Source organism: Ciconia boyciana, chromosome 4 (genome assembly GCF_034638445.1).
Source record: "Ciconia boyciana chromosome 4, ASM3463844v1, whole genome shotgun sequence".
Classification (NCBI taxonomy): Eukaryota; Metazoa; Chordata; class Aves; order Ciconiiformes; family Ciconiidae; genus Ciconia; species Ciconia boyciana.
In genome coordinates this window covers 71,310,628-71,598,985 of record NC_132937.1, presented here as the reverse complement: position 1 = coordinate 71,598,985, position 288,358 = coordinate 71,310,628, and the positions used below count along the sequence as shown (strand labels likewise).

Here is a 288,358-nt window from a genome sequence, read left to right as displayed (position 1 = left end):
TGGAGAAGGTGCCCTCCCTGCAAGGAGGAGCTGGGCAAGGCAGATCACAGTTACCTGTTCCTGAGCCCTGCTCTGTGGGCACCATCAGGTTTGGGAGGCAGAGCATGTCTGGTCAGGGCTCTGAGGTGCCCCTGCCATTTCAGCATCTTTGCATGGTGGAGGTACTTTGTCCTACAGAGTACAGGTAAAGCCAGACAGGGACAAAACATGGTGTATCCTTCCGTTCCAGCAGCAAAAAATGCATTGGATACTCATTTATCACTGTGCCCTCTGTACCTTCCCCTCCGGCTCATGGGATGTACATTTCATTGATGTCAGAGGATATTGCAGAGCCATGGTTCGAAATCCAGGCACGTAAACTGTCAGTCATGATTTACATTCAAAGGATCGTCATTGACTGAAGAAGATAATACTGACTTTTCATTGCATTTGCTTACAGCTGGGCAACTCCGCACATCGTGAGCCTTGTGAGAGTGAGATGCTCAGGTCCTGGGAGAACTGCTCCACACCAGGGGAGTCAGAGGGGCAATGTTCTTGTTGCTGCTTTCCTCTCCACTGGCACTTGCAAGGTGATGCCTGAGCGCTAGGCTAGCCTGACATCCAGCCTGCTAGCAGTCCAATTGACTGGTATCTGGCACTGAAGCAGTGAGAAGATGGCTGTATATTTCCACTCTCCTGAAGTGGGGTGCAGAAGTCAGAGCCGCAGCCTTGTTGCCTCCTCTACCCTTATTGAAAATGTATCTTTGGACGTGGGAAAGCCAGGCAGAGAGTGCAAAGCTCCAAAGAAACACTTTCTGTTTCATTCTGAGGAATCTTTAATCATCATTAAACAGCTGCAATTTCTTTGAAGGTCTCCAGTAACTTTTGTCTGAAGGTCAGCAGGAAATTAATCCTGAAGTTGAGGAAACGTTCCTATTCCTCTCTGGCTCTTCAGCTCACCTGATTTTCACGGTACTCTGAGTTTGCTCTACGTTTTTCTGTGGGACACAGAAACAGGAGGACTTTTTATCTTTTTTGACCCTAAATAACTTCTGTCTTCAGACAAGGTGCTTTAACTGGTACCCAGGCCATCCCACATTTACTCTCCCTGTGAGAGGTGCTCTTCCCATATTCCTTACTACTTTATTTGTAGGGAGTGAAGAATCAGCATCTCAACTAGAAGACAAGAGTCCGCTCACATCTTTTACCACAGAGGAAGAATAGGCTCACTTGTGGTCCAGGGGGAGCATGACGCAGGGCAAGATCTCACTTGTGCTTTCTCAGGCTCACTTTCAAGCCAGATCTCCTAAAACAGCATATTTAAGCAGGCATAAAATGCACACTTCCTCTCCCACATTGTTTGAATTACAGTTCAGTGTGGTGCCTCTCTTCTCTAAGGCTTGTCCGCAGAGCACAGCCACCTAACAGAGCAGCTAGCTGGTGACATTAGACCTTTAACCTGGGGAAAAGCGTCTGGTGATGCTTGTATTTCAAAACCTGGTGGACCACATGGGTGGGCTGTTTTATTTGCACGTGGCACTATTTATATTTTCTTCTGTTAAAAACCTAGGAAACTGCATAGAAATATATATATAAATTGCACCACATGTTGCCAAGAGAACATTAGAGCTAAAAGTTGAGTACTTGGGAGTTAGGTAATGCCAAAAACATGAACTCCCTCCTGTGTGCACATTATGAGACTGTCTCGAGTTACAGGATCACATTACTCCTGTTTCCACAAGACAGGCAATACTAGGTGCTGTAAGCTGGAGGAAAGCTTGATTCCATGTCTCTCTTGCTACCGTGACAGAAATTAGGGGCTAAAATGCAAACCAGCAAACTGTGAGGAAAAGGGTAGGGTTTGGAAACAGATGTAAGCAGGAAAATCGGCCGGTTAAGATGCAGCACCTTCAAAGGGTGCAGCAGTATTTGGCATAAACTTCCTCATAGCAGGTTGCATCTGCCTTCATACTATTCCCATGTGCTCTAGTCTGCCTGGGGACTTTATGCTGGAAATTTTAATTATGACAGGCAATAAGATTCACCAGCACAGGAGAAACAGAAGGGAAGGGGAAAGAGTTGCAGAGACAAAGCATGTTTTGCTGTCTCCTTCACACTGGTGTTCCAGAGGTGTGGGAAAGGGAAGGGATTTCATAATACTAAATTGCAGAGTTATGTGACAGGTCAGCAGTTCTGCTAGGTTTCTCCTCCTCATTGGCGTGGAGTATTAAACTCCATGCATTCAGGCACTTTGCAAGGTTTTTATTGTTTATTCCAGGGAGCACAGTAAACCTACTGTCCCCAGGCATGTGTAGCGGTCTGCTACATAGTAACGCTTTGTTGTTATAGTAAAGAAAAAATCTTTATCCAAAAAAAGAAGAAAAAAATGAAGAAAATGACAGGGGGAAAAAAGAGTGTAAACATAGCCTAACAGTATCTTCACTTTGCCAAAACTTCATTCATAACAGTAAGAACCTGTTTATTAATATTGAATTAATTTCAAATAAACACCGAGGACTGAGGTAAAAGGGGTGTCAACTAGAAAAATGGCATAGGAACAGAATAGATAAAAAGTGTCCTCAAGGTCAGCCTTAGGATATCTGTTGTTCATAACATGTCTATGTATAAATATAAAATTACTTGCATGAGGGTGTTGAAAACCTAGGCAATATCCAGCTCTGGTTTCCGTTTGTTCACTCTGGAGTAATTCCACAGACTTTAGTGGAGAAGGTCCAGATTTACCCTGGTTAAAAAATGGAGAGCAGAATCTGACTGGAGAGCTCCAAGTTTACAGATGATGCAGAAACTGGAGGATGAGCAAATAACAAGAAACAGTGTAACCGGATTCCAAGGGATTTGGATTATATTGAGATTTGGAGCCAGCAGATGGCAAATGCAGCTCATTGTCAAAACGATAAAATAATGAGGCTGAATTCAAGGAGACAATCTAGGGAATAACTGCTACATACAGCAAAGGTCTCATCCTAACTAGAAAAGAGATTATGGAAAAATGATTGAAGCCCTCAGCCTGTTACACAGCTACAGCAAATAAAAAGACCTGTGAGGTACTGTGGTTAAGTGCTGTAGTAGAAGGAGAGAATATTAAAGAAGATGCACAATAGTCATACTGTCTAAGGCACTTGCTAGGCAATTGTCCCTGGTTCTTATTATCAGCGTACAGGAAAGCTATCCGATCATTTTCCTCGCCTCTGAGAAGGCTTAGCACTGATCTGGGCAATGCAAGTTCAGAGAAAGAACACCTTGGTGTGGCCTTTTCTCCATCCTTTCTTCCAGTATTGGATCCACTACTGGATCCCAGCTGATCCACTGCTGGATCCCAGCTGATCAGATGGAGGTGGAGAACATCTCAGTGACACACAAGCATTGTACACCCCCCCAGGAGAGACTGCAAACCCCGAGGTCCGCCCAGAGAAGAGTGCTTTAGGCTGGTAGGTATGCCAGCATGTCAGGAAATCTACATATTCTGTCTAGGACCTGTAGGTTGGTCCAGCCTTGTGATGAATTTGGAATAACCAGCGCGAACACAAAATGTTCAAGAGGACACAGTCTATCCACACATTCATGCTCTGTGCTGGCACCATTCTCAGTCCCAGATTGAGCGGGACCAAGAGAAACCTTGTCTGAAAACCCGTGGGTGTTATTATGAAGAAGAATATTTTTGAGGATTCAGGTTACTTACAAAGGGCAGATATCGCACCTTCCCTGTTCCTAAAAAATACATTCACATTAATTAACTTTACAGAATACTATAAAAATTAGTGACTAAAGTAACCTGTTATTAGATGGCTAGTATTCTCATCCTAAGGGGAGTGACAGGACATTATTTTCTATACTATAAATTTCTAATCTTAGTGCAGTCTCAGTTCAACAGTTTGCCTTTCTTAATTTCATGATTCTACTCTTTATAGTTACTACACCTGCCAGGACACTGATGTGCTGAAATAACCCCTTTTGTGGCGATACTATTGATTTTGACTAAACGAGCAAGAAAGTGAGGCTGAAATTTTGATTTTAATTTCAGCTTTGTTCTTCCAAAATCAACCTCCCTGGAAAAACAACTCCTGCGTGTTTCAGTGTACTCGACTTTTCTAATTTGACTGTGATTGGTTCTGTCTCCTTTGAAGTTTCCTGTGTGAGGGCAATTCTGGGTTATACAGGACACTGCTGGCTACAGCTTCTCCAGCCCTTTACTAGCCAGCAGTTGCCTCATTCTCACTTTGGCAAGCAGGCAAGCAGGGCTGAACACTGCACCACCTGCACAACCCTCTGGCAAGGGCAGGGGGTGGCTTTGATCCCAGCAAAGAGTAGGTGGGGAAAAGTGCATGAGATAGCAGTGCACACAGGGACACTTGCTGTGGATCAGCTGGTGTGTGCCAGCCACGTGTCTAAGCCCTAGGATTTTATAGAGAGGTCTCTTTGCTCTCACAGCACTGACACCTTCTCTGGCAAAAAATTTCCTGCCAACCCTTTGCAAAAATCACAGCCGACATCCAACATCCAGAGACTGCAAAAGGATCTGAAAGTTACTTCTGAAGAAAAAAAAAACGCCAAAAAGAGTTTTTAACCCTAAAAAAGGAGCAGGGTGGTGGAGGACAAGACCAGAGATATTCTATGAACTTATTTAAGGATGCCCCTATTGCAATTAATTCTATGTGAAAATGCATGGATCCTACGTTGTGGACCAGTCTAAAACCAAACGGGAGAGATTTCTATCAGAAAAGTCCATGATCAAGCAGTTTAACAGTCAGCATTTCATAGATTTAAAGGTCAGCGGGGACCATTAGCTCATTTAGGCCGACATCCAGTAAAGCACACAGGCTGTAGGACTTCATCCAATTACCTCTGCATCAAGCCTATAGCTTTCATATGCTATATAGCACATCTCACTCTGAAAAAGAGGGTTCCCCTGCTCAGCCACTTTCTCCACTGAAAGCGTATGCTTTCCTAGCCATTTGGGTGTGTAAGCACTGGAAATGCATCAGTTCACAGCGGTCACACCACGTCTGAGACCGCAGCATAGAAGAGGGATGTGCAAATTGCACAACTCCAGGATCCACAGCGTAGTGAGGGCTGAGGGAACAGGGAACAGTGACAAGCGGGAGGTGACTGTGTTTTTCATGGAGGACACTGGGATGAGGCTCAACTGGGCACGGAGCTGTGTCTCCAGGAAGACAACAACATCTCAGTTATGAATTACAAGTGGTAATTTTGCCTTTATAGTGGTATTTTCAGATCTTTGACAAGTGTCATGTGTCAGACAAAAAATGCCTATCAGACAGCAAACAGGTTTCTAAATGAAGGATGTACTAGTCCTTCAATTATCTCTTTTCTCTTCTACTGGAAGAAGCAAGGTTTCTTCCAGTATTTCCATGTTTAAGAAAAGGTATGGTTGTGCTTTCCAATTTAAAGGGCCATTGTCAATCTGGAAACTCAACTAAGAAATAGTTATCTGTTTAAAAAAATCTTTTGATTGGGCAAACAGAGATGGGCAAAATTTGTTGAAAATTTTGTCCTTTCTCTGTTTGCAAGGTAGTCAAGAACAAAATTCTATTTCACAAGAAAATTACTCTTTAATGATAAATTGTTATTAGTGGTTAATTCTTTCTAAGCGGGGTGGTGCTTTGATTTCCTATATATATTGTTGGATTTTTTTTAAAAAAGAAGAATGAATAGAAGAATTTATGAATACTTTTATATATGCAAAAAAGTCTGTTTCACTTCTATTGAAATACAACTCTTTGTCCTTAGAGGTGGTGACTCCTCAGGTAATGTTAACAATGAAAAGTCCTCTGCATAAAACAAGGAATTAGCAGAAATCAGGAATATGCTGAACATCCCATCTGGGTTGCAGGAGTAGGACTGACTGTATTACACAGGCATTCATACCCAGCTCTAGAAAAAATGTGCTTGGTCCAGGGATCACACTAAAGAAAAATCATGCAAAGTACATACACAGATTACAGGTTTGAGTGCATGTCTCCATCCCTACCTACAAACTCCCTGTGAACATACCTGAGCACAGCTACTCATCGCTAGCTGTACCTACGTAAAACCTGCCTGAGCCCTATCCTGTCTTCAACATACCACTCTGCTGCCAAGGACTTTCTGTTGCAGGAATTCGGCCCCTCCTGGTCTGACAGAGTTTTCTGAAGTGTTTTGTGGCTAAGAAATCACCGGCTGCTGCATGCTAACACTCCTCAGGAAAGGTGCCAGGCTCTGTACCAGCTCAAGTGGCAGGATCAGAAAAAATGCAGAAAAGGAGGTGAAATGGACGAGTACACAGTAAGGAGTTTAGAGGGAGGCTGTCACCCAGGGATGAGGTTCAGGTTGCAGAAAGGGGTGGAGAAATGAGTGGTGGAGGACAGGGGTGACAAACAGCATGAAACAGCTGGACACGCAGCTGTGCCCAAACTGAAAACCCCAACGCCCCTCTGCCCCATGCACCTAGAGAGCAACGGTCCTGAGGCAGCAGCCTCAGCGCTTATTGAGGCTGTGCCTTCAGAAGGGCCATGAGGATAGAAAGTGAGGCAGATGTAGCCTGGTCTCCCACCCCAGGCTGAGGCCAGTGCTGCAAGGAAAACCTTGCAAATGCTATCCCATCAGCAACAAAAGGGGCTTCTACTTGCTGAAGCATCAGCATTGCCCAGCGATCACAGCTCGGTACCTCACTCCGGCAACACATGCTGGAGCAGCCTTTTTCCAGTGCATTCATGTTTTCCCTCAATCATTCTCCAGAGGCTGGAGGTCTTCTCTGGCTCTTTGCTTATGGGAGCGATGAGTTGGATGAGCTCACACCATTCATGCCTGCTCAGCTTCAGCACTAAGCGTAGCTCCCACAGTCATTCAACATGTACACCCTCTCTGCACTTTCCTCTTGGAAGGCCAGTCTGGCCTTGCTAAGCTCCACTCTCCCACGCCAGCCTCCTTGTTTACATCAGAGTAGCAAATCTACTGAGGAGGCCAATTAATTGAATTGCATCTGTGGCCAGTTTGATCCATCGAGCTAAATTCTTAATAAAGAATAATAGGAGATGGTGCCGGCCACAGAGATTATTTGGTTTCCAGGAAACAGCCTGCGACTGGGAAACCAATATGTTCAGTGCTGGGTGCCAAATTGCCAACACAATCCTCTTGTTTTGTCCTGCAGGCAGCTAGCGATCGGCCTCTGGTGAGCTCGTCCGGCCTGAAAAGCGATGGGAGGAGTGGCCGTGAGCTCCCCTACCTTGTCAGATTTCCAGTAATATGTCAGAGCAGTTGACCCCTGGATGACTCAGCCACATCTCAGAAGGAAAATGCCTGGCAAGAAGATCATGCTGGAGGAAAGGTTTTAACAGCTGGGAGAAGCAGCACTGTCATTGCAGCAGAAGAGGAAAGGAAGAAGGGGAAGAGCGAGTAAGACAGCATGATCTGGCCTACTTGGAGACCAGCATGCGAAGCTCAGGAGACAATGCATGCCCCTGTTGATGGTGGACTGGGGTTTTCACAAGTCAAGGCCATCACAAGAGCCAGAGGGATCAAGCTCTGGATAAGCTACTCTGTAAGATGAGAAGTGTTGTATCCTTACTCACATGTTTTCTTACAAAACCCGGTTGGGACTGTGATTTCAGAAATCATTGGCCAGGTTCACCAATAAGCTCCATCTGCTTTGCTGCTGCTCCAGGGGCTGAAACAAGACATCAAAAAAGTGCCTTGTCTGATGAGAGCATGTGTGTGCTGCTTTACGCAGCCAGAGCAGCAGCAAAGGAGATGAAACATGTCAGGGACTCCAACCCCTTAATGTCTTCTCCAGGGTGGGACATGAGCTCTATCAGAGATAAACAGCCAGCACTGTGAGGAGAATTACTGCCATTACAGTCAGGCTGTTCATGGATCACTGTAGCTATGGAGCCTATGTTCCCATGGCTTTGTATTCCATAGCTAAAGCGTAACCCCCGCTGCTGAAGTCTTCTGCACCATTCATTTGACACAGTATCCCCAACACTTTCCTATCTCTTACACAGATATCCTCTATCTTCAGCTGTCTCTGTGGCCCTTTTACGTACTTGAACATTTGGCTTGCAAAACCAGCTTGAGAGCTGAGCAGAGACCAGAACAATGACTATCCCAGTTGTGAGCGGTGGGACACACTCAGCAAACACATGAGCTTTGCATTACATGTGCGTATCCCTTTCCAAATATCTCAGTCCTCTGGGCCATCTCCAGTGCCCTTTGGGCACAGCTTGACTTGCTGAAGTTCTCACAGAGTGAACAAAGATCCTACCCAAAGACATCACTAGGTCCAGACCCCCTGAGAAAGAAACCAAAAGCCTCAAACTCTCTGAAAGGACAAGTACCATGTCAATGTCAGTGTTAGTCTTTTCAAAGAATAAGCCACTGTGGTTTAAACATCTGTGATATCTATTGCTTACACATGCTCTCTCTTTTCGGTCTCTCTTAAACTCCTCAGGTGGGAGGAAATTCTCCCATCCTGAAATGTAAGTCACTTAGATAGGGATACTGATACTAGGATCCTGCAAAGGCAACAAGTATAACAAAACCTCTCTCTGAACATTTGGATTTCAGTAACCCAGGAAAACGTCCTATGATCTGCCTGGAGCTGGTTGGAGGTTCTCTAATGTCTCTGAGTGCAAAACCAGGAGCCCTTAACCATGGTGCAGGTGTGCTCCAAGCCAGGGTCTTCCACCCTCCCAGCTGGCACTGAGTGAGCATCCGAGACCTGTCCATTTCTCTGGGCAGGTGCATGATTTGGCAGCCATCAGATAGTCCACATCTGACTTTTGGGGTGGAGCTTTGGTCTGATTGGGACTTGAGCCAAAGAAAAGAAATTAAGAATACAGAAAAGAAAAAGCCATTTCCTTAATCCTGGCCATTTACTTCTTCAGGAATTAATGATAAAGAGTTCCGAAAAGGCTTATACCCGTGTCGATTTTATAATCAGGAATAACTGCACTGAGATTAATGGGACTATTCACAAGATTCTGCTTGAAGGATCAGTACCATGAACTGCATAATCACCAGCGGTGCAATAGACATATCCTGTAAATCTGTGCATCTGCCTTCCTCATCCCAGATATACAAACCTAAGTGTCATTGTTCGCTCAGGCAAGGAAATCTTGCATTTCCTTGTGCAGAAGTTAGGTTCAGGCAATATAAAAGACTATCTTAATCCTCTTGATCTTCCCTAGGATTTCCCCTGTGACTGACTCTATGCTTCTGAAAAGTTTGCAGTTCAGTCCCAAATGTTATTTCTGTCACTCTTCTGGGATGAAACATTTCCCTTTACCTTTCCCTTCAGTCATGCCTTATGGAGTGGGTGGCCCATAAAAGATGTTTCTCTCTTCACAGTGTCTGAAGGCTTTACTTTCTATTCAAAATTGCTATTTTCTCCCACAGTTGAAAAAGAGAAACCATTGTCACTTTGCAAGCATTTGAGGCTCCACTGCTACACCAGAAAGGTACACTGCTCAGCACAAGCAGCAATAAACTGGTACCCAGGAGCCTCACGTCCCCCAAAGGGTCATCCACATGTCTCATGTTTGTTGCTCATGCAAGAACACAGTGGCTGTGGTTCTCGCTTGCTCAGTTTCTTTGAGCAGATTTCCACCAGCAGAGCACTCAGCCCTGTGCATGCCTATTCTGCTCTGTAATGAGCAGAATTTTTCCCTTGTATTTTAATATTTCTTTGTAATATCACAAGCTTAGTTATATTTCCTTGTATTTCTTCCCAACAATAGATTGGGTAACAGAAAGCTGCATTAATACTGCAGTGTTTCATAATACTCTGACTTTGCTCTTTGAAAAGCAGAATCGCCTGCCTTATCAGACTAATGTAATATAATGCAGGGACATTAGAAATGCTCCAGAGATGCAAACTGATGGTCAGGCTAGTCCAGGGACTCCCTGCAGCAGTGGCTGGCAACCAAATGTTTTGGAGGAAGCAATAAAACATGCATAATATTCCTTTCGTTGCAAGACTGTTCAGCAAAGGGAGCTCCTGTCCCAAACCCAGCTGCAGATCAGTTTATTCCCCAAACAACAAGGCTAAGTACCCCACAGATATGTTATCCCAAGCAGTGTAATTACAAATGCAGATTGTCTCCATTTAAGGCATCTAATCCCTTTTTGGAAGTCTTACTGACAAGTGCTTCTCTGCCTGGCAGCCCAAATTTAATTAGGCTTTGTGCAAGGGGAATTCCCCATCAGCCTATGCTTGCCTGCCTTTTAATTCCATCACCTGCCCTCCTCTCCCAGGGTGCACCCATAAATACCCAGGGGTGCATGGCTTGCTTTTTCCCTTACAAGATGAGCCTCAAGGGTTTCATTCTGGGGCTGCACACTCAGCGCCTGTTCCCCGTGGGACGTGGGACCGTTCAAACTCCTCACTGTGCCTTTCAATAGTTCTAGCAGAAAAGGGATCGCATGCCTTCTCCTCTCCCCAAGGCCAACTCTTCCTGGGCATCTGTTTGTCATTGAGGTCTTTCCCTGAATTCCACCCTGAGAAAAGCAAACCTGGAACAGGCCCTTAGCAGGAACTGAGGAGACATCTGTCATACAACAAGTCTAAAGGAGAGGTTTCTTGCTGGAAGAAAGGGAGGTTGCCCAGTGGGACGGGTGGGGAGCATGGCTGAACTGGGCTGCTGATGTGGGAAGGGTGGGTGGCAGGCTGTATTTGAAGACCAAGCTGCCCAGAATCTAGAGCTTTTTAAAGACAGGCAGCTTGAAAGCATAAAGTGTTTTTTGATGAGCCTTGCTTTTGACATTTCCCTGCAAAGCTGTCCCCTGCACCCTCCCCCCCTTTTAAAACTAATTTTGAAAATAGAATAAAAATAATTTTATCAAAATGCAACATCTCAGTAAAGGCTGCAATTCTTCCCTTCAGCGGAAGTGAAGAATTTTGCCCATCATAATGGGCAAAATTATGATGGGAATTGATGGGAATTTTGCCCATCATTTTGCCCATCATAATGCCATGCAAGTGTGCCAAATTCATCACACCAAAAGCTCCAGCTTGGCAAAAATAAAACACTTCGATAATTTTAATCAAAACTGGCATGTTCCTGTGGAATGTTTCAATCTAATCAAAAGGGCATTTTCTGTCAGACAGCTGTTCAGTCAGAACATTTTCGACCAGCTCTAATCAGACATTTAGCTAGTAGTTTCCAAGTGCACCCAAGAGACTTAGGCACTCAAGACCCAGTGCAAGGTTGAGGAGTTTCTTGCTCCTAAAACACTTGGTGCTGGTTTGTGTTGTCACAGTTTTTCCACTTAACATTCAGTAAGACCAAGAGGTGACAACAGAGAAGCAGAAAGTAATCCAGAAATCGAGGGAAAGGGTCTGAAATATCATCAAGGACCAAAGCTGGGGTGGAACTCCATCTGAGGCGGAGCTGGCTGCTGTAACAAATAGATTTGGCCACATGCCCACGAGGGCACAAAGGAAGAAAATGAGACTCAGGAGAGAACAGAGCATCAATGAGGGATCATGGGTATTGGTAGTTATACTGCCTGGGAAAGTCCCACCGCACTGAGCTCTTTTACCGGCCAGGAAACTTTCCTAAAAGGTGTTGGAATGAGAAAACCCCACCCAGCTGCCAAGACTTTGCTGAAGGCCTGTAATATTGAGCAATCTCCTTCTAAATTGACATCCTCAGTGCAACAGACCTAGAAGCCACTGAGCTGAATGAGGAAGGAACCAACCACTTGTGCCTGAGACCATGCGGCTGGGGCAGTTTATAATATTTCTTCTCATCTTGTGAGCAAGGAACCAACCACTCGCGCCTGAGACCATGCGGCTGGGGCACTTTATAGCATTTCTTCTCATCTTGCTCTATTCCTGTACTCTTGCTATCTTATTTCTTTTTCCTTTTCCCCATCTTGAAGATTGTGCCTTACAGAACTGAGAACAAAATGCATTCAAAAGCACATAGGGTAATTGCATATAAGACCTTTGACAGCTTTAATCAACATATGGAATTTAAATATATACTGCTATTCCCCTGTGGATTAGTAACACTTTTAAATCTGCCTTGAAATCAATATTTTGCATCAGTGACTAAAGGAAATTAGCAGTGGGCTGGGACTGAAATGGAAACCTGCAGCTATCCTCATCACATCCGCACAGCTCTGTCCCTCTAGGAGACTGTGCCATCTGGTACGTTGTGATCAGGACACTTGCCAAGCAACAAAATCGAGTTGAGGAGCTTTGGGGGCTAGGAGCTCTTCAGTTCAGACTTTTACTGAGATTAGGAACAGACCTCTCACTTTGATAATCACTATGAACTTTAAGTACTAAACCTCTCATGCATGCCCTTTCCCAAATCAGAGCTGCTCAGAGAGTCAGAAATGCCTTTGCACCCCATTCCTGAGTCCACCTCTCCAAAATGCAGTTTTCCCACTGAAGGTATCTCATCTGTGGTGGCTGCTAAAGTCAACTAAAAGTAGCACCTGAAATAAATTTCCACAATGTGACCTTTCTGCAGGACACAGGCCACAGAGCCCAGGCCCCTGAAGCACCTTAATTCTCAGTTGGCGAGATGCTGTATATATCCCTGGCATGCCTACATCCTCATTTGATCTTCTGCAGACCATGTGTGGCTGGTAAGTTAGCATACTTGCTCTGCAGAAGGATGTATAGCTTTCAATGAAAAGAGAATCCACCACTTAGCTTCCAGCAATTACTCTAAACATTTCCATCCTCTTTTATCTTTGCAGCTCCTGAATTTAGAAGGATTTTTTTTTATTTTTCTCTCTCTAGTATCTTACTTTCGTATTGTTTTGTTATTTGCAAACTACTCTTTATAAGACTTTAAAATTTACATATTCCTGAGCATTTTCCCATGCAAAAGCTGATTCCAGTCCAGCAAATTTTAAACTTCCAATTGTGCTTAGTTCTCCTGCATGGTCCCTTGTCAGTGCATCAGTAACCACAGGATGAAAACCACTGCTTTTAGAGTGAGTGATCTCCCATCCTTCTCTCTCTAAATAAACCAAGGTGCTTGAAGCCTGTTACTTCAAGGCACCATTTTCAGACCTTGCATCACTTATATATCTGTTTTCTGAGCCCTCCGCTTTCCCATTGTATGCTACCTCCCTTTGCCTCCTCCAGCATCCTCTGCATGCCAGTGGTACCAAGCTGGACACAGCAGGCTAGGGATGGTGTCACCACAGCTAGAGCCAGCAGTCTTAACTCCTGGTCCCTGCTCCTTGTTCACAGCCCCTGTACAGGAGGACTGTTTTAACACTTTCAGCTGAAGCCTCTCACTCAAAATGCACATTAAGTTACCCTGCCAGACGCACTGCTTTCCAGAACTGTCTCCCCAATCATCACAGACTGCTTCTTATTAATTTTTACTATTAGCCAAATACAAAGGCATACACACTGGGCAGTACACAGTTTAGCAATCTGGATTTCCCTGAGGAACCCTTCCTTAACCATTCATTATTCTATGCATTCCTGTTTCATCTGCAAACTTTATCAGCAATGATTTTGATGTTTCCTTCCAGATTATTGATTAAAATATTGAACAGCCCTTGGACTGAAATCCATCCTCAGGGATACAACTAAAATCATCTGCATTCACAGACTGGTCCACTTGAACAATTATGTTTTGAGATCTATTTTTTGGTCCATTTTTAATCCATTTAACAGGGCTTATTGATTCCTAGACCATGCTTATTTTAAGGAAGGGGTACTTTAGAACACAATGGAAAGCTTATTCATTTGGGAAAGTGCATTCATTCTGGTCTTGGCAGCCTAGGGAATTGATGTCAACTTCGGTCCTCACAATATAACATTTATTTGTATTTTTCTACTATTTCCTACCACAGTTGGTTGCTGTCCAAGCAATAAGAAGTATAAAAAATTATTACTGTTATTTCAGAGATGCTGTGCTTTACGCTCTTCCTCACCAACCACCATTTTTTACAAAAGGACTTGCCTTCTTAGTGGTAGTAGTTGTTAATTACCACTAGGGGCCAGCGTTTTATACCTGGTGTCCAGAGTTACTGCCTGAAAGTTCCAGGACTATTCCCAAACAACACTTTGTTTTAAAAAGAAGCAAGAAGAAAAATGTGTTACTCTCCAGTTTAATGCTTTCGAGATAATCCAGGCTTGCTTCACTGGCAGAATCATTATGAATGCCAAGTATGAAAGACCCCCCCCCCCCCCCCACTTTGACATTATGGAAATGGGAGGCTGGTGGACCCCTTAAAAATAAATTATTTGTCTTTAGCTGCACCTAAGTCTGTGTATGCTGTTCATGCAGGCAGAATTTGCTTTGCTGTGCTGTGGAAAAGTCCTTTTCAGATATATGGCTATTGAAACTGACCCTTTAAAGTGTGCTGAGGACCCAGGGAAGGCTTCCAGTGAAGAACTGAACTTACCAGTTTTGAAAAAACATTATCTGAAGAAGCACTGCTTTAAAGACTCCAGGCACACAGAGCTGATGTGTGTAGGTTTTTGTAGTGTGTGTAAGCAAGACAAACCCCAACACTGAGCCAGCGGTATAACAGAGAGTCTGTCCTGACTCCCACAGAGAAACTGACCCCACATGGAAGCCAAGTAGCCTGCCTAAACTGAGGAATAAATTAATGCAATCACCCCAAACAATAGGAGCAAGGGAATTTCATTCTCCCTTCCAGGGAAACCTACAAGGCACAGGAGCACAGGAAACCTTCCTGTTCATGGGACACATGTAATTGCTTGCCAGGCAGGTGGATCACTGCCCAGCTCCCATGCACAGACCACTTACCCAGAGACCAGTCTGGAAAAACTTGGTGAGAAAGAGGAGTTTATCATGACATTTCTTGGACACTGCAGGGCAGTCCAACTCAGCATTAGCAGTGCAGTGCAGCTGAGAAAAAGATAAATCTAATAGCCAGCTAACCAAAAAAATGAGAAATGAGCCATACAGTGGGCACATATATTGCCTTGCATGAAGGATAATAAGTATCCCAATAGAGAGAAAGATGCAGGCTGTTACAGTGCCTGCATATAAATATCATGTGTATAAGTATCTGCTTAGGACATTGGAGAAGACTACATGGAGACTTGCTTGGCAGATGATGTAAAGGTAAATCCCTCTGTGTGTCTAGACAGGCTCTTAGGGAGTGCTGGAAAGGAGGTGATAGTGATGGACCATCAGTTATGGTTGAAAAAGAGATGGGTAAGAAGGAAGATTCTGTATAAAAAATTTATGGCTTTAGGCAATATCATCTTTGGAATTCCTTCCAGGAGCATGTTCAGGGCCAGAGATGTGGAAAAGCAAAGTCTTAATACATATGTGCGTAAATGACATAGGGAAGGTGTGAGGGGAAAATGTTCAGTTTCATCAAGAATACCCAAGGGACTGATTTCTGGAGTAGAAGGGCTTCAGCTAATCCAGTATGGAAGCAGGCTGCAGCTAAAACAGCTAAATAGCAAATCAGAAAATAAAAAAGAAGGAAAAGCCATGAAATACAACAAAACACACTGTTTGGAATGATGCATCTGTAGGGGTGAAGTGAGGAGAAGCTGCACCCTCAAAAAAAGGCTAGAGTAGAAGCTCATGGAAAAGAAAAACAAAAGAGCAGTTTGAAGAGATAAAAATTCTCATTTAAGCAGAACACAGACAAGAGGAAATCAAATCATAATATCTATGTACATACATATGTATATATATAAATATATATACATACTTCTCAGCAAATATTGGACATCTTAGAAATAATGTGTGGGAACTGACGACATAGTTTTAAATGAAACTACTAATAAACTGGCTGTAGCAGAAACTTGGTGGAAGAGTGATAATTAATAGAGCACTGAAATATCTCAGCAGGTGACTACTTGGCCCTGAGCAACGTGCAAGGCCCTGTTCAAAAGAGAAAGGCTGACATGATTAAACAGCAGGGTAAAAGATGCTATCAGGAGGAGGGAAACAAGTTCCAAGTGAGACCAGATGAGGACAACAGGAATCCTTCTGGTTAGTCAGAGTTATGAACAGGCAGATCAAAAACCTTGGAGAGGCAACTTGCCAAGGGCATATCTTCATTCCCCACTCACCAGGAGAATGATGCCCTTCACAGGCTGTGTAAAAAGGTGTGGGTGGTTGCAGAGGTCAGGGTGAAAAGATAAGGCCGTAGCAGAAAACTAAATACATTGGTCACAATTGTGTTCACTTGAAAGGAGCTCTCTCAGGTTCACAGTTCACTTTCTCTTGGGATATGCTGGAGGACCTGTGTCTGAATAAACCCATAGAACAACTTTATAAAACAAAGAGTAAAAGCGTCACCATGAAAAATGACATTAATCCAAAACTTCAAAAGGAGCCCAAGTAGGAAATTCCCACATCACTTACTGTGGCGTGAGAGCTATCACTTAAAACAACCCCAGTTCAGGAGCAGTGGGTGGCCAATAACATATCAGTTTTAAAAGAGCTGTGGAGAGGGGTGTTGAGGGCAGTGCAGGTTAGTAATTCTAATACCCATGCTGAGCAATACAAGGTAGAATTTATGGATACAACAAATATCATCAAGAAGACTCCTCAGGTTTTGCAGAGGGAAGTCAGGTTTCACCAATCTATGAAGGTCATTTTGAGGAGCCCCTGAACATGTTTGTGAGGAAGATCCAGTTGTTAGGTACTATGTGGGTTTCTAAAAAAGCTTTTGACAAGATGATTCCCTATATGTTTTTGGAGAAGCTAAGCTCTGATGGGCTAAAAGAGAAAGGTATTGCATAGGTAAAGAACATGTTAAAATGGAAGAAGTAGTGAGTGACTAAAAAGTCAGATTTTACAATGAAGAGAGGTTTATAATGAAGTGGATCTATACAGAAGTGCATGTTGCGCAGCCTGTTTACAAATGATTGATAGAAAGGTTAGTTGCCTAATGAGGCAACCAACTCTGGCAAGCACACAAAGTTGGGGTAGTAAAACAACAGGTGCTGAGAAGGGTTGCAGAAAAACCTCAAGATGCAAAATAACATAAGAAAAGGTTGTAGATGAAAGTCTCTGCTATTTAATACAAAGTAGTCCCCATATGGAAACAGCAGTGTCAACACTGTATACAAAGTGTTGAATTGTGGATACCACAGTTTCACTAAAAACAGATTTTTGTATTACTGTGGATTGGTCTGCAAAAACATTAGTTCACTGAACAGTAAAAATACAAAAAGCAACTAATGTTAAAAATTAGTAAATGGGAAGACAACAGAACAGACTATATTACTATGTTAATCCATATGTGCCTAGGATATCCACATCTTGAATACCAGCTCAAATTCATTCGTCACAGAAGAATTTTGTGCAGCCGGAGGAGCACCACAGGGATGACTGGTGTGTGGAGAGGCTGTAGCATGAAGAGTGATTAAATATAAGCAGGACACTTCTTCCTGAGAAGAGGTAGCTGAGGAGAATTATGCTTGAGTTCATGCTAACAATGAGGTGTGATGTCCAAACCCCAGGGAACCTGGGTTTGTAGTGCTGCAGCCATGGGAATGGATCCCATGAGAAGGAAATGCGTTCGGGATTTCTGAGCTGCCAGAACTCACTTTGAATTTGAGCTTTGTGTATTCTTGTTGCTGCAGAAATTTAAGTTATTTGGCTCTATATGGAGAACAGGGATGAAGGCAGATGAGTGAGAGAGGTTTCTAAGGAACCTATCTCCAGCTGCTGAGGATACACTGTTCCCTGAAGGCCAACATGCACTGTTGCAGGGACACACTCATTTCTCAGGAGGCACAATTCTGAGACTGACATGTTCTTCAGCAGTTTTCTTATAAAATTTTCCTTACTTCTAAACAGGCACCAGGACTGGCATATAAAGGCCTTGAACAGGGTGTGCTGAACTGGCAGATCTCACACACATTATCATCTGTGCAGCAGCATCTGGAAATGGCCCCTCACTGTGCCAGATGCTGTACAAACATGGAAGAGAAAGGCAGTCTCCCATTGCTCTACAGCAACTTTTCCTTCTTGTGGGTATTAAGCAGGCCAACAGGAGGCCACGGTGCTAAGCATGAGGCTGAGATTAAGGAAGGGAACAGTGGACAGTGAAGGAAGCCATTTACTATATGAAAATCACAGGGCCTCAGTTTTTTAAGTTTAGGAAATGTTTGACAGTAAAAGATGCTAATACAGCCCACAAAATTTTTTTTTTCTTTTTTAATCTCTTCCCCTGCCCTGATTTTATTCTTTTTGAAGTGGTCCAGGACAACTGAATGATCTTTTCTCTTTGCAGAAGCATGGTCCTCATCCACATCATCCTAACTCTTCCACATCACCTGTCTTCCACATCATCCATCTCTGTTCCATGATGGTCTACGCTACCAAGTCCCCTGGATTGCCAGGTATCCTAGCTGAAGGCCACTCTATTCAGTGGTGCCTGCAATTCATGACTTCACCATGCTACCTCTGGATCTTCCATCTTAGCACTCCTCAGTTTCACATTTCTTTAACCAGATCTCTTCAATCCTTTCCCATCACAAAAGCACCTCACGGATTATATGTATTAATTTGGCTTTTGAAAGTAGAAGGAGCATTTCTATCTGCAATTTACCCTGTGTGTGAAAAATCCATAATGATTTTATGGATCCAAAAATCCATAAAAATCCATAAAAAATTCATAATAATCTGTGAAATAGGAAGGCCCTTTTTTCTTGTGTTGTGAACAAAAAGCAGAAGCGCACAGGTCGGGACAGAAAGAAATTTTAGGGGAGTAGGGAATTCTTAAAAACTTTGAAATTCTGGAATAAAACCCCTAAACAGGAAACCCACCAACTTGCTCAAAACAGCTTTGTGTTAGCATGGATTGGGGCTAGTGATGTTTGTGAGACTGGCTTCATTGCTGGACATGGAAAAGGCTGTTAGGAGGGCCTTCCTGAGCCTCATATAAACCTTCAGGGCTGTCGCTGCTAGGCTGGAGCTGGTCTGAATTTACAACTGATGATAATTTTCAGTAGATGGACCATCATCACTTCAATAGCACCTTGGTCTGCCTTTAAATAGCCAAGTCTTTTACTTTGTTCGCTCTGCAAAATGGAGGGAGGCACTTTCCCAGGCACAAACTGTGGCAGGGAAGGTTTAACCTTCAAGACAATCTTAGCAAATTGGAGATGCTGCTCAGCAGGGAGAAGCCCAAGGAAGCAATGCACAAAGAGAGGATGGGCAAAGCCCCAAGCCCCAAGTCCAAGCCCCAAGGCCAGCTCTGCAGAAGGGATCTGCAGCTAAATGCAGGTTGTGTTGCAAAGACTGACACCCTAATAAACACTAATTCACTTTAAAAAGGAGTCTCCAAGACTGGAGGTCTTAAAGAGCCGCTTAGATTGGCACCTGGCAGAGTACACAGGGCTACAGCCGCCCTTGCTCTGGGATATCGGGTGACCTTGCTGGGTGGGCCTACTGCATGACCACGGTCTCTGAGGGGCCAGACTTACTGATAACGCAAATTCTTAGAGCATGATCATAACTGCTAAGGCTCAGGACAAAATGGCCGGAAAAATCCTCATTCGGGGCCTTGGGCTTGTGTTTTCTGAGTGTTTACATACAGAAAGTGGGATAGTGACTAAGGACTAAGCTGGAATTAATACTGTTTCCCAAATGCCTTCTCTCCATCCATAAACAGACTGAAATAAAGAAGGTATCAGAGGAAACCCGGAGAGATAAGAGCTATTTTCCCTGGACTCTAGTTGTTTTCATCAGACTATGTAAAACTAGCCATGCAGTGTGGGTGTTTTTCTCTTAGCTTTGGTCCTCTTCTGGGCTGTGACCCTTGCAAATACAGGACCTCACCTTCCCTCTCTTGGAAGCCAAAATCATAACTCCTCTCTTGGGACCATAATTCCCAACATCTTCAGTCTCTCCACAGACCTATTTTTATGGACAGCACCCCACCCAGCCTGTGATCTCCCTTGCCATAGGGTGGGGAAGAGTCTAGGAGACAGAGGTCTCCAAGGAACAAAATGTAAAGCAAAAGTATGGGGTTAAGTATGTGATGCTCTGGAGAGGAGAAAAGAAAGGGAAGCCATGGGACAGAGGCAGTTTTCTTGCTGTGCCTTTCTCAGCCATTGGATGAGTGGGATTGGCCAGGTCCCTTGTAAACAAGATACACAAAGTCAGAGATTGAGCTGCTGTGAAACCTCTGTTCTCATAAATATCTTTCAGGTATTTTATTTAGTAGGTACCACTAAATTCAGGAAGTCTGAATTTCCATCTTTCCAGACAGACTGATGGGATGGGAAAGTCATAGGGAGAAGGTACTGAATGACTGAGAAAGACATAGCAAAACAAATTCATGAAGCAAGAAAAGGAAGACTGACATGTATAACCCAGTAATACTCTGGTGACCTGGCCATGTTGTCCGTATCACCTGAATGAAGAGGTTTAATTCCTCCACAGGTAATAGCACAAAAATCCATGGGTTGAAGCCTCTATAGTTTCTCTATGCAAAACTTCTGATTTCATTTAGAGCTATGACCACACACTGTAAATTAGTTGAATGAGACGCAGTTCACACACCAGTCTCAAAATGGAGTTTAGAAAGGAAAAATAAGATGAGAAATCCACCGTGTTTGAATTAAGTGGAGTAAACTATCGTCTAGCAACAAATAATACACCAGATAAATATGAACGTTACCATCCCCTGTGATAGCCTAGATTTTACATACACCTCTAGCTTCAGGAGTGATAGGCATAGTAGAATATAATCTCATTAAAAATGCAACAACAAAAAAAGCCATCTGCTGGCCATCATGTCTACAAGTTAACAACCTGGGTATAACAAATGTAATTGAGAGGTCCAACCAGGAGATGAAAGAAAAATCCAATATCCAGTCATGGCAGTGGTTGCTTTGGAGGGCACCCAATGTCCAGGCCAAAGTTCTCTGTCCTGACAACTGAAGACAATTAGTGCTGCAGCAGTCCTTTTTCCAGTCTGATCTGAAGTGGACTGTGTTACTGCTGAACACTGCCTATGAAAGGAGTAGGGCAGCCATTGCCTCTTCATATCAGCTAGGAGAGACTTTAAGGCACCCTTCCATCCAATAGGTCCTTTAAGATGTTGGCACAACCAGTCTTATAGCAGAGAGCTAGCCCAGATATGCCTTGTCCTCTTTTGGCCCATAAAACACTGCCTGCAGAAACTAATATTTGCTGCAGGGGTGTTATGTATGGGCTCAGGTCATGTGATCGCTCATGGACCTTAAGGCAGGCTGTCTGATAAAACAAATGGACAGCAGGCACTTTTGAATCAAATCTGGATAGTGGATTGGCATTCTAGGACTTTAGCATCCTCAGCAAGCCCTTTGACACACTTGGAAGCAAACCTGAAAACAAATTCATGCTACGTGTCCACGTGGCACAGAGCCTGCTGACAGTTTCAGGCTGATTCATGTCACTAGGCTATTAAGGAAACTGTATCAAGCCCATACGATTTTACGTAAGGCCAAAACTGTGGGCTACTGGATGTTCTTCCAGCTCTGTGGCACCTGTTTGACTGCTGCAGCCAGGCAAATCTTTGTTATGGTACCTGTATAAGATTTCAGGTAACCAAAGGCAGGATGCAGAACATGGCTAATCCCATGGAAGTGCAGAGGCACTCTTGCCTAGCCTAGCCCTTCCAAAAGAAGGCTTGGTTACTTGCACACGAAGACTTGATGCACATAGGACCTCTCCTGTGCCTCACTGGACCACAACCTCCTGACACTTCCAGGAAACTTTTTCTCTTACTCCAGCTGCCAGGAGCTGCTGCCATTAAGAGGAATCCTTTAAGTAGCAGGCAGGGCACTGGAGATTTTGGTTTTAAATAACATTTGCCACCAGCTCTTGGTATTCAGGGGCAAGAATAAACTTATTTTTTTTGCACATGGCCCAGCACAGTGGATCTCACCTCTGCAGAACGACCAGTGCCGTTGGCCAAGATACACATATGCAAATGCAGGTGGCCACCTGGAGTGAAAGTCCAAGTGACTCTTTGAAGGCCCAGTTGTGCCAAGCCACAAAGGCCCTTCAGATAGCAAACCTGAAAGCAAAACTTTGGGCAGGGCCTTTTCCTGGGCTGATGTCATCGTGCAATGCCCTGAACAGCATGGTAACTCCCAGCCTATTAGCAGCAGGGGGCCGCTGAGGGAAGGGGCTGTCTGCAGCTCCGCTGATGCTGCTTACAACCCATCTCACCTGCACGTCAAGGGAACCTGGGTGTTTACTCCTGCCGAGGTAGTAGCAAAGACGAGGATCAAGGAAGGTCTTACAAATCCTTAAATTGCTGTAGCTGACGCACTGTAATTCACCTGCCAGAGCCCTAGAAGTATGTTTAAAGGCTCCCTCAGAGAAGATGGCTTATCCTGGGCTAACTTTCATCGATATGTTTAGATGTGCAAACCACAGCAGTTAGTTAAATCACTGAAAGTGTTTTTACAGGAGGGCTTGCACAAAGGGTCCGTTTTACTTAAGTTAGCCCAAGGGCTGCATGTAGAAAAGGTCAAAGAACCAAACAAGAAAAGTGTCAGAACTTATACACAAACCAAGGTATTTCTTTCATTCTGTTACACACACAAGTAATTGCACTTGCCATGTATGGTGTTTGTGGAGTCAAGGAAGAATCTAATTTTAACCATGCAAGGACAGCTGGATTCCATGAAAGCTGGAACCAGCGATTAAAACAGCCTCCTAATATTTTTAACTGGGGATCCAGGTATCAGTGAAAGATCTTTTAAAATGAGTCTCCAAGCATTCTGATGGAAGTTGCAGCATGGCATGATCCATCTTTGTTTTCCTAACAACCCACAGCTCTGCTATCGCAGATCACAGGCTGGCTTGGGGAAACTCCTGAGAAGTGGTGCAGCTTCAGATCACCACTGGCTATGGACAAAGTCCATCAGAGAGTGATGAGAAGGCATCTCAGCTTGATAGTCAAGGCAGCAAAGTGTCACACACAACTGGATCAACTGGGGTCCAATTTCAGCTTTAATGGAGAACAAGACTCAAATTTTACATAATTTGATCCTTATAGAGAACTAGATGACTTAGCTGCTCTTACATCACATTCTGCTAGTGGTCAGAGCAAAAAAGGTTGTGTGCCTTGAAGATTTGTGTCTTTAGCATGTTATCCCTCAAGTTCTCCAGAGGAAAATGAAGCACAGGCTGTGATATTGGTAGGACCTCGTAATTCCTTTCTGGGCTGAAATATGGTTTTGGCTCTTCTCCCCAATGCCTGTTTCAAGGTGACACCTCCACTGCCTGCCAAGAAAGCTGCAGATGCACCCTTGGTCTTGGGACCACAAAGGCAATGGAAACAGTTGGATTTCTGCATTTGTTCACTCAGAGCAGTAATGAGTTAGAGGAAAAGGCAATTTGTCCACTTGCTTTTCTCATTTTGGAGCAGTGAATAAAGACAGGTGAGCATTTCATTCCTCTCAGAAAGTTTATCAGACTAGCAGAAGCACTAACAAAGACAGTTTTCTCATAACTCCAGCTCTCTCTCCAAAGAAGATTTTACAGGATTTCACACTAAGCAGTGTTGCTATTATTCCCCACTTTGTCCCATCCACTGGTCCTTAACTGCTGGCTGGACAAGAGCCATAAGTTAATGAGGCAGCCCACAGGCCAAATAAAACACCTGGTGAACTCAAGTCACAGTCCCTTTTACAGTGGATCTCCTACCCAAGTTTCGGCTTCAACAAAACTTGTGAAAATTTAATCCTCTGAGATATTGGTGAATACCTTCAACGACTATTATAGGACAGAGTGACTGATGGCAAACAGACAGCATATTTATATATCCTGATTCCTGATGAAAATCAGACCAGGGTTTTTCATTGAGAAGGAAGTTCTTTCTTGAAAGATCTGTTTTCTGATATTTAGGGATTTTGACAAGTGAAAATATTTAAGAAAAGGAAGGAAACAAGCAAAAGTAAATTTCAGTGCCCTCAGAGGGTTCACATCCACATTCTAACAAATGCCATGAGCATGGATAGTGAATGCAGAAATTTCTGACTAAGGGTTTCTATTTTTATTCTCACCCACACTACTTTATGGTTGGAACAAATCAATTTTCCGACCCACTCTACAAATAACCTCTCCTGCCTGCTGTCATCTTCTTTTGCCCTCCAAAATACAGAACTAGCCAGAAGTCTGCAGAGTTCCCAGCAACAAGAATGCATTACTCCTTAGTACTTGATTATTGCGAAGGTGAGCTGAATAGAAAGAGCTCTGCTCCAGGTGACATTTGTCATTTGTCACTGTCAGCTTAGTACAGGTGCAGAGCATTGGAAAGAGCACAGTGACCTGGCTCCTGATGAGAACAGGCTCCTGGATGCTGTTGGGAGCCAGTCAAGATGCTGTTCTTCATGGGTGATGGCTCCCTTACCACATCTTCACTTGTACTTTAGGAAAGCTGATACTGTGTGGGCAGGCCAGTATACTAGAAAACTGCTAGCAATTATAGACAACAGAGTTCCTTTCCAGAGGAAATGTTTTCCTCCACCACCACCCGAGCTCCTTAGATGACTCCAAGGCATTAACAACCTGCAAGCCCCAAAGAACACCTTCTTTTACTTTACAAATTGATCTATACCACACACTCTTGCAATACCCATGCTCTTAGAGCAGGGCAGGGAAGTCTGCCTGCCCAAGGCACTGAGTTATTGCCCTCCTCTTTTCTCCCTGAGAAACTCCTAGGCCTGTGCCTATCCAGGTACACTGCTATTAATAATATCTCACCTAGGGACTGAAATCTACTCCTGAAAAGAGCATGTACACTGCCATTTCTGATAGCAAATGTCAAACCACTCAGTGTTTCTTTTGTAATATCCTCTAGGGTGGAAGTGTTTTTTTAAACAGAGATGGCAAATGCATTGCACACCTTAATTTCAGCACTGTCATTCAGAGAGACAAGCAATAGAGAGGAACTAAGAAAGCTCCCCTTTTATATCCCCAATGGGCACACTGTTCTGCACAGCATGCTTCTCTGCCTGCTAAAGGAGCGCTGCCAGCTAGTTTATGCTGCAGGCTTGACCTGGTACTATGGAACAGCTCAGGTGTTTCAGGTATCTTTGCTCAGGCCTTCACTTTGGCATAAGGAAATCAATCATCCCATGGTGCAATGCAGGCGAGCTTCACAAGTTCAGACTGGAGGGCCATGAGAGGAGGATGGGGCATGAGGAAGGCAGTAGAAGGGCTTGTACCCTTTAACAGAGAGGCAGCTGGACAATATATTGCTCCCATTACATGATCCCCACCTGAGGCTTTAATAAGTTTTTCTGGGACCTTGACAAGTTAGAGGAGTTCCAATCTCCATTAACTTTGGCATCTGACTGGTATGCCTGAGCAGTAACTAATGGAGACAATCGCCTGCCACACAAATTCTTCATATGCCAATGTTTTAAAACATATTACAACCCCTCTCAGCTCCCTCCTGTCCCCATTGCAACGTGCCTAATCAACAAAGGAGGGGTCAGTGGCCCCTGGCAGAGGATGCAAAGACATTATAGTAAAACTTATAAAGACAGCAGCATCTGTAGAAGGTAGCAGTACTCTGGAAAGGTGGAAGCCTTTTCTGGTTTTCCCTGAGTTTCTACCAGCATGTTCAGTCTCCAGTTTGGAAGACCACTGTGGTGTACCAGAGAGAGGTTCCCCATGACTGCCCTGGCAGAGCATCAGACACAGGAGGCCATCAGGACCAACACATCTGTGGATGCTGGTTTTGTTCCAAAGACATCTGAAGTATGCGTAACACTCATTGCCACTTTCCTGGCCAGGGCGAGATCTCTGTCGCACTTGGCTGTCCAGAGGACTCTTAGGGCACCAGATATGAAGCATGGTTTCCTCTGGCTGCTGAAATGGCAACACAACTCCTCTGCAGCTCCTGCTGCCAGTCCTCTAAAGCATGTCCGGCAACAAGTGAGCTCATATGACTTGAAAATCAGGATGAAATACCTCATCAATTTGAAATCCATTCTTCTGGGGTGCTTGTCTGGATTTTTTAAAAAAACTTTGTTTTTTTAAATCATTGACCTCAGACAAACCAGTGGATAAATTATATTTTTTCCTATGTCAACTGTTTGTTATCAGAGGAAATGTCCTCAGAGTCAGGACTTGCTGTTTTTTGTGTTTTATCTGTGCAGCAAATTCCATTAAGTGAAATTTAATGCCAGAGCTCTAAGATCTGCATTCCTGGGGAATGACTGTTTGGGGGGCATTGTCTTTGAATTGGGAGCAAACACAAGCTGATAAAACACTTGTTGGATTATTTAGTCATGCCATCTTTTGCTGGATAGCTAACACACACATACAAATCAGTATAGGCAAAAATATTTCCTAAGTGGAACATTGATGCTTTCTGAAAGATACTGCAATGGTCTTAGGCAAGTAAGCAACCCTACTGGTGATTAAGCTGTTCCTGACATACATAACAGCCTGAACAAGATCTCCCTCTGCCCCCTCATAGTGACAAATCTTGTTTGTATCTGGCGATGTTGTGCAGCAACGCACACGGGGAAAGAACATCACCTCATTTCATCTTCTCAAAAACATAACTGTGGCTGATTCTTCATCGCTCTGCACGACGTAATTTAGTAGCAGCTAGAGGAAGCCTAAGAGTCTTCTTCTCATCCCCATCTGTAGAAAGAGGGGCAGAGCAAGCTGGGGCAGAACAGCTGCTTGCTCCGCTCAGGGGCCAAGGGTCTGACAGCATTGTCAAGCCTCCCGAGACTGCCATTTCAACAGGGGGGCACTGCACTGCTTGTCCCCCTCAGCCACCATAGCTTGCCATACTTCTCCAACTGGAAACTCAGCTATGGCACATCAGTGACCAGAGATGAAGGACTTGTCTCTTTCTCCCCACTTCTCCCTACTGTATCCTGTTCTTTTTAGGATGTAAGAGAATACATAGACTTAAGTATCAAAACTACTACTAACCTGGTAGCAAGACTCTGTCAAGACCCTCCTACAGCACTGCTGCTCATAACAGACATGAAGTTTTCGTTGAAGCCCCTTTAACTTAAGGTTGATGGGCTTATGAAAATCAGTATCTAACCTGCTAGGCTGCAGAATATGGCTTATGCACGTGACTTGCATATGGATCAGAAGCTGAGGAATGAATAATGCCCAAATAGCAAGTAATGTTGGATTTGTTCAGACCCATGTGTTTGGCCACTATGGTTTTTGGAGAAAGCTGACAAGTGGACGCAAGGTGCAGTGCTGCCTCATAATTGTCAAAACACTAAAGCAGCACGACTGTCATGATGACCCCAGACCTAATGGTGTTCAGGTTACCTGATTGATACCTACATGGTCTAGACCCAATTTTGAGACCATGAACAGGCTGTTAGTTAAACTGAGCTAACCACTAATCAGTTAACTAAACCTCATGCACAGAGGCAGCAGAAAGACTTCTTCCAGAATGGGGATAAACCACTTTATGCTTCTCAATTAGAGATCAGGCCAAGCCCAGTTTTCTTCAGCAGTCTCCCTTACTCTTGTAAGGTCTCCCTTACTTGTACATGAGGTTCCACTCAGGCAGAGCAAACTGCCCTTTGCTTTCTTTTACAAAGAAACCGTCCTTTCACAGACTACCTTCTCAGAGCTGCCAGTGCTAAACCTGATTTATGTAAGGGGAGACAGAAAAGCACAGGTTGCAACAACATGTTAGTCTGCAATATCCATTAATTGACTACTTTTTCCTGAAAGTCCCAATTTACAATGGCTCACGTGTTATCATCTGGCTAAGGACATCTCTGCGTGGTGGAGTGATTGCTCAGCTCTGCAGAAACAGCTGAGGAATATGCCTCTGACTCTCCTCTGTCTTCAGACTAGATGCAGAGATTTTTCAAAGCAATGCGTAGGGAGATTTTAGCGCCTGAGGAAAGAGGACAAGCCTACACCTGTCTAAGTGAGATGCAGAGGACTAGAGCAGAGCAGGAAGAGGTAACCTCTCTCAGGATCCCCAGCATAAACACTTCTCCAGCTCCTAAACTGAGTGCTCCTGCCTCTCCTCATGACAGCACAGCCCTGCACAGAGCAGCCACAGCCACATGGTAGCGATTGCTTGACTGGGATGAGGGAGAGAGCAGCTCAGATCCTTGCACTGATGGGTCCGTAGTAGGTATGGACAGGAACTTTAGCCTTCCTTTCTCAAAGTAAAAAACAGCACTTCATGTGCTAGCTTTCTGACTACCCCAATGCAGGGCTCCTGCACTCTTCCCTGCTGGGACTGCTTGTTGTGAGGTGCTGTAGGTGCCTTAGTTTTTGTAATGCCAAAGGCTTTTGCAAATAGGCTTGCTGCAAGTAGAAACTTGCAACTCTGCAGCCTGCCTTCTACTTGCAGCTCAGTACTTTTTCACATGAGAAGTCTGTGTTTTCCAGACCACCTGCTGGAGTGTTCTCCCTTTGTAGTTTTGCTGCTGTCTTCATGGTCTTGCACCTGTGACTCTGCCAGTGTTGCGGTGACGGGCTCCCACAGGAAGCGACTGCCATTGACATGAGAACTCTGCCTGATTTCCCTTTTCCCTGCCTTTGGTTGCTTTGGTTTATATTTTGGAGCCCCATTACATGTATGCATAAAGCTTAACAACCAGTCAGTGTGCACCACTTACACCTGAGCAAAGGGTGGATTAGTGTGTACAGCATCCCATAAGCAGGGCAAACCAGGAGGGAGTCTGTGTGCCTAATGAAAAACTTTATGATTGCTATGGGGAAGTATTATGGGGGAATCATCTGCTGCCCTGGAGATGAAATCAGGAAGAGAACACTTGCCTGGGAACCTCTATTGCTTCTCTCCCCACTTGGTGCCAGAGGGGTTTTTTCCTTTCCCTTTTCTCTTTCTCTCATTTAATTTTTATTTTCCCCCCAAAATAACTTCCACCATTACAGACAATGCATGCCATCAGCTACAGACCCTGCTAATAAATAGTTGTGCATCTGTCTCAACATGCTTTGTGCAGCATGTTCAGTGCTGTATAAATGACAAAGCCACAGAAATTATAGTCCTTAGGGTAAGGCCTTATACAGGAGCCCCTGCACCCATCGATAAGGATGGGTATGGGTTCAGTTTCAGCCTCTGGATTCCTCTGTGCTGCCTGCAGGGGAGCAGGCATAGTCTGGGGGGCAGTTGGGGACCCCACTGAGGGCTCCCGGGGCTCCCACTTAGCAAACAGTCACTGCTGGAAACCTCAGTGCCTAGGTCAGCTAGATTTGGGTGCCTGAATGTCCTTAGGAAATTGCGTGTGTTGCAACCCTAGCTGAGTGTGCTAGGTCCCTGGCCCAGCTGAAGGAGTACCAAGTAAGCAGGCTGATGGCCAGAAGTGCTGAGCAGCATCCTCATGCCCATGATGTAGCAGTAGCTGGTGTGGGTTGATACTGTAGATGCAGTAACACAAATCAGTTGTGACTGCTTTTCAACCATGGCCAGCTAAATTTGCTAGAAAATCATTGATCAACCTGACCAAGTTCATTAACTACAGTGGGTCCACAAAACACTGCTCTTCCCTCTGCTGTGCAGGGGCATCAGTTGCCCCCCTGTAAGGAAGGCTTGACTTCAACGGGACGTGTTTGGGAATGTGAGTGTCCAGCTGGAAAGAGTGAGAGCTGCTGGGCAACAGCTACTTCGCCTGATTGAAAGAATACAACTGTTTTGCTGAGCTCTGTTCCCAGTGTTCATGATTATGAATTCAGTTGTTCATTTTTTGTCATAGGCATTTTTCATGGATTAGGCATTCGGTTTCCACACTGTCGTTAAAACCATGCTCTGGCTCCAGGGCGCTCTGTCCCTCTGCTGACCCGTTGGCTTGCTGAGCCTACAGGGGTAAGGTACTTGAAGGGACATGATTTTGGAAAAAATAGACAGCTCATTCCACAGCAGGTAGGAACCATCTGATGCTTCATAGATGTCAGATAAACATAGCAAACAGATGATGTCAGCTCTGTGGTAATGAAACAAAAAAGGACTTACATCTGCTAAGAAATGCTCAGGGCCAGGTTCTGACACCCTCTGATGGTCTTACCTCTGCATGCGTGGCCCTAGAGAAGACACTGGGCAGTATTTTCATCAGGAGGTACTCCTGTGAGGAGAGACTGGATTAATCTGGGCCCAACTGCTACTAAAGTGCAAACGCTCCGGAAATCCCAGGAGCCAGCATTGCCTAAAGGATTCGTACAGTAATGAACAGGCTCTCTAAACACCTCTGAGTTTCCAGAAGTTCAGCTTCAATGACCTCAACTCGGAGGTCGAGGTTTCCTGGCTAGACTACAGCCAGTAAGGGTTATTTGAACTTTATGCAGTTCAGCTAGGAAGTATAATGATTTCAAAAATAGGAGTTTTCCCCATCACAGCATTACAGCACAGGATATGTCTCTGCGTGTTCCGGAGTGTGTCTGCACTTTGTTACTGAGGCCAGGCTGGTTTTCCAAGGATCCAGAAAAGCACCAGGTTAGCTTCAGGAGTCCAGTTATGCAGGCACTGCCACTGGGACATGCAGCAGGACTTCAGGAAGTCTCAGGGTTCATTCAGTGCAACGTGTGCAACTGTGGCTTTTCCTGACGGCCCAAGTCTTGCTTCTTTCCTGCACACCACACCTCTCCCTGGCATCATGGCAGGTTTGTGACCCATTGCGGGGGGGGCTTTTATCCCTCTCCCTGCAAATTGCCCAAGCAGCAGTGTGGCGATGAGGCCACCTCAGGGTTCCTGTTGGGTGACCACAGCTCTCCTTGATAGGGTGTTGGATGCCAGCTGAAGCATGGCTCAGGACCAGGGCATCCTGCAACCTGCCACTGAGCATCCCTTGCCAGCTCCCTATGGCAGGCAGCAGGCAGGCTGTCATCACCCTGTGCTCCCCTGGCTGTCATGAGGGGATGTTGGACACACCGTGGACTGCTGGCCACCCCCTCTCAGGCAGAAAACCATGTAATCACAGGTCAGATACCACCTGGTTTTGGGTCTTACAGTAGAGATGTTGCCCCTGTGCTGAGCAGGACAAGCAGCACTGCTAACACTCCTGCAGTGCTCGCGGTTGGCCACTGCTTGCTGCCTGAGGGAGTCCTGCAGCCCTCCCCAGGAGCGGTCCCTGTCCCCCTCCTACGCCCTTACCCTTTCATTGGTGGCTGTTTGTCCCAGACCATAATGGCCACGCGTGTCCTGCTCTCTATGTCAGCCTTCCTGGCCTTTTTTCTGCTCCCTTCCAAACAGGCTGGGCCACAGCAAGCGACGTGCACAGCAGCAATCAGAGCTGGGAGTGAAGCAGAGCTGAGCCCAGCCCAGCCCAGCTTTCTGGTTGTTGACAGAGGGTGCATGGGCAGAAGGGCTGCCCCATGCTGCCAGGTGGTTTCCACGCTGCCTTGTCCTGTCTCCAGGTGCCATCTCTGCTCCTGTCCATCCACAGGCAACCTATCCATCCAGCCCAGGAAGAGTGCAACTGGTCTGGGGGCAAAGCAGCCCTTTATTCCTCCTCACCCCAACTCCACAGCCTTCTCCTCTCTGCCTTTTTCTCTCTCTGCTGTCCTGCTTTCCCCCAGCTCATTTCTCCAGGATGCCCTGCCCCTGCTTTCCCCACCTAAGTGGCTCTGGGGCAGGCTGGAGAGGCAGGAGAGGCAGGGAGAGGCAAGGAGCCTGCCAGCTCCTCCAGGTGCTGCCCTTCTGTCCTGCTGTTGGGGGCTGCCAGGAGGACAGCTGGTACCCTCAGCCGTACAAAGCAGCCTGAGATGCTTAGCACAGAGTCTATCATCTTGTGCCTGAGGGTAAATGCGAGGAGAGCGAAGGGGAGGGAATACCTCTCCCCACTGTGCACCGCTTAGAAAGAAACACGGTTTGTTATGATGCCAGAGCATCAAGCATGTTATTGCTTAATTTGCCTTGCGGTCCTCTTGCATGGCTTACATCATAGCATTTCAGCTCAGACCCATATGTTATCAGCTGCTAAGAGGACTAATCTGAAAAATATCTGACACTGTATGTAACTCTCCTAGCTGCTGAAATAGTTTAAACAGATAGACTGTGCTTCTGTTAACGCTCTCCTAGACACCCATAAAAATGCTAGACACACAAGCAGATAGATGCTTTTGTACCCCTGAAACCAAAGATCTTGCCCAGTTTTGGGAGAGATCTCATCCTGAAAGAAGGAATAGAAGATAGGTTTGTTGAAGAATAAGAACAGCTAAAAATATCCTTTACAACTCTAGTTCAAATTTGTCTCCTTCGCCTACCTGATCACGTACTCTGTCTGATACTCTGGGCTGCACAAAATGGCCAATGTTTGATTAATGCCTTGCTTGCAAGCCCAAGTCCAGCCCTTCAGGGTGCAAGGTATTCACGGCTAATCCCAAAGGCAGGGTGAAACTGGCTGGAGTTTGTGATCCATTCAGACTCCACTCCTACCGAGCCTGATGATGTGGTGGACAAGATGTCTGCATCTTTCCTCTTTCTTTGCCCTTCTGGTTTGTCAACATCATAAGAGAATTTTTGGTCTTTATTCATGGGTTTGTCTTCTGTCTGGCCAGTACACCTATCTTTTCACTTATTCACTGTACACTTTCCATCCCAGAGCCCCATTTGGGTGGTGTCACCAGGCTTGCCTGCTGTCTCCCAGGCACCAGTTCAGGACATTAGTGTGATTGATCCAAAGGGTGAGCTTGAATTTAGCCCTCTGAGGTTAAAAGGAACCCCTCTACTGACGGTCCTGCATAAAATACAGTAGCCTGGGAGCCACATGGCATAGCGTTGTCATCTATAAACTTGTGGCCTAGTCCTGGAAGGGAAGTGTAGCTGGCTATAGTCAGTCTGCCTTGAATAGACCGGGGACTGTTCAAGGCTGGAAAGGAATATTCCCATCCACTGGAAGTGCCTCATCCTGAAGTCCCTCAGAGAGAGAGCAAGTATGGGCACACACAAAACAGCACAGTGCATGCAGCTGGATAAAGCAGATCCATCCCTCCTTATACCACGGACAAGAGGGATGTCTAACAAGTGACTGCATATTTGAAGAAGATAATTTAATTCAACCCTTCCAGCTAGGTCATAGAGGAGATGCCTTGGCTGAAGCTGAGCCAGTGTCCTTAAACCAATTTTTCTTGCCTCCTTTTAGCATGTCCTTTTTTTATGAGACCTTGCAGCAGGCAGACCTTTGATGATGGCTTAAGCATAACTGGGTTGAGTACTGAACCATTTGCACAGCCCATGTCTCGATATGTGTGCTGCCTGCATTTATGCAGTCAGGACCATGCCGCTTGAAGAATACACACAAGAAAACATTTATTATAGCTGGTAACTAGGTAAAACACTGGAGATATCACAGATTTTTTTCCTACATCCCTTTAATTTCAAAATTAATCATCTGACACTGTTCAAAGACTGGGTACCTCCCTGCATAAGACAATCAAGGGGCTATAGGGACTTAGTGGCCCTAAAGGGCAACTAAGACTATACCCTGGTTTTCCTTTTATTTTGTCCTTAACTTCTGGAAACCCTTTCCTATTGCATTCATTTAGCCTTCAGTGCTCTTAATCTGAAATTGGCTTTGCCTGCCCCCTACCAGGGCTTTATTAATGCACGAATAGCACTGGATAGGATAGATCAGCATTAAAGCGCGACCAGAAATCTGATCAAATTTGTGGCTTACTCTTGTTGCCTACAGCAACACAGCCTACAGATCCAGAAAATTATTTTCTGAGGGGCTGCACTTCAATGCACAAGTTGACTCTAAAAAAAAAAATTAATTAACCTTCTTGACTTTTATCTTGCTCAGGCTATTTCCCACTTCCACAAGTGTCTTTTTTTTCTCTTCCAATTGCATAGAAACCAGAATGTAACTCAGCACCATCAACTAAAAAAGAAGCCAGACGATGCATTTCAACATTATTAAGGCCTTTATAATTTTTTTTTCTAAGTGCAGTTTCAAGTGATAAACTCTTAGAATTGCAGATATGTCTTTAAGAGATGTTTTTAGTCAAAAAGTTATAACAGTTAGGGAACAAGGGACTTTTGGCTTCATTTGGTGCAGAGTAAGGTAGGGAGGCAATAGAGTGCCAATGCTATAGGGTACCCTCCCCCAGCTTGTGACCTTACGTGGGTCAGAGTGTTAATGGAGATACAGTTTTTACTAATTACAGCTATGACAACTAGTATCAGACATAAATGCTGCTGGGCACCTTCTTGTGAGAATGGACTGGTTCAGTACCTGGGGGAACACAGGAAATGTAGGCTGTTAACTGTGAAAACAACAGAGACGGCCAAGAGGCAAGGTGGGCCACTGAAGAACCTGTCTACCTTGGTCCATCTTCACCTTTCACAGTGCCTGTCCCTGAAACACACAGGTCCTGTTCAGGTGGAGCACTCCTTTCCTTATGGCTAGCATAAGAGGTCTTCTCCAGCAGTATACACCAATTTGTTTTCCACTTATGAATAGCTGTAGTGAGATGACAGTCCGTGAGAGCCTATCTGAGCCTCTGGGCTGAGGGCATGGCAGATCCTACAGACTGCAGCAACTGAAGAAGTGACAAAACAGACAATGCCAAAGTGCAACCTGGTAATTAGTGGCGATCCTTGCAAGAAGTCCACAGCACACCTCGGAGAAAGCCAGCTTACCAACCCCAAGGTCCTGTGGGGCGGGGAGAAAATGTTACTGATCTGCCACTAACCCCTCTGCAGAAACAAAATTCTCAGTCTCTGCAAGCGAAAAGCTGCGTCTGCTGGATGAAGGGTGGCAAGACTGGAACAATGTTGTTATGGGAAGATGCCCTGGCTGCAGCCACCCAGGAATTAAGCTGTGATCTCGGTGAAGAAGAATTAGATGGGCAAAAGGCCAAAAGGCAAAACTTTGTCCCCATTCGGGTGTAAGAAACAGAGTTTTGTTTTCTAGCAGTTTGTGTTTTTCTTCTCTGAAGCCAGGGTAGAATTAGACACACAGTAACTAGGACAAACATCAGACTAAGGATTAGGCTCAGCACTCATGCACTGTTTTGGAAGATGGGTGTGTTTCTACCCAGAAGTGTGGAAAAGTCAGAGCAGCAAGGATGCAAGAATGCTCTAATGAGCATAATTCAGACACCACACAGGCCTCCTACTTGGCATAGTGCCTGGGATTTTTTAGTGGATGACCATATAAACATGCCCCAGACAATCAGTTAAGTCACTTCTCCTCCATCCTTAGAGTAAATGAGGAAAGGCTTCAGTTTCTGGAAGTGTACTAGTGGTAATTGCAAAAATCCATTGCCATTTTATTTCTGCCAGGGAGGGTCTCAGCTTGCCAGGAGGCAAGCAGACCTCTCCCCGCCATGGGGCAGACTCCCATGCTGACTGAACAGCGCTATTTGCTTCACGTTTATTTTCCTCCAGTCCTGCTTGCTCAGGGGTAACTTCTAGTGGGCTATTTCTAGCCACTGTGCACAGTTGTTTGCAATGGAGAAGCAAGTACTGTCTGCTTCTTCAACAACAGCTTGCGACCTTATGGAGCTGGGTAATTCAGCAGTCCCATTGCTTTTCTTCCTCCCCTTAGTACTTGCTCCTGATGACGAGGCAGGTGTTGCTGTTAACTTAGGAGACACAAGAAAGATGACTGCTGGGCACAGCCTCTCTAGAATAAGCTTTCTGTGAACTAATCAAAGTGCTTGTCCTGTCCCTGGCCATTGCACTCTGGCTGCAGCGTGTAGGTATTAGGGAATGGGAACCATGCATGGGCTCAAAGCAGTGCTGCAACTCCCAGCTATTCAGTCCAAAGGCCTGAGGTGCTGTCCCTAACAGGAATGGGGCATTTCTAAGTGTTATAGCTATGCTGAATTCTTACTCCCTCTCATTAGCAAGAAATTTATGCCACTCCTTTCCAGTTATGCCCTCTGAACTGTTCCTGCCTTCCTTCCCTAAAGGTCCTAAATACTCGCTGCTGGTCAACTTCTTGCCCTATTCCACATGGAGATGTCCAAGCAGACTTACTCAGCAGTCCATAGGAAATGGGAGCAGCAGAGAAATGCTCTTTGCTTCTCGTCTTTGAAGCTCGTCATGCCCTATTTCACATGCACCCTAAAAGTCAGCTTCTGAGCACCAGCCATCAAGGAACAAGACCAAACCGTATTACTGAGCACTCCAAACAGCTTTGTTGTGTTTCAGCTGCCAGCAGGGGCCCTGAAACATTTTCCTCTCCTTTTCTGTTAATGGCACCAGGCTCAGATGCATTTTTGTTCTGGGGTCCTTCCAAGACCTGGGGCATTGCATGGGATTGGTATTTCATACTCCAAATATATGCCATCTGCATATCTGAAAGTTCCTGCAAATTAGCTGAGGCAGAACCCCAAAGTATGTTAGTGGTAACAAACTTCAGCTATAACAAGGTTACATGTATACATGTATACAGCACTGTGACATTATCACTGTCACTTACATTAATAGCATTAGCAATCCTATTTTTAATCCCAGTCATTGCATTAGTGATTGCTATTAGCAAAGCAGTTATTCATGCCGTTGCCAAACCTCTGCAGCTTTGTGAGTGAAGGCAGGAACATTCGTTACCTTTTGAGAAGGTGCAGAGTGCTCATCTGCACAACCAAACTATGGTGATAGTGAGGCTAATCAGCACATGCAAATGAGGGCTACAATCGTTGTAGAAGGTGTCTCCTCCAGGGCAAGTCATTACTCACAAAGACCAAGAAAAGCAGCAAAGTTTCTCCTGGGAAGGGTAGGGGTGAAGACTCTTGCATTTAACCCAGTTATCTTCATTTCTGTTAAAAGAGAGGAACTTCTGTGGGGAGGCACGAAAGCATTAATGTTTCATAAGCAGGACTCTCTTTGCCCAGCTACTTTAGAGCTTTTGCACTTCCCCAAGCACCTCCTACAGAATCTGACCTCAGGCAGTTCTCCTGTTTAATGCAATAGTGGAAAAGGCTGTTCCAGAGAGGCGGGATTCAGCATACATGACATGGGTCATTTTGTACTTGGACTGCATGAGTCAGATATCTTGGGGAGAGGGATGGTGGGTAATTTACTAGTCTGAGTACAAGAGCAGGAGTTAGAACCACCATGTTTAGCCATAGAGATAACTCAGCAATTCCTGGAAATGTCAACTGTTGAACACCTTCCCACTGTTCATATAGGCATAGCCAAGCTGGTAGATCAATGTTAACTACCACAGCAGAGAGCTTGATCTGTACTTCAGAATCTTTACAGAAGCCTAGCTAAGTAGCTATGTGGCCCAGTGCATGCTAGGGTCTCTGCTGTCACTGCTACTTTGCTATCAGCAGCAAAGGGGATATCCTCTCCCCTTAGAGGAATTCCAGCTTGCAAAGTCTTGGGGACTCTCACAGAGATCAGACCTTTTAGAGTTACCGAGTCCCCTGGGAGAGTTTACATTTGGATGAGAGCAGTTTTGTGCTTGAGACAAAATAAACGTCTTGCACCGGCAGTGGATAACATCCAGCAAGTTCTTGCCACATAGGTACAACATTTACAGGTGGATGGGACAGCTGGTTACAGAACTACAGTCACTGGACACTCATGTCACTGCTTGGATGTACAAGGATGGCTGTAACCTTGTTGTCTCAGCCCCAGCCTCCAAGCAATGGCACTGCTTCAACCAGCCGCTGTACTCTCCTGAAGAGCCTGCAGTGCATTTGCCACCAGGAGCAAGCTGAGGCTCCATGTTGGTAGTGGGTGAAAGCATCTACTGTCGAAGTGCTTGCCTGTGCCCCGAGGCTTTGGAGGACTCTAACCCAGCCTGCAGGCTGAAAGTTTCCACTGCACTTGATCATCTCAGCTCCCACCCACCACCCCTCCAAGAAATCAGAGAAAACATTTGCTCTTTGGTGCAAGAGATTGTTCAGCTTCTAAGTCACCGGATGCCTCTGTTCTGAAGTAATTCTCACTACCATAGCTGTCATAGCAGAGTATTGACACAGTGTCTGGTTTCAGGCCAACATACAGAAAGTCAAGCTGTGCATTTGTTTCCTTCTCCTCCAGGCTGGAAGGAGCACTGCTGAGATCCTGGGTCTCCTCACTGGCTTCAGGAAGAAAGCCCTGGATAGATGTCTTCAAGCCAAAGGGCTTTCCTGCCAGTCTGGGAACACTTAACACCCCTGAAAGCAAGTTGCAGCCAAGAATGGCTGACCTTTGAAACCTCCACACATGCCTAGGGCATGACACACTCCAGTGCACTCAGATGGCTGCCTTATTAGAGCAATGCTCTGAATACTTTTGGAGCTCCCAAGTCAGCCAGGTCTCTTGGTGCCACTCCTTAACTGCAAAGGGTTTTGAGCCTCTGCTCCGAAGTTCAGCATCACCGTATTCCTCAGGCAGTATGGCACATTTCCCATCACCTCTGTTTGCGATGAATAATACCTTGCTCGATGAGTGTAACAAAGCTAAATGTGGGCTCGATGGCAAAGCTATTTATCTTTTACTCCTGAGGCAGAACCTCATAGCATCCCCTTTGTTCTGCTCCCCCCCCAAAGCTCTTTCAATTTCCTTGAATCTGAAAGATGTGGTGCATGCATGTGGTGGAAAACAGACAAGCTCAGCCCTTTTAGATCTTCAACCAAAAATATTTCCAAAAAACATCCTGGAAATACGTGCTGACATTGATGATGTGATCCTGGTGAAATACCAAAGAAGGAGCAGCAAGCATGCTGTTCTCCTGCAGCTGAGTGCTGACATTGATGATGTGATCCTGGTGAAATACCAAAGAAGGAGTAGCAAGCATGCTGTTCTCCTGCAGCTGAGAACCTATTGCAATCACCTGGGGACCAAGCTGAGAGCTGTTCTGCTGCTGAGCCAGTAGAGCACATGTCAGTCAAATGAAGTTGTAAAGCAGCAAGTGAAGTTTACTAGAAATACCATGATTGCCACATCTGAAGTCCTAGAATGGCAATTTTAACTAATTATGAGAGGCACAGAAATATTCAGATAGGCTCTGGACTATATCAGGCAGCCAAATAAAGGAAAGAGCTGAGGGTAGAATTACTGTTAAGACAATCCGGTTACCTGGACTTCAGGTTACCTGGACATCTAATCTGTTACCTGGACTTCAGTAATCACAATTTGCTCTTCGGATTTGGTAAAGCTGTTTGTAACAGGCCATGTAAGTCCTATTTGAAGGAAGATGGCACTTGGAAATGAAAGTAATGAGGACTAAAGTATAAGAGTTCCTTTCTGTTGTTTCATTGATATGACCCAGAATGCGTGATTTAGTACCACAACAACTGAGCTGCTGATTATAATACAAGATAGCTGCGGTCTGCCAGTTCTTATTTGGAGTTTTATTACTTTGAGTTTTATTTCATAATCATTAGCCGTCAGATAAATATTGCATGTTTTAGTTGAATATGGTAAGATGGTGTGTGCAGATGCTAAGATGTCAGAATTGCAGGGCTTTTTTTTTCATTATTAAAATGGTTCATGTATCACTAGGATGATATTATTTTATTTTCTAGAGCTTTTACTAGCAGATGATTTTAAAACTGGATGGTGAATTGCAGGTTCCTGAATTTATGCTGTGGCATTCATGTATGTGGCCTTTATTTCCTATAGTTTTGGATTACCTCTTTCACAGCCCTAGTAGTTCCCATTGCTTTTTCCAGGAATGATGCTGTAAGTGCAGGTATCTAAGTCTCCTCATATACATACAGCAGATTACTGTCTGTTTCTGTGGAGGATCTGACTCACCTCACCCTCAGCTTTGGGGCCTTTAGGGTGCGAAGGTGGAGGAGAAGATGCAAACCTCGCAGGAGTCAGAACTTGGGATAAGAATTGCTTTTGGGGGCAATTTTCTCTCTCTTTGCCACATACAGAGGGCCCAGGACCCATCATTTGGGCATCTTCAGTGACTCTCTCTCTGTTTGGGATGAATCCTTTGTGTCTAGGGTTATTTCAATGAAGTGAGAGACATACTGCCACTGTTGACCCTAGTCTGAGCCCCCTCAGTCCTCCACCTTGCCAGTCCCTTCTCAGTTGTGGCTCTGTGAAGGCTCGTCTGCAGGCTGTGATCCAGCCTGTCCAATTGGGGAAACAAGGGGCATTCCCTTTCCATTTCTTCACAGCCATTCAGGTCAAATACCACCCTCATTTTCTCCTCTCTGCTGTGCAAAAGGTGTTTCCTCTTGGATGCAGGCAATTTTGCAGCTGCTGAATGGCCGTGCTGAGGCATTTTTCCTTTCCTGTCACTGAGCATGCACTGAACATCAGGAAATCATTACAACAAACTGGGATACTGTACGTGTGTGTACACATAGTGAACACATCACCCAGTTGTCTGCAGTAATGTGCAGGGTAAGTTAAAATACCTCCCACACAATATTTGGCTTCTGAAGCTTGGTTCCAAATTGGCCATTACTAGAGTAATGATTTAATCAGTTGTTAACAATCACTGTACTCCCTACCAACTGATGAGCATGTAACCTTGCAATGACTCCCTCGACACCTTCTCTGTTGCTGTCATCAGAAGAGCTGGCCTTACTTCGGGTGGTTTCTGTGCACTGCTGCCAGGGTTCCTCCCTCTCGAGTTCCCAGGGCATCACATCCAGTGCAGGGAAATCTCTGGCTAACCCCAAGGGGAAGAAACGAAATGGAAACCTCAGCAGCTGTCATTTATGTTAAAAGTCCAGCTTCCAACTAAAGTTGATGCTCGGTTACCTACTGGACCTAAAGGCTTGGAGAGTGAGGTCTAGCTTTCAAGGGGAATTAATTCTGTTCATACTGATGGCTTTGTCTCAGGCTCAGACAACCTGTGCAATGCTTAGAAAGCACAGAGCTCTAAATACCCCTGGTGGAGAGACACATACTCTCCTCAACTCCATTGACATGGCAGCCTTCCTAGATGTGCATGGGCCTGATCACGTTCCACCTCTTCCTTGCTGGGAGATGTGGAACTTCCCTTAAGTCCTTGTCCTGATGGGTGAAAATGGGGGCATCAGGAACATACCAGTGATTTGTGACGTTTGTCCTGCCACACTTAGTCTGGAGACATGGGGAATAATTTTGCAATCAGTAGAACTTTTCTAATAAGGACTACTTTGTAATGACTCCAGCAAAAGGTCATAGCATCAGGTAGAAGGAACACTCTGGGATCAGAAAACCCCAAGGCTCTGTGTCTTTTTTTCTGAATGGTAAAATGAGATTTAGCCCTGTAGGGTTCCCAGTGCCATTGTTAAGGGTCTGTTGTCACTAAAGAAGAGTTCTCAGGCTCATAACCTGAGCACAGTCCATGTTGCTTTTCTTGGGCTACACAGGTTAATCATCAGCGACTAGCTGCAACATCTCGAGGCATTTGATATAGTTTTATTCCCATCAGCTGTAGCTGAGACAGAACTAACTTGGGGAATGTGTCATCCAAATCATGCGCTCATAACTGGGTGGAGTTGGCATGCTAAGAGCATACCCAGCTGTGGGTTGCAGAAATGAGGAGAAGGGTTTTCTTGCTTTTCCTGTAGTGTTCCCTGAGGCCATCTGCTTCCAGATCTTGTGGAGAAGTGCAGAGGCAGGAGCTTGGCAGAGAGAGACAATAGGGTAAAGACAGCATGGAGTGACAAACAATGTTTTTGCAAGGACAGCCATTTGGGACACACAAGGACGTGTTCCCTAAAGCACTCTGGTCTGTGTCAAATGTGACGTGAGGTCCTTAGTCCTGTTGACTCTGAGTGGTTCTTATGGTACTTAATTGCTTCAGAAATCCTCTACCTTCCTCTCCCACCCAAGAAAGGCCAGTGGGGGAGCACGAGGAGGAGACTGGCTTCTCAGGGCAACCCATTCCCATTTCAACAGCCTGCAATGGAAGATAAGAGGAGCATCTTCCTTTCCTCAGAAGTAGTACTGTGCAATGGGATACTGGCTTGGGCTTGCTCTGAGGTGACAAGGCCCTACCCAACTAAGATGTTCAAGTGAGGCAAATAGCCTGAGCACCCAGACTCCTGGCTACAGGACCCCTCTACATTGCAATAGCAAGACAGGGAAGTTGTCAGAGGGGAACTGAACTTGTCCCGAGGTCTGACAGGCCCGCCAGGTCTTCACTCTCTCTGTTGAGAATGGGGGAGGGAGGGTGACAGAAAACCCAAACCCGTCCCTCCCTCCCTTCCTCCCTCCCTCTCTCCATCCCTCCATCTCTCCATCCCTCCATTCTTCTATCCTTCCATTCCTCCATCCCTCCACTCCTCCCTCCCTCCTCAGTTTGGCATCTCATTCAGCACCTATAGGTAGGTGGAAGGAATCTGACCTACGTGTTTTCCACCAGGCCTGGGAGCAAAGGAATTTGAAACGCATCCAAGATGTCTTTGCTGCATTACACCCTCCTTTGCTCACTCCCAGCTTTCCTCCTCTTATTTAATGCTTGTCAATAGCAAATGACTTTACATACTAATATCATGTAAGAACAGTCAGATCAGATATCTGCCCTGCTCTCTCTCCAAGAGTGGCAGATAGGTGAAGAAGGGTAAAAGCAGGGCAAGTATACACGATTATTTCCACCTTATACAACCTCCGTACGTTTTCATTTCAGGTATTTCCAGCATCTGATGTGGTTTCCATGGATTTACTAATTCTCATTGGATTACTGTCTAAGATCTGGACCCCCCTTGAACCCATGGAAACTTCTACGATCCACAGCCTCTTGCAGCAAGGAGTTCTCCAAGTTCCCTACATCTCACATGAAGAGCCACATCTTTCTGAATATGGCGCCCAGTAGTTTCGACTGATAACTCAGTTTCTTGTATTGGAAGAGGTACTGAACAGCCAGTCCTCTCCTACCCTCTACAAGATAATTATGTTTCCATAGACCTTTGTGTATCTCCCCTCAGCTGTCCTTTCTTCCAGATTACTGAGACCCAGCCTACTCAGTGCCCCCTGGACCTCACCGGCTCCAGATATTTGTTCACCCCTGTTGCCCTCCAAACCCTTCCCCAATATACTATTTCTGTTCTGAAACAAGAAGACAAGGACGACTCACTGTATTTAAGATCTGCACAGATCATGCATTTATACAGTGGCATGATGATGTAATCTCATAATTCCTAGTATCTGATTTGCTTTATTGACTGTTACTGAGCAGTGAGGTGACATTTTTGTAGAGCAGGCTCTGACAGACCCAACAAGTCTGTGTCGTTTCTTCCCCCCTCAACCCCCATCCACCTTGAGTAGTAATGGTCAGGGTAAAGCTAATAATTATAATTTAAGAAACTAAAAATGTTGTACCTAGGAACAAGAGTGTCTGCCAGAGACCTCCATAGGGATGAGTCAGAAAACTCAGGGAACAGTGGCCCACAAAGACAGAACAAGACCTTTACAACAATGTTTGGATCCAGAAAGATGGTGGCTAGTGACCTGACACAGTCTGCTGAGCAGCTGGGCCAGTACAACACATAAACAATTTAATCCAGCACCTCTTTTACTGAAAATGAATAACAAAACCTTAATAAATCAACAATTACTTATTGCTGTATTTGGGATAATAAATTCTTTAGTTTATCAGTAGCTTGTGGCTTCCATAGCATGTTCTTTGAACAGTTTGCCTTTCAGTTACATCCCCTTTCTCTCCTGAACAATAAATTAGCATTCATTTTTCTTTTAAAGGAAAAGAGGGGAAAAAGAGGATATATTACAATTTTTTCAAAGCAAAAAGAAAAATGCAACATATTTTTGACATATATCTTAAAATAATATGAGGATAACTTTCTCCGCGTGTTAGATGCCTATGCATAAATAATAAAGGACGTTATGTTATTTACAGTGTTACACAATAAACTAAGAGTCTCATTTAACACATAATCCATAAAGACAGTAAATGATGAAAACATCCAAGTATGTACAAGATGTATTTACAATAGAATAGAGAATTAGAAATGATGATAATTGGCCATGTTCTTTGTCTGCCCTTCTCTGCAGCATTTCAGAGGTGCTTTTTTTGTTTCTTACTAGAAGTAAGTCCCAGCTGATCGTAAGTAGCCACACTGCAGGGCCAAGAAGTGTTCAACAGGCTGAGAAGTGTGTCCTTTGAGGGGACACCAGTTTGCTATCCTGGATGCTCAGGAAACTGCTTGCAATGTGTGTGAGAGAAGCAGGGAGATGCAGCGTTGTTTTGGAGGACTGGAAAGAGAAGGAACTTTCCTGTTTCCCTGATAAAGGCAGTGATCTCTTAAACCTGGGGGTGTTGGGGTGGCTCAAGTGAGGAAGGGAATACCTAGGCCAAGAGGAGGGAGTAGGTTTTTCTCTGTTACATGAGAACCTCTGTGGAGCTGTAATGATTTACACCAGCTGAACAGGCAGGCTGTACCAGGTTGTGCACAACATATTCCAGCTATACACCCCTGAAGGAAGCCTTGTATCCTGGAATAATTCCTGCATATAAACACATACACAGGGAAAACTCACAGCTCAAGTTAAATGACATGGAAAGAAACCAGGACAATCTGAACAGCTCTGCCACCACTGGAATATTCCCCCCCTCTTCAAAGTATGTTTCTCCTTGCCATGACTTTCAGCCAAAAGTTGGCAAGGGTTACACAGTGATGGCCCAAGGGTGTTGGGACTGCCTAGCTCAAAGGTCCAGGTAATGAAGTGAATATCCCCAACAGGGGAGCTGGCCTTTCCCGTAGGCACTTGCTGGCTCTGCTCCGTGCTGCTGCAGTCTCCAGCCCCTTGGCCAGCAGGAGCTTGCTGCAGCCTGCCAACAGAACCTGTGGCCATGTAGACTTGCTAACTTTGGGGTGTGGACTTGACTGACGTGGAGCACCCTCACAGTGTGCTAAAAGCAAGTCCAGAGGTGAGGGGCCGTGTCCTGCTCCCGCTTCTGTGAGTGCCAACCCAGGGCAACTCCCATAACTCGCTGTTGCATGAATTGTGCTGTAAGGCTGGGTTCTCCCCAAAGACCTAAGGGCTTAGGCAGCCATATCCCCAATTGTATTTTCTTGTTCTTAGGTCCATGTGAAGTCCCCAGCCTAATTTCATGCTTACCCTATAACACACTACTATATGTACTGGGGGGAGGAGGAGCAGGCACTGCACACCACTTTGATTTTGAGGCACTGCAACAGGAGAGGTGTGACATTTTCCCCTAGACCCACACTGAATAAATCTCACATGTACAGCTCCCAAGCATGCAATTGCTCCTTCGTTTTATACTGGCCCTCTATAATAACAGCATTAGTAGTCAAATAATTTACTCCACTTCAAGGCAAGTTCCCTTTCCATCCTGATTAATCTGTCTGGGCTATCACAGACGCTTCAATGAGAGCTGGCCTTGTGGGTGACCTATACTGGAGGAGATTATAGAATACCTGTGTTATAATCTCTATTCTGCCACTAAGATGGGTGATTTGGGGGCAAATCTCTTGTTCCTCTGACATCCTTTTTCTGTCTTGTCCGTCCTGTAAGATCTTTGCAGTATGAGAGACCTTACTGAAAGGACAGATTTTCAAGTGCCTCTGGAAACTCAGCAGTGCAAATCCTTTGGAAACTGGTGGTCTGCATCAGGAAAGCCCACCTGGCCCTCTGTACTACTAAGTTGCAGAGTTACTGGGGAGGTGGATATTCTGCTGCATGGGATTGCAGATAAATAGGCATGACTAAAGGGATGAAAATGAGTGTATGGTATCTAGAATTTGTAGAGAGCTTTTGTTTTGGTCTGTAAAGGCAAAGTGTGTTCAAGTACATGCCAGCTAGGGAAAAAACGGCAAAGGGGACTTAAGTCCAGACAGTATGTATTTGACAAACTTTGCCATCTCCCATAGACTTCTCAAATAAGCAGTGCTATTTCAGCCACCACGTAGCCCAAAGCTGCGCTAGTTCCCTAGCCTTTTGCTTCTACCACCAGCATCCTAGCGTACAACTTTGTCATCATCTTCTTCCTATACTAAGGTTTTTTTGTTCTTTTTCTGCTGAATCTGGTGGTCAAGTAGACTCACCCATGTTCTTACTAAAGTGATGTGGTTGATTTATACAGTGAGCAACTCACTGATTTTCATCATCCTGATAAACAGCTTCATTTACTAGACTTTGCTTTCAGGTCTCAAATCAATAGGACACCTTGTTCAGCAAAACTCTTAAGCGCATGCTTAACTTTATGCATGTGCTGGATGCGTCAATGAGAGTCTAGCACATGCTGAAGATAACTTTTGCTGGGATTAGCATAAGCATATGCTTGAACAATTTATTGTGTCGGGACTTTAGTTACTCGGGTTTACATCTCACAAAACTTCCTTGACTTATTTCTCTTCATTTAACTGGGACCAGGATGTGGCCCAAAGGATGAGTGTAGTTTGGCTGAAATTCTGTTTCTCTTGACATGGCTCTTATTTAGAGTCCAGTAATACCTGTAGAACATATGTTCTCATTTTCAGAATCCCCGGAGTCTAGGAAAAACATTTGTTTTCCACATCAATCCTGAGTCTATGCTGTGCCAACTGAACACACAACAAAAATCAAAAGAAGAGAAGAGGCAGAGTGACCCTGACTAAACTGATAGGAATTCAGTGCAAAAGAGGCCATTTGCTTCTGTCTGAACGGATGCAACCGCTCCAGCACTGACAGCATCCTTGTTCATTACTAGTCAAAGACTTCAAGGCCATCACTGGCTATATAAACACTGATATCAAATAGCCACGCACACTATGGCTGTAACCCACATGGTGTGCTTGCCTTCATAAACAGGCTTTGCATCAGCCTTGCCTCCCTCACCCCAAATAATGGAGTCAATAAAGGTGAGTAGAAATGAACTCCATACTTCCGCTATGTCCTTCCTATTTGCCTATACTTTTTAACTATACAGCAAATCAGTTCTTCCCTGAAAGTCATTTCTGTGTCCAAGAGTAACCCTTACTCCAACAGCAACTCTAACAAGGTATTGCTAGAAGCTTGTCAGGGTTCTTTCTGAGGAGGAGAAGAAAAGGGGGAAAATTGAGGGGAAACAAAAGGATAAATCATCTATTATAAATCAACATTAAAAAATAGAGGTGAAAACTGATTGCACTTTTATTAGTGGCATTTGTTTTCCAGCTAGATCTCTTCCTTGCTTGGTTACAGATATCTGCTATTATATTTGCCCCATTAACTTAAACTAATATAAATCTTTTTTTTTTTTTTCTTTTTTTCTTTTTTGTCTTTTTTTTCCTTTTTTTTAATAGAGTATTGGGTTCAAAGCCTCAGCTAACCTAAACCCATTTTCTAAGGGATAACTAGGACAATTAATATCTGGAAAATAATGAAATGGCAGCTTCTAGTAATTACAAGCTGACCTCTGATTAATAATATATTTGGTTTAAAATCACAGTATTACTTTCTTTCTATAAGTAACATTATTTAATGCAGGTTGGCTTTTTTTTTTGTTTGTTTTTTTTGTTTGTTTGTTTGTTTTGTTATCCTGCTGTAATTAATAGTAGCATGCTGTTGGATCTACTATTATCCCAGTGCTCAAAGAAGCAAACCTTTTGGCTGGCAGAGAGCAGACAAAACTCATTTCTTACACAGAAAGCAAATAAAACTTCTTATAGAAGAAACTATTTTTTTGTTGTTTTTTCAGCTTTTTTTTTAAATCTTTTTTTTCTGTGTGTGTGTGTGTGTGTTTCTCTGTGTGTTTCTGGTGGGGTGGGTAGGGTGGGAGTGCCATTACAGGGCTTTTTGATCTGGGGATTCTACAACAAGCGACCAGAGGGACTTCTGCAATTCTTGCAAATCATACATCCAGTCATCATAATGCAGTGCACAAAAAAGCCAGGACAACTGAGGGCTAGAAGGTTTTGCAAAATACTATGGGACAGCAATCATTGTAACTGTACAAAACTTGCTCTCAACGTAACATAACATAAAGGCACCATTGATATCTTTCCCCATTTTTGAAATACTGTAAAAAATTGCTACATATGGCACATAACACATTTGTACATACGTATATTTAATTTATAAAAGTTTTTTTTTCCTCTCCTGTTTTCTATGAGCGGAATTGCTAAAATAAAATAAATTGTTTAATTTAAAGGTGGAATACTTCATTATATAAAATAAAGTTTTACATGTGAATCTATGTGTTTTATGTTTTATACAGCAATAGGGTCTTGGTTAGCTATCACACTGGACAACCTTGCTTGCAACTCTTCCGGTGTGGAGAAGCGATTCGCTGGGTTAGTCCTGCTCTCAGCCAGCCGGTAGGCAGCAGCTGGCTCCAGACTGGTCGCCATGGGGTTCGGTATGCTCAGGAACGGTGTATCCTCGCCTATTCTTTCGTCTTCGGTTTCGGTCTCAGAGCTGCTGCTCTCAGAGCTCATGTTGGAGTCCACTTCCACCCTGCTGGAAATGTGGCCATTAGGCTTCGTTCTTTTGACCCTCCGGCTGTTGGTGAGTTTCTTTGGAGGCTCCTGTGCTGGTTCGTACTCCTGCGTGGTCTCGTACTCCTCATCCTCCACTATCCGCAGAGGACTTGGCGGCAGGCTGTTGCTCTCATGGGCAGGATTGTGGTGGAAGGAGTTGAACTGCTGAAGGTGGTGGTCGTACTTCTCACGTAGCCGTGGCGGGGTCACCAGGAGCAGTGGTCGCTCCTCTTCTATGAAGGGACTCACCGCCACCGAAGGGACAGAGACTGTCAAGCTGGAAGTCGGTGGCGACATTTTGGAGGGGGGGGACTTGGGAGAAGTAGGAGTGTGGAAATCGACGGGTGACATGCGAGCTGGTGTGGTCATAGCTGAGACATACCTGAAGAAAAGAGATGGGGAAAGGTTGCAAGCACAGGAGTGGTGGTGACATGTGAACACAGCTGTTCACGTGGGCTGGCACAGAAAAGGCAGGGATCCCTTAAGATCCCCAGCATCCTCACACAGGGCTATCAGGGAAACTTTTCTGTTGCTATTAATCCTATAAAACCGCTGACTTCTGGGACTCTGGGCAAAAACGTTTGAGAGCAGGAGGAGCACAGAAAAGCCCCCAGGTCTGTTCACCTCAGAAGAGCGATGGAGATGTTGTAAATTATTTGCCAGAATAACTTCCTGGAATGAATCCAGGAATGGGATTCAGAGACTGGGGGGCTGCCAGAAACAAAATGCATTTGCAAGTATTTTCTCAAAAGGAAAACGGCTGCTGCACTTCTGGCAGGATTTGACCAGAACCTGGGGTGCATGCAAACAGACAGGAGGAGAGAAAGGAAAGGAACCGAGGGACAGTCCTCTTGGGGCTTCACCCTTTTCTGGCAACCAGACTGTCTCAGGCTAAGGAGGAAAGCAAAGTTTGGACAAAATCTAGAGCCAGATTCTGCTAATTTTAATTGCTGGAGGTAGCCAGAGGAAGATTTGCAGCACTGTTCCAGCAGCTTTGTGCTGCTCCACTCCTTCGGTGCTGGCTACCCTGGCTGGTAGGTCTATCTGCAAAGAAACATGGAGCATTATTTGTTCTCGTGTGTGGGAACAAATGCTGACAGAGAGGACTGTCTGGCCTAGTGTTCATGATTGCTCTGCGAAATTTGCCCCTATTCCTTCATAAGTTTCTGTGGGAAGGGTAGTGGTCAAAGGTGATTTCTGAAAACAAAGCTCAGGTGCCAGTACAGAGCTTGTCCCAAAGGAAGAGGACAAAAAATGTGAGACTCTCAGCTGGTTTGAGTTAGCAGACCTCCATGAGATGCTATGAGGTCATGCAGATTCATGCCAGGTGAGGATCTGCCTGAAACCTCTTGATCAAAGGCACAGTGCCCAGCACGACATTTTGCATATTTTGGCTTTGCTTTTGTTCTTATCTTAAGTTCACCTGCCTGAATTTCATCTGTGTCCAAATTTAAAATCTTTCTAAGCTCCATGTCTTACACAGGCTCATTGAGACAAGTTATATGGCTATGATTGATGAAGTTTTTCATTAGTAATTTTTTACTCTGAGTCTGAAATTACCAAAATAAATCTGAATCCAACTTTTCTATCCAATCTATGACTCAGTTGCACATATTACACTTAATTAAAACAGAGTTATTGGATAAAAGAGAAACTGGGGCAGATCCTGAACTGATGTGTAGTAGAGTAAATTGGTTTCAGTATAGGCACATTGATTTACATCAACTGAGGAACAGGAGAAAGAAAAACAAAACTGGAGTTATGCATGGGAATTAATCAAGTTGGTTGCTAGTGAGAGCAGAGGGCAATTAGTAGGTCTGTGCATTGGACGAATGAAGTAATTCTTCATTTTTCCTTCCATAAGTGAGCTTTTCATCCCTTTCACATTTTTAAATAGGCATTGTCTGAAAACCTGAAGCCTTTCTACTTCCCCAGCTGGTACAGTGTTGGACGTAGACAGTGTTGGATTGACAGACTGGGTTTTAGCTAAACTGGTTCAGTTAACGCACTAAGTTAGTTAAATGCGTTCAGCGTACTGTGCACGCTTCCATCAGTGTCAGGTTACTCATGCCGGGGTGCTGCGCATTCACACATTTCTGGTGTATTCCCCCACACCATAATGGGGCAGTGCTAACAAGCTGCTGTCCACGAGCTGAGGCACAGGAGCCGAACACATGCAGCTCCAGCCCATCCCAAAAGGAAGGTTAAAAGGCAATGGATTTATCCAGCTTCACATCCAACAAGAGGTAAACGATGCTGGCTCAGTGAAAGGGAATCAGAGTGTATCCACAGCCAGCCAACAAGCATTAACTAGTTACATGCTGCCAACTTCATCATATAGTCCAGCCTTTCGTGCAGAGATGGTGTTTTTTGATCTTCTCTCCTGTAAGATGGCCAAGGACTTTTTAAAATATAGGTGCTTGGGTCCTCTGCTCGTGTAAACGGGTGTCAGGGCATGGGATCCAACAAAGGGATGGGGTAATGCAAAAGAACCCCTTGTAATGTCTATTCTATTTAATTTCAAAATTGTGAAGGGGCTGGGGGACTGGAGGGTGGAGGGAGCACAGCCTTGATCTACCAATTCACAGCACAGCAACATTGGATGGCTTCAGGAAGTAATTTGTCAGCTCATACATTCCTTTATGTTTCAGAGTAATTTTTAGTTGTAAATAACTTTTGTTTTCCCCCTTATATACACGCACATACATGCAATCAATCTCAGAAATAATCTGCCATGTATTTTCTGCTTGCTAAAAATAGATGAGGCCTAATTTAATGCCCAGGGAACTATCTTCTGCATTCCAAATTCACAGTTGTTTCACGCACAGGCTAGGCCATCAATGCCTGGTGAATTATCACACAAATGTTGCTGCTTTTCACTCGTAGCATGATCTTAAAGAAACACAATAATTGATGAAATGCCTTCTTTCTTCTCATTGAAATGGAAAGGCACATGCTCCTTTCGCCACCTCTAAAATCTAAACAGCTTATATCAGAATGATGCTCTGGGTGTCCCAGGCAATGTGGGAAGACAGCGTGAATGATCTTCGCTTCTCACATGCAGATGCCCAAATATACTAAGCTGTAATACTTGCCGTCGGTGGGCGTGTGGCCGTGCATCCTGTATGGTTCCCAGGCAGGAGACAATGCCGTATGTACTGCTATAGGTCCTGATCCAGCAAAGCACTTAAGCACACGCTGAGCTCTACCCACGTGAGTAATCCTGCTGATTTAAACAGGGCTACTTGCACAATTAAAAGTTAATCTTGTTGAAGTGCTCTGCTGGATTGGTACCATGGCTGTTTATGTCATGTGAGCCACATATCCTGAAATTAAATTCCATGGTAAATAACAGGCAACTTTTATAAAGAGAGAGCCAGTCCACTATCCTTAGTGGTCCTACAGGCCTCATTCAGAGAGCCCTCAGCCGTGGTGCCTCATCCCGCTGCTGAGCAGTTGTTTGTGTAGCAGAGGGAGTACCACAGAAATGGGTTTTGCCATACCTGCATATCCATTTTTCTGGAAACCACAGTTTGTCTCCTACACAACTCGGTCTCCTTGGGGATTGCCTGGCTGCATTTTTGACATCACAGACATCCCACGAGATCAAATCCCTTGTGATTTCACAATGCTCAGAGAATTGGTCCAGTAACCCTTTCTTTTCCTTTTCTTCTGCCTCTGATGGTTGGGAGCAAAGCTTTCTTTAAATGTCTTGTTTCTTCTCAGTCTTTCTTTTGCTACTCTGGGGCCGTCCCATGCTCTTGAGACAAAATCCCAGCCTAAAGCTGAGAAGACTTTTTCAGTAAAAGTTTTCTTGCAACTGATGCACTTCAAGGCAGACCTTAGGTGTGCCTTGGTGATGAACCAGCCTTTTCAGAGAAAAAATTACTTTGCTGGAAAACATCTGGCCAGCTTTATTTCTAACTACTCCTGATTTAATAATGACCAGGGTCCTTCTGGCTTGTACTTTGTGTTCCTTGCTTTTATTTAATAAAGTGTCAAGGGGAATTTTCAAAGGAAATAATGGGTTTAGGAGCTGGAATCCCCCAGAAAGTAGGTGACGGCAGAATTCCTATACTGCTTAGGAGTCCTTAGTGCCCTCCTCCTATGGATCAATACATTGCTTTCTCCCCACCTTTTGTGGTTCACAAAATCCCTCAGTTTTCTCACTAGCTTCTTCTGAGAAACTGATAATTAGGCAAAGATCCGTTTTTACTTTATAGAGGAAATTTCTGACAAATTACTTCAGAGGAGCTCATCCAAATGTGAACTGCTGTCTATTAGGAATAAATCCAGCAGAGGCAAGAAAGGAAGAAATGCTTTTGGTAGACTTTAAACTACTCCCACACTCTCCACCTTTATGAATGAGGCGATGCACGCCCTACACGAACAGCTGCACTGTTGGGTTTCCTCCTGTGCTCCCGAGCTTTGAAACCATCCGGGAGCACCAGGCCTTGCCAGCTGAAAGCAATGAGGTGGCGTGTCCTACCTTTCACTGTGAGGAGAGTCTCTGTAGGAGTCAGGGGTCTCTCTCGCATGCCGGAGGAAGCTGTTGCCCTCCCGTGGCCCGCCGATGCCATTGAGGCGGCCCCGGGGCCCTGCTGGGCTGGTGTGCCTGCTGTTTTCCATGGAGGAGCTGACAAGCACTGAGTGGCTTTCGGAGAGGATGCTTTCGGTGTGGCCATTACTCCAGCTGGAGAGCAGCAACCAGGAAAGGAAAAGAAGGGAGGGGGGCGTGAGAGGGTGCTTTGGTGGCAAATGCAGATGAACAGAAGTTTAGCCAGGGGAAAGGAAGGGCTCTGTTGCTGCTTGGGATGTGCACCATAACCTTCGGGTTGGTAACTGGGGCTGCAGAGTTTTGTGAATTGTATGAATCCACATGCATCAAGTTGATTATGCATGTGTGGATAAAAGAAGGAAGGAGGGCTTTCTAGTCACAAGGACTGTCACTGATTTAGCAACTGGCATATACTAAAAGTCACTGTAACAGTATTGGAATGCCATTCAGTCAATAAAGCCCTTTGTAAATTCCTGGAAAGATAATTAGTTAGGTGACGTGACATCAACTATTGTTAGTCTTAAAATGAAAACACTATGAAGGAAGCATAGATTTTTCTGGGTTGTTTTTTTATACATCTTTTCCATTTTTCAACAGCAACAGATCAGCTATTACAGGTGCTGTTTGCCTTCCCCTTCCAGTACCTGTGGCTGGGTGTCTGGGTGACTGTCACGGAGTGATGTGTTGTTGAGGTGTAGTGGCTCGTAGAAAATGAGGTCTCTGTTTCTCGCTCAATGACATGCTCGCTGGAGATTACATTTTTTGAAACGTACTGCTGAAAAAAACCAGACAAACCTCAGGTTTACAAACTGTAATTCACAGCACATTTGCAGACATCATTTCCAATCCCGCCCTCCTCCCCGCCAAGTCGCAGTTTTTTACACGTGCCAAAGCACAAACTTTGTCACTTAAATACAGGCAGAAACCACACTGACACACTTGAGCACATTCATGTACACCTCTGCATACATACCCCATCTAAACTCAAAGTAGGAGGAAACAAATGAGGAAATTAGCAAAAGTCTGCATCCCAATCAGGCTATAATTAACAGACATGAGGAAAAGGTTCTTCACTGAGAGGGTGGAACAGGCTCCCCACGGCACCAAGCCTGTCAGAGCTCAAGGAGCATCTGGAGGACACTCTTAGTCATATGGCTTAGTTTTAGGTAGTTCTGCAAGGAGCAGGGAGCTGGACTCGATGATCCTTATGGGTTCTTTCCAACTTGAGATATTCTATGATTCTATATGTATTTAACAAGGGAATGAGAAGTCCTCATGGATAGAGACCTGGAAAGGCAACCCCCCCTTTACTACCAGATACATCAAAAATACTGTTTTCTGATGGAGAAGACAGCAGTAGTTAGCAGTAGCAATTGTTCACTGCAGGATAAGAATCTGGGCAGGAAATGGCTATTTTCAATGCCCATGGATGCAGCACCAGGGCAGACCTATTCATCAGGGGACGATCTACAGAATGGGCCAAAGCGTCCTGAGATGGGGCTGGAGGTGTGCAGTGCCCAACCTCCTGCACAGCTTTCATCTGGAGCCCCCCCAGTGCTGTTGCTGGTACGACTCTCCATTCTCCTCAGTGGGAACTCCTGGTTTCCCCTCTCTTAATAATCTGACCATGGATTTAGGTCTTTTGAGGGGAAATATTGGAAGCTGAGCTCTTCTGAAAAGATGTCTTGGCCTTAACGAAGGTCAGTGGGAGGACTGCCATTGACTTAGCAGAGCCAGGGTTCACCCCTGCAATGAGCTGTCATGAATATGTACAGCGATGGTGGAGCAGGAGAGCAGAGATGGCTTGAGGCAGCAGGAACGTTCCCTCCTGGCATCAGGCTTCCCTGGGAAAAGGAAGACAGGAGGCAGTGGCTACCAGCAACGTGAGCCCTGGCTTCTAAGGCCAAGGAGCTTGGCCAAGGGGTTAGTTGAAGAGTAACTCTGCTCTGCTCTGACAAATGGCTAAGGGATGCTGGTGGAGTATCTGCCCCAGCCACTGCTACTGTCCAGATGAGATCTTCATTCATACTTTTACCCATGAGTTCATAATGTCACATTCCTGATCTGAGGGGGCTGTTCCTACTCACCAACCATCAGGCCAGGGGCAGTAGGAAGAGCAAGACATGTGTGTTTGAAGAAACTGATCCCTACAGCACTTAGCCCTGCTGTAGAGCCATTACTATTTTTTTCAGAGGTGGTTTTCTTGCTTTTGGTGTCCTAGATCCACAGGCACAGTTGCAGCACTGCGGTATGCCCCAGCAAACTGGCCATCTGCAGAAACATATCTCATTTTACTGTGTATTTTTTGCAAAGTCCCTAATTGTTTCTGGGTGGAGAAAGCCAAGAGAATTCAGTCACCAGCCTGAGGCAGGTAGAAGTTTAAAAGCTGCAGGGTGAGCTTTGCTGTGGCACTGGCAGCCTAGGCTGAAACGCAGGCAGTAAAACCTACATTCACCAGCTGGACGTTATCCGGCGGCGGGTTGGGGTGGTGTGGCCCGTTGGCCATGTTCATCACATTGTTCCTTTCTGAGCGGAGGCTCTGCCGAAGGCGGTCATGCAACTTTTTCCTCTGCTTCCTGTGCACGAAACACGGAAACGATTTTAATAGACAAAGGGAAAGCAGCTGCACCTTTCAGCATGTTGTTGATGATGATGATAATATAACATCACTTTTTTTGCCAGCACTTTCCCCAACGCTGCAAGATCTCAGAGTAACTCTGAAGACAGCAGGTCTAATTGCAGCTGGAGCTGTGGGGACCTGCAGAGGGGGAAGGATATGTGGGAACCCTTCCAAGAGTCAGCGGGCCACAGAGGGATGGGAAAAAGTGTGAGGAAGAGGGAAGCCATTCTAAGCCATGCTCCGTCTCAGGAGGAGCTCTTTTCTGCACTCAGAAGGGAGGGGGGAGGGATTTTAACCCAGCCACCTTGGCAACCTCACCATGGCCACAGCCAGATTTCTGACAGCTCACCAGGTTACTCTTCTCTATTCACCACAGGGAGCCGAGGTGGCCTCGCCTCAGGGCTTGCTTGCGGCCATTGGAAAACACGGCGCATGCCACGATCTTTGTGATATGGCAGCTACACTTTTTTCTGTGGGAATCGTCCCCTACATCAACAGTGCACTCCAAATACATAAATGTATTAAAGAAGTGAAGGGTGCAGAGGAAGCCCCAAAAATCCAAAGTGAGTGAGTGTGTGAGGTATGCCTGAGCCTGCAGCCGTTCTGGCAGCTCTGGAAGGTTGCGTTACAGCAACATCAGACTAACTCTGGAACCTAATGATTACCAGGTGGATGCCAGGGCTGCTAATGCATTCAGTAGAACCATCCATCAACCACACGTACTAATGGCATGGTCTCTGGCTGATTTGGATGCTTCTACTGTGCCCCGTCCTCAGCTGCTCCTTCCCCAGTTGCTAATCCTTCCAGCTCTCCTCAAGAGAACTTTTCAGGAGATCATTACAAGTTGTCAGTTACAAAACTTGCAGCATAGTAAAACCTGGCGCTGTGAAGGCCATGCAGAATGCACTAAATAGAACACCAAAATAAATAACCGGGGAAAGAGCTATTCAATTTCAGACTTAATTTATCAATATTCCCCAGTTTTGTCTGATTATACTGGAGAACTTCCACCATCCTGCCACAGAATCCAGGGAAATGAAGGGAGGATGCAGGCTCCAACACACTGCAGAGTGCATATGACCTTGGCTGTGGCAAGAGCTAAAATACACACAATTCCCTAAGCTGTATGCAGAAGTGCAGATAGTTTTGGCAGGGCAGGACAGTGTAAGATATAACCATTTTCAATCCTGTTTTGAACTCAAGGGGACTACTCCAAGCTTTCCAAAAAGGAGGGGGGAGGGAAAACAATAAATATGTTGAAGCTTAATAGCCAGGGAAACTTAAAGACAAATAAAACATGACTTGACACACTGCATTTTACATATTTTCTCTGTGTGTATGTGCCTGGATAGTGGAAGACGTTTAATTTATGTCACTCCACATGAATGGTATAAGCAGACAGGGCTGCCTTGGAAATGCTCCTGTCTCAGCAGGACACAGTCCCTGATCCATGTGGGCTTTGTGTTTGGAGGATAACTAGGCATCATCTTAGGACATGCAGGTGGTTAAGGCGGATGGAGAGTGCAGTGCCAGGACATATCTGGGCAGCTACCCAAAGACCTGCTCGGGCTGAGAAGCAACACAGACAAGGGTTTAACTTGATTTCACAGCACCCCTTCATGAGACCTTGGGGACCTTGGGAGTTGAGGACAACCCAAGTCCTCTGACATGGTAGAGAAAGTGGGTTCTAGAGGGAGTCTGAGTCCATCATCTATGGATCTGAGATCCTGGCTCATATTGCCCAGGAATCTGTCCCTAGGAAACCATGTTACTTCCCACCTTCAGTGATCAATGTATTTGCATTTTGCATGCTTCCATGTGTGCCATTTGTCCTCTGTTAAAAGGACACTAACTAAAAAAAGAAATTACTCCAGGAAACTGAGAAGAAAGAATAATGGGAAAGCTAATGTGTACGTCACTTATTCTGAGAAGCCTTTGCCTTAATGTAAAAGACTTGCAAATAAAGTACCTCTGAATTAAGACTCAGTGTCAGAAGATATTGCTTTAGCATTTGACCAGCAATATCTCTTGCAAGGAGACCAACAAAATCTAAGCCATTGCATTTTATTTAGTGTGTTCTCCAAACACCATTCCAGGACTTCCCCTGGTTTCTGGATTTTCCCCTATTAGGAGGAAAGAGCATGCAGGGAACATCTCACAGATAGCAGTCTGGCATCACTGCTGCATTTGGAGGGCCACGAACTGGCAGTTCACTTTCACTCTCATCAGCTGTGTTTGAAAACATTTCACTTTTGGCTGGCAGCGATCTCTGACGTCTGGGACAAACCATGACAAAGCATCCAGACCCTTGATGCATTCTGGGGGCTCTTTATATAGAAAACTGTACTTCAGGACCCTGAATAAATGTTTGTTGAAGTTCATGGGGTTGTCTTGTCTGATTTTGATGTACTTTGGATGAGGAAAGGTATTGTTTAGCTGCCCTGGCTTGCTAGTTGTCATTTCTAAAAGCAGTAATTGATCTGATTCTTTATTACTGTTTCAGTCATTCCCAACTGACCGCTGGCACCAGGCTGCGGGTAGGAGTAGCATGTGTGTGTAGCTGGACTCTCACTGAGGGGGGCAAATGATTTCCCTCCTCCCCCACTTTTAACACATCCATTATTGGTGGGGCTTACAAGGAAAACCAACAACCCAACTGCCAATCAGCCCCTGGAACAGTAAATCAGGTTTATACAAATGTGGAAGATTTACGATAAGGGTTTTCTGTGTTTTGGTGGGGAGATTTATAAGAGCAGCCAGAAGTTTTGGCAGCACAAATCCTGCTGATGTTTAGTGTAATTTATAGTCCAGAGAGCCTCATGCGTGTTTGAGAGTCACCCCCAGTAATTTACAGAGACTCACAGAATGCATTTAAGTGCCTGCTTTTGCATTGGGAGCACTTTTGTGTTCAGTTCTTTGGCCTTTGGTGTTTAGTAACTTTTAGCACTGTTAATCTTGCCTCAAGTACAAACAAACTAGGCTGATACGTAAAATTTACTGCTGGAGAGCAACATGATTCCATTGTTGTGGTTTATTCCTTTCCAGCTGGGGAAACCAGCTGGAACTGGTGATAGACAAAGAATTGGAAGTCAGTGAAATTTGCTCAAGTCACATTTGAAGGGTGCAAAACCTTTCAGATACCTGTCTTATTTTTGCACTGCTGATGGACATGGAGACCTGCACCCATCTGGCTTGGACCAGAGCACCCTGGCCACAGGTTTGTCTCTTCAGCTCAGCTCTGGAGAAACCCAGATACAACCTTATGCTCAGAGGACTAGAAGCTACAGTCAACTGGGAAGGCCCTGACCAACAACCACAGATATAAAAAAGAAGATAAAAGTTTACTTGGTTTTGCAGTAGGCCACCACACACATGATGCCAACTACTAGAAGAGCAATGCAAATGCCAGTTATGGTCAGCACCCGTTTCTGGTACAGTTCCTCAGCTTCTAGAAAGGGACAAAAACAGAGAAGGTCACAACATGGAGGATAGCTAGGCAAGGAGCACACAGTCAACAGCTGGCATGCTACAAACCACTGCACAGATTCATACAGCCGCACTGAAACACAGCCACCACACTTCAGGCAGACTCATTACTGACTGCAAGGAGAACAGGACTACACCATAAGCTCTTAACACAGTACTGGGGATGAGCGATTATCTGTACAATTACAGTCAAAAGTAATTTTTCTTTTTGTTAAAGTCAACAAGAATAATATCAAAGGAAAAACTTCACAATTGACAAACACTCAGCATTCACTGGAAATAAAAATGCAATGCACTAAGTTAATAACATAAATTTGCAAATGCTTTGGAAGTTTTACTCTGCAAAGACAGCTGGAATGAAGGCCAATTTTATGAGCCTTAAGATAAATTTATTTTCTTGTTATCTTTTTTGGATTGTTTTCATATCCAGTGCAATGTCCCTCTGCCCCCATGTCAATTTATATCTCAGTTGTCTTTACAGGAGAGATTTCAAAATACCCTTCTACATTTGAGACGTGAGCTTGGCTTGTAATTGTATCACCAATGCAAATGAAGACAGGTTTTGAGCTCTGGTCATAAAATTCAGACTCTTTCTCCAGTGCTCCTCCAAAAACACAGCAATATCAACAACCAGCAGTGCCTTGTATCAGAGAAATGCTGGGTTTCTACTTGCGTCTCTTTTGTCCAACAAAGGAACTGCTCTATCTAGAGTGGCAGCTTGGTCAGTGATGACAACTTGTTAATGATCTCGTTCATCAGAGATATTTCACTATTATAAAGACGTTAGTAGCACTGGTAATGTTTGGGTTGGAGCTACCCATGCATTCCAGCCTCACTCATGCTTGGCAGAAAGCATCGCTGCATGCTGTGCCGGGGAAATGTTATGTAAGGAGCGCTGAAACAGAGGCGCGTTCTGTGTCGACACTTTACGGATGCGGATTTGCATTCCTGCTTTTAGGACAAAAATGGCTGTCTAGCTTTTCTCAAGTCCTATTTTTGATTAAGCATACAGTCCAGAAAACTTGCCCTGGAGGATCCAGACCAGAGGGTGGCCTTAGGTCAGACTGCAATATTGACCACAGTCGGAATACCAGTAGGTGATTAAAAATAAATGAATGAATAAAAGCTGCATAGCTCTGCAGTACCTTTGGCATAAATGCCAGCATTATTCCTGCTGGAAGGGACTTACATGAACATAAGAGGTCTGTGGGGCAATTCACCAGGAGGTACAGAGATGCACAATGGTCCCTCACATGTGCCATGAGTCTCTGTCCAAGCTCAAGCACTTAAACGATGTGCCACCCCAGTTCAGGAGAAAATGGTCCCTGCTGAGGAGGGAGCAGTCATTCCTCCAATGTGTTTCCTGGGCTTATCTAGTTTAGTTTTAAAGTTGCTGTGGGCAAATGGGAAATATTCCATGCAACAAACCACAAAGCAAAAAGAAATTTTACTTTCTCTGATACAATGCACCTTACCATGGAATGAATTTGTCCTACAAGCCAAACCCACTGTAAACCAAAACACCAGCAAACAGGTCATGAGCACTGTCAGACAAAATTAATAGGACTGATTATTAACAAGGGGGAGGGAGAAGTGAGTTTGGTAAAACTAGGATGCTGCAAAAATGTATTAAAGAAAACAAAAATATAACTCCAAGAACAGAAAGTCAAAAAAGGGAAGGAAGAAAGGGCTGAAACTCCAAACCAAACCAAAACAGGACAAAGAGAAAAAGAAGAAGATGAAATATAGGGAAAGACAAGGTTAAAGGGTTGAGAAGTCAACTGCAGGCCTGGCACAGCATGCTTGATACTGGAAAAAACAGAGTGAAGAAATGCTTGGGGACAAAAAAAAAAAGGCTGAAGCAGAGTGTGAAGGGATTTCTCATACAGCATAACTCCTCGCCTAGGCTAGTTAGTGGCACTTGATCCCATTCCCATTTTTGCCCCTTCTGAAAGCGCTTATTAGTTAGCCATGGAAATGGTGTATTACGAGGATGTCACAGGAAACAGGAGAATTGCGCTAAGCAATTTAGGGGCAACTTTGAAATGCTTTGAATTACTCTTTTTTTAAAAAATTTTGGTCATGCTGTCAGCTGTTAGCTTGTGAAAGCAAAATGAATATGGACATATCAACCCGTTTTTCTTGGAGGGGAAGGGAGAGGAGAAAGAAGATTAACAGTGGAAACTCTGCTTGGTGGTTTATACTCAGGGAAAAATTGCACTGACTCCAGGTTTACTCCAGGCTGAGGCTGTTGCAAATGAGCTGGGCGGCTGGCTGGTGATGGCCTTGCTAAGGGTGCCCGTGGGTTGAGGCTTGTCACTTGTGTGTTGGATGCTCCTGGGCTCTCACCCACTGCAGGGGAGGGGGGTGCAGCGAGAGAGCAGGGCTGTGGGTGCAGCCCTGAGCAACACTCCTTGCACCGGCACGTCTGCTGGGACTGTAGGCCTTGAGGGGCATGGAGAGGTAAACCCCTGGGTCTGCTTTCATTGCCTTAATTCCCTCCTGCGCCCTTTGAAACGAGCCACGTGGATGATCCAGCTTGACATGGTGTGCATGAATGGCGGTGCCGCCACTCCCTCCCTCAAGCCTTGGGGGAAATGGCTGCCTGGGAAGGCACACGTGTCCGGGCACGTCTTGCCGAGCAAAACAGCAAGCTCCCATGTAAACCTGGCTGTGCTCCTGGCTGACAGCGTCGCCCTGCCCAGGACAGCAGGGGCCAACTGGTGGATGCCCGGGATGGGACAGGGATCCTGGCCACGGCTCTGCAGGCGGCGTGGTGCCTCGCAAATCAGCCTTGGCCTCTCTGTTTAAGGCCAGAAGAGTTTAGCAAAGCAGGGACCAAACTCCTGCAGGGCACTTGCAGCTATACCAGGTCTCGCACCAAAACTGCCCCCTCTCTCTCTGACCGGTGTTAACATTTACAGAGCCAGTTAATGACATCCAGCCAAATAACACATGTTGTGTTTGCACTGCTCATCAAACTAGCTTGAAAAAAATTAATAGCAGCCCTGGGGAAAAGTCTGTAGAGAAATGTATGTGCAGTGAGAATTTAGAAAAGGTTTTAGCCTGTTAAGTATTAAAAATTCTTTGAATACATTTTTTTTCCCCTGCAGGATGCTAGGAAAATCAAATCAACATGAAACTTAAGTCAAGATATTAAATCCCTCTATGTGCAGCCTTTCGAATGTGCACATTATGCAATTAATTTCACATCAACCTAATTTATACATAATTGATGATATATATGGTCTTAAATTTGCTCTGTTTTAAAGTTTGTCTTCTTACAGGTCTCTGGGGATTTTTAAAAGAATTTCATTCCAAGAGGTGGTTCCGCTGATGTAATTTCATATATAAAGCAAAATTTGTAAGTCGGTTTTTAAAAGGATTATAATTTAATTCCTCATACGTTAATGTATCCATATATTTTCTACTACAATCTAGTACTTATAAGTGAGAATTCATATTATCTTGTGATAATAATAATAATGACAATAAGCTGGGTTGTGAGAGTTTTTTTAAAATTTGGACTTGTAATGGGTTTTCCACAGTTCACAGCTTAAGCTAATGACATTTTGTGGGGGCATTTTCAATAAGAACATTAACTAAAAGTGTGTGAAAAGCATCACTGGCTGGTTCTTCTCATTTGCTGACCATTTTAGGAGATTCCAAACTAAAACTGACCTGAATTCCAAGTCAGCCTATTCAAGAGATGCATTATTTGTACCCCTGATTACTAAATGTTAGTCAGATAAGTACAGTCTATTCATGAAGAGGACTTATAAGATTTATTTCTATTATATTTAAGCTGAAGTGTAAAAATAGAACCCACTGCCAATGTTCTTGGTTGGGTGCAATATGAGTTTGGTATCAGAAATATTGAATATATTTGCTGACTTCAGGATCTGGAGTCTAGCTGTAAATCTGTACTTAAGTTCCTAAATAACTTTCAGTTCACTTCTAATTTACAGACCTAGAAATGAATGTATATATGCATATCATTTACACATATGTATATGCATCTGATTTACATACCTAGCTGTGGGTTTAGACATAAAACTTTACTTGGAAACCAGAGCTCAAAACTGTAAATTTGCAGAATTTTAAGTGGCTATAACAGCTTATCTTTTTAATAGACTAGTTAGCCATTTTGCTTAATGTTTACAGTGTTTCCAAAATCCGGCAACCCTAGAAGAACTTAGCAAAAGCAAATGTCAAAACTAGTCAAAATTACACGGCAGAAAAATGAATGTACACTATGTTATGATTACTCCAGTAATTCCTAGAACTCCTTAGGTCTGGAATATCCTATCACTATTACCATTTTAGTGAGCTCATCTCCGCTAACATTTTGACAAGGGTTGTTGTTATAGCTGTATGATCCCTTCTAAAGCATAAAGAAATTGGTTAGGAATTGAAAAGGGGAGGTGGAGAAAAAAATAAAAAGGGGTTTATCTCTCAGGCTCTAAAATCTGCAGGCTAAAAGGAATGATTGGTCCATACCCATAAATTCAATCCCAAGATGCTCTGCCAATGCAGAAAGTTGACAAAAAAAGAAAGAAAAAGGAAAAAGTTTCAGAAAAGAGCAATACACTGTACTCAAAAATAAATCACATATAAGAATTACAGCTATTCTGTGTCTGCACATGAAACAGGACAAAGGGGCGTGCCGTTACATGGGCAGTGCTCAAGTACGCCTCTGTAAGCTACATGACCAGACCTTCTGCAAGGGTTACAGACCAAAATACATATGGGGGATCTGAACAGCCACGGTGCAGGGAATGCAGCAGGAACCATTAACCCTTAAAGATCTTACTGAGATGAATGGGGCTATGGCCTAAGGATGCCATGTGAAATGGCTGATAGTTTTCAGATGGGACCATGAGAGCACAGGGATGCTTTACAAGGGGTGGCATCCCTCTCCAAATGGGTCGTACATTGCCCTCCCTTCTGGCCCTCCTCCTGTGCCCGGTATGTGGCTCCTTGCTCTGGTGGGTTGCAACCTGGAGGTGGCTGGGACTGTTTGCTCAGCCCTTCTCAGCTTTGCAAACTGACTGCAGCAGGGCTCTCGTTTCTGGAGAATGAGGAGCCAACCCCTTTTCCCCTGCCTTTGGGCTGTGCTGCCTCAGCAGAATGACCCACTGGCCGGCTGGATGAACCCTGGGGTGGAGGGGCTGATGCCATTTACACAGATCACATGCCTAAATTAGCACCCCCAGGACCCAGCAGCTGGCAGTGAGGAGGAACACAGGTTTTCCCCCGGCAGGTACCCTAGGAGACCCTACCCATGGGCCAACACCATAACCATGGTAGCTCTCACTTTCTTTGTCCTTGTGTGCTGTGAAATTTAAATCCAATCCTAATTTTCTGACCAAATGGATTTTTTATGTAGCTTGTACACATGAGGAATGCCAATTCTTTCCTGCCAATCAGTAATATTTTAAGGGTTAAGTAAGTTGGAATCCATCCAGGTCTCTTCGTAAAGAGCCAGTATTACATGCCTACATGAACACTGCTAAAGATATACATTAGTTGCACAGAAAGCTTGGTTAAGTCTTCAACAAAATGAATGACATGCCCATGCATATATATTGTTGTATTTATGCTTGCTTATAGGTAAGATGCCTAGCCTGGATGTAATTTAATTTGAGGGGAAGTCATTCATATCATGCAGTTTCTATTTCAAATAATTCAATGGGAAGTTGCTACTTAAAATGGGAATATATTCTGGCTGAAAGCCCTAACAAGTAAACATGCTGAAGAAACATGAACTGCTTATTCAAACCTAGATGTCATGTAGCTCCTATTTCTCTTTGGTATTCCTAGCTACATGCCCTAGACCTGATTAAAAGAAAGCAGAACATCCCAACACTTCTCATTTTATAAACAGGTCATTATTTTTGATCTTTTCCTATTTAACCCAATATTGTTGCATACTTTCTACATGCAATGGGGTTTCTATTGAACATTTGTCCAGGTGCTCTAAGAAGAAATAAATTAATTATTTTTAACAACCCAGTTTTCATTCTGGATGTGATTTTTGTGGGGGCAGTATTGGAAGAAAAAATGCTTGGGATGCAGGTTTTTTTTCCAAAAACGTGACTTACAACTACAACTCATTGGATATATTGTAGCATGCTGGGGTCCAGGGTCTACAGAACAAGAGTATGGTGCCTGGAAATGCTAGAACACGTCCTCCAGGGCTGCATGCTGTGTTCATGACTGGTGTGCCACGGCTGCTTGGCACCCAAGATTTTGGGGTGGCTACTCTATAGACTTAGGTGGGTGGATAGCCTGGGGACATGGTGCTGCCCAGTGAGGGCTAAGCACAGTTGCAGGTTTGGGTGGAGACCTTGCATCTGAGAAGGGAAGGACCCATTTGGATCAACTGCATGCAGCAGCAGAGAGGTCCAGGGAGACCAGTTTCACCTCTGAAACATCAAGGTGCCATGTGTCTTAAGTCATTGTTTACTTTTCTTATTAAATGTGTTCTGTGGGTAATAAGAAATTCTAAAAAGGTTTCTTTTTTATGTAATTTGAATTGAAAACAAACTAAAATCCCCTAAAAGTTCACAGAGAAGAACCTCTACATGTCAGCCAATTCTGCTTGAGGGGCTAGGATGCTGTGTGTCTTCATGAGGCTTAGGATCCACTTTGGATGCTAAATCTTGGTTTATTTCCGTGGTACTCAGGCTGCAAAATCAACTTCGGATGTTAAGTTCTATGGCTCCTGTAAAAGTGTTATCCTACAACTGATTCGAGTTTCACAAGTATAGAAAATGTCCTTTCTTAATTATTCTGTCATAGCAATTTTAGCATTTAATGAGCATTAACTGAGCAGTTTATAGTGAAAAACTGTCTTCTTTAACCTTGAGCAGAAGACGGACAATGAAATTTTTCAAACCTGTTTGTATCATTTTAGAGTCTTGGTCTCAGCACATAAAGAGTATAATTTAGGGTACTGAAAGGCTTTAGAAAATTAAAATTTCAGGTAAGATTGTCTGGTACCCTCATGCAGATGTGACCACTTGAGAAATACATAGAAACTGAGAAATACTGAGCTAGTAGAATTGCTGAAAAATGGACTTTTGAAGATCTGTAGTTTATGTGGAAAGACTGAAAAATTGAGGCCGTTATAGAGTAAGAGCAGTTTTGGTCATCCCTCTAGAATATTATAGCTTTACTCAACTTCTGCCACCTTTAATTTCTCAGCCAGGCTCATCTTGACAATATGAGGCAGCGTCTGTCATCTAAACAGAAACTTCCCTCTGCCTCTCTTGATACTGTCCCTCTTGCTCACGAAGGATGGCAGAGCTGAAATGGACAGAGTTTAAACTGGTGTCCCATGCTGAAACACTTCAGGAAGGCAGGGACCACATTCAATTCATGCCCGAGATGGCTCACAGCATGCCCCACAAGTTGTTCTATATTCACAATATGTATATAACTGTTAACTAGTGAAGTAAGCAAGTCAATTGGCCCTTTGGGTGGGGTCCTTGGCCCATCTGGGGTGTTTAAGAGGACAAAGAGTTTACCTGTGATTACGCTCTAGAGAAGTTTCCTCAACCTTCTCTTAATCCAAGGCTCCGCCAGTGTTTCTTATCCCAAGGAGCATTCTGCACAGTGTTGCTATAAGAGTTCTCATGCATAGCTATGCAAAAATCAGCCACAACTTTTAATGTTAATTCATTACTTTTATTTTCCTCCATTTTCCTTGCTTCCTTGCCTTCAAGGGAGTGAATGTGTGAACATTCAAATACAGCAAATATATCTGCATGGAACAGATGTAGTTTTGCAACACTTTTGTGGACCACCTTCTGGAGTCTTATGGACCAACAGTGGACCGCAGGCCTTAAAGTCAAAACTGCCGCAGCAAAAAGCCAGGGTATTGGTGAAAACATCTGGTAGCAGCTGTGACTGCTGTGCTCAAGGAAAGGACATTACAGGGTCTGCCAGCCAGACTCCAGAGATGAGAAAAACTATCAGTTTGTTCTTTGGTTTCCCTTGGTCTGCAGTGGTGGTAAGCACCAGTTGAAGGGGAAAAACTGTGTAGCTGCAGTGCTGGAGGTAACTGTGGCAGCGGGGAATCTAACAAGCCATCACCTCTCCGCCATAACAGGTTGTCCTATGGTTTGGTGTGTTTGCAAAGCTGGCAGCCAACGGACAGTCAGCCTAAACGTGTGCTTTCCAGTAGTCTCCCTCACATCCATTCCCAGTTATGCTCACATTTCCACTGACAGAAAGGAAGGACATTTCTATGGAAGAACTTTTCATAAAATGGAGATCCACATAATTTCCTGTGTCCCTTTTCAACCTATTTCTAGTGCACCATGATAAATGAATCCTCCAGGGCTAATCAAACCACTGCCAAGATAAGCCAGTTAAGCTTGCATTCTGTTGGGATGGGGGGTTTCCAGAATGCTCAGCATCGGCCTTGTTTTGATCTTGCAAAAGGCCCTCAGCAAAGCTTGTCATTTTAGGACTCTTACAAATACCAACTCTAGGGCAGATTTCTGAAGCTAACTCTTTCTCAACAGCCAAATACAGAGCCTTAAGATAGTAACAGCTCATCAGTAGGCACACTTGACGTGGAACGTCATTGACCCTTTCTTTCCAAATGAAGAAAGACCCTTCTGAAAGCAAGTAAAATTAGATAGCACTGTATAGTTCACATGTACACTTTTGTTTCCTACTGGCACTTACGTTGTTTAACATCCCAATTTGCTCTCTACTTTGCAAAAGCTGCATCTACAGAGCTAAGTTAATCACCCGCAACACTTGCAACAAAATACGAGCTTGGCTTTAAGCCCCAAATGCAACATTTGCCTGAAGATAACTCTCATTCTAAGTCCCTTTTTAATTGTATGCTCTGGTCTGCATTGGGTGTAATAATAAAAAGTCATATAAACGCTTCTTCATTGATTTTTTTTTTGGTTAAATATAAATGTACCCTCACTGGACCCTTTCCAAAAGTGTCGTTTTAAGATTTGTAGCAGTTTAAGAAACCTGATGTTACACTGCAGATGCAGGGTAGGCAGAAGTGCCAGAGTCTCACAGCCATTTCCTGGGGCTCTCAGAGTAGCCTGAGGTAGGTAGTGGTGTACTCTCCTGCCAGTGCATTTCAAGAAGAGGAAGGCTGGACCAGCTTAAGTACTTACAGCTGAGCATGACTCTTGCAGCAAGGCAAGGGCATCTATGCCTTTTCCATGGAGGCAACTTCAGAAAATCTCAGCCTGGTGTCTACTGCCCAAAGATTCTTCTAAAAATCCCAACCAGAGTTAGGAAACTGAAAAACTAATGAAGGAAAACCCACCTAAACCTCTTTTTTTTTTTTTTTTTCTGGGTAGGAAAATGAATTTATGATCAACATACAATTCTTCCACAGTTTTCAGGGTAAATTCAGCAGCAAACAATGGATCTTATATTTTAACTGCACTTTTCATCACAATACACAGAAAAGGCCATTTAAATCTAACATTTGGTAAACTTAAACATTGTAACAGCATAAAAATTTTCAAATCCATAGTTACCAGAGGCATTTTAAAAATAACTCACATTAATAAAGCTTTTAAAACAGGGCATAAAATACACACTTGAATGCTGGAAGGTCTGGTCTCAAGTCAGCACCCTTGGGATTTACATGGGTAGCTTCCATGATGGGCAGTATGAATTATGTATGGACATTTTTCATCCATCAGTATAAAAGAAAACCTATGCATCTCTTCAGGCTCCAAAATGTCCAGCACATGCTAACAGCTTTTTGTCCTATATACTAATGGAAATTAAATTAAGCTAGCCTATAGTCTCTGAAATCTTTCTGTGCTGGCAAGTAATCCATCAAAAAAATAGTTCCTATAATACTGCTCTTAGATCATAGTACATTCTGATGCCAGCGACAATTAATTATGAATAGTACACATGCATTAAAATGTAAGGTCTAAGCAATTTTCTTATATGTTACCTTTGACTTTGGTATAGCCAATGAGAGAAAATAAATATTCAGTGTACTTTCTGTTCCCCCCCTGACAAGTAATAATAATTAACCTGTCCCTCCATGGGAAAGCTTATGAGATATGTGACTGCAGTGCTGATTCTATCAGCAGTCTGACACAGACAGAGTCCTCTGTGTGTGTGTGTGTGTGTGTGTATATGTGTGTGTGTGTGTCTGGTACATTTCTTTGGCCAATTAATCTGGCTCTGAAGTACTTGATCTCTTGCACCTGTTACCACAAATAAATATGTCAGACCCCATTGTTTATGCTGTCTCTCCCCCTTTTCTTTTTCTTTCTGTGCTCTTTCCCCTGAAACTTGGACAATGAGGAGGAAGAACACTTTGATCCTGTTTGGCATGTGCTCATTAGAAATGATGTAAGCATGTCAATTACCTTTAACTTGCATGTCCAAATACAAATCTCATATGCAAGTAGAGGATTAGCTACCTGTCCCTTTGTTGGGGAAGTACTGCCCTGTATAGAGACTCATAAGCTTTTTGTGGCAAATAAAATGTGAGACTTTCAAAATGTCATTTTTACACTTTTACTGTTTGATGTCAGTGGGGAGTCCGTATCACACCATTCAGTGTTAATTTCACAGCGTTCCTAAGTCTTGCATTTCCCCATAACCTCAATGCCAAACAATCCAGGAGAGTATTGCAATTGCTTTTTGTTATCATTTTCATGCAACAGGCAGAGACAATCAATATTAGGCCTTAGGCAACAAATCTAGTTACAGATTAAAAAAAAAAAAAATTGGAGGAAAGATGCAGCGACAAGAAAGCAGCACCAACTGAGCATGCTTCTACTGCGGCACAGACAGAAAGGTAGTGGACGTACTGTAGAAGCTGGCCATTACGTAGTTTTGGCAGCGATCACCAGTAAATTCATTTGGGCACCTGAGAGGAAAAACAAACAAAAAAAAATGGTAGAGAAAAAACAGAGAAAAGAGAAGAGGTGAATATATGCTAAGAAAGAAGCTCCTTCAGTGTGAACTGATATGACTTGGTGAGTTCACTTTCAGAAACTGAATCTCGGTTTAGCATGTCAAAATGGCTCAAGATGTTGAGAGCAACTCATGTGCTCTGCGGAAATGGAAAGAAATCCCCCCCCTGAAAAACCAGCCAAGACCAAACCAATCCAGATCAAAGTGTGTTTCGAGATGTGAGACAGAAATTCACCATTCCAAATTCCCAAATTGCTTTTAGGATGCACTTTCCATAAGGCAGCGAGGACACAAGATCTGTACATCACTTATCTCCGTGAGTTTGCTCTTTTAGGGTTGCACTTTACAGCAGTTTCCCGAACAAGAAAGCTGCCAGTATGTGCAATACAAATGCATCTGCGAACGGATGGAAATATCAAAAATCACACAAATGAGGAACATTTTGGAGGTCAATAATGCCATGGTGTACAGATTTTACTTTAGATAATCAGTCATAAATTAGTGTGTAAAGAGGCCGGTTCCAGCTGAACTGTGAAAACACCAAGTACTATTGATTTTGTTGCTGTAGTTGGGGAAGAAAGCAAAGTTCAGATTATTTTAACATACTTTCTTGGTTTTGGATTTTCATGGGCAGAGTTTCAGTACATCTTGCTCCAGTGAATCCAGGTTGGCACCTAAAGGGCAAAAACGTGATAAGCAATAGTACACCAAAACCACTGCACTAACAGACTGACATCTGCTGGCCTATGGAGATGGGAGTGCATTAAGTGACCTCCTGGTTAGGTGTTAGTGAAAAATGATCAGAAAAGGGGCAAGAAAGTGTAACCTTTCCAGAAGATAACACTTTGCAAAACCTACAGCAAAAATCCACCAGAGAAAAAAATCTAGGAAGTCATTTTGCTTGTCTGTTTTGAAAAAGAAAGAAGAATCAGGGCTAGCAAAAATGTTTATCAGCTCATTGCTTATTCCACCTCATGAAGGGACTAGATCGAGTTTTTTTAAACTTGCAATGCAGTGTATAACAGCAATTTACACTGTTGCTTTCACCAGTCATAAAATCTATGAAAATACTATGATTTCCTTATTTCTGTAATGGCATGTTGTGTCTTCCAGTAATTTCCTTTGAAGGGGAATAGTTAAAACAGCAATCACAGAAAAGCCAAAAAAATTCCAAAAAGTGAGAAGACAAACTCAAACCCAAAGGCAGGAAGTATATTCAACATGGCTGACAAATGGAAAAATATTCAGCCCAGTCAATAAGTAAGATAAGAGAGCAGAGGTGCTCAAATTTGAAGCCCCACAGCTGTCCGCCCTTTCAGTTCATAAGCTCTTCTGCGGAAAACTTCAGAGCAGCTTTCCCCTTGGCCATAGTGAAAGAACTTCTCTTCTGTGCTTTGCCTGCCTTTTCTTCTGCTGCTGGCTGTCAATTCTTCCTTCACCTTTATTCTCCATTTTGGGGCAGAGCTCAGGCATACACTCCCAAAATATCACCATAGCAATCCTGCGCTTCAGACGTAAGTGTGAATGACTGTCCACCACACTAAACATCTGTAGATTTCAATCTTCTTTCCTCCTCTTTCTTCTATCCACTCTTACTCAGCATGTAACCTGAAATTACCTGATATCTGCTTCCTTGAATACCTCTCACTTGCGTTGCCTGTCTTTGTGATGCTCTCCATGAGTTTGCCATGGTGCAAGAATCTCCCTCTTTTTTTCTTCTGCTGCTGATCTGGTGGTAGCCTCCTTTTCAAACTGCTTCATCATTTACTTGCCAGGGGCCGAAGAGCCTTCTTATTTGCAAATGCAAGTTGTTCAGAACAATCCTCCACCTCTTCTATCCATTCAAGTTTCATGTGCATTGAAAACTGTCCTGATTTTTTAAATTCCACTCTTCCGCAATTGCCTCTAGCCTTAAGGGTCAGGGATGCTGCCCTTGTACAAGTGGTACTTCCAGAATAGCACTTTGGCAGAGGACCAGTGTCAGGCATAAACGCTAGTATCTTGTTCAAATAAACCACACAGGAATGATTTTTGTATAATAAAGGTATATTTTCAGGATCTGCAGATGATTCTTTGGAGCTGATTTGCTGTAAGGATGTATTTATATATTAAGGAAGGGAGTTTATGTTCTTCAGAGCCAAGGTCACATCTTTTGATAAGTACCCAGCGTGGAGAGATCCCAGTCTCCAACAGCTACATTCAGTTGATAAAAATGCAACAAGGATAACTCTGTCATGAAAAGGTGGTATTGCTGGGCATGATAGAATACTTTTTGCACCGTTGATAGAAGGCAAAAGGCCTTTGATAGAAGGCATTTTGATCTGTGTTACTGAATGAGAGTAAAAAGGTCTCACCCCTGTGATTTCAGATTTATTTTGCACTGGGGTAATCTTGTGAAATACCTGTTCCTGGAAAGCTGGCATTCGCACCTGCATTGGCTTTCATTTCACAGGGACCTATACGTCTTGTTCGTCAGGCTCAACCCTACACAATCCCAATGAACATGCTGCTGATTAAAAGCTTCAGGCTTTGCTCCTGCCACTGGCCGGTGGTGGTTGCTTGCTCTGTCTGTGCTTGTTTTCAGACGTTGGTACAGCTGTGGAGGTGATGAAAACAACTCCAGCACTGGTGCAGACAATGCTGAAATCGTTTCCAGATGGAGCAGGGTCAGCCCTGTTGAGATGGCGCTGAAAACAGTTCAGGTGTGTTTATACTAGCTCTGAAACCATTGTCAGCAAATGGACTGCAGCACCTGCTGCTGAGAACAGGTCCAGCATGGGCCAGCCAAGACGAAAGCCAAGATGAGCCTGTCTGCTTATGATTATGTGTGAATGCTAAAGGCATTTTATTGCTCAGATATGCAGTGCAGCACCATTTCCAGTGCTGTTTGGCAGGTTGTTTACTGTAGACTGTGCTTTTACAAACAGCTTGCGATGGTGTTGTTTTCAAAACACCTTGTCCTACTCAAAGTTTCCAGACATTATTTCTTGTTGTCTTTCTTTTCTAGTTCATTACCCACATACCATTTTCTTTTATGACACCAGTAAGTGGGAGTCAAGCAACTCAGGGCAACAAGTAAACGTTTGTGCTGCAAGAGCCTTATAATTTCCTTTCTGCCTAAAAAAAGGTTACTTGGACTATTTATTTATTGTATTAACTGCGTGAAACCACAATACTAAACCGCATACACTAAAATAGTTGCTTTTTTCCTCTACACACAGTAGTTGCAAAGAGCAGTATTTGCATGCGTTTAGAAGACACTTCTCAGAACATTGAACGCATATCATCAAGCTGTTTTTCGGCAGGAGAGGAATGGCTGAATGGATCATGACCTCACATTTCCATTTCATCCACTGTCTATAAGCAAATGCATTGTGGGAGAATGATTTTTTTCATGGAAAGTACAGTACACCTCCATATTTAGTAGTCCATTTCATAGCCTAAGTCAGAATATCTTGGGAACTTTTGCTAGCATCATGGAAACAAATTTTCTCTTTTTGCTGCTTTCAAGAACCTTCTGTCAATCTCTATTCCACCAAGGCCTTTACATGAAGATGTATATAGAAAATGGCTATATCATTAAAAAGTATGTAATTCACTCTTTTGTGGTTAAGAAATGAAGCAGCATCCTTCTGTTAGAGAGAAGCATTATTTTCACCCAGTGAAACTGGGACGTAAATTCATTTCTTCAGTAACAACAAAAGCACTAGAAAAGATGATCTCTGCGAGTAAGGAATTAATTAGTCAGACCAGCAAGGCCTTCATGGTAGGACACTTCAAAAGAACACTCTAAAAACGTATCAGATATTATATTCATATAGATTTTTCTTCAAGTAAGAAGCAAACGCTAGGAATTCTGGTCTTAATTTTGTATTTATTGAAGAAGCTATCTGATTTTTTGTCTTCAGTGAACTTGGGGACTCATTTCCAACTGAATAGAAATTACTTAGGAACCTCGGTCTCATAGGAAGCCAGTAATGTCCAGGCTTCCGAAGTCTATGATGTCTTCAAAATGTGACTCATTTTCCTATGAAACTTCTGAAAATTTTATACACTAGTTTATTTAAGTAGTCTCAAAGCTTCCTTTTTAATCTTTCATATTTTGAGATGATTGTTTTGTTCAGTCCGGGGCCATAAGTAAAATACATGTAGGGAACATACATACTACCATAGATGTAGCTGTACAATGCATTACTAAGTCTTCACATATTTCTTGAGTATTTCACATGGTTACCTCTTGAAAGCAGGGAATTTTCTTGAAGTTCACACCAGTATCCGTGAGAGCAAGATCTGATCCAGTCTGGATCATTATACTATGTATTTTACAAACCACATTTTTTAAAAATACATAGCTAGATTTTAACAGAAGATGGATTTAGGAGCTCCTTTTTTTTAATAGAATAGGGGGTTTACAAAACCAGAGATATCACTTGGAAAATTCCATGGCTGTTGTGAATCTGAGTCATGTTTTTTTGGTTAGGGATAAAACCAATTTAGAATGATATGGCTCATGCTTTAGAAATTTTGTTTTTGCTCTCAACAGATGGACCATATGGAAAAATGTGAACTTCCTACTGAGGCAGAAATATGAAGAGCAAGTACCATATTTCAAGCATTCTGTTTCCACAGGCATGTTCTGGGGGAAGATTTATTTTCTCAGAACAATGAAGGCAATGTGTACTGGTTAGATACTTATTTTAATTAACACTGGAATACTAGAATTAAAAGTAGACATCTGTATTTTTAATGAAATAAGAAGAGAACTGCATTTTGACTCTTCAGTTTCCCAATACACCCACTTTCAAGTACTCACACTTTTACTTCTTATGTGGCTGTATTGTGTCCTGTTTTGCTACACAACATAAAGTTTCAGTTCTGGCAAGTATTAGAGGGCATAGCAAAAGGCCCTGCAAAATAGCGGTGGCCCTGCCTGTCCTCAGGATAAGAATCCTTTTCCACTGCCTCACTGTAAATGAGATTCACCCTCTCTGATTTTACAGCTCTGATGCTTTTTCCAAATAGGTCTTGGGCCACCCAGAGAGAGGCACATCTGCCAAATTTGGGAACTGCCTTTTCTTTCAACTCCAACCTCAGAATTAAAGGTTATTTCTTGTCTACAAGAGGGAAAAAAATCCCTACTTCATTCAAGTGTCTCTGAGACATTTAATTAAAAAATTAGCCAATCCATAACATCAAAGAACAAACAGTCAGAACTCTGAATTAAAAAAAAATAAGTGCCCATACCAGTGAAAATGAGATACCTCTGAAACTGTCACGACAATGATAATTATTAGCAAGTCTGCTAGATATTCAGCTCTGCTGCCCTGGTGTTTTCTGAGCTGTGTTTGGATAGGAAGCTGAAACAGGCAGGTAGGTTCTCATACATGCCCTGGAGAGTCATAGCAAACTACTCATCTTGTACTGCTGGCTTATAACGATCATGTAAATTTAACACAAATCTTTCTCTCTCTCTCTCTCTCAAAAGAATCCAACCCACCAGAGCCAGTAACTTTTCCATATTCACTTTAGCTAAAAATGATTCTAAAATCAATGAAATATTCATCACTTTCAGCAACAGAGCAATCTGTGAAAAACCAAAGCAACACAAAGCTCGTAAAGTGCAGGTAACATCCTTCTACAAAAAAAGAAAACTCACAACTAAAGCAGAACATTGTGGGGTTTGGTGTTTGTGGGGTTTTTGGGGTGTGTGTTGTGGTTGTTTTTTTTTTTTTTTTTTTTAATTAACAACAGAGACAAGTAGTCTATGCCTTCCCGGCCTAATGAAAGCATCATAGACCTTCACGTAACTCACCCACCGGAGTCATCTTTACAATTAATATCATTTGATTTTTAGTCCTAGAAGGATGAAAATCTGTGCAGTGACAGCAGATGACAGTCTTTACTGACAACTGTCTCTTGTCTGTCTGAAAAACATCAATAGCCTCACAAAAGTGCCCCCTTTCTGCTCAGTCCTGCTAGGTCCCACGGGCATTTCCCAAGGCTTAAATGCTGAATTGCCTCTCAAGCCAGAGAGAAGCAGTAACTCCCTATGACTAGTTCAGCTCCAGAGGTAAATGCTACATGATGCGCTACCAGGCAGGAGGTGAACTCCAGTGAGGTAGCTCTTCATGGATGTTCTCCAACGTAATGGAGTATTGCAACAGCCCGATGCAGCACAGGCCAGGACTTGAGAAAGCTGCACAAGCACACCCTTAAAACTAAACTCATACTTATATGACTTCCTGAATCAAGACCCTCACATGAAATAGTAACCTCCACCAATTACCATGACATTCATTGTTTTTTATGCAACTAAACACAACTGCAGAAACTCCAGTTGTAAATCCAGTCTCATCAGAAAGTATTCAGTTACTACAGCAGACAATAAAAATAACCAGTTTGTCCTCTATAAAGGATACTTATCCAATGCAGTTATCCACACACCTTATTTTGGTGTTTGCAGTGTATTTAGTTTACAGTATCTGTTTCATTATTTCTAACATAAGGCTCAAGTTGTGTTACTTCATGCCATGTAAACATCGATGGGGCTTGCTGTGCCAGTATCATGTGGGAAGATTTCCTGGTTAGCCTCTGTTATGCCTCATATATAGAACACAGAGGTCATTCTTGGTAGGCTATTTTCATATCCACATACTTAAAAATTAAGAAATATCTAATGCCGCAAGTACAGGAGAAGAAATTGTTCAGGTGCTCCTTTAAAGAAAAAGAATTTCTGGAACCTGGTGGCTCCACCAAAGTAAGCAAATAGGATTTCTTACCTGCACAGGTACCTTGGGGGGTTTGGGAGGTCTTTAACCATGTAACACTCTCCCCCATTTACACAGAAGGCTTTCTGCTTTATGTCACATTTCGTGAGATGACTTGTCCCAGTTGTAGATGTGGAAGTGGCTGGAAAAGACAAGAGTGAAAATACGGATCAGAATGGCTTAGTTTTTCTTCCTGACTGGCAAGTGTACTTGTATGTGAGTGAAGAAGTAAGGCCAGGGAGGATCTGGCAAGTTCTCTGAGCTCTCTATCTGCTGCTACCACAAGCACTAATTACCTGACCCTGTATTTTGTTGATCGACACAGGGAGTGGAGTTTAAACGCATACCTCAGAGATACACTACCCCACACCCAGCCTGGGAGGAAGGGAGGATTTCACTAGCCCTGTCCATCAAATGACCTTAAATTTCTGCAGCATTCATGTGTATTTCATTAAAAATGTGTAATTTATGTGCAGTTACTTATCTTGCATTAATTGCATTCAAGTGATTTTGGGGTCTGAGAGTCATTACAGACTGCTGATAGAGCGCCCAATAAAATGAGGCCCTGGATGAGGTTTCTTCCTAGCATTGCCTTGAAGTAGGTGTTTTTCAGTGGAGCTTGACCTGAGGCCCCGTGCTGATTCAATCCCTCAGGACTGAACCCCTCGGTCCAGCCACTGCCTTCCTCCCAGGGGAGAGGATGACTGGCTGAACACTGAATGCCCCTTCCCCTGCTCAGAAGTGACAGCTGTGGCTGCTCTGGTTCGACTCTGTAGGGAGGGAGAGGACAGGGGGGCTGGAGGTGTTGTCCCTTCCTCTGTGTGTACCTGTGACTGGCACCCTTGTGTCCACACGAGTCTTTGATTTGGAGGCCAACCTTGCGTTTCCTGCAGATGGGATCATCCGCATGAAGTATGAACAGTTTTGGGCCACCAATGCTGCTAGACACCATTAGGTGTCTAAATTGCTATTAAATGGAAGTACCACTGTGCCTGAAGTGTTTCTTAGCTTACTCCCTGCTGCGTTTAGGGAACACCTGGAGAAGACAGGAGCAGGGCTTAGTGAGCAATCTTTAAAGAGGCTGCCAGAGTAGGATGAGAAATTCCAGCCTTAGGATTTGCCCATGCAGTGTCTGTCAAGGAAATGATAGTGCCCTGACCAAAAGGAGCAGTACCGTAGGAGAGTACAAAAAGTCCCCACTGCAGTCATTGCTGGTAACTATTAGTGTAAGGTGAATCTACCTGAGGTCGCCCTAAGTTAGCTAACAGCAACAGGGATTACGGGGAGGCCATATTATGTCCTCAGCTCCTCATGCTGCTCTATGCCTGCAAAACCACCTTCGTGAGCTGAGTTAAACCTTAGTCAGGCATGTACCTGCTATGCTGCAGCTGCAGACCCAAACTAGTTTTAGGTCTTTAGTTTTGCTCTAATTTAGTTTTGCTCTAAATTCAGTCAAAACAGGGTAGGCACGCTTGAAGCCTGGACACCAGTCAGTACCCAGCTCAGAAACCAAGCCACTGATGGGCTATGTGATGTCTGGCAAGTCATTCAGGTTATTCATTTCACTTAATTTTATCTGCCTAAAACTGAATCGTTTAGTTGTAAGGCGCTCTCCACCGCTCACAGAAAGCAGCTCAACTTATCCCTACAATGGGTGGGATAAACAGCCCCTCTGATGGTGTCTGTCTCCCTACATTGACTGCAGAGCAAGCTTAAGCTCTTGAGAAAATGCTCCTAATTTTTAAATGGCTAAAACTGAAGTGACTATCTGTCATCTGTAAAAAGCGGGGAAGGTTCTTGCATTGTTTTTGTTTAGCCATCTCCAGACATACAGAAGTAAGAAATTTTGTTACAGTGCTGAACAAATCCCAGTATTTTTGTTTCTGAAAGATAGCTTCTACCCTGAGGTGGAACAATGCTTTTATCTACTGACTGATTTCACTGGAGTTGGCTAGAAAGCTGCAAGCACCTACACAAAAGTCATCTGATATTCAAAGCCTTTTCTAACATAAAGGCACCCAGGGGGCATGTTTATAGTAGGTGATGTGCGATGTTCTACCATTTGCTGCACACACTGAATTCAAAGAAAACATTCTTTTAGCAGATTCACTATCAACAATACCACTTACACATTTTGAGTTCTTCCTTCTGAGAATAAGGACGAAGTAGTCCCTGTCACATTTGATTTTCATGTGTTTCCCATCATCTTCCAAGTAAAACTACATTTTTAGCACTCAGCACTTGGGAGAATGGGCCACCTTGGCTGGCACCATTTTCTGAGTGGCTTTAGCTATCTTGTTTCAATGAGACATGAGATAGTGACTGGGATATTTAAGTCCCTGCTTTTACTCCATCAAAATCCCATCTGCCTGTACAGCTAACATCTCTCATACCCCTTCCTTCCTTTGCTACTGATTACTAGCATGCCAGCTTCTTTCTCTTTCTTCCATGATGCCTTGCTTGCATGGGGTGCCTCCTCCAACAGGTCAGGAAAAGCCTTCCTATGACCTCTTCCAAAACTCAAGCTCCCTCCTGCTTCTCACTGTTGCACCCCCCTATTGTGTCACATCTCCCCAGATCCTGATCTTCACTGGGGCCTCTAAGTGCTAATGAAATGCAAACATGGAGTCCTAATTCCTCTTAATAACACATTCCTTTCTCCTGGTCCCTCAAAGCATGATTTATAACCTCTCAGACCAGGATAAATTTATGCCTTGTCTAGAGGCAGGAAAAGGGGTCATGTTTTAAGAGTAGTCTGACACTCTTTCAGCTAGCACTGGTTCAAACAGGACTTTGCACCCAATGTTGACAAAAGGCTGGCCAACAGATTGCCATCAGCTCAGCAGTGAAGGGTCATCTATGCCCGATGTCAGTGGGTTGACCACCATCCTTGACATGAACCTTAGAATGGGGAGATTTGCCTTGTAGAAGGGCCTGTCCTTCTTCACTGTCTTTAAAGGAGCCTGGATTTAAAGGAGCCTTTAAAGGAGCCTTTACCAGCCCAAAGGAGATGCCTGACATGACAGGCTAGGCACACCAAGACCTAAGATGTGACAAATGTGGGTGAGTGAATCCCATCTATATAGTAATGCACATTTTGAAGCCTTTGTGAGTCTTAACAGCTAAACTCACTAATAAGCTTATCCCTGCTGATAGTCTATCCACCATTGTGTACTTTTACCTCATTAACAGACTTCAACCTGCAAGTGAGACAAGCACTCTGAGGATGTCCTCGAGCTCAGAAAGCTAATGCATTAATTTGGAAGGGAAAAAAAGCAGTATCATCTGCAGCGTTTCTGACAAAAAAAAATTTTGCTACCCTGCTGGCTAATGGAATGTTTTAAATTGAATTATGAAGGTAGATATAGTAGCAAGTGGGCTTGTAGCTATCTATAATTGTTTTCATCATCTTGCTTACTGCTTTTTCTTTAAGCAATAGCTCAATCAAAAGCAGATCACCGTGGAGTTTCAAAGTAACAGTTATTTCCCAGCTGATGTAAGTGAGCTTTGGATAGCAGCAATTGCTCTGAACTGATTACTAGAGATGGTAATAATCTCCAGCTCTCAGTGAAATCTCATGATACAAGGGCTTTACACATATTTGTGAGGAGTGCCTCTACCCACGTTTTTGGCATTGCATGTTCAAAACTGTTGTATAAATCTTGCACGAGAATTTTCTCTGCATTACTGATCCACTGGCACCATAGTCCCAATCCGCCTGAGCTTTGTAACTCCATGGGGTGAGGGGAGGAAAAAAGTTCCCAGTGACTTAATTCTGAGATTAATTTTTCTTTGCAAAGGATGCATAGTTTTTATGGCATATGGCCAGTATTCAATGTGTGCACTGTAAGTCTATTTTGCAAATTAAATACAAGAAACACTAACTATGGTTTTGGGTTTCACTTAAAGCCACATAATGGAAGAAATGTGGTGTTCAGGAGCAGGTGTTCATCAGAGCCCATTTCATACAGCCCATAACTAGCCCCAAAACACTGGCCTTCTGTACATCCCTAGCAGACGTGGGCTTGAAGGATGTATAGTGGAAATGACTGGCAGTGGTGAGGTAAAGCACACCTGTAGACCATGTATCTGTGCGTTGTTCTTTATTCACCTAGTCAAAATTTGTACCTCCTTTCTTTTCTGTAAAATTTTCTTCAGCTATACAAGCACAAGATAGAAAAGCTGGTTTGTTCTAGAGTCTCATACCAAACCCCTAGCTCACTGAAAGAACTAAATTACATGCCGTAATGAAATTTGAAAATATCATGCATGAGATACATCTGAAAACACTGCATACTCTACCTTTTTTTTTTCTTCCCTGCAGGCAGAAACACCACACTTAAAAAAGCAACTGCAAGCAGTATGAACAAAGTCCCCGCTAATGTAAATATTCACATGCCACTGAAAAACAGTAAGATCTGCTCCCATCTACAGGAACTGCCTAAATCCATTAACAAGAAGAAATATAGGAGCTATTGCATCTTCCAAAAACTACTCTCTAAAACGTGAATTACTGCTGTAAAACTACCTCAGGATCATTTCATATCAAGCAGACACAACTTCATGTAATTCTGAGCTTACCTGGGGAATCTCTGACCCTTTTTTGTCCTGAAAGAGAAAAATGCATCCTCTTTCTCTCTCTTGCTTTCCAAAAACCCTTGTGAAGTTCAGCAGCTACAGCAGCAGGACTCCCAGGCCCTGCACAGGTGAGGCAGCCTGCTGAGAGGAGCCCTAAGGGATCTCTGAGTACACACTGAGAGGGAAGGGCTTTGCAACTGAAACAGAATAGTATCTATGTCTCTTTGAATTGAGTTTCTGCAAAGCTGGTGTAAAATCAGAGGACACGCTCAAAGTTGTGCAAGGTGACTAGTGAGATGCCTATGACTCAATGGAGACAAAGTGAAGTGTCAGCTGCAGCATAAAGGAAGATTTGCCATTCTCATTGGAAGGCCACTTACTGGATGTAAATATGTCACCTTATTGGACTGCAGGTGGAGACCTTTCCAGTCTCCTTTTGTGAACAAAAAGAGTAAATTACTGGGGAGGAACAGAACAGATACTTCTGCTTATCCCTGTTTTCTGAGACTAAGGCTTGAGCAAAGCCTACTTGCAACTCACACCAATGGAAGAGGAAGGGACCTGCACAGAGTGAGGGAGGGACAGGGGGAGAGAAGGAGGGGGAGAGAGAGCACACACAAGCGAGCTTTGGGGTGACGAAGTGTATGCCCCTAGAAGAAAGTCAGCTTTACTAACTCACATTCCCTCACTTGAAGCTCATTCATTGCTTTAAAAGCACAATCCAATTCCCTCATGACCTGCTGACGGGCAGTTTAAAGATGTCCAGCCCTGATCTGCAGGGTAGATTGATATCCCATGTAACCTTGGCTGTAGCACTTAATCCCTATGTCTCAGTTAAACCATCTACATTTTCTTCTCACTGACTACTGAGCCTCTTCAACTCACTCTGACTTCCCTGATGAACTCAACTTTCAAAGTACTTGAGTCTGCACAAAACCTTGGCATTTTTGTACTGCACTGAATGAGGAAAACTGCTGGTTTGCATAACTGTGGGCAGCAAAAGCTATATGGGTACCTTCAATGAGAACAGGAGCCAAAACCTGAGGACAGTGAAAGACTAGCCCCTTTCTGAACAGACAAGAATTTCCATTTTACCAGGTGTGTAGAAGGATGTGTTTCATGTCCTTCATACTTCATGGTTCCAGAGCTAAAACTGCATCCATGTAGCTCTGAACATAGCAAAGGTTTAAAAAAACTACCAACACCAACAAATAAACGTCACACACACACACAAAATTCCCAAATCCCTATAGGAGGCACTTACAGCCTATTTCATGGGGCTGCTCAGAATTTTTCACATTACTTTGGTGATGTAATATGCTAAACTGGCTGTTCAATCTAGTTATAAAATTTTTTCAGCCTCTGTCTTCACAAATAACATGCAGCATAACAGATTTCTGGGACCTTCATAGGAGATCATGTAAGGAGCCTGCTGTTTTGCCAGCAGCTGGAATTAAGTGCTTACAAGTTAGTGGAATTACTCTCTGGCCCTAAGACAATGCTTTCTCACTTTGGCACTATCTCTATGAAGATCAGGGCCAGCAAGAAGGAAACAGGAAATTGCTGGGTCTGCAAGATAGAAACTTCAGGAAAGATTGAGAGCACATAAACTCTTGCTGAACCACGGCAGCGTGTCCCTCTTCCCCTACGACACGGACTCGGCGGCAGTTTCCCCTCACAAATCCAACCTTCGCAAAGCAAAGGAAAAAAAAGGAAGAAAAACAAAAACAAAAGACAGACACTTCAGCTCACTGCACCACCTGATCACTTCCTCCCCGACAGGCCAACAGACTGACCTAGTTGGCAGGCGCGCAACTGCGAGACCTGCACAGCATCTGGCTCACCGCGGAGGGTTGAAAGGTGACACATGCTAAAGACGGCCTGACCAAGAACAATTTTTGTTTGCTTCATTTAACTTTGAGATGGGAGGAAAGATGGGCAGAGACACACACAGCTCACGGGTTGTTAGAGAGGAAATGCAATTACTGCTTGCAAACACTAGAGTTTTCAAAAAAAGGTGTGCAATATGGGTTGTGGGAGAGTGCAAGGGTGCGTGGAGAGACCTGGTTGAAACTGGGCTTTGAGACAAGGCATACTTTCCCATTGCCACGAAAGATGTCAGCTTTCACTTTAGGGTGATGTGATAAGTGTCTGCAAAAAGTCTGCAAGCGCCTTTAGAAAACATTCTCCACCCCGTGAGGGGAGATGTGAAAGGCAAAACACAAGGCAGTGACAGGCCAGAGGGTCCCAAGAGGAAAAATGTGTGTGTGGTGGGGAGGGGCAGCAGAAAAAGAAAAGAAACGGGGTGCAGAGGAAATATGCATAGATGGAACCAGTGTGGGAAAAAGGTCTAAGCCCAGGAATGCTAAACTGACAGCAAGATAGAGAAGTGCCTTTACTATTGAGGGACTCTCAACCTTGAAAATGCCAGGAATGGGTGGGAGGGTCTGAAAAGTTATAGAACTTAGATTAAAGCAGACAGCAGATAAGGAGTTCAATGCAACTGCCATGATACAGTGAACTTTATCCAATGTGGAGTCTTTGCTGTGCTGGAGAACATCCCACCATGTGGGAAAGCCTAGGTGGCCAAATAAACTGTAGGAAAGGACTCCTGGCTCACCTTGCTTCAGAGGCTGCACCCTGCTCTTTTCCTTGATTGCTGTGCAGCAAGGTAAGGTAAATAACTCATTGGGCTGGACTCATTTGTAACAGGGGCAGAGCCCATGCAAAACAACCTGTAATACATTTAGTAAGATGCACTCCATCATGGGGACCTTACTCCCATGTATCTCACAGCTCCTCCACAGAGCTCTGAAAGGTCTCTTCACACTGCTGGGGAAGGACCATCAGTGCAGATGCAGAGCAGGCCCTTGAAGCTGTAAAGGAGGCTTAAAAGAGGTGAAGCTTCATGAAGCAAGAGCTGCCTAGAGAGTCCAGTTCCTCCTCCAGTGCACAGCTAGGGGAGCCAATGCATAAAGAAGAGAAATCAGCTGTCGGACAGGTGAAAAGCCATCTTCTTCTGCATGCCAGGGCGTACATACCAACCTCAGGAGAACTGATCGCACGAAACCACTGGGCAGGTCAGGTTTTCCCGTTGGTGTCATGACCCTGCCTAATCAATGAGAAAGGACCTATTGCACCATCTGCAGTTGCATTATAGTCTGGAGAAGTGACTGATGAACCTAGCTGGAAACCTCCCTCCTGGCAGGAGGACCAGACTTGAGCTAGTAAAGCAGAGAACTTGGCCTTTTTTCTCAAGTCTCAAACGCCCTGATTCTGCAAGGCAGCGTGGGGAGCACCCTAATGCAAACAGCATCATTTCTGCATACAGCAAACAACTGTACTCAATGGTTTTAACTCAAAAAGACTTTTAATTTAAAAACAGGGGAAAAAACAACCTTGACAGAACTGAAACGACAAACACACAAAGACTACGAAGATTATGAAGACAGATCGCTGTCCTTCAAGGAACTGTCTTTGTGCTTAGCCTTGTTGAAAGCAAAGCTTGCCCACTGAAATACCACACGTTAAATAAGTTTGCAAGAGGAAGCTGTGTCTGCTACCTTGCCTTGAATAATTCTAAATGTCCAGTCCAGGATTCCTGGGCATGCATTAATCTGTCTCCTATTGCATACTCTGCAGTGAAAAACATTTACTAGTTTACTAATTCCACAATGGAACAAGTTTGCATTGATTTTGAAGCACATCTTCAAAGTCATTAAGGGCACATCGCCTCCACCAGCCCCCATCCCCAAAGCACAGAAGACTATCTGTTGCTTTCCCAGTGGCCTTCTGCTTCATGGGGGTGGCTATGAGAAGAAGCCACTGGAAACCTGAGGCATGAAAGGGATGTGCTGGCCCTGAGGCAATTACAGCTCAGTCTCTTTAACCAGCCTGAGGTCCCTGGGTGGTGAGGAAAAGCAGAGTAGCAGAGATTGGCTCTTCCCACGTAATAGTGGCTCTAGGGTCACCCTTTGAAACACAGACTAGTACAGAAATAAACCTCCATTCCTGAGTCAAAGATACAGCAAAGGCAACTTCTCTCAGAAAACACAAAGGATTGCTCACAGGTTGCCAAGTATCTCCTTGATATCTATGATAAGAAAGCATTACAAGAAAGGACCCCCAATAAGACTGGCAGATATGGGAGATAAGTAAAGAACAAGAATGCTTATTGAAGACAGCTTCCTTCCTAATGCACCGAAGGTCAAATTTATTTGTAGGTTTACTTTGATATTTGTATTCCAGCAGAGATTTCCAAGGCCTCGGATTTTTTTTTTTTTTTAAAGGTGATGTATAATTCAAAACAAGTTTTGAGATACAACCGGTAGAAAAAAAGAAAGACTTATTCTCTTGCTGTTAAAACTTATTCCTTACATTTGAAATAGACTGTTCCCCTTGGAAAAAGGTATGAGAAACTGTTAGACAGAGCTGCTGGGTCTCTTATGCAGGCTCTGCTAGATGATCCAGCCTCCTGGCCTGTTTTGGAGTTGCTCACTGAGACCAAGGAGAAGAATCTTCTCTGGCGGGTGCACAGGGAAATTTCCACTCTGCTATCCACCAGCACAGCATTTCAGAATGCTATCTGCCTTTTCTGAAAAACACAGACTTACCAACTCCCTGCATGGAATTTCTCTCTCCAGAGGAGAGTAGTGGAGAGAGACATTAGGTGTTTTGCTTGTAGCAAGATCCTTTGAATGCTGTATGCAGGGTCCTTTTATAGCAAACTGTCAAAGCACTTGAAATTCCTATCAAAGAAAGTGCTTTCTACAGTAAGGCAGCCTTTTCTCATTTCCCTCCCTGATTTCCAGCCTGGAGGTATGAAACTGTCACTGTTTATAGTGCTGTTTGAAAATAAGTGTGTATGAAATGGTACTCAGGGAAAACATACTCGTGTCAGTAAAAAGGCAAACAAGAATGGCCTAGAAAACATGACTAGTGGGGCAAAACTGAAAGATTTCAGTTTGCCTAGCCTGAAAGGTTTTTTTGAACTGTGGGCTGTCATCCTGCTGGGACTGACTCCAACAGGCTTCAAAGGATGGTGTGACATGTCAGGAGCAGCCACATTAGTGGGTACCAGCTCAGTGGGTCCCCAGTGAAACCTGCCTGTGACTACTGCTGTCCCTGCCAAGGACCTCTGTGAACTCCTGTGGACGGCAATCCAGAGGAGCAAGTTCTTACACCCAAAGCCAGTCCTGCGAGCCTGCTCTCCCTCCTCTGCCCTCACTCCTGCGACTTCTGCCACCATCTGCATGAAAAGGTGTGCGGTACTTCACCTTGGGCTCACTGGCAAAGATCTGTGGCAAAACTTCAGGTTACTGCAAAGGGAGTGGGATTCTATGGCAGTGGGATGCTTAACTAATACCTGCTATTAGCTTGGTTTTGTAAAAATGAATGGTAGTACATTTGTTGCAATAGGAAGGAATACCTTCCATCTATCAATGGCACTGTTTGTTCTGGCACTTTATTTTATTTACCTGCTAACCTTTTTTTTTATTCAGCTGTTATTTCTTCAGTGAAGTTATATTTTCATGTGCTGATACAGTAACTGCCATTTAATCAGTACCTGTTCTCAAGAAACATCAGAGGACTATGCAATAAACGTGTCACTGTGCCAGACAGTTTTTAAAAGTTTACGAAACGGTTGGAGTTTTTTTTTCACTTTAAAAGAAGTACATTAAAACACGCATAAGGTTATTTTTCTAGCCTCTAAAAAAAGTCTGGTAAGAAAAAATACAACTATGTAGAAAAATAAAATGTGTTCACGTTGAGACTAAATGGCACATTTCCTCCAGCAGTTAATTTCTACAGTCTGGTTATAAATCTGTCAGAAATCAGATTTATAATGAAATGCTAACAGATTCCAAGCAATCGCTGTGTTAATGGAGTCACTGTCGTACTCATGTATTTGTGCAGACACAGACCTGCAAAAGGGATGGATCCGTAGGAATGAGAAAGGGGTTCAACAGCCTGAGCAGAGTGTGTCTCTTCGCAAGAGGCAGTCTCAGAGTGAAGGAGAACAAGCAGTCCAGATGAACATCATACTTTCAACAGAAACCCAAGACTTTTGTCCAGCTAAGGGAGGAGATGTGGCAACAGCATATGCATAGCCACATGAGAGAAAACTTATGACCAAAAAAACCCCCTGTTTACGCATGGCAGCTGCCTTTCTAAGGTAAACCATTTTTGCTAAGGCAGTGCTATCCTTGGTCCTTGCTCTTCAGCTTAGAATGGGCTCTCTGCTGGTATTTATTATTTCTGTGACTGTAAACGGAGCTGGGAGGCTGTTGTGTACCAAGATCAAGGAGAACACCAGCCAGAAATGCAAAGAGTTCACAGGGCATATAAAGGGCAAGACACAGAGGTACGCAGAGATGGGGACACATGAAAACATCAAGAAACTCTTCATGATAACAGCCAAGATTTTTTGTAGGTTCTTTCACAAAAGAGAATATTCCAAGTAAAATGAAGATGCGTGACTTACAGAGAGCCCTTCCAAGCAGGGGGCAACATTTGAAGTGGCTGTTTAAAACAAGTGTTTTATGGAAAGCAGCACCCAATTGCTGCCTGGAGGTGGGAACCTGCACCTATAGGGTGAGTGGGAGGGAAGAGGGGATAAGCTGTAAGGGGGCTGGTGTGCAATGAGATGAGAAACCACTGGAGGGATGCAGAAGGAAAGCACTGGTGACACTGAGAAAGCCTGATGGGGTGGAGGTCCTAGGTGTGTGGGTAAGAGCAGAAAGCTGTGCTCCAGTGGTGTCATGCACAAGGAGCTCTCCAGACACAGAGAGGCAAGCTGGGCATCCACAGAGCCTACACCTCTTTAACCTCTTCATTTCAAAGCACTACGTGAGAAAGGATCACCTTTCTCCTGTAGACTGGGCCTAGTCTTTTGAGTTCATTGCAGAAAACTGTTACTGCATGTGGTACACTACCAATGACCTTCTGAGAACTCCATTTGCTCCAAATACTTTTGAGTCCCTTTATATCAAAATGAAAGCACATTTTCATTAGTAAACCTTTCAGAGGGTTTACTTTTCCATCTTCTTTCAGTCTACAAACTGAATCGTTATGGTTTTGTCCTGGTTTCAGCTGAGATTGAGTTAATTTTCTTTAGAGTGGCTGGTATGGGGCTATGTTTTGGATTTGTGCTGAAAACAGTGTTGATAATACAGAGATGTTTTAGTTGTTGCTGCACTAGCCAAGGACTTTTCAGCTTCCCATGCTCTGCCAGGTGCACAAGAAGCTGGGAGGGGACACAGCCAGGACAGTTGATCCAAACTGGCCAAAGGGCTATTCCATACCACATGACATCATGCTCAGTATATAAAGCTGGGGAAGAAGAAGGAAGGGGGGGACATTTGGAGTGATGGCGTTTGTCTTCCCAAGTAACCATTACGCGTGATGGAGCCCTGCTTTCCTGGAGATGGCTGAACACCTGCCTGCCCATGGGAAGTAGTGAAGGAATTCCTTGCTTTGCTTTGCTTGCGTGCACAGCTTTTGTTTTACCTATTAAACTGTCTTCATCTCAACCCTCGAGTTTTCTTACTTTTGCTCTTCTGATTCTCTCCCCCATCCCACCAGGGGGGAGTGAGTGAGCGGCTGCGTGGTACTTAGCTGCCGGCTGGGGCTAAACCACGACAGTCCTTTTTGGCGCCCAACGTGGGGCTCGAAGGGTTTGAGATAATGACAGATTTGATTGGAATGTGCTAGGTAAAATTTATAGCTGTTATTGCTGTTAAGCTATTAATCGGCAGGCTTCTGTGCTTGCCATAGGGCTTGCCTGCCTTACTGTATGTTAGAGTCTAGGGCTTGTTAGTGGCTGCTTTTTGCTTTCACTGCTTGCCGTGCTGCTGTACTGCTGATCATTTTACTGTGCTGTGCCTGGGAACATTTTGATAACAGCAATAGCCTTGCGCCTGGGCTGGCAGATGGCCAGGACATCACTGCTGTTTCTGTGCTGCTGTACTGGACAGGCTGGAACTCCGGTGTGAACTCGAGTCAAAGGGACTGTGACCTGTGGATGAATCCACGTGGGAGCAGGATACCCCAGAGCGTCTGTGCCCATGGATTAGCCCATGCCAGAGCAGGTATATCTTGAAACGTCTGTGGCCATGGTTATGTCTGTGCCACAGCAGGTATCCCTCTGAAGGGATTGTGGCCCAAGGATAAGTCCACGCTGGATAAGGTGCACCTCGAAGCATCTGTGGCTGTGGATGAAGTCCATGCTGCAGCAGGTACACCTCGAAGCATCTGTGGCTGTGGATAAAGTCCATGCTGCAGCAGGTACACCTCGAAGCATCTGTGGCTGTGGATGAAGTCCATGCTGCAGCAGGTACACCTTGAAGCATCTGTGGCTGTGCATGAGGCCATGTTGGAGCAAGTTTACTTCTGAAGGTACTACATTCTGTGGATAAGTCCAAGCTGGAGCAGGGGCAAGGGGAGGACTTCATTGCAATGTTAAACCTGATGGTCTGTCCAAAGGGACCAGAGGTGGAGATTGTAATGGAAATACCTTTAAATTGTTGTATCCCGGGATTTGAGTTGCATGTTGTGGGAATTACTATAGCAGGAACCCCTTGTTGCTAGCCAGGCTAGGAGCAAGGGGAGGAGTTCATTGCAATGTTAAACCCTATATCCTGGTCCAAAGGGACCAGGGGTGGAGATTGTAATGGATATACCTTTAAATTGTTGTAACCCATGATTTGAGTTGCATGTTATAGGAATTACTACAGCCGGAACCACCTGAACCAATGGAGGAGAAGCCTTACAAGAAGCAGTGCAAGTGCAGCAGTGACCTGACCTGAGCTGGCTTTGGTGCCCAATAACTCCAAGCAACACACCACCTCTCCTGTCCTGAGTAACAACCATAAGAGATGAAGCCCAAAGTCATGGACTAAATGAACTCAGTGGACATTTTGTGGACATTTTACAAATATTTTGTAGGGGTGGTCCATAGACTAAGGGAATGATATGTGTGTATTATATCAAAGGATGGGAAGGGTGACGGTGGGTAATGAGAATGTATTGGATAGTGTGAGACCTGAGCATGACGTAAATGGTATGGAATAAGGGGTGGATACTGTCCTGGTTTCAGCTGAGATTGAGTTAATTTTCTTTAGAGTGGCTGGTATGGGGCTATGTTTTGGATTTGTGCTGAAAACAGTGTTGATAATACAGAGATGTTTTAGTTGTTGCTGCACTAGCCAAGGACTTTTCAGCTTCCCATGCTCTGCCAGGTGCACAAGAAGCTGGGAGGGGACACAGCCAGGACAGTTGATCCAAACTGGCCAAAGGGCTATTCCATACCACATGACATCATGCTCAGTATATAAAGCTGGGGAAGAAGAAGGAAGGGGGGGACATTTGGAGTGATGGCGTTTGTCTTCCCAAGTAACCATTACGCGTGATGGAGCCCTGCTTTCCTGGAGATGGCTGAACACCTGCCTGCCCATGGGAAGTAGTGAAGGAATTCCTTGCTTTGCTTTGCTTGCGTGCACAGCTTTTGTTTTACCTATTAAACTGTCTTCATCTCAACCCTCGAGTTTTCTTACTTTTGCTCTTCTGATTCTCTCCCCCATCCCACCAGGGGGGAGTGAGTGAGCGGCTGCGTGGTACTTAGCTGCCGGCTGGGGCTAAACCACGACAGGTTTCTTAACTGCTGCATCCCTTTTATGGTGCCATGAGGTGTACCTTCAAGCAAAAATCTGTGCTAATGAGAACCTTGAGTGTCCAATGTGTCCTTGCCTCCTGCAGATGACTGAGGAAACTGCCATCCACCACGCCACAGGATAGACTCTGGGGATTGCCCTTGTCATATTGCTCATCTGCTAGCATTGTTTCCTGGGTTTCAGCCAGTAATTTTACAAAGTCCAAAAGACAACTCAAAGGCTGGGAGAGAATTGTACACCCGAGCCCAGCAAAGATGGGTGTGGTTTCCACCAAAAACCAGAATGTGCTTCACATGCTACAGTTACTGGGCAGATGTATCAATCTTTTCTGTGCTTGTTCTAGGGTTAGGAACACAGAGAAATTCCTGAAGGTCTCCAGGACAGGACAGCAACTGGGCACAAACTGGTGAAAAGGGAAGCTACCAAGTGCTCAGGGCCAAAGTTTTAGGCAAACACTTGACAATGGGAACAGGGGAGTTCTCCTGAAGTTATGGAAGATGTAGGTTTAGCATTTATTTATTTAAAAATAATGTCTTGTAGTATGAGCTAAAACAAGAAGATCGATAGTCTGAGACATTTAAAAACACTGAGTCAAGCCTTCAAAATCCTGAGATTAGTTTAGAAGGAGAACAGCAGGATATAAAAAAATCACTCAATGTTTTTATTGTTTTGTTGCTTTTCAGCCTTTGAGCCAATCTTGTATTGCAACCCAGAAAGTTAGGCTTTCCCTTTTCCCTTTAAAGTGAAAGCTAATATGTAGCTTGAAGAAAGAAACCAAATGCTGCAGGGATTCTGCTGACTTTGTATGCTGGTAGCACTGCAACAGCATTTTACCATAGCCTGAGAAACAATACAATCCACGGCAAAACTGCCTCTAAATACTGCTTTCAAAGGATCCTTGGCTGCTGTACCCAGACTGAACTGCAAGGAGCAAATTACCAGCCTGGGAGGTGATGAGGGTTTTAGTAACGACCAATTTTTTTGACTCTTAGGAACATTGAGACAAGGTTGAGCCTTCTCACAGGACAAAAGTAGTCACTGGCTGATTTTCTCCAGGGCTGAGGAGTGTGGGGGGAAAGGACTCGGATGCCAGCCTGGCACACATGGTGGCCTCGTGGCTATGCCCAGGCAGCGTCGCATCTCTGCACCGCCAGAGCCGATGCCGTTGGCATGGGGCTACACCTGAAAGCTGCCCGGGCTGCCCGGGGGAAGTGGTGCCTCTGCACTTTCTGCCGTCAGCCCTCCCCTGCAAGCCTCCCTTACCACTTTGCACCTCCAGAAACTCAGTAAGGTTCTTGACACAAAGACCCCAATGAATACAGTGTAAGAACAGTAATTCTAGCCTAAACCCATCCTGCCTTTCACAGGATGCAATTCCTCACTGGAAAATACTTCAAGGTCAATGAAGGCAAGACAATGTTTGAGTATCTCAGGGCAAAACAGAATGTTTTTTTCTTTCTTCAGGGTATTCTCTTACAGTCGAGCAAAGCTGACTTCATGTCTTTTTCAACTTTCCTGCTGAATCAGAGACCTATGTCAGCTGTCTGCCTTATTTAACCTTGGTCAGCAGGACATAAAACCTAAATGACAGATAAGTGCTGTGGCAGACACTGTTGTCTTCCTCCCTTTACCCAACATGGCTCGCTTCATTCCACCAAAGCCATGTATTTTGTTACCAGCAGCAGCAGTGTCATGGCAGCAATGAAAGTCTGGTGTTGGTAGTACGCCAGTGGTGAGCTGTTTCAGTGCCTGTGCAATCTTTTACTCTCCCAGTACCGTAGAGATGACCCCTGGGTGCCATTAATTTCCATGGCCTTTATGAAACTCACTGAGTGGGATGAAATTGCATTTTACTGTGCAAGGAGCCTGCTTTGAGACAAAAGGGCAAACAGGCCAGGAGGATTTATCTGCCAGAGTCACTTATGACTTGACTGAAATGAGATACTGATCCCACTGAGAGAGAGAGAGTGGGTCCTTCTCCTCTCTGATATTTTTGCACAATTTATCTGCTTTTATTTACATGCACCAATGAAGAGTGGTCCTTTGAGCACAGTTTTCTTTAATGCTTCTAAGGCTAAGAGCAGCTATTTGAATTAAATAGTTTGAGACAATGCCCGCATGAAAATGAGTGCATTTGAGCATCTAGATAAAAATTTTAGCTAGGGATGAAAACAAAGACTAGCTTAAAACATTCACATGTGGGGAAGGATAAAAGTCTGATGATAGGTCTGATTAAAGAGTTGACTAATGGAAAAATGACTTCATGGAAAATAAAATCAAACAAAGTATAATACGAAATACATTTGCTTAACTTCTAGCAGTAAGTCTTTTTTTCTTGTTTTGGTCTGTTAGTTTTGTGTGCTCTTTCAGAAATTTGCTGTGGAAAAGGATCTTCCCTTCATTACTTATGCTGATCAGAAGAAATTTGTGTATCAAACAGATATCCATTAACAGATGATGCTAGAAAAAATAAAATGAAAAAATCTTTCATGCATTTTGCAAAGCTAGAAACAAATTGAAGAAGCTCGATGAACATATTAAACAATTTTGTGCTTCCAAAAGCACGAGGAACATTTTTGACTTCCTAAGTTTTACTTCCTAACTAGTAACCAAAACTAGAGAAAAACTTCAAGAAGTCAGTAGATAGCAGTTAAGAAGAATGAGACAGCAATTAAGAATGTTTAATATTTTTAGAAGCATTTGAAAGTAAACAAAGTGGAAAAAGAGGGGGATCAACATTTAGAATATATTCCTCTACTTCCTTGGAAAAGAATGGGAAGCCTGACAGTCATAGTTTTCCCTGCAAGGAAACAATCACTGTCTTAATTTAATTTATCATTTTGTTCTAAATTGTGATGAAATACACTACATGAAAGTTGGTAAAAAAGAAAAAATAAAGCTTTGAACTGAATAATTATCAAAATCTTTAGGTATATTGTCAACACATATATGCTCTTACGTGGCACATATCCCATGCATGTTTATCAGACTGGTGCAGTATATGCTGTTTGTGTCATGGACACCCATTAGGGGAGCAGAAAATTACCTAAATCTGAAAAGTAATGATACTGATTTTTCAATAAATTCTACCAAAAATCCTTTCTTTTTTACTCATTTAGTGCTCAGTAGTTGGGATAGCCACAAAGTGGTTCCTCTAAAATAAAAGATAGAAGCATTTTGCTATAGCATACTGCTGGTTTTTGGTTTTTAGCTCGAGACCTCTTGAGCTGGTCTGCTTTTCAGACAGGCTGGGCTCATCCTGCCTTGAAGCTGCCTTGAATTAGGGAGTCCAAAAATGGAAGCACCCAAAAAATCAGCAGTCTCTTTCTAAAATCTGAGTTTAAATGCAACAGTATGAACTCCTAGTGGAATTACCCTGTGTCTGTCTTCTTGTAACTGAGATCAGTGTTTGGCCCCAAGTCAACAGCAGACACATTTTACAAATGAGTGAGAACAGGATGCCATTCATTAACTCCCATCTTTCACACATTCTGTGTGATCTGGTGGAGCGTGTCCCATTGGAAAAATAAATGGAAGAGGTTATCGCTTTGAGATAAAATGGGAAAAAGCAAGTTTCAGGGATTTCATCTTTGACCTTATTATAGCCTGAAATTTGCCAACTAGACTCTGTTTCCAGAGGCTGAAAAAGAATTATGGCTGCCTAAAATGATACTTCTCCTGACTCCGTGCAGAGCTGAAGTCCAAGCCTGGCTCTCACTGTTGTAGCAGTGGACCTACAGAGCACAACGTTTACCCCTTTCTGTTTCAGATCCTTTCACCCTCCCCTCGACAGTTTATTTTAGGCTGTGCCAGACCAGCAGTCCAGTCTGTCTGTCCGAGTCTTTGTTTCTTGTCATCACAGGCCTTCCTGCTTCACCAGTTGAAGCCATCTCCATTTCTTCTCCCTACCCCACTTACATGCCCTTACAGCGCTGTCCATGCAAGACGTAAGGACAGCAGGGATATTTTGGGGCTACAGAAGCACCAGACCTTGACAAATGCTGCCCTGCTCTCCTGCGGGCTAGTGAGGCACGTGGCAGCAGGTCATGTGCTGGGCTGGCAAAGATGCAACCTTCCTGTGACCAGTTTGAACAGGGCTGTCCTCTTTCCTTACCTCCAGGTATGAGTTTGTCTGGAGGGCAGGAGAAGTGCGTAATCCGGTCGAGTATGAGAGGCAGGGGGGGTTCTTGCGCGGGAGCAGGCATGACACAGTAACCAGACCCATCAGTAATTGCATCCCCTACATATTCTGGTGTGCCTGGCTCCTCTCCTAGACTGACTGCTCTCTGGAGACAGGTCTGGCTATATCTTGATACAGAACATGCCCTTGGTGTTAAATAAAGGGTCACAAAGAAAAGCCTCAGCTCAGCTACTTAGTCTGACAAAAAAAGGCCTTTTAAAGCATTTTTGAAGTGGTCCATTTTGCTAGGACTTCAGCAGCCTATTTATTATATAGAGCTTATTGCTTTGGACTTGAAATTGGCGATTCAGCTTTTCTGTGGCTTTCTTTTCCCTACCCCTTACCTAGGCCTTTCTGGATTTTTAGTAGAGAGTGAATTAGGAGCAAGTGACAGGCACATTATGAGAGGAAATTACCAAGCAAAACAGGGCAAGGAAAGTGAGGCAATTATCTGAACTAATTGCACCCAATGAGGTAAGGAAGCTGAAGAAAGACCCCCCCCCCCCTTTCTTAATCTGTTAAATAATAAAGTTAATTAACCTTTGGGCTTCAACTATGCAAAACCTAGACCAGACAGCCTGCTTAAAGCACCACCCTCATGCAACATGCATGTATACCATTCCCACTGTGTACAAGGCATGCCCACTGGGAGACGGGGCCTGGGTCTCAATCTCACAGGCTCTCAAATGCCTTGAAAAGCCCTGCCTGGAGTCACACTTTGTTGACCAGCTCTGGAGGAGCTCAGGTCGCCTGGTCCTGCTGTATTCAGTGCCAAGCTATGGTCAGCAGAGCTGCGGGAGCATCCTCTGACTGTGTAGTAATGCCAGCCCTGCTCAGGGAGGATAGAAACTTTCCAGACATGCCAATCCTTCCTGTACCTCCTGCAAAAACCCACCCAGCTCAAAGCCGCATGTTGTGCTCTGCTCCAGCAACACCCTAGTCACCTGTGGAGCTGATTTAACTGCCTGATCAAATGATGTGTGGGTTCAGCCTGTGCTTTCACACATTGCAGCCTACACATTGCAGCCTAGTAATACTGCTTCAGTTCACCCCTTTATGATACATATAATTTTTTGCGGAGATCATATCTTTTCTTTTGCAAAATTCTTTCCAACATACAGTAAAAGTAATACTTAGAGCAAACAAGCATGGATGCAGATTATGATTGTCAGCCGTGATCATTTTATAGTGACCTCAGAGAAGGTGGGATTTCAAAGACCCAAGTCAAAAGAATCAAGTGAAATTCTGGAGTTGGTGGCATGCTTTCTGGCAATGGTCTGTTGCAGGAGGAAAAGAGTCCAAGGTAAATACTTCAAGAGATTATTTCCTTACAGAATTATATAAAAGATACTTATTCATGTAACAAAGAAAGAGTAAGTAGAAGATATATTTCTGGCCGTTTACAGCATGTCCATAATTCTGTTTTTGTACTTCCTAAGGAGGTTGTTCAGCCATTAATCTTACAACCAATATGTAAAACAGACTGCAGTGCTCTAAGTACTTCTGTTCTGAAGGGTGAGCAAACCCTGAAAAGGAAAAGACATGTATGGGAAAGACAAAAGTGCATGTGGATCCCAGGACTTACAGATCTTTAGATCCTTTGCATATGACTGTTATTTTTGTCCCTTGGAGCGCTTAAACTAAAATGCTTGGTCTCCTGCGTACTAAATATAATGCCTGCAAAACTTTTATTAAAATGAAAGATCACACTTCCAGGTGGACATTTAGCCATGTGGAATCACACATCATATGCAATTCCCAATTCCCTGCTCATGAGTCTGGATCAATCCCATCATTCCTTAGAATCAGTACACTACCACAAGAAAAAAAAAATAGTTTGGCAAGATTTCATAGCTGATGTGAATCTTCCAGAATTCAGCATTGCCCTTGACTCTGGCTGTACTTAAATATTTCTTCGATTAAACCATGACCTTGTACAGTACATTTTTCACAGGTGCTGAGTATAAGCAGTTTTCACTGAAACCAAAGGGACTGGCAGAAGCTTATTATTTCTGTTTAATTAATCTGCTACATTTTTTTCAGACATTCATGCACAACAGAGATCTCTCATGGTAGCAGGAGTAGGTGGCAGTTTTCAGTGAAAGACCAGTGATTTATGAGATGGGGAAATCTAATGGCACATTGCCAAAGGCTTGCAGGCCCTTGACATCAAGCACTGGTTTTGGATATCTGAGTGGATCAATGAATTTGGACAACTGAGCATTTGGACTAGCTGAGACTGCCCTGATCAGCCCTTTATGAAAATCGGGCTGCATTAAAAGTTGCAGTGAGAAGCATCTTAACAGCTCTTCTATTTTCTTCTCTTACTCTTCTGATTTCGATATAGCTTCAGCTCACTGAGGTGACACTGAATGTGCATGGAGGTAAAGAGACAAGGGACACTCTACAGCTACAGCACACCCAGACTCTCTGGAACATTTTAAAAAGGAGCCTTTTCGAAGGTTCCCATGAGGATCTAGAGGCTTATGCTGTGATTGCTATCAGGGTTTCTTCTTCCAACACGTTAACAGGCCCACAAAAAGCCCTTCTTGTAACTGCATGCACCTATTTCAGATTAGGTCAAATCTGGGCTTGATGTCCTCTACTGCAGAAAACGCTGGGCTGCATGCTGTCTTTGAAGGTACTGGAGTCTGAAGGGAAGGAGGAAATTTTCCTGCCATATGCAATAGATGTGATACTGCTAAAGCCAGATGAAAAAGTGGCTGGGAAGAGACAACTTCATTCCTCTTGGGAAGCAGCAGAAGCAGATGAAACTGCATCTTTCTTCCACCTGCCTTCTTATTTGTATATGCGTCTGTGGAGGTGCCCTTACTGTGCTGAACAAATGTGGACGAGGCTGTGGTGGAAGGGAAATTCAAATAGAGCAAAACCCTATTTCTTCACACAAAGAGAGCATCCACTGCTGATCCCCAGCCCTGTTGGGAGGGAATCAGACTTATGACATAGCTCTGGAGCCTTCCTCCTCCTCCTCCTTCTCCTGCTGCTCTTACTGACATGTTTCTCCAGCCTTGCCAGACCTCTCAACCTGAATGACAAAGACCTCAGAGGAAGACTCCAGTGGGAGATACCCTCCCTGGCCATGGGCACCGTTGCATGAATTGCTAAGGCCCCTCATCAGGAGCAAGAGGGAAAGGACAGCCAGTTCCTGCATGCACCATGGTAGACCTTTGTACAAGGATGCTGCCACAGAAACACCTATGCACCTGCGCCTGGTATTGCTTCTTGGAAGACAGGTCAACAGGCAGAGCAGCAACATATGGCTCAGGCAGTCAGGACCATATACAGGGAAGGACTAGTAGAACTCTGCTGTGCTCTCCACACACCCCTTAAATCACATTCCATGTATGTCTCACCAGCTATGAGGAGTGCTGAAGCCAACTGGCTTCTTCATTAGAGTGCTGGGAGTTAAGGTTGAATAAACACATGCTCTTATGCCCTTTCACCTCCAAACCAGGAAAGTAACTTTTCAGGCCTCCTATAAAGGGCTTCCAAGAGAACATCTTATTTCAGGAGCTTCAGTCTGCCCCAGATGGGATGCGCAAAACATCTGAAAGAGAGCGACCTGGTTAACATCAGCTGGGCAGGAGCCCCATGCCCAGTGCTCCAGGCTTCTCTGAGCACCCCAGCCCTGCCATGCAGAAATACAGGCAAAAATGATGACAATCCAAAACCTTTTTGGCTCAAATGTCTTTTGTTCCTGAGATCACAACAAACCCGGTTCAGCTGCAGGTAACCATCAGCTCATGGACAGCTGGACATCACTCTCATGTTGCCAAGCAAGAGGAAGACCTCAGCATGGGCAGCTTCACATCAACTAACAGGGAACCCAATCACAGCCAGAGCATGAATGGGGCAAACAGCTGGTCTCTGGTATCAATCCCGAAACACTGAAGCAAAGTAGTGTCTGTGGGAGGTCTTATTCACTGATTGTTTTATTTTTACAAGCCTCTGAACAGCAAAAACCTGGGGAAGTTGAAAACCTGGGGTGAGGGTCAGGGTGGATAAAGAAAGCACAGGCTTTCTTGCCTTTGGGTGTGAACTCTGCTGCTGATACGGAGTGTCACGCGCTGATACCAGGGTGGTTTGCATGTCCTCCTAGTTCCTCTGGCTGTTGGGGGCAGAAACTATCATCTACTTCAGCATATGGAAGTGTCTGTGCAATCACTGGCTTTTTTTACAAGAGTACAGATATATTATTAAAGGAAAAAATCCCTGAAAGGGAAATCCCCAATGAATTTCAAGGCTATGGGGAAGGCAGACCATAAATTACAAATGTACATCGGGATTGCTCTGGGGGTGTGTGTCCTATCTCAATAAGAACTAAAATGTTACTGATTTCATTGTGAGATTTACTCTATTTTTTATTAGTATTGGGAAAAGTAAAAAATGCAATTGATTTTGCTTGGCAGCTATGGTTTGTAAGTGAAAAGATGTGTCGGCTCCTGTATCACACATTGCCTATGCTTCTGTCTCACTGTATTTCACTGTCCTTAGCCTGTTTACTTCAGAAAACTGGACCTGTTAGAAGGCTTTCTGTGTCATGTTTAATTTGTCCTTCATAGTCTCTCTGCTTTACTTTTTGAGATCATACATTCTCTGTATTAACAAAGCATACCAGAAGTTTTCTCCTCTGATCTGATAGATCATTGAAAAAACACAAGCAAGAAGAGCATGATATTAAAAGGAACGAAATCTCTTGTTACAGCATCCAAAATGGGCTGTTTGATATGGGCTACAGATAGTCTCAGTCCAGTAGAGTTAAAAGGGAATGATGTAAAAAACTAATACTATTCTATTCAAACCTAGATGCCTGGAGCTAGACTGAAACAACTGGGCAAGAATGCCTCATTTTTCTGTCATCAACACTTATTAGTATCCAGAGAAACAGTGAGCTTTTTTAATTCAAATCCACCTGTAAAGAGTCAGGTTTCAAGCTTTAACATGCTGCCTTTTTATTTTTCTTTTTTTTTTTTTTTTTTTGAGAGCAAAAGTCTAGCTACATCTGTTCCTAGCATGGATCCACACAGAACCTGTTGATGGGAGCAAACCCATTCATTTTTATGATGGGTTTTATATGGGGCCAGGACGTGATCTTCTAGAGAGAATTATGTTTCCTGCAGAGAAGATCTGCATGGTGAGAGGAGAGTGGAGTAATCGAAAGCAAACTCTGGTCTGCACTCTGGAAGCCAAGGCATGTTCATCAGCAGTGATACAGCTCCCACAGCCTGGAGCGAGTTATCAGCTCAGCTCGTGCGTTAGCCCGAGTCCCGCCGCTCACCCCTAGCTGCGTTGTTCCTGCCCCTTACTTCGGTTATGCAGTCACAAGGTGGAGGGCTGGAAATGGAGGAAGGCAAGTCTGTGAGGCTCGAGCATCACTTGGCAGGAAAAGATGGACCCAGGAGAAAGGCCCGTACGGAGGACTGGTGCTACATCTGCTGCTGTTACTCACCTCTGCAGCATCCCTCTCTTGTTCAGTGGGTTGCCCTACAAGTTTCAGAAGACTCTCTGCTCTGTGGGGGGGCTGACAAACCTGGTACCAAACGGAGCTAGAAGGTCCTCCTGCCTGTATGTTACGGGACTGAAGGTGAAAGAGGTCTGCGCTATTGTGGTGCATTCCTGTCTGTCTGGAAGCGGCTGGCCAGCTGCCATTGGAAAGCTGCCATTTTTGCCTTGTGATCCTGTCGAGTGGCCTGAAGGACCCCAGCAAGCTTGCTTTCTGATAACCAGATAGATTAGCCAGAGACTTCATCCGCTCCTTAGCTAATGCGTTTCCTTCTGCTGACCACTCTCATCTGCATTGTTTCCTGGACTGAGCCACGGCAATCTCCCTCATCACCTACCCATTACCTTGGCCCGTATTCCTGTTTTGGTGCAGGATTTGAAGTTCGCCAGATACTGCCACTTGTACCATTACTACACAAACAGTTCCAAGAAGAAAAATTAGGGTTTCTGACGGTTTCCACTGAGCAGTTCCAGTGCTTTCCTGACAATTCCATGCACAGAAATCTAATCCACTGAAACATCATTCTGGTTTCAGCCTAATGATTTCCTGTAGCAACAAGCTTCACAGTTTAACTACATGTAGTATAAAGCAAGATTGCCTTTGATCAGCTTTTTAGTCCTTCAAGCAGTGGGACTGAGCACATCCTTGCTTTCGTACCAGTGGACAAAGAGATTAGAATCTCCTCTCTGCCCTCTCAAGGCCATTTTTAAAATCACCCAGCCTTCCCATTATGTCCCCCAAATCTTTCAGCTCCAGTCTCCTCACATAGGAAAAACTCTCTGCTATTCTTTTAACTGTTTGCTGGATGCCTTTCTATTCTGCTATTCTCACTGTGAAATGAAGCAGCAGGCAGCACTCCAGACAAAAGTACATCACCAATTTGTATGAAGGCATCGCAACATTTTCCCTATATTTTTCCCAATTTGTATGTTTCCTAACATCTACTTGGGTCTTTGAGCACAGTGGTGTATGCAGAAAAGCTCTTTATTTGGCTTTAAAACCCAAAAAATTACAGAACTACAGCTGTGCTGAGGCAGTGGTGGAATAAGCTATTTCTATTTCAGAATGATCTGTAAAACAAGTGAAGACCCACCCCTAAGGTACTTACAACCCAAAGTGACCAGACAGATAAAAGATAAGAGGTGATGTGCCCTAAGATAGACAGAAGGTCTGTAGCAGAAGCAGGGAAAATGCTTGGTTGTCCTGAGCAAAGGCCAGGACTGTGGGTGAGCAGCTTAGTTCTGGCTTTCCCTTTGGGAAACGGACAGTTGGGCTAATTACACCTATGTCCTCTGTCAGCTCAAACAATCTAACAAAGTGGGAACGGAACCATCACAAAAGACTGTTAGGAACAGATCTGTCTCCTATAGTCTGTTTTCCTGCATCCAAGGGCCTACCTTTCCCACTGTCCCCTAAGAGGCTCTCTTCTTCCTCCCCCCCCCGCCTCCCATCATGTATTATTTGCCAGTTCTGTTTAATGTGAATCACGAGAAATAACTGTGTTCCACGAGCTCTCCTCTAGCAGATCTGCACAGATATGGTCACTCAAGAGACAACGAAACTTTGACTGACCTACTTGTAGCCAAAGTTTAACTTTCAACAAGGAAATAAGCAATGCCTTTGATCCAAAGGTTTCAAGGAGGAGAACAGGAGAAAACCAAAGATAAAAGTCAGCCAGTTATCCCTGAAAGACATAATACACTCCACAGTATATTTTTCAGGGTAGAGGAGAAGGAGGAAATGGGGAGCTCTTAATTCTCGTTCCTCATTCCAGCTGTCTCAGGGGTCCTTTGAGCCTTACAGCTGGTCTGAGTTATAAATAGGTATATCTCTTGCTTTTTATTTCTTGTCTCTTTGTCATTTTGTTATTGGCACATCTGGTCCAAGAACGGCCACTAGACAGGAAACTATTGCAGATGCTTTAGTGAACTTTCTTACTGAAGTGACAATTTTCCAGTAATCAGACTCATGTTGTTGAGCCCATATGATGCTAAGTGAAGAAGAGACCCTCTATTTCCTCCCTCCCACATTTCCAACATTGATTTTCTAATCTATTTCCAGCTGTATGCCTCATTTCAGAATAGAAAAATTTCCAGTATTGATATCATCCTCTCTCTAGGTTTAACAAGAGATTTCTTTGCATTTTAGAAGCAAGGAAGTTGAACAAAACAGAAGAAAATTAGCTCAACTTTGACATTCAGAGGAAACCAAATCTTGCAGCAAAGAAGAATAACCTAATAAAATGGGGGCAGACTTTTCCAAAGACTTAAAAGCAGTCTGCTTCCACTACCAGGACCTGATTTTCAGATACAGTCCATCTCCTATTGTGGCTTTCTATGGGGACTGTTGTCTGTTGGAGGTGACACAGAATGCTTCCCAGTTAAGTTTTCAAAACTGATTAGTGCCTCTCTTGCTGGCTCCTTTGAGCAAGCTCTCTGCTAACAGGTTTAACCAGGAGCCAAGGTTGCATCATGGGTGCTGAATGTGTCTCAGAAACTGGCCCTTGTTGCATGGAGGGAAGGTTTGAGGTTGCCTAGCTCTGCTGCCATATTGCTGCTTGTAACACCGGGGAAAAGGCTGTCCCACAGGAAAGAAACATGCCGGTTTGGGTGGGACAAGAACAGTATCATTAGGAAAGAGGGGAAGGCAGGCAGGCAGGATGGATGGACAGACTGAAGGCAGTTATGCTGCTCTCCAAGGGCTTTTTCTGCCCCAGAAATACATAATTCAACACAAGTCTTGGGTGATGGGGAGTTGTTCTGTTAAGCGGACACGCTTTTTTTGTACATGCCTATTCATTAGAAAAAGGTGCATCTGAACAATTGGTTGAACTCTACCTTCTTTTTTGGGCCAGCCTCCTCTTTGCCTATCTCCATATTTTCTCCCAATTCTTCTTTTCCCCTCTCCCTGTGCTCCCCATCCCATTGCTGCAGTCTTACCCTGCCTGTACATCTGAAACATGGGAACCTTTCCCTCCCTCTCCACTGGGAGCAAATGCTGACAAATGCTTTGGTACAAACATGCTGTTCTTTCACAGGGGCTGCAGCTCTGTGAGATTTTTCTGGAAGGTCCTGGGAGAAACCCAGTCTTGGCAAAACCCCTGCTATGTTAGCAGAACTGCCACACCTCCTGTCCTGCACAGAAGGTCCCACTGAGATTACTTTAAAAATTAAAAAGTAGCATTAAAAATAGAAAAGGTTTTTGACTGGCTCAGTGTTACAATGGAAGAGGATGATGTGGCCTCTCAGACTCATACTGATGTTCAGACTTAAAGATGTGTGTGGTTAGGTCTCGCTGAACTCAATAGATTGCGTCAACATATGAGGGTAGGTGTTAGGTTTCCTGCTGTTGACTGGGGATAGGCTAACTTCTGTTTTTTTGCTCACAGAATCTGAAATGAGAAAACTTGTTCTGCTTTCCCAAAACTTTTGCTTTGTTTCTGTTTTAATTCTGAATCTGCATTTAAGTAAAGAAAATTGGTTTTGCCAGACTGTGTCTGGCTTGGGGCCCAGTCACCCAGTGTCCCCTCTCTGACAGTGGCCAGCACCAGATGCTTCAGAGGAAGGTGCAAGATACTCTGCTAATGCTTAGTTATGGAATAAGCAGGCCCCAGGGAAAATTTATTCCTAAGCCCCGTTAGCTAGAGCTTGGCTTCTGTCCTGATGCCCAAGGATTTATATTCCTTCCAAAATCTCTTGTTTATTTTTTAGTATTAACCGTTATGACTCTGGCTAACGTTGCTGTTCCTATTATGCCTAATCCTGTTTTGAACAGGCCTGCAGTCTTTGGCTGTAGTTATATCCTTTGGCCGTGAGTTCCATAAGCTAATTGTGTATTGTGTGAAAAAGTATTTCCTTCTATTAGTTTTCACTTTTTTGTCTTAATAAAAATGATTTTGCTATTTTATCCCTCCCTCCCCTTTTCCTGTTTTCCTCACAAATAGATATCCAGCCCAGAGCTGGAGCTGATGGGAGAGACATGTACTATTGATGTACGTTGTGCCAATGATTCAAAGACAGGCAATAGGTTGGAAGGCATCACCTAGCCAACCCCAAGAAGTCTGCACTGTGATGGCCAGCCCCCCAAAAGCAGAGCTTGTGTAAATAGCTTTTAGAGTCATAGATGTGTCTAGAACAAAAATTTGAGGTTTTTTTTAAACTTCATTGAAACAAGTTCTAATTTTAGATATTTTAGTTCAGACAGACATTTTATTTATTATTTTTTTATCATATATTCACTGCTTTGTTACAGACCAGTGGCCTTTAGGGCCAGAATTGGCAAATGCAAGGGTAAAATTTGCTACTAGTTGCCAGCCAGCATTCCTCCTTATTCACTAGAGATACTTCCCCGGAAAAGAGACAGATGGCAGTACCAGCGACATCCTTCCTTGGAGATTTTCCAAGGAGGAAAACTGCCTTAAATTAAAAGCTGAGCTTTCTGAGAAACCAAGTAGAAAAGTCTCCATAAGTAAGTTAGGAGACTTGTTCTTGCAAGGTTCTTCACATGTCTTAGTATATGGTAAGTGAAAATTACCTTCCAACATTGCCTGTCACCGTGAAGGCTCTCTGCTGGAGGAGCAAAACTGCCAGGTTACCAGTGGCAGCCACTCACATGGTCTCAGGCTGAACAGGCTCAGCTGGCCTCCATCGAGCTATAAAGATCCATGACCCAGAGACATGAGTTTGCATTTACTCCAAGAATGCATCTTTCATGGCTGACTGCAGCGATACAAGATTGCTCCTCACGCTCTTCGTAGCATTGCTCCTCACGCTCTTCGTAGCATTAACTCCATCTTTTGACTTAAAAAACCGAGTATTGCATTATACTTAAAATCTGCTCTGGTCACTGTTCTGATAATTAGATGTGTGCCACAGCTTGTACTTCATAGGAGTTATCTTCTTTATCTTCTAGAAAAAACAGATTTCAGTCCTGCAGCCACATTAATCACTCGCCAAGCAAGCTGTTTAACTAATCAAAATCTAGACCTTACAACTGGTTCAATTTAGTGAATCAATTTCAGTGCCATTGTGGGTATACCGGGCCACTCCACCATTGTCACCTACTGAACTGGAGGAAGTGAAACTGCTTCATTTTCAGTAACTACTTACTTAAAGGCAGAGTGGAAGTGGGATGGCAGTTTTGTTCATGGATAGCCACTGGTCAGGGGATTTGAGGAAGCCAGCTGAACAGAAAGTGGGGGTGATTGCTGGGCAAGGCATTCTAGCTCATGAATGTGATCTCAGGAGGTCTGGGAGATCACCCAAGCCAAAGTACAGGCAAGGTACAGTGCTGACCTCAAGATCACCACAGTACCTCAAAGAACAAGATGCTCAGCAAATGACTACAAAACCAACTCAATGAAAGCCTGCATGTAAACAGCAAACACATGATAACTGTGAGCTTGCCATACTGCACTTTTCCTTTGCAGTTGCTCTGCATACTTGGGCATTGCCTTGTGTCAAAGAACCGTTGCCTCACCCATCAATTAAGTGCTTTGTCTTAATTTGTCTCTCAATAAAGTCATTGCTCGAGATGTCTGGAGTCATGGTGCCATGACAACGAGCTGTGAGAGTGTAAATAGGTGTATGACCTCACTGCGAGACTGGGCAAAAGAACGGCAGATATTTATTCAGTAGTGGGTGTTACTAAGCAGTAGATGAAAAACAACACAAACACAAGTCGAAGGAAAGGCAGTGAAGAACACAGGTCTTGCACAGGTCCTTACTTACGGTTAAGGGCAACCACAAATTGTAGTAAAGGAAGAACGCCTTCTGCACAACTCGCCTTTCTCAAATGGTGTGTGTGAGAGGTAAATGGAGGTCTCCTTACATAGCCTGTAGACCTGTCTGCATTTGGGGTCCTGTACAGCCATAATGCTTTCTTGCAACCTTATTTTTACTTTAGTAGTGGTACACAAGAGGACATTGGTCCTCAGTAATAGCCCCTTGCTTGACATACATCAGTCTGGCTGTACTTGTTCAAGAAATGCCACCTCACTCTGACCCTGGTGTTGTAAATGTTTCTGTGCAAGAACAGAGCCTACGCATATGATGGACTCTGCATATTCAGAGCTGCTTACAGAAGCAGAGGCTTGTCTTTTGCCACCTGTGCCATGGTAGGCATCTCCCTACCCTGTGAGCTGTGTGCTGTCTCAGTAGTCTGTGTACATGCAGCTCAAAGGCCAGAGGACAGGTTCCCCGGGGAATCCAAGTTGCCACACATTTCAGTGGGAGTCACGGTGTTTAAATAGGGATTAAGAATCTAAATATATCTGTAATAGTCCTCCCAAGAGACAAGAAGATAGCCAAGGATCTCCTAATTTCCCCGGACATTCAAACAGTGCACTGCCAGATAATCACTCTAAATGCTTAAGTACCAAGAGACATAGATCCTAGTAAGTGCATCTTGTGCTGCTTGCTGAAGATCCCAAGCTAAGATAGGCACAGCATCCATATCTATTCCCTGCAATGCTATTTTTCTAGGCTGAGTGCTTCAGAGAAGTTAGGAACACAAGGATCTGCTGCCTCAGTTTTCCTAACCTCTCCCATATTCCACCAACTCCTTGAACACTACACAGAATGCCATTGTAATATAGAAAGAAAGTCCTTTCCTGATGGGCTGTCTCATTCCTGACGGCTGTTGCTTTGCTACTTCCATTCTGAACAGACCATCTTGCACACAAGGAAAGTCTTGAGTCTTGGACATACTGTCTCTTGTCATTCATGGAGCAAGGGCAGAGTGCAGAAGGATCTGCATTTAGCAAACTGGAAAATCCTGCAAGCCCTCTACTCCTCTGAGCTGTCCCCTGGCTTTTTCCAGTGTGCGTGATGCTGCTCTGCCTCCCTTTCCTTTCTTCTGGGGTGTTTGAAGGGGAGAAGAAAATGATGCAGAGCTGATTTGTCATCAAAGGTGGAGCCTGCTTTCTGCACGGGCATGGACAGACCTTACCTATCCCAGGATGCCTGGCATGCCATTAGTAATATATGGGTGATTTTGTAGGTAGGACAGGGTAGGGCACTTTCTCTGTTTCCAACCCTGTTTGAGAACTATCCAGGGACTTATTTTTAGCCTCAGAGACCGATCATGGTGGCTCTTGTGAGCTGGGCATGGACTGCAAAAAACCCATCTGACCTAGACATTTGCAATACCTATGAGGAAGCTATGTATACCCATGTGGCCCCAAAGTATGGCACCTAACCACAGCTAGGGACCTGTCTACTTGTGTGATACTGCTTCCCTCTCTGCATTACCAGCTGTTAAACTGCACAAAAGGACAGCTCCAAACTCTTTAAACACTTTCTGCCTCTCCTGCTTTTCCATTCACACAAGTGCCTCCAGGATGGGGTATGGGCATGGAGTGGGTGGGAGGTGGCAGTGAGAGAGGGCACCATGCAACCGTCAGTCTCCAAGTGACAACATGAATGATGGCAGCAAAATCTGCAGAGGACATTAAAGGTTACATGATTGCAACCAGATACAGATGAACAAACTCCTGTCTGCCAGCTGCAGCTCCGTGATGAGTCATGCTGCCAGGCGTGCCAGCTTAGCAGGAGGGGGGAAACTTCACCCCACTGCCTGTTCCTCTGGAATACCTCTTCTGAACATTGCTTTAGTCTTGTCTAAGTAACCCTCAGCTACTGACTCCCAAAGGACAATGAAGGGCTGGAGCTGTGTATGGCAAAATACAGGACAAGCAGTTCCCGAATCCCTTGTATTCACAGCCAGCCTTCACTCATTTCAGCTCTGAACACTCAAGGTTTTAGCTGTCACATATAGAGTAAGCAGGATGGGTTTCCATCTACTCCTGCATCGAAAAATCCAAGACATCCCAAAACTTCCAGGGGAAAAAATGCACCAAGGAAGCCTGCTTTTGGGATTCATTTTATTGCCATCATAAAGACCTACATTTGGAAAAGCTTAGAAGAACTTGTAATTTCCTGAGTGCATGCACAGTGTCACAGGCACCCTGGGGACACAACTGGGTACAGAGTAATCTTGCCTATGTTGTACTTAGTATGTGTTGATGAACCACAGGAGTGATCTGGAGAGAAAAGCTAGTGCCAGCTGATTTAGGCAGGAAGAAGTAACACGATGCAGCAGCACTGTAGGTGCAGCCAAGCCACTTGGACTGAAAATGAACTGAGGCCTCACTCCAAACTGGGAGGACTTAGCAATTGTCCCCAAAAGCAGTTATTAAGGCAGGCCCATGCAAAGTGCCCCAGGTACCCTGCGAGGTCCTCATGCTGCCCAACATTTTTTGCATATTGAGCACAGAAAGAAAGAGGATGTCTGGCCTTCTGGATTAACAGATGAAATGCTGCTGCATAATTAAAAGCTGTGGTGTTTTGATACAGATTGATGCCTGCTTGTGCTTACATGCTTACAAAGGTAAAAAAGGATGAATCACCCTCATTCCCACACTGCCTGGACTGCTAACAAATTGGGAAGTCTGAAGCTGAAAGCAGCCACATTTTGCTAGTGACACAACACAGGATGCCAAAAAAAGAAGGAATGTTAAGACAATTATAAAACTGTAAATCAACCTCTATTAATATGTAGCAAGATTGCTGCAATTTTTCATTTTCCTGACTTAGAGAAGATCTATTTTCATGTAACTACAAAACCCAAGCCAGAAATTAGGAGGAGTTTATTTGGTTTATCCATTCCTCTAGGGCTACTATTCTTCACTCTTTACACAGACCAGTGCATTGGCTTTCAATTAAGACAACAGAAAAACCATAAATCTAGGTTTCTTGCTGGAGTTGTTTCTGTATATCATCCTCCCTCTCTATCCCATCCCGTAGCCACTAGAGACATGCAAAAATTGTAATACTGAGTTTTTATGTTTGACAACCTTCCTCCTCTCTCACATTCAGTTATCCTTGACTTTCTGAAGCTATTAGTCCCTAGAAAGAACTACATGTACATCACAGATGGACCAATTTCATTTGACCGCAGTAGGACAGAAGATTAATTCCAGGCTTAACAAGGAAAGCTAATCATAGCCTTAGCTACAGAGAGACCACCAGCTCTTCTTTGTTTTGAAATAGCAAAGCCTGCTTTTTTACAGTGTCAGTGTCTGCAGCTCACAGATTTTGAAGCCGTGGTGGTGGGGAAAAGAATCGGCATGAGTGTGGTGTTAAAATGGGTTTTTGACACTGCTGGCATTTCTGAAATGCTACTTCTTTAAGTGCTTGGACACTTCTGTACCAAGGCATGGTAATAGTACACAGAAGGGCGTTGCTGTCACAATGCATAACACTGAAAAGGAACCTGAGGGGTGTGTGGAGGTGGAGAGGAAAAACAGAAAATGAGGGCTTTTTGGGAGAAGAGCCCTACGTTTTTTTATCAGAAGGCAAGATGTAAAAGCATTACAATAAATTATTGCACTGTGACTTGGTGAGGTGTCTCTGATGGGACAGGGCACAAAGAAAATCACCATCCCTACTCTGTGAGTTCTAAACTGTACTTAAAGATGACAGTTTTTCACTATAGGAGAAAATGCACTTAAAGTAAAAATGTGATGTGGGAATCTGAGACCATCACATACAATCTTCTTCCTGATATGCTGCAGGGTCACCAAAACCTATCCACCGTCTTAGAGCATCTTTCTGAGCTCTCTCTTTCTTATGTACAGGAAGTGCAAAAAACCAGAAATACTGAGAACAACCACAAATTTAGCTAATCTGCACAGGATTTCCAAAGGGCAAGCCAGGGCCAAAGTCCAGGATCATGGGAGACTCTGCTTCATATCAGGAGATGTTGGGACACCTCAGCACCTTGGTGGACAGGGATGCTGCTCTCACCCATTGACTGCCAATGGGACACTTCATTCCCCATTCCTGCCTGTCAAAAATCCATTCTCAGCTGATGAGCATACAAAAAGTCTGAGGCTAGAACATCTTTTGAAATTTGTGATTCCCAGATCTCAACACCTTTCTGCTCCCAGACCAGCTGTTTGTTCCCAAAGCCGTTCTTTCTGCCAGGGACTGTCACCCCTGGCACGAACCGGCTGCTGACTCCTGCTTGCACCGTGCCTCCGGCGGTGGGCAGCTCAGGCAGCCTCTGTAACTTCCCAGTGCACAACACCCTGACACTCCTTTCTCTGCTGCTTTCAGGCTAATGGTGATGCACCACGGCACCGCAGCTAGTTCTGACCACGCAGGGCTGCTGCTCCATGGCCAGTGCGGTGTTTGCAGAGCTGCTCTGCTGAGGCACCTGTACATTTGCAGGTTTAGAGGCACTGTTTGACCGAAGGAGTTGAGTTTGCCAGGGCAGCAGTGGAAGGGTTACTGTCTCTCAGCTCCACAGAGGTTGTGAGAAACAGTAAAAGCCCTCTACCATCGATGGATCTACACAGGGAGCTCCCAGATCCAGTGCTGAGGCTCCAGGCTGCTGGGGATTGACATGGCAGGAGGATGAAGGGTACACAGGCAGCCTGTGATGGACGCCATGAGCTGGGCAAGCCCTGCACAAAGCCCTGGGAGCTCCCTAAGAGGAGTTGCAGAGAGACTAGCAAATGGTGCATGCTCTTTTTCATGCACCCTTACATGCCACACTGTTTTTGCCATTCTGATTGCAACTTATGCAACAGTCACGATGCAACTAATGAATCAAACACATCCTAGTTCAGATGAAATTCAAATTCAAGCTGTTAATTGCAACCCAACAGGAGTCATCCTCATATGGCAGGTAAAAAGAGTAACAAAGAAAATTAGCCAACCAATGACCAAAACCATGCATGTATGCCCATGCGCACACATGGAGATGCATGCACACACACTCACTCTTGGACACAAAAGGCTAAACAACAGAATCTCATCCAATGCCGGAAATATTGTATGCTCATTAAAATACTGGCCAGACTGCTTTATGATTACTATCCCAGGATTTTAAATGATGGCTGAGTTTGAGATGAGGCTTTCAGAACAAAAACTGCTGATGAATAGAGGAGGGAAGTAGAGATGAAGAGACTGAAAGGGATTTAGACATATAGGAGAGACTTTTCTCCTAGAGCAGCCAGAATTAGTTTGACAAGTAGCCACTGTTTCTAAGCCAATGTTCGTTCTTTCTGTCTGTTGGGGCATTATCTTAGATGACCAAGAAATTATGGAAATGAATGGGAGAAGCATAGCAGCGTAAGCTATTTAACATTACTCACAGCCTCTCATAGCAAATCAAAGGGGAAAATAGAAATGTGGCCTGTGCTACATCCTCTCAATGCAATTGGAAGGATCACTGATCATGCCAGCTCTTATCCTGGACTGTGGGGGTTTTTTTGCTATTGTTAATTTTTAATTGGCTCTCCATTTGCAGCTTAAGACTGCAGCAAGTGAATCAGCTAGTCTGTATCTTTCAGCTAAATGTAAACCAGATCATTCATAAAATGAAAGAAAAAAAATAAGGAGATGAACAATAATAACAAAATCATGCTTCAGGGCAATGTGGTCTTCCGTTACAATCCCAAATAGTTATTCTTCCAGAAGATAAGTAACACCCTGCAAACTCCTCTCAACATAGCGTACAATGCTGACTCACTCCAGGAGGCGGATCACCTTTATTTTCCCTTAATGGTGAACCTAGCAGCTGTGCCAAAAGTGAAGTAAGAGCTTCTCCTCTCTTCTCAGGAATCCTGCAACGAGCGGGTATACACTTTCTCTTTGAAATGTCCCCTTCTCCTCTCTCCCCCCACCTCTTTTTGGGAGAACAAGTTTACCATGGTGAGCATAATATCTATCTTTTCCTAGCAGGAACTCGCTAAATCAAATCAATCTGCTGCTGGCATCTCTGTCCTCCCATTAATTCCCTGTTGCCTCACCTTTATGGCATTTGTGATCCACAGAGGCAGAGATATTTTAGACACCTTGATCACAACAGCAACGGGTTAGCGTTCCACATGGATGCAAACTGGGTGCCACTGGAAAAAAATGGCTGTGTGAAGAGGCTGAATGAAGCAGAAGGGCTGATGAGCCATTAGGGAGCTGGCAGGAGTCCAGCAGGCCGGTAAATCGCTGCCCAGGACAGACCTTCAGGACTGCTGCCAGAGACCAAGCCAGTAACGCAGCCTGGGCTGGCAGTTTTGCACCACGTGTAGATCCTACCCAATTCAGACGAGGTTCCAAAACTGATAGGCCGGAAAGTAGAAAGCAGAGGCAGACATGAGTTAATGCTCACGCTGAGGTCTGGGAAGGAGCAGCTTGTACATGGCTATACAAAATGCAGGACCCTGTGTACTACTGTTAGCCACCAACGTACTCTGTCTCCCCCAAACATTAGCAAGGCTGTTACCTTTCTGATAACATCAACAATGTAAACGAAACATTATGCTGAATATATGTGCATTACAGTGGTGTCCTTGCAGCCCCATGGCTGTGTCTAAAGAGTCACCTGCATGTGTGACTGCATGAGCACGCCATTAGGTACTCACAAGCTATCCTTTAGCACTGGCAACTCTGTTCTGCAAAAACTTTCCTAAACTTGCTCTCAGAAGAACAGAAAATACTTTTTCACTGAAACTTTCCAAACAATGTTCTACCTACAGCATGAGGCAGAGAAAATTTCCATTTGAATAGTCTGTCAAAGTTGTAAACGACTGCCAACATGGGTTTATCATGGAAAATGATCAGCTTAGCTACAACCTTAGCTACAAGGCATTGGCCACTACAATTTAAATATTAAATGTTTAAAAGAAAGTCTTTTATTTGTAATGCAAGATTTCTAGGCGGTTGTTTTCTGTTTCTGCTCAGCACTGGATGGCCTCCTTTACACTTAACACGGTGTAAGAGAGTGGCAATGATGTCATTCACTGCTGCAGAGGAAATAAAAAGCTCTGAACTTAGATTTTGGCAGGAACAAACAGTTTTGCACTTAATCTCTAAACAAGTGTTTAAATAAAGTTTGTTTTGCTTGAATGCTAGTCAGGCTCCGACAGGAGGTTGGTAAACTTTCCCCAGGCACCCAGTCTCCGGACAGATGAAAAGTCAAGGCAGAGCAGACAGACTGAAAGCACCAGGGTGCTGTCAGCCCCATAACTGGGTTGGCAACCAAACCTCTCTCTGGCACCCTCACCTCCTCCCCAGCACCTGTGCCTTTCCCAGGGCATGTTAAGAGGTGAACATCTCTGCAGCAGTGGCTCCTCAATTTTTGCATGATGTTCATTTACAGGTTTCTTAAGGGACGTCAAACTGCTGCGCACTCAGGTCCTCCTGATCAGTCCCCATGCTCTGACCCTCAGCTCCGCTGGTGGTGCCCCAAAACACTCACTCCTTTGGAAAATTTGAGCCAGAAACCCTACTTTGTAACAGGCAAAGCTGGTGACAGAGCTGACAGTCACAGCTGTAGTACGAGACTTACCAAAGCAAAAGGACAAGCCGGGGTAGTCTTGTGTGACTGGCCATGAGGTGCCTGAGATCTGAAAGTAAAACATTGCCTCACGGGAGTGTGGCTGCGGCTGTGTTACTTCACACCTGAGACAGTGACAGCACTAAGCTTACGTAAAAAATGCTTATGTAAAAGACATCCCTGGAGGCAATCTGGGAACCACAACATGCAGAAGTAATTTGCGTGCCTGTAGCACAGCTAAAGGCAAATACAAAGCAGCAGGAAACCCTGACTTCTTGTTTAGGGTTGTTTTTTTTTTCCTGGTAAGTGACATAGCTAACAAAGACCCCTAATGTAATTAACTTTGAATTGGGAGAGTGACAGAGTTGAAAGAAGATCACATCTCACTGTGATCACAATTCACAGAATCACAGAATCGTATAGGCTGGAAAAGACCTTTAAGATCACCGAGTCCAACCGTAAACCTAACACTACCAAGACCACCACTATACCAGTCCCTAAGCACCTCATCCAAACGTCTTTTAAATACCTCCAGGGATGGCGACTCAACCACTTCCCTGGGCAGCCTGTTCCATGCTTGATAACCCTTTCAGTGAAGTAAAATTTCCTAATATCCAGTCTAAACCTCCCCTGGCGCAACTTGAGGCCATTTCAGCTTTATGTCCTAACACTGTTAGGTTATGTGATGAAAGCTCATCTGCCTGCCCGTGAGGGAGTGCACAGAGACAACAGCAGATGCGGGGGGGACAGACCCAAATTATATCCTGCCTGCCCCCTCCCAGGACCATCGCAGGAGCCATCAGCCACACATTGAGGGGTGAAACCCACCACTGTGATTCAACAGGAAAGGCTTTCTGGAGCAGCTTTCAAACAGAGGGGTGTTGCTGCCTATAGGCGTCTGGGGCTCCTTATGGGATGTAAGGGAAGTGCATTTTGGGATCGTACAAGACTCATGATGAGATGTTTAGGGGAGGAACCAAAGGCGGGGAAAAGGAGGGATCTAAGTGGTTTAGGCGGGAACAAGCATGAGAAAACAGGGGGATAAGGGGACAAAAGGGGGCTGGTCATGTCTAAACAGGCTGCTGATCAGTCTGCTTGTGTGGCCGTGCCTTGCACCTGATCAGTGCGGTCTGCCCAGTCTTCTCATTAAACTCCATTTCTAAGTCTTCTCCTGGGTGAGGGGTGTGTACGTGTGTACAGATCACATGTGTATGTACGTGTGTCTGTGTGCACACCTGCTGGGAACACGTGCCCAGCCTTGCTGCTACCTGGACCTGGGGCATGGAGCTGCCACAGACTCACCTCAGTGGGGCTACCAGATTTGTCCATTTCCTAGCAAATACAATATATTGTCTTCAGGAGTATGAAACGTGGCCAGCATAGGGAAGAACAGTACTAATTAATTACAGAAAACATGCTTCTTTGTATCACAGACAACAAAAAACCATTCATTCTTCTTCCAGACTCACAAGACCACGAGTATTGTAACTAGTCCTCACTTTAGGTACAGATAAATGCAATGTACATCTCCTTGAGCTGTGGTGATTCAGGCAAAAGATGAACATGCTTATCCTTTTTTCTTCCTATAAAAAGTTTTCTGTTCAAAAACTGACACAGTACCTGCTTGAGAAAGGGAGACTTTTGAACAATTTGGGGAATTAAGAAGATCTTGTCACATAGAGAAGTATTTTTAAAACAAGGTGGTTTGGTGGAAAACCCAACACTATCACTTTAGAAATAGTATGTTCAATTTTTCTGGTCTATTGTAAGGCTCTCTGTGCAGATGTTTTTAGTAATATCAGGTCTCTCAGTGTATACAAGATGCTACCTCTTTTTTTTTTTTTTTTTTTTTGGCTGCAAAATGCTTTCTTGGAAGACATCAGGGACACAAAGCATATGTTGTGTTTCAGACTGGGATGTTATAACTTCGGGATGCTGACTGCAACTTGAAGGCAATAAACTTTAAGTGAAGTAAAAAGTAACAGAGTTTTTCTTTGGAGATGCTCAGCTGATACACAGCCTGTAATGATTATACGCACCTCAGGTTAGGTTGCAATGAAGAAAAGGACCTTTGGAGCACGGGGTGATAACAGTCATTTTTAGGGGACCAAAATTCAAGGAAACATAGAATCAAACAGGTCACTCAGCACAGCATCTTGTTACAGAATATCCAGGGTAATGCCCCAGGTGCCTATAACTGAAGTCACCTCTGGCAATTTCCTCACAGTCTGCCCTCTAACCTGTCTTCACTTCCTGGTGTTTCTCAAAAGCCCTGAGATGTGGGTGTTTGGGTTGGTGGAGGATGAGGGTGCCTTGACAACAGGTTGCCCAGCACACAGCTGGGCCCTGGCCCATAGCCTCTACGGCTAGGGCGTGCAGTGGCTACTCACTACTGCTGCAGGCTAGCCACAGGAGAAACAGGACAAGGAGGGACTGATGGGGGTGGCAAATCCACGGAAAGGAAACTCATTGCAGCATTGGAGCTGCAGCATCCTTTGCCTTCCCACTCCTCTCTGCCACACTCCCTGGAGACCTGCTCCAGAGCACAGCTGCTCTGACCCATAGGGATTGTCTTCTACTTTGCAGCCGAAGTTCATGCTCTCTTCCTCCCTCTCACTGGTGCTTGTCCCTTTTCCTGTCTTAGGAGATGGCCCAAAGTCCAGCAGTCATCATATCAGCTACAGCGAGCCCTTCCAGTTGGCCCTTTTTCTCCCTTCCATTTTGTTGGTGTCTTCCAAATTGGCTTTGCCCTCTCATCCCACCTCCTAAAAGGGAGCTGAGGCTGTCTGGTACTTTATGGGTATATTCAGACATGTATCCTCAGTTCCCAGGTAGTGCCAACCTAGCTTGTGACTGCAGCTTTGGCAAAACACCATGCACATGGTGACAACCAAGCAAAACAGCTGTTAATCGTCCATGTTGCACTGCACACCAGTGCCTCGGCACAACCCCTGCAGGGCTGCTGAGACTGTCCTTCATCCCTGGTGGGACAGGGCCTTGGGGCTATCCCACACCCGAAGAAGGGGAAGTGCTGCCCAGCTGGCTGCTTTTCCCTGGCAGACAAACCCAGACATCTGGCAGATCTCCACTAGCCACTTTCCTGACTAGGGAAGGGTTACTGTTCTTCTCCTTTCCTCCTACTTTTAATGGCTCTTAGTCATTTGGCCTTTGCTAAATATGGGCCAGGTGTAGACAGGGTCCCTCCTTCATTGAAGGCTTTGTGGTATTTTGGACTCTTTCCCCTCCCTGGCTGCCTGTAAACAATCAGTGACTGCTGGAAAGGATCTCCTCTACCTCTGGTTTTTGTCTCACAAGATTTTCTGCTCTGACGTTGTCACTGAACACACGCCACCATCACACTCAGCAGTGTGGATTATCCTCTCTGTGCCTTCTCATGGAGATGGACACCTACGCTGTTTCACCAGGGTGCTCAGCAAAGGACAAAACGTTGAATCCGCTTTTTTTTCTACACCAGTCTAATTTTGATGAAATTTGCCTTTGCCTGACCATGAGGTATCCAGCTTCTTACAAAAAGCATTAGTAACTAAACTGTGTATCTGGTTCCTCACCTTTCCTGGCTCTGTACGTTCTTTCTCTGTTCTTTATGGTTTGCCCTGTTATTGAGATTATCTGTCTCATGAAAACAGTGTACTATAGACATTGTTCCACAGGGGCTTTCAGATTGGGTCACTAATTACAAAAAAGCAGATATACTCTCTGGTCTGTTTTTTTCCATTGTATTGTGGCCATTGCTTAGGTCTGCATGAAGAAGATCTTGGGCACAGTTTATTCCTCATCTGAAGATATGCACTTGTCTTTCAGGGCTATTTGTTACTTTGTGCTTTGGATGACTGGAATAGTACTCAATTGACTGTTTGCAGCCATGTCTTCCATTCAAAGGAAAGCTTTGATGCTTTCCTTAGCATGTTAAAATAGAGGAGGAATTTTTTTTTAACCTATTGATGGACATGCAACCTTTTTTGATGATCCATTTTAAGCATACCCTGCTAAATATAATGGCTGCTTGCAATGCTTTTGCTGATGGGAGGAGATTTCCATGTCAGACCACTGAAGATTTAATTGTATTTTTTGCAGTAACATAGGTAAGCAGTCAGCAGAGCACTGTTCATAACTCATACACACTTGTACACCTTAACTTTTAAATGAGGTGAGGTCTGTATTGGGAGGCAGTATCTTTTGGTAGAATGACGGATTGAGCTGGAAAAACATAGGTGAGCTTTTGAGCCCACCGATGTCTCTTCAGGCCTCTAGAGTTTCAACAAATTCATTTAATCCCACAATGTTCTTATACTCCATAAGCACCACTTTCTGCTGGTGTTCTAGAGGTTTAACTTCACAGAGGTCAGTGTGGCTGCCTACATCTGTGGTGGATTTGGCTTGATGTATGTATGATGTACTGAATATATTAGTGAACACCTCCTAGTGAGATCGACTGAGCTGACTAACACAGCGTTGACTTAGCTGTGGTCCCAACCCCACGGCTGCTGGGTTAGTAGTTACAGGTATTCTGCTTGAACACAATATCATGTAAGTCTCTAAGCTTGTTAAACTTGTGGAATTTGCTCTTGCCTCCAACATTGTCCGGACCACTTGCTACCTGTCCTAATTTACCCATGCTGGAACTGAACCAAGAATATTTTTGAAGGCCTTACTGTTGCATCCCATATATCATTGCTCATAAGCCAAGCAATTCTGCTGCCAATGCTCAACAAGCTGGGTACATTCAGTCAGAGGTTTGTGACTTACTGGCCTGTCTCATGTGCACCTTGTTTCCCTCCAGCCCACAGACAACTCGATCATCTTCTTTATTCAGAGGCATTTATTCAGTCAGGATCAGCCTACTCCCTGCAATATGGATGCTAATTAATAGCTTCCAAGATGTGTGTAGGTATGAAAGATCTCAGTTCAGTAATGCTAACAGCTCTGCTTAATTCTTCGAGATCTTTACATGCAGTCTCTCTTTTTTCCCTCCACTACTGCCAAGGGTCACAGCAGTTGGTAGAAACAGGACACCCTGGGAAACCATGCCCTATTTTCACTTTCTGGCCTCTTTCTGTGTGCTGGAATGGGAGGAACTACAGCCGCGGTGTCTTCGGGCACTGCCTTGGGTGACTTCTGTGCACATCTCACAGCCTAAAAATCCACCCTGGGGCAGTCAGGAGGGTAAGGAGCCTCATCCACATGAATGGCTTTCCCAGTGAGTCCAACACAACAAGCCTTAAAATCTAGCTGAGGCCCCCAAGGCTGGATCCCATCCAGGCTCAGCAATGCAATTGTACATCTCTGGCATTTCTTCCTGGCTGGCCTGGGCAGTGGGGATCTGCTGGGTCACCCCAGCTTCTCTGGTATGGTTCCTCACTTGCCTGTGCAGTGCTTGCTACACCATCCCTCCATGTTTTACACAGCTTGTGTTGGGTTGGAAATACAGACAGGCACAGCGCTTAGGAAAATAACTAATTGCCCTTAGTCAGCATGTTTCAGCTGTGAAGTAACTCAAGCCATATTCTCCAGTTCTCGCAGACTGACCTCTTCTCATTTCCTGATGCTTTCCCTAAACACTTCCATGCAGAAACAGCTCTCAGCCCCTCTGGGATCCCTGCAGAAGGCTCTGTGTATCTGCCTGCTGGGGCCCGAGCAGTGAGGCAGTGCTCATAAAGGAGGTGTCAGAGAAAGTCCTTGAACGACAAACAAAGCGAGCAAAGAAGAACAAAACCAACCACAGCATGCAGACCTTCCCTCCAGCCTGGGCTGCCTCTTACCTGTCCAGCTGTGACCGTGCTCCCCTCCTAATGTCATTTTTTCTGGGCAGCTGTTCTGGAAGCCCCAAGCGAAAGGTCTGCCTAAGAGAGGCAGCTTTGCCTGGCCACTCTGTCAAAAGCAGCTGCCCATACCAAGCACACTCTATTTGTAACGTTTCACCTCTGAGGAAGATGCTCATGACTGATGTCTGCTGACAACATGAGAATTGAGACGAGAGTTTTCCTTTTCCTTAACTAGCACTTACGTTGGTGGGAAGAGGAAAGCATCAAAAGCAAACTGCTTACCCTTGCCTGTGTGCAGCTAAGCCCCAGGACTGGAGACAGTAGAGGGCAGAGCTCTCAGGGAGGCATTGCCACTGGGCATGGGGAAGAAATATAGCCAGGGACACTACAGGGAATAGGCAGTGCTGGCCGTGCTGAGAGTCACACAAGGCCTGGGAACCGCCTGGCTCTTGGCTTCAATTACTGAGCAGCAGGACTGCACTTCAGAGACCACTTATCGCTGCAATAAATCTTGCTTCTCATTGAGCACATGTGGAAGCTGAGACATCTGACAGTGAGGAGGGCTCATGTAGGCAGGGGTTTCACAGCGCAGGCAGGCAGGAGTTTCTACAGAGCTACACACTATTGCCAGTAATGTGACAGAAGCAATACTCTGTGACTAAGGCTGCTTTTTACGTGTATTTTCTTGGGGGTTGGGGTGGGCAGTGAGAAGAAGGGGATTTGGGTGAAGAAATCTCTTTTTAAGCAAAGACAGAAAATAAAATTTAAAACAAATCCACAGCCTCACAGCTTCTGTACAACCCCGCCATGACTTCTGCACCAGGCTGCTGGCAGGGTGAGCCTTTCCTTTAGGGTGAGGAGCAGGTGCTGCTGTGCTCCCATTTTTACCGCTGCATTTGCTGCAGAAAGCGTGAGATGTCAGTGCCTTCTCACACCGTATCCACACCCGGCTGCTGCACCCAGCAGTGAGTCAGCACCAGATGCTTGCAGGCTTGGGAGTCTCAGCTTCATCAACTGTAAATCCCTGCAGCTCCACTGGCTACAAGAGCTCCTCAGAGCAACACCAGCTGGAAACCTGCCCCTGTAAATCTCTAGGGATGAGCTGCCCAAGCAGCTCTGCCTCAAGCTGGCCCCGCACAAGGGTCTCATTCTTCCCGGTTCCTGAGCCCATTTCCACTCCTCCCGAAGCATAAAGAAGGGGGTGGGTGGAAGTAGGAGCCAGGGCCCTCTATTTAAACTGAGCATGCAGGGTTTGCTTCATCCCTAGTCTAAACAAAAGTCTAAATGAGTGTAAATGAGAGTCAGGAGTTTGTGCCTGTGTGTAGGGGAGGCAGTAGGGCTGCAGCCTGCTTCTGTCCTCCTGGGAAGAAAACAGGCATTTGTAAAACCTGCACACACCTAGTTTGGAGACAGGCTGAATATCCATTATGTATACACTAGCAGAAGCCTATTTTTAGCCACTAGGCAATGATAGGGAATCTGTCAGTGCAGTGTTCAAACCTCATCCCATGCCTGTCATTTTCCTTCCCCCTCTCTTCATGTCTTTACCATCCCTCCCTCAAACTTTCCCCTTCTTATGGAAACTGGGAGACATTTCATGAAGTTGGTAATGAGATTCCATCTCCACACACAGACAATGAATCATCCACGGAGATTTTGCCTCCTTCCTCTGTGACTTTTCACAACAAGCAAATCCACTGACGATTCTATGATCACATAACAGCAACACCAATGTCTTATCCTGGGGGTGCTGCTAAAAGTGATACCTGATTTTTTTTCTTTTTCCTTTTTTTTTCCTTCTTTTTTTTTTTTTTTTAAGCCAGAGAAGAAGCTTGTTTGCATTGCTGGCCTTTATATTGAGATGAGCAGGGTTTGAAGCATAACCTCAAGAGAGCATACTTCTGTGCTATGTGCCATGTGGCACATAGCAATATGAAAACCTGAAACATTGGCACTATTTTGTCACTGTAATGACTTTGCAAGTGCATGTGCCTCATGGTATCCTAAGTCAAAACAAGATCATGGAACAAAGAGGTTAACAAGAGTGACATAGCCCTCACACGCATTGCTAGAGCCAAGGATTACAGAAGCAGCACACAATCTGCTAAGTGAAGGGGCTCTGCTAAAGGCCTTAGCAGCACCCAGTGCTCAAAGTGTTGACATACGGGCACAGGCACAATACATTTTTATTCTGCTTTATTTTATGGCATGTCATATCCAAAGACATACCTCAAATGGTCCGAGGCACCAGAAAGCAATGAAAAGATCAGCAAACCAATGCAAAAATGGATAGCGTTGCACTTCCAAACAAAATCAGGGAAACAAGCATTCCAAACAACTGCAGAAAATAAGACGCTACATGGTTACTGCCCAGAAATGTTCAGCTACGCAGAGTTATTATTATAACAGCCTTATACATAGCCACTAAATCAGAACTATTTTTTCATTCCAAACTCTCTAAAACTGATATCTAAGAGAATTCCCTTATTTCCCATCACTTAAGAATTCCCTTATTTCCCCTCATATAAGGATGGAGTCAGCAGGACTACTTCTAACATGACTCCATTTGTCACTGATCTATACAGAGTTACTCCAAATTAGCGCCGTACTCTCAGAAGTGTAGGTCAGCTGGGACTCCAGAAGGCTGGCAGTAAAGAAGAGACAGGGGCAGTAACTTCCTCACCTGCTCCAGCTCTGTCCTCAAAATGTACAAGACTGCACCCTCCCTGTGACTTAGGAACAGGCAGACCCCAGCAGGCAAAAGTTGTTCTTGCTATACTAATGGAAAACTGAAAATATGCAACAGTTGGGAGTCTCCCCAGTCATTTATCTCTGAATTTCAATGAGCATTTGATCACTAAATCACGCTCTTCTTAAGCTAATTTACAACCTCTTTTTGTCTCTATACTAACACTCTGAAAACTTGTGGACAGGATAGCAGTTTTCCAAGGCTAATTCACATGTTGTGTCACCTAAAAAACTGCCAATAACCATCCTATTCTTGGCTTGCAAGAAACATGCAAGAGCTCCAGTGATGGAGCAGTCTTTCAGGGAGCACATGCAGCAGTGTCCTGCACTAAGTAAGTGATCAGAGGTACCTAATAGCTGAAGGGGAATGGAAATTGAGGGTGTTGAAACAGTCTCTGTAGCCCATGGGCAGAGGAAGGTTACACCACAATGCTTAAAGCATTTCAAATGAGATGGCTGCACTCCACCACCTCCTGAGAAGCCAGCTTCTCCCCTTCTGCTGCACGGTGAGCTAGCAGAAACGGATGTGCTAACTAACTGAGAGATGTCTTACAAATTACAGCCTGGAGATGCTACTGACTAAAAGCAAGCTGGCCGAGGTGCGAGGGTACTGCCTGCCTATTTGCTTGCTGTTGTAGGCTGTGCAGAAATGGAGATTTTCTCGCATCGTATTTTGCAGATCTTACAATAGGAGTTGTGTGCACCCAGAGGGCACCACCTGCCGCCCTCCCCCCGTTTCAGACAGCTGTCATTGGAAATTTCCACGTGGCATTCCTCACATCTGGGGTAGGTATTTCTGCTGTGGATCAGTTTTCATCCAAAAACCCAACACCCTAAAATCAAAGATAACCCCAAAAGCAGTGCTGTAGAAGCAGCAGGTTTGTACACCGGGAGGAGGACATCAGACAGCTGATGGGGTGTTTCAAAGGCTATTTCACTCATGACTAAGCTGTTTTTGACTTGCTGGGTCTTTTAATATTCATGCAACATTTCTTCCTTAACATTGTGCAGTAAATGACTGTTTTTCAAAGCACAGTGCCACAGACTCTGCCCAAGGGAGGGAAGCACAAGAAAATCTGGGTTTGTCTGTGTGGCATTACTGTTTGTTTGTTTGCTTATTTAATGAAAGCTTTGCTACTTGCCTTTCCTCCTTGATTTCTAAGAAAGAAGCCTGTGCCAGCTGTGGTGAAGAATACTAACCTCTTCCTAAAACAGGCGCTTGGCAGCAAAGGCTCTGAGGCTGTCTATGACAGATCTGCTGGGCAACAGGGATCAGGAACAGCCCCTGGCAGAGCAGCCTAAAGCCTTGCAACATGCTGCTCAGCTTCCACTCTGCACCCCTAAGCTGACAGGGGCAGGGTGGGATGACATTGCACCTCTGGTTTGGTGCTTAGCCCTGTCACTGCTACGTTTCTCTAGGGATATGGAGCTACTCACCATGGCACTTCCTATGCTCCTGCTCCACTGTCCACAAACAGGCCCTGCTGCCTGCACCCTCACAGAGGCAGGTACATATGTGTGGAAGGAAAAGGGAGGGATGGAGACATATGGTGAGGAACAAACCACTGTACAAGGGTTTGTACACTGGTACCCAGACCAGTTTCAAGGCAGATGTGCCCAGCACAGAGCTGGGTGATGCTCTTCCTAATGGTGATACTCGCTACCAACACTGACGGTCAGGGGTAGCAGCTTGAAAAACTCAGAGAGGAGGGAACTACCAGCTCAGCACTGTGCTGAAGCAATGAAACAGGACCTGGTTCCTTCTGAATGACTGTGGCTTGGTTAGCTCACTCACACCGTTGTCCTAGCCTTGTAATGGAAAGAAACGCACTGCAGAACAGTCCAAGAGCAGTTCCTGCCAGACTGTGTGCTAGAGGCAGAGCAGGCTGCTTATTTCTAAAATGATCTCCTTTGCTGCATGGTTTTGGTCCAGGACATTTCCCAAGTATTCACATCACCTCCTGAGACCACACACACACATCCTTGCTTGTGGGTCCTGTTTCCATCCACTGCCAGAAAACATTACACAGAGTTGTCTGCATAAAACCACAAGCCTTGAGATGAGGCACAAAAGAAGATGAAAAATATATATCTATATTGCTTTGCTTGAATGAGATGACCAGGAATGAAGCTTAAGAACTAAAGAAACAAAACTCAAACCGTGGAGAACAAGGAAACTGGGATCCCATCCATTTCCAGTGCGGGGGTCAGGCAGATGTGCTAGGGAGGCATGAGCAGGAGGAGAAGGTGCGAGATCTCTGCTGCTGCCACAGCTACAAAGCAGGCTGCTCCCTCCCTTCTGCCACACTTCCCTTTTTCAGAATAAGAGCTGTTAAGAACTATGCCTTCCTCTCAAATCCTGCTGCTGCCTCACATATCACTTTCCCTGTATCTGCAGCTACCCGTATTTCTCCCTGTAAATCTCTGGATGACCTTCGTTTCTTGCACTCTCCTCTAGGTGCCTTCTGCCTTGGCTTGGGAAGTCAGTCCCTGCATTTCCCATGCGTTTCCTGCTCAGCCTTGTTCATCCCTTGCTCACTTTGTCTGACTGTGTGTGGAGCTTGCTCCACCTACGCTTCAGTTTTGGCTTGAAGGCCCTGTGTGGGGAAGGAGGATCAGCCTCAGCATCAGGAAGAGCAAGACACCAACAAGTCACAGGCCAGAGGGACAGTGAGACACAACTGTGCACATCCAGCCGGCTGTCAATGTCATCTGCTCAGCTGGAAAATCCCAGAGGGTGCAGATAGCATGAGTGAGAGCTGACGTGGGGTATTTTTTGCAGTGAAAAGTCTTTCAGGGAAGCACTGACTTGTTGCAGTCGGAGCATTTCTGCAGAACTGTCTGCATTTCTACACAGCTTTCAGCAGGAATATGGCTTGGGGTAGCAGCCTTTGGAACAAGGGAAGGCTGGTGTGCTTAGCCCGGGTATAAAAGATCTGATATCAAGCCCCTTGTCCTCTGAAGTGGGAACGAATCTGCGTCCCATGTACTGCAAGGGATAATGTTCGCTGTTGAGCTGTTGGTGCTCAGTGCGGGGAAGGACGGGAAAGGAGTGGGTTTCCTTCTGGTGCCCAACTGAAACACCTTAGCCAGAGTCCTAAGCAACCCAACAGCACATCTGCGTCTTCTTATGGCTCATAGTCACAGGGACTGCCTGTACCCTCAGACAGCGGAGGTGTGAAGACTGCATCCCGCAGAGGATGAGTCTGTGGGAGCTGCAGGAACACAGCAAGCCCATTTCTAACCCAGGACCAGGGCACTTGGCTACTAACAACCTCCTTTCTTCATTCTCCTTCAAGTTTCATTCCCCACCACATGGCTCCAGGAGCCACACTCTTGAACCCAGGGCAGGCCAGCCTGCTGAGTGATGCTGTGCTGAGGACAAGAGCAATCCTGGTTTATTCTTCTCAGATGTAAAACCAGCACAACTGTTCCCCAACAATTTCAGGGGAGTCCTTCCAGATGCAGCACAGGACTTCTCGGAGGTCAAGCTAAAGGTAACTGTGTGGAGCTGCTCTGCAAAAGCACTTTAATTCCTTTTGACACTGCAGACTAACTTCATTAAGCCCCAGGCAGATGACTCACAGTAGCAGGCTGTACTGGTGAAGTACAACCATGGGACGCAGGGAGGAAGGCAGCATTTCCACAGTAATTAGAATATTTCTCTGTTGTGAATGGAACTGCCTCACATCTTGCCTTCAGCTGGACTTTAATACTAGGGGATCACAGATGTCCTCAAGGACCAAAAGATGCTTAGCAAGTGCCCAGTATATCTGGCTCATGTTGAAAAGAATAAAGTAATGGTTTTCCTTGAAGGGCCTAAGCGCCTCCAAAGCTAGACACTCTCCTTACTTCTTTCCAGCAAATAGAAAACTGTTTCATCAGCCCAAGTACTCCACCATCTACATCCACTGCCTTCACCCAATTAGATCTCATTAAGCTGGCAGAGCAACATCAGTATGTGTAGGGAAGGGAATGTCTTTGCTGCATGACTGAACCTGGAAGGTAAAACCCAAACCTGAAACATTGACAACCCACCCGGCAGCAAAAAGGACACAGCACACTTTCCACCATAATTTTGCCAGGCTCAGGTCCAAGCTCCCTCGCTGTGGATATTGTTACCCACAGTAACTAACGTAGGTGTAGGTCCTGTTCCTGAGAAGCTGGTGTGACCCCTACTTGCATGTCCAGAAATGCAGCTCAGACAGACTCTTTCTTTGCAGTAGTCACCATGTTCACAAGAGACCAGGCCTTGCTAAAACCATGCTGGCAAGAGGACTTGGAAGCAATTCTGTGTGAAGGCTTGGCTATGAACTTGGAAATTTCCAGCCCCTGGATATCTGCAGTTATTATTGTTACCTGCAAAATGACACAGCTGTGATGGAGACCCTCCTGGTGAAACCACACTGGGAGACCTGCTTCACCAACCACATGCACATAGGCAATATGAGCTGATGGAAAGGGCCGCTCCAGCTCCTCTGCTCCACTGCAGTCAGTGTGGAAGGGAGGGGAGGGGGGGAAGGGAAGGAGAGAAGACATGCTGCCTCCCAAAAAGGGGCAGCTAATTTCAGGTTAATTACTGCAAGGTTTTGTGCTTTTTTCCTTTTTTTTTAATGTAATATCTAGCTCTCAGGCGAGACCAGCTCACTTCTAGGCATACTTGTGCTACAAAGCATTCAAACTCATCAGCTAATCTAGGACCCTATTACTTCCACTTTCATATGAGCATATAACAAACAAATACTGTGAAGGCAAGAGCAAGAAAATCAGTGAGTGCAGCTGACTTAGGAAAGCTTTTCCTCTGAAAAGATAAATTGTCTTAATGATATTGCAACACTGAACACTAATGAGAATGTCTTCTTTTATTTCTTGTCCCCTTGCTGTAAAATAAGTAGCTATGTCCTGAAAATTATCAGGCTCCGAAAAGTTATCAAATATTTGCCTGAATGACAGAATTTTCATGACAGAACATTGTCCTGAGAACAGTTATTATGCAATATGTTTGCAGATAACTTTGCCAACAAACTGAAAAAGCTTTCTAATTTAGTGCTCATCGTTAATTGTCAATTGCTTACAAAAAAATCTTGAGCAGTGTGGTCATGGCACTTTATGCTTTCCTACATCTTTAAGCACTTCATTAAAATAACTATAATAACTAATGAATGCAAAGCAGTCTATAGTGGCTGTTGCTGTGCAGATCTAGTGGTAACTGCAGAAGGGAGCAGCTTGTTTGGAACCTGGTTTTTTATTAGAGTATTTTACTCTTTGCTGCAGAGCTTATGTAGGAGCAGCTGCAGCTCTCCACACTTGAGATGTCTTTGTGCAAATTTATTTGGTTTCTGAAGGTCTAAAATACGCTTTTCCTCCTTTTTCTGGGGTGGGGAGGTAGAGCGGAGACGGACTTTCAGCTATGTGTTTCTGTGTCCGGACGGCTCCTGGTGAAGCCTAGGTCAGAACCCCTCTTGGACAACCCCTGCATGTCTAACCATGATAAATAACAACTCCCATGATAAACTTGGAAAGGAAGGCAGATGTCAAATTTTGCTGAATCAGTCTAAGCTATCTATTCTCCCCTGTCTAGGGCATGATCCCATTATAATGTTTGATTCTTGAGGTTGGTGCAAGTGAGAATTACAAGAGCTAACCAAACACACATCTTTGTGCTTTTTCAAAAGCTTTTTACACTTCCCTTTCCGGTGACTTTGATTTAGTTCTCGCTGCTAGTTTATTCTCATAATCAATACATTTATGGAATGAGGGCATTGTGGTAACAGCTTTCTAAAAACTACACAAAAAGCCCCATTGCTTTTCTGCAGCATCGCATGAAGAGCAATGTTCACCAAGGCTCCCTCATTTTAATTGCTAATCTTAAATGTGGCAAGTTTTTAGAATGGGTGTGAGATTGCACATTTAAATGTGAGCTGGGTTAAAGCTGCTGTAAAACTGGTACTATTATCCTCCCAGTGCATTCACTGGATTTGTGTCGGTGTGGCGGGGGAGGGTGAAAGACTCTTTTTTGTGGGGCTCCCAGACTCCACAACCACCATTAATAATTGCACGGCTCCTGGGCCAGCAATGCCAGCGGTCTCTTGTCCCTCTGGGTCAGAGATGCCTTCCTGACTCTATCCCTGCCACAGGATGCACGCCTTGTTTTCTGGAACTGTTCTGCTTTCTAGCAGGTAACTCCGTATCCTCCACCAAAGAAGTGGTACAGATGGAGGAAGCAGTTATACAATTAAGGTTTTGTGCTGTGCCGGAAGGGGACTCGAGCTTTATCCCTGGCTCTGCCACATGCTTCCAGTGCAGCATAAGCAAGCGAGGACGTTCTCAGACATGGCCAATAATCTCGTTTCACTCATTTTTCTGACAGATGGGGCCTGATCTTTCCAAAACACTGTGCCTTCTGATGCGCTGCCGGCAGGGACTGAATGGGAAAGAGAGAAGTTCTGATGCTTGAGCCCTGAGTGCATGAGGGAGAGGCTTTAGAAGATGGTAGCGCATTTACAAATGGTTACACCTGGTCCAGCTTCCGTGGGGAGGGGCAGGAGCACCTGCTGAGTTACAGAAGACGACACACATAGGAGCTAAGTCAGTGGGATGGTGTCTCCTCTCTTGGCCACCATCTCACGCTTGCAGGTACCAGTGGAGATTGCCAGCTGAGATCCTCTGCCTCAGCCATCAGATAATTTGGCCACAGCCATCAGATAACTTGGCGACAGAACCCATTTTTCAAATCACATATAAACAAGTGAGTGACACAACCTGGTTTATGTGACTCACGCTCTCTGAAAAAGCACTCTGTAAACAGTTTTTATGGTTAAAAATGATTATAATCTGTCAATTACAGCACGCTACGCAATGGGGCACAAGTGTTCCACATTTCTGTCATTTGTCACACATTGCTATAGCCTGTGTCACACATTGGCAAAACTGTAAATGTTGAGAAGTTCGGTTATGGTCTTGAGAGTATGAATGCATAGCAGGCAGTCTCTTCACGAAAAGGGATTTTGAAAAACAGGAGAAAGATGCTGCTCAGTGGGAACAAATCAGCAGAATGAATCAACTACATACACACAGGTGGGGATGAATGACTCTAGGAAAGGACATCTGAGTCGTTACGGATCACAAATGGTGGGAAACAACAAAGCCACAGAAAAGGCACATCCCGTGCTGTGCTGCATCAGTAAGCCTCCCCTGCAAGACTCGAGACTGCTCTTTGAAGAAAGAGGATGTGGACAAACCAGGGAGAGTCCAGAAGACAGCAACAATCACCCTAAACATGAGCTATTATTATAAAGGAGTGAATAACTTCAAGATCAGAAATGCTTAAACAGGGCAACAGAAATTATATGCATTTAAACTTTAGACCATTACTCTGGCTTTAGCAGTGTAACAATGTAATGCTACTGCTGCAACCGATCACTGAGCCAAACTCTGATTTTGCCGGGGTATGGAGTTTCCCTGCCAATGTCAGACACATGCCTTTTGGATTTACCCTTTCACAGTTCAAATTCAAGTGCAGCTCAGTGCACGGGAGAAGCTAGCCCTCCAGCAGGCCACCCCTTTTCATTTTCAAGGAAGGTTGTTCAGACAGACAACCTGCTCTATGCTTCTTCTGGTAGATGGATATTAATGAAATGAGCCTTGAGTCAATTGCCCTCTTTAACCTTTAAACTCTTGGGTTAAGAGCACTAACACGAGGCAAAAATAAAAGGAGTTTAGTTTTTAGAGTGTGCTTATAATGAAAGCGTGGCTCAGTTTTTAGCAAAAATTAGGTGTCTGCTTCGGGCAGCTGATAAAACCATTTGGTTGGCTCAGATCTACTTTACAGACTCAGCAGAGGGAGGGTTGTTATATTTCGTGAGTATGACCTTCTGTGCAACCCAGGACACGCAGCTCTTGAGATGGTAGAGGAATTAGTGAGGAAAGAAAAAGATCCTGACGCTGTGTTTGGCAAAACGTTCTGTGTTTGGATCATGGCGTGTGTGTGTGTATGTACATGTGCATATGAGCACGTGAAATTTTGTATGGGGATGAGGGGAAAGCAATATTCACAATTCATCAGCTTAGTGTCATTTGGAGGATGCTGGATGTTTATTGCTGGGGATAGAACAATCATTTCCTGTGGGAAAAGACTATTAGTGGAGTAATTCCAGAAAGTTTCAAAAATTACCCTACGTGTTTCTGAAACATTTTAGAGGTTTTTAGACATTTGTAACATCATCCAGATCTTTCATCAATAACATGTATGGGCCTGTTTACATTTTATTCAGCCAAACTGGAGACTTTGTAGAACAAGGACAGTTATTTAAAGAAAAAGTCATCCAGAAATCTGGCCTGCAGAGCTTGCCATAAAATAAAATGAATTAAATTATGTCTTATTGTAACTAAAACAACAAAAAAAGTTCTATTAAAATCCAGATTCCTGAAGATGCCAAGATTTGAAGCCTGTGTTCTCAATAAAAGGTTATGCAGTCTGTCTTGCCAATCCTAAGTGTTCAAAAATCATGAAATTGGCATGAAAATGAAAATATCTCTTAAAATGACACATTAGTTTTTAGCCTCTGGATTTTTGAACTTTAGCTGCCCAGATTTTCAAGCTTATTTTTGCAATCATCACAATTGGAAATTAATGAAAAAATAAAATTACAGAGGAAAGAAGTACAGATTTTCAAGCAGTATCAGGACTGAATGGGCTGATACTTTGTCAAGAAAGCTTTGAGTACTAAGAGCCTCCTGGTCATAGCCTAAGTGTTTGCCCCTGCAGAACAGCCGGCGTCTGTATCTGAATGGATTTTACAAGCCACTCCCCATTGCTTATCTTTTAAGTGCTGCATTGGTGGAATATATCACTTGGCTACAAACGACTTCTAAGATAATTGGTCTGACCTTCCATGTTTCTGAGGTGCTTTTTATTACAAAGCAGGTATCTCCAAAGAACAGCTATCTTAATGAATGTTTGCAGATCTTTAGTCAATAGTCATTAGTATTTTTTGACAACAGCTGACCAAATCAGGGCCACGATCCAACTGACAGTTCACACTGTCTACACTGGTTGAATTCACAAAAGCCGGAGCTTTTATTGCCAACCTAGGTAAATAATGGCTGAACAGATGCTGTGGGGAAAATGTGCTACTGCAGCAAGAGCCATGGCCCTTATCACCTCCCTTTTGCAGACAGGAAGGCAGTGGAAAGCAATGCTGGATTTCATTATTGACTTGCTTGCTATTCTCCCTGAACAGGGAGAAGTTTAATGGGAAGCAGTGGACCAAGGCTGCACCCACAGAATTTGTTTTTCAGGAGCAGTGCAACCTTTCTCTAACGCACGGGCAGATTTTGAGAGGGATTTAAATACCTAAGTAAGGTGGTTGACACCTAAGGACATTTGGCTAAAAGTGTCTAACTACCCCCTGGAGTAAAATGCATCCATTCGTCCTTCCCTGCCTCCATCTTGTACAGCTTTTATGGGGAAAAAGAGAGAGGAGAGAAAACATGTTTGTCATGTGTTGGCCACACAAGACACACGATTCCTTTTGCATAGGGTCATTTCTACAACTTCATCCGCTACCAGCGGGTCCCAGCAATTTGCCACAGAAGGAGCATCCATCAGCAAGAGGTGAGCATGTATCTTCCATGGCTTTTAATGTCAGCCTCAGTGCCGTTCCCTCAATGCCTTTCAGTGCTCTGTGTGCGTGTGTGTGTGTAGGAGGGTTGGGTGTGAATTTGTCTCAGGGGAGGGGATTTCACACCTGAGCATAGAGAGGTTAATTTGCTATAGTCCTCTGCAGGTGTAGCTGGGTCTGTGCAATATGTGAATTTGCATAATCAAAAAAGGAGATAGCCATAATCCTGACCATTTTCAAGTGGGTAATATGAAGCAGACTGAAGCCTGTGCCAAGAGGGATTTTGCTCCTCTCCACTCATGCAAAATCTTCCCTGATGTGTTCCTTATCCGGGGTGGGGCGGGGGCAGGTTTTGAGCTTGGAGATGCATCTGGTGGTGGGGAGGGAGGCAGGAGGAAGGAGGGACACAGTGGTCTTGGCGCGGAGCAGTTCTCACATTACACAGCATTAACTAAGGGCTGCCACACAAAACGAGCCAGCAGCTGCGCCTTTGTTTTTGTAAGGGTTTTGTGCACAATTAGAGCCCGAACCAGCAGGCGCTGCAGACTGAGCCAGGCTGTTGCGGCCGTGGGACAGCCTTCTGCTCTCTCTTCGCACGTACCCCTAAGGGGTAGTCACAAACTCAGCCCTTAGCTGGGCTGCGTCAGGGATGTCCAGCCTGCTTGGGCAGTGGTTTGCTGTTGGCCAGGCATCGCGGTCAGCGCATACTGCTTCTGCTGATGCTCAAACCTGCGGCTTTCTGCCCTGCACCTCCAAATCCCTCTACTGGCCTTTGGTCCAAAGCAGCGCCGAGTCTTTTCAGAGCTGCTACATGACCACTACTGCTCCTTATGCTTGCCCTTAAGAGTTTGCACTGAATTTCTTAATTTCCAGCACCACAATAAGATGTGCAAATACCTGTTTTACTCATTACTTGTTGTTTAGTGGTCTTCTGCCAGCTATAGAGGGGCAGGCAGTACCTGGACAGCACAGAAGCCTGCCTGTACGATCACTTTTGGAACAAATTTGAACCAGCAGAGTTGATTTCAGATCATGGTACTTGGCAGCGTCTGGATGAGGCATGTTTGTCCCAGTACTAGGTCCTCCCAAAGCTGGTTGTCTGTCAAATCACAGCCTCCCAACGTGCTATTCAAAGGCAGGGAGCTGTTTGAGTGTGTATGGGAGGTGACCAGCTTTGGCTGTGTAAGCAATAGCTTTGGCAAATCACTGCCACTCCAGCAGCAGAAGCTGGGAAAAGGTAGCATCAGCAGAGAAGATCTGACCCGGGAGCCTTAGATTCAGCCCCTTGTCCTGCTTTTGACTTGCAGCATGAGCTCAGTCACACTGCTTTCCCCTTCAGCCCTTTGTCTGCCTTGGCTCTGTGTGGTACAACACCTTAAAGGAAGGGCTCTGCCTCTTATCTCAATTTGTTGGCATAGCAGACCTCAAGACATACCTTATAATGCTAGTAATAATAAACACGCATTAGCAAGCTATTAACAGGATCTGAAATGTTATGCTGACCTACAACAGAAGCCCAAAGGAGCCACATCTAGGTGCATCATTTCCAGTTCTGGCCTTGCTGAGGTCTGTCTTTTTGCAGTCTTCAAAAAGAGTACAGCTAGGGTCAGAGCAGAGGGAACAGCTGCCTCACCCTGGCCAGTGCAATATTCAAGCCCCCCAGGGCTGAATCTCACCTTCAGCAGTGTCCTTAGCACTTTGGGAGAGCCTGCATTCACCAATCACAAGACTGGGAAGGAGATTATCCTACATCAGGATGCAGGTGCAATTTAACCCTCTTGTTTCCTGCTGATCCCTGCTGGTCATGAGCTACAGCAGAGGCTGCTACATCTATTCTAGCTCATCCAGCAGGCAGTGATGGGATCTGAGTATTATCTCTCTCCCAGTCGGCCAGGCAGAGCAGTATGACTTGGCACACATTGGAATAGCCTGGGAAACACACTGCAAATAGTTGGCCACATCCACGATGCCAAAAGGCTGAACATGAAGAGAAGCTGCCATGACAGCCCTCAGAAAACAGACCCTGTTGCCATGTTGCACAGGGCAGTGCATCCCTCAAAACAGCACTGTTGTGCTTGTGAAGTGGGCTAATTAGTTCTGCCCCCCATTCAGGTCAAGTTCAGCCCCCGTGGGAGCACATATACCATTTGCGGTATCTAAGTAACTCCGCCAATGTACGGCTTGGAAGAGTCCTGCCCCAGGCAACTACTGCACAATGCAATACCCTTTTGTGATAATCCAGGCCCTGATGGGATTTCAGCACTGTTCCCTGTTGCTGCATGCTCCTGAGCTTGCAAGAGCTCTGTTCGTGAGCGCCAGCGAGACCCTGCACTGCAGGAATGACAAAGCACGAGTTATGCCGACAAATGCATTTTATGAGAAGCAATTATGGAGCTAAGCAGATCTGTGTGAGAGGAACTGAGTAAAACATTACTAGGAAAGGGCTGCTGTAACTGCCGTTTTGAGAGAAACGGTATGGCTTTGGCCCCTGCCAAATTGTTTAATTTTCCCTAAAATTGGCAACACACTGGGAAGGGGAGTCTGAGCTGTACGAGAATCCTCATTTACTAGAGAGCTCTCTATCTGTCTCTGGAGATTTATGAAACCTTGTAGCTTGTTCTCCGTTAATGTCTTATACTCCTGAAGAGCCCTTTTCGGTTAGAATAAATGATGGCCTCCCCCGCCATGGCAAGAACAGATTGTCATGTAGTTCTCCAAAAGGAACTCACTGAATTGCACCACGGAAGATGAAACAGCATGGCGTTTCTTTTGAAGCAAAAGTAAAACTAGTTACGGTCCGTGACTATGGTCTTTCATTTAGCGGAAGAAAGAGAGATGAATAATAGATGGTCCCCTGGAAATACTGTTCCACCAGCTCTTAGTTGGAATCAGGCAATGCTAATACACTAAGAGCATTCAAGATTATTCTATTTAATCTCCATAACGATATAGTAATTTTAGCCTAGTGAGAAGCGATGGCCACTTCCCCTTTTCCCCCACAAAGACCTTGAATCTGTAAGTGAAAGGAGGTCTTAGCCATGTCCCAAGGCAATAGATAAAGAGCCTTTAGCTTCCCTGTCATTCGCTAGAAGTGTCAGATAACTAGGACATGATATAAGGCATGATATTAGGAAACAATATACCACTGAAATGTTTAAAGTTGCAAGGGACCTCTTAAAAAAAAAGTGCCTGGGAAATACAAAGTAGATGAGGGTAGTTGAGAGACAGTTAATCACGAGTATCAGTGACAGCAATAGGACAATAAACCTTGTTTACTACAGATGTTTTTGGTTTTGGGTTGTCAAATCTCTAAGGAAGGGTGAAAGGACAGGGCCATACCATATAAGGCCACCACCCACAACATCCTGAATCCATGTTTCTCAATTATCTTCCAGACATTAAGATTTAATACCTGTAAAAGTCCACACCTGCCCCAGAGATGATCCCAAGAAGGTAAATGAAAACAGGTGCTTGGATGTTCCAGAGTATTTGGTAAAAGCTTAGCAGTCAGGCCTAAAAATACAGCTTCATTAACCAGGCACTAACTCACACGTGTACTCTACTGTAGAAGCAGCTGTGAAAATATGGGCACGTTTCCTCCTTCCTAATTTTGACTCTTATGACAGATCAGCCCACTGCCATACCCACTAATTCATCTGAAATGTTAAAATAGCCTGCAGTGTGTTTCCTTTCTGCCCGATCTGAATGCAAAACAGACGTGTCGTGTGGCAGAGCATCACTTTGGCTGCTGGTATTTTGTGAGCCCAATGGTTCTTTATTGTTTCGTGTCTAAGAGGTGTTCAGCATTTTGCCTCATGTCTTGTGGACCGCAGCACTCCACAAAACATGCAACCTTGCTCAGTAACAGAAGATACTGAGAAGTCTCAGAGCTGCTGTTTCACTGCCTTACAGCTGACTACTCTTCTTGATTTACCTAAAAGTCCTTGGGGTGCGGGATGGACATAGGTTGTGACCTGAGAAGGTGCAAAGGCCAGGAAAACATGTAAAAAGTGTACAGAACTAGCAAATTGTGCTAGAGAATTTAACTATGTCGGCATGGTCAGACTCTGAAGAAGGATTAGGAGCTCCTCACAGCCTGCAGTCCTGAACAACAGTCAACCAAGTGTACAACGCTGTACTGGTACCCTAGCACCAGTCTTCACCTAAGGGGCTGCACGCCATTTGCTGTTCAAGCGTCACCAGGTTACTGTGTGAATCCACCATCGCCCACTCCCAGCAATGTCCACCCTGGAAGATGGGTTAACATCAAAGCGGTGCCATGAATGAGATGCTGTGCAGCACGTGGGGGCTGGGGACAAGGGAGCATGATGCAAGGCTCTGTGCAGCACTCCTTAGGGACAAGTCATGGACCAGCAGCACTCTCTCCCTGTTGGGTCAGCCCTCCAAACCATACGTTTCACTCCAACTCTGTGCAAATCTCCATTCTGGCTGTGAGTACCCCGTGCCAGCCATGGTGTTTATAAGTGGGAGACTACACTGATCATCCTGGAACACTCAGAAACTGAACGCTAAGGTTGGGCTCTTGGAGACAAGATAGATGGAAAAGACGCTTGTCCATTCATTTGCACATCCATCCCCCGAGAGCCAAGAACCAGTTTAACCTGGGTGATACGCTGGCTTCATATGGCTGGTAAGGCCAGTTCCCTCACTGCTCAGTGGACCACTGGAGAAGAGCATCACAGAGCAAGAGCAAAGCAGAACTTGATCTCCCAGCTCTAGAGCCACGCCAAAATCCCTTAACCTTTCCACCATCACTGATGCTGAGCCAGTGCAGCAGAGGGCCTGGACTGCCAGGCAGCAGAGGGTTGGTGCCTTTTGGATATTGTGCGTTGTTCGAGAAAAGAGGTAGGATCCCTCCCTCTTGCAGTGCACGAGGACCATGCAGAGGCTCTTGCCCTTGCAGTAGGCATCATGTGCTCTGCTCTACTTCCAGTAATTTCCCTGCAGTTTCAAACTAGACACTTTTCAGAAGACTTGTTTCATTTTAAAGTGGGATTTAAAGTGTTGTCATGGTGTCCTGCCCTCACCGTGAAACAGCAGAATAATTTGGGCCATGGCTGAAAACATGTTTGAGTCTTCTGTAGACAGCATCATGGCAGAGCTGAACTCAGAGGTAAAGAGGGTACAGCTCCCTGGGGTGTCCCAGCAACTGGTTACATGCTGAGTGTGGTACAGGAGATATCGCATGCAAACCTTCATTTGACCTCCCTCCTCAGATACAAGTCTGGCAGTGACCCAATCCCATGCATTTGTGCTCTGTACCAAGCCGTCTATCCGTAACAAACCCTGTATTAACATTGGCATTTTCCACTCTGAAGCAATGGCATTAACCTATTCAGGAGCTGATTTCATGCAGGACACTGGGAATAAAGCACATCTAATGTAATCAATCTTGCATTTCTAGCTGAGACAGTGCTTAGGTTGCTTTTTGCTAACAGCAGCAGCTATACAGAACCAGTATGTATAGTATCCCTGCTGCAGAGAAAAGCAAACTGGCAGGAGAAGAAAGGATTGTTCCTGGCATCATTTCCCCACCTACACAGCAGAAGTCAGAGCTGTTTCAAGCCAAGCAATTATCCTCAATTTATTACAGTAATGACAATTTCTTAGCAAAGCTAAAAAATCTTTCTGGACAGGGCTGACCAGCAAGGAGGGGGGTTTCTGCCAAAGAGATTGCACTCGGACCTACGAGTCCCCCACGGGTGTTCAGAGAGTGCTTACGTCCTTTCTTCTCCTACCTCAAGGGTCTGCCTTTTTGCCCGGTGAGCTGGAGCCGTCCCTGCACTGCGTACCCGTCGGATGCCTGCACCCTTCCCGAGCAGTACTGTGGGGACTGCCCTCCCTCCTGGCCACAGGGCTGGCACCCTGCCACCACCGCAGCGCTGCAGCGGCAGACACTTCACAGCTCCTCTTCCTCCCCACCACCGCGCTCCTCTGTCCAGCAGAGCACGGGCTCCTTCCTCCCCTGCCCAAGCAGGAGAGCCATGCGGTGACTGCCGCCCAGAGAGAAATCCCCTGGCCACGGACATAGGAGGTGATGGTGCAAAGGTCATTCCTGCAGCCTTGCTTTGTGCAAGTCAAGGCTACTAAATTTAATGGGGCTCTGTGAGCAGCTGAGGAACTGAGGTCTGGAGCCATGCTATACACGGGACAGTGAAAAAACAGCCACGGGAGCAGACAGTGTTCAAAACGACCAGCTGATTTTGCGTATTTATGCACAAAAATTCAAACTAGCAAGGATTTGGAAAGAAGCAATCAACCTCTATTAAAACCAAAACCAAATAAAACCCCCAAAACAGAAAACAGAAACAAACACAAACAAACAAACAAACAGGCCCTGCAGCTGGTTGAGGTTCAGCCAAAGGGTGAACAACAAGTCTTCGACATTCAAAGCTCTCAACTTTGGGAAATGTGATCCCTAGACTATGGCTAAATTGTCAATTGTCAAATGTCAATGAAGTGCAACGTTGCTATTTTTTTTTTTCTGAAGGAAGCCATTAGCTAACAGCCTATTACATTCAATGAAGCAATGACAGAAAAACAGCCTCACTTGAAATGTCAGGATCTGATTTTGTTTACATTTATTTCATCCATTTTTAGCGATAAATGCCAGAAAAGAATGTCGTTTAACAGTGAAGACGTATTGTCTTCCTCTGTATTTTAAGCAATATTTCTTATCACAAACTAAAAAAACCCAAACCTCTGAAACGGAAGGATTCTGGAATGATTTTTGCTTTGTTGTATCTTTACGCAACCATACTTACTACCCTTTATTTGTGACTTTTCTCCCCTTTCTTCCTCCATTTTCATTTGTACATGTTACCCTTTAAAGAGAGGACAGCTGCCTCTCAGGCTGTGGGGACGTGATTCTTGGTGCTGCCACAGGTTTCCTCTGTGATACCAGGCAAATCACAGAGGCCTCTGTAAGAAGAGCTGTTGGCATTCAGAGACCGTTAATTCACCCAAGCAAGGCAAAACATTTGTAAACTGTCACCTACAATGTTATTATTGACTCACGATCTGTAAAACGGGGCTGGCGAGGATATTTCCTTAGTTTTCTCCCAGGCTTGTAATGGATATGAGCACAGGCTGCTGTCAAAATGTGTTGGGGGAGTTAGTGGAAGATCACTCCGTTACAGTTCTCTTTGTCTCATGCCATGCAAACTGGGGTCCTAGCTGGCCCCGCAGCACGCTTTGCCAACACCAGCAGCGATATTGCAAACCTCACAGCACCAGCACTATGGCAATGCAGGCTAACAGTGCAAACAAAATCATCGTTACATCTGCAGCAACATCCTTCTCTACTTGCAGGTCTGGATATTCCCACATCCACCCCCCTGATGCTTTCAAAGGAGAAGATGAAGTGCTCCCCATAGCACACCTTTGTGTGGTCCAGCTCAGGAATATCTCCCCCATCTTGAAACCTGAACCTCCCCGGGATCTCAGTACTGTTCAGCACACGGCCCAAAGGGCTGGCATGCACTGCAGTGACATTTCAATCACAGTTGCCATTTCCTCTTCAGACTGAAGCCCATTAGCTGCTAAACTAGGCTACTTCCCAGCGCTCAGCTGAAGGAAGCACTTTGTTGGGAGTATAATCAATCTTACCACAAAACTCTGGCTGGTACTCTCTCAGGTGATTAAACAGTCACATGGGAGAAAAATGACACAATTCAAGGGTTGCTCTTAACCAAGCTAGGACATGAAAAATGAAAAGTGTCACTATATTACTTTGACTCCCTTACATCACCACCCCCAAAAAGGAGCCATGAAGTGCAGCCCCTCCGTGATGGACTTATGCATAACTCAAAACACGAGCTGCCTTCAGGAGCAGATCTCTGGGTCCAAGTCTGCTGATAATGCCAAGCAGCACCAGCTTGAAGGCTTCTCAAGCAATGAAAAGGGCAGATCACTAACAGTGTGAGAAAATGAAGCACAGGAAAGAGTGAGGTTGAGATCACACATCGGAAGTCACAAATTGACAACTTTAAAAGCTCTGTTAGCAAGTGAACATCCCCAGAAGCTCTCGTAGTATTACAGATATCTCTAGATTTGTGGTCCTTGTGCTACACAGTCTTCTTATGCTTTATGAATATTCACCGTATGGGTTCCCCACAAGAATGGAACATAATGCTCTTTAAATTAGCAGAATTTAAAGCAGAATTAGTGTTAGATTTCAAATGGTCATTCTAAGGTTTCTTCTATTTTTACATGCAAGCCCAGAGAGGCCAAGCTGCAACTGGAAAGGTAGGGAGCATGTTCAATCCTGAACTCATCACAAAAGTGAGTGAGGTAAAAAAAAGGTAAAAGAGGTAAAAAAAAGGCCAGTGTAGCTGAACTGCCCATTAGTTGTCAGGGAAAAGTAGAGTCAGCGTGTTGGTAAAAAGTTGTTTCAAGTAATTATTGTAAAGATGAAGAAATCTACATTCACCCAAAGTCACCAGAGGGTGGGACTTGAATTTGCTAAAGCTTCTCTCTTGATGAGATTGGGATATATATTGGTCACCTTGGGGTAGCAAGTTGCCATGGTGCAATTGGTGACATTACTGGCTGGGACACGCATTCTTCCTGAGCGGTTGGTGGAGGTCAGTTAACCCCCAAAGTAAAAATTCCAGCAGTTGAACAGGCTTATTCTTAAAAAAGCTGTCGTTAATTTCTAGCTTGAATAATCTATTTTCAGCTCACTCTCACATGAGGCAGTGTTTCCTTGCCAGATCTGAACACCCCAAATTTTCTTTTATATGACCTGTCATTACACAAAAGTCATAGTCAAGTCATTTGTCCAATCTTTCTCTATTGACTGACATTTTAAAGTCCTCCTCTGCAGGGGCAGTATTTACATGACTTGAACAACATTTGCAAGCTGTGTTTTTTAAAAAGTTTGTCAATGTTTCCCCTAAGTCATCACTTTGGATTAATTATCAGGAATATTTTGTAATTATGCCATCACTGTTTGTAAAAGAGTAACATATGAAAATTAATATATGAATGAAATGTAAGTTAACATCAGACAGTAGCGCTTATACCCATTTGTTAAAATCAATGTGTATTAGCATCCTGAAAGTATCAATAACAGCCCTGAGAAGACATTTCAGATAATCTGCAAAAGCAAAAACAGAGCATAACCACATATTACTCTGCAACTTGGGGAACCTGCTAGATATCTGTTAGGGCCAAGTCAATTTAGATACTGAATTCTTCCCTGAATGCTGGCATACTGACATGCCATGCTCGCTGGATCTAGTCCTGTTCAGAAAGCATCAGAATATTTTTCTGTTTTCTTTGTCTTCAGCCCCCTCCCCTGCCAGCTTTTGCCCAGCTGAGTGGCTTGAGGGAAGTGATACTTCCTCTGATCCACAGCTACTAAATCTGATTCCTGGGCTTGTAGCAGTTATCTGAATACACTTAACAGAACATGTCTTTTTAATACTTCCTCCAAATGTGGAGAAGGAAAAACTGCACACACTAAACAGTCAATTAGCAACAATTAGGAAAATTACAGGGTTGCTTGAAAAGCTACTTATCTGAGAGATCTCCATTAATCTCTACAGCACGGTGAATTCAAATGCTAGGAGCTAGCAAGCAACAGAGAGGTTGCGAGCCATGTTCTTGAACCTTCACATATTAAAAAAACAGTGTATTTGTTGGCGTTACTGGCCAGTTACCATTTCATAAAGCAAAAGGAGAATTCTGAGGTATCTTTCTGTTAAATGACTTTGAAGAAAAGACTCTGTGTGCTAATGCATTTATTGGCTTTTTGATCCTGAAACACAGCCTTCCTTTGCGCACAAACAGAATACATACACAGCCGTATGTCACAAAAATTACACAGCTGAAGGAGCTTGCAAAAATTGTTACTGATAACCTTCAAAATCTATTAATGCTATCACTAAATCAAAGTCTCCAAAAAGTAGGGGGGCTGACTAACCTCCATGAGGCAATGGTTGGAGTGTACTGAGGGCTTTTGAACAAAGTGATGGGAGGTAATTCAATGACAGAGAGCCACTTTGCAGCGTTCACTGCACAGGCAGAGCAGAGTGGCTCCAGCCCTCAGGGAGGCTGGGGGAAGCAGGGTGCGAAGGGCACTTCCTTGGATCTCAGCGTCAGTGAGGAGCCTGTACTTAGCATGGCTGGATGGCAAGACGATCTGCCCTGCAGAGGTTCCCTTAGAAATGCAGTATGGCCAAAGAATGAATGATTGCATTCATAGTCCAGCCCCTCAGCAAGGGGAAAAGCTGCTTTGGGATGTCCTGCAAGTCCCAGGCAGACTGCAGGTACCTGTAGCATTGAGCAGCAGATTATTCCTGCTTTCTTCCAGTCAAGAAACGATCAGACCTCCCCTGCTGTCCTGTGCTTGGCATATATCACCACTTCTTCCCAGTTTCCTGGCACTTTCCTGGCTACTTAATGATGTTCCTCTCTTGCAAGTATGAGCTCAAGCCTCTCCAACACCCTGTATCAACACAGCAGGAAGCATTTTGTCATCCCTCTTATCCTGTGCTCTTTAATTCCTAAAAACCTAACAACTCACTCACTTGTTTGTTCCCTGACCAGCTCAGACTAGACCCAGAAATGATCATTCTTCCATTCTCCTACAGTTGTCTCTCTCACTGGCAGCTCTCACTCAGAAAAGCTATATTGAAAATACAGAAATGTGTTGAAAATCCCAGCTATCTTGAAATTATTAGCCATTGTGACTTTCTTGATATGATCATGCTCCTTAATTCCCATGTCCTGTGATGATAAAAGACGCTTGGGCATCATGCAGCCCTATCAGGCTGAGTCCATGCAGCAGACCCACTGTAGGACAGAAATGCAAGAGAATCCATCACATAAGCAAAGTGTCTTTAATTTGGGTAGACAGGAGTGATGCACAAACACCAAAATCCTTCCCTCCCACAAATCTATGCTCTGGGGCTGTTTCCGCTTTTGGAAGGAAGAACCAAATGTTGGAGGTGCTGAGACAATAAACTGAATGAAGGGCAAACTAATGCAGTGGTCCTTGGGCCAACAATGGGAGAAGTGTCAGCAGGGCACAGAGGGAGGAATCTTTGAAAGTGTGAACAGAAGTCAAGTGAATAGGGGAGCCTGCACAGTTAAAACCATTGAGCTGACCTCCTGTTCACCCAAGAAGCCTTGCTGAGGGCTTCCTTCAGAGCAGGACAGAACCAGCTGGGGAATGAGAGAGCTGAAACTCCTCCTAAAATGTGCACAGCATTGCCAAGAATGGGCGATATTTGTCTTTTCTTTACTTGACTGGCTCTTAAGATTGTTGTTCTACCCCAGTAAGCAGCAGTATGCGACTTTGGGCGTCAAGAAGCAGGACAGTGAGGGCCCTTGCAAGTGTGAGATATGGGTCTTCTGCTGTGACTGGACATTATTACTGATTTACTGCTTAAAATATTAAACAGACACTGGTGCTACTTCATGCATCTTTGGTACTTCTGGACAGTGACCAAGACACTGAACAAATTTTGTTGTCCTTCGTTGGGATTTTGGACTAGCCCATGTATAAGTATCATATCAAAATTATAGCTCTATTTATCTGAAAACTAAGAAAGCATGAAGGGGGATGCAATAATTCAAGGACTGAAAACAATTCCCTCCATGGGGAGAATTATAGAGCTTAGCCTGCCAGTCCTGTCAAAAAGGCTTATCCAAAGCTGAGCTGATTACAGTGTATATGCACCTTTGTGAGGGGAAAATACATGGCACGGAAGAGCTTTTTAATCTAGGAGAGAAAGGTCGAATGGCCATGAACGAATGGCCAGAATACAAACATATTTTCAAAGTCAAAGTAGGCAGTTCTGTTTAAAAGCGAAGCTAGAATAAGGGAAAAGGCAGACACTGTCTCACTCTCAACCTTCACACCACAACCGGTGGGGGTCTGGAAGAAACCTTAGTCAGGAAGATAATTGGTCATGTAGGTCATGGACCAGAGCATTCCAACGCTCTGCTAGGTCTTACAGGGCTACAGACCTGAGAACCTTTATGCCAGTGAAAATTCAGGCCATTTCGTTCAAGCTGAAAAAATAAATTAATTATCCAGATTATTTTAGCATAGTGAAAAGCATAAGTTTCTCTTCTCGAGACCCAGTTCCAGCAGCTTTACACTGGCTTCCAGTTAGCACCTTAGAAGAGTCAAGTCATCTTTTATGAGCTCAGTCTTTTCTTTTTTTGCATAAGAGAAAGGCTTTTGAACGAGCTTGATACTCTTTTTTTCTCCTTTGATCTGTCTAATCACATGAATTAATTGACTGTTAAAAATGGTAAAATTCAAATCTCTTTCAGGAATTCCATAGAAATACTGAACTATGTCACGAATCATGCTTAAGATCATAGCTTCATATACTCCCCCCAGTGTCATGTGACTACCAACCCAGTATTGATTTTCTTTCATCTCAAAAACTGAAGCGATATTCATTGCCAAAATAAAAAGCTGTCTGAGTTATGAGAATGCACTGCCAGCAAGTTCTAGGATGAAGCATAGATATAAAAAAGAAAAAGTGGGGGAGGGGGTAGTGAAAGCATATGTGAGAAATCTGAATATACTCTGTGAGAAGATATATATTAAAATAAGGCTTTCATAATAAAACAATACAGGAGCAAAGGTAATAGATGGATGCCACAATACCACTGATCTTGTCCAGAGCTGGATGGACCTTGCCTCTGGTTTAGCTTAGAGCAGCCCTGAGTGGTGGCCAGCCACGTCCCACTGGATTTGTTCCTGCCCATTTTTTCCCCAGCTAAAACCTTTCCTTTTGTCTCAGTGACTAAGACCATACTGGGGATGGGGGGGCAGGGATGAGAGACAGGATGAGACAGGACAGGCTGTAAATAAGCAGACATTACATTGCCCAAAAATAATGCATAGGTATTTCTCCCGTGCTGCTTTCAAGAGCTCTCTAATTGCCAAACAACGGTCATGCTCAGGCTCTTGAGTTTAATGTGTACCTCCTACTGAGTCTGGTATTTCATATAACATTTTAACACGAAAGATCAAGATGTGATTCACAGTGCTCACTCTCCAGGAAACTGGGCTCTCTGCAGTATAAATAGTAAAGGTAGACAGTGAGCCTACTATAAAGCAATCCACAAAAAGGCAGTGCCTGCTCCTCTCCATGATCTCCCTGGGGAACAAGAGGGCAGAGGCCCTTAGCAGGAGATACTCTAAAACCACCTACCCGTCTCCAAAGTTACGCACCGTGACTCAGTCCTTCCTTGATTTCATATGGCCTGAACATGACCCAAAGCACAAAGACTCCTGTCTTTGCTTAACTTAGTACCTTGTAGCAAAAAAAGACATCTTTGGGTCCAAACAGATCTGGATTCCTCAAAGAAAACAATTATCTCCCCTCAGTCAGAGAAAACCTAACACTGTTCCATCCTAGGTGAAGCAGGCTTTTTCCTTTCAGAAGCCTTTCATCACCTGCTGTGGCATCTTCTAGGGCTGTCTGCCCTTTCGTGACAGAGCCAGAGCAGTTTCTGCCCAGGTACTGTCTGCAGTAGATTGGCATCGCATGTGCTCTCCCTGAACCAGCTGCCTCATTGTATTGCTATTGATTCCGAGTTGGATTTCTGCAGCAAATCTATTGCATTTCCATTAGCAAGACTGCAAATGATGAAAATGCTCATTTATATCATTCCAGCTCTGCATCACAATTAACCTGCTACTTAGGCTCCAGCAAGCCAAATTCTGCCTTGTCATCTGATGCTGAGAAAGTTCCCCAAGGTTCCTCTGCACCCGAAAGTTAGGCACTGCAAATCTGAGGTGGGCTGCTGTGTGCATTTATTTGCAGTGCATGAACAGGAAATTGAAAGTACAATAGGTACTGAAGGATGATAATTTCAGTACCCTGCAGTGGAAATCCAAACCCTGGGTTCTGTTATAACATCAATTTTTAATTAGTTTTGCTTAGAAACTTATGACACAGTACAGTCCCAGATGTCATTTTTAATAAAGAAACAATGGCCATATACTCCATAGACCTATTGTATTTTCTATATTCACATATGTATATGTATATGTATATGTATATGTATATGTATATGTATATAAATGAGGAGGGAGACCATGCAGAAGTTCCATGTAGCATGAATACTTAACTTATTCTCAGTGAAGTTTACAAAGTAAAATGAAGCTTTTAAAAAGAAATACAAGTGCAGACTACTATTTTGCACTGAGAAATTCAGACTGTTACTAGAAGAAAATACATCAGGAAATACTGCTTTTTCTCCATCACATTCTGGGCACGATGCATGGTGCACGAAAGAAAAACCACACCCATGAGGTAGTTTTGAAAGCCATGAATTTGGGGTGCTTGTCCAAGAGAAAGAAACGTAGGACTGATTGGTTCAGTCCCCCGCATGTTAAATAGAAGAACTGTTTCTATGCAAGCAACGAATGTTGAAAAGGGGGATGGTAGAGATACAAAAAGAAACAAAACAATAAATTTGTCTGAACAAACTGTGTGCTTGTTGAGGGCATTTTTAAAGACAGTGTGACTAACTGGGCTGGGGAGAGGAAGTCTCAGTTATCACTTCAGAAGGCTTAATGGACCTGAACTCCCTAAAAACTGCAGCGTCTTGTGCATCTCACCCCATCAGTCCCAATCCCACTTTACTCTGAGCGTTCCTGCCACAAGTATATACATCCGAAAGCCACCACCTTTGGGAAAGCAGAGAAAGAAGTGTTTCAGGGAAATACAGACTGGCTGGCTCAGTACAGTGGCACTTCCTTTATTGCTGCTTGTTAATGGAGGCCCAGTTGCGTCTCCAGGGCTTACTGAGATCAGCATCTCTTTATTACGCTCTTGAGTCAGGCTCAGAACTTGTCTGGTATCTTAACCGTGATTAATTAGAACTTCCCTGTGACAAGACATTGTTAATTCACAGGACACATCACAGAAAAGTCACGGCTTTCAGAACGAGTCTTCACATTGCGTAGCAGACATTTAACTTAGACACTGAATTGCAAGGTTAGCCTCCCTATACCCGCATTGGAGAAAGAGAATTACTCCTGCTAGACTCACGCTGGGAATTGCCTGGGGGAGGTCTCTCCCTTTATGCTGAATAGGAAGCTGAAGGCCACCTAGCTTCCTAATGTAGGCACTTAAGTCAGGTGTCTGAAGCTAATCAACATCAATACTGTATCAGAAATGGAGCAACATCTGCTTTAAGGTGCTCTCCTCCTGCACCTTCAAGCTTTGGGGGAAAAGCAATCTCCCTTGTGGCGCTAACCTGCATAATAACAGTGAGCGTAGAAAAGGCTGGTATATAGCCCGTGCTGTATCATCTGCTCTCCCCTCCTGTGAGTACAGTCCCCTGCGGCTCTCCGAGACATCCCTGACCTTGACACTTTCAGAGGCTGCCAGGCATGGACTCAACCCTATGGCATTGTGATGGGGATTTGAACTGCAGAGCATGGGTCAGAATCAGACTGTTCCAAGGAAAAGAACAAACACTGTGTGAAGCTGCTATGAACAAACCCTCACTGTCCATAAATCGAAGCCTTCAGCTGGGCTGCAGCACTTATAACTGGAGGGAAAGGCTCCCTCCAGCCTGCCACAGAGGTAAAATACAGACTTTCACAAATCACTGTGTATAGGAGAAAGGACATCAAACACAGAGCTGAGAAAGAACAAGCGGAGGTGAAAGAGGCAGAGAGAAATTGCAAGGAATATTTACAGTATGATACCAAAACAAGCGACAGGCTAGTTTTTTTTCCATTTTTCCCACCCTTAGCTCTAAAAAGACACAAGAAATTCAGCCATTGTGCCTGGATAACTTCAGAGGGGAGCTGAGACCATTTCCTAGGTAAACATCCACTACCAGTCCTCAGAAGCACTCTTTTAACACTTTTTTCACTGAGGATGAGAAAGCAGCAGCCTTTGCTGATGCCGGCCCAGCACACCTGAAGTGGCAGCAGAAATCAGAAACAAAAGAAGGGAGCAGCCCCAGTCAGGGGTGGCTGACAGCAGTGCACAGCCCTTCCTACGCTTTGGCACGTTTTCCAGGCGAGGGCCAGCACCAGTGAGGCAGGAGCTGCCCCCGAGGGGCAGGCGCACGTCCGGTGCTGCACCCACCCACCCCGCGCTCCATGTTACGGCCAGCAGAACTCGGCGGGCACAGAGGTAGAGAGATGCAGACGTGGCTGCTGGTCACCTGCTGGCCACCAGCATGGTGCGAGCCGTGCAGCTGGCCTGTCAGCTCACGGCACCTGAGGTGGCCAAGGAAGCCAAAAGCGGAAAGGACACAGGGGCAGCGTGGCTGTGCTGCCGGGGAGGTGCATCCCCTGGACTCTGCTCTCTGCCGGGCCTTTTGCTCTGCTCACAGGGAAACCCACTACAACAAAGTCCTTGTGCTGTGGTCTGTCTCCTGTGCTGCCTCTTGTGTGCCGCGTGGCACCTCACCAAGGCAGGAGAGTTGTGGTCCCAAAGCCAAGGGCTCGGGCACCCCTGCTTCAGGGCAGAGCCAGAACGCAGGAGCGCTGCATCCTTTGGCAGAGCTGTCACCCCAGAAAGGCAAGCCCACACAGACCTTGGCAGGTGTTTTTGGGGGAAATCTGCTTCAATGGAAAGAGAAGGCAGTGGGAAGACCTGTAAAGAGGGGAGTGGTTGGTTTCCAGATGTATAGGCGCAGTTATTACAGAAGCAGTTTTGACAGTACTACAGAGCCCTGTCTATTACTGGCCTGGGTAAAGGGTGGAATTGTAGTTAAAGGTGATGGTGTAGGAAGAAGTAAAACTTAGATCCTGAACTGTGTTAGCACTTTTACAATCTGCATGTCTTCTCAGAGGGAGGGATATTGTAGGTCAGTGCGTAATATTATACCCGCTTGTAATGAAATCTTCTCTAGTGTAATTATGCTAAGATTGACACGCTCCCTAAATATGGGAATGCTTTAAAACATTCACCTTTCCTTCCTGTTTCAGCAAGGGAGAAATGATATTATAATATAAAACGTAAACCAAACAGAAAGGAAGATATTATTTCTGTATTGATAAAGGGCAAAGTATAATAACAGGAGTGAGACTAGTCTTGAATCTAATGCACCAGACACAATTACTAGGATTGTCTCTCTTCTGCTTTCTCTCCCAGGCTCCAGGAGAAAGAAGAATCAATTAGCTCTCTGCAGATTATGACCTTGAAGGATACAGCTTTAAGGGGAATATGCTGAGTAAGACAGAAAAGAGAGGAGAAGAAGAGAAAAGGATTTGGAAACTCATGGAAGGGATTGGTTCAGAAACAATACATTACCCACAGAATATGAGACATGTCAGTTCTTTTTTATTTCTGCAGTGGAAAAAAAAATTATCAGCACAAAAGGGGCTTTCTGGGAACAAGTTACCTCACTCTGCCTGAAATGGAAAAAAGGACACTGAGAGGCAAAAGAAGGGACAATCCAATTTGCAGATGCTACTTTCCAAGCCATCTCTCTGAGAATTTTATAGTTGTCAAAGGCATTCATAAAAAAAAAGTTATCACTGATGCAATCTGTCAACCTCTCCAACAAATCTTGCTCTACATAAAACACCATGATGTGTTTGAAATGCAGCTGTTTCAAAAACCCCAAGACAGTGCTTTTAGAGCTGTCCAAAAAGTTCTGTTCATGCCTCTTTGAATTCTTAGGCAGATCTTCTGCAGTGTACTTTTCCAGCAGTATTTTCCTATTTTTCTCTGCGGGGAATTGCAGCCCCTTGCCATAGTCAGAATTATGTGCCACAGTTAGAATAAATACTGTCTACACAACCTTCTCCCCAAACTTGATCTGCTGCCAGTTCTCCCTCTCCTTTCAGTCTGTATCTATCTGGAAGTCTATGGTGCCTTAAAACATGTTTATCTTAAAATTAAGGCAACACTAAAAAACCCAACTCAACCCAATCACCTAATTTCTGGATGACCATTTATTTCCCAGATGTGAGCAATCTGAATGCAGATAATGGCTTTTTGTCAGTGATTGCTCCAAAGAATCTCTCCCCCCCCACCTTCATTTACTTCAGAGATGAAGTTAGCATGTTATTGATAAAGGCCTGCCTCACGTGGAAATTCAAGAGGATGAGGGTTGTCCTGGCATAACTAGCTTTCGGTTGCTTCTCCCTCTCGCACGAAAGAGGCCATTTTGACTGGATGGTGGTCCCTGGTCACTTTATGGAGTAAAAAATACTGTCACATCTTTAATGTGATTTAGAATATTTGCACTATAAAAAAAAATTTTCTGTATCAGAGATAAAAAAAATCACTTAGTATGGTTCTATGTAACTGCAAAGGTGGTTAAGTATCCCAATAATTCAAGTAATGTCTTACCTAACTCAGACAAAGCCCCCTGTCATTTAACTGCACAGCAATATTTCCCTATTAGACTGTTTGCATCAGACAAATTCTTTTAATCCAAAGGCTGGTTGCCACCCATTATCTAAGCAAAAGACAGCAGGGCTTCTACAAGAATACTTAACATTTTCTTTCAGTGATTCTGGAATTGCTGTTCAAGACTGACTCTCAGCTGAAGGGACCTCCACTGAAATCACTGTAGTTATGCTGATTTTCACCGGCAAGGTGGTTGGCCCAAAATGTTATATCTAATCCAATTGCTACATACTGAGTCCAGTCCTGGTGGGGCCAACCTCAGTAGTGAACTTCTGGTGACTTCAGGGCTCCAGGGTGAGGTCCAGTACGTACCACCTACAAGGTGGCCATCCTGCGACATTACAGGGAAGGCACGAGGGAGAATAAACGATATGGGGTCCTGCAAGGCAATTTGCAAGGAATACAGCTGCTCATTCTGATGACTGCAGCTTCCCAAAGGAAACCTCAGCCCCGTGCTCTCGGCACAATGGCACGCTGCCTTCTCTTTTACTAAGTTGCACAATTTTACACAGCTCAGGAATTGCTGGCTTGATCTGTTCCGTATTTGATGGGTTAAAATGATGAATGTCAAAGAAATTACACTTCAGCAATGCGGTATTTTGATGCTTTATGATCGCTACTGAGAAAATAATCCAGGTAGCCTGGATATTTTTTGCTTTAAGGATGAGCAAAGACGAATTTGGAAACTGACTCCTCCTGCATCAGCAAGAATGCTTTCCTGAAATGCCCCACAAAAGTCAATGAGGCAATGTCTGAGAAGCAGGTTGAACAAGAATCAGCTCCTAGAGGAAGGGAAAGACGCGGAGCAATGTGTGCTATGCTCTTAAGAGAAAGGGAAAGATCATAAGCTAATTGCTAAATTAATAATTCCCAGTCTCTAACTGCTTCAAATACGCTGTCGCTCTTTCCCACTGTTCTCTCTGAGTGTTTTGGGAGGATGACAGGGATGTTTGCCAGCAACAGACTTCAGGAAGGAGGTAGCAGAAGTGCTCTGCAGGCAAGGCAAAGAAAATGAATACACATGGAAGATCCAGCACAGGACGCAAATCAAATTTGTAAGAAAAATACGCTGATAGACCATGTGGAATAGCTATCAGATAAACACTTGAAGTAAATCATATACTTCCCTATAAGTGGATGCAGAGAAAAGGGTGGTACTGGTGCTTTACAAAGGTCCCAAATGAAGCCCTCTTCATTGCCATGCACATCTCAGAACTAAGTTCAAAGGCCCTAGGTGCTCTCCTCAGAAGGTAACCCATGCTATACCCGTCTTAGCACATTTAAGCTTTGCATGCCAATCACATGTCCTCCTTGAGGACCAATGCAGAACAGTTAAATGCCTTTTTTTTTTTTTGTGGAAGGAAAAACAAAGAAACACATAGCTTCTACTTACAAAGTTTTGGAGCAGTTTGGAGATTGGTTTCTGTTGCTTGCGCCTGAGACGCTGTGGTAGGCTCCAGGGCAGGTGGTGACAGCGAAGGTGCGGCAGAGGACAACAACCCAACATCTAGGATGCGGTTATACAGAGAAGGCTGGAGGAACGGTTTGGAGGGCACGAGCGAGCTGTCACTTTGCACTGTCACTTCAGCCTTGCTCTTGGGGCTAGGTACGGGGAAGGGTGAGGCATACACCTCCGAAGGCACCCAGTCAGACAGAGCTGTAGGATCCACAGCGCTCTTTGGGTCTTGTCCTATCCTCCCAGGGTCAAGGTGGGTGGGAGAGTCATACTCAAAAATCTTGTCCACAAAGACCCACTTGAGGCCAGCAATGCAGAGGCAAAGGCTGAGCAGGCAAGCCAGGATAGGGGCGATGCAGATCTTTTCAGAGTTGAGGCAGCCCTTCAGTCGCTCTGCCTCCAGGCACACGCAGCAGGTCGCGGCAAGGCCTGCTATCCCCTGGACCCTCCTGTCCTCTCTTTGGGTCCCCGGCATGTTCTCCTCAGCCGGGAGCCCGTTGAGGGACGCATCAGGGCTCAGCTGAGCTGAGGGGCTGGGGAAAGTGTCGGCAGCTACTTCAGACATGTTTAAGCATCAGCTCTCATACAGCTCACCTCCAAAAGGTCTTAACTCTATCACAGTCCATTACTGTGAGACACAGACAAAAAGAGATGGTAGTAATAGTCACAGCGCTCTGCAAAAATCACAGAGTGGGAGTCAACAAAAGGTCCGAGCTCAGCAACATCATCCAAACTGGGAGAGGAGTAACGCACAGGGAAAATGAGACCCCCCTGTCCCCCCCTGCCCCCAAGCCCTCTGTCACTCTCTCTGCCTCTCTGAAGCAAGAGTAGCTTTGCAATTACTGAGCTCCTGTTTGCTGGCCACTTTTATAATTCCTTAAACGCCTCTCAAGCAATTCCAGCTCTGCTGCGGGAGGGAAGAAACATCCCCCCAAAAACAAGCACAACAAAACAAAACAGGGGGAAGGAGGGTGACGAGAGAAAGAAAACCACGAACACCGAACAAATTGACCGGATTAAGTGAACCAATAGCCCAGAGCGAAAGGCAAGACTCTCACCTTGAGCATCTGAGGCTGGTATCTGCTTAGACGAGGAAAACAATTGTCATGCGGTAGAAGGAGCAAAAGCAAAATCTGTAACAACAGCAGCAGCGGCAGAAGTGACAGTAGCAGCAGCATCCTGTCGTGTTACAGCGGCGGCTGAAAGAGGCTGAATCATTACAGAGCAGCAGGTGCTCGCTGTCTGAGCATCACTGCAAACAATATCATTACACAGAGGTTTGAAAGGAAGAGCGATGCCAAGACGGTGGTAACTCCCTTTCTCTCCCCTCCCTCTTTGTCCTTCTTGAGCGCTCATTCACTTTCCTCCTTCCCCCCCGCCCCGCTCCCCCAGCCCCCTCGCAGCCTGTTTCCCTGATGTACAGACTCGCTCCTTCCTCCCCTACCCCACCCCCCGCCCTCTGCAGGGCTGGTCTGAGGGAAATCAGTACACCCAGCAACGCAGGACTGTCAGTGACTTCCTATTTTATCCAATTAGGAGGAATAAAGGCCATCAAATCAAAGGGAGGGAGCGGGCAGGAGTTGCGCGCCCGCCCGCTCCGCCCGCTGCCTCCCTCCAGCCGGAGCGCGGCCAGCGGCGGCGGCCATCGGTGACACGGCCCTCGGGCGAGGACCGGGTGTCGGTGGGAGCTCGTTGGGCTGGACTGGGCTAGCACAGCCTGATACCCGATCTCTCCCAGGGGGAAGACCGCTTTCCAGCAGCAGTTTCTCCCTGCCTGACACCTAGAGACAGCTTTTCTTTCCAAGCCCCTGAATAAGTTTCGTTCACTAGGAATAGTGCTGGGATGCATCTTCGGTCAAGCAGAGGGGAAAAAAAACCCCAAACCATTCACATCTATACAAATTTGCATTTAAGTCATTACAAAGAGGTTTGCATAATTTTTTTAATATTCCATTTGCCAACCTCCTTTCCAAAGCCCTCCAAAACCAAAAAAGCAAAGACTTCACGCTAAAGCCAGCTCGTGAACATACTTTTCAAGAGCTGGCATGCTGCTAGCATATATCCCCACTCTCCCTTAGACTAAAAAAAAGTAAAAAAGAAAGAAAAAAAAAATCAAAGGATTTTATTATTAACAAGGCTTCCACTTTGTTCTTAAATCTGCCTGTCATTCCTCACCTCTACCAATACCTAGCACTAACTCCCATTTCCACCAGTGCAGTGTAATGCAGGGGTAAATCAACAGTCCAGTTAACATAATGAAAGTAAGATTACAATCAGCTCTATTCCCAGTCTCTTTTGTCTCCCACAGAAAAGTACACCTGTGTAACAATACAGACGTATGTATAAAAGGAGAGGGGCTTTTAACACAATTTCCAGTTCCTTGGACTTTGTGAGAACACTTGCATTGAAGATTTGGCAGCATGAATCCCCCTTTCTCCTTAGTATAAATGGCTGCAGGATGCATAAGGAAACAAAGAAGCAAGTGCTACGAATTGCCCTGAACTCATTTTTGCTGGTACCTTAGTCAGGCATCCGAAAGGTAATTTCCTTTGTGGTTACATATTTTGGTAGTGACAAAAAAGACATCTGTCTCTACCCATCTCCTCTCTCTGTCTCCAACTCTCCCCCCCACCCCCCCGCCCCCGACTTCCACAGGAACATTAGTAACATTCACATAAAAAAGGTTTATCAAAATCTCAATGAATCCCGTAGTGTTTTCACAGACTCATGTCAAGGACTAATTGATGGATGTCTGATCACAAAGCTTCCTGTGAGGCTGTAGTAGCCAACTGAAGTAATCATGATGCTACTACATTCAAGTGCCTGGAGAATTTACCTTAAAGCACAGCCAGTGATAACACTCTCTGGAATAATGTAAAAAGATAAATCATCATACAATCTAGTCTACATTACCACTGAAGTGTCTGGTCCTCAGGTTAATGATGTGATCAGTAACCTCACACAGAATGAACAGCTTGCATTGCATATTTACATACATGGCTCCTCTTATTACAAAGCACATGTGCTCCTTAGCTGGTAATACTCTGCATGACTGCAGCCTCTTTCAAGTATCTGTAAACCTATTTCAAACAGCAGGAACAACACAGCCACTGTAGAAAGGGTAACATCACAGCAGCATTGCCGTGAGAGCCGTGGTGGTCTTGTGGGTACACGTAAACAAGGTTTCTAGGGAAAGGATGTATCTTTTATTGGATTAACTGATAAATCTGGGAAAACCAGACATACTTTCGCACACACGAGTTGCTCCTCAGGTGTGAAGCTGAAGCATCACTCTTCAAAGCAGAGTGCAAGCTGAGAACCAGCTGGGAATATTATCTTCATTGCACAGATGAAATACTGCAGCATCTGAGTGCTTGGCACAAATTTTTAAAAATGACTTGCCTTCTTTATCCATGTCTAATTTTTCAACCTTCCTATTTCCAGTAAGACAATTTTCCCTGCTGATGCTGCTCTGAGCTTGTGTTTAATCCACTGCCCTGTCCACATCTTCCCTGCACTGGCCTTCCAGGCAAACTACCTGTGTTCAATCTTGCCCTGTAATCCTTTCTGCTCTGCAGCCTATCCACATTTAACTGCTCTCCTTTAAATTGTGTTTCTGCTTTGCTCACATCTTTCTGGTGCTGAGGTGAACAGAAATGCATGTGAAGACCTTGCACCTTCCTTACAAGGGTTGCCATGAAGTTAAACTAATCATCCACAATGCTACATAGCTGGACGGAGAGACGGATTATTATTACCGGTTCAAGACCATGGGCTGCCACATCTGTGTGCACAGTGCCCTGTGAAACCTCAGAGCCTCTTGTCGCAGGAGCACGCTGGGGACACTTGCAGGGGCTCCCCTGCATGTGGGTGCCTTGCCCCCCTCCTCACCCTGCTGCTGGAGGAGCCCTGAGCTCGCAGGAACCAGGGAAGGGCTCTGCCAAAGGGATCTCGCCTGCCTTCCCGAGCCCTCCTGGCTAAACAGAGCCAGGATAGCTTCTGCTGCCTCCCTTGATTTTTCTCGCTCTCCTCCACCGGCCAGAGCCCAGCCTGCCTGCACCATCTCCTCCCGGCACGCAGCCACCTCCAGCCCCTCCCGCCGCCTCCACGGCCGCAGCATCTCCGTGGGGCCTGGCTCCCTTCCAGGCTGCAGTACCCTCCTCTGCTGCAGGTCCCTTCCCCCGCGGCACCTCCAGACCTGGCGCACAGGCTGCCTGCTTCAGCATCGTGCAGCCAGCTCTGCTCAGACCTCCTCTTCCTCACGTCCCCCTCCCCAGGGAAGCCCGCAGAGCCGCTTCACCCTCCCAGCCCCGCGGGAGCTGCTGGATGCTGGGGCTTGCGGCGAGAACAGCAGGGTGGCACCCTGCCTTCGGAGGTGCCTGGCAGCTCCTGTTATTCCTCAGCCAACAAGGGAGAAAGGCAATGCTGAATCATCAGCCAGGCTGCTTCCCTGGCCCCGCTCCACACATGGCCAAAGCCAGGGCCAGGACACAGCCTGCCCAGGATGCTGCAACCCGATACTGAACGGGGCTGGCTCTCTTGGGAACTTTTGGACAAAAATGCAACCCCACACTCTTTACCACATCTGGGTTGGTAAGGGAGCACATTGCCTTTCATGCCAGCTCTCGTGGCTGTGGTAAAGGCTGATGGTCTCTCACCTTGGGTCTGAAGATACGACTATAAATTGAAGGTATGGTTTGCTGGTTTTGAGGGTCCTTTCTCTCCCCTTCCCCTCCAAAGCAATGCAGAAATACCTTCCTGCAGCTGCAGTTTTAAGCCTTTTACATTTCTGTAGTGACATGCTAGCACTGGCATGCTGTGCTTAAACATGGGTTCTGGCCCAGGCTTGAGGAGATGAATGCCTTGGAAAAGAGCCAGCAATTGGTTAATAGAAAGGGAGACCCTGGAAGACAACAAGAGGGAGCATGACCTTGGACGTAACAGTTTTACTAGGGTAGCCCATTGGTGGGCAATATAGAAGGATAAGGAAGGAAATTACTTGCCTGTTTGTAATTAGGTTAGGTCCTCGTGCAAAGATTTATTTCTGATTATTATGTGGCTTGGGTCTCTTTGGCTTAGAGGAAAAGGTAGTGTGATTCTACACTAATGAAGCTAATCTGTGACTGAGATTTGGACTCCTGCCATATGTAAGTGACAGGCTGAAACTCAGAGGCTACAAAACTGTAATCTTATTTTGTGGAGGTTTTTTGCAGAGAATCAAGTGTTATTTTGCTAAGTTCCACTCCCAAAAGACTCAAGGAAAGAGACAAAGGCAAAGTCAGCATTAATCTCCAGCCTGTGATGAGGATGAACAAGCTGTATCTGTTCCTCCAGTTTTATGGGTCCTAAAAGAAGGTTGATTTCGTACTACCAAACTGCAGAGGACCATTCTCTCTGGCCAGCTGAAAAGATGTGAAGGAAGCTTAAATAGATAACATGATCATAACTGACAACATCCTGCAAATTAGAGCAGCAAGTACCATTTAACTCAGCGGACCCCTCAGTCATGCCATAATCAGACCCAAACCTGCTGAAGGTTTTGGAACTTAGGCTTGGTGAGTCATTCTCATGGAAGCCATTGGATTTCAAATATCCATCTGCTTTAAATGAAGTCCCAGTAGTCCACAAAAAGATTCTCTAAGAATTATCTACTTTCTTGCAACTACTGGGACATTAGGAAAGTAAAGTATGTCTTCACAAGTGATTATTCATGGCTCTGCTGGATCACAGCTTAAGAAAGGATGCTCAGAGGACCACACATCAGTGCAGGGCAAGTGATCTCCTCCCAGACCACTGCTTTCCTTTAAGAACATGCCAATTCTTCAGAAGGAAGCAAGCAGCAATACGTGGCATCAGCTGCTCCATCATGTGTTTGATTGCACTCCCTTTTTTTCCATACATTGAGAAATTAAAAGCATTGTAACTAAGAAGCTAAAAAGAAAAAAAGTGCATGTTCATTAACAGGAGATTGATGAGGAAGATAAAAGGATCTCTTTTTATTGATTGCAGGCACTTTCTTCAAATTAAATAAGGGCACTACTTAAAGATGGGGGGGTGACCCAAAGCAAGTGAGCAGGCCCAATAAGCAGCATCACTGCCAGCAGTCATGGTGTGGGAAGAGTGGGCTATCACACATGGTGCAAACAATTCATTTATTCCTCCTTTCAGTGCTTCACCAACCTCCCCTCCTTAATCCATCTCCCTTGGATTGATGCCAGCACTCTGTCCCTTTGAGTCCTTCCAAAAGCCTTCACTAAAAACCTAATCTCTCAGCTCAAATGGCACAAGGAGAAAACTTTATTTTGCTTCTATACAGGTCCTGTCACTGGAACTGCAAATGTTAAAATGGACAGGCTGTCACTCACACACACACACATCACATTTTTCACCTGATGGAAAGCAAACAGGATACATGTGCTAATGCTGTTTGTATGCCCATTCCCACCACCTTTTTCTCCTTTAGTTTTTTTCAAATCCAACATCAAACCACGAATGCTACGGGTTCTCATCAATGGCACTGACTCATTCCCCCAGCCTCTGCTCAGTCACAAAACTGTGATGAGCCCTGCCACTGTTCAGGCTAATGATAATGAGCTCTGCCATGTGGTAAAGGAGCATTTAAGAGATGCAAAGACATGTAATGTGCTCAGCTAGGCTCTTTTGCCTGAAGGCAAAAGCAGCAGAAGAAAGACAATGTGCAGTTTTCTGGCTTTTTTCAGATCTGACACCACCTTCACCCTGTCACTGGAGTCTCCAGCAGACCTGCTGGGGCAGTCGTGATGATTGTTTATTTTCACAGCGTGGCAGTGAGCTGGGACAGCATTGTAGTCACAGGGCCCAGGCTTGCTCGTTATCTCCCACCCACCTTAGTGCTCAAATGCATCTGTGCACCTGCATTTGAGCGAGTCTATTCACACGGAAGAAACTCCTCACGGGTGTTCATGGGATGGTGGCAATACGGCTACTTTGCACAGGCATGGCTGTGCAGGATTTTGTGCTGGCCACCCCTCATATCCACAATGCCACTGCTGCTGGGGGAGTCGCTGGACACTGATAATTTGAGTAAAGGTCCTGAAAGCCCTGAATCAAGGAATTATCCCTCCTCCATTGACCCCTGGTTAATAACGTACTTAAACGTGCATGGAGTTAAACAAGTGGTGAAGCGCCTTCCTCATTAGAGATGGGCTACATCATATATCTAAGTGCCTTTTTGAATCAGAGCCTAATTCAGGAACTGAAAAGGTATTTTGGAGCTTAGTGCTGTGGTTTCATGATAAACAGTTTGGCAGCAATATCATCCTTTTCCCTGTCTCTCCTTTCTTTTTGCTCCCTCTGTTCTGTCACCTGCACTGATTCAGTAACATTATTCACGTGGCCAGGCTCCCAACTGGATCAGAGAACTGATTTTTGATGTAAAAATAATTTATTTTACAAATTTTTTTTTAATGGGTAAGCTTACCAACTAATTCCCAGCCTGGGCCCATAAACATACATAGGCTGGAAGAATGGGGACAGGATCATGTTCCAGAGGACAGAAGTTCCTTGACCTTGTCTCCTCACCAAAGACTTTGCATAGTGAAACCATGACCCAAGGCCCTTCCTGAATCTAGACTTAGGCAGAAGCTCCTAGAACGTCCCAACAAGATGCCCGTTATTCTGAAAAATCTTGACTCTACTTACGACACCTTTCATTTTTTTGGAAAGACAGAATTATTTTCGTACCTGCACATATTCCCAACTGCTGCTGTTTAAAACTTAAGGCATCAAACTGTACTTCACTTTAAAGTGTCATTTTCAAAATTTCAACTACACATGGACTTTTTCATAGAGTAACTCTCTAGTGTATGTATATTCAATAGTTTTGCTATTAGAAAAACAAAGACGAAGTCAAAGACATGGAGACAGCCTACTGCATGGAAGAACTTCTGTATCAATAAATAAATGGGTATTAATGATAGAACATTGACAGATTACTGGCTTAGATTTGTAAAGTATGTCTTACAGTACAGTTATACATTCAGAATCTGCAAGCTTTAGAATTTTGCTTACAGAAAATGTTATGATTTCAGCTCAAGAGCTGGTTTGCTTAGCAGCTTTATGCAAATACCTCCAAATAATGAATTTAATCTATCTTATCCTAAATCAAGATATTAATTCAATTATACTGGTTGGTTCAGCTCTGGTCATGTCTATACGTAGCCTGATTATGCTCAAGTTAGCAGAATTGAGATATTAGCTGTTTAAAACAGATAAGCATTTTTTAGTATTTATAACTGCAAAAATTCAAACAATAACAAAAGTGACAGCTCTCATCATGCCTCAGAATCCTAGCATCATCAAGGACATTTAATATTTAATATTCTTTCTTAGTGCATTCAGAAAGCCATAGAAGGCATGAATCACCCCTTTGGCATTGGCTGGAAAATGCTGTCAATTTCCAGCAAATAATTAAGAAGAATTCAAATAAGTATGACAAAGGAGATTTTATGTGTAGTCATGAATTTTCAATAGTCTGATCAAATATGGTTTTATTACATAGCTATGTTTTCAATGCAAACCCCTGTCTGTGTTTTTAAGATGTCTTGTCACATCTTTCTCACCCCTGCACCCAAGCTCTCTTTGTGCTATATATGGTCTGGCACAAAAGCAAAACTCTCTCCTTTTAGAAATTTGAATTGAATTAAAATTTGAATTGAAATAAGGTAGTTAACTCTTCTCATACTCAGGACTTTAATATTCCTCCATCAGGTTGAGTCTTATCAAGAGCAAGAGAGGAAAACAGCAGAGAGGAAACTCCAAAACCTTAAAGAAATCTATCTGCTGTACTCCTATTTCATTGATGCAGTTCAAAGCTACAGAGCAGACTCTGCTGCTCCAGACACCGAGCAGATCTTTACACCAGGGTAAAATGGGTTCATTATAACTTGCTTGCATTTAACAAACAGGCATGCACAGCACAGGGCAATATGGGCCATTGCTGCTGGATGATCTAAAAACACTAATGCAGCTTCGGAAACACTCCTTTCTGCAAGACATTGGACAACCTAGAAGTGGAGCATAGGAGGCAGTGACAGAGCAAAAACAGGCCTTTGAAGCCCACAACAGGATAGAGAAAGGCAGGTAAATGGAGCCTTGCTACAGAACCCAGATATTTCTAATCCCCACTACTGGCAACAACAGTATGTGACAGAGTGTTTACGCACTCATATGTATATGTGTATCAGAATGAGTTCACAGCAATCATCATTTCATTTGATGAATGCATTATTCCTGCAGCATTTCCTGCATTCAAACTGCAGGCCATGTCCACCGGGGGTGCCTTATGTCTGTCTGTGTTTCAGCACAGAGGCTGTGGAGTGGCAACAGGACTACAAAAAGGGGGTGGAGGGGACAGATTGTCTTTTTCTTTCTTCTTGAGAGTGCCTAAGGAATAAACGCATTTACTCTGAAAGAGTATTTGAAAGGGTGGGCCAGACAGGCAGGGCTGAGGTCGCCTTGTATCCCGTGTTCCCAGCCAAGCTCATCCAAATTACCATCCAGAGAAAAAGTCAAATAAAATAGAGCTGTCGTCATGTACACCACTGTAGGTATGTTATGCCTGTGGTGGGAAGGGTGGCCGTGATGGTGGGGAAGGGAAACGAGCACCTACAGGCTGCAAGAAAGAGAAAAGAGGCACTTAGCGGCCTTGGCTTGTACACACATGGACAAGGTGAACTGTGTCCCTAAATATCTTTCTGATCAGGGCCATAGTTTGAAGCCAGACCCTATAAGACTAACCATTCCTTCAGACATTGACTAGTGCAAGATGGGGCCAAATTTCTTGCCAGTGTGGGCAAGATTTCAGCCTGTTCAGCCACAGCAATAGTGAAGATCTAATACCTTCTTTCACTTGAGGGATGCCTTGCTCTTGCTCAAAAATTCCCTGCATACTGCTTAACTAACTGCCGCTTAACTCCAATTAAATTAAAAGCTGCCAAATGCCAACAAATCCGCTCTGTGTTTCTAATTTCACACTAAACCCTGTGTCCTTCCTACAGGGTTTTCAATAAAGGAACTGTATTTTAACAACTTTGCACATGCTAGAGGAGAAAACAAGGATGTGACCAAAATAGATCTGATTCTGAAGGCACAAGCTCCACAGGGCAAAGCCCAAGCTCCCCAGGGCGGACCAGGCTGACACACATACTCATGGGCATGACGTTGTTTCTACTTATTCCAGAAACCTGAGGCTCAGCTAAGGAAGGGAAAGGCAGGGTGTCTTGAATTTTGAACTCCTGTCACCCCAAAGAGCGAAGATGGTGCTCCTGCCTCACTGATCAATTTGAAATGATTCTCTGGAGGCCTTGTTAATAACACTTGAAAAATACGTGAAATTCTGTATATCACATTCCTTTCCTTCAATAGGCATCAGTTCATGGTTTCATCAGGAAAGCAGCCCTGCTCAGCTGCACAGAAATCACTCTTTGAGGCTGCCTTGAAGGACACAAAATGCCTACATTTAACCATGTGAATGGAAAAATAAAAAAGGATAAAGTTTTGGCCTCAGTTGCTGAGTAACACTACACAGTGCAGGTGTGAGCAAATGATACACTTCCCCTTCTAACCTAGACCGCTTAAGAAGTGCTAGTGTTATCCCAATAGTGACTATTAGGGTTAGACATGGGCTAATTAAAAACCTATGCAGCTGAGGTCTAGCCAGCATTAATAATTAGTTGTAGCTGTTTCCACCACCTTCCACCCTCCACCTCCACCTCCATCTCCTTTCTTCCTCTTACCAAAAAAAAAAAATCCTTGTGCACGTATGTAATTACAGGAAACATAATGCATTATTAATGTGGCTGCAGCAGACAGAAAGTTCACGTTTACTGCTCACCAGCACAGAGGTAAGTTGTAGCTACTGGCAACAGTCAGCTTGCTGGTGCATTAGGTAATGAGAGAGTTTCCAAGAGTGCCAACTAAAGTGGCTAAATAATACCGGCTATTTGGAAAAGCACAGAAGCTGGGAGGAATGATGGGTCTGAATCTATCACAGAGACAGGCAACTGTGGACAACCTGTAGGAATTATTCCAGGAACAATTAACTTGTGACAATAAGGTTGTGCATTTCTTTGATCCATGAATGTGATTATGTTCAAATGCAATTATGCAATTTGGAAGTCTCCAGAGGATGGACAGAGAGGAAACAGGTACAGATAGCAGCATGAGACAAAGCACCCCAAAGAAAGGTCTTTACCAAGCCCTTTCCCGCTGTGAAAGAACACAGTGTTCACAGTGAGCTGGAAAAATCCCCACACATGTCCTGTGATTTCAAGGAATATCAGACAAGTCAGGCCAGAAGTGCTCATTTCCTGGCACACTGAACAATGATCTATCATTACAGACATGTATCTGTCAAGCTGGTATCTGCACACGCATGCTGTAGAAATGCTTTTCAGATTTCATTTTCCAGTTATCCTGGACAGCATATTATGCTGCACACAAATACAGATACATAGCCAGAACCCCTGAAATGAAGGCTTAGAACAGCAGAAAAATACAGCGTGACTTGAACAAGTAATAAAGTTACGGATTAGATACATGGATTAAAGTTACAGAAATTAATTCAGACCTGCTCCCTCAGCAGGATGCATTTGTGCAGTCTCAACCCAAGTCACATTTTGTTTTTTCCCCTCCTCAAGGGGTTCCTTTTTTTGTACAAAATTTGTAACTCCTCGATACAATGCCTAAAATGTAAAAATCGTAAAAAGCAGCACGGAGCTGTCCTAAAGCTGAAGAGTCAGAAGCTTCTCCCACACACCGCTGACATGTCTCACGGATGCCAGGGATCCGCCAAAGAAACGCAAGTAGTCTTCCTTCCTAATAGGCCAGAGGGGAGAAGCCTGGTCTGCAGCCAGAACCAAAGGGCTAGAACGAAATTTGGCACACACGACGTTAAGCTTCATTGTCCCAGATTACTTGTACGTTACTGAACAATAGCTGCAAGAGGGTTGTCACAACATCTACCATTCAGGTTGCGGCACCCCACTTCACCCTGCTGACCACGAGCCCTCCGTAGTAGCTTCTTGCCAATAAGGAGCTACTGTTTCTTCTTCCCACCAGTTGGGCACAATGGGGATTTGGGTAAAAACCACTGTGGTCCTCCCTTTGAAGATGACTTCCTCTGGTTTGAGTGGCAACAGTTAACTATAACCTTTTCAGCTACCCATGGCAGTTGACTATTTCCCTACTGCAGACAGGCTTTTTAATACCGCTGTAGGGAACTGTACTCAGATGACACAGAGAAATCCTTTGGTAATTATTCAGGCTAATCCTATTAGGAAAGAAAGGCTTTCAATTGCTAAAGCAACAAAAAAACCTTTCAGAGAAGGAACCCACCACTTCAAATTAAATCAACGCCCCCTTCCAGCCCAGGATAACCTGATTATTATTGTACATAAGGAAAGTTGTGTTAACTGAAATCAAAAACGGTTTAACATTTTAAGAAGTTTTATTTAAAAATTTAAAAAACGTATTTGAAATGCCTACAAATTCAAATGACAGCACTCTGCTTTCCTGAGCATATTTTATTTGCACTTTACTAGTCCACAGTTACACTTGTGTATTTTCCAAGTAAGAGACAGATTTTTACAGATTGTGCATAGTTTTATAAGGATTTTACCTATGCTCCAAATTTATGCTACAAGAGAGGATAAAATTTCCCCAAATTTATTTTTATTTTAAAAATGCTGCGGTAACATGACAGTGGTAGAGTTAACTCTTTCATGTGCTCATCAGAAATTCAGCTAGAGTGTTTAAAATGACAGTAACTTGATTTATTGAGCAATAAGAGGAATTATTCCTCTATGGCCACCAGCCAAACAAGTAATCTCTTAATAAGGCATGCGAAGTCACTGCATTTCCTTTATGAGGGGAAAAAAAGGTGCCAGTTAAGAAAAAAATGTGCCTGGGCACCTAAAATAGGCCTAACTTGGGCTATAGGCACACCCAACCATGTGGCCTTAGGCACCTCAGTTCCCTTCTCACACCTGCATCTGCTCGTAACTCAAGGCTCTCCTCCATTCCTTACCTTAGAGGGTGCTGGATGAACCAGGACTGCTTTTCAGATCCTTTTACCATGGCAGGCTTCACCCAAGATGTTAATAGTAGGTTTTGGGTTTATTTTAAAATAACCTGACACAGCTACCCCTCTTCTCCCCCGTGGGAGTTTTCCTTCTCTCCTGAGAGCACATTTTCAACACTGACACTGCAGGCTGTTTTAGGGAGAACTTCCAAGTTCCTCTTGCTGAAGTAAGTCTCCAGCTTTGCAGAAAATGATGAAACATTTTCTACACTAGAGAGACGAATGTCACTGAAGCGTTTTTCTAAGACACTGTGGACAGAGGAAAGACATGGTGAACACTATCTCTTCACAGGCAAATAGTAGGTGCATTTATTTGATGGTGATTTAATTCTTCCCCCCTTCCTTTTTTTTTTGGCCTCCTTATACCTCTGAGGAAGTGTTGAGGATCTAGGAGATGGGCAAAACTGGAGACAACTTCCCCTGCTCCACCTTAGTCATCTCCAACACGCTGGCTGTCCGCCTGGCTCCCCACTCAGCACATGAGCGTGGAACAACCTTTGGTAATTGTTTGGACTAATCCTTGTAGGAAATATTTTTAGTTTTGAGGCATCTAAAGTCTCTCTGGGCATTCACTGGGGTGCCTGCACATGCAGTTCAGGGTTCATGGGTTGTTCCCTCAGGAACCAAGTGTTGGTCTGGGATTCCTAGCCTGCAACGCACCTTCATAATAGTCCTAAGGGATGTGCTCAGGGTTGCTCAGGAAATCTTTCCTTTGATCAGTGTCTTGCCAACATCCAATTGCTGGCCTGTCTGTCTTTTTTGAGCATTCAAGAATGTGTCCTTGTGATTGTTGTCCCTGTGATACATTTCTGTATTTGCAGATGTACAACCTCCCTCAAGTAAAGGATTTAGAAAAATGTAAGCAGGATCACCTATCTGTTAGAGACTCGGGGAAACAGAAAGGGAGTGTTTGATGCCTGGCCAGCAGCAGTGCGTCGTGTTCACCCTGAGCAGGAGCGTGAAAACACAGCAGAGAGATGCAGATGCTTTGTGGGACCTCCCTCCTTCATTTATTTAGCAAATAAAAGTAACTGCAACACTTCTTTACAGCCTCTCACCTAACAAAAACACAGCAAAATATTTTCATAAGTGGAGGGAAATATATTCATAAGTGGTGAGAGAATGTGAGAATATCTATTAAAAACTACGGTCATCTCAGAAATACATTGCTGCTGTCAGTACTTAATGCATGAGTTATAAAACTCAAGCAACTAACTTCGAGCCTGTCTTTTGTACAGCTGTCTTTCTAGCTGAGATCAAACACATCGTTTAATGAATCGATCCCTCTCCCCTTCCCCGCAAGCATTCCTATTTGAACATCTACATTTTCTCATAGTAACATTATGCATTGTGTCTGAAATCGACATGATCATGCAAATTCCCAAAGGAACCTGGAGCACAGCTCATGTTGCTCTCGCTGCACAGGAAATGCAACCATTCTTACTCATCCTTCCTCTATAATGAAGAGTCAGATTCATTGCCTTGCTGTGCTGAGGAGGAAATTGCTGCATAATCTCCTTTCACAGCTAGACAATCCCCTCTTTCCAAAGCAGGCTAAGCATGCAAATTCTCCAGACATATTTGATGAATTTCTAATAACAGTGGGTGAAACAACAGGGCAAAGGCGAGTGTCAGTGACAGAAGCTTTGTGCTGGCTCCCTGCTGAAGACATTGTTTTCCTTGTGTGTTCACCCACATATTAATTGTGGGTGATACATATTAATTGTATCTGCTCTGGGACAAATACACCATAATCAGGTCAAACTGTGGCCAGTCTTAAGGTCAGTCAGAAGTCTTGAAAAGACTAACACATGCGTCCTTCTCAGCTCTTCACGTGGGCTGCAAAATGAGACCCCCAAGGTCTCCCAGTTTATGATCTTACATCAGCAGCGTAGTGAAGGGAGTGCCTTCTGCCAGTCAGGATGTTCCCCTCCATCTCTGGAGCTAAGAGAGGGACCTCTGTGGGCTGCATGGAGCAGGCCAAGTTATACCTCTCCAGCCTGCCAGGTGATTTTATAGCCCTCTGTGGTTAGATTTTCCTGTACGGGGAATAGACACATTTATTTTTTCCACATGGGAACAGAAAAGAAAAAAAAAATCTTATCTGCCATTGAGAACACTTATTTGCTTAGGCCCCCTTCAGGTCAAGTTCTTAAGGAAATGTTGAGAAAAGATTTGATAGTTGCATGGAAAATAGGAACATGCATTCCCTTGCTGCACTAACAAAAACAAATGTTTCTTATGCAAGGGCTAGTAAGCCTCATGCTTTAGCGTGTAAGTCAATCGTTAATCACAAGAGGGCAAGGATGACATTTTCTAAGTAACAAAACAAGTCCACAGTTTTCCATGAAGACTGTTTTTGCATCTTCCTCTCCCTTTTTGGCCTTGCCCACAGTTAGAGACAGTAATCATTAAAGTACTGACATATTCCGGTGCTCTGTATTCCCACATCAGTCATATGCAACACTATTCAAGGTATCTGAAATGGCATGTGACTCCAGCCACAATATTTGATTATGTGTCTTGCTGCTGTGATTGTTTCTAGTCGATGTAGATAAGTGATGAGGAGAGGCAGCAGACCAGGAGAAGATTACACTCCACTTAGTGGCTTAAGGTTTAATCATGTCGTCCCTGACTGCCCTGAGTCTATAAGGTGGGAAAAGCCCCCTTCCGAAGTCTCAGGGTGCTGGTGGTCTTACGGTGAGGAACCTGATCCAAGGCATAATGGGGTGGTGGTTGCTATGAGAGAGCAGGAGGGAGATGGAGCCAACAACCAAACAAGATTACAGAAGAGACAAGACTCCCTGCAGATCTAACGAGAGGAAAAATAGGAGTCAGAAAGCTTGAGTTACCTCTCATGGTCACGGCTTAGGAGGAAACTCATTTAGCAGAGGCATCATCTTTCTGTTGTGTCTTTCCCCCACCAGTCCCTGAGGCACCGATTGCTGCCTGCTGCCTGAGACAGGACACGGGGCTCAGCGGGCGCTGGGGCTGGCCAGCCTGCCTGCTGTTGTGTGTCTCTGGCTGGTCTGCTTCCCCACCATCTGTGAGCATGGGCTGGCAGCAGGAATTCTGCCTTGCAGCAAACGCTGTTTTCCAGCAGGTCAGCTTCCCTTTCTTCCCTGGCCAGGTAGAGGAGGTACAGCAGCATGACTGCTTCACACGTGGTCAGATTGACTGGCCAACAGCTGGGACTCTTGCTCAAGAGCCGGTGATACTTCAATTTTGACAGGTGGTATTGTGTGCAGAGATTGTGCTGAAAATTAATTGGAATGACTATTTTCTGCAGAGCTACTGAAGGCCAAGTCATGATCATGACTAGGGCTGAGGAAGAAACAGCCCTCAGAGATCAGAAAAGTATGCAGAGCTCCTTAAAGACTCACTGGACCCTTATTAGTCAGTGTTTCTTATAAATGTACTTTGTCATGCTGACAATTTCCTGCGATAACAAAAGGGGAGATGCCAAGAATATGGCAGGGTTTAAGAAATGAGCGGTGAGATCTGGTTGAGACGAAGGCTCAGCAGAAATGCCAGCTCATACACACGTGCTCTCTTCTCCTTTCTGCTTAGACTAGCCTTTCCTGCACTCCACCACCCCTTTAAATACTAGGATACAGCACATGAACTCGAGAGCAGCAAGTCTAAACAAGTGATTACTGATTCTCCACTTGCCTCCCATTCTAAAGTTAGCTGATGTCCATTTCTTCTTAAACAGCTTTTTTACGAATTCTTTTTTCCTTAAGGAAGTTTCAAAATTTTCAGCAATCCTGTGCCAATTCATCAACTATAGCTAATGTGTTTCGACTAGAGCTACCTGCTCCACATATTGTTCTGCAAATTTGATAACAGTCAGTATATTTGGCTCACTCTTTTTGATTATTTTTTCTCCATCCAGAGAAAATTCTCCATCCAGTACTTCAATACATACTGCTTTTGGGTTGTTGTGAATGGCAGTCACAACAAGATTTTTACAGATAATATTTTACAAGATATTTACAGATAATAAAAGCTATTCCTCAGGATGAAACATCATCCAGAGGAACAGATTCTTACCAAATTTAAAGGAAAGAATCCCTCCCCTGTACCCAGCCTTCCTTACTGGCCACCTGCTAATAGTGCCCATGTGTATATAAAATTCATTTGCACATTTAAATTTAAAAGCTTCATTGGCTCAGCCTGCCTGTAACTGTGCTCTCTTGCCGGGGTGAATATTAGGTCTCTGATGCACGCATATTGTCCAGTGAACATATAATTGCAAATGCAATCCACATCCAATTATCTGGAGTTTTACTGCGTATTTTCTATGCATAACTCAAGCAGTAAGTACAACAATACATTAGCTCTCCAGGTGTCCATTTGGCTGGAAGAATTAGTAAGGTGCTGCCATTTAGCTCCTGTCCTCTAAAGTGTAATTCACTCACAGCATTGCTGCCAACATGAGAGGTCACTTATACACTTGGTGCAGGATACAGACGTTGTGGGGAAGACACTGAGAATCCTCTGCATCTGACAGAAACGTGCAACTGGACACATTAAGGTAAACAGTCCCTAAGCCATGCCTAATTTCCTCTCCCTTGCCTCCAGGAAGGCATTTCACTGATGCACAGCCCAACTGTGCTGGCTGAACACACTTGGAAAGGATTTCAGACTTGTGTTACCTCCCATGAAGCCTGGGATTGATCCGCCGCTCTTAGGGATAACAGCTACATTGGCTCGACTACTAGTCTACCAAAAAAAATGCAGAATCCGTATTCATAGCATTCCTTCCCTGGACCTATCTTAAACTCTTCCTCCCTCCAAAGTGACAAATATATAAAGGAGTTACAAGCATCTACTCTGCAGATGTAGCTTGCCTAGTAACCAGGGACAGCATCTGATTCAGAGCTCATTACACCAGAGAACTGAAACACCAGTTCTGCATCACGACAGACAGACGCACATTTGAATAAGCTGCATTGCTGCTCAAGGCAATTCTTCATCCTTCCTGCAAAATTAGTGTTTAAGATTCTTCTGGCCTCTCACAGACTCTGAGACAACTGTTATCCTACTGTCTGTCAAGTATTAGTTGCCATTGTGGCAGCTAATGGGTTTTGTGTAGATCATTAAAATATTCAAGAACTATGCATAGCCTGCAGCTTGTTTTAAGCCAAAGATTTCCCCAGTGGGAAATGGAAGGAAAGAGCTGTTCCAGGGAAATAATAAAAGTCATACTAACAGTATAAGAAGTATAGTGCAAGATTAGACTCCAATCCTATTTCACTGTGTGTCCTGTGGAGTCAGTGGAATCACTCCATGTTTGCATTGCTTTAAATAACATAAAATATTAAGGAATTCCAAATAATCAATGCCAGTTTTGGACTTTCTTAGAATGGAAAAAAGCAGGGCGATGGCATTTAATCAGGTGAAAGTACCAGACATTTAAACCTACTGTTCTCTCAGAACAATAACTAAACTGTTGAACTAATGCCCCACGGCATTGGACACCAGTGCTTAAAAGCATACAACAGAATTTTAGCTACAACTGAAAGAACATCCTCAGTTACTATATATAAAAACACAGACATTTCAAACAAATAAAAGCATCACATGTGGTTAGCTCACTTCTAATTTGGGAAGACTAGAAAAAACCTTCTGCCGCTGCCAATTTGTGCCACAATTGGCAGCAGTAGATCTAATGGGTAGCTTTCTACAAGGTAGGTAGCTACGGCTTTCACAGCTAGATATCTGCCTGCAAAATAGACATTATTGAAAAATGCCCTCATATTTCTTCCCTGGAGTATGGCTTATCTTTTTCTTTTAAAAACTAACCATTGCAGTAATACTCCTCAGCAAACCTGCTGACATTTTGGAAAGCTCATCTAAATACCTGTCAGATGCTTGACTGTGTTATTAAGAATCATGTTTTGGATCATTGTGAATATTACCAGAAAAATATCAGTAATAAACTTCAGATTCCACTTTACAAAACTCAGAAAAATAATGACAGTATTAACTTCTGAAGGGCTATTACCTCCCCATTTATAAACGCTAAACTTTAAGGTAAGCTCAGTGGCACATGGTGTTTGTAAAAGCTTCAGGCGGCGGAGCTGTATCTAGTCAAATCCATCCTGACGCAACATCAATTCTGAACATTTATAGCTCTGGAGCAAGGAGCTTTTCTGTGCTGAATAAACAAAACGGAAACAAATGAACACACAAAAAAGCCAAATGCTCAGGGCTGGAAAAACAGTTGTCTCTGTTGGCTTGAGACTGGAGTGTAGTAGTTGTTTTCTCATCTCTGTTCAAGAGCAGTGGCCGTGGCTGCTAAACTCAGGAGGGCTGTGGTGTAACACCAGCTTCTCTGTGCCCCACAAGTACACCATGGTCAGGAAGGCTGGGGTGGGATAGGCAGCCTGCCTGCTCAGATGTGCCTGCACTGCTCAGGAGCAAAGGGGACGAATCATGCTCTCAGTCCAAGGACAAGTGTCCTGGCTGGGCTACATCTACATCACACACCACTTCACCGTGGCTCTGCCCTTCGTTAAAAATAATTTTCATGTGTGCTTTTTTCAGTTCCCAGCATGTAAACTGTGGGAAGGCTGTGTCTTAGCCCACCCAGGCAGTGTTTCTATGGCATGAGTATGGCTTTAGGATTAATCCCCTCTGGTACAGTATAAAGGCACCTGGGAGTGTTTCGGGGTTGCGATGTGTGTTGGGATGATGTGGGAAGGACTGCTTAGAGTGAAGGGAGCCAAGCTGGCAGGGTGGTACCCATACTGCCTCCTGGGAAAGGTCTCGATGCACTTAATCCTTCATATTGTGCTTAGGTGTGTTGTAAAGCAGTAGTTGACATGAGCCAGAATGACACAAGAAGGCATGTTAATGATGAAATGCGCAAACACCGCTCTAGGACTCCAGCTAACTCCTCAGCCTCACTCCACTTAGCACCCTAGGTTTAGCCTTTATGATCATACATCATAAATTAGAAATGCCCCATGCTATTTTAGCTTGCAGCAGGATTGATGCAGTTTAGAAATCAGAGGACTGTGAAAAGTTTCCTCCCTTGTAAAAAGCAGATCCCTGTAGAAGCCAAAATTTGGAATCATTTTGCCAAAAGATCTGACGGCTGGATACTGTGATTAATATAAACTAATAATGCCTATGAGCTCCGTATATCCCTAACGAAGTTGAAATGACTAGCCTGAAGGGTGGGCAGTCAGGAGAAGAAAATCTTGTGAAGAAATGCAAGAGCCTTTATATACATATATATTCACTGAAAGAAAATACTGACATCCATCAGACACAATTAATAAAGGACAATTGCTCCAGGGAATAGCTTTCTTTTCAAAAAAACAGAGCGGGTGTTTCGTGATCCTTGCCATGCATTTCCATGCTACTGTGGATGCAACTCAAAATTACTGACTAGCTGACTACTGCTAAATATTTAGGAAGATGCATGCCTAAAAGGAAGATCATACTGTAAAAGGCTGCTCTTTAACCACTGCGGTGACTACGGCAATTCCTTCTCCTGTCTGTACAGAGGGAGAATGTCATAGAATCACACAGAATCACAGAATCGTATAGGTTGCAAAAGACCTTTAAGATCATCGAGTCCAACCGTAAACCTAACACTACCAAGACCACCACTATACCAGTCCCTAAGCACCTCATCCAAACGGCTTTTAAATACCTCCAGGGATGGCGACTCAACCACTTCCCTGGGCAGCCTGTTCCAATGCTTGATAACCCTTTCAGTGAAGTAAAATTTCCTCATATCCAGTCTAAACCTCCCCTGGGGCAACTTGAGGGCATTTCCTCTCGTCCTATCACTTGTTACCTGGGAGAAGAGCCTGACCCCCACCCCTCTATAACCTCCTTTCAGGTAGTTGTAGAGAGAGATAAGGTCTCCCCTCAGCCTCCTTTTCTCCAGGCTAAACAACCCCAGTTCCCTCAGCCGCTCCTCATAAGACTTGTTCTCTAGACCCTTCACCAGCTTCGTTGCCCTTCTCTGGACACGCTCCAGCACCTCAATGTCTCTCTTGTAGTGAGGGGCCCAAAACTGAACACAGTATTCGAGGTGCGGCCTCACCAGTGCTGAGTACAGGGGCACGATCACTTCCCTGGTCCTGCTGGCAAGAACAGCAGAAACCATTAGGAACCTGCATGAACATTTTGATAATGAAAGTCACAGGAGATACAACTTTCCTACTTTGCATCCAATTAGGAGAGGTTACCAAAAGGCAATTTAGAAGAGATGTGGACATGAAGGATGGGATGATAATTTCTTCCCAAGGGTTTAGCTTGGCTCCCACTGCACTGTTAGAATACTGCTAGAATAGGAACATGAAAGAAGAGTATTGCTTTTAATTTACCTGGTAGGAACTGCTATAGTCTAAATTGAGTCTCAGCCATAGTGTGCCACTGTGTTTGTGGAGAAGCTAATGAGGGGATATAGTGATGGCTTTTCAAAGCCATGCATCTATGAAAAGATCACATTTATGTATACAGTGCTCTGCCTGTGGCTTTTGAAATATAAACTTCTGTCACACGGTTTTCATTTTTTAAGAAGTAAAAAGTAATTTATCAAGGGGTTATTCTTAAGCAAATGGAAACTTATTCAAAGCCATACACTCTACAAGTTATTCGGAAGACAACAGTGTACTTTTCTGTTAATATTTTAGCTATCACTGTGTTATCCTCTGCTCTCATCTTCTAGAAACAGATCCAATCAAATGCTGAGGAACTTCCAGTTATTAAAGTGGTAGGGACTCCCTGGATTCCTGCTCAGGAATCATCAAGAGAGAATCTAGGAGACCGGGCAGATAACTTGGAGGGGTAGCTTCCCTTCCCCTATTGCTCTCTAAGAAACTTTGTTCCTTCTCCCTAGACAACAGCATCTGCCTTTTGTGGTTGACTAGAACTGCCTGAATTGGAAGCTCAGCATGAAAACAAAGCACTGGACACAGTCTCTTGACTTCTCTGTATTTCATTCATTTTGTGTTTCTGCTTTGTCACAGACTTCCACTGCCAGACCATGAACTTGAAACAACCTTTCATGGACCAGGGCCCTGCTATGCCACAGAGTGTCTCTGTTTACAGCCGATACAGCCTAAGACCTCCCCTGAGAGAATGTGGAATAGAAAGAAATCCAGAAATCCACCATCTAAGAAAGCCAGCTGTATGTGCCTCTCTGTCAAAGGGAGCCCAGCAAACCTCCACGCTCACTGGGGTAATTCAGAATTGGAAACTCAAATTCCCTTTGGGACTTTCCTCTTTGTTGGACCTTTCCCACCAAAGCTGAAACAACAGCAACTCCCCCTCCAAAAACGAGAAAGTGGGCTGCAAACATGTCTTTCTCAGGACAGAAGGGCCTCCTGAGGAGCACAAAGGGCTCTGCATTGCTAGTCTCTCCTGGGGTTAACACAACAGGGTGCCTCAGAGCAAAGTCTCTTTGGGGGTAGGTAGGTAATATTGGGACAATAGGTAGAATATAAGGAGATGAACAGAATTTCTGGGCTACAGGGGTAAGTTGGGAATTGCCTATTGTATTAAAATACAAATATTATTCTGTACCCATGCATACATTCATCATTTTTGTCTGTTGTGAGTATCCTTTTTTCACACTCGCTCTGAGTTCTTTGCCTGCTTTGTGCTTTCCTACAAAGCACTGACATTCTTGATTTCAGCATGGTTAATGACATATCTTGATTCGCCAGAGTGCCTGAAATAGATGCCTGCTTCTGTCAAGGTCATGTATTCCATGTTGTTCACAGATCTCTGCCCAGCTAGTATCACTGTTTGTCACGTACCTTTTTTCAGTATGAACTACCTTGATACCTCAAAAATGAGGTATCATTTTTGGATAGAGATGGATAGAGAGAAGATTTTGAGAAGGCTGATCCAATACTGAAAAGTATGTTCATAATTACTACCCAGAAAGGGTATAGCTAGCAGGGAACAGGAGTCCTTGAGCACCTGTTTTTGTCACGGTGACAGCACCAGGGACTTCTTCTCATCGAAGACACAGTGACCAAAACACCAAGGTCAGACCACCAACACATCCCTGTGCTACAAGCTCACGTCTTCCAGTATAGCGTAGGCTATGCTGGGAAATCAGGAAGATGCTGATTTTGGTCTCAGGTGGGCACATAGTACATGTCACTTCAGCATAGTGGGGAGAAGAAGTCAGAAAGGCATAAACTAATGCTCTGTTAGGAAAGGTTTTGCCATGATTAGACCCTCTGGAAGACCCTCAGAGAAATCAGGCCTTACCAGCAGCCCCTTGAAGCCAAATTCCCATACCACTTACAGGGTCTCAGAAACAGAGGTCCTGACATACTCTGGGATCCTGAGGAAAGCTAGGGATGGAGCCCACAGACTCCCATCTCTGAGACCCAGTTAAGGCAGCAATAAACGACAGGGCTTTTGGCCAGCTACCCTGTTGTGAAGGTGTCCCCCATTCCACTAATGAGGACACATTCAATTTTTAAAAAGGTTTAACTACTGATCCCTTTTGCTGAATGATGGGAAGAGTTTCTGTTAGGACCTTGGAGAGAAGGAGATGATCCAAAACACGTTAAACGCAATGGGAGGTGGGCCTGTGAAATTCTTTCAGTAATATTACAAGCAACAGAAACATTTTAAGAAGCTTTTGTGACGTGTATACAAGCAGAGTAGACTGCCGCACATTTGGTAGTGCTTTTCATGGTGTAATCCATGACCTCAGGAAAGCACAGCCTGAAATAAACAGATCCAAACCATTGCCTTCACACTTACAAACATATACTTTATAAACCTATATATGTATGTATATTTATACATAAAACACTATTGCCTCATCATATACAAATGCTGAGGCAAGTGCTAGTCTTATAGATTTATTCTTACATGCACAAATATACAGATAGCTAAAGCCAATGTCCTTAAAACCCTTCCACTCTGGCAGCTGTATTTGAGCTGTACAAACTGTTGCATTTATTCCTTTGTGACTGTTAAGTCAGCTTCTTCCAATTTTAATACTGCTTATACCCATCATTGCCTTTTACCTCTCTGACCTCCTTGAAGGAAAAAAAACCAAGAAAGCCCAGCACAGAAGAGAATTGACTCTATACTAGTGGTGTTATCTCAGAAGTTTGACATGTACAAACTTCCCAGTGTAGCTGCCCAACCCAGCTCAGGTCCTCAGTGCCAACCCAAGCTCTCCTTCAGAGCAAGGCTGGGGGACAAAGAGTGCAACTACAGAAAATCCTGCAAGATTAAGTGGTTTGGAAGCAGACATTTAATGTCACACCAGACTTAGACTGGGAATCACGCAAAAGGTTGAAAGCTGTGTCTGGGAATTGTTATCTATTTACATGAGTTTGCCCTATCTGTGAAATTTAAACACAGGAAACGGGATTTGTCACGCCAGATCAAATCATAAGGGTACTGAGATTACCACTGCATTGCCCACTGTTATTAGTGTCCACTGTGGAGAAAGAAACTGGAAAATAGTGCACACTGTGCTAGGTTTTAACAGGGGATCGACACATGTTTTCATCTCTGCTCTTTCAGTAGGATTTCACTAACCAGGAGGCTTAAACTCATTTTACATTAAACAAGAGCTAGTTATCTGACCCTGCCTTTGCTCACTCACTGCTTAGAACAAAGCAAAGTGTTTTCTCCAGAGATAATTATCCAGAAAAATAGAAGCACTGAAATAATAAAGCAAAATGCATGAGGTGGTATAGTGTTTTCCTCTGACACACTGTCCCACCCAGGCATCAGGTATATGGCTTTCCTGGAGAAGCAGCCTTTCAGTCTGTGGAATGGATGAGTTAAATGCTGACAGTTGAAGATGTCAGACTAACTTATTACAAGAGCAGGAGTTGGAAGTCCTGCTGTGCTAGCATAACTGCAACCTGAGTAATTGCCGGAATTCCTTCCGCTTTCTCAATTGGTTACAGTGTTCTCCTCTTCCCATCCTGCCCCAAGTGACTCTGCCCTATTACTAGACTCTCCTAAAACAATTTTGCTCTTTCACCCAAAGATAGCTGCATTTCAGAAGTCACTGAGCTGCTACCGGTGTATTTAGGCTTCATGACAAAACAGCGGAGCCTTTTTGAGATGAAAGAAGTTAAACACATGTTCAATGGTTAGGAAGTGTCCCCTGATTTTTTCTGATCCTTACACTGTGCCGCAGCACTGTCCATCGTACTATCATCTTCTTTGTCTCTCAGTTGTAGAGGGAATATTAGAAATTAACATCTGTCAAACTCAGAACAAAATTAAGCCAAACAAAACAGAGTAAACTGAATTAGTGCAGAAACTCCATACGTACTATATTCCGCTACACTGCAAGACATCTGGTCACCAAGTCACAATGTGTCTTAAAAGAACTGCAATTCACATGGACCTCAGAAAGTAGGAAAGACCACACAGTGAAGTTTCACTCTTCATCTTCCTTTTCTTGATTGGAAGGAAGTTTTGGCCACACATCAAAGACAAGCACACTCTTGTAGGTACCTGTGCATGAGTACTCTTAAAAAAATAGAGAAATCTAACCAAAACTCCAAACATCAGATAGCAGGACAACTTGAGTGGTCTACAGACTTGTTACAAATCAAGATGATCCTTTAAACAGTTGCTTGAAATAGCAACAAAATCAGGAGGTCTTCAGAAGTTTGGATAAGTATCCTGAAGGCAGAAGAAACAGCCACATAAAAACTATATCATTGGGGACCCAAGCTTTTTGTCTTCCAGAAGGGCTGATTCAGGTTTGTATGATTCTTAGACAAAATTCATGTTTTTTGAAAGTGGTCTCCTGTCAGGTAGTACATAAATAAATACAGGGGAGGAGGACTGGGTTCACTTTAGGAGATGAAGGAAAGCAGAAACAAGCAGAAACTTAACTTGCTTGTTAAGATTGTAGGACACAGATGATTTACTGGCCAGGCTGCTTGCCTTGTATATGCAAAAATGTTCCTGTTAAAAATACTCTATAAACCAATGACCGTAACACCATGTCATAGAAGGTTTTACTGCTCAGCACAGAACATTTTTGTCAAAGCAGCTCAGTATTGTACTTGAGAAAATGTGACAGGCAAAAAGTCTTTGCATGCCTCCTTTCTACCTGCTGTATCTGCTCTCCATTTAAGATGAAAGTTGGAATCTGTTATTGCACCATGAGAAGATGAAGTGTTAGGAAGGTGCCTTGCTGTGCTGGGCTTGGAGCTTTCAAGTTAATAATTCTAGAGAGAAGAGATGAGCAGTCCAAACTGACACATTTCTTCTCCAACTAATCTTTCTTTTTTAAATTTCTGCACAGGTTTTAGAGGCCAGCATGAAAGTCTGTGGGAAAATGAGATTGAAGTCATCCATGGGACAGATGACCAACACTGGGTCTTTCCCTCCAGCCAAAAGCTAAACAAACTTGCTCCGTACTCTTCTGAAAAAGAAGCTACAAGCAAGGTGGGATCAGCCTCCTACCTGCTCTTCATCCATACTCCTGCCTCCAGCTGGGCACCACGTCAACCTGCTAGATAGCGGACAGGAGGATGCATGCTGCGGAGAATATGCTCCTACCACATCTAATGCCACGGTTGCTAGCTCACCATCTTGCACAAGCAGACAAATCTGAACTGAGAATCCCAGTGGAAGACAGTCAGGTCTGAAACACGCAGAGTACACAGTATGCCCTGGCTCTTTGCTGGAGGAAGTGCCTCCACAGACATTTTAGGGAGCAGCCCTTAGCGGGCAACATAAACAAGGGCATGAAGGTAACATTACAAGGTGCAACTAAGCAAATGTTTCTGCCTGTGATGAAGAGTCTGTAATATACTCCCACAGGCTCTGGCTCTGTCCAACTTCTTCATTGCCTACTGCTACAAATGCTCAGCTTTTGATCCAGTTTAGCCCTCAGAGCATGGGTTTCCAGACTGTTACTGTCCATAGAAACAGTAAGCTAAGGTGCTGCATCACTGCTGGTCTGTACACCCATACTGTGCTGTAGATGGAGCACCATCTACATCTACCACCTGCCCATAGGAGCTGTGGTCGCTGTAAACAGCCTGTATCCCACCACTTCCCTTCCCCTCTCTTGCACCATACAAACGTTCCTGCCGAATACCTCCACCAGGAGACTGTGTGCAGTGATGATTATTTTAACTGACGAAATCTGATTGCTTTTGAATTTCTTTCCAGGTATGTTGTAACTTACAAACAAGAATGCAAGTTTTGGAACCACTTTTCTAAAGAAAAGGAAGACTGCCATATGTATGGTATTTTTGCCTGTCAGCATGAGAAGCCAAGATTCCTTTAACAAGTCCCAGAAAAGTAAAAAGACCACCACATTTTCATTCTCTAGTTTTGAATACATAGTTGACTCAACCCATAAAACCAAGGCACTAGAGTGAAGTCTCAGATTTACTTTTTCCACTGCAACTCCTGAGCAGAAGAAAGTCACAGGGTCATAGGGCACTTGTTTCAGAGCACTGCAGTCCTGGAAACAAAGGGATGAAAAATGTCTTCCATCCCCAAGTTGTTCTGATGTGCTTAAGAATGGCCTCTGCAGTTCTTAGTAGTGAGAGCACACAGGGCTCCAATTGCTGTTGGTTTGTTCACTTCGTTCAGCAGGAAAGACCATATCACAGAGAGCTCCATTGTCAAGGAAAATGAAAGTTGTAACTTAGGTTTCAATATTACACAGTACAAAACAAATATATATGGAACAATCCTAGGGCTGGGTTGGAAGAGAAGGTGGGAAGCATTCCTACCTGCCAGGGGCATTGTTAGCAATCAATGCCACAAAGTCTCACACTATGAAACAGGACACAAAAGCACGAATTTCCTTCTCCTCCCTTGGATTACTGACCCCTGACCTGCTCACCAGCCCTTTTAGGTGAAACTGGGAATACATCACAGTCTTTCTCTTCTCCTTTAATTAAGAATGGAGGCCCACACTCTCCAAATGGACTGGATTTTGAGGAGTGTAGGTACATGTGCACATAAAAGGGTAGAGGGACCTTCAGTTTTGGGATATCCATTGTAGAGTGTCTTACAGAGATGGTATTTTTTTAAACTTTTAGCTCTCTGAATATCTGTCTGTCACTGGAACTCCAGAAAAGCAAAGCATGACATATATCTGTTCACTTCTGAAAGCCCGGGGGAGAGAGCCTACTGAATCACTCTGCTGTTCTCAGGTCTTTCCCAGTGTCTGGCCAACAGTGACAGTGCTGGCATGTTCTCTGAAACATCTGCTATTGTCTGAGAAATGGAAGGAAACGGTTTATTTTATCTCCTGTAGCTGTTACAAGATTGACAGTGGCAAGTGTGAAATGGACATGTCCCGCTGAAATTCAGAAAAGAAAAGCCCTAAGCAACTTTAGAATAAGTACGTGGACTCAATTCCCTCATTGCTCTGTAGTGTGAGTAGACATTCACATCTGTTAGCAATAAACATTGGCTCCCTCCTGCTTTGTAGTACCTTTCCTACCCAGCATAGGCAGCAATATCCAATACTGCTCTCTCTTCTCTATTACTTATTTTAGTGACTTGAATAGTACTACTCCTGATTTACATAGATGCAACTGAGAACAGATCAGAAAGAAATTGTTTTAAATTGCTCCAGGAATTATTCCTTCCTACCCTGCTGCTATGCATCAGAGGAAAAAGAAGGCCAAAAACATTAAGTCTTCTCACCTTGCTGGCAGAAAGTTTTTCAGTCTTTTTAAACAGATTTCAAAAGTTCCTTCAACACACACTTAAAACACTAATCAGTCTAATAGCTGAGAAGAAAATCTACAGAAATAAATCTTTTTTATCTCATATAAATTATGAAATATGTTCAGAATACTGTGTCCTGAGATTTGGCTTTGACCATTCCCCCTTGTGGTGCTACAGTAGCTATTAGATGTGAGTTAAGGGCATCTATGTATAGTTTGCTGTGGAGCACACACCATATTTTATAGCAACACTGGAACTGTCGGGGTGGATTGGACCACTGGTCTATCTCACCTGCCATCCTGTTCCTGGAAGCCAGCAATACTTACTGCTTTAGAAGAAGGTCAATACCCTACCTCCCGCAACCCTGCTGACTTTGCTTGTGTGAAGTGTCCTTCCACACTGCTCAAAATCAGGCTGGGTAGATGGTGGATCTGGGTCTAGTAAAGAGCTGGAAGGCTCTACCTGATGGTTCTCAAGGGTGAAAGTGCACAGGATTATGGCTGTAATGCACACTTCCCTGGGAAGCATCACTAGAGAGGAAGAAAAGAGTAACCTTCCTCACTGTACCACCACAGCTCCCAGTGTGCTCCCAAGACGAGCAAAGAGACAACCTGTCTTCCCCAGGAAGGGGAACCATTTCTGGTGCTCTGTCCCAGCTGAGGGAAGACACACAAAAAGATGTCCTCAGCTTCCTCATCCTCTTCCCAAGGGCAGCGGGGCACAGCACAAAGACCCTGAGGAGCTCTAACATGCACCAGCTGGCACAGGGATGAAGGGAAATGCACTGCAGCTGGGGATGGCTGGACCTGAGGATGTTGCAGCTACCCTAGGGCCAGGGGCTGTGGAGGCAGAGGAGACAGCATTTGAAGCCATACATTGCCTGGGGAGGGCAGGGAAGGGAATTCCAGGTAGGAAACACTGGAGCAGTTTCCTCCTCCTTTGCCCTGCCCAAACGTGCACTTTGACCTTCCTGAAGGAAGGTGTTTAGCCCTCAATCTGCAAAGGACATGGCTCCGAGAGTTATAACACATGTAACAAATAACAACTGCATCTATAGTGCAGGAATTCTGCTCAGTCACTCCTGGCCCCTTATTGTAGGTTTAGATAGAAGCACATTTTTTTCTGACCTAGGGAGTGAGAAATGCACCCGAGGGTCTTGCCAGCAATAATTTAAACAACTTGTATATACTTACAGGAGGAAGTGTTTGTTCCTTCTGTTGAAGCTTGTATCCTAAGCATGGGTTCTGCAACACACAGAAGTAACAACAAAGTTGTAAGAATACAGCCACAGCTACATTGTTATACTGGAGGAGGCTGAGCATCTTCCCCCAGTAGAGCTTTCTTGTTTTAAATTTTTATTTTTCCGTAATCAGAAACCCGCCAAAGCAGAGAAGAAAAATGAGATAGCTCGAGAAAGCAAAGAACTTCAAAGTCAGTACAGCATGTCCTAGGCACACTGTGAACAATCAATTACAGCAAAAATGCTCCAAAGTCCTGGGAGGGAAGGCCAGGAGAAAACTGGCAAAGGGAGCACAAAGTTTTCAGCTGTTTTTGACAGCATCAGAGGAAAGTGGAAAGCAGTGGGTCTTGAAGCTCCACATGCTGACCCAGGAAACACTAGCTTCTTATCTTCTTCTCACATAACTCCAAATGGACAGTCAGGCCTCTAGGTCTATCACAACTATGGCTAAGGACCTCTGTGGTTTGAAAGAGAGCAGGGTCTATGGGTGGTGCCACCACCTCTTGCAGAGAGCTGTAGCTGGAAGGGAGAGCAGGACACATTCAGGACCAAAATGGGACACAGCACCAGCCCCAAAGTGGTTACAGAGAAATGAAAAAGAAGCAGCATTCTCAAGATGGCAAATAATCTTGTAGGACAGCTGAAGGAAATGGACCTCAACATAAATCACACAAAGGAAGCACTCAGAAAAGCTAATGGAAGAAGCAAGCTAGCCTGAAGCTAGGGCTGAACCTCCTGAGCTGTAGGAACCCGAAGCACACAGCAAACCAGAGGCATGCATTTGGGTGGCTGCATGGGTTTTCACTGTCTTAGAGCCCAGCAAAACATACAATTCCATGGGTGAAGAAAGAATTCAAGAGTGTGCTTGAGGAGTACTATCAGCTGGAAGGAAGAGTTTGCAGAGAGAGCACTTTGCCTAAGGCGGCAACGTGACGTGCCACTGTGGAGAGGGATGAAGGAAGACAGGGTGGCTAGCAACCAGCCTGTGCATCCTAGGGAGCAGGTCAGGCATACAGCATGCTCTGTAGTGAAATATTTAACAACATGTCACGTCAGGCAGAAAAGGTGAATCTGTCGCCTAACAGAGTCAGTTTTTAGGCAGAGTAAAACCATAGTTAAAATCTAATAGGCTCTGTAAATCTTCCTATCACCAAAAAGTAACTGTAGCAATACTTCAAGAGACCTAGCTCCTGGTGATTTAAACACCAGCATCTCACAATAGCCTATCTCCAGTTAAAGAAGCAACACACTAATAACTTATTTGCATTTGCAAGGCCTGGAAAAAATCAGCAGTGCCCAAAACCCCAGACGCTATTGGTCAGCAGGAGACTCCTGTAGTGGCAGAGAAAGCTGACATGGTCTGGACCCAGAGCTGGGTGAGAACAGTGGGAAAAATGGCACCTGGCTGGGTTTGGGACTGAGCAGGTCTCTGCTCCAGCCACATAGAAAAGGCCTACTCAGAGCTCCACGAGAAGACCTCAATAAGCAGCCACTGAACGTATTGCTTTCTGCTCTCCTTCAGCACATCAGCACAATGTGCCACTTGGCATGAAATCTGCCAGTGCAGCGATTCATCAGGAATGCAGCCAGCCTTTTGAACATCCCAGCCTCCGCCTCTCCAGTGGCACAAAAGCAGTAAAGAGAAGAACAGTACTGTAACAGCAGGCACTGGAAGGGACATAAGCAGGGTAAGAGACCACTCAGGAAAAAGAAATTCAGTTCATGGGAAAGAAGGGAGCAAAGTGCAGGGACTGCATTCTTGCTGCACAAGGGAGAAGGCAAGGCGAGCCCAGCAGAGTTGCTGACCAGCGTGTCACCTCCTTTGAACAAAAATGGCTCCAATGGTTACAGGACACTTGCTATTAGCTATGTGGTCTCATACATATCCAGTGAAGCACCAGTGACAGGCTCCACTGAGAACATGAAAGAATATGGGCACATCCAATGGCTCTTCTGTCAGGCAGCAGTGCCAAGATTTCAGAAGTAGGTCGCCACACACGCAGATGCATCAAAGGAAAGGCTGCAGGCATGCTAAATGCAAAATCTGGCAATCACACTGTTTTCCTTGATCTAGCCTACAAACACTGTCATCTCACACTAAAACCTGTCTCTGCCAGACATAGCTTTCTCAAAAAAGCCAGCAGGACTCCAGCCTCTTTGCCAAGCAGGATATGTGCATCTTGTAAATCCTTGGGATGCTTGGCTTACACACGCCTATCCACAGCTCCCTCAGCCAAACTCAGCAGTAGAGACAACTGCTTGTATTGTGGCCATATATAAAGTAGCTCTAATAGTTAAAATAACGAAAGTGACTTCTCACTGGGGTCAGTTCCAGGAGTAACTCTGGAGGCGTGCAATCCGTAACTGCAGGCGGGATGCTGAAAGAAAAATTCCACCAGCCTGAACGGAAACCATCTGGAGAAGGCTTCTAGTATGCCAAGGCAGCTTCAAAAGTGGTTAAACTACTGACAGTGATTTACCTGTCCACATTCACAGACCCTGCAGAGCTGTCAGGAATTGTATGTAAGCCCTGAGGAACAGAGCAGTCTAGGCAACAGGCTTTCTGGAGGAAACTTCAATACATCTATACGCTCTGCAAATTCATATGCAGCTGCTAGGCTTTACAGGAACGGGAGCAACAAGTGCTTTTTTGAAACACAGTTCCTAACAACTCAAATACTTTTTCGCTTGGGCTGCTGCAGGCTGACAACTGCAGGCCAAGTTAGCATCCTCAATACAGCTCCAGCGTATTAAAAAGTTTGCTTAACCCTTCTTCATTCATTTCTCAGTCCCTGAAGTAGCTCCACTATTGAAGGTGATATGCAGGTCCTGAGGCACTGGATGCCAGCAAATTGTTCTCTGCTAAGAGGGAGCAGTTTCAGAGCTGCAGAAGCAGTTTCAAGAGGAAATAAAGAGAAAGAGGTAGAAAGACTCTGTTAATTCAACTTACGTGAAGAAGTTTTTGTCCCTTCTGTTGATACTGGTATCTTGCTGGTGCTCTCTGGAAAACACAAGAGGCAACAAGAAGTTATAATGGGGAGTCAGACGATCCTCTAACAGCATTCAACTCCAAGAATGGACAAGGTAAAGGGGAAAAAGGTGCTCAAAGAAGCAAGCTTAAATTCTGCTTCAGTGGGCAGAGGCTGCAATCAGACACCAACTTGCAAAAGTTTCCTTTTTGGAAAAAATGAAAAATGATGGTGTCTACTAGTAGGACTGAAGAAAAAACCCTGTTTCTTCTGAAAGAAGGCAGTTGTTCAATCTCTCGTTCTCCTCTGGGAATGACTGATCAGTGGCAACAGGAGAAATCATGCAGATGGCTCTGCTTCTGGAAGGCGTCAGTGTGAGTATTCACTCCGTATGCTTCTAGGCAGTTAAATTTTGCAAAGACCTGTTCCTGCTCATATCACTTGAATTGCTGGTAAGTACATCCAATGATGTCACTTGCCACTTCAGGGAAATCTTCTAAGTCACACATGCAAACCCAGTCCCCCATAGGATGACTGCTGCGTGCTCTGTGATGGAAATCAGTTGCTTTGCTGAAGAGATGCGAAAAGTTGCTCTTCCATACTGGTCCTACAGAGATACGCTATGGCTAGTGACATACTGCCATGGACTTCTTGCACCCACTTGTTGAACTGGCTGGTGGTTATGGGGGATGACGCTGCTGTGCTTAGATCCCTGCTAATGACTTCCAGAATGCAGATGGGAGAAAGTAGAAAGTAGAAAGCCTTTGCTTAGGCTTCACAGACTTGTACAGAGAGCTTGTTCCAATGATACCATCCATCTGTCCATGCGCTGCTGACCCTGCAAGCCACAACTGTGTGCAATTTCCTAGGTGTGAACAAATTGCCCTTCAGTTGTATGCATCAACAATCTTGGCCTTGTCCAAGTTCTCAAAACACTTTTCGGCCGTATAGTGGTGCAGTTCAATACAGCTGCACAAGTTTCAACTCCATAGCTGGAGAAGGGCCACAATGCCAGGGAAGAAATCTTGCCTTGAATCCTCAAGGCACACCAAGAATCCTCTGGTAGGCCGAACAAAAAGAATTTAGAAAAAGCCTCATAAGAAATTTAGGAAAAGGCAACTTAAGAATGTTTTTACTCTATTCTGTGATTGTAGATCAGGTGGCCCCCTGCTTACTGTCTTCAGAGTCCACAGAAACTTGACCAGAGACAAAACTCAATTCAACTGTCTTCCCTTCAACACCCCTCTATTAAACCTTTATGTTGAGCCTGTATTTTAATTTCTTACGTGCTAGCTCTTCTTTTGTATTTTTTCCATTTTGGTCCAGTTTTCTTTGGCAAGTATCTTGTTTGCTTGGGCAATATGTCCCAGTTTCATCTCACTAATGTGAGAGAACATGTTATGTAGCATTTCCCTGATAGCTAGTGATGTGTGGCATGGAAATGAGTATCGTAAGTAAAATTTTTAAGGTCAAAACCTTTGCACTAGGTCTTGCAACACAGTAGCCTGTAGCCAGGCAGCTTTCAGGACTGTTTTTTGGGTATGGAGGCAGTTTGCTGTTGTGCAGCTGGGTTGTCTGAGCAATTAACCTTTCTTAGTCACAAAAGGAGACAGAACAGGTCTGACAGCTGCGTAGCTCAGCATCTGGCACAACTGGAGCAAATTTTTCTTTCACTGTTAAAGAAACCATGTTCCATTTAGTGCCTGTGCTGAGCTCGATGGCTCATTTCTTACTGCCACCTCCCCAGCCCAGCTGTGTCACTATGAACGCAGGAAGCTTCCCCGCCAGCGGAAAATACAGCCAGAGCCTCCCACACCTGAAATGTGCCGAGAAACGCATTTCAAAAACATGTGGCAAAGTCACACGTTACCAAGCCCCCCTAGTAACATTCATGTTAGCAACATTAGCAGTGGATGCTAACATTTGGAAGACGCAAAATTTGTGTGTATTGCTTACTGAGGACAGTACAACACAACAGTAAGAGAGGCATTTTACTCCACCCAAGAAGGCCAGCATGGACCCACACGACAAGCCATCTGAACACAAGAAGCAGAGAGAAAAGAGGCTGCTTGTAGGGGCAGTCATTACTTGCCTGAGGTGGAAGAGCTGGAAGCATTTTTCAGTCATGATACTTGCAGTTGCTGCTGCAGTCTGCTAAGGTATGGAGATGGCAGCCCGCAGCCCTGTCTTTATCATCATGTTTAAGTCCCCACAAGGAGCAGCTATGTCAGATGCTCCATCCACTTCTGTCCCTGGCACTTCTAGGAACACTTAGTTTTGGTGAAGTACTGTTTCCTGAAACTGGATATGTTTGTGCTAGGGCTTTCTTATGTAAAAATATTGAAGGATGGACAAGAGACCCTTGTTTCGGCATGCTTTAAGGGACAGGTCCCTGCAGCCTCTCAGTCTCATTTTCTTAACACTCTGGCCAGCTCCATCTCCTGCTGTCTCCTCTGGCAAGACAGAGAAGAGCCCCCTCAACCTCCACAGGACTCACAGCAACCCACCACCTTGCTGGACTTGGTATCTTGATCCATGTTTCCAGGTAAGGAGCTTTGTCTGGGCTGCTAAGAGGAGACAACTCAGCAACAAGGTCTGCTGTAATGCCTCTGAGGGAGGCAGGAGGTCCTCCTCCTTAGCAGAGACCTTGTCTCCAGGGATAACCAAACATCTAACAGCCCTACAGCTGCTGTTGTGAAGAGCCCTCTGCATGCCCTCACAGCCCTTTTTTCCCCCCAGTTAGTTTGCCAAAGGCCTAACGCAAAAAGCCTGCTTGAGCACACTGAAGGCATTGGTTGAACTCATGGGGTTTTGTTCAGGCTTTGAAGGTGGCTCTGAGGACCCTGACAGGGACAACAACCCGGGCTCTGAGGAGAATTCAAACACCACAAACATCACAGGTAGTTAGAGCTGCAAACAAGCTTTCTGTCATCCTGAGGTTTACTTTCTGGTAGCGATATAAGACTTAAGCCTTTTGCATTGATTGTGCCATTCAGATGACATCGATTACACAAAGAATGACACAAGCTAGCACATACCTTGAGAAAAGGGGAGTATCTGAGACCTCTGTAACTCAATCTACAGATGGCAGAGTAGGGAGTAGGTGTGTAGAAGGTAAGGCCATAGTCTGAGACCTCAGAGGCATGCAGGCACATGTGGTCAAGGACACAAGGAGATCCAATGGATAAACTGAATTTTTGTTTCTAAAACTACTGGTTTTTTTACCTTTTTCCTGGTCCTCCAAGAAACTACCACCCTTCATCAGATTAAAAGAGTACCGCCCTCAATTCAAATATGTCAAATTGCAAGGAAAGTTTCAAAGCTACTCTTAGGGAAATTGCTATGTCAAACTGAGTGATGGCCACATTTCTTTCTATGTGGAGGTCCAAATCCATGATGTTGGTACAAGTATGCTGATTTGCACCAGTTGATAATCTGACCCATTGCGCCAGCCAGTTAAAAACCAACTATGGCTCAGGTCACCTGTAACTGTGCTAGAGAGAGAAGAGATACGCTGATCTCCTGCTTTAATCAAGTCTCAGACAGATTAATGTATGAGTAGAAGGGATTTTTCTTGCATTGGAAGTATTTCATAGTTGGCCACATGCTCTATGGGTACTAGATGCAAGACGTTGTTTTTATTTACTTATTTCTCTGCCATCTTATTGAAGATAAACTACTGGCTACCTTCAGAAGAGGAACAGCAAACTAAAGTTTAATGAATGATGAATATCAGATTCTTATTGACTACTGTACAACTCGGAGCTGTTGGTACCACTGCAAGTCCTATGCATGCAAACCCAGAAGCTTGCACGGGCCACTGACTGTGTAGCTAATGAATTTACCAAGTCTTTCCTCTGCATACAGTTGAGTTACATGAACAGATCACCTGAGCACTTCTTGTTCCCTTCAATTCAAGCAAAGTTGTCCCAGCCACTCCCACTGATGACTCAAACTACATCAACTCACTTTGCACAGATGTGCAGGATGAGCGCTCACACAACACCCTGCACACAACCCAGCAGTTATCCAGCACTGTAGACTGCTAACTTCTGAAATATCTCTGCAGGAATCCACCCCTTTGCACTCTGAGTCATGCTGGGCACAGCAAACATCCTTAGAGAGGCAAAAGATTTAGGTCAACAGGTTTTAATGGAAAAAACTGACACCACATTCAGCTGGAGCTGTGGTGTGCTCAACACTTAAAAAACAAGGTCACTTACCTAGTTGTCTAAATAAGGGGCTTTGTGAGCAAGTTTTCAAACATGAAATTGAAAGCTTTGGCTGTGGTATGAAGTATTCTCTCAGTGTTATTTATTAAGCACAGTAACATCTTATGTTTGTGAGAAAGTCAATGAAAAAATTCACTGCAAGAATTTTGCCTGGCTAAAGTGACAAATTAGGATGCAAAAAAGCAGTTACTATTGCATTAGCAAACCTGTGCACTATTTATACAACTCCAGAAGAACTTCATGCCTCTATTCCGACCTCAATTACAATCTTTCTTAGGTGAGCATACATGAATAGGAGTGAATGAAAATAAGAAGGCAGTTCATATCCTGTGGGCAAGTTATACTCATTATAAATTTAAAAGAGAACAGAATAGCTCCCACTGCTTGCTAGTAAGACTGGTAAAAAATAGTGTTTGTCTACCTATTTTTATATTTGTTGTACTTTTTTATCCACACAGACGGCTCTATAGACAAGGCTTTATGTTATTTTCAGTAAAAATGAGAAAATTTAAGTCTATATGTAGGTTAATACAGCTTGTGTGTGGGGGGTGTGTGTGTGTGTATGTGTGTGTGTAGCAAAAACTTGCCCAAGAGCAAATTTGGCAATTTTAACAGCAAGGTTAATAATAACAGTAACAGCAACAAGGATAGGAGTTACTATTGCATTGACTATTACTGTTTAAGACAGAAAATTTTACCATTTCTGGGAATGATAGCAGGGAAAAATAAAGCTCTTTGCTCACTGAAGACAACAAAGAAATTTTTACAGTTGTTTTATTGAGAAATACTCATTTTTCTATGCTTTGGAGCAGGGAATTGAAATTAGCAATTTTGAGACATGTGACCTTAGTGGTAAAGGTGTGCTTTTCCTATTCTTGGGGAAAAAACCCAACACATTTGCCTTGTTCTTCATGTGTTTTTTCCTAATGCCCATTGCTAGTTGATGTTGGAGACAAGGCATCATGCTAGATAGACCTTTGGTCTGGCCCTAGAGTTCTCTTTTGTGGCATACACCAGCAAAGAAAATTTCAACTAAAATAGTTAAAGTTTGACAAAATTCTAGGGAATTAAAACCAAGATTTTTATATTGAAAGGCACTAATCTTTTAGTGGAAAGAAAAATAACCCCATGCCCAGAAATGCCATCACCTTATCTACCCTTGGTCTTAAAGCACTCAGCATAAAGGGAAAGGAGGATCTAGTTTGCAGATAGCAGAGCACACATAAACAGGACCAGGTAGGTCATTAAATTAAAGGCATAATTAAAGTTATGGTTCACATAGCAGAGCAGGTCAGTACAACCACAAGGAAGTCAGCCCCTCTGACGCATCTTTCTTTACCCCACTGCAACCCTATCTGCTGGAGGTGGAAAGAAGCAACTTCTCTGCCTACCCTGAGGGGTTCAGCCCTCTCAGATGTCAACACACTAGTTTTCTACAGGGGCTCCTGGGCTGCACTGGACTCCAAGGTCTTCTCTAAAAGCCCATTGGCAGGAAATAACAAATAAGAGCTAAATATGCTGCCTTTTTTTTTTTTTTTAACTCTCTCTTCCTTATGAATAGTGCAGGATGACACAGATATATAGGACCTGAGTAATGACTGCCCTTCAGGGCTCATTACCGAGTTTGGATCCCAAATCTGTCATTAAGCTAGCAAGGGGAAGAGGTCAGGGAATGCAGGGGAAGAAGGGGTGAGGAGGTCACCCGCGCAGGGGGTCTGTCCCTGTTTGCAAAGCAGATGTTGCCCTTTGAGGCCTTAGGGATCCATTGCTCTTAAGTCACCAGATGTTGCCCATGCTGTTCTTCAAATCCAGGTGGAAAATTCCATCATTAGGAGGAAAATTAGGAACAATTTTACTGGTAATTTATAAGCAACAATAAGCAGAGGGGGCTCAGATGTATGTGTGGCAACCAAATATGCACGACTGATTTATTCATCCAATAAATGTTGCCATGCCTGATTCTAGATTATCAAATATCACTGAGATGTTCCAGTTCAGATATCACTGAGTTTCCAGTTCAGATCTTTACAGACAAGAGCCAGCTGCCACGTTTAGATTGGATCCAAGTTTGCTCGCATTCAAGGGACTTTGCATGCACGGTTGTGTTTTAAACAACTTGCATTTCACAACAAGATTAGACAGATTCTAACATATCAGTTATAAATGCACATAACGGGGCTTGCCTGCAAACGCTTTCATTCAAAACCAAGCTCCCATCTCCCTGCAGCAGGAGTGTTTTGCTGTCATTCAGCACAGTCCAAAGGAAGTTGAAAAATCCATGTCATGAAGCATAGGAATGAGGTCCCACATGCACTCCCCAGCCACGTCACCATTCCTTGTCTGAGAAAGTAATAGAGGATGCCCAAGCATTTTTTTGCATTTATCTGTATCATTGCCCAGGCACAGTGCCTAGAGCTGAGTTTTGGAAACTCCAGTATCTTGGAAACAGTATAGGAGCTTTCCGTGTAAGCAGCTAATGAGCAATCAAAACTTGTATTCATGGAAACCAAGAGCATTTACAAAGCTACACAGAAACACCTACCCATTTTTCTTCCTAATAACATTCTGGTAAATAACACTTCATCTTTTATATCAGTCTCCTGACATCTGATCTTGATTATAATACCATACAGCTAGTATGAAATCTTAGCACTTGAGATTCTTTAGTTGATGAAATACAATAGCAAATACACAAAGTGAATACAGTCAAGCAAGCGCTGTGTGACCACAAAACAGCAGATAGCCAAAGACAAGTCCCACTGGCAAAGGTTTACATTTGTTTTTCTATTTATTTAAATGCCTATCTCCTGTTTCAGAGCACAATGTGGAACAGAAAAGCATCCCTGGTAAATTCCCATTGCAACAACATCTTTAAAACCATGTCAGACATGCACAGAACTTCTGCTTTGTTTGCTAATGAGGGCATGTTCCTTTGATACTTCACAACTGGCTGGACACTGGAGTTTGAATTATCAGAGCTGAATTAGTCAATGTCACACTTAAGAAACAAGATTTCAGTTGAACTGCAGCCTCCAATGCACTCGCAAGGAGAAACAGTACTGCTAAAACATTTGTGTACAATGGAAACACCCACGAAATTCCATCGGAAGCAATTGGAACTTCCTGTAAATGAAATGGAAAGGAGCCCTGCAAAAATAGCAATCTATAATAATTTTAAATCATTTGGGTAATTCAGAATGCTCTCTGCCTCATGAGAATCTCTGCTCCTCAAGAAAGAAGTTTAAATCACAGCACCTGAATTAAAGTACCTGAATTACATTCATGCCTTTGATTAATATGCATTCAAATACATTCATGCCTTTGTCTTTATTATTTTAGAAATCAAAAGAAAAATCTATCAACATCTGTGAAAGTAAAAATGGTGCCAATCAGACTCATACAAATATTACTTAAAGACAAAGAAAGGAGTACTGGTTTAGAAATTCATGTTTTAGGTTAAATGGGCTTCCCCACAGGCCTATAGCGCCTCTGCTACTCATGTGCACTATGGAAATTAGAATAATATTCCCTTCCCTTCATCCTCTTCTTATGCTGACTATTTAGACTGTATCTTAGACTTGGTGTTGGAAAGTGTCTCACAGCAAATGCTGATCTCTTCTGAGATCCATAGGAGGCATCCCATTTATCTGGGTAAGGAAAACCAAATATCTCAACTATATAGCAGGTAAGTCAGCCCTGATTAATTTTCTTAGCACACCTAATAGATTTCAGTGTTTCCACTTCCATTTCACTTGCAAAGCTTTCCCCTCCTGCAAACCCTTTTGTCTTGGTGGCAGCTTTAATACATGGTCTTTCTAAACGTGATAGTAACATAAAGAGCCAAGCCTTACCATTGGTGTCCGTGATGATAACACTGGCTTTAGTACTGTCATTCCCTAGTTTGCTGCTCACTCTGCATGCGTATTCCCCAGCGTCGGCCAACGTGGCTCTGTAAATGTGAAGCTCAGAGTATTTCCTGTGAAATCAGAAAAAACATGTAAACATCCTGTACGGGAGTAACAGTCACTGCATCAGCTAATGCACTCTTTTTATTCCTCTCAACAAAGAGTCTTGTCTTCCATGTTTACTGACAGATTTACACTATCCAGGTTTGAAAGAAGGGAGGAGAATAAAAAAAAAATCTCTCTACAGGCTGCTGGAAAACAGGCATATTAATGAACTCAAACGAAGATACTTATTTATGCTTTTCTGCTTGAGAGGTGTCTTTGTTCTTAAAGGAAATCTGAAAAACAACCTTCCTCTCTCAGCTGAATTGTTGGCTATCCAGATGCCACGGAGATGGGTGTAATATTAAAATAGATTACCCTTTCCTACAGGTTCATATTGCCAGTAGCAGAGTTCTGGGTAAGTACTGTAGTTTCCAACATCTGACTAAATAATCATGAGATTAGGACACACCACTCTCTTTAACAACCTCTGAAACCCCAATAGTAAATCATTCTCCAGCGCTAACAAAAAATTATGGGCAGGAGCACAATTTGCATGAAGCTACATTTTGTTCCTGGCTCAGAGACGTAATTTAATCAGTCTCCAAGGTTTTAAGATTAGATTTTAAAATGCAGAACTCCTGCCTACCCATTAATTTGGTAGGAACATGTTCTGGTGTCATTCAAGGGGTCCCCAACTCATGTGATGGCAATAATCCCATTACCTAGACTGCGGAGAATGACTAGCTTGGGGAAAATACACACATTATTGCTGTTCCCAGTTTCTGTTTAAAAGAAGTGCTTTGGGGAAGTTTTTGCCTGTAGCAAAGCCTGCTCATTTATCTACAGAATAGTCACTTAGTAGAGTGCATGAGCGTTGGCTTCCCTAAGTTGGCCCACCCCAACATGAAGGACTGATCCCCAGGAGGCAGGGGTTCTTCGCTCTAAAAGCTGATAGTCACCAGCATGTCTAGCAATGAGTGCTGAGCTAAGCAATGTTTGGGGAGTTGCTTTGCTTCAGCACAGCCATGTCTCCTAACTCTCCATGCAGAAATCACAACAAGTTACCCCTCCTGGGAACCATTGAGCAAGGCTGGTTCAGACCAGAAACAAGACAGTTGTAGCAGGGGGACTTCTGGAGCAACCAAAAAGTTCAATGCCACTTTCCAGTGCATCCTTGTGAGCCATCCCTCCCTCCAGCACAGCAAACTATCCCATCTGCTGTCAAACATCTGGTTATCAGCAGCTCAGCCTTCCCTGGCTCTAGGAGTCAGCACTGTGACCCCTCTGAGGAGTCAGCACTGTGACCCTCACAGGATGAGAGCACTGTGCTAGGTGGACTCCAGCTCTGGTAGAAACCCACATTCCAAGAGTTTCTCCTCATGTCATGAAAGAGGGCTGCTTTCTTGAGGCCACTGGGCTTGCAAGATGGAGGAGCAGCCAAGCTAGGATTAGCAATTTGCTCAGGTTTGCTCAAACAGTAAACAACTAAATAGACGACTATTAGGGCTCCCTTCTCAGGCAATGTTAGGAGCCCAGTTCCCAGTGCTGAATTAATTAACTAGGCTGCATTTCAGATGGCATACAAGAACAGATTCTAGCTGGTGGCAACCATGAATATATGAGAAAAATGTGGTTGTGACACTGACAGAAGTGTCCAGAAGGTGAAAGCTACTGTATCTTTGAGTGGGAATTTTGCACGTGACTAACAGCTATACTTACACCACAGTAAAAATGGTCTGCTCTTTAATCTTCCTGCCAGCCATTTACACACTTGCCTTTGCAACAGCCTGTTGAAGGCCTGTCCAGGAACGAGTGGCAGTAGTCTACACCACCTAACAGCTTGCGTGGACATGCGATATTTCCTATATCCCACAGGTTATCTTTCAGCCATGCTTGCAGATGTTTGTCTAGATGGAGAGCAGGCCGTAGCCTCAGGGTGCTTCAAAAGGCAATGTAAACAGGCTCAGTTTTTTGAGGAACTCACTTTAACCCAATGATAAGCAAGAAGCACAGCTGCAGCTATATCCCTTTTACTTGGGCACCCACTGTATGTCTGCTGCAGTCTCTTTTCCTCTCCATACGATATTAAGTAATACTGATGCAAACCACCTTTGTGGCACTCTTGGCTTTTAGAAGAAGAAACTCTTTGCCATGCACATTTATTTTTATTCTCTTTGTTTTACATGATACCTATGGGAAAAGGTGAGGAATTGTGTCTTCCTTTTATGATTTTAAGATTATATTAAAATAGGTGAAGCAACCATATTGCTTACAAATCTACTTCTAACAAGCCAAATTTACTCTTGTTTTTAGAAAAACTCTGTAAGGAGTTTTCTCTCTGAGAGAAGGAGAAATAATATTAATATTTATAGCCTTAAGAATATTATCAAGTCATATCAGGACAGAATTCAAAACAGTCAGAGCAGAAGATGACTCATTAATGTCTGTAAATGAAGCAGCTCCCTAGCAATACAGCACTCACTTAAAGCCCCTGATAAGGGATTTTGTATTCAAATGCTTGTCCTTTTCTCAATCTATACCACGCTACATCAAAAAATCCCTCTCCCTATAAGATTTGCTTCTGCTATATCTTTAGCTCATTGCCACTATGACACTACTGAGCTTGTATTCATACACGAAAGGGAAAGAAATACATCCGCAGAATGCAGTCCCAGCCCACCTTATCTGACTGCTTGAATTCATTTTGCTTCCAGCCTCCATCTGTCACCCAGAATTGCCTGTCTGCAGGCAAATATCCAGGCTAAGCTTGGATGAAGCCCAAGGTACAGGGCACTTGCACACAAAGTTTTGTCATGCGCTATTGCATTTAAAGCCATCAGCTAGGTGAAGTGGCAAACACCCTCCCTTCTGCCCAAACAAAACCCAACCCTGATAAAGGAGTCTCTCTTCATGTAATGAGGAGAGTCTGACTCTGTACAGCACACTACCCCCCCAAACCAAAAATCTGCAGGCTTCACCTGGGTTTGAAATCAGAGAGAAAATTAAATGTTACAAGTGGACAGGCATGGGAAAGTTAGCTAGCAGGTGAAAAGCCCTTGTCTAGTGCCTGATTTCTTCTGTATCTCCATTGACACAAAGGAATAGCTTAGAGCTTGGACACAAAAATCAATCAATCGTGGCGTCATGAATCATCAGCAATCATAAGAGCAGCAGAAACTCACTGACTGCATGCTCTTACTCCATGACAAATTTGAGGTAAAAAGTGAATGCTTTAAATGCCTTTCATTAAAATTTAAACTCATTCAGTTTCTCTTGACTTTCCAGTGTAATGAGAAGGGGCACAGTCATTTAGTGTGATTCACCTGCTGTACTGTCATGTCATCGCATGTCGGGGCTCTGCACCCTCTGAATCAACCACCCTGAAATCATCCTAGCGAGCTTAGAGGATTGATCTCCTGAGTTCATTTTACATCCAAGGCAGTCTTCAGAAGGCTAAGCTTTGAGGAGGTCTGCATTGCCACAGAGTCTTCTAAACTCTTAAAAAACTAGGAAAACACCGTCAGCATCTGCCCCACTTCTGCAAATCCTTTGAACCAGTAGTATTCAGACTGGCCAAATGCACCCAATAAACACCAAGCTGCAGTATTACCTTTCATACCTACTCCAGGTGCCAGGCTAAGGTCTTCATTTTCAATTTCTGAGCTAGACACTTCATCATTCTGCCAGATATTTTTGCAGTTTGTTAAAAAATGTACAGCTAAATAGCCAGAACTCCGAAACATTTATTTTTCTCCCAGCAACGAACAGATTTTATTCTGCCATCACACAATGAGAAAGGTGATTTCTTGCAATATATGACATTACCAAAAGTCACTTCTGGCCATTGGGCACTACTTACAAACTTTGTGAGGTTTTTCTAAATATGTAGAAAGTGTTATTCTCAAGTGTTTGGACTGAAAGAGTCAATAAGACTGTGGTACCCTGCATGCTAATGGTTCTTCAGAAACATAGCTTACCTTTTATGTAGCCATTTGACCTTTAAAATAGACATTAAAACCAGACAGCTCAACAACTACTCTAGCCTTCCTAGTTGATGTTTTCCACACTTGGTAATAGCAAAAAATCCACACCAAAATGCTTGTTGTAACAATATGGCAGCATACGAACATGACAAACATTTATCAATGTGCTATCATGAAAAAAACGCAGAAAATAAGTGGGTAAAAAACTCCTTGATCATTGATATACCTTTTGTTTGTGATGGGATCTTTTTAATGTGGCTTTGTTTACTGTAATCTGCATGTCTTTTTATGCATTCATTTGCACTGCATTTTTCCCTGTTTTCTTTTAGCTTTAGAACACGTGCCTGTCCCACTTTTTATCAAAATGAAATCTATCTCCTCTTAAGCTGTTCACAGATATTCAGCCCTGGAAGCAGCAAAAGAAGAAACGGCAAAGCACTGATATGTCCCCAAACTAAAATCTCAAAGTAGAAAGGCAAGGAAAATCCTTCAGATGTCAGCAGACATCCCTTGTCTTTCCCCTTTTTGTACTCTACATCTAGTGACTTTCACATCTCTAACTTCTCTGTTCCGCACTGACTTTTCCGTTTTAAATCAGAAAATAGAAGAAAGAAATCCCAATGGTGGCTGGGGTAGCACACAGAACTGTGAAATCCAGGTCAAAGCCTGCACTCTGCCCACTTATGGTGCAGGAATAGGACTTCAGATTTCCATTTTCCAGAAAAAGGCCCAATTTTAATTTTTTTCATTATGTATCTTTCAGGGAATTTTAAACATGTTTTGGCACATCAACCTGAAAAATAGTCTCACACGTTCCACATGCATGCTCTAATCAATAGCTATTAGCTAGTTTCCCTTCTGCCAGCTTCTCAAAGTTTTGTGGGGAAAAAAAAAAAGAGAAAGAAAGGAGCTGGCAGAAGGCGGTTACTGATTCAATGCTGAACTGACAAAGCCCAGGCCCAGAAGGTGAAATGCTGGCTCCAGTAAGTTTGGTCAATCAGCATTGGCCAAAACGTAATAGGAGAAAATACTGTTTGCCTCTCACTGGCATCACTGTGTTGCTGGGGAAGCTGAGGGCCAGGCTCTGACCTGAACATTTTCTTTACACAATAGACCGAAAATACAACTCTGACGGAGACATATGGCCCTGCAAATGGGTCCAGACAATTTGCCAGGCTATCTGCCACCTGGAACAACTCCATTTCGCAAATGCTGGAATGAGACATCACAGGTTCCATCTTGCTGTCGGTGTGACCGTGGCATGGGGGCTGTGGTGATGCTGTTCTGCTCCCCTCCTTGTTTCACCTTGCACCCCAGGCTGGGGTGCAAGAAACTGCAAGGGAGGGCAGGACATCTGGTTTTCAACGTTAATAACTCTGAAAGGTCAAGCGCCTGTTTGATTTTGGCTGCTGTTTTGCCTAATGAGATGAGACCTGACAAAAAGTATGGGGGCACCTGACACCCTGCAAGGAAAGATCTCTTACAGAAGCCACCCCAAATCCTCTGTGCCTTGTATGAAGGGAAGGCATGGCCCAGTGCAGCAGATAGCAGCCCTGCCTACTGAGAGCAGAAGTGAGAGCTGAAGGGCTGTGTTCAAGCAGGTTTTCATAGCTTCTTTCAATGGATGAATGGCCACAACTGAAACTTTTCAACCTAATCAACAAGGTAGAGACCAAACAGCAAAAGCCTCCTGTCTCCATGCAGAAAATGCATTGTGCAGCTTCTTCTCCTTCCCTGCAGAAACAAGGCACCAGATCATCTTTTGGCACTGGTCATCACTCACATGTAGGGGACACTTTCCCCCAGCCAGGAGGAAGAGATTTGCAGACTTTGCTATTCATCTGACTTCTGCTAGACCCGTGCCTTGTTCTGCATGTGCGGGAATGCCTCTGGTAAAGTACTACTGCAAACTTGCATAAGGCATTTGAAGTTAATGCAGGCAGCATTCAGCCCTTCTTAAGGACTAGACTGCTTGCAAAGCAAATCTCAAAAATATTTCCAAATCTACATTGTTTTGATGATTTTACATGTTCTTGGATTTTAGACAATAAACATAAGGTACCTCTGTTCTTGTCAGTAGTTTAAAGATGGCCTGTCTCCAAGGTTTACTGGTTAAAATTATAGCCTCTGGCTATCAGAAAATAAATATAAATTGAAAAGGGAAAAGTATTTATTAAACATTTATACCATACTACCACTTCATCCATACATTCAAGAAAAACAACGTCAGTGTCTGTTTCCTTAAATTTTCTTCCTCTGTAACTCACAGCTTTTGGCTTTCTGATACTGCAATTAACAACCTCAACACTTGTGTTCTGGTGAACAGCTCTCCCCATCCCTCCCAGCCCCACTTGCGAGAAACATTTCTGTACTTACTTTTGTTTTTTTGGGATCTTGACATTTTCTGGTCTGTTTTTCTTGGTTATTTCCTTTCCATTCTTTAACCATTTGAATCTGAGCGCAGGGTACTCTGAAGTGGTTTCACACCGTAGCACTAGCTTCTGACCCACAGCAGCCTCTTGGTTTTTCATTTCCTTCAATTTGGGAGGCACCGCTAAAGAAATAAAAGAATATGCTGGTGATTAGGCCATCCTCAGAAGGGAAAACAGTGCTAACTCAAGTTGAGCTAGGCAAGCCACAGAAAGCAAAACCCCAACCAAACCAGCAACGCTTCTACACTAAAACCTGAAAAATAAGGATAATTTGTGTGTTATGTGTATCATCCTTAAAGCATAAGGGCACATTTAATGACAGCCTCGTTTGGCCCTTTGGAGTCCTCCTACATGGGTCTTACAACCTGCAAGCCATATACAGCCTTAGCGAGAACTAAAGTGCTGCTTCAGAATACAGTATGAAGCACAAACAACACTTAATTGATCACGTGCACCTAGACACAAGACAGCACGCTGCGGCAGGCAGCCTTGGTAGGTAATAGAGAAAGGGAAAGGGAGGGTGTCTTGCTGCTTTTTTTTATTTCAACTGCTATGAGTCAGTGGCTACCCAAAAGCTCCAGGTGCAACTGATGTGACAGGGAGCTAAAAGCATAAATATAAGTTCAACAGCTTCCCTAATCTGAGGGAAAGGCTTTTGCTCCAGCCAAACATTATAACCCACATTATACACCTACCTCAAAACTCAGCTTGGCCATATCCTTTCCCTGAGGCAAGAGACAATGGGCTTGGAAGCCCATCAAGAGAATCAATATCAATTAAGGGTATTTTGGATCCAGAAGGGGACACTGCATTGAAAATGCTCAGCCAATGGCTCCCACACACTGAAGGGCTCCAGCTGATGCATCTCAATTTCTACTGTGTTGTAGCAATAGTGTTTCTTGTGTGGGTAAATCTCAAACCATTTAGGGCTTTCTAAGTTAAAGACCTCTAATATTTCACAACCAGTACCGATCTTTGAGCACAGGCTCAAAGATGCAGTCCCTCTGTGAGACACCACGTTTCATTTGATCCCTTGGGTTAGCTGTAAACCAGCCTCTACCATGCTCCAGTATTGAGGAAAACTCCTAGTTTAACCTTACTTCCCCTGGGGCTTAATATAACACCTTTACCACACAACCAGGGAGGGCTAATACGGGGAGCTACAGCTGGTCAGCTGATGAGTGATAGCTTGTGAGTCCATCCCGGCTCAGCTGTGCCCCATTTTTGGTCCGTACCTCAGGGGAGCCAATATTCCCATGCAGCATCTCTAGCTGCAGCGTGTTTTGCTTCTACAACAGCTGTAATGTTGTCCAAGGAAACAAATAGCCAGCATGGCCAAATGCTTCTCCGTAACATGCAGATTAGGAGTGTTCATCGTGACACCAACAGGTCTCCAATATGGTCCTGTACAAGAAATTGTTTTAACAACCTGGAACATGCTTGGTTACGTTTTGATATCTGTTGCTTGTGTGTTTGTGGAGACTTGCTGACATCAATTGCCCTTAATTATTATTCCAATCAGAGAAAAACCAAGCAGCACCACCAAGGCCATAATTATGAGAGGCGTGCATGAAGAACTAGATACACACATGTCCGATAAGCAGTTGCCTGCTGCAGACAGCAGCATGGCCTGTCCCACACATGAGGCAACCTTCCTGACCCCAGGAAAGCCCAGGGAAACCATGGAAAGCCTGACTTTCCTGGAAACTGAGCCTGGAGCAGAGCAGCATAAACAACAGTGATTGGGAAAATGTGGTCTCCAGTGAAAGAGCAAATGAGGTGGTGCCTACTAGGCCACCAGCAGAAAACAGGATAGGGACAGAGCAGCCTTCAATAATTAAAAAACTTCTGATTAAGAGGAAGGTGACAACTTTTTCAATGTGTCTCTGCTGATGTGGAAAACAAGTCCCTGGCAGGAAGCCTTAAGCTAGATACCAGCAAAACGTCTGAGAGGGAGACCTTCTCTGGGGCGGGCATCTATGGAGGTTGTACACACAGGGTAGGAACATGTGTCAGGGTGGCACTGGGACAGATGAGGTAAGGCCCAGGATTTCATGACCAGAAAGAAATATTCCCCAAAATGTCTTCTCATATGTTGGTTTCCATTTTCCACCCCCTCAGGATAATTTTGGAAATTCCAGTGCGTTCCCAAAATGTTACCAAAACAATTTTTGCTTTCTGAAAAACAAATGCCCACACACCATTCTGAAACCAATATGTTTAAATATATATACTTTTATAAGTCTGTGTGTGTGTATGTGTATATATACATACATTTACATAAGCACACGTGTAAATATTCAGGCATTTACCCAAAAGCGAGAAAGAATTTTTGAAAATACCAATCTTTAAATTTTCCAACAAAAATAATTTGCATTAATTAACAGTCTTACTACTGAGGTTTGTGCTTATAGTTTCAGTCTGTCATTAAAGAGTTAAGGTTATAGTCTTTTGTCACTATGCAAGAAAAGGAGCTGCAGAGGTGTGAAATAAAAAGGCAATATTCCTTATTTATCACATTTCATTTATTATAGTCCTAGTCCATATCTTGCAAAAATTAAGAGAATAACCACAAGGATCAAAATTTTGTGCTTAAGACTTCAACTGGTTATTGATTTTCCTGTCAACGTGGCAGTGTGAAACTCGGTATAAAAGGGAGATGCCATTTTGTTCCTGAATTTTATTTTAATTCAATATTATCTGTCCAAAATGACTTGCAGATTTTTTCCTCCATCAGAACTGTCAATGAAGAAAAAATGTTAAATTAATATGCTCAACTCTTGCCATAATTCAGGAGTTACCAGGAAACATAAAAGAGGATTTAATCAATGGCAGTGACCCTCACTAATTCACAGTAACTCGCTGTCCAAGCATGCAGGCTCTCCAGGGAAAGCAGTAAAAGCTGTTCACAGACATGACAGAAAAGAGATTGTTTCTTCTTTTTTTTTTTCCTCCCTTTCATTTACACTATGTTTGTTTCCTTTCAGCTGCGGTTTTGAAAAAGTTAATCGGACCTGCCAGGCATATGAGAAAGCTCGTGCTGATAAAACTACAGCATTGTGTGCTTCAATCGGGATCAGCTACAGCTTCCACTGTTGCAAGAGGTAGTTGACTTTCACCACAGTCTGTGCCAATTTCTCTGGTGCTGGCAAGACAGGAGCTTGTCTGAGGGGCAAAAATGCTTTTAAAGGAGGCAGAAATGCTTATAATGATAACTCGACATTGCTCCCCCGACACCTCCCTCCCCCTGCCTCTCTACCCCTTCCCCCTTTGTCCCCACGGCATCTCCTGCCAGCTTGGCTGCTTTCCCCCGCTCCTTGCTGCGCCTGTCACACAGCACCGCTCCGGCCACCGGCGAGGCTTCTGCCCACCGCGCCGAGTGAGGCTCGCTGCTGCGGGCAAGGACGAGGGAGACAGTGCAAGGAAAACTGTTTCTGCATCTCCTACGCATGGATGGAGGTTGAGGTGCCATCCGGGACAGGATGACTCGGTCAAAATGTGTTGTGAAGGTGGAAGGGAGCCTCGCAGCATTTCCTGTGGGTCACGTTTTGGGCAGTGCCGTTGTGAGCAGCTCCGGTACGGTGCCAGCAGAGCCCTTACGCGTGCCATCCGTCACAGAATGACAAGGGCCAGGTAGCAAAGAAAACAGACAAATGCCGAAGAGAAACAGCAGAAACTAAGCGTGGAGGCACCCCGAAAGCGGCACTGCTTGAATGAAAGGCGCGGTGGGATCCACTTGATCTGTATTCCTTGTGCCGAAACCCGGGAGGGCCTCACGTTTTAAGAGTCAATTAGACACACAGAAAGGCACCCGTGTTTAACCCCAAGCTTTTCACACTCCCCAGTCAGGACCTCGCTCTGTGACCCATGGACCTCCCTGGTTTGACAGACTCTAAGAAAGCAACAGGGGCGATAACAGCTCACAAAGTGGCAGAGCACTTATGTCAGCAGAAGTCCTGCACTGTTGGAAGGGTTTAACAGGCAAAATGTAAGGTGTTAGAACTCTGCTTATTAAGATGGCTTGAATATTTGTCATTTTGTTAGCAATTTTTTCGGAAATGTATGTCTGCTGGCCTGCATAATATCATTGCAGATAAGGAACACGCATTTCCATATTCTCTCTGCAAAAGACTCACTGATAATGTATGACGAGATAACTTCTTCTCTCTGGACTTTGGTGAGTTTGGCAAAGCACAGCAATCTCCTCACCCTCAGTGTTTGATTGTATAGTTAATCTGCATGGAAGCTCAACACATTGAACAAATTAAACAGGAAACCTGCAAAATATTATCACACAACTACACGCTTTCAGCTGAAATTCCATGAGTGGTTGTTTTTTTTTCCCTTTATTTTCTTTTCCTAGGAAGGCACAAAGCCTTTTAAGAGTCTGAGCACAGGAATGTATTAGGCATGCTTGCCAGTAGGCACATGTGCACAGTTTGCTGTGCAAAATTGTGACCAACAGCTTGGTGAGTGGTAATAGAAGCCACAAAAATAACACCCATTGCCTTGGCCTCAGACTTGCTTTTTTGTAGCATAATGCTCAAGGCAGGCCAGTAATGCAAGACAAATTATATTATTTCCAAAAAGCCTCCTCCCCTTGCATATGAGATTGTAATCAAGCTCAGGCTTATCATCAGGCGGTCAGATTTTCTAAAGACTTTGGTATAAACCATATAAACTACACTTTAAAATGTATACTGCTCCTGCTTAGACAACTAAGAAAAACCCCAAAAGTTCTATTGTTTTCTGTTGGTTTTAATCCTCCTATTATTCTCTCAGACAACATTTGGATCCTGAACACTTTAAAAAATCTGGCTATTTCCTTCCAGCATGCTGAGTCTCTCTGCATATTACCTACACGATAAAACACTGTGGGTAACGATAGGAGATAATCCCACACAACCAGCTCTCCAAAATACCAAAGTAACTGAAGACAAGCTGAGAGATTGGAAAACCAAACAAAATAATTTAGCTACATAAATGGGAATTTCTCAGTTCTGAATGTTTTTGAAAATACTGCCAGATACATTTCAGCTTCTGGGTCTTGGTATGATTTGAATACTTATGTCTGGGTAGAAGAGCAAAAGGAAAAATGCAGACCTGACATTTGTCTTGAGCACTACATGTAAAACCAAGATCCACAGAATCTCATTCTTCCTAGTGATGTTAAAAGGAAATTTCTGCAGAAATTTTAGATGTTGTAAAGGCCAAAAGAAAGGGGAATGCCACAGGAATGGCTAGCGACATGGTTAGGAGCCAAGAAACAGAGCAATAGGGAGAGATGTAGCACTACAGCCCTGTTCTTTGAACACTGGACCAACAAGGAACCAGCAAATGCCACTATAAATCAGAGTAACTACTTCCCCCCACCCCCCAAGCTAATCACAAAGCCAACTGCAGCTCTGATTACCCTGACCAGGAACTGCTCATCTCATGCTGTGGAGCGTTTGAGTCTAAACTCAGTGAGCCTGACAGGTTTAGGTATGATGGTGCTGAAGTCTCACTTGGTCCTTTCAAAGTAATGGTGCACCCAACAAACTCATAGATCTCCACCTAAAGTATTTGTTTATTTAGGGTAAGATACTTTTAAGTACATGGTATGTCATGGATATTTACCCCTAGCCATGAAGCTGCTCTCTGAGCTTGCCTTAATCTTCTTTTCCTTCTCCCTGTCAGAAGCCCAGTAAACCCTTCCAATGAGAGTATCATGGGCCAACTCATAACATATCCTCAGGAAGGCAGGATTTTCAACAGGACACTGAAAACGGACACATGGAGGAAGTACTGTGCAAATGGAGAAGGTCTCACTATTCTCTCTCCACTCTACAAGTAAAAAGCATCTCCAGTGGAGCCAGAAAAAGGATAGTAGTGACAAACCAGCATGTCTAGAAGTATCATGTCCACGACGGAAAGCCTGAGAGCACCCATTTATTCAGTGTAACAAGATAATGCCAGGCTGTCCAGTCTCCTGCAGTCACTCAAGATATCAGTTTCTGAGCTTAGACCTCCTCAGAGACAGGGAACTGCGTTCAAAGATAGCAAAATGTAGGTTTCACAGGAGAAGCTGTGTGTAAGCAAGTGTCTAACCTAAAGATTACAATTTAAAGGTCAACACTTAATTTATTTACTGATGATCGTGTCTGCAGGAACATACCACCTGATTGCATTAAATACTCTCTCCTCTGGTTCACAATGCTTCAGCTGACTCCAACCAGCTGCATCCCTGATAAACTTTGATGATCCTGTTAGACACTGTCAATACAAAAACCTGATCATACAGACTGAAAATGTGGGGACAGCGTAAAATAAGTATACTTGATATCCAATAAGCAATTCAGGGACAACTGCTTACAAAGTCAATACAAAAATCTGCAGGTCCATATTTTACACACCCAAATGCATAAAGGTAGACTCCAGAATATTTATTTGAGTAGTAAAATTAAAGCAATCCAATGCACAGAAATACTATGCAGGCATAAATCCCGTGGACTTCAAGGGGACTTGCAAGTACTCAGTGATTTTTTTTTTTACATGAAGCCACTTTTGATTTAGGAGCTGAATTTCAGGACTGTATATTAAAAAAGTCTGTCTCAAGTTGTGTGCCTTGAAGTCAGATGAGGGGAGGAAGTGCAGCTTGCTGCATCATACATATGTCTCTTTCTCTTCTTTGCTCTCCAATCTAAGTATTTTCATCACTAAAAGGCATGCAGTAAGGCATTCATCACTTGAAAAAAGGCATACAGTAAGTCACCAAACAGAGACTAGTGCAGCTGAGGGAACCACCTAAAAGCAAAGGCTGTGACTGCACTGTGAACTTGGCTGGGTCTCAGACTACGCCTTATGGCCAGACTTGGAAGGTTCACCTGACCACTGGGCTGAGAGGCATGCAAAACTTAAACTTTGGGTCTCAGCCGTGGTACATGTGTAGCCACGATGGTGTGCCCTAAGATCATGTTGGGAAGAATAAAAACAAGTGGAGAAAAAAAGGCAAGGAAGGAAAGATGCGCAACACAATGATATTGTCCTTTGGTATAATTTCAGAGGTTATTCCTCTGGATTACTGATGAAAGTCTGGTTCTTGGGTAACTCCCTTTTTTCCTCTTTTTGGTAGAATTGACTTTTTTTTTAATAGCTTCCTTAGAGCTTTAGTCTTTCAATCTGAGGGCTCGGAAGTGCTGCAGCCATCTCCTCCTCTCCCTCTCACATTTCATAGTCTCTAGCACACTCCTTTATTTGCCATCATCAGAAAACACAGAGACTTCTTCTGTGCGTCGAATCCTGTAAGCTTTTCAAAACTTATGCACTATCTTATATTTTATAACTCTAGTCTGCATCTCGTCTGGTCTCAGTTGCTTCTCCACCATGCTCCACCGTGATTTCTCCATCATGCTTTCCCTCCACACTGTTCCAACAAAGCTGGGATGCTCACATACAAAGGACATGGGTGATCGCTTTCCCTTGATCCTAATCATAGAGGCCTGTTTTTTCTTCTGGCTTACACTGTTTTCTTGTCTCTGTAGCATTTTCTGATTCTGCAATAGTTTCACTTCACAGACAAAAATGTACTATGCATCAGCCAATAAATTGCCCAGTGTGGATCTATCCATGGCAGGCCTTCATACTCCTCAGAACCTTCCTCATCCTCTTGAGGCTGTGGAAGCCTTAAAAGAAAGAATAACAACACACATCCAGCGACATTGCCAGCACACTTGTAGGTGCCTGGTCAGAGGTCTTCCTAATTAAGCATGTCAAATTGTCGCTACTCCCAGTGAGAGCTCAGTCATATATGTATAGAAGCAACAGTCTGCCACATAAGTGCATGATGCAGAATTTAAATAACATCAGACAACGTTGTAGTCATACGATTCACGTAAATTTTCCCAGTATTAAAATAATTCTCTATGTTGAACAAGAAAACCAGAAGGACCTGCTGCCCATATGGACACCTTATTAACAAATGATACAACATGGGGAATAGGGAGTGCCATGACAGGTGAAATTCAGTGGAAATGGTGGTCCGAAGGTGATTCCCAGACAGTGGGATGCAGGGTACCTCAACAGGTGACCACTAACCACCTCATCCGGCATGGATTCATAGAGCTAGAGTCACTGCCACCATCACCAAGGACACCTGAGTAATCTGAGTTTGGGGATATAACCACTGGAAAGAATAATTAGTGAGGACACAGAAAGACCCAAAGCGGGATTTACCAAAACAACTGCCTCTCCAAAAGTCCCCAAAAATCTCCATCTCACAAAGTTCATACAGAGGCTTTTCACAAAGTAGATGAGACAATTTCTGGGCATCCCAGGCACGATTGGCAGTTTAGTGGGTTCATTTTTCCGCTAATGTTCCCCTTCACTAAGAAGCACTCATCCATGTTGAAATTTTGCGGTGGGAAGGTGGAAAACCTGAACTAAAACCTGTCTGATGGCTTGTTTGACATGAACAGAAACCAAATCAAAACGTAGAAATTAATTTGGAGAAAACAAGATTAACTGTAACATCAAAAGGAATAAGTTGCTGTTGCATTACAGGCTGCACAAAGTATTTACAGCAGTGTGAAGAACTTTGAAACTTTCAAGACATTGATTTGCTAATGCACAAGTCAAACTTAACACTATGGGTACAGGCTCCTCATTTGCCACTTTCCTTCCCCTCCTCTCCTTTAAATCCTTTGTGGTCAGCTCTCCTAGCAATACTCTCTTTCTGGGATTTATGTGGGTGTTCAGCACAGGCTGTGGAAGGACGTAGGCCTACAAAAACATCTGTGTGCTCAAAGACTGCATGGAAACCTGTGGAAGGCAAGGGCAGCCCTTCCACTGAGACCCCAAAGTGGGGTCTGTCCCCACCCAGACTTAACCAGAGTTGCCTCTAAGGTTTTTCTTAGTCATATTCTTCTGGAGCTGATCACAGACGGAGCAGAGCATGTGCCAGCCCCATCCCAGCTGCATAACATCTGAAAGAGCAATCCCCTGCCCCTGCCTGCCAAAATCTCCACCAGGTAGAAAACATCAGAGCTATGGCTGGTGGAGCATGCTGTGCCTCCACTCCTAAGTCAATTCGGAAGATAACTGCTTTCATACCTACATGCTAAGGGGAAGATCAACGTGGTCTGACAGTGCTAGAAGGGTGCCGCTCCCACAGCAAAAGGATGTGCCTTTCCTCAGGGACACAGCACAACTAGTCCTGGCCCCTTCAGGTGACTGAGGTAGCCATAACTTGGAAACATCTGTTAGCAAAATCTTCCTTTTTTTACCAGAAGGTGTGCAAAGAGTTTAGCCAATGAGACCAAAAGCCACTTGACTCATTTCAGGAACTGAGGATCTGGATACACCCAGGCATTGCACACAGATCATCAGCTCAAACCCAGCTCAGCAAAATCTAAACATGGCACTTAACAATATGGGCTTGCACACTATGCAGAGAGGATGTCATCATATACCCTTCACTATAATTTACTTCCAGAGTGTACTGAACCCCACATTTATAATTTGCAACTATGGCAAAACAGAAAAGGAAACTGCAGTGAAAAGGAAACGTTTATGTCACACCTGTTTGAAAATGTGCACAGGCTATCTTCAGACAAATTAAAAATTAAACAAAGTTTTAAAGAATAAATATTGCTAAATACCTGCAATCAGGAACAGCTCGCACAAAGATCTAATTAGAAGCATCTCCCGTGGTTAAATTATTATACAAGATTAGACATCCTTTTAAAGGTCAACCTCCAAAAAATACATTACCACATGATCAGTAAAGCGTGCAGAAACATGCCACGGTCCAGCAATCACTGGAGGAGGGACAGGAACACTTTATACAACTCTGAAATGGTTTCTGGACTGTAGGCAAAAGTTCAAAAATTATGTAGGAAAAATTACAAGGCTTTTTAAAAATACATTCCAGATCAACCATAAGTGGCTGAATTGCGGAAACCTGTGTGAATACTAAGTAGTGGGCCACACTGGAGTGGGATCATCACACAAATACAGAAAACTGTGAAATAGATCTCCAGGCCATCAAGTCCAGCCTGGAGTTCCTGGTCCATAATGACAAAGCCCATCCTGCCAGGTGTTTATGTAACCTTTTGTCAAAATCCCACAATGGCCCTAAAATCTACGACTATGTGAAAAAGACTATATCACACAGTAAACAGTTAGTAATTATTTAACATCCTGCGTATCTAACCCTTGTGATCGTGGCCACCAGTATCTATTGTGGGGGAGGAATTATGGCTTTTATTGTAGGAAGGTGATATTCTTTATGTAGAAGCCACAAGCAGACCTTCTAGAGCCACTCAAATATAGAAAGTGTAGTAAGTAATGTGCATAATTTTCCAAATCTTATGCCCCAATCTAGGGTCTCCATTAACAGAACAGAGATTATATAGTAAAGTTCAGCTAAAAAGGTGGAGAATAAACTCCACATAAATTCTGAACAGGCTGCCAGTAAAAGGAAGAAAGACATGGTAAATCAAGTAAACCTCCCTTCCCCCACTTCTTCTTTGAAACTTACAAATGGTTTTCGTGTGTCACAGTTTTGGATAAAATCACAGCCTGAAAATTGATTATATCAAGTGTGCAAGTATCCAGGGCTTTATTTGCTATACGATAAGAACTGAAGGCCCAGCACAGTACTAAGGTAAAATTCAGGCCCTGTGAAAATAAAATGCTTTGTCATTGATTCGATACAGCTAGACTTTCACCCCAGAAGACAGAGAAATGTGCTACAGTCTTTCTAAGGGGAAAAAAATAAAGTACAGGCCTTATCTATATCCAAATTTGCAGATTTCTAAGTAAAGCATAAATCAATTTTATTTAAACCAATGCAAAGCCTCAGTGTGAACACACTTAAACTGATTTAAAGCTGATTTATGATTAAACTCACATTAAAATCAATTCCTTAACAAATTAAGTTGAATCAATAAACTTCTGGATTAAATTAGTCCTAACAGGTCTTTCTAGAGGCAATGCTCTCTCTGCTTCAATTGAATTGATTTAAGAAACCTGACTTTAATGACAGTGACTTTGTGTGTTAACACTCATACATGTTAATATGCATTCATCATTCAGGGTAGAAAGACATCAATGTAATTATAAACCTCTGCACAAAAGGACTAATCAGACCAATGTCCCATTGCTTTCCTAGTCTCCTTTTTGTTTCATTCTCAAGGATAATAGCCTTGTGAACAGCTTCATTTTGCTGCTACTGACCTGGAGATTTTTGTGTATCATCTCCTGTAATCTATCTGTTCCACATAATTTCTAGTAAAAGTTTCAGTTTGTTGTTATTTCTGCAACAGGAAATTCTTCCTTTGCTTTTAATTCTCAGCCAGGACACTGACTTCAATCATGAATCACCTGGACTGTATACACATAGCATCCAGCATAAAATGTGCTTTTCTGCTGCTGAGAAATTACTGAAGAGCATTAATAGAACGACTGCAAGCCAATCTGCAGCAAAGCTGTTTCCAGCACAGAGTCCCACTAGACCTCAAACCAGCTCTGTTCGAGTTTGGACAGCTGAGCTGCAAGGAAGGCAGCAATCTACACACTCCATACTGTGCCAACAGAGTCAAAATCTCATGCATGAGTACCCTGAGACAGCTCACCAGAAAAAAGCCCAGGTAAGGAAAAGCAAGAAGGTTCCCACACACTGGTGTTGGTGTCATGCTGCAGCAGCCCAGCAGATTGCTTATCTATTTCTTGCAGAGCCAGCATTAAAATAAAGGCTCCAGCCTCATCACATGTGGCCACTTTGTGACTCTGAAGCTATCTGAAGTAAATGACTGCAAAATCTGTTAGAGGAGGCTGCTGCTCCTTGACAGACACAGGAGGGATGCTTCTCCAAGCAGTAAGATGAGATCAAAGTATCAAACCAGAACCAAACTCCCTTTAGAGAGCATCTGTGTATTGTTCAGACTAATTCTTATGTGTTCCCACTTTTTTCTTTCTTTTAGTAGTCTTCAAAAAAAAGCAGTCTTTCATGAACCAAACAAAACCACTTTATTGTAAAAAAATGGTATCATGTCAAGTTCCAATCTGGATTTTCGTTGAAAATAGCACGTAACAGGCAGAATGCTTAACTTTCTCTCCAACTGTGCTGAACCCTAGGAGGCTGCCAGTCATCTCTTTTGTCCAGATTTTCTAGAAGACATGAGAAACAAACTCATATTGCACAAATAAATCAAAGATAAAAGCTTGATCCTAAAAAGGTTTGGGAAAATGGGGGTTTACAATGGAAACTGTTGTGCAACCCCAGCAGCAGAACTGGTAGGTGCATCAGGTTTCCTGTAAGACTCGGTCCTGCAAGGTGGCGTGAGTACAGAGAACAGGGCTGTCTCACAAGAAGCCCAGTGGCAGGCAGGATTCACTTCCCGGTGATGAGCAAAAAGATGAGTCTGCTGTTTACCTAAAATGATGTACCCACACCACCTGGCTTTTCTACCTTTCTTTTTTTACCTCTGCCTTTTCTCTCACAGATTATTTCACTACTGCTGTCATCGTGAAGTAACGTGCATATCTCTGCTTAGGAATGTCCATTATTCTCTTTCATCATGAGCTGGGTGATGGTCTGAAGTCCATCCAGCAGACCAAGGACCCTCTCTTGGGTCTCACAACAGTCCCGTGTTTGGGTGTCACAACTGCCAAAATATTCCCTTATTAATTACAGTCTGGGATTCTACCTACACAATGGGGAGAAGATACAACTGTGGGGAGATCCGGTAATACAGGGGCTGAAAACCCCTGTGATAAATAGACAAAAGATATACCAAAGCCTCTTCCTGATGGACTGCAACCTGGTTCCAGCCATTCGTCCTAGCATTTCCGTAGTTCCTTCTGCAAAATTTGTCCTACCTTGGTAAGCACATAATAATAAAATCTATGGAAATGAAAGCCATGAAAGATTAACGGAGGAAGCAAGAAAGAACTGCAACAGTATCAGAAAGGGACGTTCAGAAGAAAGAACATAAGGGCTGATTTCACCGCATCTGCTGCAATTTAATATCCTGAGTCCCCCTTCTGGCTGCAAAGGGAATTTTATGTAGGAAGCAACCAAGCAGGACACCATTATTGCTAAGAGAAATGGAAACAATCAAGACAGAAAAGTGCTCTGTAGATGATAAGCATACTGTTTTCACAGTATTACCTCATTCTGAATCTCTGTCTGTCTACTGAGAAATGTCATAAAACCCAACATGGCTGAAAAACGTAATAACAAAAACCAACAGTATCATTATACTGAATGTCTACTGTATTTTTCCCTTTTAATCATTGCTTCTGGAAAAAATTTAAGACACACTTTGGACATTGGAAGTCATAATTTCCAGGTGTGATCTTTTTGCGGAGTGTTTTATCTCATGAGCTTCATGAATTTCCATTAGTACTTGAACAGACCCGGGATTAAGGAAAAACAGTATCAAAATAGCGTTTTCCTGGAGCCTCCAGAACAATCAAGCTATTTGTGATGGAGGGAAAGGAAGTGAGCACACACTGTGTGTTCAGGGAGGTGTGAAAGGCCCAAAACCCATTTTCATTAATACCTCTGACATGAGTTGAGAGTGCAGAGAGGAGGGTCAAAATCCAGCAAAACAACAACAAAGTGATCATGTCTGCTGGCAGTGCGTGGCACCTCCATCTGCAGCCTTCACAGACCTGTCCAGGGTTGACTGAACACACACCAAACACAGCGTCTAATCATGGAAATCCAGGTTTCCATGCCAAGAAAGGCAAAAAGCTCCAGGGCCAGGTGCCCTCTTTCTCGCAGTATCTTCATCCCAATTTTTCTGAGTAGATAAAAAAATGTGAAGTTTTTGGTTTCTCAGTATTTCTCAGTGCTCACGAGATGGAATTGTTTTGATAGTTGTGAGAGGTTTGACAGCTGTTAATCCCCACGGCTTGCTTCCTCAATCTTAAACATAATTTAAATAATCAGAGGAAGCACTGATCTAAACAGCAGGTTTTAATCATCATTTTCCTTTCTGTACCCCATTCTTACCCCAAAAAGAAAAAAAAGAGAAAGATTCTCACTGGTTGCTAACTATTATGACACTCTTATTTGTTATTAAGCATAGCCCTTATTCTCAATTCGATAACTCAGTTTTCCAAGCTCTGAGGATATGCTATCTCTGCCCTTCATTTATTTAGACAATCGTATAACTGAACATACACATAACCACCCATAAATACTTAGATTTTTTTGATGCTAGAAAATAATGTATTATCTGATGTATTTGTTATCTGACTGATTATTCTGCAGAGGGATAGAGATTAAAATACAGAAGATTGAATTTTGACAGGACTTGCATTAGCTGAATCTGCTAGACACATGGGAGAGAGAAGCAGAAATTTTATTAAAACATGTTTTGAATTCACAATCAACAGGCTCACTAAACAAAGAAGTACTTAAAAGTGACTTTATGACTCACATTTGAGTATGGTCATCACATTCTTAAAAAAGGAGAGGCACCTCAGTTTCAGGCATAGATTGGGAGAGAAAAACGCAGGGTTTTGCTGTTTTAACTCTTATTCAGCAACTTCACTGAAAAAAATGGTCATCACATTGAAATAGATGAAGAACATAAAACAACCCTTTTCTCAATCAGCAAAGCAGATGAGTGTAGCATTCAAAAAAGATCTCAGACAAGTGACATTTCTACACTTTGGGCTTTCCATGTGGGGAAGCTAGTTCATGGGATGGGATGTGAATTTACAGAGCTTTGCTTATTTTACACTCAGTCACCTCAGGCATTGAATTCATATTGACCGGAGTGGCTTACTGCATTTTAAACTGGAGTATCACGTTAGAAACCACTGAAATGAATGGTCCTTCACCCATGTCCAAGCGAATCAGAGGGAGGTGCAGAGAGCCATCCACATCATGCAGACAGTCTGCTTAGCAGAATACTTGTACTGTATCCCTTCTTATGAGGTGTGATGTGAAATACTGTAAAATTGGACGGCTAGGCAGGGAGCTGTCCATCGGGGCTAAAATTCAAAGAAATCACTCTAAGCCAGGCGCATGGGATGTGGGATGACAGTAAAGCTCAGGAAGAAAAACATTGCCCTTAATAGAAGCCACAGTAGACTTGTGATTGGATAGCTGCACAGGGAGTGTTTGGGGTAGAAATGGAGAACAAGGAAGAAAAACTCAACAGAAACTGTCAAAATCAGCATAGTTTTCTCCCCAACCCCCAAGATTCACTTCTATGCAGACCCAGAAGCCATATCAAGACACGACACATGCTGCCTAATGTGACTACTGAACTCTTCCACATGCCGCAGGCATCCTGGGCAAAAGGGTTCTTGGCAGAAGTAAATTAAACTGGTGCATCCAGATGAGGACTCAATTTGTGGCCATTTTCCTTGCAAACTGTTGCTTGACCTTCGGCAAATGTTTTTGCACAGCCTAGCTTAAAGCACTTCTCTTCCATTCCTGACACAAAGGGCTAGTCTCTGTACACCCCATGGCAAGGGTTCCAGACAAGCCCCTTCGTACCCCACGTGCCCACACAACGGATGAGTGTGGCACAGTGCGGACGGATGCACGGGGAGCTGGGGCAGGCAGGGGACGTGCATGAGGAGTTAATCAGGATTCACTGAAGGTGTGCATTTTTCCTGTGTTAGTTATATCCAATAAAGCATCAAAGCGAACGCATCCCCTCCGAATTTGGGTGGCTTTGGTTTAATTCACTCCCAAAGCCAATTCAACTCCAATTCTCTCAGAACGGTTCATCTCTGAACAGGAACTTCCGCTCCAGGGCTTCCCACAGTTGAACTCTTTCACTGTAAACCTTAGTATTTTGAGTGCCTTGCCCGGACCAGCTGTAGGACTGATCACCTGGAGGGTTTGTGCAGAGCAACCATTGGGCTGTAAATTCACAGTTTAGCTGACTAATTTGCTCTTGTAGACAAGCCATGGTTTTGACATAAAAGCCTAATCAACTAAATCCCCCGCCTCTTAAATGCTTATTCAAAGTTGCTGCGGTTCTGCTGCGGCCCATGACACACCGCAAGGGTTCTGGCTCTGAGCTCTAAAACAATTAGTCTGGGGAAATTAAACGGTGCTTTCTGCGCACCTGCGACTGGCTGCGCTCCCGACCCTGACAGCAGTGCCTCTCCCACACCAACCCACACAGGCTGCTAGCACGGCTCCCCGGGCTGCCGTGCCCAGGCTACACCCTCCCAAAAAACTATCGGGGGCGACGGTGCTGTTTCTCACGAAGCCAAATGGAACCACTGGTTTGGCAAAGAAGCTTCTCGTGAGGGTCTCTGCCTAGAAGATTTATATTTTAAACAGGCAACGGCTACTATCAAGGGGGAAGAGATACATTACCAGCAAGTCATTTCCAAGCAGCTAATAACCGTTTCCCTACCCACCAGATCCTAGGATGCATTTTCAGGTTTAAACATAACGTATACATTGTAAATAGCGGAAACATCTGGGGTTTATTATAACACCACTTTGCTAGCCTTGGGCATTGTACAAGTCCCGCAGGCCACGGTTCACCCTTGACCTGCCAAACACGATTACTGTACTCAGGCAACTTCCCCTGCTCCACAGCTGCTCGCCTTCCCCTCCCCTCCGTCAATACTCATTACCGCTATCATTACGGCTACCATCCTAGAGCAGCCAGCCAAAAACTTGGGTTGCCATGGTCACTGCATGGAAACAGCGTGGCCGTGCAGGCAGGGAAAAGATGATGAGGATGGCCAGTGAAGTCATTTTGCTTGCTGACCCCGGGGGAAGCAGGGCTGCACAACGCCATCTGCATTGGCAGCCTTTTGCCTCCCCCTGCAAGGCCACCTTCCTTCTCTGACCCACTCATCCCACCCTCATTGCAGGTTTGTCACGCCTCAGCTTCCCTGCCTTTCCCAATCTCCAGTCTCCCATTGAGACAAAAAGTGACCCTGCCCCCTTCCCACTCCTCCTGCACCCTCATCTCCCAGCCATACCTTGCTTCCCAAGCTCCCACCCTCCTCCCTCCTCTTCTTGCTCTCCACCAAGGATCTATGTTCACTCAACTCATTTTCAACTGCTTGATGTCCAGCCCCACAAATCCCAGTCCTATCCCCCCACCTGCTTTTCCACCACTTATCCCCTCTTGAACACGGTCCCAAGCTGACTTCTCCCTGCCTCTGTGTAACACCTCATGTGTAACACCACAGCAGCACTGTGCGCTGAGGCTCTCTTGTTTCCCCTGAGACCCAGCTGGGGCTAGAGACTTAGCCCAGGCTAAGCAGCAAGGGGGAGGCATTTTAGGGCTGTTGGCACAAGAGTCGACTGCAAAACTTTATCTGAACTAACTCAAACTGTAAATCTAAACTACTTCAGTTACACTATGGTGGGGACACACTTTCAGAAATAAAGTGATCTTAATTCTGGCTGCTTTAGAGCTAGGTAAAAAAAATGTAAGTGGTGATCCATTATGGCTTAATGTATGTACTTTGAAAGATCATTTGGATGAGCTTTCCAGGTGTCCCTGCATAAACAGGCCACTGACCACAGGCTCTTGTCTTCCAAGCATGCATAAGCAGTGCTGTTACTGCCTTCAGCTGATCCTCCCTGCTGAACGCCTGAACAAAAGGGTAGGAGACCAGCACTCAACACCGCTGTTCAGAAACACAGTAGAAAGAAAATACAACCTGTGTTTCCAGCAGCTCTGTCCACCTGAGAAGCAGGAGCAGACCCAGCAGCCTCCCAGCCAAGTCATGACCAGCCGCACCCCCGCTCACAGCTCACAGGAGTGTTAATGCCTTTCCTATGAATCCTCTGTTGCAAGAAGCCTCCTCGAGAGGTAACAACCATTCCAGCAGCAGTACATCCATTTGCAGAGTGCTATCAAAGCTCCTCTGCCACCCTTCCTTGATTAAAGCCTATTGATCGATGCTATATCCACCCTGGCCCTGGAACACAGAGTTCAAGTGCTGGTTACGGTACTGGGGCAGTACCCCTACTCTCTTCCTTCCCTGCAAAGTAAAGGCAAATTTCTGAAAATAAACATCTGAAATGTATTGCCTTTTTAAAGTTTTATTACTCAGTAGGCTGGTAAAATCCTCTGTGTTAGGAAAAATGATATGTAGCATTGTCTTTTTTATTTATTTTTTAATTTGTGAAGTTCAATCTACTGATCAATTTAAACATCATCCTGGAATTAGGCTATGGTAAAACAAATGCACATTTAGAGAATAAATGGAATTGATTCCCTTCTGGAGTAAAAGGCCTTACTAAATGAGGTATTTAAATATAACCCCCAATCCCTCTCTGAAGAAGCACCTGGTAATTCACTTTTTGGATCAAATTGCAACTCCACAAAAACTTTATGACCTCATGTGGTCTTTCCACCCCCACATTCCTCCCTAGAAACGTTACATACAGTATACTCCAGGCAAGAGGGTTTGTTAGAAATGCGGATGGTGGTGCTGGGGAAAGAGATGTAGCAGGCACCAGAACAGCAGCAAAGCACTGAACATAAGAACATAAGAAATGGGCAGCTGCTTAAGGAAGGACTCCCTGAGATGCTGATACATTCATTCCTGGTCAAGTGCATATCCTCCACTCCTGCTTGAAAAATCCTCCACACCCAATATTTCCCCACCCAGGCCCACATGCCCATCCTTCACTCCATCCTCAAGCATGTTTCAGCACCCATAAAAATGACCATCCCAGTCAGACAAAAAGCTAGTCTAGCCTAGTATCCCATCTCCAGCTGTGGCTGATGGTGGGTGACAGGGGAAAGAGACAAGAAAAAAAAGCAACCATAAATCATTGGCTGTGATGCCCTTGGCCATGGTGAAGTCCTCTGGGTCAGCATGCTGCAGAGGAAGGAGGTACCACTGGGTCAGGTGAGATGCTCGGGAGCCCTTGTGGTGTGAAGCAGATGCACGAGCTGCCCCTCACTCCTCTGGTGGGGCTTGGAGGTGATGAGGAACCTTGGGAGGGAACCAGGGAGGGACCTGGATCCAGTGAGGTGGGGCTTCCCACCAGAGCAGAGATGGCAACCCTCAGGCAGTGTTGCTGGACCCACATGTACCCTGCTGATGGTCAGGAGAAGGATGTACAAACACTGTGAGGGTAATCCTGTCTTATGTTTTTTATCTTATCTGATCCCTGGTTATAGAGCCAGCAGTCACCATGGTTTTGTGAATGGAAATTCACAAACAAACTCCAGTTCTAAATAACCCAGGTTGTTGCTTATCCCTCAACTTCAGAGCGACTTATAGCTCTTACTTGTGTCTGGGTTCTTTGGGACTGATCTGAAATGTACAGGGTTTTGCCATGAAACTGATAGCAAGAAACACGATGAAATGTGCCATGAAACAAGGCGATCCTGAGGCCGCTTGGTATTTCTTTAATTTGTCAAGGGAGTTGCTAACCAACTGCAGCTTTAAAAAAAAAATCAAAGGGAACTCACTATTCTGGACATTTCAACACTTCCCTGCTGTGAGCCATGGTGGGGATATTTCTGCTTTTCCATGAAGAGCTTACTTCCCAACACTATCAAAAGAATATGCATTTGTTCCTCTCTAAAACATTAATACAGAATTAAAAGGGTTATTTGGGAAAATGCACTGCTTTCTCACAGTGTCTTTCGGTTCTATTCTTTAAGGACAGCAGTGTTTTCCAAATTTGTGCCATCCAGCTGTTGGCGTATTTCACAGGACCACTCCCCACGGGGGTCTCTCCAGGAGCTCCAGCATTTTTATGGAACCGCATGTTAAAAATGGCTTAGAAAAGAAGCCTTTTCTTTTATTGACACTTCCCCAGTGGAGAAATTCTCTGATGTAATATAACTCTAGGAGGTCTCAAACACTTCAAAATTAACTCCTCTCTTGCTGCAGTTGTGATGGACCAGAGTGTATGTGTGTGCACAAGTCTGCATATATGTTTGCACTAATATTGCTCTAGCATGACTTGAGAAAAAAAAAAAAAAAATAGTTTGCTTCTCTTTGCAAAAGCTAAGTAGATGAGAGTAGAATACGAAACAGCTATCACTTTGCTGATGTAAAGAGGATAAGATGAAAAGGATGCCAAAATACCTCCAAATGTAGAAGCACCTGATTTCACAGGTCAGCTGAGTTAACCATTAACCTCGTCAGCAAACATTAGGTATTTAATTTAGTTATCTTTCTCTCCCTGCCATCTCTAGGCCAGAAGACATGATACAGCGCATCATTACAATTTCTTCCAAACACTGTTTTTGCAGGACAGAAGTCCATTTGTTATTCTCAGTTTAAATAATTTGCAGTGTCATTAATTGCATTTTCACTTGGCTCTTTTGGGACTTGCCAGAGGACACCCAAGATGGCCTGCTCACAGTTTAAAATACATGGATACCCTTGTATGCTGAGAGAAGGGGAAACCTAACTGTAGGCATGATACCTTCACCTTGTGCAGAGCCCCAGATAGTTCCATTTACCAGAGTGCTTAGGCAAGTGCTCAAGTTTAAGTCTGCAAATAGTCCCAGTGATGTTCAAGGAGTCTCATGCATTCCTGACAGGTCAACTTGCTTGTAAGTAAGCTGGAAGATCAGGTTCCTTTCCGGGCCTAACTGTGCACAGGACAGGGAGCTACATAGACACGGTGACCCCAGAACTGCCTGTAATGGGTAGGAGAGATTGGATCCACTGTTCTGTCTGTGAGCTAAGGTCCCCTCTCAACTGCACGGGTGATTTTGCTACAACTGGCATCCGTCTTTGTCTTGCTTGTGGCTTTTTTCCCCAAGTCTGTGATGAAAGCTTTTCTTCCTCTGGGGATTTGTCTCAAAATCACCAGCAGCAACTTTTATTCTTCTCTGTCCTGTGCATGCAGGTTCCTGGGACACATTTAGGGAAAACTAACCACACTGAAGCAAGTTAGCATCACAGTCCTTTCTTTGCCACTTATGCACACCGTATAAGGGCCCTCCAAAGTAGACTTGTTTTTTTACAGGTCAGAAATAGGTGGAAACACTGACAGTGTGCTGCCTCAAGATCCTTCTTCTGATGCCCCTGGACAGCACCAAGTCTCTAAACCTCCTGGCACTGTGCAAAGGAAAGTGGCACTTCAAACTAAATGATGGTATAAATCAGAGCAATTTCTGGGCTACTGCATTTCATGGTGGAGATGGCAGAGCATGAGCAGCCTCCCTGCCAAAGCACCAAGCAGCCTTTGGTACTGGAGAGAGTCTGGTGAAAATTTATGGTTTGGCATCCCCAGGGGTAAGCATCTTGGATAAGTAAGGAGAGGCTGTACACAGTGTGACAGAAGACAAGGCTCCCAAACACTTTTTGTTTATGCAAGCATTTGGAGAGCTTGCAAAATTATGTATTTTCACATGCCCTCCTGCCATTTCATCTCATTGACATGCTGTTTCCCTCTTGCCAGTGCCATAGAGGTGCCTTCAGGCAAGCTCACCATGGCAGCCAGCACTCAGCACAACTCATCACAGGAGCAGAGTCTGACCTTTTGGGAAACAAAAGGGAAACAGACACCAAAGACTCAAACTACAGACCCTGGGCAGAAAAAGAGCTATCTGGACCTGGCAGCTTACTTCAGCTTTGATGGCACTTGCATATAAAGTCAACTTGAGGGAAAGCCATGGAAGCCTAGAGTGAACCATGAGAAGCATTTAGAAATCTGGGACTGAGGTATCCTCAGCCATCTTTGGTGCCCTGGGAATCTCACTTCAGCACCTCCTCTCAAGAGGAAGCAATGGCACTGGCAGCAGCTGTGCAATTATTTCCATACCTTTAAAATAAAATGCCTAGATGAAGCTACTGCTCTCTCAACAGCTCTCAGAAATTATATTCCCTCCCTTGCTCTTTCTTGTGGACAGCAGTGAAGATGAGATCCCCTTTACACCAAGCTCTGCCTTCATCCTGCTGTTAGGTACAACTCACACTGCAGCCAAAGAACTGGCTCCCCTCATGCACCCTGCTTGGAAAGTGAAGGCAGCCTGGTTATTGCAAACAGCTTCTACCAGCCAGGTGTGAGCTGGAGAAACGATGAGGGCAGACAGCACTTTGGGGATGGGAGCAAGGACACCAGCAGCTGAGACCAGTGGGTTCTGGCATTTGTGGAACTGACATGAGCCTCAAGAGAGACCTTGTAGCAAGGATCAGTGCTGTGACAGGATGGGCCCTAACCCTACAAAGAAGCTCCTCACCCAGATGGTCTTCAGTGTAAGAGTGAGGACTGAATGGGGTGAGAGACACCCTCTCTCAGAGATAGGAGAAATAATCAAGGAATAGCAATGCCAAATAACGCAGGAGTGGGCCTGAGTTAAAAGGATAGTTATCTATTCTAAATCCCCCTCTCTGACCTTATTTTAAAATCCTTCCTCCCTCTCCCTGCCCCGCCCCCCCAGTTATTGCTCTGAAATAGTTTTCCAATTTCTAACCTTGCTGGCACTTCACACAGCCAGGAAAACCTGTGCTCAACATCAGTTTTACTTTCGTTGACAATTAGTTTCTTTTCCCCACAGTTCATTTTGTCACCCCCCATTTGCACTTAGCTTTCTGTACATTTGCAGCACCTTCTCACATGCCATGCACAACATGCTTAAGAAAAAATCATATTCAAATCAAAATGTATCAACAGAAAAAAAGATGAGTCCAGGACTGCTGGAATCGACAATGTTAAGTCTGGCAATAACTTGCTCAGAAGGTCAGACTAGAAGCCTGACACACAGAAAAGAACTCACCCAGTAATTTCTGCATTCATCCCGTATCTTTTGGTTGAACTAGAGCATATCTTTCAAAAAAGATACCAATCCTCGCCTCAGATGCTGTGAGTGACAGAAATCCTCCATACGCCCAGGCAGGTCCTATCTCTGCATAACTGCCTTCCCTTTTAAAATCAGTGCCTTTTAACTAAACCCACCAGTGCACTGGCAGCTCCATTCATCCTCTAGAGCTCCCATGGAGAATACACTCTTTACAGTGTGCTTTATACCTCTGCATTTCCAGTCCACCCTTTCCAAGAACAGGTCCAAATAGCAGCTTTCATGTTCTCAGGTTTGCTTTTCAAAAGCTTAGCTAACTTCTCCAGAAGTAACTTCTCTTGAGATAATCAGGACACTACTGTAAAGCTGGTATGGTTCACTGCAGAAGTACAGCAGAGGGCAGAAACAAGAAGGAGGCGCTGGCTACCCTGGGACACAGATTTTACAGGTCATATTGCTCCCACTGGAGTGGGAAAGCTCTGCATGGAAAGTTTCTCTTCTGTTCCTGCAATGGGACATGCTGCCCTTGGAATGAGCCTGCTGGAAAATTCTTCTAATACCACCTTATTTCTGAGGGTCTCTCAAATCCTACCAGGGACACTCTCTGAACATGCAGGTCTGGCACAGTGGCACAACCAACATCTTCCCTGATGCGCTTCATCCCCATATCCTCCCTGTGGCAACAGATCTTGCCACAGAGCTGGCTGCACAGGACCAGTGGGACAGAAATGTACATGCTGCCTAAAATGACTCCCCATCTTTTTGTCCCCTCTGCAACAGATGTATTGACAATGCACAGTGCCCTCCAGGAAACCCATTTTCACAGAGGGAAAGGAATCTTTTTGCACACCAAAAAACAGGGCAAGAGACAGGCTTGTGTTACCTGTATGTTATTCTTGTCTAGAATGGCCATACATTAGGAAAGCAGGGTGGTTTGAAGAAAGAGGTTAGACTGAGAGTCAGGAGACTTGATTTCTGTGCTGGGATCAGACTCTGATCTGGTGTGATCTTTGACATGCATAGACTGTAGGCTCCTAGGCAATCGGAGCTTGTTCTCAGACTGAGCTTGTTCCACAGAGGGGAATTTGAAGGATACAGATTTCAGCTAGACCTCAAAGGACTATGATGACATAAACAATACCAGTTTATTTGGTGCAATTCAAGGCCACATGCAAAAATATATTCACAGAATAATGGGCCCTGTTTCATTTACTGGCATCCGTTCCAAATATAATGCAATAACTCAGAGCAGTTTTCAGTGCTGTTTCATATACAGGTGCAATATAGCATCGACAGAACAGCCCCTTTTTTCTCCTTTCAAAGTCCAGTGGACTTCCCCAAAGGAAAACTAAAGAGTCTGTCACTGTAGAAGCCAACAATCCTGCTAAAATATCGCATACACATACACACAGAGTCTCCCAACATTGTATTTAAAATTTAACTCTTCTGGCAGTAACAGCAGTGGGAACAACCTCTGTCAATCACCTCTGCAACTGGATGTTACCAGGACTCTGTTTAGTCATCTCAAGTATGCATTCATGCTTCCGTAACTGTCTTCAAAGGGATTAACCATTAGCCATAGGACATGGCATGTGGTTGACTCAGGGGTGAAATTAAAGCTGTTAATGCAGGAGAAAGGCATTGAGCAAGGCTCAGCCTGAGTCCAAGTCCAAATGCCAAGCCCAAACTGCCTGACCTGGATTCCCCCTGCTTACAGAGGTGGAAGGACCATCAGCTCATAAAACCTGAGAAAGAGATGCACAGAGGGAATGAGGAAAGGCTCCCAAGTGAACTGTCACAAATGGATTAACATCTCTCTCTTCCTCCCTGACCTGTGAAGCCTGTGGACTCCTTGTCAGAGCTAGGAGGAGTCAAATGGCCCACAGTGAACAAACTACATAACATTTCTCCACAAATCTAATGCTCCCACAGAAAATTACACAACCAGAAATGCAAAACCAGACACAAGTAGTATTCTGTGCACTAATAAAACACTAGCAGTGCTAGTGCTAGGGTTATGTTAAAGATCCCTATCTGTCCCTTATGAAATACCTTCCTTTATTTTCCTTTTATTGTTTTTTCTCTATTAACAGAAATAGAGCAGATGGGAAGGACAGGAGGAAGGACAGATGGATGGAAAGGAGGAAGAGAAAAACAGGAGGAAAAGGAGGGAGGGAGAAAGGGAGAGAAAGAGGCAAGGATGGAGAAGAGAAGTGAGGGAGGAGGAAAAGGACAGAGAGGGAGGCATAAAAGGACAGCAGAACAGATGGATGGAAAGGAGGAAGGGAGGAAAGAAGGGAGGGAGAAAAAGAAGGAAAGGAGGAAGGAAGGGAAGAAGAAAGGGAGGGAGGGATTGTGGGAGGAAAGGAAGAAAGGAAAGAATGAAGGAAAACAGGAGAAAAGCACGCTTATGAACATCCCTGTGACCTCACACTGGACGATTTCATACTCGTATCGCATGGGATCAGAGGAGAGTGTTTGCAGGACCCAAGCCTCACTCACAGCTTCTCTACCAGTTTACCTGCACATCCACGGAGCTTCAGCACAACTTAACAGCCCCCCCCACCCCCTTCCTTTTCAGGGAGGCTGCTTTCCAAGTTGCCATCCTCGCATCGCCCTCCGGTACTGCTGAAGTACCCGCAGAGCCAAAGCACTGACTGAAAAACATCCTCATCTCCCTCGCGGCTCAGCCCAAAGCCCCGCAGCTCCGCGGCAACGGGCAGCTGCCACCCCACCGCCCCCGCCCCGGGGCCCAGGAGGGAAAGGTGCGGGAGCCGGAGCTCCGTCCCGTACCTGCCGCGGGGCCGCGGGCAGCAGCGCGCTCCCGCCGCACCCTCTCGCGGCCGCTGCCGGCAGCGGCAGCGGCAGCGGCAGCGGCACCCCTCCTCAAGCCCCTCTTCCTTTCCCTTCAGGTCACCGACGGCTATTTTTTCCCCGTCATTATTATTATGATTATTTTCATGACTTTTTAAGCAGCACTTCCACAGACGCCTCCGTGAGCATCAGATGCAAGGACCGCAGTCCTGACACCTTTCCTCTCTCAGCTGTGCCTCTGCTGCACGCCGCCTGCAGCCCCGACACGGACACCGTAGCTCTTCAAATGCAAGCCTTTCACTGTAAATTTTCTCGGGCTGGAACAAGACCTCCCCCCGCCGCCCGCCGACCCCAGGATTCCGTGTATTTGAGGGAGCAGCTGAGGGTTAACTGAAACACTTCAAGCACATTCAAGCAGTTCTTTGTACAGCTAGAATGACTCACACAAAATATTGACACTTGGTTTGTTTTCTTGTATCATAACGGAACATGATAAACTATCAGTACTGTTAAAGGCGCATTCACCCTTGTTACTTTTGGAATGTTAACAAAACACTGATTTGGTAAGAATTCATAGCATTTCCAGAGTTTCTGACACCCTGCGACACGATTGTTCTTCACTGTTTTGCTCTTGGTTATAAGTACCTGCCTCAAAGGACTATCAGATTCTTACGGATAGATTAAAAGGGGGAGGGAGGGGAAGGGAGATACTTGGAAGAAAGTTTTCCACAGTTCAGCACTTAGCTGCCCTTACTTTCAGAATAACAAATTGCCACTTAGGTGCCTAAAGTAGAGTCTGTTGTCAAAGATGCTCGGTAGCTCCTCTGTGATTTTTGTGGCTAGACATTCATGAACCAAGCACCCAAAAAGTTTTCTTGAAAACCCAGTGATTCTGATTCAGTAGATGAGAAGTGAGCTGCCCCAAATAGCGAGTGCTGAAGTCTTCTGAAAAATCAGCCACACAGAATCCTTTTTTTTTTTAATTACAAGAGCTGCTTCAAACTGTTTCACTCAACTTTTTTTTCTTTTTCAGTTAGTGCCTTTCCAGAAATCCAAGAAGAGAAGCCCACAATTGCAAATAGACAAATTCAGATTTGAGTGTCAGCTCACAAGCTTTGCCAGGGATTAATGTTTTAAAATCCTTGCATAGCTTAGCAGATCTTGGCATTTCTATACCCAAGATAAAAATTTTGTTCAGCCTTCCCCAGCCGTCAATATTTGCACAAAGTTCAGAACAGTTTCTGGATTTATTTCACAGGGGGAATGTCTTTCTATACACACGCGGTATTTACTGGACAACTGTACTGGTATGTCCTCACAATTTTATTTGCATTCCCATGGCTACAGTCAAGTAGTACTTGTAGTGTTAAGTCAAAAAAGGTTGAATGGTGACTAATCTCATTTATTCACAAAACATGAACACACTCGCATGCTTTTTAAAGGATTCATTCTCAAAATTGCTCTGAAGATTTTGTGGAATGTTTGGAGCATTCAGGCATTGCACACAGGTGGAGAGGCTTTCCACCCAGAAAAATGTAAAGGCATACCAGCAGCGCATAAATATTTTGGCCTGGGAACACCAGAAGAGGTTGTCACTCCTTCTAAGCAATGGTTTTCCTCCAGAATTGGACAAGTTTTACCAGAAATCACAGCTCTCATTCCATCTCCAAGGCTCTTGTCTTCAATTCATGCTAAAATATTGACCTGTCTTCTGACCTCTCTTTATGAATATCGAGTATCAATTTAAACTTAGCAAGCCTCAGACTGAGCTCTAATCCTCCCAATCAAGCCCTGACCTGCAACTTAGTCTTTAATATGATAAAAACCATTTCTTCCTCTGTCAACCAAGCCTGCTACCAGGATGCAGTCAAAGGTGATGCTCACTCACACTCATCTCATCTGAACTTCGTGTTGTTTATTTTGTCATGTAGTCTCAAAGCTCTGTCATTTTATCTAAGTCTAAATTAAATTTCTTGCCGGGAGGTACTTATTCTCTACGTTAATGACCGCAACCTCTGGAAGTGCAGATGTGTGCAGAACAATGCTGCAGGGGTCACCTCACTGAAATTATGATTGGGACCAATCTTTGCTGCCCCTACCTCTTCCCCCACCAACTTTGTCTTTCTGCACCAGATTCCAGCAGAGCCTTGCTCTTCCTACCACTGCTACTGAACTAGAGAGTGGCTGACATAACCCATAGCCACAGAGTTCACTGCTCTGACAGCACTGTAAGTCTTTGCACCCATCAAGGTGTTTTTCTCAGAAATACTTCATGTCTTCTCATGCTTTGTCCTTTCAAGCCCAGCAGCCTCTTCCTCATCTTCTCTGCTAAGCAGAAACCACCTGAAAACTCACATTCCCCAAGATGTCTGGAAACACTTGACAAAGGGGCTGGGCAGCTAATGTGCTAGTGCACCGCCTTATTTACCAAAACACAGCTCTTTCACAAAGGGATTTTTCCTGAGCTGATTCCTTTCTCCCACTTCAGTAGCACCACTTTACGTGGTCCAACACTAAGGTTGGGCTGGCAGAAGGTTCAAGGTCTGATACAGTTGTCCCAGTCCCAGCCTCCCTGCTCCTGCTATAACAGCACCCTGAGTCAGGAGCAGTGCCTCTGTGAAGGGAAGGTCTGGAGACCTTGCTTCACAACCTCAGCTTCCCTGCACTAGGTTTCTCTGCCCAGGCTGGATGTATTTTCACTGCACTGGTGATACCCTAGGAAGCTCTGTTGGCAGATTTGTTGAGCCTGTCTGCCCGCTCAGTTGGCATGTGAAGTGAAATCACTCGGAGAAAAGCTGTAAGCTTCTGTCCATTCGTAATACTCTCCTCAGTTTTCCCCCCCTCTGTATTTATCACAGCCCAGAGCTCCCTGCTGAAGGAAGATACAATCGCTCTGGACTTGACACAAGCCAGACAGAATCAGTTTGTTCAAGACCACTTGAAGTGATGGGGGAAAATGTTCTTCTACATAATTTTAGTGACAAAGAAACCATAGCAACGTGGACCTTCCCAACCTTTTGTAACAGTGCCCGGATTTCACCTGGGCAATGGAAAACATGGAGATTTTTTTTCTGTGCTACCACTGAGCAGCTGGGGAGAGGAGGCCAAAACCACTCAGGTTTTTTTTTCAGTAACTCTCTAACTTTATTCTCTGACAGTAATTCTGGAGTTCCCAGGTAAGTTATGACAGAATATAGGAAAGAAACATTGTCTCATACACTTTTTTCCTAAATAATAAAGCTGATTCTCAACCTGGTGACAAGTTACCAATAAGACAATGCTTCCAGACCCAAGACTGAAGGGATATGTGATATACTTTGACAGCCAAAAGTAAACTAAGCTGAGAGAAGCTATGATCAGAAAAGACAGCACTAAACAAAAACCTCAAGATATGCTAAGGACTTCTGTGGTAGTGCACAGATCTTAAAACTAATGACTGGCTGCAGTCACTGTTTTTCACATGGAAGGAAGACCATGAGCAGATGCAAACTACTGACAGAGGAGGACACAGCAGAGAAGATGACAATTCCTGACATAATTCAATTTTAAAAAGCAGGTAACTAAAAAGCAAAACTGTTTCATGATGTCCCATCAGACTGCACATCCTAAACACACCAATGGATCATCAGGTATGACTGCAAAACTGTATTAGCAAAAAGGAGAAATTGTGGTCCCACCGAAGTCAGAAAGCCTTCATATCATCCCTAGTAAATACTGTTAACCAACATGTGTAGCTCAGTCATTAATTGAAGCTCTAATATACTTGAACAGAGAGAGTAAAAGCCCATTGCATGAATTGTACAACTTCTCTCTTGCTACATTTTACATTAACCAATCTTTCTGCTCTTTCTCTTCTAAAGTATCAGTTCTTGCTCTAAGTGTCCCCCAAAACAGAAAATATCCTTAAGTAACAGATTAGTTAAAATTTATAAAAGTAACATTGCCAGTGTGACATTATTTGATTGTGAGTATACAGGGATGCCTTATGCAATATTTCATTCTCCTATTAGATACCATACCTGCAAACACTACATGGATTAGCTACACATGTGAATTACCCTGCCACATACACTCCTCTTGGAAGGAGTGGGATTTTAATTACATAAGGTAGAAGAATGCTCAGTTCTTGCCCACACAGGAAAGTTTTGACTAGTAATGCCAGGTATGGATGAAGGCGGTACTCTTTCATACCAACAAAAACATACTGGCACTTTGAAGAACTGAGGTAAGCACTTGCCAGAAAAATTGAGTTTTTCTGGTTCAAACACTGACATATTTTGGCTTAGTAGGGACATGAGCGTTCTGGAGTTTTAGCAAAGCCTTAGGAGCTAGACATGACCTGAACCCTGCCTTGATGAACTTCAATCTACACTTGCCATCTTTCAGATATTCAGATAAAACTCTCACCGTGGCAGACATAATCATACCACAGCACCAGAAGTGGGAATTAAATACATGCGGATACCTAAACTTTAGGTGATATATACCTGCATGGATCCTCCAGACTGTCATTCTGGCTCCCCCCACCAGAGAAAGACGACCATCTTCCCAAAAATCTCTGCCTAGTTCAAAGTCAACTTGGTTGGATTACTCAAAAATTATCCCCTCTGGTTCACAGCTCCCTTCCCTGCTTCCTCAGCACTGGCACAGGTCATGTGGAATTTCTCGCGCCCTGCGCAGAGCTGGCCCCAGCTTCCTGAGGCTGTCCCAGCTCCACCAGTGCAGCAACCCTGCTCCACTGGAGACGGAATACTGTCCACAGAGCAGGAAAAAGAAAGCTCTCCTACGAGAATGGGATGGGATGCTACAGGACTCTGAGGTGTGCACAGTCAGAAAATGTGTGTCTCCTTTACACTTCCTCAATAGAGCTTTCCTGTCACAAATCCTCCAACATGTCACTGTCCTCCCGTTTTCTATGTCAACCACAAAAACAAACAAGAAAACCCCAAACACTTCAAACAGCCCAGCTGTCATGGGTAAGTTTGCCAGAGGTTTTAATGTTCCAAGAGGCAGTTAGTTTTAGCGGGAGATGCTCACAATGCTTGCATAGTGTAATGGCAAGCAGCATTATAAAAACCCAATAGAGTGAGACAGAGAGAAAGAAGGTCAAAAGGAGAGTTTGTCCCCAGCTTGATGTAACAAGGGAAATCTCCCCTGCTGTACCTGAAACCCATTTACACCCACTGCTGAGCAGAAGCTGCTCCAAGAGACATAGGATATCTCCAAGGACAAGAGAAGAAGAGGATGCATTGGGCAGTGCTAGTTTGCAAAGATTATTAGCCCAAAGGGATACCTGCTGCTGCTGAATCACACACACCCTCCCTGAGGGCTGATGATTAAAGTCTAGAGCAGCATCATGTTGGCCATGATGCACTAAGCAAAATTAACGTAGGTATATTTAGAAAGTTCTACCCTTTGGGCTTTCTGTTTATTTGGCTGTTTAGAGGGGGAAAAAAAACCCAAAGCAAAACAAAAGCCCAAATCAGGCAACTGACTCTGCTTTTCATATACTTATTTTAAAAAAAGTTCTCACAAACAACAAAGAATTCAAAGGAATAGATAAACTAACCAATAACTCCAGTTACATGTTATTGTTGCAAAAAGCTAAGTGCATCTGTATGTACCACTAGGCTCTCTGATAAACTAGGTGGTTTTACACGAGCTCTCTAGGAAATGCATCGTGTGCTCCTATGTGTTTGTACAGCACTAGGAGTCTTGATCTTGATTGGGGCGTTTGGCTGACAGAAATAAATAACTACGGCGAGTGAGGCAGCATGCTCAGCTGTGACCCTACCTTTGGGTCGATCCACCCAAAGGTAGTTCTGTGGACACCTACCAAGGACGAGGTATCACTGGCACGAATCCTTGCGCTTAATACTAGGGAGGCATAAGAGAAACAACACGTGCGGCTAAGCGAGCGAAAGGTTCTCTCCGATCATCCCTGAGTAAATGGCTGCAAGTTTAGACAAAATACCCCACACAAAAGTTTGCTATCTGTTCAACTCAGCTAAGCGATTTCTGGCGAAAGGAAGGGACAGAAAACGTGTTTTGTAATAGGAGAGAGAGCCCCACGCCCTCCAAAAAATGACGGGAAAAAAAAGAGAAGAAAAAGGCAACAGCTGGCCGAGAGCGCTGCGGGTTTCGGGGCCGGTGGGAGGGAGTGCGGCAGACCGGCCCGCCGTCGGACAGCCCAGGGGCTCCCGGCAGCGCCGCCGCCTCCGCCGCTCCGCGAGGCCGGGGCGGCTCGGCGAGCAGCCGCCGCCTTGGGGCGCGCAGCCCCGCCGGGCCGGGCCGGGCCGGGCCGGGCCGGGCCGGGCAGGCGGCGGCGGGCGCCGGGGATGCGCCCGCTGCGTGCGGCCCCGCGGGTGCGGGAAGAGCGCGGTGGGTCCGCGCAGGGCGGCCCCGCACCTGCCGACGGGCTTACCTGTGGCGGCCCCGGGCGCCTCGCCCTCCTCCGGCGGAGCGGGCTTCTTGCCGGGCCCTTTGCCTTTCCTCCCCTTCCTGCCGTTGCCGTCTTTTTTCTTCTCGGCCATCCCGGCTCCCGCCGCCACCGCGCTCCCCGCCGCCGCCGCCGCCGCCGTCCCCGCGGCCGCCTCCTCCGCCGCCGCCGCCGCTGTCGGCTCCCGGAGCGCCCGAGGCTCCAGCATCGCTCTTGCCCGCCGCCGCCGCCTGGGACTTGGAGCAGCGAGTTCCCTGGAAGTTTTTGGAAACTCCTCTCCGGGCCTTTTTTTTTTTTCCTTCACCCCCCTCCCTCCTCCTCCACCCCCCTTTTTTTTTTTTCTTTTTCCTTTCTTTCCTAATAATAATAATAATAAACTCCAGCCCACATACACACCCCCTCGGCACACGCCTTACTAATGCCCGCCCCGGGCACCGCACGCTTGCTCTCGGGAGGAGCCTGCACGGCCCCAGGGTGTGGGGCGGCCCCGGCCCCAGCTCCGGGGAGGGGGCAGGCACCGCGGCCCCGGCGGGGCGGGGCAGGGCAGGGTTGCAGCCTGGTGCCGCCCCGCCGCCCGGCGAAGCCCGCGGCTCGCCGCGGACGCGGGTGGCTCCGCCGCCGGACGACCTGCCGGCACGCCGCGGGGGAGCGGCGCGGGGCCTCTCCCGGGGGCCGCGGCTGGCCCCGGCGCGGGGTCGGCGGGGAGAAAGCGAGAGGCGGGTGCGGCTGCGGTGGCTCCTCAGGGTGCTTGCGTGCTCCCGCTTACGCACCTGCTTAAGCTGCGGCTTCCTGCGGGGTTACCGGCCGTGCCGCCCCGCCGGCGGTGGGGGATGCTCAAGGGACGGGGGATTTGCAAGGCCGGCGTGCACTCCCGCACCTGGTGCTTTGCACGGGGCTCCTGCCCGCGGGGAGGTCGCACTCACAGTCCGTATTCTCAGCGCGGGTCCGTCCCCACTTTTGTACCCTCTCACGGGGCTGATCCCAGAGCCACCAGTTCTGCCAGCTGAGACTTGGTCAGGTAAAGCCTTGCTGCAGTTCATGGATGAAACTGCGCCCGATACAGCCATACGCGAGACAGCTTTAAAGTAACTGGTAACAGCGTAAATGCACCAAAGTGAACTCCACCGTCATCCGGAAAACTTGAAGAATCTGCCTACATAGTTGCCCAGCTAACCTGAGCCGCACTCCCTGTTGGTGCAGATAACCATTATCTGTAGGAGATGCACTTACACCATTAGGCGGGAAACACAACACTCTGAGAAGTTATGGAAAAGATCTGCACAAACTACTTGAAATCTCACAATGGAAGGTTTCCCCTGTATGCTGGGAAAGGTCATGCAACATGGAAAAACAGACAGGATCAGAGCCTAAAACTAGGATTGCAATTCTTAGTGATTCCTCCTTTTCTTGAGGAGACTATTCTGCACGTCCCTTAGGCTGCAAAAACATTTACAATGATCACCATGTAAAAAAGATGCTATAGAATAGTTTTTCAGTATTGTTTGATTGAAAACATTCAAAAAATCTTCCTGAGTCAAGCCCCAAAAAAGAGACAAAACACTCCAAAACTAACATATACTGAGTTCCTCATCTTCTGTGGCTGAAAGTTTTAGGGCTCAATTTTAGGGTTCAGTTTTTTCAAGGTACTCTCCTGGAGCAAGAAGCTGTTGAAGAAAGCAGCGTTTAACTAGTGATACTGGGATTTCAGCATTTGGACTTTGAAACAAACAAAAAAAAAACAATGCTTGTGTAAGTTCTGTCTCTATGGTAAAATAAGAGGAGTGAACAACATCGACTGCAAAACAATAAGGCAAAAAAATTTGACTTCCTAAGTGGCCTGGCAATGCAGCATCAGTGAACAAATCAAAACCGGGGTGGGGGGGAAATATACGAGTACAAGTCTTGATACAAAAAGTTACAGAAGATGCCTGCTGCACGATACATTTGAGCAACGTTTTGGATTTCTTGATACACGGTGTTATGACATCCTTTCTCAAATCTGCGGAACCGAAAATGAGGGAATAAGCCCCAGGCAGGGGCGGGGAGAGAAAGCAGATCTCACGGAAGAACAGCTGGCGATGGGGAGGTATAACTGGCGGCAGTATCTCGGTTTTTCCTTAAGGGGTCAGTACTCAGCAAGGAGGGAGCCTGTTCCGGCAAAATGTAAGGGACTGTGTTGGGTAACAAAGTGTACTTTTAAATAATCTCGATATGACCTGGTTTTCTGTACTCTCCAAAATCTAAATGCTCCAAGGTAAACATTACCTTCACGCCAAGTTCATCAATATTAGGCCGTCATTCCAGGGAGTTATTAGCATTGAGGTGCCGTGAGCAGGACACAGGACAGACCCCCACCAAAGACGCTTTCTTTTTGAGCGTGCAATACTGTAAGAAGACCCCAGTACCCCGAGGACGCATTCAAAATGAAAGCCTAAAAATGAAACGTCGGATTCCTGACTCCCTGGCACCTTCTCTGTCAGAAATGTGAAGTTTCTTGAGAAAACATACCAGAAATCTGCCCCAGAAATAAGCCTATTATTCCCAGCGGGAAGTCTATAATTCATTTTAGACAATGTGTCATAGAACTGCAGTAGAAGGGTGCAATTTACTCCTGTATAGACCGATGAGAAAGAAGCAGGTATTGCTTATGGCACGTAAGACTGTCTCCCCCCCTTTGCTGTGGCCAGCTGTGAGACTTCAACAGAGTGGGTAGCAGCTGATTTAACACCATGTTAAAACAGCTGTTTCCCCCCCTCACTTGCAGTACTGTGGTAGAGAGTGGGCTTGTCAGAGACCGGTTAGAAAATGCACAATGTGCAACAATCTTTTGAGTTACAGTACAGTCCAATGTACTGATCTCAAAGCAGTTTATCAGTTCCCACATCCAAAGGCCACTTTGGACTTCCTGAAATAGAGGGATGCAACCATTTACATCATTTCAGTGGAGTGGGAACCATAGCTCAGACGTGTTGCACAATCTCATTAAAATTACACAGTTATTCAGGGAACAGAAGTCAAACTTCGGTGTGCATCACTTTATCGTAGGACAGGTATAGGAGAGCTGCCCGCTTGTCACCAACACACAGGTAGAGACCGTGTATGGAGCTTTTACTCATTCATCTCCTTGCTCTCTCCATGTCAACTTCTTCAGTATAAAAATTAAGCTCTGCCTATGCCCAAGCTCATCTAGCTGTTGGTAGTCTGGCTACTCTGGACCACTTTGTGCAATTATTTACATCATGCAAAGTGAACACAGAACGCTGCTAAGTCTAATTTTTCACTCATATAAACATCTCTGCAAAATGCAATGCAGGGAAAAAGAGATAGATGAGTAAACAAAAATAAATAAAGAGTGCTCCAGAGTAACAAACAGTTGAATAATACTTCAACAATCTGATTTTCTTTTGCTTCTATATTCATTTTTACAAATACACTGGCCATACAAAAGGGGCTTAATTACAACTATTTTGAGACTCCAATGCCTTACCAAGAGAGTATAAAGTGTTTTAAGACCTTTTTTTTTCCTTACAGAAAATATAGTCATTTAACAAAATCAGTTCCTGAATTAACAAAGTTCATGGTTTAACCCTATTCTCAGTCTTCTGTTAAACTGAGGACTGCCAATTTGTCTTTTTCTCCACTTTGTGTTCCTTTAAAACCCATGAAGACAAGTGGGAAGACAATCTGCATAAACATAAAAACTGCTTGTTGCCACTCCATTGGTGGCAAGAAAAGAGTAAGAATATCAGCATAAATAGAATTACATGGTAAAGATGTATCCTAACCATAACTGTGAATAAAACACATTCTTATCTTAAATTGGATTTGAAATTTTGTCAGCAGCTAAGTACCAAGTCTTTGACATCTACTCAGCTGAGTCAGGACAACAGTAGCTTTTGTTCTAGTGACATTTTGAAGATGCAAATCTTGATTATACAAAAGTATCCTAACAGTGGTTTAAAGGTCGAGCTGACAGACCAACGTCTTTGGCAACAGCAGTAATCGTGACAGGTGATGACGTCCCATTAACGTCTCTTTTCAGGAAATGGCACATTTCAGAGTTGTTTGTACATGTGTCTGTATATATGTTGCTACAAACAAGACCTGATAGCCTCCAATTTACCAACAATTTTTATGGACTCAGTTTGTGAAAGTTCAGGAAACTGTCACAGCAAGAGAAATGGATACTTTAACGTTTACTGTTTCAGAACTTCTTAGATCATCTAGTCACAACTGCTAGCCCCATTAATGTGCAAGACATTGATGCTGTTCAGTGTGGGACGAATGAAAAAAATATTTTTGTGTAGTTAATGGGCATAAGCTTTATCTTCCTCAAAAATATATCAGGCCAAAGTTTCTACAGGCTACTGCACTCCAGGAAAACATCACTAGTTATAACCAAGGAAATAGCCTCTGAAAATAAACTAAGTGAAAAAGCATGGAAGGTGAAAATCTATTAAGAGGAATAATTTTTGCAGCCCTTGTTTGAATCCAAACTCCTCCAGTGCCAGCAGTACTGACAGCTCTCTCACTTCACCGGTGTGACTTCACCAGTGTGACCAGTGTTCAGTCCACACATTGTGCTCTCATGGAAATGAACCCAAATTAATTTTTTAAGTGTATATTGATACTTCATTCAATTTCTGGGTGGATATTCTCATTCAGGACTAAAAAATTCTGAAAGTAAGTTCAGACCAATTCACTTGGTAAGGTAACAAAGTCTAATCATATTAAAAGCACCTTTGATTAAAAATGCCAAAACAGAGCTTTAACACGGTTTAACAAATTCACATTAAATGCATATCTGTTTTGGATCCAGATTGATTTTCCTCACTGTGGGCAAGACTTTAGTGGCCAAGCATGGTAATCCCCATCATCTGGGTGCACTCACAAAGGACCAACAGACCTTCCAAATTAGACTGGCACACTCTGGGTGTAAATCCATGGTTAATCTGTGCCCCATCACAGCCAGAAGACATTCCTTACCTCTGTGGTGACATATCTCAGAAGGGATGTTGGTCACGACTGCTCCCAAGTCTGCACCCACACGGCCAGCAGTCTCAAACTGCGCTCTGCCTGGTGGGTTTGGTAAAGCTATTTCTGTCTCTGAGCCATCGAGCTGCACAGGTATGTCTGTATCTTGTGTAGCCTTTCCATGAGAGCAGTGGAGTTGTGGCTCTCTGCTTCCCTGTGACCCCCCTCCTCTGCAACAACAAGCTGGCCTGTCCTGCAGTAAGCCAACTGACAGAGAGCACAGGCACCAGCCTGCATCCCTGCCCTACTGCAGGAGCAAAAATGGTGCTCCCGGCAGGATGCAATTAACCAAGGTGCATTATTATCCCAGTGTCCCTTGGCTAGTCTGATGGGTCCCCAAGGGCTCCAATTCATGCTGGCTTTGCTCCACAGGCTTTGTGAAGAAAACAGCTCCCCTTTGGAGTCAATCAGTGCAGTACAAGCACGCTGGAGTGGGTTTTGCCTGCACTGCCACCCAAGGTTGTTACAGCCTTCTTCATGAGGTTCTCTCAATGGCATGCAATATCCAAGATATCTCATCTTCAAAACATCCCTGTGGCTCTGTGGCAGAGCTACTAGCCTCTATCTTTGCAGAAGTGGAAAAGGAGTTAGAACTGAGAGGGGTTTAGACCCAGCAGCTCTCAGCTTTGTAGCTCCAAACTATTAATGATCTGGTCATCAAAACAGCATCCTGAATTAGGATTCAGAGCCTGAGGAGTGTTCAGTGCCCGATGGTGGGATTCACAACTGCCATGTCTGCTAAGCAAGAAACTACCCCAGTGTTAACAATAAAACAAGATGTCTCATGGAAGCTTAGGAGGCTTTCATCTCCATGCTGCAGGGAGGTGCATTCACAGCCCCAAAGTGAAACAAAACAACCAGAAAATAAGGAGATGCTATTTGGAAATGATTGCAACAAAGACAGACTCCCTCTCTCCTGCCTGTGCTAACAGCCCAGTGTTGGAAAATGCCCTCTCCCCAAGAGGGAGAAACCTGAGCTCAGTTCCTTCATCTGCCTGAAGAGATGGAAGTACACATCTCTCAGGAGTTACCCAGGTTCTGAGGCACCTTGGCCAAAATTTTGGACTGGTGAAATACTTAGAAGAGCAGGAACTGGAATTGAGACCACCCTTTCTGGTGGTCTCATAAGCACTCTGATCACTACCATATTTTCTTTGTCTCTGGCCCACTATGTGGTGGGACAACTGCGACTGGACTGACTGAGGGTATTCTTCTCTTGTCTGAGCATACCAACAGGCCTAGCCCCATCAACCAGACATGCAGACGTACATCTTTTCTGTGGATTTCACTGACAGCTCAGCTAAATGGCCTGCTGTTAGATGCAGAAATTGTTTGGATCCATTTTGTCATTAATATACAAAATGAAGGATGAGACTTCCCCCGTGCATGTATCTCCCCACATGTGTATATACACATACACACACACACGTCCACAGCTAATTCAGAACTTCTGTGGTTCAAATGGAGCTTTTGCTTCCCATGAAAATCAGTTAGATGAGCAGCAGTAAACAAAGATATATTGCATGTGGGGAGAGGAGTCTCTCTGTGTGGGCTTTGTCTTCTCCGTAACTCTTCTTATTTAAATCCTAAGCAAAAATGAATAGAGACAGTGTTAGAGAGGATGTACAGTCACTCGAGCTTTGTTTTAAGGTCTTTCATCCAGCAAGGTAATTAAGATGTGTCTAATTAAAGTCTGAACCAGTGGTAAGATTCCCTACTGTGCCTTATCTGTGTAAGAAATATATATCTATAGCTAGCAAGTCTTGACTGTTTAGCTCAGGCTGTAAAAATTTGTGTGATTAATTACAGTGTCCCTGGTGAAATCCCTGATTTAGTAGGTGTCATATTAAGCACAGTAGTATTTCTATGGCAACTCCTTTGCTTAAAGCCAGGCACAGACTTACATACCTTTCAGAAATGGGGTTTGGGAAAGATTGTTCTTTCAGAAAGTTTTCATGCCCTTTCCTTTCTAAATAAGTGAAACTTTGGGTAAAATGTGCCTGATATGCCATTCCTCCTATCAAAGTTTCTCAGCTGCAACCTTCACTGAGAATTTTCTATGAGTAATACGTTGTTTTCACTGAGTTGTTTCAGAAAGTTGCATGCACTTCCCATCACATCCAAGCAGAAGATAATTTTGGTAGGCTTGCCTCAAAAAGAGAAATATGGTGTGCAGGGGTATCATTTCATGCTGTGAAATAAGGACTGAAGCGAAAGGTTAAATAGGAAACTAGTCAAGTGGTAAATTAAAGCCCAGGGAAATCCAGTTATTTCAAGCCTCAAAGAATAATGTTTTGAAATTGCGTTAAATGCAGTGCACTGGTGGCTGGGGTGGAGGTGGGGTGTTAACCTGCAGACAGACTAGAACAAAAACTGTGTATTTTTCTGTTTTGAGGCCTGCCAACCATTGAGGAGGAAAAATGCACCCCAAATACACCTGGGAGCTCTGTAGTTATCCTAAGAACAGGGTACCTGGCTGACAGACAGGAGCTGGGAGCATAAATCTGGAAAATTGCTCTCTACATGCCCAGTTCTTGTAATCTGCTTTAGGAGCCTGCTCCTGGCAATTGTTAGAAAATGGATATTAAGCTGGACAGGACTTTAGTTTGACCCAGTATGACCAGTTCTGTGTTCTTTTGTTTTGCATGCAATTTAACAAGTGCCTAAGGTTTCAGGTTAGCATGGGGCTTCATCATATCTCTAAAAGTAAGTGGTAACTTAGCGATCTGTAAGTGATCACTGATTCAGAGCTGTCTATAGGAACCTCTTCCTTCTTTCCAGACTCATTACTTTCCATTTTATCCACAAGTGTGGAGACATGGTGTGAAGTCCTGTTGCCCTGTCCTTCTGCCACAGTTAAGGTGACGGGACCCCCATGGTCACTGTCTCCTAGTTCCTCATTTTGGGGCATCAGAAATTACCAAGCTATACACCTATTAAAACATTGCCAAGGGGAAGTTAAAACTACATTTAAAAAAAAAATCTTAATTTTTCTTTCCATGGCTTTGTAAAATCATGAATGAAGGTATTATGGGTTTCTTGGTGGTGGTGGGAAAATTGAATTCAGCATAAAATATCAGATAAAGAGCTAAATATGACTTTGTTTGGCAAAAGATGTGGTAAGGAAGGTAGTGAGCGTAGTGTGAAAGTTGAATAAAAATCCAGAGGTCAGATCCCTGAGGGTGGAAAATTAGCATGGCTCCTTTGAAGCTCGTGGAAACAGTGATTTGCACGCCTAAAAATTTGGCCCTAACACATCATGACTATTTCCAGATGAGCCCTAGTTTAAAACATATAGATAGCAAATAGCTTTGCTGTTTGCTGACTAATTTATCCCTTTTTAAAGGAAGTCTGAATAGGAAGTCAAGCTGGAGACCCTCAGCACTGTAAGTGCTCTGATGTAATCAGGCTGGTGTGACTTCCTCTGTGGATAAAACTTTTTGTGAAATACTCTTTAGACAGAACTCTCTACAGATCCTCAGGTCATACACACACACATGCACACACACACACATGCACAAAATACAACTCAGGAGGTGCTGTGGGGCCACACAGATCTCCGTAAACACAGTACTTTGGCACAGTTAAAGATCTAAATACATGTATATTTAGGGTTCTTCTGGATCACTGAAAAATTCCTGCAAGCTGTGCCTGGCTGCCAAGTTTCAGTGCTTAAAAATACAAATAACTGGGATATGGGTACTTCCTTGTGGGGCAAAGTTTTTTAAAAACCTTCATTAATCCTACCACTAGGAAAACAATGTGGAACTCAGTTGTCAGGGAATAAAATGTGTGGTGCCTGTGTCACTAAATTCTTTCAAGTGGTTTTAATTGACTCATAAAACATCCAAAACTAAGCCAAGACAGGAATCCTATTACCCTAAATGTACTAGTCCTATACAGCTTGCTAGTAAAGCACTGAAAGTTGTGGGATCACCTCTCCAAGCAGAGAAAGAATGTATTTTAATGGCAATTCCTCCTGCAAGCTTATTCGTGAGTTAAAATTGACAATAAACGTGCTATTCTGCAAGCTCAGACCTTTTTCTGTTCATGATTAACCCACAGAAAGAGTGCAGATGTGTCAGTTATAAGGGAGAATATGAAAGTGTTATTTGGTAATTTGATTGCTATGTGTAGCTCTATGCTGACCCATTATGCAAACCCATTTAACCCTATAGTTTGCTCCTGAACTATTCACCACAGCTGCTGTGGAGAACTTGTAAAGTAGAGTCATGATCTCAGCTACGTGGCTAGTCACCTAAATCACAAAGTTTATATTCCGAGATGGGAAGGTAACATTTATAACCAAAACCAAGGTCTGAACCTAATAATGGGACTGACAGCGGCCACTGTTCCCAGTGCATACCGGCCTCTATTCTCTGTCAGGGGTATTAACTATTCCTTCTTTTGCCAGGTTTCATTCTGCATCAGGTAAGTGATGGTCAGCCTCCTATTAGCATTTCTCATGTCTGTCACTTTAATCACGTGGTATCTCCAGAGAAAAAGACTCTACAGCAAAAGCAAAGAGAATACAGTGGACGAAATCCTGATGCTTTGGTAAGAACCTGTCAGTGAAACCTGGGAGGGGTCAAAAGTGCCATGAAGTATTCTGGGGTGCACCAGGAATTGATGTGTTCACATCGAGTGGTTGTACAACAGCACTAGTGGTAACAACATATGGCACAGAGAAAACAAAAAGAAGACATTTTTGTCAAGTTGCTTCACAAGGTATCAGTTTCTCAGGGACACTGATCAAAAAAAACAACTTCAGAGGACTTTGTGAGACTGAAGAAGTAAGTCATGCAAGAAAAGTATACCTGGGGAATGCACACTTCCAATATGGTGCATTAAGACTTACCAGAACAACACCTGCAGTTGCCTTCTCTCAAGCTATGGCAAATAACAGAAGTCTTCTCTTTCAATATTGCCAATATGCTGTCATTGCCAATATTGCCAATATTGCCAATATCCTGTTAGCAGGCAGTGAAACAATATGGATCCAAAATTAAATTAATGCCACATCAGAGAGACTGAACACAGGGTAATGAAATTCAATAAACAATTGACTTACTTGCAAACACTAAACTCAGCTGTATGCTTTTCAATGATGCAGGGTCATGTATGCAACAAAACAAACCAGAGGCATTCTACTCTCAGCCCATACTGCAAGGAAATTGGAAAAGAAAGTATTGCTGTGAATGCAAAGCTCTGGGAGCATGATGGAAAGCTGGATATTTTGCTGGATTGCCTAATAAATCTACAGAACAACTCCTCAACAAGCTGACTTGTGATAGGCAAAAAGAAAGAAAAAAAAATAAAGAGCCTAACAAAAATTTATGCAAATGTCAGCTGATTATTACAGCAAGGCTTTTTAGTGTTGTTCCATAAATATGAGCAAGAAATGGAACATGAGACAAAGGCAGGCAACAGGCAAGAAAATTGTCAGGAAAGGGACAATAGTCCCAGCACTTCCCCACTCTGTGCTAGAGTCCTGAAAAGCCAGGCTGGCTGGTGCCACTGTGCTGTCTCAGACCTCCCATTTCCCTGGGTGCAGCATGAACAGTGCTCAGCATGTCACGCTGCCCTGCTAGTTTCGACAGGTGCTCCTTTCAACTTCTGGAGGTAGAACTGGAGTCCTTTGGAGTTAATGGCAGGAAAAAAATCAGGTTTTGCCTGTGCTTCTGAAACACCTTGGGCTGGCCCTGCTCTGAAACCTCACTAGAGCCTCTCTGTACAGACAGATACCATTTAACAAAGTGCAAAGTAATGGATAAAGAAATCTCTTGTGTGCGTGGGTTGAATTGCAGTCTGCAACAGCAGATGGTCCAGCAGGTGCATGACTTGTCTACAGCAACAGGATGCAAAAGATATTAAAGAATCTGATGAAGTGTCCGATGGTCAGGGACACCTCAAGAAAGTAGTAAGTCAAGTTGATATGGATCCCAGTGTTCTGGCAAAAATAAGTAAGTGAGTGACTGCCCCGAGCAAAGTGGATAAGCTGAACTAGTTTGGAGAGAATAATTAGCTAGCAAGAGTTGCTGTAGTAAAATTAAAATAGTTAAGGATCAGCAAAGCAATCAAATGCAAATGCTATTCCCTGTGAACAACTGGGGAAGGCAGGCCTAGTTTTGAAATGGCATTTTTCCGAACTTATCATAGTTTCTCAGGTAAGCTAATGGCTTTGGCAGGCTGAAATGGGATGCAGAGAAAGAAACTCAGTGCTGTGACTTCCCTTGGGGCAGCAAAGCAAGTGCCTTAGCACCCAGGCTGACCCCACTTACTGCAGACCGAGCTGTCTGAGGATCTGGATGGGGTGGATGCAATGAGGCGACTGACTGAGGATAGAAGTACCAACATCCTGGAGTCAGTACTTTACCAGTAAAGACCACACAGATGCCCTCTATCTAACACCAGTGTTCACCTGTGCCTGTCTGGTGGCATGTGATTAGGTCAGACACATCTGTATTTTTGTGTTGTTAAAGGGTACTGGGGGTGGGGGTTCAGCATCTCTTGGTGTCTGAAATGTTTGGGGAGGAGGGTTCAGTCTCCTGTGGCTCCAGCGTATCTCTGTACAAATGCAAAATTTGCTTAAGAGCGGGAGAGCCTTCCCATTCTCATGTGTTTATTGTCTTTCATTCATTTGTTTAGGGCAGTATTTTCAAAACCTTTAATTGTCTGCATTTTGGACTGAAGGACTGAAACCTCTCTTTTGCTCCACTTCCCCTATGTTCTTTAAGAGCCTGAATATTCCTCCAGCAAATGTCCATCCTTGCATGTCCATTTCTCCCAGTTTGTCAGCTTTCTCCCTAGGCCTTAAGACAACTGTTTTGCTCTTCCTCATTCTGCAGAAAACCCCATTTCTCTTTCAGAGAGGAAATGCTCACAGCTTGGAAACTGCTGAGCCAACTTCTCAACCCCAGTCTGGAAGCTGCACCCACTCACCCAACAGAAAGTCTGACCCATCCTTCAGACGTTGCATGTTATGTTTACAGGTTGTGGTTACATTTAAAGCAGTTTATCTTTGTTCTTACCAAATGAAAATGTGAAGAATTTACAGACAAGTTTAAACAAAGAGGTGGGATCTGAGTCAGCTTCTTCAGTCATCGGTGGTTTTACATGGTCAATTAATTACTATTAGCTGTAACATCCATGAATGCCTTCTGGTAACCATCAAGCAAATGACAGTGTTCACCTCCAAGAAACGTCATCAGTTCTTGGCAAAAGATTGTCAGCAGCACCATTCCCTTGGTTTAATTTGAATAATTCCTAGCTTTTAGGGGGTCCCTATAATGACTCCCTATTGAACAGAGGTGGAAACTCAAGCATGATGCAATGAAGCAATTTGTTCAGGAAAGCACATCAAAGCTGTGGCAGAACCATAAAGATGCCAGATCTTCAAGATGTTGTTCCAGCAATCTGCAGAGCACCATTTTATCTGAGATCTTTACTCAGGACACAAATTGTTGTCTGTTTGTCCCTTTCAGGCTGTGTTGCTGGCAAAGTCAGGTGGTCCCAGTCTGAGATTTGATGTGGGGGACACTCAACCAGCTCTGGCCTTTTTTGCCAGGCTGCACAGACAGGGTGCCCCACCAAGTGGCCCTGCACATAACACAACATGCCACAGGCCACAATCTTTTTGAGAAAGACTGGCCACACCAATTTAACCCTAATGGGCCAGGTCTATTGCTCACAGAGATGAGTGAGAGAATATTATTATGGGCATTGCACCAGCCACAGAAAAAGTCATTGACAGGAAGGAAAAAAAGCTGGAGTAGGGGTTTTATACTGTGCTGGACAAATTACATGTCGCTTTCAGAAAAGTTAGTGCTCTCTGGGATAGGTGAAACAGTGAAAACAGATTTTGTTCCCTTTTCACGTACATTGATTCAAGACAGCACTGATTTGACCCCACTGGTACTAAACTCCTACTAGTGCCCAGAGGGCCAGATTCTGCCCCAGGATGGCACCAGGTGACCCCCAGCATAACAGCAACACCAATGTATGGACTTACAGCTCGTGCTGTAGCCATTTTACTGTCCCTGAAACAGTGCCTGTGCAGGTTGACCGCCACCATAATGCAGACTATGGATGACTGTATGCACAGTGGGAATGGTTTACACCTCCTTCCTGTTCTTCACGTGCAGTCTCTCTCCCACAGCTGTTCAATGCCTCTTGCCTTTCTTGGGGCTGGACATGCTGAAGGAAGTTACTCCAAAAGCTGAAGTTTGGGTGTTTGGGGTAAATATGAGGCTCAAAGCAATCAGTACGGCTGCAGAAAGAAAGGCATACAGAGATGCCATAAAACTTTTGGTCCAATAGAAAAAACAAAAAAGCATTTTATTGGGGCATAGTCCTTGTTGTGCTATCCCTGTGTCACAGACAAAGAAGGGCAAAGTTTGGAGTGCGTTAGGCAAGACTGAAAGGACATGAGAGCAGAAAGGAACTACCCCAATGGAGTATTCCTGGAAGCCAGCTTAGCTTAGGGTCCAGACAGGACACTAGAGTGGAGGTAAGGGGGTTGGAAGATTACAGAGTAAAAACTCTCCCTGACCTTTACTGGTGCAGCGACAGGGTTTCAATGGATTATCCCGACTCAGGATGAGATCCTGAGTTTCAAATAGATAGCGCCGCACAGAGCAGGGCTGGTGCTCCACTGAAACAGCAAACTCCATACTAGAAACTTTTGGACATGGAAAAGAGAAGAAAACAGAGAACATGTCTCTGCCAAACTTGAATTGCAGCCACATTTTTTAAAAACCTGTGCAGTCCTTGCCCCTGCATCTGCTCTGGGTAAAGTACAGAGAAGAGCAAAACAGATGGTTGAAAGCATGCAGTCTGGTGGATGTGGTGGAGTCCCATGCACTCCACATAAGTGGAACAGAGAAGGTGATTAGGGAATTACTGAAGGAGCATCAGTAAAACCAGAAAGCGGTAGTTTCAAACACAAGCCCTATTATTTTCAAACATGAAAAGGAGTACTTTTTCACACAACATTTAGCTAATTACATTGTGGAACTCCTTACCACAGGATATTGTGGATGGTAAAGGTTTACGTGGAGTTCAAAACCAATCTGATAAACTCATGGACGAAAAGTGATTCAGGAGCTATTAAATCTAAACTCACCACCCATGAGACTCAAGTTCTTGGAAGCTGGGAAATCATTCCCAAAAATCCCCCTCTGCATACCTCCCATGTCCTTACAGTCTTCCACCACCTTGGGCTCTTGGCTAGTCTCAGGGGCAGGATAGTGGGCTACATGGTCTTCTGGTCTCAGCTAAGCAAGCTAAGTTTGGGCGAGCCATGTTCTCCGTGTCCTTGTTTTTGCTGTGATCCAGCTCGTCTTTTTTTTAGTTTGTAAGTTCTACAGGGCAGATGGATTTGTTCTAGAGTTTTACAGGGCAGAGGGGGGAGGGTGATGCCCTTGGCTCAGGGCCCGTTGGGCCTCATCCAGGCACTATGTCCTGTTTGGGGTCCCAGAGAGGAGAGACAACGACAAACCAGAGGGACTCCTGGAGGCCACAGGGTTGGTGGGACCAGAGCACTGTCCTGCGAGGAGGTGCTGGTTCAGCCTGGAGCAGAGACAGCTTTGGAGCATCCGACAGCACCCTGGCAGTGCCTGGTGGGAAGGGGAGCAACAATGGGCATAAGCTGAAGCTTAGAGAGGTTCAGGCTGGAGATAAAGACACAATTCTCCATGATGACAACCAGGCAGTGCAACAGGATGCCCAAAGAGACTGAGCCTTCTCCATCCTGGGAGGTTTTCAAGACCGATTAAAAAAAACCCTTACAAAGCCCTCGGTAAAGTTCCTTGTGCAGAAGACTCTCTGTTACCAGTGAGCCCTCTGGGCCCAAAGATAATGAAAATGTTAATGAAGTGCCATCAGTTCAGTGTGTAATTTCTCTTTGCTTCTGAAATGTATGTATGCAGGCCTTGGCATTTATACTCATGCGAAAACAGAGATTAACTTCAACTTCCTGCATAGCAATAATTACCATTAGACGGCTCTGTCCCTGTCCTAAGAAAGGAAAGTACATTAACTCTAGCAAAAGCAGAGAACAGGTTTTCAGCTGGTGTAAGCCAGCGCAGCTTCGCTGAAGCCCACAGGCGGTGCTGAGTTGCACCCGCTGACAGTCTGCCCCTACGCACTTTGAACGCCAGTCCCTCAGCTTCCCTCCCTGCGTCTATCAGCATCGCTACGTGGTCAGGAAGGCCACCCAGGTGCAGCACATCAGCAGGCTGCTTGCGATAGATGATGGTCAGGGAAGCTGCTTTGCCTGCGCACAAGGGTGTGCTTGTGCTCCCATGGAGAGGAGAGGACATACAGGTTGCACAATCTGGCTCACGACAGCAGGGAGACTAGCCAGAGCTGTCACACCCGCACACGGGGGAGGAGGAGAAGGGGGCTGCTTCCTTTTCCTCTTGCAGAGCTGACAAGGCCCCCTTTTCCTTTCAGGAGTGCTGCTGGATGAGCAGCCGGGTGCAGGCATGGCTCTATCAGTGGCCGTGCTGCGGGATCCTAAACAGCACACTGCAGAGCTGTCTTTGAACTGACAATGGGGTGCTGGCGCGGCTGCACAGCTTCCCTTTCCTAGGGCATCTTCTGCCCACAGAAACATGCTTTTTAAAGAGGATTTGCTGACTCCAAACATCCATCCTGCTTGGTATTGCAACAGCCAAGAGTAACGGCCTGGATTAATGCCTCCATTGCCACAGGGGCAGTGTAATGCCAAATTTATCTGTTACATAGAAATAGCAAAAATCCTACCAGCAGGTTAGGCATTAAACTAGCTTTGGTCTTCCCTGTGGGCCTCAAAGATGCTTGTGCTTACTTTAGACCTTATCAGCATCACTTTGCTTGTGAACTCTGCTTGCTATCCATATCCAAAACAAAGCATCACCTGACACCTGTTTTGCTTTCTCTCTTTTCCCAAAACAAATTGAGGGCACAGACAGTGCAGGTGATGGAGCATTTCGTTTATGTTCTCTAGTTTGAGTAGAAAGGGGGCAACATCCTGTCTGGCAGCCACAGCTGTGCTCAGATGAAGAGCTGGAGCCTGCCCTCCATCAACATGGTTGCAAGGTTGAACAGGCTTTTGAGTCTTCAAGCCAAATTCCTCCCAGCAGAAAGGAGCTCCCAGCTGTAACACATCACCACTGCCACCCAGCAAAGCAATGTCGTGGAGTGTGATTTCTTAGGGACCCTGTTTCTCTGTCCTGCTTTGTGATGCAGTTTCTCCCTCCTTCCCTTCCAAAAATCCCATTTAAAAATGCAGATATTGACCAATAGGCACTGCAAGGTAATGAGAGACATTTTTCCTCATTCCAGCGTAGACTCAAACCGGGCAGGATGTGTTGCCACAGAGGGACCTGTGAACACATGCACTGGCTGCTCACGCTGTTCAGGAACAGGGCGCGCACACACTCAGCAGAGAAGAATGTCCATACACCTTTTGGTTTTCCACCTGCGTTCAACCTCTTAACTGCAACGCACATTGCTTGCTTGAGTCATCCCATTTAAGTCAGTGGGACTACTCACTAAAGCGCTACTCATCAGGAGAAAGGGTTCTCCAGGCAGGCCACAAATACCTGATCATGCTTAAATTTGTGCATGCCTGCTCCAGGTGTAATTTAAACACCTTCACATGCTCCCTTTAACAGCCACAAGGTTTTGGAAAGTCAGAGGAATGCAGTTTTGGCTAGGTGTTGTAAGGGAAAAGCGCAGGCCAGGCAAACAAAAAGTACACAATCATTGCAAAGAAGGAAAAAAACAGAAGCAGAAAAATAAAAAAATGTGCAATACATGGGAATTTTTTGAGATGGTCCATCACTACCAGAGGAAATATTCCAATTTTTTAATGTAATGGGCTGCTTTAAAAAGTGTGGAAAATTATGTTAGGTGCCCTGTATGCCTCATCTGCCATATGTGTAAAATTCTTACTAAACGGTAAATAGACCACTATTTTTATTATACTGGAGGACGGGAAACCAGGGAGAAGAGGTGCTTTTAGTTACCTGATCTGAACAACAAAGCTCTCAGACAGAGGCTGCATGTCACCAATGCTGTTCTTTTGAATAATCTAGATTAAAGATCCTATGGAATGACACGTGAGGAGACTTGTAAAATATTACACTAATGTTTATTGTCTTCTTTATCTTTGTAGTGTATTATATGTCCACCTTATTCCTGTTTTATGGTCCCACTAGGTATCTTCCCAGTGGATAATGACAGCAGTATATGGTCACTGTTCAAGCATCATAGAAACATGCACATCGTACAAAGGTGTTTCAAGTTTCAGCAGGCTTGACATAGCCCCTGCTGTCAAAGACGAGGGAGGCTATTCAGTTTAGCTCAGTCAGATTGGTTGCTGTTCATCCAAGCCTGGCACTCGCTCCACAGGCAATAAATATCCCAAGTCATTTCTTGGAAGCGCCAGCATTTCCTGGTGGAACTCCTTTCACACCCAACGAGCACACACCCTTCCTGTACAGCACACTGTGGCACGAGTGCTGGGGCCAGCTGGCGCCTTGCAGCGATGTCTCACCAGGCACAGGAGTTACCTGGATCACACTACTTTCCAAGAGGCTCCTGGGCCAGGCAGTTTTTAATACCATGTTGTGAAGAGCAAAGAGCATCTCCCCTACACCGGGAGCAGCTTTTTCTATCCCCTCCATATGCTTTGCAGCGTGTGTGCAAATCCACTGATTCAGCTCAGGGAAACTGAAAAGTAGGGGCCAGCCACAAATGGGTTGTGGGCCCAAGCACCAGGTGAGGAAGGCTTCTGAGTCATGGTCTCTAGAACCCAAGTCTTCCCTTGACCTCATGGAGGAGGAATTTTGCACAGAGCTCTGGGCCAGCTGAATGGATTTACCAAAGATCTCATTAATTTTTCAGTTGCCCTCAAAAGATTTCCTTTCAACAGCATGGGATCCTGCTGCTATCTGCCAGCTCTGCTGAGGAAGCCTTCACAGTGCTTGGTAGCACTACATCAAGCAACCTGAACAGAAACCATCAGACTAACTGAATCATGGAAAATGTTTGCCTGATGCATGGCTAGGAAGAAGACTTTTTTTTTCCTGTACAAATGTGTAGAGGAGAAGTAACATTTTGGCCACTTTTATACAACCCAGGCTCTTCCTGCATAGACCCACTTCAATCAGTGCCACAAACCTGGGCCCTAATCTTCTCTCTTTGCAGCTACTAAGCTGATCAGGCTTGAGTCTAGCATAAGTCACACAATTTCCTTCCCCTTAACCATCCTCCTTTATAAACGACTGAGAAACCTTCCTTCTGATTGTTTCTTTTAAAATAGGAGGGACGACCAAGGATTTTAAACTGCAGTTCCTTAGGAAAAAAACATTAATGCTGCTGCTGAAGTTGCGTTCCAGATCTGTGAAACTGTGCTTTTTGAATCTGCTTTTTCTCCCTGCCTGTGTGAAAGAGGGTGGCTAGAGATGTCTGCCTGGCTGTCTCTCATAGCTGAAAAAACCAGCAAAGCTGAACTCAAGCCTTGTTAAATCCTTATGACAAACAGCCGCACGGAGGGTGCTGGGACTCTCAGGCAGTGGCCCAGGCTGTCTTCTGTAGCATCCATCTTGGCTTAACAGGCAGAGAGCTGGCAAACAGTTTTGTCTGGGCTTGGGAAACAGAAGAGAGGAGTGAAAGCCATACACATTTTCAGAACAAAGACAAAATGTCCGATGACCACTTCAGCTTCATGATTGCCTAGTTACACACAACCTTTAAGCCTTTATTTTTAATTTACCCAGAGAGTTTAATTTTATCCCAGAGAGGGATCTTTCTTTTTCTTTGCTTTTCTGTGTCAGCCAGCTGATATTTGTTCAGAGTGGAAAATCACTGTTTAGATCTCCTTTGAAGGAAAATAAATACGCGTATTAAGAGAATACCCTCTCAGTTAGCTGTGCATGCCCCAGGCATAAGGCATTTTTCCTGTGCGTGTTCACTCTGTAATTGAAGTCAAGAAGGACATAGGCACTCATACTGGGGGCACTACCTGATTTGTTTTGACAGCCTTGGAGCAGATAGGGAGGACAGGCTCCCCACTCCCTGCCCCAGCAGAGCTAGCCCTGCGTGCTGGCTGAGACCCCACCACAGGCAGGGGAACTTGCAGTGAGTTAAAGGCACAGCTTCCCTGCCCACCCACCCACCCCTGCCCTAGAGGAGAAGAAAACAGGAGGGGTCTTTTAGGGTTAGGATCAGAAGTATCTGTGCTTCACCACTTCTCAGTGGCTGTGTGGTTTCAGAGAGGCTCCTGGCAGCTGCAGTCATTTGAAATGGCTCTGGGCTGCTCTTACATGCACAGGGTGGGCAGGGACAAACACCTTCTGAAGCTCAGTGCAAATATGTGGGACAACAGTCTCCACAAGTATGAAAAATAACAGTACATCTTTCTCTTTTAACATATTTTTGGTGTTATTTTGAAAAGTCTCTAAACCCAAACTAGCCACTTCCAAATTACTTGACTAGCTTATGTTTCATATATGAATTCATATCACTCTCTGTCCATTTTGTGTGATTGTTGAATCACACAAAGCTGAAAATCTGCTGAAATCGGCACAGCTGAAAATCCACTGATGTGAGTGAAGGATCGCACCTAGAACCAGGCTCAAGATGTCATTTTGTATTCCTGCTTCTGCAGCCAACCAATGATAGAAGTATTTTTTGTCTTCAACTTTAATGAATTTATAACCAGTGAAATTCACCTCTTCTACACCGTCGGACAAAACACTACCCCCATAGCCCCAGAAGCCTTTGAGCCTTGTGGACAACACACATCTGCTTGAAATGTGGCTGACTAAAATCCGCACTAAAACTTAGCTTAACATTTTGAAGAAAGAAGTGGAACGGGAATTAAAAGCAAGGTTATGCCACATCCAATTTTTTAAGCTCTGGTCACACTGTAGAGAATGTAATCCATTCAATTACCTTTTACACAGCCTTCCCTACCTTCCATTAAGTGGTCTCCAACTCACTCCTGCTTATCCTTTGATTTTAAGAATTGACATTTCTGTTTACTTCAGGGGATGGAAAACTTGCCCAGTGCTTTAAGCAACATCCACCAAGCTAAGCCAATGTTTGATACTCCAAGTATCAAAGTATCCAAAAAATTGGCTAAGCCGATTTTTGATACTCAAACTCTCTTACAAATGAGGTTTAATTTCCTCCCACCAGAAATCAGGATCAGACTCATGAAGAGACCGTAGGTCTCTTGCACTAGGATGAAGCTGTGATATTCTTTGCAAAGAAAGCATCAGCAAATTCTTGAGGTGTAGATGTCTAAAGACGAATACTTGATCCAACCTAAGCAACCTAAAAGTCAAGAGTTGTACTGGATGAAGAAGTCACAAGAGAAAAAAGTGTGATTTCTGACTGTACCGTGAAGGCCACACTCCAGGAAGCTGAACTTGGTCTGTACAGACAGGTTATATTCATGCAGGTACTTCCTAGTTTTTGACTTTATAATCTTAAAGTTCCTCCAACACAATTTTTAAATGTAAGCTGATAAAATAATAATTTTTAAAAAGCTAGTTTACATCACAACGAGAAGCTGTAGATCATGTCAGGAAATACTTCTGAGCACCTGATGGAGAAATGGGTAGGATTGTGTCATAGCTGATGATTTAGGGATAGAAGTGAGTCAAGGCTTGAAGAGAGAGGTGATGTCTCTTAATTGAAACAACTGATACAGTTGGAAAAAACTGATGAGCTGGAGAAGGAATTGTGTGCTAAAAGTTTCACTGTATTTTCTCATATATCAGCTACTTTAATTAAAGATTTGACTTCTCCATACAAACTGTATGTCAATTAAATAGTCTGAAGAATTGCTTTCTAGACTGATTTTGAAATTTGTCTTGGACCACCATGCTAAACTGTGGGACCCATTATCAGGGCCCTTTGTGCCATGACTGCACACCCTAGGTGTAAGTTACTGATTCATAAAGGTCACAGACATGCCTTTAAACCAGGCCAGTGTTGTTATCTGAATAAAAACTGTTGGAAGAGCAAACAGCCACAGCACTCACATTTTTCCCTGTTCTGAATGATTGCTGCATTTATTCATACAGCAGATGGCCAAGATGAAGAAATGAATTAAAATAACAGGCGTAGCTTTATCAGTAATTGAAAACTCATGGAAGTCAGAAGCCTGTGTCGGTCACAGTGACAGCTCAGTTTGGTGGCTTTTTAGAGGCAGCATCACTTATTTATTTCCCTTCAAAACACAAAAAGCCCAACCTGGGCAACAGAATAAGGTCCCGCACACCAAGCATGCAATGGAGCTGCACAACTGAATGATGACATTGAAAAGAGCTTTCCCTTTCCTGTTGACAGGACCTCACTTGGGTAATAATATGTGCAGAGCTTAATCTGTCCACAGAGTTTTCAATGGCACGTCCTCCGCCCTGTCCCCACCAGACAGTGAGTGAAAATGCAAGAGAAGGGGTGGTACACCAGTAATTGTGTATTTGACTCTTCTCAGCTGCAATGGGTGGAACTGTTGGGTGAAACAGCACGAGCGCATGTTCGCTCAGCTCTTCTGTCAGTGCATGTCAAGAAAGCCCTGTTGATTCCTGCATATTTCAATCACACCAGTCCTGCAAATATTGTTGAGCCTGTTGTCCATGACTACAGCTTACAGACCTTTCCTGTAAACTCCTATCTTTCCTTAGACTCCTTGATGAACTGAATTGCTTGTCTACAACTCTGCCTCTCAATATACTGAGAAATCTGACAGTGTCTAATAGCAGCCATTTCTGGATGCAACTGTTGTAAATAATTTCTGGGGATAAGAAGAATTTAGAAGCTTCCGAGAATAATCAGTGTTCAGTGATAGCAAAGCTAAGTATTTTCACCAGCATTTAAAATAGGTAGTCAGTCAAAATATTTAATGAACAAAAAGTCAAAGATTTCATTTCAATAAAGGCATTTAACAACTCAATTTTACTGTCTTGCTTAGACTTTTGTAAACAATATCAGGTCAAAACAGAAGTCAAACCAATGTTTTATTTTGTTAAAGACTCTAGGAATTTCACTTTTTGTCTCAATTCAGGATTAAATTAGTTTTGTTTGCCTCGCATCATTCCTTTTCTATTTGAATCAAAAGATGCATTGTTTTTTGTTGCAGGATAAGGGAAGATTATTTTCCTAAGTAAGTTTTGCTAAATAGCACTGCATGAAGTTCTAGTATCACCTAATTAAAAAAAAATCCCTATTTCTTTAGTTACAGGGTGAGTTTGAAGAGATAAAATGCATGAATACTTGCAGCTGCAAGTTACATGCTATTTATGAGTGGTGGGCAAATTTGTCAGTGCCTCCAAGAGTGAGAAGCAAAAGTCTCATCAAAAGTGTACGTGGCTTTTAAACTCCCTAAAAAAATTATCCAGCTAGCTGTGTAATGAAGAGAGTGAAGTTAGACCAAGAGGAGTGGTTTCTAACCTGTATTTAGAAATGTGTCAGTAAGTAAGGACACATTGGGAGGCGAAATGGGCCAGTGAGGTGTTGTGAGGCTGGGAGTGGAGAGGTACGCTGGCAGGAAGAAATACAGCTTTAGAGAAAGAGAGGAGCTGAAGCTGGGAGGGGTGGATGTGACTGGAGGGAGTCTGAAGGAAGGGAGGGCGAAGGAGACAAATTAATGGGGCTTGAAGATGGTGGGGAGATTTCAGGCAATTCTGTATAATGCCACAGGTGCCTCTTTCTCTTGCCTCCTCAGTACCACGCACCTCATCAGCGGAACAAATGGTTTTGTAGGACCTTCTCTCTGTCCTCGTGGCAGGGTAGCCCGGTCCTTCCTGGCTTGCTGGTGTGTGAGCAGGCTGGGGACAGAGTGAGGCAGAGGGAGACCAGAGTAGCACTGAAGCTTGCTGCTCCTCCTTTTTTGCAAGAATGCAGAGATCTCTCGCTAGCAGGGGAGATGGAGAAGGGAAGGAGCAGTGTCCCATGTCCCTCACACCCCTCCTCAGCTTCCAGTGCCACCTGCAAGGCCAGCTCTGTGCAGGTCTCTGCATGCAAGAGATGGAGATCACCTTTTCAGGTAGTATGTGCTGCTCAAACAGATGTGTCTCCCTTTCCCCTAAAGAAAGCAAAGGAAAAACAGGTGGCCTCAGTGGGGCCATATTCTACCACTAGCTGTCAGTGAACTTAGGTTGCTGCCTGATTGTCTCTACCTAAAGTCAATCTCACAGAAAAGTTTTTGTGTTTAGGTCTTGATCCTTTGGTGGAACCTAAGTACACATGGTGCTGTTGAGCTAAGTGAATATATTAAAAGAAACAAAAAAAACCCCCAAAAACCAAAAAACCTGCCAAGTGCATGAAAAGCAATGGATATATAAACAAATCTTGGCTGCCTTAGAGGTGATGTTGAGAAAAAAAATCAAATGGAGAAGTATTGGTTTCTTCCAGCTAGGTTTATGTTAGTATGAGACATCTGGTAACTCTTCTGAGACCACATCTTAGCATCAGTTCCTCCAGAAAGAACTGCTTCAGAGAGAGGTGAGCAGCTCTTTTAACACTGGTGTCCTTGTTGATCTGGTTGTGTCTGGAAGTGATAATCAGACAGTCCAGAAAGGCACTTTCTCCTCCCCTTGAAGATTCCTTTTTAAGATGGCAGTTGTTGCTGAATGGAGGCTGACAGCTTAACAAATGAAACCTAAGAAAAACAGACTTGAGAAGCTCCTTGACTGCTGAAAGTGCACCAGGAACAGCTTTTCCATGTTGCTGCTTCCTTTTACAAAAAGTGTTACCAAAGACATCACAAAGATTAAACAAGCAGTGCACATGGGCCAGGCCATTCTGAAGCTCACTTTATTTGTGTTACCTTTTTTCTCTGCCCATACGACTGTTGAAATCCATGTGCTATGTCTTCCAGTTTGCAGGTTCAGGTACTGGAGTTTTGTTTCTCACAAGCTGCAACATTAGGATAAGTAGGACATTTTAAAGTCAATGAAGCTGAGGGATGCATTTCTGCAGCATTCTCCTGTACACTTCCTAAAGCCTAGAGCATAACAGCATGGGTGTTGATAGGCTTTGAGAACTGTCATACTACAGACGTATATGTAATACAGACAAAATAACTGTGTTGAGGAACTTGCATTGGAAAAGGTAAGATATTTGAAGGCAGTTAGTCAGCCTAACTTATTTGGCAGCAGAGTGGAAACCTCCAACACCTATTATAACTCTTATATGTATTTAATTTTAACATGCACTGTGCACTACCATGCACAGGGAGAAAGAGCAGCTGGAGAAGTGAGACAATAACATATTCACCGCACTGATTTTTCCTAGTATGAAGCTTACTTTTGCTCCTCCTGGATTTCCTTTCCTCTAAGGCAAAGATTATGTTGACTGGAAGCAGCAGTGCTGGAGGTTATGGAAACATGTAGCCATACTGTCTGCTTTCTCTTCCACACACCTCGCTCTGCTAAGTCCGTCTCTTAAAATGCTAACACCTTTGTTATGGAAACATATGGAGGGAACTTGCAGGTGACTTCACTCATGCTCAAGCAAGTGGAAGAAGGAACCACAGATGTCATTGTGCTGACACTGCCCAAAGCTGAAGGAAACTCTCCCAGCGCTGAAAATCAGCATGTTCAGACAAGCAGGGCAGGGGCGACACTTCACTCCAGCAAGGATCTCTCTGTATTAGCAGATGCAAGTGAGGTAGTTTCAGCATGTGGGCGTCAAACGAAACCTAAAGTATACGGTGGATTTAGTGACTTTCAATTTGTTAGCTTTACAGACCTGAGTTTGCAAACAGTTTGGATAATTCTGTGACCCAAAAGAGAAGCCAGCTGTTCCCAGGCTTCACTTTCAGTCACTTCCTCCTACTCTCTTAAAATGAAAAGGGGAAAACAAGCACAAATGAAGAAAAAAAGATCCTGCTTCCTGTCATCAGAGGCTCCAACCGTCACTCTGTTTTGCTTGAAAAGGGCAGTGTCCTTGTTCCCTAGGGATCAACAGGCAAATGGCTACTGCCCAACAGGGAAGGCTGTGTGCTGCACCAGAGATATGTGGTGTGGTGTCCCAAAGATTCAAAGGGCTTCCCCTTCCCAGCTCTTCTCCAGAGCCTGCCCACTACTTCCACTGGGAATATCAGGTAAAGCTCCCACTGATCTGCCTTAACAGGACAACTGTCGTCAGCTGCAATGGGGAATAAGGCTGAAGCAGTCCAACATCTAAACATGTAGCAGTGGTTATGAACAAGAAACTGTGCAACTAGCATTGGTTTTGGTTTTCTACTCTGGATCTCAAAGCTCTTTACAAGTTGTCCTCCTCATGTGTCTCTGAGACAGGTAAAGGCCTCTTCCACCATGCCATGTCTCCTGAGTTGAAGATTAGACCAAATAATTAAGAAATGCTGCATGTAAAATGTAGTGCTGTCAGGGTCTTGTGGGCCTGATACCACCATACAGCATATCAAGTGAAAGCAGAGAAAAGAGCCAGCAGGCTGAATTTTGAAACAGTACCTCAAAGGGTATCTTTGGTTTGAACACACCTTCTCTTTCATGTTCGTCTCCCCAGCAAAGCTGCACCTCAGTGGATAGACCTCACCCCTTCTTTTTGCCATTGCAATGGGATGGAAGCTTCTTGCTTTATGAATCTCAACTAAGAAACCATGGCACTAGGAATGTGTTTGAGCCATTCAGTGGGCAAACCTGCTTGGAAACGCACAGGACAGAAATAAGGTCTGTTGTGGACTCGGACGATCGTATCTGTATTTCCACTGAGCTTATTTCTGAATGCTAAATCTCCTTCAGCCAAAAAGAAATGCAGCTCAGGATACTTTATAATCCTTTGGCTGTATTGCTACTGTATGGACAATAATGAACTCTCGAGACAGCCATTTATTCTGCTGAGAAACTCTTTCACATCACTCTGGCAGCATATTATAGCTTTATATTGGCTGCAAATTATATTTACACCCACTTAGCACTCCTGCAACAATGCAAAGAAATCTTATAGAAATAAGAACCTGCATGTTCTGCATACTGAAGGAATGTAATATTCATTATAAACTTCTACTCCAGCTCAACATTAACCACACAGAAAGCTGGTTTGTTTCTGGATACACATTTTAAAAGCATCCGAGGGACCCAGTGACTTCAGCCATATTTTTTAAAGCGATTGTCGTATAAAGGAGAATATGATTACACTGTTCTTAAAAGGTGGCCGTGTATCTTTCCACCATTCAGCAGCTTGTTGTCGGTGTGCCTTGCTCTTCTGCAGGTGCCAAATGCCATGCTACCAATGTGCTCAGCCACTGACTGTGCTCGGGCACAGAGGATCCCCTGAGCTTCGAAGGTCAGTCTCTGGCTGCCCCTTGGGCCTCCATTTCCAGTCTGATGTCTGTATGGACTACCAGTCTTGGTATCACTTCCCCCCCAAAAACCAGCTGAGATGTATCCAGGGAAATTTGCAAGTACAAGGTCACTTATGAATATGGTACTCCAAGCACACGGGAAGACCTTTCCATTTCTTGTAAATGCTGGTAACTGATTTCCCAAGCTCCACAGAAGATGGGTGACACTCCTGTTCCTTCAAACATTATGTGTGCAGGAACACAAAGGGATGTGGATGGTCTGCCTGCCAAAATGAGAGCTCAACCTGATTCACGGTCATCTGTCCTCCAGCCTTTATTCAATTTCCCACTGTATGAACACTTTGTCTCCTGTTTGCTTTGATCTGCACCCATTGACTGCAAAAGGCTCTTTTTTCCTGTCTCAAAGGTGAAATCACCTAACTAAAAGGCTACATCAGACCTCAGTGTTTCCACAACAATATAAGAGACACTTGTATGCTTCACTTCACCAGGAAAGAAAAGGAAAATCATCAATCAGACTGGATACTGGAGTGTTCAATTGAGTGCTAAGTCAGCTGTCCAACTGATTATCCACTTGAAGTAGTCAACCACTTTTGTAGAAAGAGGACCATATGCATTTCCTTCTGACATCAAGCTGGTAGATACTTATAAAAGCTTCAAGAGACTCTGGGGAAAACAATGCAGCCTTTTCAAATGCACCTTGAAAGCACAGCAAATCTGTGGAGAATTGATTTTAAGTTTTTGTTCAAAAAGTGAAGGGAGGAAATGCACTAGAGATTTGACAACTTTTAAAGAAAATATATCCAATTAAATTTTGTCTTGTAACTTAGAAATACTCGAAACAGTCCTCGGTTTTCCTCCAGATTCTTTCAACAGTCTCATGCGAGGTGGGTATGAATTCCCTGCACAACTGGAGCAGCTTCAGTCACTGTGTAACTGGTTTTCTTTGTGAATCTATAAAGCTGGGCATATTTCTAAATGGACCTGGAATCTCCTTTGCACTGAGGCACAGTAGCACTGCCTGTAATTATATGAAGCCTTGAAGGCCATTTCACACTGCTTGTGTGGTGCGAATGGGATATGAGGGCTTTGAATCATGAGCCCTGGTGGTCTCGTCTGCTGTAGGTTAAGGTGGAACCACCCCCTGCCTTTCCACCCACCCCTCATTAGCACTCTGAGGTAATACACTGGGCTGTGGTGTCGGCACGTGTGCTTCGCTCACCCCACCATGGGAGTAGCGTCTTCTGGCAGAGAAGCAGGCTGGACAGCTGGGCACAGTAATAGTTTGATCTGCTGCAAATAAAGATGTCAGAGCTCATGACTTGAAGCACTGCGTGTAAGTCAGAATCAGCCCTATTCATCATTCAGCTCCAGGTTTTGTGCCCAGTTCCTTTATGCCATGTTATTTGAGGGCCCAGAGCCTTACAGAGTGACTGTATAAAAGAAAAACCAATGAGGTCTTTACAGAGATGCTACTCAGGTAAATTTGTGAATATTAGAAAGGCTGAAATGTGCTACGGAGCCAGTTGTATTCCACTACGTTGTAGCTCAGTACGGGCTCTAAGCTGCCACTTTTACATTGCAGGTCCATTATAGCAGCAAATACTAGCAGGAGGGCAGAAAAAAAAAAATCAATATAGTGTTTTCAAGAAATCAAATCAGTCTTCAAGGTTAGAGAATTTATTTTCTTAAATGAAAGGACACCAAACAGAATTTGGGCAGAAGTCAAAGCAGGCCACTGATGAGTCACACTGTCTAAAGACAGTTGTGTACGGAAGCTGAATAGATAGTGCCATGTCAGGCTCTTAGCTTCCCATAGGGCAGGAACAGCAGGTTCACAACCCAAGGACCCAGCAGCCCTCCCCAGTCTGTGGGATAGCTGGCCGGTGGGCCAGGCACCTTGGGAGTATTGGTCTGCAAATGCACTGTGGGCAGATTGCAGGGGACTGTATGTGCACCTGCAGAAGAAGGCTGGCAGGGGTGGCTAATTCAGTGGTGTATGGGTCTGCCCCCTGCCTGGGAAAAAAATGGCCTCTCAATCCATACGGAAACTGGCTGCCTTTGCCATCAAGGCTGGAATACATGGGGACTTGGAGTAACAGTGCTGGCAATGGAAAGCTAGCTGTTGGGGAAACATCAGTTTCTTTTAAATCATGAATGCAGAAAACATTTGTCTTGTTTGATTCCTGCTGATAATGGAAAGAGACCATTTTCCATGACTTTTGGATCTACAAGAGAAGATCTCTGTGCAGTCCGAAGTCCATAGAAGTGGCTATATATGAACACCTGGAAAAAAGGCTATTGAGAGAAAAGATAAATGCTAGTTTGAATTTAGTAAATTTTAGGGGGTGGATGATCTCTGGTAGACAAATTGTTTCTGGATCTTCCACTCTTTTGTTTTCTGGCTGTATTTTGCTTTCACGTTACATTACTGGAAATTACAGAATGGGTCATGCTGCCTGACTTTCACTGAAACTGGTATTTTGCCTGGTGCCAGTGAAAACTCCGCATTTATTGTATATTGGCAGTTTTGAATTTCCCAGCCCTGAACTCTGAGAATTGCACCAAAATAGGCACACTTCTCTTTTCACTTTAGCTTTGGTGTGACCAAATACAGATGTTGGAGGTGGGTGGGGATGAAAATCAAAATCACCACCACCTCAGTCCATGCACTGGCCTAAAACTGCAGGTACAGCTTTGTGCAGGCTGTTTGAGAGTGGGTCCTGATGCATGCTAACTCTGTTCCTCTAACTAGCCCTCCTGCAGACACATTCCCATATCATCTACAGGTTTCTGTGCTCTGCATAGTGAATGTGTTGGCCTGACAGACTGTGAAGTCCAACCATGCTCTGTCAGTGTCTTGTAGACCCAGTCTGTCAAATCTCTTGGGCAAAACTTCTCCTCATAGTATGAACAGCAATTAGTATTATGAAGGACAGAGCCTGCCTGTGTCAGGGATGGGGAAAGCTCTTACTACAAAGCTCCTAGGAAACTTAGCTGCCCTGTGAGAAGAAAAGCATACCATATTCCCCAAACCTGAAAAAGCTCCACTGTGGTTTCTGAATGTTTATAAAGAAAGACATAAGGTCAGAATAAACGAAGCTGAAATAAAGGAAGGCTCTCCCCTGTCTCAAGAGAGTTTTCATTTTATTTACCCTTTCTTAGCTGCCATATTATAGATTACTTTCTTTTTTCATTCTCCTTCAGCATTTTCAGGGCACCAGTTTTGCTTGAGTGTTTTTCCAATTTGGAGCTTGAAGGCCAGGTGCCGGCGAATCATTACAGCAAGTGTGGTGGTCTTACATGTGGACGCCTTACAGCTACAGACAGATTCTGATACTGCACTGAGCTAAGCCAGATGATGATGTTACCATCCCCAGGGTGCTCATCACCACCTCAGGGAAGATCAGCCAGGTTGGTTTACACACTTAAACTACATGGCTTGGGTTTGTGTTATGCCAGCTGTTTTTGCCTACAGCATATTGGGGAACAGCTCTGCCAGCAGAATTACACAGGTGGCAGCCTCCATTAGAGTGATGCTGACACCTTCACCTGCACAGCTGGCTCAAAAGAGCGTGCCTAAACCAAACAAATTATTAAGGGCATTTCTGATCCAGAGTGTAAAGTCCAGATGCACTATTCAGGCACTTAATTCACAATGACAAATATCTGAGGATCTAAGCCTAAAGTCTCTTGCAGAGTACGACACTGTTTAATTCTGTTAAAAAACACTGAACACTGTATACGCTCACACATGGATAGCCCAAAGCACTTGAAACTGAGAAACAGATTTCTCCAAGGATAACTGTGCCAAAGTCTTGCCCTGTTGCCTAGGTTCTGTTCCCAGATCTTCATAAGGCACAGATAACAGTTCACAGATCTTTATACTCTACAGATATTTCGTATGTCTAAAAACTTAGCATTTAGGCTCATCCTCATGCTCTGAAAGATGGGATTGAATTGTCTGTCTTTTGTTCCATTCACTTCCCAGGTTTGTCTTGTGTTTCCCTATCATTCCCTTTAGGTTGCATAGATGTTTCAGAGAAACAGTGCAAAAAGAAGGCAAAGGAAGGGACTAATTTTGACAAGACTTATCCTATCAAGACAGATCACTGACCCCACTAAAGGACCAGTATCTCAAGAGATGTAAGCCAACCACGCTGTGTTGGATTACTCCTATAGAGTGGAGTGTGACCAACGCCACACACCTGCAGTAAGGCCGCTCTGTACCATTTGCCACCTCCTATGTTGATTCTTACAGATCATATATCTTTGTCTCTCTTTTTGATCTCCCTTTCAGGTTATCATCATTCCTCAGAAACACTGGAACCTTCTAACAATTGCATATGGGGACCCAGCCAGGATATAAAAAGGATCAATTACAACCTAGCTTTAGGAAGCAGATACTTTGATGTTTATAGGACTTAACCAGTATTTTTACAGTCTTGATGACATAACACATTTCTCTTTAACTTCATTTCCTCTGTCCACTCCAGACCTTTGCCTGAAGAGCCTTTAGAATAAATTCTGCCCTTGGACATGGGGTTGACATAGCTCCCGTTTTTCCGAAATAAACCTGGTTTTAGTGCTTTTTCATCTCTCTTATGACCCAGCTGTATAAGTACTGTTCCTTATCTATTTGCCCAAATCCCTTTCTGTTCATGAATTCATTTACGTGTAGTTTATTCCCTCTTCTGTAAAAGCAGCCAAACAAGAATATTGCTAGGTCCAAATCAGATATTTGGTCCCCAGAGTCAATCCAGTCCTTTGTTGTTGGTTTTTAGCATCTAATAAGACCTTTAAAAATGTTCAGTTACAATTCTGGATGACATAGAAAACAGTGCCTTAACAAAAGCCATTTACCAGATTCCTTCCCATTCTTAGTTTATATCTTTGCTTTATTTAGCAGAACAGTCCAAGATTTCTGGTGAAAACTACTTGTTTATTACAAATGAGTGAATAATTTACAATGAGTAACTTATTCCATGAGTTGTAACCACCCTGAACAGAATGTCTGCTGGCACAACATGATTTCCACAAGTGCACTTTATATTTTAATATATTTGATTATTCATGGCTGGTTGACCCATGACTGGTTTTATATTTCCAATGAACTTCATAAATATGATTAACCTGAACAGGAACTGAGGTGAGAGGCTGCGATGAGAATATAAACTGTTATTAATGGATTCAGCAAAGCACTTACTTACAGACACACATGCTTAACTCCAAGGACTTGCATTAGTTCCTTAGAAATCAAGAAGAGTTAGGAAGTGTTAAATGTCTCCCTGAATCAGGACCCAGGTGTCCAAGCACGAAATATGAAATATTTTGAAATGTGGCCTGCTAGGTTTTAGTGTTTGTCCATGATGCATGCTAAATGCTAAGACACTGAAGACCATATTATGAGGATTCTCACACGCAACGTATGCTTGGAGAAAAGCTGTGCTGAGTCATTCTTCATTATTGAGGCAAGACTGTAAAGTGATTACATTACAGAAATCCACCAAAAGCTCAAACTGACTAACCTCATACATCCTCCATAGGCTTATGCCTCAGTGTCTGACTCTATTCCAAAATATTTTACGTGATTATTCCCTTAGAAATGACCCAAGTGTTCTTCTGCTTTCTTGCTGTGACCCATAGTCTGGGACACACTCAGAGCCTTCTTTCCTCTGCCCTGCCCGTAGCACAGGCTCACCTGCAGCTTCAGTGAAGCGCTGCTGATGCAACTTTCTTTTCACAGGCAGTATTGGCAAGACAGTGGAGAGAGCTCCTCTCCAGGAGCAAAATCTCCTCATGAAGAGCATGAGACCACTGCGATCATTCGCAAAACAAAAAGTCTGCTTGTCCAACCTTCCGCTAACCTACCACTGTACTGTGATAAAGAGAGCACTGTTGCCAGATGAATGTCAGTAAGGAAATCCATCATGTGATTTCTCTCAGAGGATGGCTACTGTGGATATCAGGGTGGTAGTGCAGATGTGTGTGTGTGTATGTATAAAAATATATATTTATATGTATGTACATGTAAGTCTTTGTGTATGTATATGTGTACGTACACACATATATTTGTATATACATACAAATACACGTATAAATCGATACATTTCTGTATAAGAATTATGAATGTATAAACTCAAACATGCTTTTCATCAACACAACTGAATAAATGCCTGGTCAAATAGAGTTTTTTCCTATTCTGATCTTTGAGAGAAGGCAAGGAAAATAATAGCAGGATTAATGATTCCAGGCAATTTCCACAGAGAAAAATAAACCCCAAATTTCTTAGCAGTTTCAGATCTGGAGTTAGCAAATAATAAACTATCTCTCCCTCCAGGAAGGAGCAAAGGCCATTAGACACATGCAGCTATCCTGTATACCAGAGATAATTAACTTGGCCTTTTGCTGTATAAAGAGGCGTATTGTAATCCTGCTAACTGAGCCTGTCAGTCTGTAATGAATTGTCTTTTCCTTGCAAACATATTGCTATGGGCCTGGCTATGATCTCAGTGGTGTCTACAGGCCAGCATGAGCCATCTGTATTGTAGGTAGATGTTAGCTATATGTTTATATCTGGTTGCACTGATAGATCTTCCTTAGTTCTTCCCCATCAGCTTATCAGCTAAAGCAAGCACGGCAACCTAAACACCCGCCCCACATTTACAGCAGCTTGAAAACACTCCATACTACTACAGCCCCTTAGCTGGGCTGGAGACAGAGACTTGAAAAGTAAAATCTGACTGCTCAAGCTAAATACCAGCCCAGGTAGCATGGTTTTTTGAAGGGTTACTTCTAAATCAAAGTCATTTAGAAAGACTAGAAAAGCACCAAGATATTCCCCATGTGGCATGCCATGGGTTATCCAGAAGACCCTTATTTGGCAGACCCACTAAATCTGAGAGGAATTCCTCCAGGAACTTGGCAAAGGTTGTATCTACCTCAAATCCTTTGCAATGAAGGCATCTTCCCCCTCCAGCTCACCTGTGACATTTTCCTCATTCCACTTCCATGGGAGCTGCTCCATGAGATGGAGCAGGTTTTCGTACATACTGCTTCAGTAACAGAGCACTTGCAATACTGAGAAGGTTCAATGGGGTGGGTGCTGGTCAAAAGTTTGGGAGATAGCTCCCTAAAATGCATATGAGGCACAAGGACAAAGGGAATACAAACCCAGTGCAGACTCCTCAATAGTGCAACCTAGAAAGACCTTAGCTGACAAAGGTCACACATAGAGCGAGAGCACAACAAAACAGTAGCTGTTAAGCGCTGACTTCAGGGCAGCACGAAAGAGGCTACACCCACCTGCAAAGGAAAAGTCACACAAAATGACACGGTCTCTTTTGAGTGGCACATGCAGAAGAAGACAGCTTAGTTTGTTGTCATCAGATCTGAGTGCGTGGAGAAGACAGGGTTAAAGGGCAAAACCAATGACATGGGATAAGGATGCTTGTCTTGTCTGTCATATTTGGTCTTTCCTATTTAAATTATAGCTTCCTCAAGGAGGCATGCCATCTGTTGCCAGCTCAGTGCTATACAGAGTCCACCATGGTCAGCCAGCCTTCTTGGTACCACCCTAACAACAAAGCAATCAGCTAAGGATGATAATAAGTGAAACATAGAGCTCTCAGGTGAGGACAGCAATGCTGTTTACATCTGTCCTTGTGTATCTGTTGCTAACGAGTACTGATGTCAGCCTAAAGTCCACTCTCAGAGCACTCACCTTGACGAAGTGGCAAAAACTTTTTTGGTTTTTTTTTAACTTCAGGCTGTCATGGTCACACCTATGGCAAGCTACATATTTGTCCTTTTCCTCTGGATGGTTCCAAGATGAAAACTCCTCCTCAGGTAACGCTGGGCTACTGGGAACTGCTGCTGAGTGGAGTTCAGCCAGAGCTGCAGAGAGCCCCTTTACCAAGGTGAGGGACCTTCTCCTTCTGACATCCTTCCCCACCTGTACTGGCAGCAACAGCTCGGTTTCTTACTTGCCAACACCACGTGTTTACGAATCCTGGGTCAGGGCGCCAAACCTCACAGGATGTTTAGAAAGACCTTGGAACAGTGGCTGGAACCGAGGGCTTTGCTGTCCCATCCCAGCACTGTATGATCCGGTTAGAGAGCTACGCTCTCTTCCAATTAATTTGTAGTTTCATCTACAGGGTAAACCAGCTTTAACGGGATCGCAAATACCTTCAAACCAGAACACTTTGCTAGTCTCTTGGAGAACCTCTTGATGGTGGGAAAGGGTGGTTGGACCCCTCTCACACAGAGGAAGAATTTGAGCCATGGACTCCAAGCTGCCCAGCACGGAGGGTTGCTGCCAGACCAGGCCTCCTGGCAGACTTGTGAGAGGTGGGATGTCCAGTTCACAACCCCCAGGAGAACAGCACCCAGCTCTCACAAGCTTTTAGCTAGTGGCTTAGCTAGTGGAAAACACCAATGTATGTTTTACTGGTCACCATGAAAGCTGACACCTTCACCACACGCCCTGGGCCCAGGGCTTTATTGAAAGCCGCTTAAGGCTGCATCTTAACAACTACAATAGAAACAGCAGGAACGGTGGAGGGGGTTGCATTGTTATTTTACATGGACAACTCTGAATTAGCTCCGTTTGAGCATACAGTGATAAGGAAGAGTCCAGATGTTGCCTCCCAGCTTCTAACACACCTCATTTCTGGAGTTACCATAAATGTTTTAGGCTGGCGTCACAGCACAATATCAACAGCAATGTTTTAAATGACAAACCACGGCTGCAAAGTGACCACGTTTCTCTGAATTTTAAGGCAAACATTTTATCTCAGTTAAACCCTTAGTAGCCATGTGGTTTTGCCCATCTCCTCAGGAACATTTAAAGTGCTCTTCTTCTTATAAACAGTTTAAAGTCATAATGGTAAACATACAGGCCTAAAGCTAAACTTCCATTCCTTACACTTGTGTTGGTTATTTGCAACAATACCAGAAATGTTTACCAATCCACCAGCACAGTTTACACTGAAATCCCCCACTCATTTACCTCTTGTGCCATGATTAATTGTCAGCTTAAACCAAGGAAAAGAGAGAAAAGGATACAGCTTGTGCATCAACTCAGATCTTTTGCTGACTGAACTGCAGTTTTAAAATGTGATTCAAAAAATCAACTCAAGACTCAGTGTTGTAGATTTCTCCTGGATTTTTCAGTAATTTGCAGTGCTTTTACTAAGCCTCTCAAGAACTGCTAAAGCCCAGAAAAGACATAATTAGTGGAAGAGCGAAATTCTTTGTTAGTGGTATCTCCTTCTGGACAGATAAAGCAAGTGAGATGCTGGGCGGCAGATTTTAACAACAGCACTGTGGTACCTCCTAGAGCCTCCTCCCTATTGCTGTTTACTGTGTGTCTGGGACTAAGTTGAAGTCCATTATGTGTCAGAACATCTTACATCAAGATGCACTCCAAAGGACAGAATGGGCTTTGAGACCCTCGAGATTATGGAAAGATGCTACACCAACCTAAGAGAACTGCCTGCGCAAGATTCCTCTTGCCTCCTTGAATAGGATTTCAGGTCTCTAACTTTCCAATCATGCTTTCCAGCACTAAGTGGCAAATACAAATGGAGTATAAAACAAGAGTCAGCTTAGGATATCATTAAGATTCACCAAATAGCAAGGACAACAGATAACCAGATCAACGTTTTAGACAAAACTGGCACAGTTATCAACAGCAGAGCAATCCTGCAACAAAGATAATAGGAAATCATTGAGCACTGCAAAAAAATCCAAGTGCAGAGCAGAAGCACGCAAGTTTCTCATTTTAATTTAAACACTCTATCTTTGTCTAGTTTTTCAGGAGCCTTGGCAAAAAGATGAGTGCTGCTAGAGACCCTAGTGATCAACAGTCTGGAGATATTTCACAGCAGCGTCACAGCCTTCAAGGTTTTTCTTTGAGTCCTTGAATCAGAACGTGAAACAAAGAAGGGAGTCTTGCAGTTGATTCAGATGAAGTATCTCTGAAAACCTACCATTCAACACCATTTTCACAGAGTTGCTACTGCAAGATGGTGAGTGTAACTAGAGTAAGAAACATTGATTTCAGAGGGAATCTGGTCAGGTACACAGTCTGACAGAGATCTGGCCTTGCTTCCAGTAAGACAAATGTTACAATCTCAGCTAAAATGACACCAAGCAATGCATGGATGTCAGCAGCAAAAAGAGTTGTCTACCATGGGTCCACTGGAGTTGGTAATGGGCTCTAGAGCTATCTTTTTACAATTTCCCCATCATTTATATAATTTAGTTTACTATAACCAAAAGTTGCAACTTAAGTGTACTGGCTGCTATATCTGCCCATTAGATACACAAGTATTTCCTAAGCTCTTATTAGATGAATGGGTAAAAATGGAAATAGCATTATGGACCCATTATGAAAACAGGCCACTTCCTAATGACTGATAAGCAGTGTGGTGGAATATTTTGGATTTAGCCTTTGGTGATTTCCCTTATTTTAGGTTTGCAGGCTGAGACTGCGAAGAGTGCACATAACAGAGACAGAAATCAAGACATTTTTCCTTATGCCTTGAACAGAAGCCAGATTACAAAAGCTCCTGTTTAAAAAAAAAAGGAAATGTCTTTCCATTTTCCAAGTGTCTACAATTAGCCCAGCTGCTCGTATTTTCCGGGAGCTTTTGTTTTTTGGGGTTTTTCAAATATATCTTTTTTTTCCAGAACTCACACACAGGAGTTCCACAATCTCATCACTGCCCTTGAAGGCCATTATCACCTCTTTCCAAAATGCCTCTGTCCTAGAGCACTCCCAAGGCACATCCTGGAGAGTTCATTTCCTCACGTGTCAAACACATCTTTTTGTCTTTGTGGGAATGGATTTTGAGCTCTAAACTAGATTTCTGATAGAAAACAGGTGACCTTCATTCTTTCCCCTGCTCTTTTATAGTCTCTTTGCTTACCTCCTAGAGCCTAACTCACCCTTACTCTAATTAACTTTATTCCTGCTCTATTATTTTATATTTTTTTGTTATATACTTACAATGTGTTTCATAAAGTCCCCTTAGAAGATTTGCAGGCAGAAATGTAAAAGTGCTGGCAAATCTTTGCCTTGCCTTTAGCAGTGCTCCCATCTTTGGAAATAACGTTGGTGCTGATATAGAGCTCTGTAACAGGGATCTAGGTAGACAGTAGGGTTACATGCAGGCATCTTCTGGTGGAAAACCATGGTAGTATTAGTGAGTTCCTCTGCCCAGACTCCACTTCTTTGGGGGAAGCATACAAGAGGCAAGCTGGGCTTCGTGAAATGGATACAGCTACATCTAGTGATTTGTACAGCAACAGTTGCCAGCCTCATAAGCAAGAGAAAATATAATCTTTAAGAGACACAGCAAAGTTCTTGTGGCTAAACTTTCATTATTAAATTATATAATGCACGGTCAGTATGGGAACAAGCACAACCTACAATCCTGACATGTAAATAAGAAAGAATCAAGATTTAGGCCAAGGGACTTCCTTAGCATGGAACAAGCTGTTTGGATAAAAGATACTCAAACCTGAGAAAGGGAGAGAAAAGCAAGCAAGGGAGATTAACTGTTTGCAGCAGCATCCAGTGTAAGGTAAAGCACTGATCTGAGTATAGCACACATTTTGTGGTTGTCCCTGCTGCTATATCAAATACGTGGCCATTGCTTATGAGGGGATTATACTTAAGGATGGAATATGCTTAATCGTACCAATATGCTTAGAAGTCATCTCGCCTGCACCCTGATCCATGTGAAGTCACAATCACATGCACATGCACACAAAAGTAGACACTGGAAAAATGTAAACACAAAACCCAAACCCCATATTTAACCTACACTTGCAATTAATTTGCACATTGTGGGTTTTTTTATATATTAAAAGCAGTACAAGCCCATGCAGACAATTATAGATCATTGGGAATTAAATAAATAAAAAAGAGACAGGATGCCTCTTCTCCAGGGCATAAAAAACCCCAGGTAGTCTTCACATTGAAAACTATCTATCTCAGCTCACAGGGACATAACAGTTACCTGCAGTAAGACAGACCTCAAAGAAGACAATAGTTTTCTCAGTAAAAATTCCTCTTTGATAAGGTCCCTGGTGATAAAATTCTCAGTGACTAGGATAGGGTCCTGAAAGCATGTACCTCAGTGGAATCATAGGGGGATCCATAGCGAGCAAACCAGCATCTAGCTTGGATTTCCCCTGTGCTGGATGAGGCATCAGGCAGTACGAGCAGGGAGCTACCCCAGGCTAATCTGTCTGAGGAACAAGCTGGTACTTGGATAGAGCTGAATCTCATTGTAGTTTGCACTTTCTCACTGCCTTCCCTCAAGCCAGGAGCACACTCTTCCTTTTGCAGAAAAGGGACAATGGTACACCCATTTCCCAGGAGAGACTCCTCACACTGTGGAGCAATTCCAAAGCCACCTATCCTCCCATTTCTGTCCTCTTCATTTCCTCATGAGAGGATCTGGGTAGTTTCCCAGTGAGTGCTGTCTTCTAAGCTCCTTCTCATGCATTTTTCATGTACCTTATTTCTTATGTTCCTAATGCATGTGATTTGTGTGTATAAAACAAGAACAGAAGTTCTCCCTACTGCATGAAAATGCACAAAGATATATCCTGATATAGTTATATCACTTATATATAGCTCAGATTTTTTGAGATAAACTGGGAATATTCCTCATATTCCCATCCAGTTGGTCCTTAAAGAAAAATTACACTAGTCCCACTGGTCCACATGGGTCCACACTCCTTTCTAAAGTCCGTATAGTATCATAGAATCATAGAATCATTTAGGTTGGAAAAGACCTTTAAGTCCAAGTGTTAACCTAACACTGCCAAGTATCTACACAAGCAATCTATTGCAAGGTTTCTCATAATCTGGTCTGGGGAATGCTACTGGCCCATCAAATGTTTTCAGTTTTTCTCTCCCATGCTTACTACTTTCTGCTCACAAATTTCTTAGAAGACACCTAAAACAGGCTTGGGACTTCTTGAATATCACAGTTCCCTAGAAGAAGTTCACAGGGTTGCCACGGAGAATGTTATGCAATGCCTGATGAAGGAAAGGTAGATATAGTGATCTTGGTCAAGGTGAGAAGCTGGAGAAGAAGTTGTGAACAGGTTTAGAAGGTGTTGCTGAGATGCAATCTCTGTGAAGGAGACATCTCTTATCATGAAGAGTGCCTGGGCCTTCTCTACATTGCAATGTGCCGTAGCCACAGGGAGTATGCTTAGTGTTGCATAATGCCAACCATGAAAAAATAACCCTCTAAAAAAAAAGGCAGAAAGAATCCCTCCTCAAGACAAAGCAAAACAAGCAGGCCCCACCCCAACATAATCTTCCCAGGAAAGAGAAACCACAGGTCTTTCAGAAAACCCCCATGGCCCAGGCTAGCCGCAGTGTGTTGCAGAGCATACTGTGCTCTGAGCCATCCTGAGAAGCAAAGAGAGTCCACAGAGACTCAACTGGTGCCCCCAAGCCATTTCTTAACTTACACTTTCATTAGGAGTAAGGTGATCATCGAATTTTGCCAGACATCTTCAATGTAAATCTCTATGAGGCTTAGACAGAGACACAAGCACAACATCCTGATGCACAGTTTGGTGTACTTATTCGTGCAGTGGAGGTGATGACTCCTCAGGGCACAGGATGTGCCTGAATGAGTTGGTACTGTAGGGGGGAGGTGGTGGGAACCAGGAACAGTGGTATATGGGAAGCTGAGAGGTTGCACCAAGTTCACATACAATTTGCTCTGTTCTCTAAACTCGAAAGGGGATCACACTGCTATGATAACTCCTTAGTTTTATTTATCCATATGAAATAATGTCTTGTGTTTCTGCACTACTGTAGCACTTGCAAGGACTAGCAAAGTTTCCTAAGCACTGCATGGATATTTTGCAGAAACACAATACCTGCGTAAAGGAGCTTCTAACCACAGTGGCTTTCTGTTTACTTTGGGACTGAACCCGTTTACCTCAACATTTCCATCATCTTCTGACATGGAAGAATATGCTTTCAATGAACCACAAAGGGACCTAGGATTTTCAGATCTAGTTAACTATTATTCCTGTTTTACTGCCCTCCTGTATTATATGGTATATGGGAGTAACAAGAAAGACATCTTGCTGCAGGAAGCAGCAAGGAAGCAGTACAGTGATTTAACAGGTAACAATACCCCAGGGTTAGGGAGCAGAGAATCTCACCTTTTCCAGAGGTTTCAAGGACGATGCAAACTTGATTTTGAATTGAATTAACGTCCTAAAGTGAAAATGAAACTCTACCTTTGCTCCACTAACAAAATCTAAAATGCTTGCTGCAAATGGTATCAAGAGTGGGTTGTTAGCTGGGGATTTGCGTGGATGGGTGTGTTTTCTTAGCACAGCACTGCCTGTACTTCATGGATAGCTGTGGGGAAGGCTGTCCTGAAGAGCAGAAAAGAAACTGGGCCCATATGGCAAAGTTGCTGTAGTGACTTCCTTGAAATAATTAACGGTTAGGAGGAGGCTGCCTGCTGTTCCACACGTGGAACAACAACAGATGGGCAGCGTTATATTTCTCTGATAATAAAATGACCTAATGCTCTATTTAGAAAACTAGAAATGCTTCTCCCTGACTGTTTACAGATTTTAGAAATATCATGATAAGCAAACCCAGAGAGTTCAAAGCAGTGATATAAAGGACAAGTGGATAAATAATGACCCAACTTTGTTACGAAACATAGTGGAACTGTTGTATTGTTAATATAAACACAGATGACCTTTATTTTTGCTCATTTTTCGTCCCTAGAACAGGAAACACCAGATAATCTTTATCAACCAGTAGAATCTTCCACTTTGCTTCTACTTTGGAGCTGTGCTGTGTTTAGGAGTATGACAATGCTACTATCTTTTCCAAGCACATGCTGAAAAAATGATATGGCTTTGAGAAGACAGACATACAGCTTTGGATAACCCAAGAATTGCACTAACCAAAGCAATAAGCACCCACTCCCATTGCTCAAAAGGGGAGCCTAAAACCAAAACCACAGCAACCAATTCACATGTATGGGGTTTCTGTATAAAAATACCTAAGGAAAAGAAATGGATTTTCTGTATCAGGAATTATTTATGTTCCTTGGCATGAAGGAATTTAAAGTTATTCTACTTGTGAAGGTTATGACTGATATACAGCAGTCTATTCCCTAAAGAGGTTGTCTTGCCCTTCTGTTCTTGTTCTCGTTCTCTTTCTTGTGTTGGCAGCCAGGGACAAGGGAAATCATATGACAGAAAACTAACCCTGAAGAATTATGCCATGAGACAATAAGTTGTTACTTTTAAGGCAGATCGGCTCCTTGATCTGTCTGGTCATATGTACATAGGCACTAGAGCCAGTATAAGATGCCAATGCACAGCTGGGGATGGGGAAGTAAAGGTGAGGGGCACAGGACCATCCTTTTATTTTCTGTATGGACCTTTAGTGGCTTAAAGCAATTCTGAAACTTGACATCGATGACTCATTTCTTTGCACTACTACAAGTGCGAGGCCTCAGCCAAAAATTAGGTTCCAATAATACTGGGAGCTGTTTAAAACCACCACAAGAGTCAATCTGTGCTCTGAGATGCTGGCAAAAAAAAAAAAAAAAGACTAGAAGAGATGCAAAATTAGCTCTATTTTTAGATGGAAGACAGTAGTTGGGAGATCTGTATTGCTTCATAATTTTTTTTCCAAATATGTGATTACAGTTGCCAAAGTAGACTAGCAGAGACCCAGGATTTAACCCAATTTTCCACCATATGAGCCCAGTGCTTTAATATACAATTTACTCAGCAAGATGTAAAAAAGGAGCATGTTTCTCTGGAAGTACTTTTTCTCAGGCTTTCATTGTACCAGTGCAGCTCTTCTCCCAGGACTGAAGCCCTCCAATGTAAGAGTGTAATAAACCATTTTGCTTCCCAATTTGACAGGACCACGCACTAGGCAGGGCAATCCCCCTTTGGGTGCCCTTCAGGAATCCTAAAGCACAATGAAACAGAGACAATGGACTCGCTGTACTACTCCAGTACAGACCTCCCACCAGTTCCTTTCTTCTCCTAGGCAGGCCAGCAGGGATAAAACAATCCTTCCCTTTCTAGAGATGCCAGATACCTCGGAGAGGCTCATGCCATCTAAGAAAAAGCGGACAGGAAGGCAATGTCCATGCAGTGGGTGAAAAGCAGGTTTATGTGTGGGACTGGGAATCAGAGTCCAGGGAAAGAAACTGTTTTCTATACAACACAGTCAACAGTGGACACCTGTGACCTCTACCCTGGGTCTCAGTTCAGTAAAGCAGGTATCTACTTCATTTGGGGGGATCTAGTGAAACTTGGCCTTCAGGGCTGTATTGTCTGCATATTATTAGAAATGGCATCTTCTTGGCCCGTTGGGACTAGACACAATGCAAGGGATGGGCCCTGCGTACCCATCTCAGCTCTGCACAGGACTGAAAGTAATGCTGTCCCTGGGGCTAGTGGCAGCCTTTCCCATAAGCAGGAGGAAGTGGATCCAGAAAGTGCAGGTATTGGCTTTGTCCTGATATCTCATATTTCATACCCTGATATATTGATATCTCATCCTACAAGTGCTGCACAGACCCCTCCTTTTTCACCCTTGATTGAATAGAGCTGGTTTCAAACTTGTCTGTGTGTCTAATAGGGCTTCTTTGGCAAGTTGGTGCAACTTCTATGAAAAAAAGCTGAATTATGAGAAGGTTAATCGTGTCTCACAGTTATCACCAACAAAATAATTTCCACTGTCTGCATGGGATACCAACAAATCCCTCCTGGAACAGGGCAGAGTGTTGATGGAGGAAGGGTAAGTCCAACAGAGTGAGGATCTGCTAAGACATGAAGTGGATGTCACTTTAAAGTGGAGGAAGCATTTTAAAATGCTTTTAAAATTAGCAATTTTCCAGAAAAATAAACACAAACAGTTCAGAGGAAAATGAGTTGTTGATGGAATGGAAAACAACCGTCGACTGTATCAGCCGTAGTGACGTGTGGCCTTACGGTCATACCGAGCAATGGGAACTGCTGCCAGGACAGCAAAAACCCCAAAGAGGAATTTTTGCCAGTAAGGATTCCGCTTTTCACAGGCAGAAAGTGCACTTCTCTTACCATTTTCTGTATCACTAGGTAATAGGAAATAATAACAAAAACCCCCACTGACTCTACAGGAAAATATGTTTCTTCATATATCCCCCAGTGTTCACTTCTCATTTGGTTGCTTAAAACCAAAGTGTTCAGATTCATTCCCTGTATCTAGCAAAACAAGTGGAAAATATCAATTTTATTCCTTTTCAAAGAACATGCCTCAGAGTGGGGATGGAGCAGTTTCAAAAACAAGAGTTTTTTATTTTGATGGCGGAGTAGAGGTCGAATACCGTGGAAAACATACCATGGGCTATTTCCTTTTTTTTTTTTTTTGCGACACTGCCATCAGTGAGAGTTCAAAAATCAAAAACTGGGTCAGCTACTCCCTTGTCCATGTCCTGTATCCCCTTCTGTTTTGACATTTGCTTGAGAAATCACAAAACTACAAAATACTGTTGAGATTTCTTTAGTGCCTGTCTGGTTTTTTAACAGATTGTATTTTAAATATTTTCTCCCAAATCACAGGTATGAGCTAATTCTTTCTTTGCATCAAAGCTAGGACCATCACTTGGTAAGAGGGTCGTGGGAGCTGGAGTTACAAGAAGAGACATCATGTGCCTTGGCTGTGCTGCTGCTGCCCCGCGGTGACGCAGCTCCAGGTCATTTTGTAACAGTTCATGTCCTGTAAGAGCTGCAATAAAGATGCAAGGTGGGGGAGGAGTGCTGTTCTTTGCCCTGGATGGGGATTTCCTACAAGTTTGAGCAACATCCTTTGCACTATTAACAAAGATAAATGACCATAATTTTTATAGACTGTGCTCTTCATGGTTCACAACTACTACAGGCTCTGCAAAGTTTTCTTGTATTTGAGTCTTTTCCGGTTGCAGCTAGTGATCTTCCCACTTTCAGAGAAAAATGGAAAAACAAAAATATCTCTGTGGAAGACACAAGTGCAGTGCAAGCCACAACCACACATCACAAGCTTTGGGTTTGCAAAACTTTGGCTTAAGGGTGGATTCTGCAGTGAGTGACTAGCTCTAATGCTATACCAGCCTAATCGAGCATATATATACCAGCACGGGCATTTCATAGTGCTCTGGGGCAGCTGCTTGCTGATGTATTGAAGCTGTATGTTCCACTCCCATTGAATGAGACAATTTACAAACCAGCTACCATTTTGTAAGCCATTCCTTAACTATAGCCTGAGATCAGCAAAGCAACTGCACACATTCTTCCTCAGGTAAATGTTAGGTAAGGACTTAAATTGAAGCAGGAGCCTAAGAGTTTTGCTAGCTCAGGAACAAAGATTCAGACAGTCCTAAGATTTTGGGGCAAGTGCCTTGACACTAGACTTGCAAATCTGAAGTTAGTACTATGGAGATTTACACAAAGGCAGAGCTCAACCTGAGAAGCCATGCCAGCGGAGTCCATGTGTGAGGTTAAATAACTGCATGCCATGTTTATATGAGGAGTCTTTGTCTGCTCTTTTGTGATTTTTACAATTGAGTTTGAGCATAAATGATAGCGAGACATTAACTATGCTTGAATCACTTGTAGTCAAGGCTGAGACACCACAGGAACCTGTTCAGTGAATTTTATTCTTGTCCTTATTTGAGAAAAAATATTTTCTTAATTCTGATGCTTATTCTTAGAATGAGAGAATGATTCAGGTTGGGACAGAGTCTAGTCCAACCTCCTGCTCAGAGCAGGGTCACCTATTAGTTCAGGACAGGTTGCTCACAGCTTTGTCAAGTCAGTGCTTGAAAACCACCACCAACAGAGATTCCACAGCCACTCTGGACCCCTGTTCTGATGCCTAATTGCCCTGGTAGTGTTTTTCTCCATTCTGTATATCCAGTTAGAAACTCTCCTTTTCAAAGCACGACCACTGCCTCTCCCCATCCTGCAATGTACTGTTGATCCCCTCCCCATAGGCACTGGGGTGCTATTAGGTGCCCCAAAGTTGTTCCTGCTCCAGGCTGACCCAGACCCATCCCCACAGCCTCTCCTTGCAGGGTGGGTGCTCCAGCCCCACCATCATGATGGCCTCCATTGAACCTCCTCCAGTCAAGTCTTTCTTGAACATTCTTCTCTACTTTCAGCCTTATTTCCTCCATCACTTGGGGAGGAAAAAGGGAAAAAGAGGAGAGGAGAGGAGAGGAGAGGAGAGGAGAGGAGAGGAGAGGAGAGGAGAGGAGAGGAGAGGAGAGGAGAGGAGAGGAGAGGAGAGGAGAGGAGAGAGGAGAGGAGAGGGAGGGGAGGGAGGGGAGGGGAGGAGGGGAGGGGAGAGAGAAGAGAAGAGGAGAAGAGAAGAGAAGAGAAGAGAAGAGAAGAGAAGAGAAGAGAAGAGAAGAGAAGAGAAGAGAAGAGAAGAGAGAAGAGAAGAGAAGAGAAGAGAAGAGAAGAGAAGAGAAGAGAAGAGAAGAGAAGAGAAGAGAAGAGAAGAGAGAGAGAGGAGAGGAGAGGAGAGGAGAGGAGAGGAGAGGAGAGGAGAGGAGAGGAGAGGAGAGGAGAGGAGAAGGGGAGGGAGGGGAGGGAGGGAGGGAGGGAAGGGAAGGGAAGAGAAGAGAAAAGAAGAGAAAAGAAGAGAAAAGAAGAGAAAAGAAGAGAAGAGAAGAGAAGAGAAGAGAAAAGAAGAGAAGAGAAAAGAAGAGAAAAGAAAAGAAGAGAAAAGTGAAAAGAAATTAAAAGAAAAAAGTAAAGAGAAAAAAGGAAAAGAAAGAAAAGAAAAAAGGAAAGGAAAGGAAAGGAAAGGAAAGGAAAGGAAAGGAAAGGAAAGGAAAGGAAAGGAAAGGAAAGGAAAGGAAAGGAAAGGAAAGGAAAGGAAAGGAAAGGAAAGGAAAGGAAAGGAAAGGAAAGGAAAGGAAAGGAAAGGAAAGGAAAGGAAAGGAAAGGAAAGGAAAGGAAAGGAAAAGAGAAAAAAGAATCAAACACACTAGTGTAAATTTAAGTTACAAACTAGGAAGAAAATGGCACCTGGCTTGAATGAAATTGGAATAATCCAGGCAAAATATAGTTGAACCTGCTTTGGCTGAATTTACCAAACTGAAAGGCAGGATGCACTGAATGGCCACATTACCTCATTTCTTCTACTTAGTACCTTTAATCACTCAAGAAGCACCAGTGTCATTTTCTTGCACACACCATCTCAGAGAAATGAGAGCGAGAATTTCACAACAGGCTGAACTAAAGGATGGATGGGGCCAGCATCCCATTATTTCATTGTGTGACAGAGTGAGAGCTTCCCCAATTAATTAGCCCAGCACTGTGTAGGGAAGCCGGGGACCTCTTCCACTTTGAAATTAATTTCCTGGTGGTTTACATGTAAACTACCACTGACTTTCAGAAGAAAGGAGGCAATTTTGGGTAGAGACCTCTAAGCTCATTGAAAAATCTTAGTTCAAAGGTCTGTTCCTCAGGCTGTGCCATCAGACTCAGAGCAGGTAAATGACCATTCCTGCAACCAAGCAAAGGATCAAGTCCTTATCTGTGTACCATTGTGTGAGACTTCTGATTCATACCTATGATGCCAGCCCGTGGTAGATATCTGGGTGTGCTGACTGCTTGTCACAGGCAGGTGTGGGTGGTACAAAGACAGCTCTTCTTCTTGCCCATCACCTAGGAGGCAGTTATGTGACTTAGATAGTTCCTGTCTCCTCCCTGCTGCCTTTACAGTACCACACTCCCCTAAAAAGACAGAAATCCCACCCGCTACAGCTTTGGCCTTTGCAGCAGATGTGAAAGGAGCATCAGCACAGGACATCTGACATCTCAGGAACTACAGAACAGATGTTTCTTTCAGTAATAGTATGACTAAAATCTGTCAGTGTTTGGTATGTGAATTTTTGACTTTTTACTTAAATATAAGCAGCATTCCCCAAGTGCAGGGATTTGTTATTAAGTCCCTCTGTTTTAATCTGAAAGTCACAAGAATCACGGTCATGTAGCTTTCTATTCATACTAAAGTTTCAGTAATTTGCTGGTTTAGAAAAAATCAGCCTGGGACAAGAGAAACAGCCCTTGCAAGATACACTTGTATACAGATCCAGAACAGAAATATACCTATGTAGAGAGCTTTTCTGTTCATTAGTTTTTGCATTTAACAAAATAAAGAGAAAAAGCAAGAAGTTCTTTCTACGTTGTTGAGAAAGGGAGAAATTTCCAGGTGTGCAGACTTTGGCCTCTGGCTTTAGGATAAACGTGCTTTAAATTATAGAGGTTTGTTGATTTGACTTATTCACACATTTTTCTTTGCATTGAAGCCCCTTCTGAGCTTTCTTAAGAATCACGATAGCTGGTTGTCAAAGTGTGTGGTCTACATATGCCTCAGTGCATCATTTGCCAATGCTACCTCTTACTCAGCTGTGTGTGGAAAGCAGTACGTGATCTCTGACAGAGGCGTCTCCTCTGTTTCAGGGAAAACCTTGGTGTCCCAAGTGCCATGACAGAGAGCTGCGGTTGCAGTCTGCCTATGAAGAAGTGCTAGCATCATCTTTCTCATCTCCTCACTGACTGCCAGGCTGCTACTAGGAGTGAATAGCTTTGCCTGTGTTAATGGGCAAGGTGTCAAAAAGTCTCCTTTACAGCTCTGAATCAACAGTTTTCAAACCCGTTCACTGCACTGAGAGCATAAGGGTCAACTTTTACAACTGTCCAAGATTGCCTGTTTGAAAGGAAAATGCTCTTGACCCCAGTCACTGCACTGCTGTGAAGACGCTTTGCACAGTTTGCCACTTGGGCTTAGCAGGAGAGTGCAGTGCAAAGAGAAGACCCGAACGACTCGGTGGAGCTCTGCATTTTCTAGAAGCAGCAGGCCTAAAACAAAACTTAAGGATGTAACCGCTAAGTCTCATTGTCACATCAAATGGAGCCCGCCAAAAAGTTCACCACAGGAGAAAGTGAGCCAATGAGCAGATGCTGCTGGCCAATCTCTCAAGTACAAATCAATGGGAAAAATGAAATAAGCAGGGTGGAGTGATGGATAATTTGCCATCATTCTTTAGGAAGGAGATCTTTTATTGATTCTGAAGTGAATGTTATTGTCTGATGAGGCAATTGATTGTTTGCAGGTGTCAGTTGCCAGCACATCTCCCATAAAACCAGACTGGGGCATTGTTAAACAGGGCTGTCTCAATTGCCAAACAGCACGATTTGTTAATGGGAAGCACAACCAACAGAGTCATTAAAGAGGCAGCAAGAGAATGTGCCATAAGTGACGATCTTTGGCAGCATTGCAATATTTCACATTTTTCCCTTTCTTTACAGAGTAGTTAATAAAAAATCCACCAAAACTGGCATATACGACACTTTATCCTGAGGACCCAGACAGATCATGAGGTAACACAGGAAGGCTATGAGAGCTTATTCTGCATACTTCATAAGCACCGTCTGCTTTGGCCTGAGGAGATCTGTAAGAGAACTCGAGAGTTCACCTGCTAAGCCCATTACATTTCACAGCCTCTTATGGCAAACTCTGGTGATTTTTGCACAGCTAGCTGAAATCTGCCTTTGATGCATCTGGTGCAGGGTGACATACAGCAGGTGGAAGGCAGCTGGGTCCAGACTTGTGGCCTGCCAGCATCGCAGTGTCCTGTGCTCTGTCCCATCAGCATACACTTGCTCCTAACTCCATTTTGATATCTTTGCAGACAGGGGTCTGTAGGCACTTAGGAGCCTGTGTTTCACTGGCAGGCAAAAAGATTTAGAGTCTTGCAAGCCTATCATTTCCCAAATGTTGGCAATAATTCTTAAATCACTGAGATAGTTTAAAAAATATTCCTTTTATTTGCTTGCTTTGTGTAGTTCATACATTGCATCTTTCCTAGTGCTTGCTCTTTCAGCACAGCCAGTGAATTTGCAAGATCCTCTGACAGACCTTTAATTAAAACAAATTACACTCAAGTTTGGGCTTTTTACTACACTGTTTTTGGAAGATCTCACCTTTTTCTTTTTCTTCTGTAGCTTCACAAGTGCTAAAATATTGCTTCTTCCTAATCGTTCGAGTCCCTCACCCAGGTGCAGCTCAGTAAAACGTCATGCTCAGACCACTTTTGAAGCAACTGCATTACAGCCTGGAAGAGCCACTATGGCTTGTTCTAACATTAATGACTATATTTGTCAGATGGAGACGAACAGCACAGGTCATTCCTTTTAGTGACACTGCATCATCAGAAACAACTCAATGGGTCATACAATCCCTCATCTGTTAATTTCAAACTAATCCTGACCACGTGTTGAAAGCTTGCACTGCCTCATTAATGCACAGCAATGCTGCCTTGTTTGTGAGCCTCCACAAAATACACCTCACATCAAACTGGAAAAAAACCAAGAAAATGAAAACCACATGTGTCTGGGCATGCATTTGCTTTTTTCTTGGCTTTCTCTTCCCAGATTATGGGATGCTGGGTGGAGAGGAAGGCTAGGGAAGGAAGCTGGGACTCCGAATGGTGTTGGCTGGAGCCCATGGGGACTCACGCCACAAGAAAGCTCCATCGCTAGGTCACAAGTGTGTTGTATTGTACAGATGTTTGCTCTTTGTTCTGCCTCATTACAGCACCTCCTTAGCACCAATGGGTTGTTAGGGAACACGGGATGGAACGTTGAGGAAACGTGGATGCATTGTCAACTGTCAGATATCCAGAGCAAATGATGGATAGCCCAGATAAAGGACTAAAAAAAAGTCAGGACTCTACAAACATTTTACACTATATGTAAATTAGGCTAGCATGACACACCATGTTTGTCTTTGAAAAGAAGATGTAGGATGACTCATAAATGTAAAGAGAAAAAAAAGTTGAGTTTGTTTTCTTTTTTAGCATGGTTTAGTTAATTTGCAAAGTGTGTAATCCACTCATGGATAATGGAGATTTGGCTGTAAAGGAGAAATATGAAAAATTGGTTTAGATAACATTTTGAAACACAGTTATTACTTCCTATTGTCCTGAAGTATTTAGCACAGCAGTATTCTGATCTTTTAAAATCAGCTTTGGAGTGAATATGCTTTTATAAAATGCCATATTCCTATGATGCATTCAATAGTCTCAACTGTGCACAAAGCAGTGTTGAGCTCCAGGAAGAAGTGACATCAACCATTTATTTTTATTTTGTCCCTGCAGGTATCCTGTGGAAGGGAGGGAGCAAGAAGGTATATTCATCTGGACTGAGTTCAATTGGAATACCTGAGCCTAACATTTCCTGGTGGCAACTCCAGAGGGCTGTCTGCTCATCTCTTTACTTAAAGCCAGTGAATTACTTCCTCTTCAGCAGCACTTCACTTTCTCCATGGACAAGGAAATCAAATGTAGTGTGATCTGGTCACTTATGATCACATACATAGCAAAGTTGTCCTCTGTGTATTCATCCAACGTGAGTCCTGCGACCAGTGATCAAATATTGCAGACCTTCAGCGTTCAGTCACTTCGAGAGGGATCAGAGCAGAGCATTAGGGGGAATCTAATTAGTAATAAGTGGGTACCAAATCAGAACCTACTGAGTGGTGTGCTTTTTTCTGTCAGCATATCAGCTTTACATTTATCAAGGTCACCAACATTTAGTGTTGGTGCAGTACTACTTCTTTGGATTTTAGAAGAAATACCCGTGCAGCCTGGAGCTGAAGAAGATTCTGTAATTAACCACAGGCACAGAACTGAGTTGCATGAGTTTCCTCCTATATTAAGGTTCCATTTATAAATAGTTTATAAAGCATTAATACATTATTAATAGACATTAACCAACAGTGATAAAGTTTGACAAGTTGTTTATAAACATTGGCTTAGAATTAGCTACATTACCTTCTCCTGCTGTGTTTATAGCCATTTACAGCGTAGATGGCCCATGCCTATAACAAGCTCAAAGCTTTCATTAATCACATACTGCTCTTGTAAGAATGTAACCTTAAAATAAAGCCTGGCCAGTTCTTCCCCCATTCAGTTCTGCAAGTAAAGACGTCCCAGAAGTCAGAAGCTGGCTCCTGCACAGCACAATGCTAAAATACAGGTAGTGCCTGGATTGAAATGATTTAAAATGCCTTTTCAAAACTATCAGTACTGATCACAAGCCATACATTGCTCTCACCAGTTTTGTTACCACGGTGGCACATGGCAAGTTTTGCGGATGACATAGGGATAGACAAACAATCATGTGAAACAGAGAGATATTCTTTGCAGACCAAAGATTACACAAGACTTAGCAGTCCAAAGACCCTTTCTTGGAAGAGCGGAAGCTAAGTAGATTTTCCAGGCGAGACCAAAACAAGAGTAAAGTTTGAGAGCTTCACTAAAGTTGGGGTTTTTCCAGCATCCCCCAGACTGCAGTAATTGCAACAAGTGCAGGTACCCCTACATCAGACATTCCAAGTCATGACGGTCTATGAACTATTTCTGCGAGATCTGCAGAGGTAACTAACTCAGAAACCGAGGTCCGTAAGTAATGCAGAACAATACAAGCCCGTGACATTTATGGAGGGTCTTCTCAGGCATCGGGGCAACACTGAATTTTGCCTGAAGGTGGGAAGCAGGTGTTATCCCAAGGCAAACGCTGCTACTGCTATAGGAAGCAAAACAACTGCTGAAATTGTAAAACTGGGTTGGAGACTGCTGTTCCCGCCAGTAAGGGCAGAGACGGCTGCTTCTGGGAGTTGCTATACCCCTAAGCCATCCATCTGAACCCATCCTTCCTCCAGTAGCACTAGTCAGTGTCACCTGGCATCAAAGGTGTTGGCACAGGGAGCAGGGCCAGAGATCATGATGCATGTATGCTTCAGCCATACATTGAGCTCTGTACCTCTCTGGAAAACATGCCCAGGGATGTGCACACTGGCACAAGGTTGTGAGATGCAGCTTTAGAAGCACGCGTCTTTCTGAAAGCATGACTGAGAGCAGTGAAAGTCACTGAGTGACAGTCCAGGAGCCAGCTCTGAGCCAGGAGTGCAGCTGCTGCGCACGGGCCTGCCGTGCTGGAGAGCTAGTGACTCCAAGTCCAAGTCGCGCACAGAGCTATGGCACTGTGGTTGTTCAACTGAGTCTCCTGCTATCCACACCGGTGCCTCTGCACAGCACCACACCTTGCTGTGCAGGCACAGCCCCTTGCTTACAAGGCATCATGGATGTCACTAAGATACACCAAAGAACCACAACGTTAGACATCATTCCTTTGTGAAAGCTACAAGGGAAATAAAATTGCTTTTATTGATGCAGAGATGCCATCTTATATTTTATAGCTAAATCCAATGCAAATATTTTTCCTTTGCTAAAGTAGAGTGTCATTGCTACTGGCAGAGCAGCAAGTGCAAGAGTTAGTGAAAGCCTCTGTATTTATTTAACCAGGGAAAGAACCCTTGAGATGTATACATAGGAGTTTAGTCAAACTGAACAGAACACTCTGAAAATTACTGCCTCAAGATGTATCCCTTGATTTCTTACTGATGAACTCTATGAAGGAGTTATCAATGCAAAGGGAAGGAAATCTTTTAAAAGTCACAGTTGCTTGTAAAAAATTCTGCAAAAAGCTCAACTGAGTTAAAAGTGTTTAGGAGAAGAATGTAATTCTAGTTTCTAGGCACTATCACAAGACAGATTTACAATGACTCATAAAGTATTCATTTGATTATATATTGCTGTGCTGTTTTCAGCACCCCAATCACAGAAGAGTCTGCTGTCTTCATTAATGCCTACTGCAAGCTTTCAGATGCTTTTGGACCTGATGGCTTGTTTGTTTGGGTTTTTTTTAATGAACTGTTTCATTCTAGTAGTAACACAGCAGTTCACTAGTAGTAGATGGAAGTTAAGAGCCAATTGCTACTTCTGTTCTAAAATGTTTTTCTAAAGTTAAAAGCACATCAGGATGGAATTTGATATACAGGCCCAAACACATTTTTAACTTGCTGAACCCCATTAACTTATTCCTAGAGATGCTATATATGAACGTACCAAACAACATTTTTTACACTTCTTCCTGCAGAATAATAGTCCAATTTTTCAGTCACTTAATCCTTTGTGTGGATGGCTGCTCTCAGCAATTAGTAGGCAAATGGAAACAGCTGAATTATTTAACTTTGCAAAGTGGCTGATGTTAAGCTTAATGGTTGAACTGTGCAAGTGTATGTCTGCTGAAATTCAGGGCAGCAACAAATGTCAAGTAAACAACCATTATCCCACAAATATTTGGCATTTTAGGTATTTCTCATGTGAACGTGACAGTAATTTTAGGAGGTTTACAGATTTCAAGTAGGATGAGATTTAAAAAATGCACAATAATAAGGGATTTGGTTTAGATATAGGCTTGAGTTTCTAATTTCAAACCATGTTTTAAAAAAATATTCTTCACTGGAGTCCAGAAGAGATGAAGTTTAAATTTTACAACATAATTTTTCTACATGGAATTAAAATAATTGGTAATCTTTCTTCCTTACTTATTCTCCCTGAAAACAAGTACTTGATAAAGGTCCAGCCTAAGCTCTATTTGGGCTAAACATCTACTGACTGCTTCCCACTCAGACTGGATACACTTTGAGTGCTGGTGCAGCAGATGTATATAGGTGGAAAAAACATGCCTTTTAGGCTACAGCAGTGGTACTTGTTTGCGAAGTTGCATTTATGTCCCAATGACCTTCCTGCAGAATCTCTGTCCTTGTCCCTCAAAGTGTGCTAGGCAGGGCTGGTTCATGCAGAGCACGTAGTTGCAAGGGAGGGGATTTCCTTTGCATATTCTCATGTGCCTGCTGCTCTGCATAGCAGAAGTACCCCTGTGACCGGTTCCCTTGAAACACCTCAGGTATGCAGAAGGGGAATGATTTGCCCATTTGGATCTAGTGTCTGCACTCAGGGATATGGAGACATATCCACCAGCAAGACAAACTCCAGAGACAGCAAAAGGAAGATCACCCTGATTTGAAGACGGAGGATAATGAAAACAGCCTTCTCCAGCAGAAGCTCTGCTCTGGTGATGTTATTGTTCAGGCTGAGATGTCGTTTGCATTACTCAAGAGGGTCCAAGATATCATCCCTGCTGATGGAGTGGTTAATATTTGGCCATTTCAAAAATGGTCTTTCTTCTCAAAACTTTACCTTCACACTAGTGGCAGGAACCTCTGGCACTGGTGGAGGCTAGCTACAGCCATGACACAGGAATATTGTTTGTGGCAACACTGGCCGTAGGGTCAGAGCTGGTCATCTAGGACAGGTTAGTCCCTTCTATGTGTTATGGATTTGCTACCCTCCCAGAGACTTCCTAGAAGCGTAGCTTATATATTGTGCACCAGGCTCTGTGAGTAATGGCAGACTGTCCTTTTTTAGTCTGTGATATCCTGCAAGTAAGTCTGAATAATAGATATATTTTCATGCAAAGCTGCAGGCAAATACATATAATTGGACAATTACTCTTTCAGGCAAGGTGTATAGTTCAGGATGAACTTAGAAGGGTAAGGCTGTAAGTGAGAGAAATTGGAAGTGATACTGCATGGTTTGTCTCTTTTATGTCAACAGGTTTTTATGTCAACCATATCTTCAGCTGGGACAGTAACCCATATGTGCCCACTGTGGCACACAAAATGTATTTGCACATACAGTCTGGATAATGATATGTGTTTGTATAGAATTTTATTCTTGCAAGTCCAAGAACCTTCCTGTGGCTTTGCACCTGAGAAGAGTTAATGTAACTTTTAAGGATAAGCATTAGTCTAAGGAGTTACAAAACACATGGATAAGGGTGATGGGAAACAGTTTGATTCCCAGAAAGCTTTTGACAAATCCTCACTGAAGATATGAAAGAAACTAATGTATTTTCAGAGATCCTGTGAGGGACCAGGAACTGGCTGAAAGACAAAGAACAAAAGGGTACAAACAGAAAGCTTAGCTTTCACAACAGAAAGCATTTGTGTAGTTCTGTGAGGCTCTGTGCTAGCACCTGCAATATTCAATATATTTATTAGTGATCAAGAAAAGAATGTGGAGATGAAGTGACTGGTGACACTGACCCACTGTGTTGGTGATTGCAGCAACAAAAGCAAAGGTTGATCCCAAGTGAGTGGGTGCTAAATACCACTGCGGGCAAGAAATAACAGTCCTGACTTTACAGACCCAAACCCAGGTTGAAACACTAGCTATTGCCACCTGGGGGAAAGATCTCAGGGTCATGACAATCTTATGAAAATGTCATTCAATACTCAGGTACAGTCAAAAAGTTAAACTGAATGCAGGGATTCTTAGGAAAAGCCCAGGGAGTAAAATCAGCAAGCACTGCTGTCACACTGTACAGTTATAATTATTAATGGCACAAAAAGCAGACCTAAACCTTGTCACACGGACCACCCGTTCCATAGCAAGAATATCCATTTCTTCTTGTATAAATTACCTCCTTTCTTCACTTGGGAATATCTGGGTTGTACATGAATATAAGTTACACATGAGAAACCCACTATATAAACTACCACATATCTGTAGGATCTAGATCAGTCAACACACAACACCTGCATCTCTGCCATTTAAAGCTACTCTGTTAGTTGCTGTACAGGAGGCCACCAGTTTCTAGTTTCAAAATTCACCCCTTCAAATTCCACTATCAATGGAGGGAAAGGTAGTTAAAGACAAGATTAAACTACGAAGAAAAGAAACAGGACGGAAACCAACCTCACTAATGCCTTACAAATGGCTAAACAGCAAAGATCTAGAGAAGACGGGGAGGTATGAACCAAGAGAAAAAACAAGCAAGAAAATCTGCACAACAGTGTAAAAATGAGCAAAAAAATGGACAGGGACAACCTCTCATTTTCTGTTTTCTAAGGGTTGTGTCCCTGCTGTTGTGGAAGCACAAGCAGTGTTACTCTGATTAAGGAGGATACGATGTGCATGAGACCATCCAGGGCACTGTGGAAGTCAAACACAGAGGTCTCGTTATGATTTTGATTTGGTATATTCTCATAAAACTTGTCAGGGGTGAAAGAAAATAAGCTGACTTCCTGAGTGACTTTTCAGCTTGATCTAACAAGGCTGAGCTAGAGGTAAAACAGATTTAATTCTCACCCTTATGCAAAAAAACCCAAAATTCTGCAACTGTTGGAGACCACGATCTTGGCTTAGCAGCCTTGTAAACCCCAGCTGGTAGGAAACCATAAATGGACCTGATATTGAGTCAGTGTAATTCAACCCTCTGAACTCAAGTCAATGTAAATAGCTCTTTCTGAATCTGACATTTGATTGGCCTTGACAAGGATCAGGGCTATGAAAAATTAATATATTTGCTGCATGGCACAGTCAGTAGTCCTGAGTAACTAGCCCTACTCCTGTTTACAGGAAGTAGCTACAGGTTTCTTCTTAATTTTTTCTCTGTTGCCTACGTAGGAAATGGATGGGGAAGGCTGCTTTCCAGCACCTGCATTCGACAGTCATGGTGCATGGGAGGACCTGCTTCTGGGAATGTTATGATTAATAATTAT

The 288,358-nt window shown here is 44.1% G+C and overlaps 2 protein-coding genes across 9 annotated transcripts; both read right to left on the bottom strand.

Moving 5' to 3' along the window:
* Positions 1-47,067: 47,067 nt before the first annotated feature.
* NRG1 (neuregulin 1) lies at positions 47,068-231,552 on the bottom strand. Of its 8 annotated transcripts, none has more exons than XM_072860037.1 (13): positions 231,429-231,552; positions 199,426-199,603; positions 192,968-193,092; positions 184,866-184,916; positions 181,869-181,919; positions 76,597-76,726; positions 69,712-69,770; positions 63,383-63,406; positions 58,742-58,844; positions 55,226-55,352; positions 53,421-53,551; positions 52,708-52,911; positions 47,068-48,600 (listed from the first exon to the last, which is right to left on the bottom strand). In XM_072860037.1, exons 1-13 carry the CDS (start codon positions 231,535-231,537, stop codon positions 47,949-47,951), a joined length of 1,944 nt encoding a protein of 647 aa, XP_072716138.1. In that variant the 5' UTR covers positions 231,538-231,552; the 3' UTR covers positions 47,068-47,948. The 8 variants fall into 8 exon arrangements, with proteins under 8 accessions (XP_072716138.1, XP_072716140.1, XP_072716141.1 ...); XM_072860039.1 differs by having other exon boundaries at positions 53,421-53,548; XM_072860040.1 differs by lacking the exons at positions 63,383-63,406; positions 69,712-69,770 and adding an exon at positions 70,424-70,491.
* LOC140651021 (uncharacterized) lies at positions 152,891-153,052 on the bottom strand. The gene has a single exon (XM_072860043.1). It carries the CDS (start codon positions 153,050-153,052, stop codon positions 152,891-152,893), a length of 162 nt encoding a protein of 53 aa, XP_072716144.1.
* Positions 231,553-288,358: the final 56,806 nt, after the last annotated feature.

Coding starts and splice junctions, on each gene's coding strand:
- NRG1 (XM_072860035.1), bottom strand. CDS start 152,439: ATGTCTGAAGTAGCTGCCGACACTTTCCCCAGCCCCTCAGCTCAGCTG. Junction 58,845..63,382: donor TCTTGGGATTGAATTTATGG/GTATGGACCAAT, acceptor GTCCCTTTCTAG/AAGCTGAGGAACTGTACCAG. Junction 53,552..55,225: donor ATAACGTCCAGCTGGTGAAT/GTAGGTTTTACT, acceptor GGTTTTTTTCAG/CAGTACGTTTCAAAAAATGT.
- LOC140651021 (XM_072860043.1), bottom strand. CDS start 153,052: ATGCTGCTGCTACTGTCACTTCTGCCGCTGCTGCTGTTGTTACAGATT.